Source organism: Trachypithecus francoisi, unplaced genomic scaffold, assembly GCF_009764315.1.
Source record: "Trachypithecus francoisi isolate TF-2019V2 unplaced genomic scaffold, Tfra_2.0 Lachesis_group21, whole genome shotgun sequence".
In the NCBI taxonomy this organism is placed as follows: Eukaryota; Metazoa; Chordata; class Mammalia; order Primates; family Cercopithecidae; genus Trachypithecus; species Trachypithecus francoisi.
Genome location: NW_022681467.1, coordinates 54,614,018 through 54,898,342, shown reverse-complemented (window position 1 = coordinate 54,898,342; position 284,325 = coordinate 54,614,018). Strand labels below are relative to the sequence as shown.

Below are 284,325 nucleotides of genomic sequence, written 5' to 3'. Positions count from 1 at the left end.
ATGAAAATTCAAGTTAGAGGTAGCCCAGGGCTAGAAGGAAACACTCATCCCTTGACAGAATAAATCAAGATTCAGAAGGATGTTTACCATTGAAAGATGAACTGAGGCCGGGCTCAGTGGTTCTTACCTGTAATCCCAGCACTTTGGGAGGCAGAGGTCGGTGGATCAGCTGAGGTCAGGAGTTTGAGGCCAGCCTGGCCAACATGGTGAAACCCCATCTCTACTAAAAATGCAAAAATTAGCCAGGTGTGGTCGTGTGCCCCTGTAATCCCAACTACTCGAGAGGCTGAGGTGGGAGAATCGCTTGAACCTGGGAGGCGGAGGCTGTAGTGAGCCGAGATCGTGCCACTGCATTCCAGCCTGGGTGACTGAGCGAGACCCCAACTCAAAAAAAAAAAAAAATGAAAATGAAAGATGAAAGATGAACTGAAATAAGGAAGAAATTTAACAGGCATGAACATAAAACCCTGGATCTCTGTTATTTGTTTTAATACAATTAAAGGATAACAGAAGCTTGATAATGGGTATGAAGCACCCACTATGTGTCAGACATTCCACAGGCATTATCTGAACTCGTGTATAAACTCAGCTTGCAAAAGTGGCAGTTAGGGAAGTTGGAGCCTGAGGAGGTCAAGTTTTGGCTCAAGGTCACATACTCTGAGGATGAGGAAAAGAGACACTAGACTCCCAGAACTCTAATATACATCCTCTGGTTTTTCATGAATAATTCTTCGGGGAATAAATCTTAACCTAAGCACAAATTCATATGAAAAAGATCCAGGGCTGCACTTGACTGTAGGTTTTACAAAACTTTGTAGCTTGAAAGCTGTATTAATTAAAATACGGGTTCCTAAATCTAAGGGACATAACCATCCCACTGGGATGGATCTATTGGATCATTGGCAAGGAACTGAAAGCCTCAGAGTTAATTAATCAGTTTCAGGATCTCTCCAAAAACGCCAAAGAATCTTTACCAATCCAGGAATCTTAACAAAGAACAACCCCTAAGGAAAGCTTAGAAACAAGACGCCCCCTGGTGGTCCTTCTGACCGAGGCGAAGCATGGGTTCAGAGCATTCTCCCCACCTATGGAGATGCCCCAAGCAATTCATTTTACCTCTGTTTTTAAATTCTGTTTTGATCACTGCAGTTATTTTCCTCTTAACTCTTATGACCTATATCTTGTATTTTAGAGAACATTTATTATGTATTTATTTACGGTTGCATCCCAAGTTTATAAACTGGTAGAATTCACCTGTAAAATCGAAAGTTCAGCTCTCCACCATGAGATGTTGTCTTTTAAAAAAAAAAAAAAAAAAGTCAAGCAGTACAGGCACATCTCCCACTCAGTCTAGAACTTTCTGAACTTAATTACCGCCGTCAGGATGCCTTTGACAAGAAATGTTTACTTCACAGAAAAGAGGGCAAATGCATTCCGAGCAAGGTTAATCGGTTTTTGTGAGAACCTAAGTTATCTTAGGAGTCTGAGGGTAGTCTTCAGCTTTGAAGAAGTGTCTCATTATTTATGTTACCCATTTTTTGTCCTGTTTATTCTCCGCCTCGTTTATTTTTGTGAAAATTACTTGCAGAGTATTTAGTTTTGATGAGTGATTTTCCTTATTTGTTTTTGAGCATTAATCAGCCACAAGTTCTAAAATAAACACCTAATTTATTTTGATTGTAACAAAGCAAAGAGAAACAAAATTAATTAATCTGCCAATTCGCTATCACGGTGGATATTAAAGTAAATATAAATCATCACAATTCTGAATTATTCTACAAGCCAGAGGTTGGCAAGCTTTTCTGTAAAGGGCCAGAGAGAAAATATTTGAGATTCTGTGGCCAGAAGATCCTGCCACAGTCACTAGACTCTGCTGGTACAACACAAAAGCAGCCAGAGCCAATATGTAAATAAGTGGGCAAGGCTGTGTTTCAATAAAACTTTATTTACAAAACAAACCAGCGAGCCAGATTTGGCTTGTGGGCCATAGTTTGCTAACCCCTACAATACTGAACAGTAAGTCTTCATCAGTGCCTTCCATTTTGGAAAACACTTCTGGAATACACACGCTAAGAATGACTAGTAGTAATATGGAGTTCACAATTCCGTTCTTACTATACTAGTATTTATGTGATATTTTCTGAATTTTTAAAGAATATTTATAAAGAAATGTATGAAATCTTTACATTGTGATTGCATCTGAATAAGTCATATCAGTTACATACCTTGTCACATGGTACACAAGTCAACTTTACAAATCAATAGCAAAACTCTACCAGCCCATTTTTAAAAATTACTCTCTGCCTAACCTCCTAACAGACACTAAAATGAATACAAACAGGATTCTCTACTCACAGTAATTCACGCTGTCCCAGGCATACAGTCTGGTTGTTATTTCAAAGTTTTAGACCAGTACATATTTTTTGTGTTTTCTTTGTAAAGTCTGTCTTTTTCTACATAAAACCTCCTTTAAAAACATGCGGATTTTATTAGAAGGATTATAAACTTTCTGGCTGATATACGCTCACATTATTTGCATTTAATTTTTTTTTTTTTTTTTTTTTTTGAGACGGAGTCTCGCTCTGCCACCCAGGCTGGAGTGCAGTGGCCAGATCTCAGCTCACTGCAAGCCCCGCCTCCTGGGTTCCCGCCATTCTCCTGCCTCAGCCTCCCTAGCAGCTGGGACTACAGGCGCCTGCCACGTCGCCCGGCTAGTTTTTTGTATTTTTTTTTAGTAGAGACAGGGTTTCACCGTGTTAGCCAGGATGGTCTCGATCTCCTGACCTCATGATCCGCCCGTCTCGGCCTCCCAAAGTGCTGGGATTACAGGCTTGAGCCACCACGCCCGGCCTGCATTTAATTTAATTGGAGTTTTGAAGGAAGTGCTGTAAAATCAAATTCGGTGTTTTTATATCATTTGATATTTGTTTCCTACTTTTGCAGCACCAGTAATCAAGGGTTTATCTTTGAAAGCAGTTTACATAACCATGTTTTGATGTTTTCAAAACTTGTCTAGAAAATAAGATGCCCTAAAATCATGATTTGTATCTTCAAAGTTTTCCTTTGTTAATTTTTAGGTTAATGGATGTTTAGCTGAATCTTCATGTGGAAGATTTTGTCTGAAACCGTACTTTGTCCTCATGATAAATTGGAATGTCTTAATTTTGAACTTATGTCCTACTGAGTGACCTAATTTCTTTAGGAATCTCACGGATGGAGCAGTCAAGTAATCTTAAGTATCAAGCAGATTCATTTTTAAATGCAATTATGCATTCATTCTGCCCCAGAGAAGTTTCATCCTAACTAATCTTTGACCTGACAGCTGAGGGTGGCACAGCAACACCACTGCAAGTCTAGAAGACACAGGTGCACAGCACTTTGTTCCTAGGGTTATCTTTTTTCAGCAACTAATTGTATTTCACTGGAGGAAATTTTTAAATGAAATAAATAGGGGAAAATAGTGATTTTCTCCATACATGAATAAAAGTTAATGTTATGAGGCATTTCCACACTTTTCTTTTATGTTAAAATTTTATTCTCTACATATATTTGTAACTTATAAAACTGCTTGTGTGCTCCATGTATGTCCTAGAAGAAGGAAAGGGTTCTGGAACCTACTGTCTTTTCATCTCTACCTGACAAGTGTTATTTGAGTTTCTAGAATGAAAATAGGAAAATTGATTAGTCCATTCAGTATTCCAAAGAAAATCTGAAGGAAAGGTTAAAATCTATTAGGAAGTTGGCATTTGTCTTTATGTCTTGTTTATGTCTCAGTGCCCAGAATCAAAAAAGGCTGTGGGTTCTCAGCAGAGACGCAATGATGTTGGCCACAGAGGACACAGATCAAACCCTGTCAGTCCATATCCTTTGCTTCTTAGCCCATTAGAGCAAAGATTTTTCATTTTCTTTTGAAATGCCTTGAAGTTATAGAGTAAGACAAAACAAAATATTGCCTGAACAGGAGCATTAATTTTTTTTTTTTTTTTTTTTTTTTTGAGACAGAGTCTCACTCTTGTCACCAGGCTGGATCGCAATGGCATGATCTCGGTTCACTGCAACTTCCATCTCCTGGGTTCAAGTGATTCTCCTGCCTCAGCCTTCCAAGTAGCTTGGGAGTACAGGCGCATGCCACCATGCCCAGCTAATTTTTGTATTTTTAGTAAAGACAGGTTTTCACCATGTTGACCAGGATGGTCTTGATCTCTTGACCTCATGATCTGCCCACCTTGGCCTCCCAAAGTGCTGGGATTACAGACATGAGCCAAAAAAAAAATATTTTTTTGAGACAGGGTCTCACTCTGTTGCCCAGGCTAGAGAGGGTGAGTGGCCCAACTGGTTTCATAATTCTAATTACAGAGAAAATCCAAGTATTTCTCATCCTCATAATAAAAAGCATTTTATAAACCTGATTTATTTATTTATTTATTTATTTTTTGAGACAGGGTCTCACTCTGTTGCCCAAGCTGGAGTGCAGCAATGTGACCAAGGGTCACTGCAGCCTCGACCTCCTGGGCTCAAGCGATCCTCCTGTCTCACCCTCCCAAATGCTAGGATTAAAGGCATGAGCCACCATACCCAGCCCAAAAACATTTTAATGGGGCACTGAAATAAGGGTAACTAGTTCATTTAAAAAAAAAAAAAAGGATGAAACCCAGTTTGAGTGTACAGCTGCAAATCCACATGTTTGAGCCAGCTGGACAGTTTCTCTAGGCCACGTTCTCTGCCAAGAACAGCCCGGACCCCCTGCCAAGGACTCAGCCCTCTTCTCCCTGGGCGGGTGTTGGTTTTGGCTCAGATTCGGTCCCACCTAGACAGTTTCCAGCATTGCAGGTGAAGCAATTAACTGTACATTATTTTAAATTAAATTTTAAATGATTTTTAACTAGGAAATGTACTCCTGTATGCAATGTTGTCAAATCTTCACTCACCCACACCCCTTCACAATTTTTGCCACATCCCTGCACCATCTGTACCATTATTTGCTTTCTTCTTCCCTTAATGGACTTATTTATTTTATCTGAATAGGTTTATTTTAAAAGGGAACTTTATGAAACTACCATGAATGGAAAAAAATGGTATCACTAGCCTGGAACAGAAAGTCACCCTCGGAAATAACAAAAGAGCCAGCAAGTGCCTGGGCCATCAAGCTGCCCACTCAGCCATGCTGAATCTTGCCTGCTCGCCTCATCTGCCGCCTCGCGCCAGATCACACTGCCTAATATTTTACTTAGATGTCTTCTTCAGTTCCCCGTTGGAGCCAAAAGTCTCCTTCCTCTGCCCTCTGCTGAGCTGGGGGTCCCTGGGCCCTGTCCCTCAGCTCCTCTTGGAGCCTTCTCCAGCCTTCAGCTCTCAAATGTCTTCAGCTTCTCTGCTAACTCATCCTGGCCTGAAGCAATTCTTGCCTGGATTCTCTCCCCACTCAAGACATCCCTCTAAGCACATTCATGCCTGCCACCCCAAGCCTTTTGGGAAAAACACCTTGCCTCCATAGCTCAGCCGCCTTCTTAGGGCCAGGAACTCAGCCATATCCTACCCATGTAGCTGAAGGTGTTCCTTGGAAGGCCCCCAGTTCCTAGATACCAAGTGCTTCCGGACCCTCCTTCCCATCCAGCCCAAACTTCCTGTGAGCCAGCTTTTCTTGAAGCATCCTGGCAGTTCACGGAACATTTAGGAATTTAGGAAGTCCCTCCGTGCTCTTTCTCCTGCCGCTCTGCTGTCCCCTCTTCCCCTGGATGGAGGGCGTTCCCAAGAACACACCTCTGGTCTTTATCACTTTCCTCTTTCTCCATGCCCTTGGCAAGAAGATGCAGTCGCCAGGTTTCACTACGTATGACCCCAGGCAAGTAATATTTAACTGCCTCGGGCCTCGCTTTTCACATCTATAGAGTGTGGTGATGGTAGCCCCTAGATCAATGGGATGTGAATCATCTAGTGCAGGGAAAGTGCTCAGCGTTCTGCCCAGAATTCAGCGGATGCTCAATAGATATTAGCCCTTATCCACGTGCCATGATGTAATAATACCCAAATTCACATGGACAACCCACAACCCTGGGAGAGGCTGTAATATGCACACACAAGTTCACCCTGATCCCTCCTCCTAAGGCCAGTATTCAATACACATGTACCAAATGCCTGTGTGGCACTGCTATTCTCGGCGCTGGACAGCCCACTTATGGCCTGAGGGTAGGGCCAGTGATGCTCAGTCCACCAGGCTCCGAGCATGTGGTCTGGAATGTGGTAGACACTCCTCAAATACTTTTCGGATGAATGAATGTCAGCCTCTGCTAATAAGAAAGAAAATTAGGTGAGATCAGAAGGGAACCTTCATAACAATTAGTAACATCTAGACAAGCAATTGTATCTAAGAGAGAACCTGAAAGAATTCAAGTAACTATAGAAGCAGGAAAACTGACATTTTTTGAAATGCAGTGAAAGCTCATTCTTTCATAGAATAATTCAATCTTTTTTTAAGTCATGCAATTCATAGTCACATGATTCCCTGTTTTGAAATTTTTCATTTTTACCAAGTTTTCTTAAAGCTTGAAAATACAGATATTTTCATTTGGGTAGCTTTCTTTTAACAGCACCTTGAAATAGTAGTAAAAAATAGTAAACAAATATCAGATTTTATTTCATTATAGTAAAATTGATCACATTTTGATATACTTTATGAATAAAAGAATGAGCTCTTATTAAGGATTTTAAGCAAATTACATTTTGTTAAAGGATTACTTAAATGCAGTAGGTTGGCTTATTTTGTTGACATGCTATTTCTTTTAAGTATATTTTTTTTAGTGCATTCCAAAGTCACGTAACTTAGTTATGTTACTATCATTACCTCAATATTATCTCAACTAAGAGGTTGAAGCCTTTGGATAGCACAGTGGAGCCACTTTAGGGTGCCTGACTTGCTTGTTCAGTATGGTATATCCTGCTTGTGTTTCACAGGACATCATTTGCCTGATAATGCGGATGAGCTCATGGAAAAGCTATCCATGTTATTACTGGGTTCTATGGAGGCATGTTATGAGTCAACAGACATAATCCTGATTTTACGTTCCTATTTTTATTATACCATTTACAATTTTTTTTAATACAAAGTATTACATGCTCATTATGAGATATTTGGAAGTACAGGTAAGAAAAGGATTAAGTCAACCATAATCCTACCACATAATCCCCCTACCCAAGAATCACCACTAGGGACTTTCTTGTGTAAAGACTTTCTGTCCGTTTATATATTCTTTATATGTTATAAAATACATATTCAAATGTCTTTATATTTTTATATATAGTGTTTATTTTTTTTATTTTTTTTTTTGAGACGGAGTCTTGCTCTGTCGCCCGGTCTGGAGTGCAGTGGCCGGATCTCAGCTCACTGCAAGCTCCGCCTCCCGGGTTCCCGCCATTCTCCTGCCTCAGCCTCCCGAGTAGCTGGGACTACAGGCGCCCGCCACCTCGCCCGGCTAGTTTTTTGTATTTTTAGTAGAGACGGGGTTTCACCGTGTTAGCCAGGATGGTCTCGATCTCCTGACCTCGTGATCCGCCCGTCTCGGCCTCCCAAAGTGCTGGGATTACAGGCTTGAGCCACCGCGCCCGGCCAATATAGTGTTTATTTATAAAATTATTTTAGCAAGTTCAATAATTAATTCCTATATCCGCTTTTATTTCCCTGCTTTTACACTTCTCCCCCCAAATATGTGGTGAACATCTTCCCTTACCACGAAATATTCTTCTGCATCATTTTATTATCTTGAGGGAAAAAGCAACGTAACATTAACCATTAACCATTTCTTAATTAACAATTCAGTGTCACTTAGTACATTCACAATGTTGTACAACCACCCCCTCTACCTAGGTCCAAAACATTTTCATCACCCCAGAAGGAAAACCTATATCCATTAAACAGTCACTCCCCACCTCACTCCTCCTTCCAGCGCCCCCCGCCCCGCCCCCACAACCATTAGTCTTTCTGTCTCTACGGATTTGCCTTATTCTGGATGTTTCATGTAAATTGAATCACACAATATGTTACCTTTGTGTCTAGCGTCTTTCACTTAGCATTTCAAGGCTTATATGCACATTGTAGCAAATATCAGAACTTCCTTCCTTTTTAGCGGAATAACATTCCATTGCATGTCTACAGCACCGTTTGTTTATCCATTCCTCTGCTGATTGACACTTGGGTCGTTTCCACCTTTTGGCTATTGTGAATAGAGCTACTATAAACATGCATGTACCTGTATTTATTTCAGTTGCTGTTTTCAATTCTTTGGGTATTCAGGTAGGAGTGGAATTGTTAGGTTGTAGGATAATTCTATGTTTAATTTTTGAAGAACTGTCAAACTGTTTTCCACAATTGCTGAACCATTTTATATTCTTACTGGCAACGCATGAAGATTCTACTTTCTCCAATCCTCACCAACACTTCTTTTCCAGTTTTTGATGATGGCCAACGCAGTGTGTATGAAATGGTATCTCATTGTGGTTTGGATTTACATTTTCCTTCCTGCCTCATTTTTAATGCCATGGTGTGGACATACAATTTTTTTTACCTAGTGCCCTGAGGGTAGACATTGAAATTAGTAATTTTCTGTTTTGCTAAGCAGTGCTGTGGTGGATATGCTCACAGCGCAATCTTTACACAAATTTATTGTATCTTTAATATATGTCCAGAAAATTAGATTTCTTGGAGAAAAAAATAAAGCTAAGGCTTCGGGCATGTATTGACAAATTGCCTTTAAGAAATATTGATCCAGGCCGGGCGCAGTGACTCACACCTGTAATCCCAGCACTTTGGGAGGCCGAGGCAGGTGGATCACCTGAGGTCAGGAGTTCGAGACCAGCCTGGCCAACATGGCAAAACTTATCTCTACTAGAAATACAAAAATTAGCCAGGCGTGGTGGCGGGCACCTGGAGTCCCAGTTACTCGGGAGGCTGAGGCAGGAGAATCGCTTGAACCTGGGAGGCAGAGGTTGCAGTGAGCCTAGATCGCGCCACTGCACTCCAGCCTAGGTGACAGAGTGAGACTCCATCTCAAAAAAAAAAAAAAAAAAAAAAAAAGATGATAGTGTATGTACTTGTCATTACCAAGGCAAGAGAGACCCCCCTCTTTGGTGGCGGTCCACTTCGTGGAACCTAAGTAAAATTGTGGAGTTGATGACATGTGTCACTGCTTACCAAAGAAGTGCCCATATTCTGTACCTTCAAAGTCCTATGTGTAATTAGCAATTGAAGAATAAATATTCTATGGGCAAGATGAATAACATTTTTTAAGTATTTTTTGTTATTCCTAGTACATCGAAATTGCACAGCAGGTATTTGTATGTACCCACTTCCAAAAAAACTTAATATATAACTTACAGTCATAGGCTTTTATTTTTTCAGAGGATGATGTTTAAAAATTGGTACAGCATTAGTAATGTAAGGCCCTAGTTTTAAAATCAAGAGTTATTGTAGTTTAAGGAGTATGAAAAGGTTTATAGTCAACTAGATTATTTGAGGAGCATTGAAATAACTAATTCATGAAAATTAGGAGTAAGTGGAAGGTTTGTGGGGGGTGAATTTTTAGCCTAGACGCGTGGTAGAGATGATCATTATGGTCATCATGAACAAATCATTTCTGACCTAGGAAGAGCACTTTTATTCCATGTGGGAAAACAGCATGATTTGTCATTCATATTCTTAGGCTAGTAACATGCTTTGGGCGCATACCTACTTGTTAGTGTCACATCCGGTCTTTATCTCCGAATGGGAGGCAGGTGGAGACACCCTGTAGCGCTAAATGAGAGAATATGTATTACGTTGTTCTTCCCTTTCCACCTCTGGGACCCGATTACTCACTCTCTCATTTTCTGGTTTCTATTCTGAGAATTTCCGCTTTCTTAGTATTGACATGAAAATTGTTTATACTTTACATTTGATCTTATTAAATGTTTGTGTTATTAACACAGACTTTGTCACTTAGATTATATAGTTAGTTACTGAACCTGTTTCTACTCATGAAAATCGTTGCAATGTTTAGGGAAATTTGTTCAGAAAGGTTGATTTGTTTTTGTGAAAAGCAACTTTTGGTGCAAACTGCTTTAAAAACTCATAGTTAATGAAAATCAAAGTTTTTCCGTAACCTAGTAGACACTGCTATTCTTTCTCCTCTTCCTCCCACCCCCTTTTCTCCTTCTTTCTCTTCCCCTTCCGCTTCTTCTCCTTCCCTCCCTCTTCCTCCTCTGCCTCCTACTCCCCATCTTCCTCCCCCTTCTTCACTTTCTCTTTCTTCTTCTCCTTGCCCTCCTTTTTCTCCTTCTCCTTCTTCCCCCTTCTCTTTTTCCTTTTCTCCTCCTCCTTCTCCTCCTTTTTCTTCTTCTCCTTCTTTTTCATCTTCCTTCTCCTTTTCTCCATCTCTTCCTCCTCCTCCTCCTCTTTGTCCTCCTTCTCTTTTCTCCTTCCTCCTCTCCCTCTCCGACCTGATAATACCATCATAGCTTGGGGAAACTGTCTAGTATGCAGTTCCACCCTGAGACAGGGTGCAGATAAATCACCTCCCCATTTCCTGGCAGCCAGGATATGTGTGCATATATACGCTCAGCTGATTGCATGCTCCCCTGTTCATGGTTCTGAAATGTTGGGATGTGGCCCCAAGAAATGGAGGCACCTGAGGGCTATTCAACATGGTGGCATAAAGGTTAGGAGCCCAGGGGCAGCAATGGCAGGTGCATACACAGGTGGCTGCCAGTCGGGGAGACCCCTGGACCCTTGATGCTCTTGGCTTCTGTTTTGCAGTGCTTGCTTACTTTCCGAGGCAATTTCCCAGGCCCTTCCACTGGTTCTGTCAACTGTTGGTAGCCTTCCAATAAATTCGTATCCTCTTAAGTTAATCAGAATCCATTTCTGTTGCTGGTAATCAGAACCCCTGATTGATACAGTGTATAGCCTCGCTTACACTCGAAACACAAATCTTGGGTTTGGCACTGATTATATCTGTTAATAGAGAATACATTTGAAATTCAAATTCCATAACTATGTATTGAGGAATTGTTGTTTAAGGCATTTTTCTGAGGAATAGAGCAAGGATAAAGATGTAAATTTTTTCTTCTATGTATTCAAAATCTAGTGACAGCACATATACATTTAATCACACTACAAGGCAGATTACACAAAGTCCTACAAATGAGGCCAAGAACTATCAAACCTGTAACAAAGGAAAAAAGCTGTTCACACTTGGCTGACCCAGAAAGGCTCTGTGCGCAAGACGAGGCTTGAGTCAGCCAATCACTCTAGGCTTATCAGAAAAGATCACCTCATTTTCTTGTCTAGGACAGTGATGTGCTGAGAGCTCACGGAGAGTGCAAAAAAGAAATGCTTTCTGGTAATGATAAATCAGGCCTGGCATGGTGGCTCATGCCTGTAATCCCAGCACTTTGGGAGGCTGAGGTGGGAGGATTGAGGCCAAGAGTTCAAGACCAGCCTGGGCAACACAGAAAGTCTCCCCTGCCCCCATCTCTACAAAAAAATTAAAAATTAGCTGGGCATAGTGGTGCATGCCTTTAGGCTTAGCTACTCGGGAGGCTGAGGCAGGAGGATCACTTGAGCCCAAGGAGTTGGAGGCTACAGTGAGCCATGATCACACCACCACACTCCAGTGTGGGTGAAAGAGCCAGACCCTGTCTCAAAAAAAGCAAAACAAAACAACAACAAAACAAACAAAACCCTAATAAATCAGGGCACTCGAGCTAATACTACCAATCTCACTTGGAAGTTCCTAGAAACAGGATGATAACTGCCATGTGGTGGGTGCCACTGTCTGGCATCACTGCTTTTTTCCAGAAGCACCCCAGCTCCCAGTTCTGTGCCCTTCCTGAGCTGAGAGCAGAGGTGCCAAGGCTTGCGCCAGGCTCCCAGTGTCACTGTGTGAAGAATGAAACCTTCTTTTCACTAGAAGATAAAGTGAAGTTGCGAAAATGTCAGTGGTTTCACTTAAAAGTATTTAGTTGCAGCCGGGCGCGGTGGCTCAAGCCTGTAATCCCAGCACTTTGGGAGGCCGAGACGGGCGGATCACGAGGTCAGGAGATCGAGACCATCCTGGCTAATACGGTGAAACCCCATCTCTACTAAAAAATACAAAAAAAAAAAAACTAGCCGGGCGATGAGGCGGGCGCCTGTAGTCCCAGCTACTCGGGAGGCTGAGGCAGGAGAATGGCGTAAACCCGGGAGGCGGAGCTTGCAGTGAGCTGAGATCCCGCCACTGCACTCCAGCCTGGGTGGCAGAGCAAGACTCCATCTCAAAAAAAACAAAAAAAACATTTAGTTGCTGGGCACAGTGGGGCTTGTGCCTGTAGTCCCAGCTACTTGGGAGACTGAGGCAGGAGGATCGTTTGAGCCCCCGAGGTCAAGGCTGCAGTGAGCTGTGATCGCATCACGGCACTCCAGCCTAGGTAACAGAGTGAGACCCCATCTCTGAAAATAAAAATAAAAATGTTTAATTGATTTGAATGTAGAAGATCTTTGGCAAGATGGGCTTAAGTTTGAGTGGACCATTCTTGTGCCATTAACTCCTTCTTTATAATAGCATTGACATTATTTCCAAAGTTCTCAGAATCCTCAAAAATCTAAGTACTCTCTTCTCATGATGTGCTGGCTCCAAAAAAATTACAGACATAAATGAAAGACTCAGAAAAATAGAGCATGAGATCTCAAGTTTATGACTGCCCTGTACTCCCAGACGTGTACCTCTCACTTCAACAGACCATGATATATTTGAGCATGGTAAAAATGAAGCCGTTTCACAACTCAAGTTTCCTATGGCAAAGGATAGAAATGTTTTTGAAATAATTTTCAAATTGTTATCATATGTTACATAGACCAAGAGAGGGTATTTGAGATACTATATTTTAAAACTTGATATTCTATATTTAAAATTTATTTGCTTGGAAAACCTTTTATTTCTTTTGTATGAGTTACAAAAATGCAAAATTTAAATGTTTGATTTAAAGAAATGCCCTCCCAAAGGAGAGCATGAGTGTGCAGATCCACACACAGAGGAGACAAAGAAGAGGAAAAAAAAAGGCAGAACCATAGACAGCAGGCACCTGGGAGTCACAGAGACCCAGGTCCCCACCCAGGTGTCTCCTCTCAGTGTGAGCTTCCCACTTTCAGGATGTCACCGCTGGGACTCACCAGGTTACAGGACCTATGAACTGGCAGATGGAGGGGCCCAGGGGAAACCAACTCAGACTAACCCCAGACCCTGTGGGCTTCACTCCTCACATACAGTGGTTCCGGAGTTTGCATCTATCATGTGACCTCATTTTGGGTTTCATGGGTAAAGGGACAAATCAAGACTGCATGTTGCCCCTGTGACATTTTACATGGTGAAACTGAAAAAAAAAATCGGCCACATAATTAGGGAAAAAGGGGCAGAATACTCATCCTCTTTCCCCTCCATCTTGGTCCTCTGCCATTCCCTTGCTCAGTATTGGCACTGCCAATGGCACAAGCCAGGACTCTGCATCACCCTGGATGTTTCCTTCATCCCCAGGGCAGCTTTGTACAGGTGTTCAGGGTGTGCACTGCACCACATCTAAAGGGGTGCCATTCACATTGTAGACTGATTTACATGAGAACACACAGGCGGCACAGAGACTCTGACCTCCCAGACAAGTCCTGCTACACTTGGGAGTGGCCCCTCCTGGGTAAGCTCACACCTGCACACACACAGCTGTGCACATGCTGAAGAACATGCACATGCACATACTGAACCCCACAGGGGGCTGCTCTCACCCCTGCTGGGCTCAAGTCCCCACATCCTCCCCAGACTCTGAACCTGACTTGCCTCTCTTCTTTGGGGAAAGGGGAGACGGGGGTTGGGGTATGAGGCTAAGAAGTGTGAATGCTGCTCTTCTTTCCTCTACCAACATCTGCCACCCCCACCCCCACCCATTCAAATCTCAGGGAGTCCAGCATCCCCATTTCCTTTCCTGAAAACTGTTCTTCTTGCTCACCAGCAGACTGGATTCTTTCCATCCTTCAGACCCCAGGTTAGGTGTCCCCTCCTTGGGTAGCTGAATAACCTGTCCTAAGTAGGGAAGCACCCTCCCTCCATCCCTATTCCCACCTGGCCTCCTGTCTCTCTGCCATGCTTGGATCTCTCATGACCTATCATGCTTTATGATTAATAAAGAGTTTGCTTCTTAAGAATCTTTCTCTCCTACCAGAGAGTAAACTTCATGAGGTCAAGTGCCATTTCACTTTGCACATAGCAAAATTCAGGAAATACTAATTGAAAGAATAGATCATTTTTTGTATGAGAACCCTAGAAAACCAAAGAATCAGCTCATAGGAGATTCTTACTACTTCCTTAGAACTTTGAAATCCCTGCAGAGAAGTTTTCTTTGGGGGGGAAAAAAATAAATGGGCACCCTCTTCCCATGGAAAAGGTGTTTGTAATGACAGCAACACCGAATAATACAGATACAGGGTTTGAATAAAAGCTAGCCCACTCACCTTCCTTGCTTAAATCCATTAGTGTCTCTCTTATAAATGAAGACAGAATGCAAAGTGCACTCAGTCTGTGTCTGAAGTTTTCCCCTTTGAAGTCTTGCTGCTAAAATGTCCATCTTCCGTATTGGAATAGGAAACTGAAATGGAGGGGATGACTTTTCATAAAGGTGTTCTAAGTTAGTGGGTAGAACATTGCTGTGAGCGGACAAGTATGAATCAGTCTTAATTATTTAGGTTTCTATTTTTCTCTTCAATCTTGGTTGAAAAGACACCAAGGTGAAGGACGCATTGTATGATCTCTTCAGACTCTGTAGGTGCAAAAGGAGATGAAACAAATAAAGCCATCTGGCTTTTTTCATTTCCAGACATCCACATTTCTCACGCAGCATTTTTAAGAAAGCCGGTATTCTTAAACTATCCGAAATGTCTTGCATGTACTTGGAGAAGAAATGAAGCCATTTTCAAAATTACAGGCGAATAAAGAGCCCTACTTTTTCATCAGAGCTTGACAATGGAGCCTGAATTATAAAAGATTTTAAAATATATCCAGAGCATTCTGTTAAAGTTATGAAAGTGGTTCCTATAGAACTCGCAGACGGGGTTAGGTAATTGAGTGTATTATCTTGTGATAGCATGGCTTGTTTAAATGATTGATAGCCTGGTCACTAGTAATTTGTTATGGTCAGAATAACTCTGTGCAATGCATAGATGGGATCCATTTGTGTGATAATGGAAACTCTATTTGAAACTCCAGCGTCAGTGTTATGAGTCAGCCAGGTTGGATACTTCATTTCAACAAGTGCTGTGAGTCATTTGAAATTATGTATCATTCATAAGCAGAAAACTTTTTAAATTCTGTGGTATCCCACCTACCTGTGACATTTTGATTCTCTATAAAGTGGGAAAAAACAGTATACATTGTAATTTGGTGTCTATTTTTCAGGTAATTGACTTAATAAGTTGAAATGAAATCGTGCGCCACCCGGTTTGCATAAGAGATGTAGAATTAGGCAGTAACTTTCTCAGAGTAGCATCAAAGTTCAGCATGGTAATTCTGAAAGCTGTTTTCCCCCTACTTGGTGCCGAAAAGCTGGAAGGATACCTGGCAAGTTTTTCTATCTCAGAAGCACTACTCAGTTGATCAGAATAAAGCATATACAATAAATGTATACTGAATTTTAAGCATAAGAGTTCATATATAGAGGACTCACGTTAGATAAGATGCATATGGTGTGTCTGTGTCAGTGATGTGATGAGCATTTTGTGTATCTTTCATCTGAATACATTTCAAGCTTCCTAACACAATATGCTAGTGCACTGCTCCACTGAAACTGGCTTGATTTTGATTCTCATAAGAATTCGTAGGATCAAATAATGAAGCCAAAGTAAATAACAATAGATACAAATAACTCCTTGGCAAAGTGCATGAGGAAAAGAATTCCACTTTTTCAGTAGTGTTTCTGAACTGGTCTTAGCTCTCTTTATTTGTTTCTGGGAGACAGAAAGAACCATGCATTGCTTTCATTTAATCTGTATTACTGGCGACTTGTTTTTATCTGGTGTTTGTTCCTTTCATCACTGTCATTTCTAGCTGGTGAGATCCTTCCCATTCCTCTTAGTGACCATAGCTTTAGAGATTACTTATGGGGTCCTCCTCTGTGCCGGTTTGCAACCCATGCTTCCTCCCCAACCTAAGAATCAGTCATGTTTCCTAAGCTCATCTTTCCCTGCCGTTACCTCTCCCACCCACCCATCTTCCCAAAAAAGAGATTTATGAACCCCTAATGGCAATTCCATGTACTCGACAGCTTGCTGTGAAATTCCACGTATGCCCTGTTTTTTCTTAAAGGTAGCAACACGAAACAATATAGAAGATCAGGCCCTGTGTGACCAAATAATAAGGAAGTCCTAAAAGTCTAAAAAACATCCTGTTTGGAAGATGCTACTAAGTGAAATGAGAGGGAAATGCATGATTCTTCATTCAGTCAGGAAGCGTTTATGAAGCATCGCTCTGTGCCAGGACTGAGGCGAGGCTTGACTGTCCAAGGACAAAACTTGAGATCTTGTGTCATTAGGGGAGAAGGATGGGGCTTGGGGCCAACGGATCTTCAAGTTATTCTCATGTGACCTTGGCAACATTTTTGTTTAAGGTCTCTGAACTTGAACAGTGGCCACAGTAGTGACAATAACTGAGAGTTAAAGCTTGACAACTGATTAGAAAAAGGTGGGTGAAAATGGGGAGGAACTGTCGTGGGGGCTGAGGTTTCCAGTCTGGGCAACTAGTGACAAAATATATTTTGAAGGAAGAACAGTAAGATTTATACCTGGGCAACTAGCTAGGGTAGAGTAAAAGGTAACTTTGAAGTTGCACGTCTCAATAATGAGTGCTCTGCATTCCCCAACCCAGGCTGACCCGCTGCCATCTCCTCAGCGCTGTCCTGTAGGTTCCTGCAATCATGCACGCCACAGCTTGCTAGCTGCCTTCAGTTGACTCTGAAACTCCCCGCCCAGCAATTCTTGGCTGATTAGTGGCCCCTCTTGCTGCCAGTTCATGGGAGCAAGTTTTTTTGCTTCTTAGATAGTAGAGGGGGAGATTGTCTAGAAGAGTCCCACTGAAGACTTTACAGGGGAATCCAAGGGCATATCAACATTTAAGCAGTGGACAAAGGGAGAGAAAATTGTGAAGAAGATATGGAGAAGCTCAAATATGGTTCTCGAGTCTCTGGATCCCAAGGATAAAGCCAAAGAGAAGGCCCTAGATTGGGACTGTATTTGTTCCCTAGGACTGCAGTGATAAAGCACTAAAAGAAAGGGGGCAGGGGTCCCCAAATAACTGAGATGGATTCTCCCCTAGTTGTGGAGGCTAGAAGTCGAGGTGTTGGCAAGGCCATGCTCCCTCTGAAACCTTCAGGGGAGAATCTTCCCTTTCCTCTTCTGGCTCCCAGAGCTGCCAGGAATCCTCAGCCTTCTTTAGCTGGCAGACGCTTCCCTCTAGCCTCTGCCTCCCTTGTCAGGGCCATCTTCTCCCGGTGTCTCCATCTTCACAGGGTGTTTCCTCTCCTGGTAAGGATTCCAGTCATATTGCACGAGGACCCATCCTATTGACTTTATCTTATCTTGATTATACTTGCAAAGACCCTATTTCCAAATAAGGTCATGTTCCTAGGTACAGGCTGTTAGAACTTCAACATGTCTTTTGGGATGCACAATTCAGCCATAGCAGATACCTTGGGGCAAAATGTACTGTTTAGGATCTGGAGGCTGGGGAGGGTCAGAGTAACATTGCAGGTGTAGTCAGGACAGGCTGGAAGAGAGGAAGGCATTGGCCTGTGCACAAAATTTAAAGGGGTGCCAAAAACCTCAGTAATCAAGGTAAATAATATTTTAATGAAATGTATGGTTTTGCTTGTTTGTTTTTTGAGACAGAGTCTTGCTCTGTCACCCAGGCTGGAGTGCAGTGGCACGATCTGGGCTCACTGCAACCTCTGCCTCCTGGGTTCAAGCAGTTCTCCTGCCTCAGCCTCCCAAATAGCTGAGATTACAGGCGGATGCCACCATGGCCAGCTAATTTTTGTATTTTTAGTAGAGACGAGGTTTCACCATGTTGGCCAGGCTGGTCTTGAACTCCTGACCTCGTGATCCACCCACCTCGGCCTCCCGAAGTGCTGGGATTACAGGCGTGAGCCACCGTGCCCAGTCGACATATGCTCTGTGCTGTTACCATGCAGCTGAGGCTGGTAAGATGAAGGCCAGAATTGCCAGTGACCACTTTTGTCATGATGTGAAGAGCTCAGATTGAGAATAAAACCGCAGAGATTCCATTAAATAAACTCTATGGAATAACAGAAATAATGCAAAAGAGTTATGTATTGATGATTACAAAGGAAACAGTAGAAACAATGCCATTGCAATTCAACTACATTTAATGACGCCATGAATCTCAAAGAATTGTTGGCCATTCTAGGAATCTCCTAGGCTCTGCATGGAGGAACACGTTCCATTCTTTTAGGAAGAGAGAATGAAGAAGAAAACTGATAAAGCTGAGAAGAGCCTGGGGAAAGCAAGGCAGTTAAAAGGAATAGCCTGCTTGTTGGCACAGCAAGGGCAAGTCAGAGGGGGACTGGTTTGCTACTCAGCTCTCCTTAGCCATTGGATTGGAAAGGACCAAAATCCAATTCAAACTGGGTTTTGAATTTAAACAAAAAAGGGGAGTGAAGCTCCCAACACAAAAACCCAGCAGAACTTCCTTTCAGGCATGAGTAGATCCAGGGACTCAAACATGACTTCAGAACTTAGTTTCTTTTTGCCTCTTGCTTCTGCTTTCATCTCTGTGGTTTCATTGTCAATCTGAGCTTTCCACATCTTGGCAAACAGGGCCTCTGGCAATTCTGGCCTTTATCCTACCAGCCTCAGCTGCGTGGGATCAGCAGAGAGCGTATTTCACCCACTAGCAACAAGAAAAGTCAATAATACCGATCCTGTCTTTATTTAAAATGGTGGTATTTTGTTTATCATGAGATTTTTGGCATTTATTTTTACTTTAAAACGTATGTCGCATTAAAATACTATTTACCTTGATTATTGAAGGTTTTGGTACCCCTTTAAATTTTGTGCACAGGCCAAAATTTATTGCAGGAAGGTGATCAGTGTTTACAGGATTTTTTTGGTAATAAATGAATTCTGAGTCCAAAACCCTGGTAAGTCACCTTTGGAGATAAAGCCTCTTTATGTTTGGGGACTCCAAACATTCCAGCTCCTTCATTTATTTCTATTTTGCTGGGATTCTCACTATCATTAATTCAATTCGTTAGCCATTGGGCCCGATTTCTGTGTGCAGTCCAGTGCCAGGAACTAGTGACCAAAAAAGTAACAAAACACAGCTCCTGCCCTCAGGAAGCTCACTGCTTAGTGAGGAACATTACAGTCACCATTCCCAGTCCAGTGGGTTCTGGGTCTGGTGTGCATCACACAAAATCCTTCCTCTCCCCTCTTTGTGTCTCTCCAGGTCATACCCCTCCTTCAGGCTGCAGCTGAATCTTATCCATCTCCTCCCTGTGGTTTCATGACAGTTGCAAGCATTTTTGTCTGTCTGGAATATCAACTGTACATACAAGTCTTTCCATGCATTTAGTCTTTGACTATATAATTTTCTAATCTTTGCAAGCAGACTAAAAATGAATCCCATAAATTCCCTGAGGTCAAAGTTTATGTCTCAGTATAAGTTTGTTCCCATTGCACCAGAACTAGAACTGGGCATCTCAGAGTTTCTCAGTAAATCTTTTGTTTGATTGGGAATTGGAGTTTTTTTGTTTTTGTTTTTGTTTTTGTTTTGCAACAGATGTGTTCTAGAACAATATAGAACCACCAAACATTTATAAAATGAACCATTTACAAAAGAATCCCAAAGCCCTGTTATTAAGGTGAATAAGCACCCCCTTGTTAGTCTTTGTATGCATATTTAGGTATTCATATTGCATTACACTAACAACTTACACCTGTATTGGAATGACTTTTAGAAATGATTTTGGCATTTTTTAAACTGTAAATAACTCATTGTAAAAGGCAGATCAGGCCGGGCGCGGTGGCTCAAGCCTGTAATCCCAGCACTTTGGGAGGCCGAGATGGGCAGATCACGAGGTCAGGAGATCGAGACCATCCTGGCTAACACTGTGAAACCCCGTCTCTACTAAAAACTACAAAAAACGAGCCGGGCGAGGTGGCGGGCGCCTGTAGTCCCAGCTACTCGGGAGGCTGAGGCAGGAGAATGGCGGGAACCCGGGAGACGGAGCTTGCAGTGAGCTGAGATCCGGCCACTGCACTCCAGCCTGGGCGACAGAGCGAGACTCCGTCTCAAAAAAAAAAAAAAAAAAAAGGCAGATCAGGAGAATTTATTGTTGATTCTAAATGATCTTTTGCTTCCATCTGATATTTTAACTGAGTCCTCATTAAAAAGCATGTTTGGTTCCTTAGCAGGTTCTAAAAGGAACCAAAACATTTCATTTCCTCATTTTATTGTTTGGAATATTAAAATGAAACACTGAAACGTTCCCTAAATTCTGGGATCCTCCTGGGCACTTCCACTGATGTATGTTCTCGAAAATATTGGTCGAGAGAAAATCACATGCAGCCATCCTTGTTTTATCTTTTAAAAGAAAGACTTTTTTAAACAATGTAATTTTTTGAATAGGAGGCTATGAGAAGTTGGTTCAGGTGGGAGTTTAACTGACAGTTCTTGATTTGTTATTGAGAAAAATAAAATGCTTGTCACTTGTGGGGAGTTTCGGAGAGCATAGAGGGAGTCAGCATCCCTGAGAGAGCCTCATCACTGAGAGAGTGTCCAAGCCACTCCCAATGGCCTTTCCACAGGTGGCAACAGGAAGAAACGGAGGTGACTTCTGTGGCATTTGTTCACAGCAGACACTTTTAAGAACCCAAGGAAGTGAAAAGGGCATTGGCACCTTTCAGTGGATAATGTGTGTGTTTACATCAGGAGCTGGTACATGCTGCTCCAGCTTCCATAACAAAGCACCACAGACTGAGGAGCTTAAACAACAGAAGTTTCTTGTCTCACAGTTATGCAGGCAAGAAGTCCAAGACCAAGGTGTCGGCAGGGTTGGCTCCTTCTGACAGCAGCAAGAGAGAATCTGTTCCAGGCGTCTTTGGAAGCTTCTGGTGTTTTGCTGGCAACATTTAGCATTCTTTGGCTTGTACAATAGAAGCATCAGCTCTATCTCTGCCTCCATCTTCACATAGCATTCTCTGCATGTGTGAGTATGTGTTTCCAGATTTTCTGATTTTATAAGGATATATATTGGTTTAGGGTTCACCCTAAGGACCTCAACTGAACTTGATCATCTGCAAAGACCCTATTTCCAAATAAGGCCACATTCACAAGTACTGGTGGTTAGGACATCAACATCTTTTTTGGGGACATAGTTTAATCCATAACAATGGGCAAACTTCTTCTGTAAATGGCCACATAGTAAATATTTTAGACTTTGCAGACCAAAGGCCTCTGACAAAGTTAGTCAACTTTGCCATTGTGGTGCAAAAGCCACCATGAACAATATGAATGAGTGTTCGTGGCTCCGTTCCAGTTATTTATAGACAATGAAATTTGAATTTTTATATCATTTTCATGTGTCACAAAGCATTATTCTCCTTTTGATTTTTTTCCTACCATTCAAAAATATGATGATTCTTAGCTTGGGAGCCGTACAAAAACAGAGAGCTGGCCAGGTTTGGCCCTTGGGCCCCAATGTGTCCACCCTGCTCAAGAGCCTCAGTATGCATCCTTCCCCTCAGTATGCATCCTTCCCCTCAGTAAGCATTCTTCCCCAGGGCCTCTGTACATGGAGGTATATAGCTCCGAAATGTCCTGCAGGAAATCAGGAAGCAAGAATTGAATCCATGTCTATCATGCAAATGCAAAACCATTTACAGACAGAATGCGGCCTGGGCCTGCAGCAGCCCTGACCACCTTTACCCAAAAGGGACAGTCAGGAGAAGCTTCTGGCTGCTAAGAAAATTGTAACACTGGAGATGATGTGAAAAACAAAAATGCAAAGAAAGAAACAAGTTAAAAGAATGTCCCATCATATTTCATGTCAGGTAGCTGAATGTCTTGGGATAAATGCAAGATATCTTCCATTTGAATCCCGCTCCCAGATAGCAGTAGCTGGAACGGACAGGAAATTGAAACAAGTGACGTGGCCATCAGAAATCTTTTATGTGAAAGAAAACGTTTTTGCACATTTGATAGCCTGTGTCTGAGTCTCTAACAAAAGCAATAAACAAAGATTTTCATCGCTTCTTTGGTTCCAGGGGTAAGAGAAGACACCTTCCTATGCAAGCTTGAAAGCACTTCGCTTCTTTTATGTTTCGGTTTAGGCTGAGAGGCAGTGGAGACCGAGCCACATGATGGGAAGTGACACTCTCAGCCCAGCCTCTTCCCCAAATTGTCACTTATAACTATTACTACGCTGGCTACTGACAAATGTCACTGCCTAAACACGTAGTAGGGACTTTAACAAATCTGTTATTTGGTTCATGTAGATAGCTCATTGAATCTATTTAATCAATTTTTGGCATCATGATGAGACCAGAAATCAACTGCCAAATTTTAAAACAGTATTTTCATAAAAATGTCTTGACCAGAATAGTTTTATATCAATTTTGAGGTCTTTAAACAATTGTTTTCTTGTTTTATTTGTAGCTGATATCAGTAATAATTCCTGAAACTGCAGTTCTCAGAAACTGAAAAGAGGTTAGATTGAGCATATTTGCATTTTTTAAGTAAAAGAGACAGAGGTTATCCCCCTTTGGAACAGTTTAACTTATAAATGAAAAGTATCTCCTAAGATTTGTTTTGATTGTTATGGAAGTATAACTTACAGATAGCATGATGCCCAGACCTGAAAGGTACAGCTACAGAAACCGTCTAGCTAACATCATTGCTGAGCTCAGGAGCAAGATAGGAAGAACCACCGTTGCCCCTTCTAGTCAACATTGTATTGGAGATCATAACCAGTACTACAAGCTCTTTGATATATCCAATTCATTTTAAAACACCTCATCTTTTATCTGTTTTGCCCACAGTTGTCTCTATTTTCTTTAGTATCTTAATCATAGGTATTTTGAAGTACTTGTTTGCTAACTGCAATACCTGGATGGCCTCTTAGTCTGCTTCTGTTGACTCTTTGATCTTAATTGCCAGTCACTTTTCTTTTTTCTTCTTATGTCAGATAAATTTTTATTTTATGTCAGACATGGATAATAAATTGCAGAGTCTCTGGATTATATTATCTTCAAAATATGTCTTTTAAAATATTTCTGTTTAATCTTTCATAATCATCAAGGTAAAAGTATTACTCTGTCTTACAGGCAGGATGCTGGTTATTTATTCTGAGGCAAACGAACATCTTTAGCAACATAAAAGGTTGAAAAATTGCATCTAATACATAGAATCAATTGTTCAGAATAGCTTGGAAAGGATGCAAGGTTGTTCTTAAGACTGTTTGATTTTTAGACCATTCTAAATCATCACATACCCCAAACTGCTTCAATCCTAAATAAATAGGCCGCTATTTATTTAGGATTGAAGCAGTTTGAGGTACACGATTATTAGAGAACAAATGCATTCTATGTGTCTTAATCCTTTTAGAAGAAAAGGGCAATGACCGTCTCTTTTCCAGTGTGACACAGAATATAGCTCACCCCTGAGAAATCATACTTCATTTGAAGACACAATTATCTTTCTCATCCTGCTATTCCATTATAAATTAGCTTGGCAATAATTAGAGAATTAGAGGCATAACTTCCAGTTATGCAGTCAAATTCTTTACCTTTCTTGGTATCCATATGATTTTTTTAAAAAATTTAATGCAACCCATAGAATTTTATGTTGCATACTCTTCTCATTATGTAATCCCAACTCAGATTTCCTTTATCTATTTGTGCTGCTGTCTGTGTAGATGGAGTCAGATCTTCCATGCAACAGTTACTATATTTCATTGATATAAATTATCAGAACTGTACCAAACAGCACAATTTCATACTTGTAGCTATACCTCATTTGCAACTCATTTATATACTGAGTGCAATGGGAAAGAATAAAAGTGAAAATAAAATGTGCTTGTTTTCTATATCCTCTTTCTGTATAATATTTAATTCCACAATGATATTTTGTCATATGGATAAAATGTATATGAAACAAACTAAGAAAAATCAAGCATACCTCATTAAAACCATTTCTACCTCCATCTCATGTTTTATGGCAACAGTTTGATAATGTATAAAGTGAACAACGGGAACTAGAGTTAACTTGTTTATTTTTATTATTAAGTTGCTCCAGGTTATTTAAGAAAAAAAAATAAGATATCAGGCGGGCGTGGTGGCTGACGCCTGTAATCCCAGCATTTTGGGAGGCCAAAGTGGGCGGATCACTTGAGGTCAGGAGTTGGAAGCCAACCTGGCCAACATGGTGAAACCCCATCTCTACTAAAAATACAAAAATATTAGCCGGGCGTGGTGGCAGGTGCTTGTAATCCCAGCTACTAGGGAGGCTGAGGCAGGAGAATGGCTTGAACCTGGGAGGCAGAGGTTACAATGAACCAAGATCACACCACTGCCCTCCAGCCTGGGCCACAGAGCGAGACTCTGTCTCCAAAAAAATAAATAAATAAATAAGATCTCTAGCCTACTGTACTATTTATTCATTTAAAAATATATATCACGGCTAATTTTATAAAAAGACTAAACTTTTAAAACTATACTTTCAAAAACTACAGTATTTAATTATTGACTTTGCTGAGTTTTTATAAATAGAAAAATTTTTACTCAGTTGGTAAATCCTGTTTTTACACTTATTACCACAAGCTTATGAATTACTAACAGAAAGCCAAAATCCCAGTTCCCACAGGTGAATGTTTTTATGTTGCAGAATTGATTTTGCATTTAGAAGTACAGAGGTGCATTGCTTCTTAGCCTTTGGCTAAGATCAAGTGTAAAAGTACAGATGTGGTCTCACTAGTTATTTGGTACTTATTCCACGTCAGCTATAGTATTGTTTAAATATTATTTTTGTGAGTATATGCTTGTATAGAGTCATTCACTGAATAATTTAACCACCTCATCAAATAGAATTTACAAAGGCTTTCATGGGGTAGGGAAGAGATTTTGGAGTAGTTAACTAATATCTTTCTATTTTCCATCAAGAAAAGACAACCAATTAAATTAATTAAAGCAGGTACACTTAAGTCAGGTCGAATCTGGCATGCTAGACATATATAAACAAACATCTTGGGCTGGTCAAGTCTAGGCACGTTATGTAATCATAAAGCATATTCAGCTCCATTTTTCTTTGGGTTTGATTCTGACGGCTTCAGCAGTAAATGCTCTGTCGGCTCTACCCTCTGCTGCATGATCCTGAATTATTTCTAGTGAGGACCCATCAGAAACAGCAAAAGCTGTTGCAGAGCCGAAGCTGGTAATCCTACTTGCAGAGGTGACTGCGATGGGGAAGGGAGCCAGGCATCTTTGCTGTTCACTATCCCCTAGCAATGTTCTTTAGTTAGTGCACAGAACATGGTAAGTTCACTCCAACTGTTTCGATGAGTTCCTGCCTACTTCAAGCACTTCTGAGTTTATTTTGATTTGTAACTTTTGCTTTTCTTGAGGTTGAGCATAAATTACTTTCTCTTTTACAAAACAATATAACCTTCCATCACCGATCCAGATTTTTCCCCATAGAATCATTTTGATTCATAGAAGAGTTTCACTATTTTTAAACACTGGCTCCGGGCTGACGTCATGATTCCTGACCTGCGTATGTCTCCTGCAGCACCAGAGCCCTTTTCATTAGCACCTTCCTCCAAACTCTCCGCCTAAACTCAGTGACTCATTCTGTCATCATGTAGCATCCATTTAACACCCACACGGACGTGGGGCCTGGCAATGTCCGGCATAAAGCTTTGTGCCTGTCTCCGGTCTCTGGAGAGGTTAGATCTGCTGAAGCAATTTAAGAGGCTGTGTAGAGAAAGATAAAGCAGTCAAGCAACACTCAAGATAAATCACCAACCGAAAAGAAAGCACAGTGAAATTATATAAGGCTTCAGTGTTTGTGATTTGGGAATTAGGAGAAATATATCAATATGTATTCACATACTGGAGCAAGGAGCAGCAAAGGATGAGGCAGAGAGACAAGGACAGGCACAGCCCTCCTGCTGCCAAATGACTTCTTGGACATTCCCCTTGTTTCTAATCCCAAGTCAGGAAGATAGCATTTGACAGCCCCATTTCCAGTCAGATTTATCGGTGTTGCTTTGTTTATCTTGCTGGAAGGAAAACTGAGGTTGTGGATATGATTTTGGCAGTGTCAGATTTGTCGTTATGCATATTGTAAGTAATCATTCGAAAGTGATTTTCCTCCATTTGGGCCATTTAGTATAAAAAAGGGAAAAAAGTCTGTTCACTTTGTTTGCCTTGGAAAATCTATCAACTTCTGAACTCCCTCTAAAAATGGGCCCTATATTCTCTGCTGTTTTAATGCATTCTAACATTTTATCTTCACATTAGGAAGACAGTGATTTTTTTTGCAAAATAATACTGCCTATTGATTTTATGTCCACCCTCACAACATACACCAAAGCTACTTTCTCCCACTTAAAATCACCCATTTTTAATATTCTATAACTTGAATTGGGTGGAGGTTAAGCAGGTGTATATAAATGTAAAAATTCATTGAGTGTACATTTAGGCAGGTATGTACATATGGAAAAGTTCATTGAATGTACATTTAGGCAGGTATATACATATGGAAAAATAAGCTGAGTGTACATTTAGGCAGGTGTGTATATAGGAAAATGCATTGAGTGTACATTTAAGTGCACTTTGCAATTGGTCAGTTATACTTCAACCAAAAATATTTTAATAAAATCATCTATTTTTCTCTCTGCACAGCAGCCATTTTCTTTCTGGTAGTTGCTATTTTATTGCTAACACAATATTTTCACAACATAAAAGGAATTTTTAAAATTCACCCAGAATCTCACTGCTGTAATAAAAATGTTTGCTTTCAATATTCCCTCTGATTCTGGACATATATTTATAATTGTGAAGTTTGTGTCATTTTGTATTCTACTTTTGTTCCCTGTGTAATATTATATCAGATATTTTACTGTGTCTTTCGTGATGCTCACAGTTTTCCATTTTAATGACTGCAAAGTTTTCTGCTGCGTGATTACAATCCCTCTGGCCTAGCCACTCCTCTTATATTGGACATTTAGGTGACTTCGGATTGTTCATTAAAACAAATGACCCTGCTGCAGACATTTATGCATGCACGCACCCAGTGAATGGAATATTCATTTGAACCTCTGTTCTATACAGACGACACATAAAAGAAATACAACTGTGGACTCTCTTTGGAGGAGCACTGAATGTGCCCTGGACGGCAGAGTCATCCTAACTAATTACAGCGCGATTGTGTTTGTTGAGGCCTGCGGCATGATGGCCACATGACAAGCCCATCCCTGGACTCAGCTCCAGCTGAAAAGGCAATGGCTGACTGGGTTTGCTTCATCTGCCTCCCTATGGCCAGCACCTAGGTCAGCACCACGGCACTCCTAAACCCTCAAGGTCAAAAGAATGAATGCGTGCAGGAATGAATACATTATCTCTTTAGATTATCCCTACAAGATTGTGAGATAGGTATTATTATCCCATGTTACAGATAAGGAAACTGAGATTCATGAACAAAGGAACGAAGTGCCACAGAAACATAAAGCTTTTCCATTTACCCCCAGGCTATTGCATTTAACCTTCAGCCAAACCCTCTGAGGGACACATGATAATCCCGACTTCAAAAGAGAAAACTAAGGACCAGAGAGAAAAATGAAGCAACTTTCGTGGGACTGCCAAGCTTGCAAGTATTAAAACCTGGCTTCAAACCTAGAATTTCCAACTCGGAATCCCATGCTCTCTTCCCCATGCCATGCTTTTTCTCAAATACAAGATTATGGGGCAAGAAGGCAAAAACATTTTTATTATTCTACTTTTATATTGCCAGTATATATTTCTCTTATTTCTGTTCAAGAGAAAATTATTTGAACAGAGTAATAAGCAAGTAAAATAATTTGAACTATACCATGCAAGTTACTAGTGCAACTGCAGCTTTACCAGCAATATGCGTCTTTTTAAACACAACGTCACTCATGTGAACAGTTTAAATGGCACCCCACTGTTACCTTACGTAGCATGTCTTTACTAATCGAGAAGCCCCACACCTCTCCTTATGTTCATTTACTCCTCGCTCTTGTGTAAATCGTCCACTTGTGACTTTTGTTTCTTTGTTCATCAGACCCTCCATGTGGTTTCTTTAAATATTAACCCCTTGCCATGTTTGATGCTCACATTTTTTCCCAAATAGTTTCCTTTTTGATTTTTGTTAATTTTCATTTTATAAAAATGCTCCATATTCTAGTTATTGAAATGTTTGGCTTCTTTTATTGCTTCTATTCTTAGAAAGTCTAGTTTAGAATCGAGTATTTTAATTTTTTTTATTTTCTTGAGATGGAATCCCACTCTGTTACCCAGTCTGGAGTGCAGAGGCACGATCGCAGCTCACTGCAACCTCTGCCTCCTAGGTTCAAGAGATTCTCTTGCCTCAGCCTCCCAAGTAGCTGGATTACAGGTGCCCACCACCATACCCAGCTAATTTTTGTATTTTTAGCAGAGATGGGGTTTCACTATGTTGGCCAGGCTGGTCTCAAACTCCTGACCTGCCTGCCTCAGCCTCCCAAAGTGTTGGGACTACAGGCATGAGGAGTATCTTAAATTTAACGTGCCAATCCACCTGGAGCTCAACACAGTGTGGGATATAGATCTAAAGTGCAATTCCCTGGCCTGGCATGGCGGCTCATGCCTATAATCCCAGTACTTTGGGAGGCTGAAGTGGGTGGATCACTTGAGGTCAGGAGTTCGAGACCAGCCTGGCCAACATGGTGAAACCCCATTTCTACTAAAAATACAAACATTAGCCGGGCTTAGTGGCATGTGCCTGTAATCCCAGCTACCCGGGAAGCTGAGGCACAAGAATTGCTTGAACCTGGGAGGCGGAGGTTGCAGTGAGCCAAAATCACACCATGGCACCCCAGCCTGGGCAACAGAGTGAGATTTGGTCTCAAAACAAATAAACACATAAATACATAAATACATACAGTGCATTTCCCAATTTCCTAAGTTACAGCAGGGATGACATGAAGTCCATATACACTGGTTCGGCAGCATATATTGGGAATGGCCAGTAACTGTCGTTACCTCTCAGTGCATGGTGCCCTTGCTATACCAGTTGTTACTATTTTGAACATCACCTAGTTGTACCCAATACCGTATACTAAGTAATGTGTTCTTGTGTTCTTTCATATTTTTTGTGACACTTTCTCCCGTATTTATTTTTTCCCTCCTTTCTTTTCTTTATTTTATTGTACTTTAAGTTCAGTAAAATACAAGTGCAGAATGTGCACATTTGTTACTTAGGTAACACATTTTCTAAGGGAAACACCATGCACCATGGTGGTTTGCTGCACCTATCAACCCGTCACCTATGTTTTAAGCCCTGCAGGCGTTAGGTATTTGTCCTAATGATCTCCCTCCCCTTGCCCCCTGCCCAACAGGTCCCAGTGTGTGATGTTCCCCTCCCTGTGTCCATGTGTTCTCATTGTTCAACTCCCACTTATGAGTGAGAACGTGCAGTGTTTGGTTTTCTGTTCCTCTGTTAGTTTGCTGAGAATGATGGCTTACAGCTTCATCCATGTCCCTCCAAAGGATATGAACTCATTCTTTTTTATGGGTGCATAGTATTCCATGGTGTATATATGACAGATTTAAATTTTACACATCATTTTATTTACTTCCGGCTTTTCTGTTCTATTGACCTATTTTTCTTTCCTTTTTTTTTTTTTTGAGACAAAGTTTCGCTCTTGTTGCCCATGCTGGAGTACAGTGGTGCAGTCTCAGCTCGCTGCAACCTCCGACTCCCAGGTTCAAGCAATTCTCCTACCTCAGCCTCCCAAGTAGCTGGGACTACAGGTGCACATCAACACACCCAACTAATTTTTGTATTTTTGTAGAGATGGGGTTTCACCATGTTGGCCAGGCTAGTCTCAAACTCCCGCCTTGGCCTCCCAAAGTGCTGGAATTACAGGTGTGAGCAACCACACCCAGCCGGATGTCTTTTAATTATTATAGATTTAGAATATAATTTTATATCTGGCATGGTGGCTTCAAGTATTGTGGCACCCGAAACTTATACAATTGGGTGAGGGCTGGTATCTCGTGAAGAAAATATTTACTTACATAAATTTACAAAAGTGTGTCACTGTGAGAAAAATAGAGCTCCTCCCAGGCATTACCGGGAGAATCTGTGCCCTGAGTCCGTAGGAGTGAAAGCTTCAGTAGCTTCGTAGTATATCCACCTCGGTCAGCCGGGCTGGTCGCCACTTGCTTAAATTGTTTATAGCTGCACATGACCATTCTTTTCTAATGAATTTTACAATTATTTACGTTAGCTATTTTTGTTTGTTCTGTATAACATCTTCTGGGAATTGTAATTGAACTTGGGGAAAATTACCATCCTTAGCAAATGTGTTCCCTTGAAAGACACAGTATATTCTACCTTCCATCATGTCTTCCTCTGTACTTTTCAGTACATTGTTCATTGCATTTCATGCATCTAGTCCTTACTAAGCTTATTTCTTTTTTTTTTTTTTTTTTGAGACGGAGTCTCGCTCTGTCCCCCAGGCTGGAGTGCAGTGGCCAGATCTCAGCTCACTGCAAGCTCCGCCTCCCGGGTTCACGCCATTCTCCTGCCTCAGCCTCCCGGAGTAGCTGGGACTACAGGCGCCCGCTACCTCGCCCGGCTAGTTTTTGTATTTTTTTAGTAGAGACGGGGTTTCACCGTGTTAGCCAGGATGGTCTCGATCTCCTGACCTCGTGATCCGCCCGTCTCGGCCTCCCAAAGTGCTGGGATTACAGGCTTGAGCCACCGCGCCCGGCCACTAAGCTTATTTCTAAGGATTTTCTACTCTTATTATAATTAATGAAATGTTAATGCAGATACACAGGGATACTATTGATTTTAAAGATTTGTTCTGTATCCAGCAACTTTTAGCAGGTTTAGTTACGTGTTTTATCACCTGAAAACGAATGTTTTGTCTTTATGGGTCCATTACATATTCTTATTTCTTAATTTTTGATTTTATTTTATTGAATATACATCTCAAAGCAATTTTAAATTAAGGCAGCACCTTAATTTCATTTTGCTTTTAGAGCAATGTCTCTAAGGTTGTCCTTTGGCTATGTTACTTGCTTTTTATTTATTTATTTTATTTATTTATTTATTTTGAGACAGGGTCTCTTTCTGTCACCCAGGCTGGAGTGCAGTGGTGTAATCACAGCTCACTGCAGCCTTGACCTCCTGGGCTCAAGCGATCCTCCTGCCTCAGCCTCCTGAGTCCCAGACTGGGACTACAGGCACGCATCACCACACTTGGCTAATTTTTGTGTGTTTTGTAGGGACAGGTTTTTGTCATATTGCCCAGGCTGGTCTCAAACTCTTGGGCTCAAGCAGTCCTCCCGCCTTGGCCTCCCAAAGTGCTGAGATTACAGGCATGAGCCATCATGCCTGGCCTTGATTTAAAAAAAAAAAAAAAAAAGTTGGCCAGGCGCAGAGGCTTGTGCCTGTAATCCCAGCACTTTGGGAGGCCGAGGTGGGTGAATCACTGGAGGTCAGGAGTTCAAGACCAGCCGGGCCAAGATGGTGAAACCTAATCTCTACTAAAAATACAAAAATTAGCAGGGCATGGTGGCAGGCGCCTGTAATCCCAGTTACTCAGGGGGCTGAGTCGGGAGAATCACTTGAACCTGGGAGGTGGAGGTTGCAGTGAGCTGAGATCATGCCACTGCACTCCAGCTTGGGTAACAGAGGGAGACCCTGTCTCAAAAAACAAACAAACCAAAACTATTAATATATTAAGAAAATATACCTCTAGTCTTTTTTAAAAAAAAATATGTGGTAAGAATGTGTGCTGAATTTTGTCAAATTACTTGTCAACGTCTATGGAAATGGCTATGTATGGATTTTCATTTAATTCAGTGATATAGTATTACATTTTGTCATTGAACCATCCCTGCATTTCAGGGATACATTTTACTTCATAATCCAATGTCTTTTTAATGGTTTTCATTTAAGATTTCCCCACCTGTACTTATGACCTTGGCTAGTTGTTTGGGGTGCTTATCCTTATTAGTAGTATAAGTGTTTCTCTGTCAGGAATACTCATTGTAACATAGTATTATTTATTTCTTTAAAATATTTTTTAAATTATCTGTCAGATTCAGGCCCTCTTTCTTGAAATCTTAATAGTTCTTCAATGATTTTCTGAATGTGTTCCTCTCTTATTAATGTGTAAAGATTTTCTTCATCTTGCATCAACTTTAGAAGCTTTTTTTTTTTTTTTTTGAGACAGAGTCTTGCTCTGCTGCCCAGGCTGGAGTGCAGTGGCCGGATGCAAGCTCCGCCTCCCGGGTTTACGCCATTCTCCTGCCTCAGCCTCCTGAGTAGCTGGGACTACAGGTGCCTGCCTCGTCGCCCGGCTAGTTTTTTTGTATTTTTTAGCAGAGACAGGGTTTCACCATATTAGCCAGGATGGTCTCGATCTCCTGAACTCGTGATCCGCCCGTCTTGGCCTCCCAAAGTGCTGGGATTACAGGCTTGAGCCACTGTGCCCGGCAGAAACTTTTATTTTGTGTGAAATTACCCATTTCCTTGAGAGGCACAAATACAGTTACATAATTATAAACATTGATTTCTTATAACTTTTATGTCTATAGAGTTTCTGTTTCATTTCTAATTTCTGCTTTTTATGTTTGGCTTTTGTTTTGTTTTGTTTTTCTAGATTAGACTTATCACAGGTTTGTCTATTATCAAAGTTTCAAGGAATCAGCTCTTGCCTTAGTTTACTGTTTATTTTCTTGCTTTCCAATTTATGACTTTATCTTTTATTCTTTTACTGTGTTCTTTTTTCCCTAAGATGTAACATTGAATAATAAATTTACTTTTTCTTTTTCATTTTAACAATAAAAATATTTAAAGCTGTCATTAACTTGTTCTCTAAGCATTGACTTTTATAGATTTTGATATGTAGTATAATGTTATTATTTCCTAAATTATCTTTATTGAATTCTTTATTTTCCCATTATCCCGGTTGTTCTTTGAGGGAATACTTTAAAATATTGCAGTAATTTTCAATTTTGTTTGTTTATTCTTAAGGCATTTTCTTTCAAATTTTGGTTGTATTTTGGTCACAGTGCAGCCTGTAAAACCCCTGGTAATAGTTATTCATTTGATTTTACGTAAACTAGCAAGTGATAAGAGTAATGAGCGTTCTTTGAATACTCATAAGGAAAGTGTATCTCACTTACAGACTACGGGATTTTATTTACTTTACCTGTTGTGGTCTTGATTATAAGAAATTTAATGCTGCTCCATAACATAACATAATTTTTGTTAGATTCTACTTGAAGTTCTTCTATCCCTCACTTTTTGTGTTTTGTTGCCATGTTATTTGGTGCATATAAATTCACAATTGCTATGTGTTAAGTATGTACTGTATTTATCTTTGTATAACCACCCATTTATTTCACATAATGTTTTATCTTGAATTATTTGATAAAATAGGATATTATTTGATAAAATAGGATATTATTTGATAATATAGAAAAGCTTTTGCTTTCCCATATTTATTATCATTGCTTTATCTTTGTATAAACTTTTAATTTTAGATTATCTGTGTGACTTTTTGTAAGTATGTTATTCAGAGAAAGTGTAATGTTGAAATATCTTTTAGGAGTTCTTTTGAGCATCTGTGCCTTTTAATGGGTGTTCCACTTGGTGCTTTTTTTTTTTTAAATTATTTTAGTTTCATTCTTTTTTCTTCCACAAAAGTTTTTAAACTTTTGATTGCATATGATTCACTTTAGTAATCATTTCCATTCCTAATATTTTCCTTTGTTTTAAGCCACTTTATAAACATTTTTAAGGAATGGAAAGGGAGAAGATCATTGGTATGCCCTATATCATCATTTCAAAAGAGCACAGCATCATCTAGTGAAATGTAGGCACCTCCCAGTTTCCAAACTCTACCCTTCCACAAGTGGCTCTCTTTCCCTGTTCAGATGGTGTTTTCCTTAATTCTATAGTTTTAATTTTCTCTCAGGAAATGCTAATTCTCATTCCATATGTTTTGATCCCAGGGCTTATTATTCTGGCACAATATTTTTAGCTATATTCTTCAAATGTTAAGTATGCCAATCAGGTTCCTCCTTGTTTCAAAAATACCATATACAAACCTAATTTTATTTCCCCCTCAATTTCTCTACACAACACCACAGCTCTCTGTACTCTTTAAAATTTCAGTAAACCGTGGCATTTTATTAATTCTATTTCATAAAGAGAACTTTGAGAAAATAAAGTTCCAAAAGTGAACTCCTTTTTAATGAATACTTTATGAAATATGCTCTCTCTAAAGGTCACTATTACTCTTCTTTTAATTATAGAATTTGTGTCCCCATGGACTATTAAATATCACCTCCATTTTTTTCTAGTATTAATACTTTCTCACCTTTTGTGATTAAAAATGTGTCATGAATAAATAAGCACAATTTAAACTCTTCATACAGCATCAATTTCTCAAAAACGTCACACTTACTTGTAACAATTTAATAAACAGCAACATTAAATTAACTCTTATTAAAATCCAGTTTTATGACTGGTGGTATGTGTAGCAATGAGAAATTTTTTAATGTGGGGGATAGAGAGTCCTGAGGGGGCAAAGAAGGGACAAGTAGTAAGCAGGACGAAGGACTGTAAGATTAACAAATAAGTGCTATTATTTATTAGTATCAGAATTTCCAGCATTGGTGCACCCCCTACTGACTGAAGTCCAAATAAGGCTGTTTTAAAATATCATTTAATGCATGTCGTAAAAGTAAATCAACCATGTTACTTAGGGAGAGTCTTTATTAATTTTCTTCCTAAGAAACTTTGCTGGATCTTTACTAGCTATAGAGGAAAACCATAACTTAGTAACACAGAACTCAAAGCCGCTCAACACTGAAAGAAATCTCTTGATTATCAAGCAGACATTTGTTAATTAGGAACTTGGAACGATATAAAGATAACCAACCCAGAGTCCTTACATCTTAAATTCTCATGCACAAGATAGACCACTACACAAGCCTCTGAGCCTCACCTCTTCTTACCCCTCCTATCTGCCCCGCACTTGGCCTTCCAGAGCACACTACAGTTTCCAAATCAAACTTGCAATGCACTTTCATGTACCTTTTCTATCATCCTTGCTGCTCTTTCTCCCTAGAATACTCCCACTTCTTCTCCCTCCCCTTGAAACACAAATTCTATTTCTTCATGATCCAACTAGTGAATCTTTTTTTGAGCACTTCAGCTTTTTCCAGCTTTATATTATTACAGACAATTCTGTGACTTAGATCTTGGTCCAAATTTCTGAATTTCCTTAGAGTAAATTCCTTCATTGAGAATCACAGGGGCAAACAGGAATGTTTAAGACTCTTCATAGACATTGCTAAATTGTTCTCCAGAAAGATTGTGCCAACTGATACTTTGAATCAAAGTGTTTGAAAGTACCTACCTCACTTCATATTCACCAACTTTGAATAAGAGCTATATTTTCATTTGCTAAGTTGATCAGCCAAAAATGGTATATGGTTTTAATGGGCATTTATTTGATCACCAAAGCAGTGGAACATTTTTTCACATTAATCACTTGCATTTTTTCTACCAATTGTCTGTTCATGGTATTTTCATTTTCTAAAGGGTTTTAGTGGGTTTCTAATGGTTATATGAGGAGATATATATATATATATATATATTTTTTTTTTTTTTTTTTTTAGATGGAGTCTCATTCTGTCACCCAGGCTGGAGTGCAATGGCATGATCTCGGTTCACTGCAACCTCTGCCTCCCAGGTTTGAGCAATTCCCTTGCCTCAGTCTCCCAAGTAGCTGGGATTATAAGCTCATGCCACCACGCCTGGCTGATTTTTTTATTTTAGTAGAGACGGAGTTTCACCATGTTGGCCAGGCTCGTCTTGAACTCCTGACCTCAAGTGATCCCCTTGGCCTCCCAAAGTGCTAGGATTACAGGCGTGAGCCTCTGCACCCAGCCTGTATTTTAAGAAAATTAACTCTTAATCCATTATATTTGTGGTAAATATTTTCATACTATATTTTCCTTTTAATGTTTTTGATGTTTTCTATATTTGTGGCTCTGTCCCACCTAGGCAATTGAAGCTGTATGAATAACTAGATTTTTAGTATTTCTCTCTTTAGGTAATCTCTGATTGATTTAGATGTATAGCCTGAGATAATCCTACTTTCTGTCTTTTCCAAATATCTAACTGGCTGTTCCAGCACCGTTTATTTACTAATCTATCCTTTCCCCTTGGATTAGAAATGCCCATTTAAAGTACATGCTAAAGTGTCATACATATTAAGGTTGATTTTTAAGGGTATCCATTTCTTTCTACCCATTTTTGCTCAGCTCCACACTATTTTAGCTACTATAGCTACCTAATATGTTGTACTGTCTGGTAGACTGAATTCCCCTCTTTACCTTTTCAAAACTTTCCTGGCCATCCTCACCTCTTTGTCCTTCCAAATAAACATTAGAATCACTCTGTCAGGTTTCAAAAGTGTCCTATTGAGATTTCAACTGGAATTTCATTCAACTAATTTAGGAAGAATTTTTTTTTTTTTTTTTTTTTTTTTTTTTTTTGAGACGGAGTCTTGCTCTGTCACCCAGGCTGGAGTGCAGTGGCCAGATCTCAGCTCACTGCATGCTCTGCCTCCCGGGTCTACGCCATTCTCCTGCCTCAGCCTCCCAAGTAGCTGGGACTACAGGCGCCCGCCACCTCGCCCGGCTAGTTTTTTGTATTTTTTAGTAGAGACGGGGTTTCACCGTGTTAGCCAGGATAGTCTCGATCTCCTGACCTCTTGATCCGCCCGTCTCGGCCTCCCAAAGTGCTGGGATTACAGGCTTGAGCCACCGCGCCCGGCCTAATTTAGGAAGAATTGACAGTATCAAAACTGAATCTTCCTGCCCAGAAGCATGGTATATCATCTTTTATTCAAGTTTCCTGTTATGTTCTTCTGAAAAAATTTAAGATTCTCTTCATTTAGATCCTATACATCTCTTGTGAAGGTTTCTTGCTAGATATTTCATATTTTTAGGTCCTTTTTTTTTTTTTTTGGAGAGAGAGTCTCGCTCTGTTGCCCGGGCTGGAGTGCAATGACACAATCTCGCCTCACTGCAACCTCTGCCTCCTAGGTTTAGGCGATTCTGCTGCCTCAGCCCCCTAAGTAGCTGGGATTACAGGCATGCGCCACCACGCCTGGCTAATTTTTGTACTTTTAGTAGAGATGGGGTTTCAGCATGTTAGACGGGCAGGTCTCGAATGCCTGACCTCAAGTGATCCACCCACCTCAGCCTCCCAAAGTGCTGGTATTACAGGTGTGAGCCACTGCACTTGGCCTTGAGTTATTTTTGATAGAGTTTTTCTATTATTGTTTATACATTATCACTGCTGGTTTGAAAGAAAGGTGCTGATGTTTGCATTTTTCAGTTGTTTGATTAACATTTTAGATTTTGATATTAATTTTTCCAATAAATCATAATTACCCAAAGTAGAATTTTAATAAATATATAACCAATGATAATCTTATTAAAAAATAATAATCTTTTAATTATTAATCTTGTTAAAAATGTAAATACCTGAATGTATTTTTGTTGAAGTACCAGTTGACTGATGTAAATGACTAAAGCTATTTGAGGACTAAAGCTTATTTGGAATTATATTCAATACCATGTGAAGAAATGAGAAACCGTTGAAACTGCTTCTTAAGGTAGGCTTTTTCTACATTATTACTCTGAACAGAGAAGTGAGCAAAGGAAAAAGACTAGAGATGTAGATTATGGTCTTAACTCACTGGATTCCAAAGATTGTCAACATATGCGTTCTAGTGCCTCTGTTTCCCCATCTGGTAGGTGTCTGAAGTGTTTGGAAAAAAGGTCTATGTGAATTTAAGATTCCTTTATGATCTATCAGCCTGCAAGTACTCAGAAACATTTTCGTCATTGTTTAACATCACACACAGTCCATAAAAGGGGGTGTTTCCTGTTCGAACTTCTGCCTCACTTTGCAGTCCCTCTTCTTAAGAAAATGTCCTACTTTCCTCTCTTCCCCAGTGGTTTCAGTGCATGCATTTGGCAAATATTTCTGTGATGAAAAATGGAAGTGGAAGGAGCAGGGTGGATTTTGGTACATTTTGACATTAAACAAACTTGCAGCACACAAGTAAAGCAATATGCAAGGGCTGCCTGGTTGCTTTCTAATCAATCATTCGGGCACTTTTTCTAATAGGACCATGCACTGACTAACGACATATGGCTTAGCATTTTTTTCCTCAGCCTAAGGCTCAAGCAAACAGCTGTTGTCTCAAATGAAGGCAGTTGGGGCTGCGGGCACCTGCCTCCCTCCAGACCTGCTCTGCACAGCCAGCTGGGGAACAACTGCTGCTTCTAGGTACCCTGGTCTCCCCAGACATGGCTTTAGGACCCATAGAGCTGGCAGGGGCACTGCCCAGATTTTGGCATCTGCTGATTCTCTCCCCATAACCTTGTGTTCTTACTGGATTGGGACCTACATGTTATGCCTCACAAGTTGCAAATTCTGGTAAATGTCAGGGCTCATAAACTGTGCACACTATATATTGCTGACCTCCATTGATGATAAATAAGGCATGGTGCTACCTAACACTAGGACTTGGCTTGCTTTCTGTTGATGCCTTTATTCACCCAACAGATGCTTATTGAGCTGTTACTATGTGCCTGGCATTGTGGATATACCTGTGAATGAGACAGACCATCTGTCTGCCTCTTTCTGTCCATGTGCTGTTTCTTACCAGAACTGAGAACATCACAACCCGAGATTCTTGCAGGCCCTTTGATCCTGCTTGGTTTGCCTCATAGTCTAGAATGCTTCAGTTTACTTTACACTTAGTGGGGAAACAAAACCTTTCGGAAAATTTTTGACGTCATTTTGGAGCATCTAAATATGAAGAGGACTGCCTTTTCTCGGAGGACATGCATACATAAAGCTGGAAAGGACACATTTCTTTGTTTTATTTTGTTTGGGAGGAGGATACAAGAATGAGAATACAATGAGAATAGAAGCTGAAATCTCTATCATCTCTTCCTAAAAGTTATTCGACGTGGGCCAGACGCGGTGGCTCACGTCTGTAATCCCAGCACTTTGGGAGGCTGAGGTAGGCGGATCACCTGAGGTCAGAAGTTCGAAACTAGCCTGGTCAACATGATGAAACCCTGTCTCTACTAAAAAACTACAAAAAGTAACCCGTCGTGGTGGTGGGTGCCTGTAATTCCCAGCTACTCGGGAGGCTGAGGCAGGAGAATTGCTTGAACCTGGGAGACGGAGGTTGCGGTGAACCCAGATCGCACCACTGCACTCCAGCCTGGGTGACAAGAGCGAGACTCTGTCTCAAAAAAAAAGAGTTATCCGACGTGACTCAGTTGTGCAAATGCTGTGCCTGCACATGGCTAGAGAGGCTAGCCATCCCATATCCGGGTTTCCATCTTGGATGCCAATAATCTGGCTTAGTCTTTCGTTCATTGCAATGATGGAGTCAACTAGTTTGAGTGCATGACAGCAGGACAAGCAATGACCCCCCAGGTGAGTAGGAGGGAGATTACTTCCTGGCCCACAGGCACCTGTTGTCTGGTGCTTGTTGACCCTTGGGGCTTCAGAAGAGACCCACTGAATATATTACTCTTGGAGCCATACTCAATACCTTCCACCTACAATGTTAGGCTCCTCACTCTACTCCAGGGTATCGTGCTATCCTTCTGCACTGGGGGTTCAGAGTCCTGATGTTGAAACAATAAATGTTTTTTAAAAGGACCAGCTCCATCCCTACAAGATGATTCATGACAAACAACTGACTTTCCTTCTACTCTTCCACCCTTTTCTGCTTGATTTAATGCAATTTTTTAAATGTACATAAAATGTCACACTTCTGCAGAATGGACTTCTCAGAAAGACCATGAAAAAGCAAAACGCTGACTCCATCCCAAATTCCAGGAATAGAATCCAGCAAGTATCTATTACACATCCACTTATGTTCGGAACATTGTGATACACTCGCCTTCTTACAGAATGAACAGGGGTAACCTGGCAGGTCCCACTTGGATGAACAGCTGTGCTTTGTTTGTTGCAGTCTGAACCTGGGAGCCCAGGGAAACCCATTGCCTAAGCTGTATATGGATGTGGTATCACCTTTAACACCCCATACCATGATCTAGTGATGAGAGAATAAGGCTAGGAATTGGATGGGAGAGGCACCAGCGTCTCTTCGCCTCCATTTTGCATCTGTAAAACTGGAATAATCGTCCTGCTCTCCCTTCCTTTTCTTTTTTTTGAAACCGGGTCTCACTCTGTCTCCAAGGCTACAATGGTGTAATCATGGCTCACTGCAGCCTTAACCTCCTGGGCTTAAACAATACTCAGTAAGGTGATGAAAACCGCCAAGCTCCCTGACAAGAGCCAGGCTCTGTCCCCTTCTGTAAACCTAATTATGCGGTTCACAAAGAGGATGAATCTTGGCACATGAGAGAGGATTGTTCCCCTTCCCCCTTCATGATGTGAAAGGCGTGCAGTGGACACGTGGGGTTGGCCACGGTCAGCAAGCAGCAGGTCTCTGTCTGGTGACTACAAATAAAAAATGCCCTGCATAATAGCCGGGCATGGTGGCTCATGCCTGTCATCCCAGCATTTTGGGAGGCTGAGGCAGGTGGATCACCCGAGGTCAGGAGTTCAAAAGCAGCCTGGCCAACACAGTGAAACCCCATCTCTACTAAAAATACAAAAATTAGCCAGGTGTGGTGGTGGGTGCCTGTAATCCCAGCTACTTGAGAGGCTGAGACAGGAGAATTGCTTGAACCCAGGAGGCGGAGGTTGCAGTGAACCCACATTGCACCACTGCCCTCCAGCCTGGGCAACAGAGTGAGACTCCGTCTCAAAAATAAATAAATTAAATTAAATTAAATTATGATAGTAAGTTTATATATATATACACACACACACATATCCATATGCATATATTTAGTGATATATATTATGATAGATATTTATATGAGATAGATACATACACATATGTTAGATTAAAATTATAACTCTATCAAATTGTTATCACATAGAATGAACCAAGTGCTGGTTTCTGCAATGATTTTCCTCACCAAACTGGGAAATAGCACTACAAAATATGTTTGAATTTCACAACTCAATTGCAGAGATGGACATCTTTGCAGAAATATTCAAGGACTCCAATATTTTTCCCAAGAGCCTTTTCCAGCTTTTAGCCATTCATATCATTTTCTTTGTGAACCATCCCTTGCCAATTTCCTCTGCTCAACTGTTAACTGCTTTAATTCTACAAAAAGTCATCTATTGTGGGTTAGTGGATAACGAAGGAGTTCTTGAATATCATTCTCATCAACTTGATGGAATTCTGCATCTTCTCCAAGAGTTTTGGTTTCACTTTCCAACCACTTGTGGTACATTTTTAGCCTTGGACAATCAGTGAGAGACTAACCAGCAAACACACAGGCTCAAGAGATGAGGATCTATGCTGGTGCTTTCATAAGGCAGCAAGTTCATATGTACAGATTTGGTTCAGTGGCAAATATTTGTTATGATGATTCTTGCCTCACTGTGTGGCCACATTTATAGTAAGGACTGAAACCACGAAGAGGTTGATAAGGAGCCACGCTCCCACCCCCATCCTTCCAACACAGAAGTCATCACTTTGTACTTTAAATTGCAGTATGGACACACACACAACACTTCCACAGTGATGTGTCATAACGAGGGCTATATCAAATGCGAACAGGAGCACAGAAGCCGAAACAAGGCACTGTGCTCAGCTAGTGGGGCGAGGCGTATCCGCGAGGCACTTAGAGAGTAGAGTATTTGCACAGAATATCAAGATATGAGTAAGACTCTCCAGGGCAAGTCAGAGGAAAGTGCATTCTGGGTGGAGAGAACACCATAGGCAAAGTTCAAGGGTGTGGAAGTGCATGACCTGTAAGGATAGCAAGAGATTTATGTGGCTGTGGGTTCAGCTGAGTTGGAGAATGGAAGGACAAAACATCAAAGCCAGACAGGTAGACTGGGACAGAGATAAGAGCCTGTTAGATGAACCTCAGGGTTTCAACACTGACATTGTCAACATTTGGGGCCAGATCCCTCTTTGTTGGGGTGGGGAATCAGTTGCCATCTTGTGCATTGTAGGATGTTTAGCAGCATCCCTGGCCTCTACTCACAGATGCCAGTGGCACCCTCACCACCAGTTGGGACAACCAAGCATGTCTCCAGACAGTGCCCATGTCCCCTGTGGAATATTGTCCCTGGGGAAATTGTCACCTGCTGCTGTAGTGTGATGGGGATGACCTAGAATAGATGATCAGTGGTTATTTGTACAATGACTAAATGAAGGGAGCACAGACAAAAAGACTAGAGAGGAGAAGGGACACATTATCTTGGCCAGGCATGGTGGCATGCATCTGTAGTCCCAGCTACTCAGGAGCCTGAGGCAGGAGGATCAATTTAGCCCAGGAGGTCAAAGCTGCAGTAAGCCGTAATCATGCTACTGCACTCCAGCCTGGGCAACAGAGCGAAGCTCTGTCTCTAAAATAAAAATGTAAAACCAAGGCCAGGCATGGTGGCTCATGCCTGTAATCCTAGCACTTTGGGAGGCCAAGGCAGGTGGATCACTTGAGGTCAGGAGTTCGAGACCAGCCTGGCCAACATGGTGAAACCCCATCTCCACTAGAAATACAAAAATTAGCCGGTGTGGTGGTGCACACCTGTAATCCCAGCTACTCAAGAGGCGGAGGCAGGGGAATTGTTTGCACCTAGGAGGAGGAGGTTGCAGTGAGCCAAGATCAGGCCACTGCACTCCAGCCTGGGAGACAGAGCAAAATTCTGTTGAAAGAAAGGAAGAAAGAAAGAAAGAGAACAAGAGAGGAAGGAAGGAAAGAAGGAAGAAGGAAGAGAAGGAGGGAGGGATGAAGAGAGGGAGGGAAGGAAAGAGAGAAAAATTCTCAGAGTTAAGTTAAATTCACAGAAAGGATTCATGAGAATACAAAGAGAAGAAGACAGTTGAAGGAGTTCACAGTGAATTTAGGGATAAAGGTCACTGCTGAGAGATTCGGAGGGAAAGGTGGCTTGGAGTTTGAGTAGAATGGATGAGAGTCCGAAAAGCACCTGGGAAGTTTGGAAGTCAGCACCAAAGTGAGACATGCCCACTTTGGGAGGAGATGAGAAGGTGTTAGGAAGCCCATGGGGCTCACTGCCTTATGTTAAGAGTCATGTATTTAGCATTTATCAGGGTAAAAATACTGGTTTTCTATTGAAAGAAGTTATATAAAGTTTCCTTTCAAGTGTATTTGTAAGGAAGCTGATTCTGACAAAAACACGCTGTTTTTCCTACTACTGGACTGTCAACACAGATACACTCCGACATCAGATGTGTAGGGGTTCTCTCCACCAACCACACAATTCTCTAGCAGCCATTACAACTCCGACACCATCTACCTGGAGATGGTATCAAAAGGAGCTTGTTATGAATAATCAAAGGCATCCCTATCATTCAGGAAATCCCAAGGGTTTTAGGAGCTCTGTGACAAGAACTGGGGACAAAGACCAAGTACATTTCTTCTTAGACCGCAGTGATATAAAAGATCAAGTAGTAATGGTGTGGCAGGCCAGGTGTCACTAATGCAGGCCTCCATAACAACTGTTTCCATGCTGACTGAGTGGCTCAATGTGAGAAGCCAAAAGAGCCAGTGTCCTTATACAAGGGCTGGAATGTCACAAAAGCCCCCCAAGTTTTGTCTAGGCCTTTCCTGGGCCTTGAAGTATGACAAGATGGCGAAGGAATTCTTAACAGAAAATGCTTAGGTTTAAACAAGCTTTACTAGGGGTCTGAAGAAACTCCCCAGGCCTCCACAGACAAGTTTACTGGGGGTCTGAAGGAACTCCCTAAACCTCCATGATTTAGCAGGAGACATGATAAGGGTAATCATCCCAGCACCTGGACCCATTTAAATTAAGTAAATTTACTGGCCGGGCGCGGTGGCTCAAGCCTGTCATCCCAGCACTTTGGGAGGCCGAGACGGGCGGATCACAAGGTCAGGAGATCGAGACCATCCTGGCTAACATGGTGAAACCCCGTCTCTACTAAAAAATACAAAAAACTAGCCGGGCGAGGTGGCAGGCGCCTGTAGTCCCAGCTACTCAGGAGGCTGAGGCAGGAGAATGGCGTGAACCCGGGAGGCGGAGCTTGCAGTGAGCTGAGATCTGGCCAGTGCACTCCAGCTTGGGTGACAGAGCGAGACTCTGTCTCAAAAAAAAAAAAAAAAAAAATTTACTGAGGCTCCAGAGGAAAGTCTTCAGGACTCAGATCTTAGTTATAGATTAGAAGAAGTTAATCACTTATGTCTTTAGATGAATGCACACTTACACATAGACATATAGCTTAGAAGATATATAAGCTCTGGAAAACTTTGTAATTTTGAGTTGGTCTGGTGATAATTTCCAGGCCTTCTCCCTGTAACCGGTTCTCTCTCAGTTCATCTGAATTTTGTTATTGGGCCTTGAGAATAAGCAGCCCGACCCTCGATTTGGTCTGAGAACAATGGGACAGGTGGAATGAAGATAGGGCAACAACTGTAAAGATGGTGTGCGAGTGAGGGGAATTTGGAAATAACAGTAGCTGAGGCCCAGCCGACGATGGAGTGCTTCTCCTGCCAGGCCGGTCTCTGGAACTGGCTAACGTGGGGCTGCTCATGTCAGTACAGCCATCTGCCTCTTGCTATACCAGTCCCTGATCCCAGCCTCTTAGCCAATCCTCTTCTGCCCACCACCTTCCATAAGGACCCAGAGGATGCACTTCAAAGTTCTGGGTCTCTTGGCTCTGAACACTCAACCCTCCCTTTAAATATCCTCCAGTTGATTCTTGCCGGGCATGGTGGCTCATGCCTATAATCCCAGCACTTTGGGAGGCTGAGTCAGGCAGATCACTTGAGGTCAGGAGTTCAAGACCAGCCTGGTCAACACGGTGAAACCCCATCTCTCCTAAAAATACAAAAATCAGCTGGGTGTGGTGGCATGCGTCTGTAATCCCAGCTACTTCAGAGGCTGAGGCAGGAGAATCACTTGAACCTAGGAGGCAGAGGTTGCAGTGAGCCGAGATCATGCCTTTGTACTCCAGTCTGGGCCTGGGTGACAGAGTGAGACTCTATCTAAAAAATAAATGAATAAATAAATAAATATCCTCTAGTTGATTCCCGACGTGTGTTTTGGTTTTGGTTCCTGGCCAGTTGTAAAGTTCCTTGTAGGTAAGAGTCACATCTTCATTCTCGTCCCAGACACAGAGCTCGGAGCTCCGCAAGATCCCAACAGGAGATCCCAACAGGAAGGGTGTGGAGATATGTGTCATCCCTGGGGCAAGGGCCGTAACTACCAGTCACCTAGTTAATTTTTTTTTTTTTTTTTTGAGACGGAGTTTCGCTGTGTCGCCCAGGCTGCAGTGCAGTGGCGCCATCTCGGCTCACTGCAAGCTCCGCCTCCTGGGTTCCCGCCATTCTCCCGCCTCAGCCTCCGAGTAGCTGGGACTACAGGCGCCCGCCACCTCGCCCGGCTAGTTTTTTGTATTTTTAGTAGAGACGGGGTTTCACCGTGTTAGCCAGGAGGGTCTCGATCTCCTGACCTCGTGATCCACCCGCCTCGGCCTCCCGTTAATTTCAAATCAAATTAAGGACCTGTTGTTAATGACTTCTCTGTTTCTGCAAGAGGCACTGTCAAGTAATACAAGGCTTAGGTATCTAAAAACCATTAATTTGCTTCCTCTGTGTCTCCTAAGAGAGTCTCCGAGAGATAATCATTATGAAAGTCTTGCCCTCCAAATCCAAGTAAGAGGTGGTATTATTTCCACCATGAGGAGACACACAGAGAAGACACTTGGGTCCTGGATCTCCATCTTTCCATGCCCCATCCCATCACTCTAGATCTAGTAAGTAAAATTAGACTGATGTCGTGTGTGTGTTGTGGGCAGAGGAGATAGGTGTCATTTAATTTTCATGACTAAAACAGAAATGTTGAACTTGAGGGCAGAATAATGTTCTCTAAATTAAACAGAACAGGAATGCTGAACGGTGAATAGCCTCATGGAACTCCAGGAATAGCAGGGACAGGCTGTTCTGTGCTGATGGTTCCTGAACCTGTGTTTTTAACACCCAGCGACGTTAACTTTGCATCTTAGTCAAGGCTGAGGTACTCTCAGCAGCCGTTAAAGCATTACCTCCCCAAGAAATCACTCTTAAGTACTGTAGGTTTAAAAAAAGAAAATCGCAGGTACCACAAATTGCACTTAGCAACTACCCAACCATATTATTTCCTTCCTGTCTAATGTAATTTTTGTTTTCCTGTATAAAGGACTTATGCTATTTTGAAAAATTATCCTCCCTCCTAAATTAACCTGACTTTTTATTTGTTTTTAGCAATCAAACCGGCTAAGAACAAGAATGAGATGGTCCTTCTAACTAGCTTCTAAGTAACTAGATGTAAAGATTTTCCTCCATAACCTTTATTTAAAATGGCAAACTGTTCTGTTAGGAGGTAGACGGCTGTGGAGAGTCGGGGAGAGCAGGGTGGGAAGTCGTATTCTGAAAGGTAAACCAGGCAGTTTGTCCCCTGGACAAGGCTCATCTCTGAATGAAACCACGTGCCACCTCCTCCTGCCCCAGCACTTCTTAGTCATTCTTTCATCCATTGATGCAACAAATAATTGTCATGTAGGAAGGGGGAAATCATTGAACAAGTCTGGCAAGAGCCTCGCCCTCAGGGGCTTACACTCTAGCGGAAGTTACAACGAATAAACTAGATGACTCCATTAATTCATTCATCCCACAAATAGCTATTGATTTTTTTCATTTTTCAATAAATAATCATTGAGCCGTGACTATACGAGACGCTGCGAATTATTTTTGAGCAAGACCGGCAAGATTCTTGCCTTCAAGGACTCAGTTCGATTGGGAATTATAACAAATAAATTAACAAGATGATGTCAGAGGGGTTAGTGCTATAGAAAATGCAACATGATATTGTGATGGAGCAGAGCAACGAGGTGAGAAACGGTGACGAGGGAAGTCTCTCCGGGAGGCCCATCTCAACTCAGATCCATTCTATGCACCTAGGGCAAGGTGTGCCCGACAAGGAAGCTTTTCCACCCGACCCCTGGCACCGTGCTTCCGGACTGCACCCCTCGTTGGGGTATTATTCATGGGCATGTCTGATGTTAGCTTCTCCGCGTCGTGCCTTATTTATCCCCTCCGAGGGCTCCAAGCTCCTGGAGGGCAGGTGGGACGGGCACAGCTGGTCGGCTGGTTGGCTGGTGGATTTGGGACAACAGCGGGGGCTGACCCAGGAGGTGGCAGGAACTCTCCTATGGGGCACCAGGAAATTTTGCACAAGTGACCACCACAAGGTACATCCATGTCAGCAGGCTGACCGCATGCGTCCACACGCCTCGAAATGCCAGGCGAGGATATGCTGGGCCAGAAGGACAAGTTAGGCCAGGCGGGCGCCCAGGCACCTCCTGGACCGGACCCAACTCTGCCCAGAGGTCAAGGCTCCCGCCCCGCCCGCCGCGCCTGCGCAGCACAGCGCCCGCGCCGGCCCCCGAAGCTGCCGTCTGCGGCGTGGCGCCGGCGCTAAGGGGTGGGGTTTCCTTGCGCTGCGCGCAAGGCTGGGGCAAAACCCGGGCCGGGATAGGGCGTAGGGCCGCGCGTCGGGACGTCCCTCGCGTCGGGCCCGACAGCGCCTGCGCACTGCGCCGCCGGCTGGGGTGCTGGGGGCGGGGCAGGGGCCGGTGTAGCCTCTGTGCCTCGTTGTCCCCTGGCGCTACCCGGACATCACTCAGGGTGCCGGCACCATGAAGATCTGGACTTCGGAGCATGTCTTTGAGTAAGTTTGGGGAGCGGGGGCGGCTCCGTGGAGGGTGGGCACGCTGGTCCTGGAGTCGAGGCCAGGCAGAGGCGGCCCGCAGAAGGCTTCTAGGCGTCGGGCCTAGCAAGGGAAGCGAGCCCAGAAGTCTGCGGGCCTCGGCGACAGGGAGGGCAGGCCAAGGTCACGACCCCGAGACGCCCTAGCCGAGGGGACGGCTCTGACCTCCAGACCCAGGCGGCCCTGCGACCGGAGGGTGACGGGGGCCACTTCCGGGCTGTCCCCTACCATGAGGTAGCCTCGGGCCGGCGGCCTCCTGAGGTCCTGGGGGCGTCGCGGAGCACGAGGCCCTTGACAGCACTCAGGGTTGCCACATCCCGCCCTGCGAAACCCCTTTGGGACGTGGACCCGAGGATCCCAAAAGCGAGGTGTTGGTTTTCTCCAGAGTGGACTTTCACTGGCCGCCTTTTGGGTGGAGTTTCTACCTCCGAATGTGAATTTCGGGTGAACTCTGGCCACCAGGATGTGAAACCTTTTCACAACTCGTTCATCTACGCAGCAGAGCCGTGGATTTGGAATTCAAGGTCTAGCTCTGGCTGCAATAAGCGTGTGACCCTGGGTTACCCATTTTCATCTGAGAGATGGAAAAGGACGGTCGTCAGGGACCACCCATGTTAGATCCCTTTGAGGCCACCTTCAGGAACATCTTTTTGGATAATGTGAAATGTTTACTAACGAAAATAGGCCTTGAACCAGTTGGATGTGGAGAATTAAATTCTCTTCCAGGTCCCTGATTCCGTTTACAAAACAGCCACAAATTTAAGCAGCGAAATCCTTTTTTTCCCCGAGTTACCTGCTCTGTTCCGCTGATCTTAATGTCGTTGCCACACTGTTTTAATTAGTATAGCCTTGTAAATAAATATACTACAAAGCCATTTATGTTTTTAAAAGTGTCTCTGAAGGCAACTGTTACTTTTTATTTCTTTTTTGAGGCAGAGTCTCGCTCTGTTGCCCAGGCTGGAGTGCAGTGGCCTGATCTTGGCTCACTGCAACCTCCGTCTCCAGTGTTCAAACGATTCTCCTGCCTTGGCCTCCCAAGTAGCTGGGGTTACAGGCGCCCACCACCACGCCCGGCTAATTTTTGTATTTTTAGTAGAGGTGGAGTTTCACCATGTTCGTCAGGTTGGTCTCGAACTCCTGACCTCAAGTGATCCACCCGCCTCGGCCTCCCAAAGTGCTGGTGTTACAGGTGTGGGCCACTGTGCCCAGCCTCTGAAGGCAACTTTTAAAACGTTGTCAGCATTTGTACTTAGTGGGACACATCCTAGGGCCTGCTGTATCCTGCAAAGTATCGAATATTGGAATCAGAAGGAAGCTTTCTTTTCTCCCTACTGTTTACAGTCTTTCTGGGAGGAAAAAGACCCGAAATTTGTAGTCATTGAGATGTTCATTAACCTGGTCACATTCATCACTAGTCCATTTCAGCTCTGAGGATGTTTAATTTCAGTTCTCGTCTAGGTTTGCTTGCTTCAGAAGTTCTTGGCACTGAGCATCCCTAGAACTTTCTTCTCCCATATCTTCCCTAACTTTTCTTCCTGGCTCATCCTTCCCTGTACACTCTTTCTGCCTTTGTCTTCAGTACTTCCTTGTCTTTTCCCATGCAGTGTAAATGTTCAGTAAGATTCTGTTGGCCTTCCTATGTTGGATTTCACCTGTGATATTAATTTCTTTTTTTTTTTTTTCTTTTTGTCAAAGCCTTTTTTTTTGTCCTGGGAGAAGCAGCCCTGATTGGTGCTTTCTCCCCACATAATCTGAGCTGTTTGGTCAAAGTCCCAAATGATAGGTATACATTTATGGCACCCAGGTCTGTACTTTGAGCTCCAGCCTCTCTTGAGCTTTGCTTTTCATTTTCAGGTGCCTGTTAGGCATCGCTACCCTCCTGTCCCACAGGCCCTTCAAACTCAACCTATCTGAAATTGAAGTCATCATCTCCCCTCACAAATCTGAGTGTTGTTTCTGATCTTTAGGATGTTACTTTCTAACAATATCTAAGTCATCATTCTACATCTTTTTTTTTTTTTTTTTTTTGAGACGGAGTCTCGCTCCGTCGCCCAGGCTGGAGTGCAGTAGTGCGATCTCGGCTCACTGCAGGCTCCGCCTCCGGGGTTCATGCCATTCTCCTGCCTCAGCCTCCCAAGTAGCTGGGACTACAAGCTCCTGCCACCACGCCCGGCTAATTTTTTGCATTTTTAGTAGAGACGGGGTTTCACTGTGTTAGTCAGGATGGTCTCGATCTCCTGACCTCGTGATCTGCCCACCTTGGCTCCCAGAGTGCTGGGATTACAGGCGTGAGCCACCACGCCCAGCCATCATTCTACATCTTGTCTTTGATTTTCCAACACTTTTCTTCTGAGGCCTGTAGTTGGTATCCAGGTGAAGTCATTCATTGATTCCTTCAACATAGAGAGATGCCCAGTATGTGTCAGGCACTGTTCTTTGGATTGATTACATTTGAATAAGTAAATCAAGACATCGATGCTGCCCCAGTGGAGTTAATAATGTCCTCACCTCGTTTCAAAGGTGAAGAAGTTGGACAGGTCAGTGAGCCATAGCCAGGTCCTGATTGTACTTTGGTGTGGTCTTTGAATGTCTTCCATTGTGAGATCTTTCCCACGTAATTATGTTAATACAGCTCAGATTAATTGCTGGAACATTCCTAATCATAGTAAGTATTGTTTGTAATGTTTGAACTGGTTATGGTTCATAAAGCAATCTTAAGCCAAGCTAAGTCAACATCAGTGGTTTCAAGTTGGTTCAGAAAGGAGAGATGGACTAAATTACAAATAATGTATAACCACCCTGAAGTCATGCGATTATTAATTTTTTAGAGAGGGTTGGAGGAAGAGATAAGGGCATAGAAGCCAGTTAACCATGGTATATGACTGAATGGAGACCTGGGGAGGGTTCATCTGATTTTCATTTTAGAGAGTTGCCTTGGTAAGAATCAGAGTGCTTGGCCTATATGCTTCTATTTGTGGGGACTCTTCAGATTGATGAAGCAACTCTGCTTATATACCTGCATTGATTGCTGGATAAGGCTGGAGACTAAAGACAGAATGAGGTTCATTGGTACAATATTGTAGAGAAAAGAATATTATAATGAAAACATTAAAAATGATGTCACTGGTTATCCAGGGTTCTGGGAAATCAATGGAGTTGAGATTTTCCTTTTGTTGACAAGATATAGTTGTCAATCTGAGTTCTCTAAAAAGTTGGAATAATGTCTACTTGTTTCACTTTTAGAAAAATAGAAAGTAATGCTGTGTGGCTTATCAGTCATTGCAGCTTGAAACATCATCCCCAAATCTTGTCTTTTTCCTTTAAATGAAGATGAGCGCACAGATAAGTAGTGCAGAAGGCATTAGAATCAGACTGCAGGTGGACTAAATCACCTTTAATACTGATTGTACTTAATAAGGGGTCCTTTTGAAAATGATATTTTTTTAGCCAGGCGTGGCGGTGGGCGCCTGTGGTCCCAGCTACTCTGGAGGCTGAGGCAGGAGAAAATGACATTTTTTGTACAAGTGTCTTATTCACAGAAGTTATGACGTGAACAAAGGTGCATCACATTTTGAATCACCCAAGCACATGTGCCTTTTCAAGAAAATAAAGATCCTGCAAGTTATCAAGTGATGTGATACTATTACCACTTCAATACTAGGTGAGAAGCAAACGCTTATTATATTAAAAGAGAATATTAGAAAATAGTATATTAGGAGTGTGCCTTAAGGACATTTTGTTACATTGAGTGACCTTTTCAAAACAGAAATCAGAATCACTCCTTTGAGAAAAACAATAGATAAAGATTGACTGGAGAAGCCACTGTTATTTATTACATTAAAATGAAGGGAAAGTTCAATAAGGAAATCAATGCTTTGGATCTTTTTGTGATCCCTGTAAGAATTTATAGTGCTCATACATTCTTTTACTTTTTTTACTTCCTTATAAACTGACAGAATTGGGGTCAGAAAAAATAATAAATGGCATAATCATACTTTTGGCTATTTGTTTCAGAACATAATTTTTAAATACATTTTCCTAAATCACTGGTTCTTCCTAGAAACAATTTACATGTGAAAGTGGATAATGATAGGTAGGAAAGATGGTTTGAGAAACTATACCATAATGCTTTGTAGGCTGCTTTGATCTTTATAGATAGGAGTTTTATTACATAGCTTGTATTGTGGAAAAATACTGAAGCCTGTTAAAAATGTAGATCAGTTTCCCATAATCATCAGTGTTTCAGAAGGTCATTTTTCCTAGATAAACTCATTAAACTTACATTGGAATGAATGATTTGATAGATTATAAAATTTGTTTAACTCATATGCATATTTTTAAATGTTTGATTGTTTTGTTTTGTTTTGTTTTGTTTTGTTTTGTTTTTTGGTTCACATCGGCAGCCACCCATGGGAAACTGTTACAACAGCTGCAATGCAGAAATACCCAAACCCTATGAACCCAAGTGTGGTTGGAGTTGATGTGTTGGACAGACATATAGATCCCTCTGGAAAGTTGCACAGCCACAGACTTCTCAGCACAGAGTGGGGACTGCCTTCCATTGTGAAGTCTGTAAGTGTGTCTTTATTCCTGGAGAAATGTGACTGCTGTTGAGAAGTTTTCTAAACCGCATTATACTTTCAAATAGGTTGTGGGAGCCGACTCTGAGTGTCATTTTTTTGCATCCGTTCAAGTTGTATTATAATAAACTTGAATTATGAGTGTATAATGAATTGGAAATATTATTACAGTCTTCATGAAGGCACCCAATAAAATTTTCTTAAGGAAGCCAGCTAATGCTGTGTAATCTGAAAGGAGTTATATTCTGCTTTTTCTGCTTTTGCCAGCAACTTGAGACCAATACTAAGGTTTGGCAGTAATGATCTGGTCATAATTGTTAGGTGACAGTTCTGTGGTCAGTGGTGGGTTTTCTACATTAAGGAGTATGTTCTCGGACTTGTTATTGCCACATTTGTTCCAAGGTCTGGAATTCCTTCCTGTACGTTTAGAAAATTCTATTCCCTTAAGAATGAACAGGCTTTAGTGAGCAGATTTTACCAGGAAGAAACTAGAATGCCAGTTTACCATAATGTGAGAAAACTGGTATAATAAGTGGATCCAGGTTTCTTTAGAGGGTCTCTTTATGGAGAGGAGGTTCACCAAGAAAACTAAAGTACACGTTTTCAATAGGAATATACTTACTGCCTCCTTTATGCAAACCATAGTGCAGACACAGAAATGAGCAGAGTTGGGGGTGGGCTTAGGGTCATAGCACAGGGAGTGACAGTGGACACTGATGTGTGATCCTCCATCGTGAGAAAGCTGTTTTTCTGTCTGAAGAATGAAGCTGAGGTGCCCCCTCCCTTGGGCTGTTCTAGGACGATACTGACAGATGCCTTTGAGTTCTCCTTTTTCTAGCTGCCACGTTGCCCCAAACCTGATTTCCATATTTCAGCCTCAGCGCTCCACTGTCACACTGCGGCAGATTCAGCGTGGTGCCTCACATTGCAGACATTCTCAGTGGGCTGGTTTCTAATTGCCCCTGGGAAAAGTTTTTGTGTCTGGCAGTCTCCTCTCATCCATGATATGTGAGTAGGCCTCCTTTCTGACCTTTGTTTTCTCTCGTTTTTAGGAAGCAGATTTTTGGTTCAAAATATTTTAGCACATTTTTTCCTTCACATAAAATATTGGCACACTTGGTAAAAAATTCTTCCTCCTCTGATTCCTAATTCTGAATGTTTTACTTAGCTTATTGGTGCAGCAAGAACGAAAACATATGTGCAAGAACATTCTGTAGTTGATCCTGTAGAGAAAACAATGGAACTTAAGTCTACTAATGTAAGTCTTGGCTTCCTTTTGTTTCATTTCTAACTGTCTGGCTGAGTTCTTTGTCTCTCTCCTAGTTGCCATAGAAGTGAGTGCATGTTCATGGTGTGGTTCAGAGAATCCCTGCTTATGTGCTGGCCTGACTTGGCCCTGGGTGTTGCTTCCTTACCCTTCCTGCTCTCATGATCCTGCCTATCTCTAAGGGGATGGCACTCAATAAAATGAGTTTGGGATTATGTGTATTATCATTATTATACTTTATTTCCTCAACTTTTTAAATAAAAAGCAGACAGTGAATAGTTTATGCAATAATAGCAGCGGTTTGTTTGTTGTTTTATATGTTTAGTAAGATTTTGGCTTGTGTGTTGATTTTGGCAGCATTTTGAATCTTCAGTTCCAAAATGATTTGACCTTTTTTTTTTTTTTTTCATTCTGTAGATTTCATTTACAAACATGGTTTCAGTAGATGAGAGACTTATATACAAACCACATCCTCAGGATCCAGACAAGTGAGTAAAAAATATTTTAACAAATGTATTGTAAAGGGTGTTTAAGTTTTTTTTATCAAGTTGTTTGAAAATGAAAGCTGGATCATCTGAATCTGTGAATATGTTTTGTTACAGAACTGTTTTGACTCAAGAAGCCATAATCACCGTGAAAGGCGTTAGCCTCAGCAGTTACCTTGAAGGATTGATGGCAAGTACGATATCCTCAAACGCTAGTAAAGTAAGTGAGGCTGCTTCTTGGTTATTATCCCTGGTTCGTTTCGTGGGAATGGAATGGGGTGCTGACTGCACATGTGTCCTTGTAAGCCAACCCTTGCCAGTTCTACCATAGGAAACTGCAGCACGTTGGACAGTTACTTACCAAGGCTCTGGGTTCACATCCAAGCTCTAACTTTTAGGCTCTTAACCTCAGGCAATTAAGTTAAACTTTCTGTGCCTCAGTTTCCTGTTTTTGAAGTGGAGATTACCCATTTTACAGGGTTTGCATGGAGGAAATGAGATAACATATGGAAAGTGTGGAGCCTGGGGTCCCGCACTCAGGAAGTACTCAGTGATGTGTAGCTGTGTGTCATTTAAAGCACTGTTTCTCAACCTTTTTCACTATTGTCTCCCCCCAACTCGTTTGAGACATATTTTCTCTAATTGCCACCTCCATTAAGTTATGTAACATATACATATGTGCGGACTTTATGCATAAAAGAGGGAAATTTTTTCCATCCCCCCCAAGAACCAATTTTTGCTTATTGAGAATGCATGATCTAAAACAGTAAGTTTAGAGAAAGATGCCTAATGCACTGTTGCATAACACATGGTTAATGTAGTTATCAGGAGATACTCATGGATGCCTTCTCTGTGCCATACAGAGTGCTAGGCTAGATGGGGGATACAGCAGGGAGCAAAACAAATGTGGTCCCTGCCCTCGTGGAACTAAAAGGCAGGTGAAATTAATCACACAGCATTTCATTAGGAAACAAAAGGTACAGAAAGGTACGAGAGTGCTTAATGAGTGTTCAGTAACTGATGTTTCTGATGAGCGCCAAATGGGGGCAGGTGGATTGCGAGCGGTATGCCAAGAAAAGTGTTCTCGGTGGAGGAGCTGCGTGTGCAAAGGCCCTGGGACAGGAAGTGGGGAATGCTCTTTCTGTTTTTCAAGGAACTGCATAGAACACTAGGAGAGAAGGGTTGAGGAGGGAGTTGAGGACCACATCCCTTGTACAGGATTTTGGTTTACAATATAAAGAAAGGGGATTTGACCTTCTTGTCCCCCTAAAAAGGGGACCACTATAATCATGAAACAAATAAGACATTCTATCATTGTAGATTCATTTGAGAACATCTTTTGCATACAAAATAAAAGTCAGTTTATGGATCAAGCCAGTTGCTCAAGGCATTTGATGTTTGCTAAATAACATTAGAAAAGAAAAAGCCAGGACAAAAACGATCTGTCATCCTGAGATTGAGTTAAACTTGTCATACTCCTTGTTACTTCCTGGTGTGTCATTAGTTCGATATATGCCTTTGCTCTCACTCAGTAACAATAAATATATTGGATTTTTGTTTAAGGGCCGAGAAGCAATGGAATGGGTAATACATAAATTAAATGCTGAGATTGAAGAACTGACAGCCTCAGCAAGAGGAACCATAAGGACTCCAATGGCAGCAGCAGCGTTTGCAGAGAAGTGATCCTGACAGTTGGTAGACAACATCGGGTACTCCAGGTCTCTCCAAGCTGACTATATATTTATTTGTTATTTAAAAAATACAACTATATTTTGGGGTTTTTTTTTGTTTTTTGTTTTTTTATAAGTAGGTGTAAGGCTATGTGACTTGATCTAAACAGATGCAGGGCCTCTAAATAAAAGGGATCATCTGAAATTAATGTTGTTTGAAATTACTATCTGATTTTGAGGGTTCCAGTATTTCTGTGAAAACTGAACAAGAACTCCTTGGAAACTGGTATTGATATTCAATCTCTTTAAGGTAGAATTTTCAAGCTTTTCATACATTGGAACTCCACCTGACTTTGGACCAACCCCAGAACAGAGCAGAGCCACCTCCTATAGACGCCCATTGCCCTGCTGCTGTACACTTCAACAGCTTGCACAAGGGAGCTCACTTAAAAGGAAAAATTGTGTAGTTTTAAAATATATTTTGTGTAAAATACCTTACTCTGCTATAAACCACCATTAAAAACAGTGTTTTGATTTGGTACTTAAATATTTTTGGAGTGAAAAATTATCACTGAAGTAACATGACTCCAACAAAAGTATGGTTTCATTATAAAAGAGTACTGTATTGATTTGCCAAAGTTTTGTGACTTAGTAAAGATATTAACTTCCTTGGATTTGTACTTTGTGATTTAGTATGCTGTGTCGTGGGCTGGTTATGTTAACCGAAAAAAATAATTACCTGAGTTTTGCAGCGCTCTAACTTAAACAGAAGAACAGCTGTTCACATCTTTTAGCATTTCACATTTGCCTAACTTAAAAATTGCCATGTGTCAAAATCATGGTTTTGTAATTGCTAAGGCATGATATGTCAGGTTATTTGAATATAATTACTTTTTGAAGTAATTGTGACCACAAAACATCTTTTTTACATGAAGGAGCCGTACATCATTTGAACTCACTCAAATGATGTCTTGCTCTGAGGCATAAACCCCAGGTACTTAGTGTTTTTAATAATATGGTGCCACTGCAGGATTTGGGGGTGGTGGGGAAGAACAAGGATAATGGTAGGGGGAGGCTTGGCCTGAAACTAACCACTACGTGAATTGCACTGCAGGTTTTACTTATGGGAATTCCTTATTTGGGATGTCAGGAGGGCAGCTGCAAACTGAAAAACAATCTAGTAAATGTACTTTGTTTTATATATTGTAGCAGGCAATTAACCACTAAATAATAGCTTTGACATTTGCAATTGTTGCATAGAGTATTTTTGTTAGAAGATGATTAGCTCTTGCCTTTATTTTACAGTGCTTAGTGTGATAAACTTCTAGTCATGTTTCCTATCAAAGAGACCAGTTAATATATGTACATAAACCACAGAAATAGTATAACAAACTATTTTTAAATTATCGTTTTCCTACTTAAACATTGTTTAGCTTAAGACTTCTTAGGACATTTGTAAAAGCAGGTTAAATTTAATAAGGTTTCTGATTATTTTTTTGTAACCAGAGATAGTTTTTACAAGTGAAATAACATTTCAGCTAAATAAAGTATCGCTAAATAATTAATACTTGATGAAAATCTGCTTTGTATAATTTCTGCAAATTATCCTTGTTCTGAAAAAGGTGTAATGCCCTAATGATAGAGATTTTTAAATCCTTATCCTTTGATTTTTTTTAAACTCTGACCTAATGATAAAACTCTATAAATTTTCATTTTCCAGTGCAGTTACCTTTTTAAACATAAATGCACAACAAGCAAATGAATTTAAGAGAACTAAACTGGAATAAGTGTTCATAAATGAAACCCTTGGACTATTTAATACTAACGTTGATATGTGGATTAAGAAAAACTTTTGTTAATAAAAACTTTCTTTTAAGTGATGTTTTTCCTGATTATAATTTCTTTTTAGTAATTAATGGTGAAGGGCAAAGGCTTCTTTTCTTTATGACAGAAACACTTTAATTCCTAGACTGTGAGCCTTCACTGCGTTGGGTTAGAGTTTCCATCACAGACACTGAGATGAGCATTTTCCCGGCCGCGTGGCAGCTCCCCTGTGCCTGCAGTGGGTTTTCCTCACATTTTTCTTCCCATCCATTACGGGCAACAGTGGCAACTGTTGCCTTACCCTCCCTCTTGTCGCACATCGGAAGCAGGTCCTAGAACTACAGAAAACGCCAGTCCTCCACTGGGTTTCCAGGGTTTAGTGTCACTCCGAGAAAGGGGGTGCCCTAAGAGCCTTTCTAAATCTCAGCTCTCAGGACACGCTTGTCTGCCCACAGATATAAAAGAGCCGGCGCCGTTTCCCTGAAGCGGGTGCAAAGCCAGGCCCTCGGGGCTGCCGTGCCCGCGCCGCCTCGCGTCCTCGCTTCCCGAAAGTACGCGACTCCGTGGCCCTCAGCAAGCGGAGCTGCCCCGGCCTTCTTGCCTTCTTGCCCCAGTCGCCCCCGCCGGGGTAATACGGAAGCTCGGGGGACACACTCCCCGGGCGCTCTTGGAACCAATAGTGGGGCGCGGCCGGCCGACCCGCCCGGGGATTGGCACCCGCAGTCCAGACCGCGCGCTCCCATTGGCTCCCGGCGCCGGGGGGCTTCCGCGGCAGGGCAGCAGGGGCCGGGCGCAGGGGCGGGGCCGGGCAGGAGGCGGCGATTGGCAGGTCCGCACGCCCCGCCCCTTCCGCTTCTGTGGTCTGCTCTTCCTGCGGCTGAACCGCCCGGCTGAGCCGACATTGTCGGCGTCTTAGCGATTCGGCCCGACGCGCTCCATCTTGGCTACAGCATGGTGGCCTACTGGCGACAGGCTGGACTCAGGTAGGCCCAGGCCTCCAGAGGGAAGGGCTCCGCGAGCCCGGCCCGCGCGCATCCCGGTGCCCAGAGGTCATGCAGGACACGGAGCAGTGGCCGCACGCGTGACCGGGGTTGGGCCGAACCTCGGGCGTCGCCGCCAAGATGGCGTCGCTGTGGGCAAAGCGCTCAGGCAGGCGCGGCCTCGGCCTCCCGTGGGAGTGCGTCTGTGTACTGCCTCGCTTCCCGCAGGTGCGGCCCAGCACCCGCAGAGTGCCCGTGGACACCTTTGTGAATGGGAGGTTTCGAGAGAGAGAGGCCAGCTCTTAACTCAAAAAACCTTTTTCTTCTAGAATGGTGCTGGAGCCAGGTGATGAAAGTAGTACAGTCACATTCACCTCAGTAAACAGGAGATTTCTCTCCATGTGACAGCTGTTAGCCGCTTTGACCTTTAATCCAGCATCGAGATGGAGCCTTTTACAACTTTACACATATTTTTTTAAAACTATTAAGTCCTGTTGATCTCAGGTTTCCGTGTAAAAGGGGTAAAAGCCACTGGTAAACTATTCAGAGCTCCGCACAAAGGTGAGAGGTGGTTGCTGGAAAGCTCAAATATGGAACCCACTTGAGGACATGGTGTCTCAATAGTGGAACCGCAAACCATTGGTCTAGGTGTCACATCTAATTTTTTTTACCCGTGCACCTGAGTGAGCAGAAGTACCTTGCTCCAGGTGACACACCTTGTTAGTTGACTAGATAGTGTAGCACTTTCCATTTTGTGGGTACATGTGACTACAACGGAGCTTCCCAACTTGCTGAGGTCAAGCAAGCGAAGTCTTGTAGAATTGGAAGGATGGAAGGTAGTAGATACCCTTTATTAGGCAACCTACCCTGTGATCCATACCTTTTCGCACTTGTTTTTCCTCCTCCCAGCTATCAGCAGGACAGGTATTACCCTTTTATTCTATTGTTTTTTCAGGTGAATAAACATGCTGAAAAGGTTGAACAGCCTGAAGGTCACCAGTTAGTAAGAATGGAAGCAGGCATTGGAACTCATACCTCAGAGTCCCCAAAATAAATTCTAAAACATGAGAAAATAGCACCCCTCCCCACTTCCTGTTTTTCAGAAGTGGGAAAGGTGAGCTGACATCTTTTGGAAACTACAACGTTGATGGGAGTCTATCTACCAAACAGGAAGCAGGTTTTACAATTTTGCTAGAATTGATAATGTTCTCTAAGCACTTTTCAGTGTAATTTAGAAATCTTGATTAGGAGGTATTTTCAGTGGCAGACTTGTGAGACAGAATTTAGTATTCTCAGAAAAGAGTTTAAATAATTTAGAAAGAATTGTTATAATTCAAAATAGTTTTCTCTTAATTATGTATACCTCATTTTCCAAGAGTAATATAATTAAAGTTTTAAGGAGAGAAATTGAGGAGAGAATTGATGATGCATTCTTGTTATAGTCTCTAAACATTTCAGGTTATTTTTTTTTTTCTGTGCTGTGGGATTTTTAAAAACATTTATGCGTCTTATATTTTGAGTTACTATACACTAAAGAGAAAACACAGTACAAAGAAGAAAAATCAAAGATCATCTGTCCAAACACCAATTAATACTTTGGTACATATTTTTCTAGTGTTCTTTTTCTTTGTATAGATTATTTTTGGCATTAGTCATATTTTTAAATCCAGTTCTGTAATAAGGTACTACCAAACCAAAATAAAAAGTACAGGAAGAAAAGCAAAAGCACAGTAACAGCTGGTCTGGCTGGAATATTGATAATTAACTATATGCTTTTTCTCATTTTCTCCCAGCTACATCCGATACTCCCAGATCTGTGCAAAAGCAGTCAGAGATGCACTGAAGACAGAATTCAAAGCAAATGCCGAGAAGACTGCTGGCAGCAGCGTAAAAATTGTGAAAGTAAAGAAGGAATAATCTGTAAGTTAGTGATTTATTTAGAAGAGCAGTTGCATCTTAAGTTTTTGGAGCACCGTAAAAATCAAAATAATTTTAATTTTGGGTTCTATTCATTTTTTAGTCAGTGTATTTGGAAGTTATTGGGATAATATAATTTAAAGCATGCAGGTTGTAGAAGTCCCGTGGCCTAATAAATAAAAAGAAAGTCTTTTTGGGCCCGACAAGCAGAAGTAATTGGCACATTGATTTTCAATTCATTTAGCAATGCTTAGGTAGAGAGCCATCTTCTTTTAGTTAAACCTGTTTCATTTGTCTGCACAAATCAAATAACTTGGAGGATGAACTCCCCACTTTTATAATTGCTATTGGAGTTACATAACAGTTCAAGAGCATAAAAAACTACAGTTCTTTACATTTTTATTTCCCCCACATCTACTAATAGTCTCACAAACCACTACTTCCCGAACATAATAACTGCAAGTACAGGCAAGGGTCCTGCTGTTGCATCAAGCAATAAAATATGCAAGAACCTGCAGTGAATACTGTTTTGCTAATTTATTATGTTTTCAGAGGGTTTGGTTCATTTTACTTTTTCAAAGATGTTGGTGATGTAAAGTTATATTCACATGAAATAAAAAGTTCTGTACAGTTGATAAGTGTAGACTCCTGTGTTCCAAATTATAAAAGTGGTTTGATCTCAAAAGTACTTTCTTGACATTGTTATTTCAAAAGTAGGCAAGGCAAATTAGCAGAGATGTTTTTCAGGTTTAATTTTTCTAGTTTTGCTTTTAAAAAGCTTCAGACCCATAATAGCACAGAAATGTGATAAATATTAATCCTTTGGCAGCTTGTGGTTATGAGCAATTTTACTTATTGAAACTGTCTCCCCTAACTTTTCATTTTCATTTTGAATTAGTAAATATTTTATTACAAGTCTGGAGATGCAGTGTTTTGAATTTAGCCCTTTTTCTAGGGGCTCTCTGTCTAATCTCATAATTCTGAGTAATGAGACCTGGTTTTATGTTTGGGTTGTTTTATTTTAACAGTAAGCTAACAGAAAATCATTTAGCCTCACTCGGCTCAGAGCCACCAGACTGCATCTAAGGCTGAGATTTTGCAAAGTCCTGGGGGTCAGGAAGTAGTGTCGATCCCCTTAAAGCTTTATCTCCTCTCTGTTAATGCCCTTCGGGGTTACTGACCCTACCTCATTAGCACAAGGAGATATTAGTGTCTTTTAAAGGCAAAGTAGTTTCTTTATTGCTGGGAGAGTGTTTACTTTTACTCAGCAGAGAAATGCCTGCTTGACTAAGCCTGTGTACTTCAACCAGCGCTTTTTTTACATCTGAGCCAAGGCAGTGTGAATGATAGCCATGGTTATACAGTTCACTATAAGGAAGTTATTTCTTATATTCATGTTGAGTTTTTAAGAAAACCGAGAACTAGCCAGCAACTGTTGCATTTTCTTTTTCCTCCTAGACCCTGACTAAAGCTTGAAATGCTACATTTCCAAGGTGAAGATGTGTGGGCACATGTTATGGCAGATTGAAAAGGATCTCATTTCATGGGGGAAAAAAAAATCCTGTCTTGTTCATAAATTGACAATGTCAATAAATTGAAGTATGGTTCACTGTTACTCTTGATTTTTGGTTTGTCAGACTTTTTCATCATCTTTAAAGGAACTCTGCACAGCTGCATGATTATGGCCACGTGAACCAGGGTTTCTTAAAAGCAGGGGAAGCCAGATTTAATATTTAGTGACCAAAGGGATTCAGAAAGGATTTTGAAAATGTCTCAAAATAGTTGTTTCATGACATTAATTGGTGATCAAAATTATCTGCTGTCATTGAGGCTTTGTAGTCCCTTATGTCTGAATTGCTGCCATGTCAGAATAATGACATGGTCATCAGTAACCTAAATGGAAATAATTATTAAATACTAAAAGCACTGATTAGAAGAAGAAATACTAAATTGTACTCGTTTTGTATTGTGCACTTAAAACCTATAGATAAGAACAATTACAGAATTTAAGCACAAAATGTTTTTCACATTGTTTTATAAATGAATATATTCTGGTAGCATTTTTCTTAGGAAATGAGACAAAGCTATTTAATAACTTGCTCATTGAGTTGATAGCCAAACTGAAATTAAAACCTAGGAGTTTCGACTACATGTCTGAGACACGGTGACCACAACATCAGTTTCTTGATATTTCCATAGTGATTCATTCATTCATTATTTAGGGATGAAAAATTGTTGCAAGTTATGTCATTATCTTTCTTTGAAACTTGGAAGCGCTTGGACAAGTAAAACACCACTGAAAAGTTAATTGCCTGATTTTAACTGTTTTTGGAGAATGGAGAAATAAATTTGAACTGGAAATTTTGAAACGCCGTTCTAGGACCAGTTTTCACATGGTACTTAAGCTCACAATAATTTATCAGGGCCACTGTCAGCAATGCCGAGGCTAAGCCGAATAGAATGTCTTTGTTCTCGGCTTCTGGGAATGACTTATTGTCCCAACACTTGACCTGTACGTTTTACTGAATTCTCAGCACAGCGCGAGCAGGGAGGCAGAGCCGATTGAGTGAGAGGGTGCCTCTGGACAACAGCGGGTTAGGAGCCCTTGGAGTCCTTCGCCTCAGAGCTGTCATCCTCCTGCTTGCAAGTTAGGGCACCTCAGTTCAGTGCTGTGGTCCCCAAGATTAAGGTACTAGGAAGCATCCCCCATTATAGAGAACAGGAATAAATGAATCAAAAGGCTGTCAGGCCTTTTTGACACGGGACAAATAAAGTAACTAATAGGCAAAGGGGCTAAATTATTTCCAGTCCGGTAATTAGAGATAAATCATTTATTAAGGAGGCAGATGGGGTATTATTGGTATATAGATGGTATAGTAGATTGGTAGTATATTGGTAGATTATTGGTATATAGATGGTATATTATTAAGGAGGCGGATGGGTAGAGAGGTGAGACTTAGGGACAGGGTTTGTGATATGGAAAGGAGTGAAGTAACTGAGTAAAAGACAAGTTTACTGTCCAGCAGAGATTCTTAGAGGCTCTTTTCTCTGTGATTAGTAAATATCCTGAACCAATAGTATAATGGAATAAACTTCCTTTCTCCAGCGGTGCTGGGTCACTGGCAGGATGACTGTGCCCAATGATGAGGTGATCCCAGTCAGACCAACTTCATGAGTATCCCACTAACTAGTTGGATGATGTTTGAGGTTGTCAGTTAATCTCTTAGTTCACGTAGTCCTTGTGAGCAAAGTGAAGGAATTGGATAAGCTCTAAAATTCGGTGATTGTGCTCAGAGACCTCGGTCTCTGAGAGACCAAGGTCGCCGTAGCAACCATACTGCTAAAGGAATAAGCTCTTCCGAATCAAAAGGGACAGATTTCTTAGGTTTCTAGTTTGTGTTTTGTGTTTTTAAATCTATTTCTACCATACGAAAGAGTAGGATGGTGAGATGCATTTCTAAATATTTTTAACTACTCAGTCTGGGTGGTTAGGCTTCAAGAAAAGGAATTTATTTAGTCTGAAATAAAGCAATTTTGCCATTTAAAATTGAATTATTTTGTACTTTAATGATTACTATTGAGCAAACAAATCTTTACAGTAATATAAGTCAGCAAAAGTTTTTAAAAAGGTTTAAATCCCTCTCTCCTTACACCTATTTCATTGCCTTTTTAGATTTTAGAAGTAAAGCACCAGAGGAAGCATGTGTAAATCCTTTATAATCGCAGGCTGTAAGTCTTTAGCATCTCAGGAAGTTACTAACTTCAAACTAAGTATATAGGTGGAGTTTCTTACTAAATCTAGTACTTCTTGAACCACAAGTAGAAAGCATTTAAAACATGATTGTTGCATTGTGTTTTTTGAAGTTTGTAAATAGAAGACTTGTTGATGATCCGATGGCAAGGTATTTTTCTCTTGGTATGTATTTAGTATTTCCTCATGATGCATACGTGAAAAGAGTGAAGTTTCTCAGAATGAGCAACTGTCATCCATCCACCTGCTATTTTACTATTGCCGATTACAAAAGCAAATCAAGAGATGAGAACCCAGTTGCCTGCAAGTAAATATTTACTGCATTGAGGGTCGGAGCATTTTCCCATTACCAGTTATCCATGGATCAAATAGTGTATCTCAGTGGTAATTCTAGAGGGCCATTAAAACCCTGATGGTGCTGGAAGAGATGGCAGTGCTGCATGTCAGAAATAGGTAAACTGTAATTAAGAAGTTATGGATGATTTGATTACGCTCTTGTGTATTTGGTCCTGTTGTAATGTGAGCAGATTAAAATCATGTAGTGGTTAAAGCTGTGTCATTATGCAAACATTTATGGCAACTTCTGCAAATTAATTTGAACTGTAAAAGTTCCCTAATGAGACGATGTCCTCTGTAACTGAGAAGGACACTGCAGCCATTGCTGCTTAATTCCTGCATTTGAATGGTTGCCGAGCGGATGGTGTCCCGTTTCTCAGAGCAGAGAGGCTGCAGAGCATTTTGGAGGGTGATGGCTGAATGAAAGTGAAAAGAGCATTTCAAAAGCGCCTTTAAAAGGAAAACCAAGGATGATTATTAATGAATTACTGGGATCTAACAGTAGTAAGAAATTTAAACTATATAAACGTATATGTTAAAGGCTAGCTCTTCAGAAATAAAGATCAGAGGACTGCAGTTCTGTAGTTTTGCTTGTCTTTTTGTTTTTCATGTTTGGACCAGGTGTTTTTGTGGAGAGGACTGTGCCTTTTCTTTTTTCCTCTTTTCCAGTTAGCATGTGTGCGCACAGGTCTACACAACATGGATATTTCTAGTGGATGTTGACTCACGTTGACCTTGGCTCTGTAGCTCCCCATGTACTAGTCAGGCACCTGGCTCTTCTGGAGGCTGGCAGGCACAGGAAGGCAGGATGGCAGGCAGTGTTTGCTCAAAGGAAAGAACCTAAGCGAAGAGTCTTAGTAACCCTCGGATACCAAGTGAGGATTCCAGGGTGCTTATCAGTGCTGCTAAAGTTTAAAAATGTTAACACCAACTCCAGTGGCTTCCTGCAAATCCACACGTGTAGTCTGCATGCCTGGCACAGGGCATGTAATAAAATACTCAGTGAACACTTTGAAACAAAGGGAGCACTTTACAATAAATTTGCTATTTTTTTAAGTTAATAAGTATGCATTGAATGTCAAACTCTTCAAGGTTAGTAAATGTCAGCAAAGACCCTAATGCCTGTCAGCTGTTCCCCACCTGTCTCCCGCAGTCCCTGTGTCGAAGCTAACGATGAGTGCGTATCATTCACTGTGCTGCAGTGCAGAATAGGTTTTGGAGTGCTGCAGGAGAAACACTCATCTAACGAGAAACTGTTCTGTAAGCAACTCCACGGCACAGCTTCTCTCACTGTTAATGTCCCTTATCTTCTGGCTCCATTTCTGCCTCCTCCATGACCTCTTCATCTTCCTCTAGAACAGCTTTGGCATCTTGAAATTGTTGGTACTCGGATACCAAATCATGTATGTTACTTTCAGCTTCCCCAAATTCACTTATGTCCATCCCTTCGCTGGTGTACCAGTGCACAAAAGCTTTCCTCTTGAACATGGCTGAGAAATGCTCAGAGACCCTGTTAAAGATCTCTTGGATGGCCGTGTTGTTGCCAATGAAGGTGGCAGCCATACTCAGCCCCCGGGGCGGGATGTCGCAGACGGCCACCTTGACATTGTTGGGAATCCACTCCACAAAACAGCTGCTGTTTCTGGTCTGCACGGAGAGCAGTTGCTGGTCCACTTCCTTGGTGGACATCTTGCCCCGGAATATGCAGGCCACTGTGAGGTAGCGGCCACGGCGGGGGTCACAGGCAGCCATGGTATTGCGGGCGTCAAACATCTGCTGGGTAAGCTCAGCCACGGAGAGGGCTCGATACTGCTGGCTGCCCTGGGCTGTGAGTGGGGCAAAGCCAGGTATAAAGAAGTGCAGGCGGGGGAAGGGGACCATGTTCACTGCCAGCTTGCGCAGGTCTGCGTTGAGCTGACCCGGGAACCGGAGGGAGGTGGTTATGCCGCTCATAGTCAAGGACACCAGGTGGTTGAGATCCCCGTAGGTGGGTGTCGTCAGCTTCAGGGTACGGAAGCAGATGTCATAGAGGGCCTCATTGTCAATGCAGAAACAGGCATCTGCATTCTCAATCAGCTGGTGGATGGACAGAACTGCATTGTAGGGCTCCACCACCGTGTCCGACACCTTGGGAGAAGGCATGACACTGAAGGAATTCATGATCCGGTCCGGGTACTCCTCTCTCATCTTGTTCATGAGCAGAGTGCCCATCCCAGAGCCTGTGCCCCCGCCCAGGGAGTGGACGATCTGGAAGCCCTGCAGGCAGTCACAGCTCTCACTCTCGCGCCTCACTACCTCCAGCACGTTCTCAATCAGCTCGGCTCCCTCCGTGTAATGGCCTTTGGCCCAGTTGTTGCCAGCTCCAGAGTTACCTGTGACCAAAAAGAGTAACCAGCAGGGGAAGAAAAGTGAAACGAGAAGGGCACCAGTAAGGCATCCCCCCTGCTCCTGGTGGAACCTTCTGGAAAAACCTACCATGAACAAAACTGTCAGGTTGAAAGAGGGCTCCTAATTTGCTAGATCGAATGCTGTCCATCGTCCCAGGTTCTAGGTCCACCAAGACTGCTCGGGGCACGTATTTCCTACCTGTGTAGAAAAATAGGAAAAAGTCAGCCTACTTGTTTTTCTAAAAGTTAATGTTTTATCAAAATAGAACTTTGTGATACTGGTCCAAAAACTTCATGGATATTCTAGAAAGGGGCCCTTGGTAGGTTGAGATTTGAGTAACATATTTTTTACCCCAACAACAATACCACAAATCTATAGAATACCCAAGAAACAATTTCCATCGTCTGCTCTGTGGTATTGCCAGTGACAGAGATTCTCTTTCTTCGCATTGGAAATGATTCTGGTTTCATTTGTGAAGCCACAAAGGGAAGTGAGTACTTGACCTGCTTGTGTTAAGGTGTGTGCCCCATTCAGCAGCTCCTACCCCAGTCCTGCCTCTTGACCAAGGGTTGGGGACCCACCACTCGGGGATCCTGCTGCTGCCCTGCCTGTTGCCTCCCTGAACCTAGACATCACTGCTTTGACATTTCCATCTCCTGAGCCTCTGCCCTTCCTCTGCTTATGTTCCCAGTTGCGGGACCACTGCTCCCAGAGCCCTGCCAGTCCTACCGTAGGCTTCATTGTAGTACACGCTGATTCTCTCCAGCTGCAAGGCAGAGGCCCCGCGGTCGCTCCCAGCCAAGTCGATCCCGTGCTCCTCACCAATCATCTCCCAGAACTGAAAGCAGGAGGAAGGTCAGAGTAAACGGACCCAGAAAAAGGCTGTGTTAACCAGAGAGAAAGTTAGCACCCCCAGGCCTGTTTCCCTGGGGTTGCCTGACCCTCCCCAAGACATTCTTTTTGGACCTTTTCATAACCATGGCATCATTCACTTTTTGCCTCTACTAAGCAATATGAAGTAATACGAAGACTGCATTTTCTCCCCACCTGAACTCCTTAAATAAAATGTCAAACACCGAATACTAAATCGGATTTTCCTCCTATTAAATTCAGGCCATTATATATATTAAAGCTGTTGTTTAGATTTTAATGTCAATATAGCTCTAATTTCTCCTTATAATGCTCCAAGCTAGTAAAGTATAGATTCCATTACAGGAAAATAAACTGAATTCTTATCTGATTTCACAATAATATCTCATTTCACTTTGGGGATTTATTTTCATGAACTTTTCCAAGCAACCCATAACTTGGACCTGTGTGCATGATTTTAAGTAATTAGCACTTTTTTTTTTTTTTTTTTTTAGACAGAGTCTTGCTCTGTTACCAGGCTGGAATACAGTGGCATGATCCTGGCTCACTGCAACCTCCACCTCCTGGGTTCAAGCAATTCTTCTGCCTCAGCCTCCTGAGTAGCTGGGACTACAGGCATGCGCCACCATGCCCAGCTAATTTTTGTATTTTTAGTAGACACGGGGTTTCACCATGTTGGCCAGGATGGTCTCTATCTCTTGACCTCGTGGTCCGCCCACCTTGGCCTTCCAAAGTACTGGGATTACAGGCGTGAGCCACCACGCCTGGCCTTTTTTTTTTTTTTTTTTTTTTTGAGACGAGTTTCACTCTTGTCACCTAGGCTGGAGTGCAGTGGCACAATCTTGGCTCACTGCAACTTCCACCTCCTGGGTTCAAGCAACTCTCCTGCCTCAGCCTCTCAAGTAGCTGGGATTACAGGCATCTACCACCATGCCTAGCTAATTTTTGCGTTTTTAGTAGAGACGGGGTTTTGCCATGTTGGCCAGGCTGGTCTCAAACTCCTGACCTCAGGTGATCCACCTGCCTCGGCCTCCCAAAGTGCTAGGATTACAGGCATGAGCCACTGCGCCCGGCCAGTAATGTGCATTTTTGATGATCAGGTGTACACATAACTCAAAATTACGCATTGTTGTCCTCTAGTAACTATTTGAAACATACAGCACTTCCAATACATACACAGTACGTATTAATATAGATACGTGCCAAACTCTTAATATGGAAACAGTTACTGGGAAGACTCCTTCTGATCACCCTGAAAAGCACATATTCAAATGCAATGAAAATGTATTCACGGCCGGGCGTGGTGGCTCAAGCCTGTAATCCCAGCACTTTGGGAGGCCGAGACGGGCGGATCACAAGGTCAGGAGATCGAGACCATCCTGGCTAACACGGTGAAACCCCGTCTCTACTGAAAATACAAAAAACTAGCCGGGCGAGGTGGCAGGTGCCTGTAGTCCCAGCTACTCGGGAGGCTGAGGCAGGAGAATGGCGTGAACCTGGGAGGCGGAGCTTGCAGTGAGCTGAGATCCGGCCACTGCACTCCAGCCCGGGCGACAGAGCGAGACTCCATCTCAAAAAAAAAAAAAAAGAAAGAAAATGTATTCACATATATTAAAATCCCCAAGGGTATGTTTAAAACTCCAACCGTATCTTGTAAATGACAGCGCTGCTCTGGCCATGGTCTTAATAACAAGGCACTAGTTCGTGGTAAACTGCCAGCACTGTTCAGGGAGTGGAAGAATAAATAAATTCAAGTTCTAAGATACCCCAAATTAAATGTGTCTTAAAGTTCTTATGGCTCTAAATGATGAGTCAGCCAGGACTCTCAACGCTAGACAATACAATTCTAGAGTGAGAGCTAAGACCCTATCTGAACCCAACAGTCTCTCAAGTGCCCCTTTCTGTGTTATCTTCCAGCTTCAGAGCAGCAGGGCTCCTGCCTCCCACTTCTCTGTGTGTTAGTTATGAATGTCTTACCCCTGAGGCATGGAGGAATGGTGACTTCTTTGCCCCGGATTTAAAACACCTGCATTTAACAGCCTTAGTTGTTCCCTAGCAGCATTACTCACAATAGCCAAAAGGCAGAAACAACCCAAGTGTCATTGATGGATGATGCATGTAGGTGTTTTAAAACCTTACTTTTAATGCATCTCATATTAGTAAAAGTAACTTCACAATAGCAAAGAGAACACGGTAAATTTTCTCAGTGCTGTTGGCCATCTTAAAATCAAGATTGGAGATCCTGGGCTCGGGCATCTGTGTTCTTGGGGTTGGCCAAGTAAGTTACATACTTGGTAGAAAATTTTAAGCAGGGGGGCAAGGGAGAGAAAAACTCATTTATATTCCAGGCAGTGTATTTTAATTAATGATGTTACTGTACACAAAAACTTTATTTTAGGTCTATCTCTTACATTTTCAATTGCATAGTAATAAAACAGTAATTGATTTTTTTAAGGGTTATAATAAACATGAGAGGGGAGGGAAAAGACACCATAGTGACAAGGTATAGAAAGTTTCTCAAAAAACTTCAAAAAGCTGTTTTGAGACAAATTACTGTTTCCAGATATGAGAAGTTCATTGTTAAGATGATAAAAGTAGGCCAGGTACAGTGGCTCACACCTATAATCCCAGCACTTCGGGAGGCTAAGGCGGGCACATCACCTGAGGTCAGGAGTTCGAGACCAGCCTGCCCAACATGATGAAACCCCATCTCTACTAAAAATACAATATTAGCCAGACATGGTGGTGCACGCCTGTAATCCCAGCTACTGGGGAGGCTGAGGCAGGAGAATCACTTGAACCCAGGAGGTGGAGGTTGCAGTGAGCCGAGATCACGCCATTGCATTCCAGCCTGGGCAACAAGAGCAAAACTCCATCTCAAAAAAATAAAAGATGATAAAAGTGCCACACGCGGTGGCTTACACCTGTCACCCCACCACTTTGGAAGTCGGAGGCGGGAGGATCACTTGAGCCCATGAGTTCAAGACCAGCCTGGGCAGCAAAGTGAGATGCCTGTCTCTCAAAAAAAATTAAAAAATTAGCCAGGCATAGTGGTGCATGCCTATAATCTCAGCTACTCAGGAGGCTGAGGCAGGAGAATAGCTTGAGCCCAGGAGGTTGAGGCTGTGGTGAGCCATGATTCTGCCACTCTACTCCAGCCTGGGCAACAGAGTGGGCAAAGAAAAAGATGATCAGCGTATTATATCATGTAATGGTTGGCATGTGTTGTACCTAGGTGTCTCTGGATGCAATTAACATTAACTAAATGAACACTGTGAGCCCTTCATGTGTCTTGCAGCTCTTTAAAGATTGTTTCCGTCTTTTCCCGTGTGAAATTTTTTTTTAAGAATTTTTTTAAAGCCCAAAGGCATTGTCTGATACTTAGCAAGTACATGAAATCTGCTCGACTCATTGTCTTCCCTGCTAACTTAGGGTATTTTCTTGGTTGTCTGCCTCTATGGACTGTGGCAAAGCTAGGATTAGTAACCAGACGTTACTTACCTTGGCTCCGATCTGGTTGCCACACTGGCCAATCTGAATATGGACAATTTCACGCATCCTTGCTCTGAGCCCAAGTCTGAGATCTTCACGGAATCCTCAGACTCTCAGAATCCAGAGCCTCGGTTCACTGGTGTGAGCCCAACACAACTGTGGTCACTGCAGTGGTGGGACTGGCCAACTAAGCTACCCTCACAATGTGACCAAGAGTGTGTCCACCCCAGAGGCCCAGTTCCCCGCCCTTAGCCAGTCCTGGCCCTTCTCTGCTTTCTGCCTGTCATGCTTTTGGAAGGTGGTGTTTTTCCTCTCTCAACACAGAATACTGCCCCATCATTTCCTAGAGAGTGAGTGCAAGATTAAAGGCCGCCTCAGTGCCTGGAGGCTGGCACTGTTTGCAGGCTTCTAGGTGCCCATGCTGGCCCTAATGCCCGTGGTGTGATGACTCTGGCTCCTAGCTCACCCTGGTAACCAGACCACCTCCAAGGGCTTTCCCTGTCCAACTTCCCGGGCCCTTTTCAAGACTTTGGTCCCCAGAAGCCCCGTGCCCCGACGCAGCGGGAGACTTCACAGCTAGGCCTCACAGGTCCCAGAATTGCCTGCATCAGACACTGTCTGCCCGCCCCTCCCCCACATGCCCTTTCTCGCCCTGTCTGCAAGTTACTCTGCAGTGTCCTGCAGGCCTCTTGGACCCCTGCCCTGTCCATGCCAGGGCTGGGCTGCGCCTTCCCAGCTCCCGCTCTGTCGTTCCGTCTCTCCTGTCATGGTGTCTGGGGTCTTACTATTTGCCATAGGGTCCCTTTACCAGACCCTGAATTCTTCAAGAGCAAAATGGACTTCCAATTGCATTCCCTTAGAGTTGGGTGTGGTGGCTCACTCCTGTAATCCCAGCACTTTGGGAGGCCAAGATGGGCAGATCACCAGAAGTCAGGAGTTCAAGACCAGTCTGGCCAACATGGCGAAACCCCATCTCTACTAGAAATAGAAATATTAGCCAGGTGTGGTGGCACACACATGTAGTCCCAACTACTCAGGAGACTGCAGCAGGAGAATTGCTTGAACCTGAGAGGCAGAGGTTGTAGTGAGCCACGATCTCCGCGATCACGCCACTGCACTCCAGGCTGCGCAACAGAGCAACACTCTGTCAAAAAAAAAAAAAAAAAATTGCATTCCCTCACACGCAGTACTTAAGTAGCAGCAGGCTGGGTACTCAGCAGCTTGAAAGCAGCTGTTCTGTCTCCTGGTCTTCAGTACATCCCCTGCCACCAAGCTTCTATCAATGTCGAAAGCCAGCCCTAGGCTTTATTACCTCCAACCAGGCAAGAGCATCCAGGCCAAACACCAGCTCCATATCCTTGCCCAGGAGGATGGCAGTTCCCCACCACCTGGGGGAGAGAAGGTGGACACTTCCAAAGAAGATGGGGAATGGACTCCCCGAGAAGGTGTGAGAGACTGACTCAGAAGGGGAGAGCTGGTAGGCACTGCCTTGTGCCTGTTGAACTCTCAAGGTGCAGGTGGGCAGGTACAGGGCAAGGTATCCTGAAGCCCTGAGGATGTGGACAACCACCACCGAGTGAGCACCTGCCTCTTGAGGCCTCTTTAGCGTCTGCCAGGCACCCTGAGGTTGCCCCCATTCCTTGAATGGCTATGGAAGGGGACCTGTCATACGCTGGGCTCACCTTGGGTGCTGCGGACAAGGGAATGAAGGAGGTAGATGCGGCCAGATCCTGCACTCTTGGAACTCTGGCTTACTTAGGAAGAGAGCACTGCTAGCTCTGGAGCAGCTCAAGGACACCATCTCTCAGAACAGGAACTCAAGGCAAGACTGCTGAACTCAGAGCCAGAAGCCTGGAGGTCCTTCCCTCCCCTGCCTCTCGCCAGGCCCGTGACCTTGGTTGGAGCATTGGAGCCCAGCCTGATCCATGAGGAGCCTGTGCTTCCTGTACCCCAAGCCCAGGTTTGACTCCTAAACCTTGTGTTCCCTCTACAGGCCTGGTGGGGCCCAGGATGTGAGGTCAGGAACACAATCAGGAAAGTTGCTAGCGATGGAGTGTCTGGGGAAAATCGCTTCTGCTTACTTGCAAAGGAGCTCAAACACACAGCCAAAGGGCCTGAGCTATAAACCAGAAGAGAAACCTAGAGGTGGGGAAGAAGAGAGCACTCTGTCCTAAGAGTGCCCGGACTGGGACTGCTTCTCACCTCTGTCTAGTGTGTAGATCCCAGGCTGCCCTTGAGTACTGACAGTGCACCCCGTGATCCTGGGCTGGATCCAGGACCGGGGAAGAGAGCTCCTATAGAGGATGGTGTGAGGATAATTGTCAAAATTCAATAAGAACTGTGTATACTGGAAAATAGTATTGTGCCAGTGTTCCATTTCTTGACTTTGGTCATGGCATGGTGGCTCTAAGTGGAAGTCCTTGCTTCCAGGAGATCCCATATTATGAAGCACTGTACTTCAAGGTCGTTGTGATGCTGGCAGCTTACTCTGAACCAGTTCCACAACCACAATAATGTGATAAACAGAGAGACAGCAGTTAAGTAAAGGGGCAAAGTGGTAACAATTGCTGAATCTTCAAAGTTAGCACAAGATTAGAACCCTTGCCATGTTTCTCTTAAGTTTGGAACTTTTTTGTGCTCAAACCTGAATGTCACATGACTCACAGATGCTTCCGGTCCAGTCAGCCCTCCTCCCTGCCCCAAGGTAAAGAGAAGAATGTGCAAATTCAAGAGGAGGATATTCATAGGTCCTCAGCAGTATTTTTCAGAAATTAACACAGACTATTTTAAAATTAAGAACAGACCATTCTGTTTCCATAAACGTTAGCCCATCTTGCCTCACTTCCAGCCTCTCTCCCAGCATGCCTCGACCTCTTTTCCCCCTTCTCTCTGTCCCTGTGCGCTCTCCCCAGCCTCCCTCCCCACCCAGGGGCCCCTGCCTATCAGACTCCTCCAAAGATCAAAGACAGCTCCATGATCTTCCCGCAGGCGGTTCCTTCGCCAGAGACACCTCCCCTCCTGGGGACCAGAGCACTTGAACCTGCAGTGCCACATACAGCCCCGTTTGCTAATTACTTATACACATGCCTTATCTCCTGCCAGCCTGGGAGCTGTCCGTCTCATTTCATCTTTGAGTCCCCAAAGTGCCTGATCCATGGCAGGGCCTCAGTAAATGTTTGTTAAGGGCACATCGACAGCTGGGCAAGTTTGAGCAGGGATGCTCAGAGCGCGCTGTGTTCTTAAAGCCAGCGATGTGTTTATTCACGAGCGTGTCCTTCTCTAGGTGGGGTCACCTTTTTCCTCCATTCTGTAAGAGGTGGTCTAGGCTGAAGGTATAAACTGCTCCAAGAAACCTGGATGTTTGGGGACAGACTAGATGGAATAACCGCAGTGAGCTATTATGGGAAGGTGTGACCGGTGGGCAGCCGCGGCCTTCTGTGGCCCAGCTCCTGAAAGGAGCCCCTGTTGGCCACAAACCGCCTCGCTGCAGGGACCACGGGACTGGGCCCAAGGGGCATTTCTGACCTGCCTGTGTTCATTCTTTGCCATGTGAGCAGGATCCAGGGTGCTGGGGTCCTCCGCCCACCCTCCGCACTGCAGCACATTCCTCTTGGCCATCTCAGTTTGCTTAGGGAGGGGAAAAAGCCAGGTTTCCAGGTGGGCGCTTAAAAGGTTTTTCTGTTAATGGGGCAGTTGGCAAAAAGGAGGAAAGAGAGAGAAGCCCTGTTTGCTTTGATTGCTGTATCGCCGGCCATGTTTATTCAGGCCAGGCGAGCGCTGAGCTTTGGACGCTGGGCTGTGAAAGGCTAAGGGGCGGAGTGGCAGCTCCACCACCCAGGGGCTCATCTTCGCCCTAAACCTGAATTTTTTCACGTGAAAAATGAAATTAAAGTTCCCGCGTCACAAGTCGGTGTGAGGAATGGGCCTGCCAGGGCTGACCCCTAATGTGTGGCTGCTGGTGGTGGTTTTCAAGTGGGCTTCACAGGGTGGGAGGGGGAGATGCGGCTCTCGGTGCAGACAGGCCCCTGCATTCCACACCTACAGACGGAGCACCTAGTGTGCGGCAGACCTGACATGGCCATGGGCATCGGGGCCTGTCTCAATGGAAAATGCCTGGGCAGAACAGAGTGGCAGGAAAGGCGGCAGGTCTGGAAAGCCGTGCATCCCGTCTCAACTCTCTTGTCCTTGTTTCTGAAGGTACCTGCTCCCCAGAGGAAACAGCTCTCCTCTGAGTGCCAACTTAGTGCCAGCAATGAGGTGGGGAATACAGTCTGCCTTGCCCTCGGACTGGTAGAAGTGGGCCCTGTGCAGGACATAGGCGAACAGTGCCCCTGGAGATGCCAGCACGACCCCAAGGTCTGGTTTGCCAGATGAAGTTGACCGCCCCCAGTCCTGAACTGCAGCAAGTGACTAACAGTGGCCACTGTGATGAGTGACAAAGTTGTTTTCTGCCCCCCTACAAAGGGCTGTGACCAAGGCAGGTTAGCAGTGACTGCATTTAGGTGAGATCAGCAAGCATTGCCCCAGAGCGGAGGGCAGGCGCTCCATGTGGCGAGGACGCCCATGGCCCACAACACTTGAGATTCCCAACCGGGACCAGCCCAGCCCTGAGCTTGAAACCCTCTCTTCCAGTGGCCTGTCACAGCAGTCCACAGAAGGCTCCATGGCAGCAAGCCTTTTCCTGCATGACACTTGGGTCTATTACAGGAATAGAACCAGGAAGATAAGAAAAACCAGTGTCACCCAGAAACCCTGAATCGGCTGCTTCCAGACTTCCCCCAGGAGTTATCCCCCAGGGGTCAGATGGAGCTGCCCCCACCCTCCATTTGGCAAATGAAATAGAATTCAGAGAAAAACTGAGCACTCAGAGAATTCATTGATTTTATCCGCCCCGATCTTCCACTTCTGAGTGCATTGAAGTTCCTTGAATAACTCAGAGAAGATTGTTGAATTATACTGTTTGTGTGTGATTTAGAACCAGAAATTATTCCAAATGTCTTAGCAAGAAAATGACATCTGAGGGCCATTATGAGTGACTCAGCGGGTGTGGGCAGGCCGCCAGAGGAGCTGAGCTCCACTTTCTTGTCCCCTGCCTCGGTGTGTGTTCTCTTACTGGAAAAGAAAGTTCTAGGAGGATGAATAACTAACTACAAGAGGAGAGGGACTAGGAGGACATTGCTGGTGTTCACTGAGCCAGGAGTGTTAACCTTCCCCCACAGCTGAGATGCTTATGGTTCCTGTACCAGGCAGACCCTGGCTGCTCCTCACACCTGTCCAGCCTCCAAGCCCAGAGGGTGGATACACCTTGCTGTCTCTCTGGGTGCACTGGTGAACAGCATGCAGGCTGCAGCAGCTCTGATTTACAAGAGAAAACATACACGTGTGCACACACACACCCCACCATCACTTCCCCTGAACTGCAAACACACACAGGCGCGCACACACACACACACACCACCACTTCCCCTGAACTGCTGCAGAGATCAAAGAGATGGACACACGAACCTTCTCACTTAACATCTTTCCCGTCTCCCGAAGTTGCAGCTAGTGATAGACGATGTTCTGTGGCATGAACAGAGATAAGCATAAAATGGGTCAGCACCTGGAGCTAAAATCGAACAAAAATATATACTTCTTCAAGCCCAATGTTTGTCCAAGAAATCTCTGATGTATGAGTTTTGAGGGACCTCAGAAAAGTAGAAAATATGGGCCCTGCCCTCCAGGGACTTAGAGGGTGAAAGCAGCACTAGCCTCCCACTCTGCCGGTCTTGACCAGTTTCTCTGCCGTGGCCGTCTCCCACGTGCTCCCTCGTTTAGCCTGCAGGACGCCACCACCTTCGAGCTGAGTGATGGTTCTCACCACATTGTAGAAGAAGAAACTAAGGCTCAGAGAGGAATTGACATGTTCAAGTCTCAGGATAATGTGGCAGAACCAGAAATGGATTGCAGGTCTTCAGACACCTACATCCAGGGGTCCAATTCAAGGGGTCAAGAGGCAGGCTCCAGGAGCCCGGGGTGCTCACATCCCCTGCTCCTCACTCTGTAACTGCTTCCTGCAAGCCCTGCTCCCAGGTGGATGTCCTGATGCATCTACTCTCCCCTTCTCCCCAGCAGCATTCCTCATCCATCACCTGTGGCTCTCCCCTCCAGGGCCCTTCCTGTCCCACAACTGTCTCCACTCACAGCATCCTTCCCACAGCCACCAGAGGGATCTTACAAACAGAAATCAGCTCTCAGCCACTGCCCTCCTGGAAAGCCAGTGGCAACCGGGAGAAAACCCAAACCTCTTACAAAAGGAAGGTTGATATGTGCCTTCACATCTTCCAAAATGCACACGCCCCATGAGACAGGGATGGGAAACCCGCTAGGCAGGGAAATTAGGTGGGGGATGAAGAAAGCCAGCAGAGCCTCTGTCAGATGGCAGAAGCGGGAGGCAAGGGGAGAGGTGGGCTGGCCATGTGAAGCTGGCCTGAGCGCCCGCATGGTCCCTGCAGCTTGGAGGCTGAGCCCACCTGTCCATGGCCTCCCCACGGGCTTTCCCCAGTGCATCACACACTTACCCAATGCACTCACATTCTCAGGCCTCTGCAGACAGTCTTCCTTCTGCTGAGTCTCCTTCCAGCACCTTCCATGGCTGTCTCATTATTCAATCCCAACTCGCTGGATACCTAAAAGAATGGTCCCAGACCAGACTTCTCCAGAGACCGCCCCCAGTCTCTCCCGTTCCCCATTTTAACTGTTTCCAAGCACTTCCTACCTCCTGAGCATTTTACTTTTCCACATGTTCCCTTATGCAGAACACATAAGTCCTTGCAGACAGGGACTTTGTTCACTGCCGAATCCCCGGGGAAGAAAACAGAAGCCTGCACATACTAGGTGCTCAACAAATATTTGCTGACAGCCTAACTTTAGAGGGCAAACAAATTCAATCGGGTAAAGAGTCATTGAGTGCCCCTTTGAAAGACTTCCTGGTGAGTTCATGGGTGGGCTTGTCTGTTACACGCTGTGCTGCACAGGGCGTGCCCCAAAGGTGATGCTGATGAGGCCGCCCTCATCATGTCAGCCCAAGAAGCCACATCCACACCTAAGGAAGTGTGCGCCACCAGTCACCGTGCAACTGTCAGAGGCGTTCGAACCACAGCGACTCCATCTTGAATACAGACTGGGTAAAATAAGACTGAGACCTACTGGACTGCATTCCCTGGAGGTTAGGCATTCTACGTCACAGGATAAGATAGGTCGGCACAAGGTACAGGTCACCAGGACCTTGCCGAAAGGCCGGGTGCCGTGGCTCAGGCCTGTAATCCCAGCACTTTGGGAGGGTGAGGTGGGTGGAACACCTGAGGTCAGGAGTTCGAGACCAGCCTGGCCAACATAGTGAAACCCCATCTCTACTAAAAAAAAGCCAAAAAATTAGCCACGCATGGTGGCAGGCGCCTGTAATCAATCCCAGCTACTCGGGAGGCTAAGGCAGGAGAATCACTTGACCCCAGGAGGCAGAAGTTGCAGTGAGCCAAGATTGCGCCATTGCCCTCCAGCCTGGGTAACAAGAGCGAAACTCTGTCTCAAAAAAACAAAACAACAAGACAAAAAAAAAAAAAAAAAAGACCTTGCTGATAAAAGGATGTGATAAAGAAGCCAGCCAAAACCCACCAAATCCAAGATGGCGATGAAAGTGGCCTCTGGTTAGTCCTCACTGCTCATTATATGCTAATTATAATGCATTAGCATGCTAAGAGAAACTCCTACCAGCACCATGACAGTTTACAGATGCCATGGCAGCGTCAGGAAGTTACCCTGTATGGTCTAAAAAGGGGAGGAACCCTCAGTTCCTGGAATTGCCCACCTCTTTCCGGAAAACTCATGAATAATCCACCCCTTTTTAGTGTATAATCCAGAAGTAACAGTAAGTATAAATAGCTGAGCTTCCCATGCTGCTGCTCTGCCTGCGGAGCAGCCATTCTTTTATTCCTTTGCTTTCTTAATAAACTTGCTTTCACTTTATGGACTTTCCCCGAATTCCTTCTTGCATGAGGTCCAAGAACCCTCTCTTGGGGTCTGGCTTGGCATCCCCTTTCCCATAACACAACCAGGCCAGGATGTGATGCATGGTGGTGCCTGGGGACAGTGGCATGGTGGATTGCAAACCTGACCCACACTATCCGAAGACCCTCACTGCAGAGATACCTGGCTGTGAGCAAGTGCCTCTGACCCGTTGACCAAGTGGATCAAGAGGAACTCCTGTAGCTGGTGAGGGAACCCTTGTGCCCTGCAAAACCAGCCTAGCCTAGCAAGCATTGTCGGCATCCACCCAAACAAATGCTGGTATCCAGGATGTGGCTAAACTCAGGAATGTGGAATAATAGGAAATGTCTGTAGCTTGTCGGGGTGGGAGCCAGACAATATGGCACAAAGGGAGAAGGAGAAAAAGGATTTCGAGGCCATTCCACAGTCAGTTAAAACTCATCTGTGTTCTCCTCCACCAAGTTGGGAAGGTGGGCCAGCCCTGGCCTAACTGAGTGCTCACCTTTATCATAATGAGGAGAAAAATCAGCCTTATTTTTAGAAATAAATAGGCTTTTGTGTCTGTGGCCTTGGATCATGTGTTTTCCAGGAGAATTCATGGGGTTAAAAAAAAAAAAGGGGGGGGACTGGATTCGAACCTGCCACCCAGGAGCCTCATGCTGAGCACAGGTTTCCTGACATCTCCAGAGGCTCAGTCTTTTCACCAGTAGAATGGAGTAATAGCATCTGCCTCCCCACCCCCACCCCCACCCACAGCGTTGTGCAAAGGATCAAATGGGGCTGCAGAGTCCTCTAGAATGTCATTGGCTCAGCCCTCTGCCCTCAGGCACCACTGGGAGCAGGAATGACTCCGTTACCTCCAGGGAGGAAAACCCAGGGCAGGTGCCAGCTTTCCAGGCAAAGTGGTTTCAGGGGAGACGCCTCGCTCTAAATACCTACTCAATTCTGCCCCCAAGCTGGAAGGTGCTGGCACACAACTGCTTATAAAGGGCTGCTAGAAGCAATGCTTAGGCAAGTAGGGCCTCAGAGGTAGGAAGGTCCAAGTGCCCTGCCCCAAGCCTCCTCGGATCCCGGCCCGGATGAGATGAGTCAGTATCCACAAAACCACCTTGCAGGCACCTGCAGCCAGCTCAGGAGGAAACACACCTTTCCAGTTTCCAAGAGTCCCCAAATTGCTCTGCAGGTGAGTCTGCTTTGAAGAGAGAGAGACACAGCTCTGGGGCTAAACTCAACCCCCAGCAAGCAGTCCCCAGCAAGAAACGGCTGGGGTGGCCTGTCTATCAGGTTCCCAATGTGCTCCTCCTATTTTTTCCAGTCCCAGACACCTCCCAGCTTTATCTGTGTGCCCTTCAGAGAACTCCTCCGGCTAAACATCCTTCACTAATAGCAGCACTGGAATTTGAGTTTGGGTGGGTTTGTGGCCATTGCCAGCCCCGCCCCCACAAGGAACATGTTTAAGATCTTGCATCAAGTTAAGGGAAAAACAAAAACAACAAACAAAAACCCCAAAAACAAACAAACAAAAAAAACCAAAAAACCTATTTAGGATCCTCTGCTGCACAATTTTAGTAACCCCCAAAATGACACAGCCCGCCAGCTTCTCGGAGCAGTGTGGCAGCCATACATTCATCCACTCGAGCAGGGCCAGGTTCAGAGATGAGGAGCCTTGTCTCTGCTTGGTTTGCTGTGTTGGACCCATCAGAAGGCGCTGAAGAGGTAAGTCTGATCAGGCCCCTTCCTTCCTTGGGTTGAAAATGATTTTAGGCCAGGCGCAGTGGCTCACACCTGTAATCCCAGCACTTTGGGAGGTGGAGGCGGGAGGATCTCGAGGTCAGGAGCTCAAGACCAATCTGGTCAACATAGTGAAACCCCGTCTGTACTAAAAATACAAAAAGTTAGCCAGGTGTGGTGGTGAGCGCCTGTAATCCCAGCTACTCGGGAGGCTGAGGCAGGAGAATCACGTGAACCCAGGAGGCGGAGGTGGCAGTGAGCCAAGATTGCTCCATTGCACTCACCCAGGCAACAGAGCGAGACTGTAACAAAAAGAAAAAGAAAAAGAAAAAGGGAAGGGAAGGGAAGGTGAGGTGATGATTTCAGATGGAACTCCCTCCCTCTCTTCCTGCCCTGTTCTTCCATCAGATTCTGATCTTGAATTGCTTCTATGTTAGGGAAACCCAGGGGCCACAACTTGTCAACTTTGGACGTCCTTTTTGTTACCAGCCTAAAAATATCCTTCCCTTTAACCAACTTTCAATAGGGTAAATCCGGACAGTCTCCTCTTCGGAACTCCCCAGATAAATTAAGCCTTGTGCCAGCATATTCGGGAGCAGAACTGTGACTGTTTATGCCCTCCCTGACCGTCTCATCCCTCCTCCTAACCCTTGTTTGTGAGTTTGATTTGCCAGAGGCTCTGGGCTGAAAGCGGGTGATGTACAGGACTTGTGATGGAGCAGGTGCGGCTGCTGTCATCAGACCCAGCTGCATAATTTGTGGGACCCAGGGCACAGTGAACCTGGAGAGGCCCTTGTTCAGCTCTGCATTACACTTCAGGACTTGGGGCCCCATGTGACTGCAGGGGTCCGTGTGCCTGCCTTGCTGGACCTGCCTGCCTTGATACCTTCTACATGTACTGGACCTGCTTGGAGAGTCTCGGAGCATCTTCAAAGCACCCCAGCTCTCCCCATGCTACAGGAAAGAGAAGCTTACACCTTGGGTGCCTTTTCACCCAGATTCAGGGATGAGGGTCCAGGACATCACAGCTCAGGCACCAGCGGCCAAGCACAAGGGGCCCTCCCGTCTCCAGGCTTGTTTCTCAGGCTGTAGAATGTGCTGTTGGACTTCATAGCACCTGGATCATAACAGTCTATGGGTCCTTGGAGGGTGGGGGCACAACGTCTCTTACCACAACATTTTGTGAGTTCTTAGCTTTTTCTTTAGAAGAGGCCAAAAACCGGCCGCTTCGGTAGATGCCACCTGATGACCCAGCAGGGGCAGCTGTGTCTGGATTTCTTCCTCACAAGGACCCAGCTCCTGTAGTCAGGGAGGCCAGAGAGTTGACATGAGCGGAAGAAAGCCTCCTATTGGCAATTCTCTTTCCACTCCTTTTATGCCCAGAGGCTGGGAGGCCTGGCTTCCACCCCCACCGCCAGCTCAACCTTGGGGGGCTTCTCTCAGGATAGCCACCCCACCCCGCCTTCTGATGACTGAGGGACACTAATGGTTTCCATGAGCAACTTGCCAAACAAACAAGAGACACATCAGTAGATAGAGCCCTGGGTCCACACTTTGCCTCAGTGACCACTTTTTGGGGAACAAGGACCGAAACTTCTGGGCTGACGAAGCAGCTCTCCAGCCTTGCTCTCCGCTCAGTCATACGGGGATTTCATGGCCACCTCAGGGCTTCCGGGAATGGTCATGGAAGCTGCTGGAAGTCAGGAGGCAGCTGCTGTGACTTCCCCTTGCCCACGTGGCACCCTCGGAATGTGGTGAGTGCCACTGAGTATGAAGAGGGTTGGGCAAGCTCATCTAAGGGCCCTGTGCCAAGGGCCCCCAGCAAGGGCCTGTCAGGCCCAAGCCCAGAATGCTGGGCCCTGTTCTTACCAGAGAAGGAGGCCGTGGTGTAGGCCCGAAGGCCGTGACAAGCACTCAGAGGCGCCGCAGGGAGCGAGAAGCCCTCCTCTAGTTACAAAACCACGTCCTGGGGGGCCACTTCTGCTTTTGGTTCCTCATTTGCCTAAGAAGAGTTTTGTTAGCAGAAAACCTTTTCAGACATCTTTGCAAGTCACACTGTAGAACTCCTGATGCATGCGCCAAGTGGAATTTTCCTTTGGGGCATCTTCTAGAAAGATCCCTCCTTCTTTCTCTGCAAAAGGGAACCGTCCCTCCGAAAGGGCCTGGGCCTTTGGGAAAAGGGGTTTAGAAAGCCAGGCGCTGGCACCCTTCTGTGGGGGCGGTGGCCGCATCCCTGGGTCCCCTCCTAGGGGAGGCCTGAGCCCACATGTGAGGCTGGGGCCTCTCTCCAGGGCTGAGGGCCCCAGGAACGCAGGGTCAAGGGGGCCCATGAGCCTGCGGCCCCCCACCCCGAAGCCAGGAACCCCGGCAAAGAGGTCCAGTTGGACAGTCCCGCGCTCAGGGCGGTCACTAGCCCGCGGCGGCCGGCGGCGGGGTCCAGCCTGGGGTCTGCCCGGTGACCTCGCGTCTGGCCCGTGAGTTCAGGCACCCCGGAGTCAGGGAGGGAGCGGGGCGCGGCGCCGGGCGGGGCAGGAGCCGCGATGGGACAGCCCCGCCCCGGGGGAGTGTCCCGGCCCGGCCGCCGCAGCCTTAAGGGCCGGGCGGGGCAGGGGCCCCAAGTGCGGGGTCGGCCGGGTGCGGGGCCGAGGCCGAGGTCGGGACGGGATCCAGAGCGGGAGCCGGCGAGGGATCTGGGACTCGGAGCGGGATCTGGAGCAGGACCCAGGAGCCGGCGCGGGACCATGGCGAGGCGCGGGCCGGGGTGGCGACCGCTGCTGCTGCTCGTGCTGCTGACAGGCGCGGCGCAGGGCGGCCTCTACTTCCGCCCGGGACAGACCTGCTACCGGCCTCTGCGGGGAGACCGGTTGGCTCCGCTGGGGCGCAGGTGGGCGCCGGCAGGGAGGCAGCCCTGGGGGGACGGGAGGCCCATCTCCCGGGCCAGGTGCGCGCTCTGCCTCCTGAGGGCCTCGCCACCAGGCCTAGGAAGGTCAGATCCAGCCGCTTCATTTTGGGGGTCGCTCCTTCTCTTCCACATCCAGGGTGAGCCCTGATGTTTGTGGGGTTGGACAAGCCCCACCTGGCCAGAAAGTCAGGCCAGCCCCACCTCCTCGGCCTCTGGGGGTAGCCCTCATGGCGTGGCATGGCTGGGGGAGCACCCCAGTTCCCTCCTTTCGGGGGTGCCCTGCCTCCTTCACATTCTGAGAGCGCTGGGGCCTCCTAGTGTGAGGTGGGCCCACACCTGGCTCACCTCTGGTGACTGTGGCCTCACTTCCATGCCCTCAGGTGTTGGGAAGGGCGGGAGGACCCTACCCAGGGCTTCCTGGGCTCATGACCCCCCAGGGCCCCAGCACTGATCTGGGTAGGAATGGTCTCTTCTCAGCACATACCCCCGGCCTCATGAGTACCTGTCCCCAGCGGATCTGCCCAAGAGCTGGGACTGGCGCAACGTGAATGGTGTCAACTATGCCAGCATCACCCGGAACCAGCACATCCCCCAATACTGCGGCTCCTGCTGGGCTCACGCCAGCACCAGCGCTATGGCGGGTGAGTGGCCGCCCTTTGTGGGCCAGGAAAGCCCATCCCGGCTGCCTTTTTATCAGCCCAGGCAGCTCAGCCCGCGATTCCAGGGGCCTGTGATTCAAGGCCAGGTCAGCCTGGGCTGGGGTGCTAAGGCCGAGGGGCGCAGGCCTTTGCCCTCTGCTGAGATGACCCAAGCTGGGTCATTCTGGGGCCTTTGGGCGATAGGCAGGACTAGGACTGAAGCCCAGTGACAAGTGGCTGCCAGGTGCCCTCTCTTCCCCCAAAGCTTGTGACCTCAGCCATTGGGATAGAAACAGAAATGCAAAATCAGAGTCCCCCGGCTATATTTGAGGACACAGAAGTAAACTACTTCTCAGCACAGATGAAAGCCTGTCCTGGGCTTGGAATATTGAGTGAGGCTTGTTGGCTACAGCCTATGGCCTAACCTGGTCACTACCCCCAGCCTGGTGGGTTTCTATCTTAGGCTTTTGGCTGCAGTGGGGTAGGAAGGCTCTCAGCAAAGAGGAAGGGGAAGCTGAGGCCCACCCTATCAACGAGGCTGCTGCGCCCTGCTTTGGGAGAGAAGGCAGAAGAAGAGACAGCTGCAAACCAGCCCAGGCCCACCCCACAGCATTTGGGAGGGACTCTGCTATCCCCTCTCCAGTCACAGCACAGGGTCCAGGAGCCTGGATTTCCCCTGGAGATGGGACTTGCGTGGGCTGGGAGTTTGGGCCATGAGCGCTGTAGTGCTGCTGCCTCCTCCCTGGCCTTGGTCCTCATGGGCCAGGCCTGCTGTACACCCATGTGAAAAGGATCGACTCCAGTGTGGCTGCCGCTGTGGGCCAAGGCTGGGGGACACGCGCTTGTGTGTGCTCCATCTCACTGACGCCTCCTCGATGCCATGATTACTTTCAGTTTGCAGATGAGGAAACAGACTTTTTGCAGAGAGATTGGGAGGCTTGAGCGTAGTGTGAGTGATGGCTGAGATTTGAGCCCGGAAGCCTGGGCTTTGTGCCAGGATGTCTGATGGGCTCTGTCTTGTGAATGAGGGGTTCTCGCTCTGGGGGTAGGGTCTGGACCCCGGAGCCAGCGAACTGAAGCTGTGGCATCTGTGGCACCTCCCCCGGGGACTGGAACACACTTCTGACCGCTCAAAGTCCCCTTTGATGTGGATGGAGCTGGAAGGTCTGGGAGACCTTGGGCGGGCTGCAGAGTGTGGGTGGGGCTAGAGGCAGAGGACTGGGCTGAGTCCAGGGGAAGTGCCCAGGCCTGGCACCTGCTGAGGAAGTGAAAGAGGCTTTGAGGGTGGGGTGAGGGTGAGGGGAGGATAGAAAGGTCACCAGGTGCCTGTGGGAAGCCTTGAACTCTTTGAGAGGGAGTCAGGTGACAAGATGTGCGTCTGCGAAGGACTGCGGGTAGGAAGGAGATGGCTTTCAGATGGGTGCGGGACCCTGGCCAGGGGTCAGCCCTGCCGCATTTCCCCAGGGGACTCTCTCTGGGTGGATGACTGCTTCACCCCACTTTCTCCTGAAATCTCCTTCGCAGTGCACCCAGACCCAGGCCCTTGCGTCCTCTTTCACTGAGGAATAGAAGCCACCAGAAGGGGACTTCCACGGGGCCCTGGCCATCTGCCAGCCAAGGCGGCAGGTCCTCCATTTGTCTTCCCTCCTCTCCCCCAGGATCAAATGGCTTGGCCCCTCACTAAGCCCGTCCCTTCCCACTCAGGGAAGCTCTCCCACCTGGAACAACGGAACACAAAGCCCCCGGTCCCGCCCCACCCCAATTGCTGGCTCCCTGGGGAAGTATCTGGAGTCCCTCCACTTCCTCTTCTCTACCCTTGAACCCACTCCAGCCTCAGTCCCACCTCTGCCACTCCACCAGCACTGTTCTTGCCACAGCTACCTGGGGCCCACTGTGAAGCATTCTCCTGATCACGTCTCCCCAAGATGCTTCCCTCTCCTGCACCACACTCCCTGCCTGCGCCTCCCTGGCCCATCCTTCCCCTCTCCCCAGCTGTCTCCTCAGAGTTCTGAGTGTCAGCTACCCTAGGATCAACTCTTCACCTGAACTCACTTTTTCATCTGCCTGCCCACTTGCCCGCTGGCCCAGGCACCTGACGCCTCCAGCCTCAGACCTTGAGGTCTGGATGGCTCCTTCTACCGCTGTGACCCGAGAGCCCATTTCTTCCCCAGTCCTCCCTGGCTGTCCTTCCGGCTATGCAGGCAAAAGCCTGGACTGGTACACGACCCCTCTGATTTCTGTCCCTCATATAATCCACCCACAAGTCTTGTCGGCTCTACCTTTGAAGCAGATACAGAAATCACGCACCGCCCACCGCCTCCTCCAGGTGTAAGCCACACCGCCCCACTGCCGACTGCCCTCACTGGTCTCCTGGCCTCGGCCCCTATGGCCACAGTAAGCCTGTGAAAACCCATCGGATCATGTTCTTTGGCTTGAAACCCTCTCCGGATTGCACTCAGATAAAAGACAGAACCCTCTGGTCTTCAAGAGCCTTCACCATCAGGCTCCCTCCCAGGACCCCTCTTGCTCCCCTGCTGCTACCGAGGGTGGAGTGGGGTGGTACCTTCTCCCGCCAGGCACCTCCTCTCTCCCTGAGGTCCTGTGGCTCCCTCCCTCCCTCCTATGGATGTCACCTCAGCGGGGTCTTCCTCAGCCACCCTATGCATATGACACCCCACTTCCTGAATTATCTCCTCGTTTTATTTTTCTTCATGGCACTGTATGCTTTGCACGGTTACAGATGCTCCTTGACTTAACAGTGGGGTCATGTCCCGACAACCCCATCGTAAGTTGAAAACGCCGTAAGTGGAAAAAATGCGTTTGACACACCCAACTTCCTGCACACCCTAGCTTGGCCTGGTCTGCGTTAAACGTATTCAGGACACTTGTGTTAGCCCACAGTTGGGTGTGAGTAATAAGCCCATTGCCGGATGGGGCTGGTGGGATGAAGGATTGAGTCTGGCCATGGGAAAAGCTTGTGCACACCTCAGTGAGCTGGTTAGGCCGGGTCCAGATGCTTCAGGCAGGCGTAGACAGAGAGGCCAGAACCGAAACTGCTCATCCATCTGAGCTCTGCCTCTGGGCCAGGACTGCTGTCGCCAGGTTGGGTTGGGCAGAGAAGGGAAGGGTTCCAGGCAGGCCATGGGATGCCCTGCACTGCCAAGTGGAACCCCCGAAGCCCAGGCAGGAGGTACTTCCAGAAGGATGGAGCGACCACTGTGCTGACTGTTGCCGGAGAGTGGTCGGCTCGGATGACGGAGAAGCGGCCATTAGCAAGAGAGAAAGGGCTGAAGAGGAGCGGGGCAATAGAGGTCAGGGCACTGTCTCAAACCATTGAGTAAAGCAGAAAACCATGACAGTGAGTGGGGGGTGGGGGCCGGGGGCTCACGCTGGTGTTGTGAGAAAGGCAAGTCTGAGGTGTGCAGATCCGCTTAGAGGGGGCGTGGCTGACAAGGGGGAGGGGAGGAGAAGAGCTGGAGGGAGCCAAGTCCTTGGGAGGAAACAGGATGGAACCTAGGCTGGCTCGGTCGGGTGGGAGGGGACAAACCAGCCACTGGCTGCTCCAGGAAGAGCGTTTGGGGTGCAGAGCATGGGCAGGCTGGGTGGCAACAGGATGGAGGTCTGCTTTGGGACTTCTCAGTGATGTGTGAAGCAGTCACAGAGCAGGGCCGGTTCAGAAGGCCCCTGGCTGGGCGGCCGGGAGGAGGCCGGTGGAAGAGCAGACTGTGGGGCAGTGTGGGAAAGGCTGGAAGGTGACAGGAGATGGAGGAGGTGTACAGGCCCAGAGGGGCTGCCAATGGGCAGAGGAACCCCCTGCTCACTGTGCCCTGGGGGAGGGACAGGTGAGGCTGCCAGAAGGGTTCTGACTTGGAGGTAGGGTCAGAAGATGAGGCCTGAGGCAGGTACAGGGGTGTGTGGCTGTGAAGTCATTGTCCTGGGAGGGCAGAGAGTGAGATGACCTTGAATGAGGGCCTGGGTTTCCTTGTAGGATCTGTTTTATTGCATTTGTGCATGAGAAGGGAAGCAGGTCCCTTGGTGACCAACCTCACCTGTCCTTGGCTGCACCTTGGGATTTAGAGCCCAGGTACCTGGGCAGTGAGGGCATGGTCAGCCAGCCACTGGGAGCCCTCTGCATCCCTCTGTGCCTTCGGAGCTGGGTCCCTGCTGGCCTTCCCCAGCCCTTGGTACTGCATCTGGCCCCTCACTGGGGCTCATGTAGCTCCCTGGGCTATACTCATTTACAGAGCTGACACTTTGGCCCCCTGTCCACGAGGGCAGGGATGGTTTCTCCTGGCTGGCTTTGGGGTGTGGCCCACTTGGCACGGGTGGCAGAGTCTCTGTCGATTCAGCCCTACATTCAGCAGGCACTTCTCTGGTGTCTGCAGGGCCAGAGGCTGGTGACTGCCTGGCCCTGGCCCTGCTGTCATGGCATTTGTAGTAGGAGGTGTGGCAGACAGGACAGTGCCCAAAGAAGGCCAGGGAAGGCCTCTCTGCAGAGCGAAGTCTGAGCAGAGACCTCTATGAAGAGGTCAGCAGGGAGAGGGAGACACAGGCAGCTGGGCAGAGCCCAAGGCAGGCCAGGCTGGGCAGAGCCTGCATCCCATCCCAGGCAGTCAGGCCCATTTGGGGAAGTGGGTGGAGGGCGGGTGAGTGCTGACTGGCAGGTGCTGACTGTTGCAGATCGGATCAACATCAAGAGGAAGGGAGCGTGGCCCTCCACCCTCCTGTCCGTGCAGCACGTCATCGACTGTGGTAACGCTGGCTCCTGTGAAGGGGGCAATGACCTGCCCGTGTGGGACTACGCCCACCGGCACGGCATCCCCGATGAGACCTGCAACAACTACCAGGCCAAGGACCAGGGTAGGCTGCTGCCCACGCCCCCACTCCACCCTCCCGCCCTCTACGCCATCTTCCACGGATACTCGTGGCTGAGGGCCCAGCCCAATCCCATGCTCCTCACATTGGCTGGTGGCTGGGGAGCCGCGGGAGGGCAGAGGTTGCAACCCCCAGGGGCGCTTGACCATGAGGGGCAGTGTTCACAGCACCTGCTCCAGCCTCTCCCTGCTGAAGCCCCTCTGCTACTGTGCACCTGCTTGGGCTGGGGACCAGACAACTGGACCCCGTAGTCCCTGCTGAGAAGGTCAGCGAAAAAGCCTGGTGCAGGAGTGGGCTGAAGAGCATCCTTGGCCATGCGCGGTGGCTCACGCCTGTAATCTCAGCACTTTGGGAAGCCAAGACAGGCAGATCACTTGAGGTCAGAAGTTCAAGACCAGCCTGGCCAACACGGTGAAATCCTGTCCCTACTAAAAACACAAAAATTAGCCGGGTATGGTGGTGCACGCCTGTAATCCCAGCTACTCGGGCAGCTGAGGCAGGAGCATCACTTGACCCGGGAGGCAGAGGTTGCAGTGAGCCAAGATCGTGCTACTGCACTCTAGCCTGGGTGACAGAGCACGACTACGTCTCAAAAAAAAATTCCTGTCCCCATGTCTCCAGCCTTGTGGAAGTGTCTTGCTCCTGCGCCCCTTTGGCTGGGCCTAGATGTGTTGTTTGGGTTCTGACATGCTGGCATGTTGGTGGCTTTTTGGGCCTTTGTAGGGGAGAGGTGTAGGGGGCCTTGTGGAAGGAGAGTTCATTTTCCAGGAGCTTTGGTGGAGGGCAGGTGGGGAGGTGCTGCCCCAAGCTGGAAGCAGCTATTGGCTTGGTTCCTGTTCTGGTGACCCAGGGCCCAGGTCCCCCACATTCAGGTGTGTCTGCGGCCAAGGGGGTGCTGTGTGGATGAGCAGACCCAAGCTAGCCTGGAATCCCTGTAGCTGGCATTCCTTTCAGGCTGCTCCCATTGGAAACAGAAGGAAAGGAAAGTCCAGACCCTAATCCCGTAATTGGTAGGTTTTGTTTGTTTGTTTTTGAGATGGAGTTTCGCTCTTGTTGCCCAGGCTGGAGTGTAATGGCACGATCTCTGCTCACTGCAACCTGCATCTCCCAGGTTTGAGTGATTCTCCTGCCTCAGCCTCCCGAGTACCTGGGATGACAGGCATGTGCCACCACACCTGGCTAATTTTGCATTTTTTAGTAGAGACGGGGTTTCTCCATGTTGGCCAGGCTGGTCTCAAACTCCCGACCTCAGGTGATCCGCCCGCCTCAGCCTCCCAAAGTGCTGGGATTACAGGCATGAGCCACCGTGCCCGGCCATAATTGGTAGTTTTAAGCCACCTGACTCAGATCTCCCTCACAGTCAGAGCAGAGAGCTGGGAAAGCCCAACAGCTGCTGCTTGCTTTGCTGTTTCCCCCGCCCCAGGCTGTATAGGCTGGCCCCAGCGCCCTCTGCACTCTGAAGTGGCACAAGGTCCTCTGGGCACCACCCTCTGCCAACGAGGCTCCCTTGCCTTGCCTCTCAGGCCTTATTGTTCAGCCAGAAAGAATTCTCCTGGACTGACTGAGTCCTTAGAGAAGGGGAAAAGATGAAGGCACAGAGGGAAGGGCGGTCAGACAGCTCTGGAAGCAGGAAGCGGGTATTGGGTGGTGGTCTCCAGGGCCACGCCCACCCCACTCCACCTCCCCCCCCACCCCCCAACCAACTGCTCTCGCCCAGCCGAGGCCAGGCCCCTCCACCCCACCCAGCCTGACAGGAGCAGATGGAGCTCATCAGAAACCTGATTGTGTGACTGGTGACTGCGGTGGCTCACACCTGTAATCCCAGCGCTTTGGGAGGCTGAGGTGGGCGGATCACTTGAGACCAGGAGTTCGAGACCAGCCTGGCCAACATGGTGAAACCCTGTCCCTACTAAAAATACAAAAATTAGCCGAGCGTGGTGGCGTGTGCCTGTAATCCCAGCTACTGGGATTATTCAATCACTTGAACCCAGGAGGTGGAGGTTGTAGTAAGCCAGGATCATACCACTGAACTCCAGCCTGGGTGACAGAGTGAGACTCAGTCTCAAAAAAAAAAAAAAAAAAAAAACTGATTGGAATAAATAGTCTTGTCTTTGTAGTGTTAGCAAAATGTGGCCACAAATCCACCATTTTCCTGTAGTACTGGGCACTGGGCCCTTGGTGTGCAAGGAACAAATTGAACCAGTGTCTGAGCCTCAAGGTGCTCATGTTCCTGGGGGAAGAATCGGACAGACGGGTAACTATGACAGGTCACACCAAAGCAGCGAATGGCAGGCCAACGGCCACTGTGTGGATAGAGTGAAAAGTGGGAACACAGCGACTCTGAGCTTGCAAAACCAAGAGCTGTACTTTTTATTTTCTTCTTTTTTTTTAATTAATTAAAAAATTTTTTTTTCTGTAGAGATGGGGTCTCGCTCTGTTGTCCAGGCTGGTCTCAGACTCCTGGCCTCAAGCCATCCTCCTGCCTTGGCCACCCAAAGTGCTGGGATTACAGGTGTGAGCCACCACCCCGTCCTCTTCCTTTCCTTTTTTTTTTTTTTAGAGACAGAGTCTCGCTCTTGTCACCCAGGCTGGAGTGCAATGGCGCAATCCAGGCTCACTATAACCTCCACCTCCTGGGTTCAAGCAATTCTCCTGCCTTAGCCTCCCGAGTAGCTGGGATGACAGTCATGCACCACCACCATGGCCGGCTAATTTTTGTACTTTTAGAAGAGACAGGGTTTCACCATGTTGGCCAGGCTGGCCTCGAACTCCTGACCTCAGGTGATCCACCCACCTCGGCCTCCCAAAGTGCTGGGATTGCAGGTGCCTGGCCCTCTTTATTTTATTTTATTGTTTTAAGCCCAATTCTTGATAACCTCTTAAGTCGAAATAACCAGAATTTTTTTTTTTTTTCAGTATCCTCAGCATGGGCACAGAAGAAAATGCTTTTCTATTGTTACTCAACGTATTGGCCTATTTATTCACCAGCCAGCAATAGAGACATTTTATTAAGTGCTAATCATTTGATTATGCTCCATTTTCAGCCAGAAAGTATTGTGGAAAGGTCCTTCTTCTCCAGCCATTAGACAGAAAAAAGCGAACTCCTGGGTGCCTACTATGTGCTAATTAATGTCTGTCTCTTTCGTTCTCTGCCAAGGCCTGGGGAAGGGCTTTTCATAACTCCCTGGCAGCTGAAAGAAGAGCGTCATTAAAGCAGCACCCAATGGCAAGATGATTTCTGTTCTTAGCTGCTGAGTGGTAGGCTGCATGAGGAGAGTGGAGAGTGCGCTTGGCGGGCTTCTTTGTCAGTGGGTTAATGAGGAGACGGCCTCATGCTGACTTTTCTTGCTCTCCCCCAGAGTGTGACAAGTTTAACCAATGTGGGACATGCAATGAATTCAAAGACTGCCACGCCATCCAGAACTACACCCTCTGGAGAGTGGGAGACTACGGCTCCCTTTCTGGGAGGGAGAAGATGATGGCAGAAATCTATGCAAATGGTCCCATCAGGTGAGGAGAGGTCTGCGGGTGAGGAGAGGTTTGCGGGTGAGGAAAGGTTTGCGGGTGAGGAGAGATCCATGGGTGACAGCGCCAGCGTGGGCTCATGCAGGTGCACGTGTCTCCGTCCTTCCCACTTTCCTTCTGGCCTGTTGTATTCAGTAGGCTCGAGACAGCCACATCATTTCCCCTCTAAGAGCTTCAGTTTTCTCAGAGGTAAAGCTGAGCTGATAGCAAGTCTGCCCTGTGGACGGCTTTGCGGAATGCGGGTGAGGCGCTCCCCCAAGCTGTACTGAGGGCAGTGTGTTGGGGGCAGTTTCAGCAGGGAAGACTATGTGAATAACAGAAGTTTATCCAGAACCGTTGGATATAGATTATCTGAGTTGGGTTTACGTAACTTTTTCGTCATATCAGAATGTTTTTTTATTTTTATTTTTTATTTTTATTATTATTATTTTTTAAACAAAGTCTCACTCTGTCACCCAGGCTGGAGTGCAGTGGTGTGATCTTGGCTCACTATAGCCTTGACCATCTGGGCTCAAGCGATCCTCCTGCCTCAGCCCCCTCCACCGAATAGCTGGGACTACTGGCGCACACCACCACACCTAGCTAATTTTTGTATTTTTTGTAGAGGTGGGGGTTTTGCCATCTTGCCCAGGCTGGTCTTGAACTCCTGGACTCAAGCGATCCACCTGCCTCGGCCTCCCAAATTGCTGGGATTACAGGTGTGAGCCACCGTGCCCGGCCATATCAGATTATTTCTAATGATGGTAAATTCTCTCAATTTAAAGTGGTAATTCCTTAACTGCTTGCTCTCAGCTGTGGAATAATGGCAACAGAAAGACTGACTAACTACACTGGAGGCATCTATGCCGAATACCAGGATGTCACCTACATAAACCATGTCATTTCCGTGGCTGGGTGGGGCATCAGCGATGGGACTGAGTACTGGATTGTCCGGAATTCATGGGGTGAACCATGGGTAAGAGGTTTGCATTTTCTTAAGGTCATTCCTAGAAAAAAGCGTCCTGGTACTCCTCTCGCTTGAATGGTTCTGTTGACTTCTAGCTAAAAACTGGGGCCTTGACGGAGGGTTCCTTGCTCCAGCTGTCTCAGCCATCTCGCCAGTGGCTTTTGGGGCCAGACCCTTCTCTGTCGTGCACAGCTGCCGCCATCCTGTGCACTTTGGGTGTTTAGCAGCATCCCTGGCCCCTCCACCCACTAGGTGACTCCCCGCAATCCCAGTGTGACCAAAACTGTCTCTAGATGGTGCCTGGTGCCCTGAGGAAGTCCTTGTGAGCACTGCTGGAGAGGAGCTCTGCCACCTTCTTCCTTTACAACCAGCTCATTCTTTTTCCTATCACGGTTTCTGGGCTCCCCTAAAATACTGTGTAGGTTTTTCAAAAATACTCGAGTTGGGCCAAAAGTCCAGGAGAGATAAATCAACTGCCAGGCCTAGTCTTAGCCATTAATAATTTAAGACACAGAAATTCATTATTACGAAATGGAGGAAAGGCAGTTCACGTGCAGGTGATGAAATGTATTTTTTACTAGGTGACTACTAATGCGGGTAGCAGTAGGTGGAGTCGTCGCCGGTCTAGAGTCGACATGTTTTGTTACATGAATTCACTTTTGGCATAGAGGGCCCTCATGTTAAACGTTAACCAAGTGAAATATTTCACAAAAGGTATTTCAGAACAGGGGTCATGAGAAAGCTGAGGGGCAGCTGAGTGGGTTGTCTGGATCCCCCAAGGTTGGCCTGAGGGATGGAGGCAGAAAGCAGGGGGCAGGGTGCTGAGAGCAGCAGAGGGAGCTGGGGATGGCTGCAGATGGGCTGACGCGCGATCCCACTTCTCACAGGGCGAGAGAGGCTGGCTGAGGATCGTGACCAGCACCTATAAGGATGGGAAGGGCGCCAAATACAACCTTGCCATCGAGGAGCTCTGTACGTTTGGGGACCCCATCGTTTAAGGCTATGTCACTAGAAGAGCCGTTTAAGAAAAGGCCTGGTGAGCCGTGATCAGAGGGGATCCTATGGTTGTGTGTGCCAGGCTGGCAGGTGGGAACGGGGCTGGCTATCAATACTGGATGGCAAGGACAACGTAGCACTGGCTGAGAGCGTTCCTGAGGGTTGAAAATGGGATGACTTAAAACACTTGCACAGGACACAGGAGGGCTCTGCCTCACAATGACTGCAGTCAGCCACCTGGTGAAGAAGTGATTTGTGACCCAGCAAACCATGGGACCTCAGTTTTCTTCCGTAGAGGGCTTGATCTTTTGTATTTGGCCACTGTGGGCAATCATACGGCATGTGAGAGGTGAAACAGTTCAGACGCATCACCGCTTCTTATGTCACTTTGGAATCAAGGGCTGGGGAGGGAGGGAAGGAGGGAGATGGCAGTTTCAAATCGCCCAAGTGATGAATAAAGTATCTGGCTCCACACAAGACTGAGGCTGACCATGCCTTATTCACACACAAAAACAATGTCACATCAGGACCCAATCCAACCCAGCAGAAAGGCTTTTTAAAAATGTATTACTTGTCCTTAGCAAATTAAGACAATCACAATAAAACATCAACTAACTGGGTTCTTGTGAGAAAACTGAGGTCAGCTTTGAAAGGAGTTCCCCGAGTGTCTGAGTTCCCAGCGGCCCACGGCTGACGGCCGGATCTGTCGTGAGGCGTCACGCGAGCCCAGTGCCTGCCTTGAAGGAAATGAACACCGAAAACAGGATTTGAGAGCAGTACTGGATTGACAGCAGAGAAGGGACTGTTCGTAAGAGCAGTTTCTCACTGAAGCTGCTACCATTTTCCTTTGTAAAGAAGTCATCCACCTCCTCCCAATGGTGCCCATTTTCAAGAAGCTGCCCGAGCCTCTTAAAACAGCTTCTTGAAAGGGTTTCTCCACAACTGGTTCTGGAATGTTCTGCTTCAGCTCTGGAGGATGCTCTAAATTAGTTCACCATGATGAAGTTAGATTTGCAGTGAGCTATAACGAGGAAAACAGTGACTGCGTTAGAAACAGGAAGTAGAACATGACATTTTCTTTTTTTTTTTTTTGAGATGGAGTTTTGCTCTTGTTGCCCAGGAGGATAGAGTGCAATGGCACGATCTTGGCTCATGCAACCTCCGCCTCCCAGGGTAAACAATTCTCCTGCCTCAGCCTCCCAAGTAGCTAGGATTATAGGCACATGCTACCCACGCCTGGCTAATTTTGTATTTTTAGTAGAGATGGGGTTTCTCCATGTTGGTCGGGCTGGTCTTGAACTCCCAACCTCAGGTGATCCGCCCACCTCGGCCTCCCAAAGTGCTGGGATTACAGGCGTGAGCCACCGCGCCCAGCTGACATTTTCTGTTGTAACAAAGGGCTAGGCCCTGGGCCTCACCTATAAACTCCGTCACAGGGTCATGCTCGCCTTCCGTTTTGATGGTACCTGCGATGCTGTCGTTCTCCAGGATGGGGAGGAAAAGCTGCACGAAGTCAGAGGTATAAGGAGGAGCAATGACGTCCAGCACCTGTGTGGGGGAGCACAGGGTGACTTCTTCCGCACACTAGTGCGGGGCATCCACCGACATTTGGGTGAAATGGCAATCAGTTTGGGAAAAATCCCTCCCCGCCCCCACCAGCTTCCCTGGTGACACCACCCGTCTCCGACATTAAGATGCCCAGGGTGGTAACAGAGGCAAAGTGGGTAATACAGCTGCTGCAGGCAGGAAGTGCTTTTCGGTAAATGAGTATCTGTCATTGTCATCACTACAGCAGAAAGCACAGTTCTCAGTTAGGTACAAAATGAACTACATGAAGCCAAAAAGGGCAGTGCTAGTGTAAACAGCATGAAACATGAAACCAACAGTGCATTGCTGACCTCAGTGACAAAATAGCGAATGAGTGAAATGTCAGTGTCCAGCTTCTCCAGACACTTTCGGATGTAACTGACAACAGGAAGTACATAACCTCGACTCAGCAGGTGAACCATCCTGTCCAGCAGTGTCTTCTTCAACTCAAGCTACAGAAGAAGGGGGACAGGGAGCTGGTTAGAGGGGGTCCTCCCCAGCCCCCTGGCGAGCCCCACGGGCACTGCTCACCTGCTCCATCACGTCCAGCTGGGAGTGCTCAGTCTCAAAAAGCTTAACAAGCAGCTGCAGGACCTGGGGGTGCAGGAGTTGGTGGCAGGTGCTGATCTACAAACAGGCCAGAGGGAGCTTCGCTGAGCAATGTGGTCACACTTGGCACACAGAGAACCCCCAAACCGGGCACTGTCACAGTCACCAAAGAGCTTATCACCGAGGAGGAAGGTCCTGACACCTAAGCCAGGGCCATCAGCTTCCAGTAACACTTGAGATGAAGAAATTTCTGCAGTCAATGACGCTAGGTCCTTAAGAGGAAAATCCTCACTTAGGACTGAAATAACTATTTTTGAAAAGAGTATCCTCTAAACTTAACTAAATAGATGCAATGTTAATGCCAATGTAAACAGCATGAGACAGACACTGTGTACACTGTGAACAGCCCTCCGCCCTCTTACCTCATCCAGCAATGCCAGGTGGACGGGGGTATGGTCAGTCTGCAGCTGAAAGTACCTTGGTTCTGATACAGTCCAATCCACCCACTTCAGCACACCCATTGCTACCACTGGAAACCTACAGTTAAGGCAGAATGCTTCCTTTAAAAAACAATTGAAAACACAAAATATGCTAGAAAAGCGTTAAAGGATGGTTACAAACAAACTCAAACGACTCCATCATTCACCCTTCAATACGCCCCCCCAACCTTTTTTTTTTTTTTTGAGACAGGGTCTCACTCTGTCACCCAGGCTGGAGTGCAATGGCACAATCATGGCTCACTGCGGCCTCCCGAGTACCTGGGACTACAGGTGCGTGCCACCATGTCTAGCTAATTTTTTGTAGAGAGAGGGTCCACCATGTTGCTCAGGCTGGTCTTGCACTCCTGGGTTCAAGCGATTTTCTTGCCTTGGCCTCCCAGAGTGCTGGGATTCCAGGCGGGAGCCACCGTGCCCGGCCTAAGCTCTGCTTATTAGTAAATAGCGTGAATGAATCGGCAGCCACTCAACATGTGATGCGAGAAGCAGAGTTCAATTCTCTGCTCACTTTAAACCACTTATTTAAAGGAAAAGATCATGAATGAGCGACCCTCAGTGAGTTTGGTGAACTGGGTTGAAGTTTACCTTTATTTAGCAAACTCTTCATCCCTAGTATAAATTATTAGGGGAAAGACATGCCTAAGAGAACATACTATTTCTGGCACGCATGTATTTATATAATTGGCATCATCACAAATCATTTCTATCTAAGCAACAGTTTGTGGGTATAACTTTACCTATAAATAGACCCTTCAAATCAGTTTTTGTAACTCCGGCTATCTTTTACTTGGTCTAATTTGTGAGGATGTGCTCAAGAGACTTCTGGCAAATAAACACCTGAAAATCCCTCCCGCTGCTAAAGCTGTCCAAAGTTCCTACACACTGTTTAAAATGAAAAAGCACATAAAATAAGTATCACTGAAGCTTCTGTTATTTGAGCTTTCAATAGGAAAACTCAAACCACCTCCTCCCCAGAGGACTGACTGAAGAACTAAGTTTCGTTTTACTTACCTAATACACTGATAAAGTGTGCTCAATTCTGCCACTAGTTCAGAGGCCCCTTTGTTCTCGTTGCAACACAAATTGTGAACAGTTTCAACAGCTTTCGACGTTGACTTCAGCTCATCTTTATTGATGCTCACTCGCTTGTTCTGAAAACACACACACAAGCTAGTGAGCCTGACAGGGCAGATACCCCTGCCGTCGGGGTGTTCTGGTATCGGCCACCTCTCCTTGCAAATCACTTTCCCTATTTCTCCTTAAGTTGGGAGTCAATTTAATTGTCAAACTTCACAGTCACACAGTGTACAGAAACTGAAAAGCATTGAGACTAGTGCTTGTCCATGTCTTATGGACATCAGTTTCATTTCTTTAGTCACATTTCAAATTACGGTTTGCAGAGTATTAAGAGAGGTTACACACATTTTCTTGAGACGTTTAGCACTTTCTCTATGCAGAAACAGAAGAAAAGACATGCTTGATACTAGAGAGGCTCAAGATTTCTTGTAGCCAAAATTCCAAAATAATATCAAAGCAGAGGAGGAGATTTGTCTCCTAAAAAATCCACAAATTCCCAGAACGGATGGTACCTTCTTCCAGGTCTCAACCACACTTGCCGCGTACGCCAAGATGTGGATGTATTTGTGCTTGTGGTCCTGGTTGATCCGAGCCCCTGGTTTAAAGAGTGACTGCATGAACAGGTCCAGGAAGGCTGGAACGCGGATCTGAGGAGAAGCACAGGCCCAGTTCGGGACGGCAGGCCTGAGGGCACTGCTCACCCACCTCCCCTCAGGGCTCCCTACACAGCAGGGGCCTAACAGGCTCCAGGCCGAGAGCGTGACTGAGGAAGGACCAGGACAATGATGGATTTGCATTCACAGCCTTCAGAGAATCAGACAAGCATAGACTTTCCAAAGTTGGCACTGGGGGTTCTTGAGAAGCAACTTACGAGTTCAACCGGAGGAGGGTCCATGCTTGTGAACATCTTGAACAGGACGGTGATGTCGGCAGGGTTCAGGGCTCCTTTGGACAGCATGGCCCCAAGAGCCTGGCAGGCCCTGGGGTAGGAGGCAGCTGTGCCCAACGCTAGTGTGATCTGACTGGCGTCGTGACCTCTTGATGAGAAAAACCAGAGAGCCTGTTACTAACAAGGCAGCTTCTTTTTTCTGTTCTTCTTTACACATAGAATACTTTACATTGTTGGGATCTCTGTTTTTCTGTCATTCACGAGTGTACTGACTCCTAACATTTACAACACTGGGAAAGTGATTCAAATACAGCTTGCTGGCTCTATAATAAAGGAGTCATGCACTTTAAATACTTATGAACACTCTATTGGTAGCAGAAAATAAAGTTAACACGAGCTCATTTTGTACAGTAAGATATGGACGACACTGTAACAATGAGATTCTGAGCAACTATTTCAGGACTGATGTTATTTGTTACTTATGAATCCCAGTGTAAAATCCAGGTCCATAAATCTGGCAAAGTGAAAAAGAATCAAGTGCTTTACAAAACAGTCCTCAAAGCAGCACTTTAGAATGCCAGCTCTCTAAGTATACCAAAAACAACTCTAACTTTTCCAGCTCTGCTGGATAAAAGGAAGTTTTTTTTTTTTTCTTTCTTTTTGAGACAGAGTTTCGCTCTTGTTGCCCAGGTTGGAGTGCAATAGTGCGATCTTGGCTGACCACAACCTCCACCTCCCAGGTTCAAGCGATTCTCCTGCCTCAGCCTCCCAAATAGCTGGGGTTACAGGCATGTGCCACCACACCTGGCTAATTTTGTATTTTTGTTTAGTAGGGACAGGGTTTCTCCATGTTTGTCAGGCTGGTCTTGAACTCCTGACCTTAGGTGATCCATCCACCTCAGCCTCCCAAAGTGCTGGGATTATAGGCGTGAGCCACCATGCCCAGCCACAAGGAAGTCTACCTATATGTTGAACAGAAGGAGCTAGCAGCTTTGGCTGTGGAATGAGGGCCATGGGAAGGGTTTTGTGGGGAGCACTAGGGAGGGAGGGGTTGAGCAGAAATAGGGCCTCTCACTTCTCCTGGGCAAAGCGCTGCACTTCCTGGGCGATCCTGCGCACCGCGGAGCCCCCCTGCTCCTCCTGGGCCAGCACGGACATCATGGCCTGGGCAAACAGGTACGTGTGCTCCCCATGGCACACCATCTTCTGAAAGATTGCAAGGACAGAGGGGGTGGGGTTCATTACTCTAGCACGGACAGCGGACTAGAGCCAAGCCTCCCCTGTGCTCAGGCCCGGGAGTGAGCATCTTGGAAGGTGCTCTCAGAAATGGAGATTCTCTCCAGGGAAGGAGCATCTCATGCTTGAAAACCAAGACCCAAAGTAGCCTCCTTCTAATCTGAGGTTCATAAAGAAAGAACTTACGGCAAACTCAGGGAGATTTTTTTCAAGGTTTTCTTCTCCTCCATCTAAAATTGTAGCTAGAGAGGTCCGGAGCACTCTTGAGAACACTTCTAGCTGCTGGCATGCTGTGGACACGCTGGTGATCTCCCCCTGGTACCCTGCGTCAGAAATAAGCTAGGACACAAAACAAGAAGTCAAAGGGGTGGCATGCAGTGACCGCACCTCCACGGGAAGCTGGCTTGTCAGTGTTCGTGGTGAGGTGGAGTAAGTGTGCGCTGGTCATGGGTCTCAGGCCTTCACTCCGCCCCCACACTGCTATCACCTAGGTGTGTGCCCTGGGCTGACCACCTCTCCATCGTTTCTTCATATGCAAGAGGAAGATCAAGCAGGCACACCTAAAGCTCTTCTCCAAGCACAGAGAACTCTATGTGTCCCTGCTAAATCCTAAAACACAGTCGATGCTGACCCAAAAACACAGATACAAATTTTACACTTTTCTTTCTCAGTGTAAGGCTTATGAAAATAAAACAATAAAGACCTTTATGAAAAAAAGCAAATATGAACTGTCAAAGGAAACAGACCAACAACCAAAAATAACTCTCATTCACAAACACCTTTCTCTTTAACTCCAGAACTCTTCCTACCTTAACGGTAAAGTTCAGCATCAAACAGTCTGGATGGGCTTCAGCCAGTTTGTAAAAAAGATCCCGCCACGTGGTGTGTGCAATCATCTGTTCCAGCCACGCTGGGGTCTGCCAACAAACACACAGACAGCAAAATAGGAGGAGGCCCTGCTTTTACTTGAGTGGAGATTCTGTTGTATAAACGATTGCAGGAGATTGGTGCTGATGGAGTCCCCATGGGCATCTAGTTCTGGGGGAGGCAGACCCAGAGCTGGCCACGGCCACACAGTTGGCTGAGTGACAGGAAGGTCCCTGGATGCCCCCTCAGCTTTCAGAAGATTGGACTCAACACAAGAGGGTACTGAAAGTCGCTTCCTAGGAGACACCAAGACCCACACAGAGCTGCCTTGCACACTCAGGCAGCTCATGCTGCCCCAGCTGTATGCCCTCAGCAAAACAGAAAGAGGCCATTTTTAAATGGCACAGGTGGTCTGGCCCATCACCACATGGAGTAGCCAGAAAAACGTTTCTCTCAGCTCTCCTATGTGACGGATGGCTTCAAGGGCTGTGCTCTGAACCTGCCATCCTGTTTGTGCCAAGGCCAGCTCCCCAAGGCTGCTCCCAGCCACAGATGGAATGCAGCAGGGCCTCAAAAGCAGGTCTGTCCAGGAGACGTGGGCTCCCAGAATGGGCACCTGTGGCTTAAAAATTCCCCACTGATATGGCTGCAACTTTCTGGAAACCACACTGCAGCCTAACATTCTTCCTACTAATCCTCATTCCTTCTCTCTTGCCCTCAAGGGTCAGACTGCATCACAGCTACCCCAGCCTCCTCCAGCCCTACCCCCATCTTCCCTGATAGTTGCTTCCCCCATAATCTCCTGCAGGCCTAGCCCTGTCTTGGCAACAGACAGGTTCCTGGAGGAACCAAACGAAACCCACCACAACACTCCAAGGGCTGTGCCTGGGAGTCAGCCTGAGAGGGGAAGTGGTGGGAACTTGCTGTTCTTTCTCTTGGTCTCAGCACCCGTGTGCCTCTCGTGTGCAAGCATGTCACGACCCTGGGTACGGAGTTTAAAGGGCAATTCTGACTAGATGCAACTTCTGTCTCACACTCTGATTTTAGTCCCCAACTCTGCCATTACTTACATGATATGCCACACTCCACTGTACACAGGAAATTTGCAAAAGACCCTAGGGCCTGGTACTAGACAAAGCAAAATAATTCCTCACCTCTCCTTCTTCAGTAAAAATAGAATCTGCTTTGCGGGGGTCAAAATGTTTGATCAGCAAACTCTTCAAGTGATTTTCCACAGTTTCCTGAACCTGCACTGGCTCAACACCTGAAAGAAAATGAAAGCAACTAGACAATGGCAAGCTCTCCATTCACCGTGTGGCTTTAGAAAGCAAACGGTCAAAAGTCTCTATGTGAATCAAATATCAAAGAATTGCTTCTGACCACTTATAAATGTAAGATTTTGGAACTCTTAAAAGTAGTTATCAATGATATTCAATGATAAGACCCAAAAAGCAGCACAGAACAGAACACACAAGTCTGGTCCACCCTGACTTCATGGAAAGGACAGCACCGTCTGCAGAGCCTCACTAAGGATAAAGACAAATGGCCACAGCAGACAGGCAGGGGGATGGAAAAACACCCCTGCCCAGTGAGGAGGGAGCAGATGGCAGCCAAAAGAGACACACTCGTATCTAATCACCGGGACAGCAGTGCGTCCACAAGCTTCCGGACAGCACGCACTCCAGTGATGTCATCTGCACCCAGCTCCGTGGATTGACAGTAAGGCTCTACTTTGATCATATTAGCTAAAAGCCATAATCATAGCCAGTCCTAAATTATCCGTCATTTACTGCTTGCTGTAATAGACGTCTTGAAAATGACACACTGAACATACACTGTATAATCCTATAATTCTACAACATGGTAGGGAAAATAGCTCAATGAAAATCACGTTTGCAGGCTACCAGTAAACCTCAATTACTGAATCAAAGATAAGAGGCAAGCAGATACAAATGAGTAAGATAAACATAAAAATAAGAAGTTCAGCTCTTTCTTACACAAGTCTCAGAAACCAGGAAAACAAGGCAATGTATCAGTGTTATAAGGACACAAAAGTCTATTTTTAAAAAGGTGGGGGTGACTAGCCAGGACACGGGCCACCCACAAAGCACCTGTCTGAATGAGCCACTCAGCCAGCAGGTTCACAGTTTGGGCCACAGCGGTGTAGTTTTCAGATAAGAGCTGGATAACATTCTCTGGAGACCCTCCTGCCTGAAAATACCTAGGGAAAGTAACAAAGCGACAATCACACCAGAATGAATGGAATGATGGACAACAGGAAGGTAAGGAAGGAGGAAGAGAATCAGGTTTCAAAATGTTTAAAGCGGCAGAGGGGGCTGGATGTGGTGGTGCACACCTGTAATCCCAGCACTTTGGGAGGCAGACGTGGGAGAATCACTTGAGCCTAGGAGTTCAAGACCAGCCTGGGCAACATAAAGAGCCCTGTCTCTCCACACAAAAAAAAAAAAAAAAAAAAAAAGCCAGGCATGATGGCACATGTCTGCGGTGGCCACCTTGTCACCTTGTGAGGCTGAGGTGGGAGAACCGCCTGATTCCAGGAGGCTGAAGCTGCAGTGAGCAGTGATTGTGCCACTGCAACAGGGCAAGACTCTGTCTTAAAAAAAAAAAAAAAAGTGGCCGAGGGGCCACTCCTTGAAGCCTTTAGTTCAGTTCACATTACTCTTGCTTTACATAGCGCCTTCTGGGTGTATTACAAAACTTCCTCTACATTATCCCAGCCGCCTCCCAATACAAACACCTTTCTCACATACCTCTTCAGAGTGTTAAAGATGGAGGGTTCCATGATATAATCCCGGGTGGAAAATTTATGCAGGCATTCTTGCTGAACCTCTGCATCATCCTCTCCTTCTCCAGAATCATCCTCCTGCTGTTGGTAAATGCCACGAGCCAGGATTTTTTTTCATTAATATAAATACCCTAATCTCACCTTAAATCATATAATGCTGCCCATTTTGAAAGTATTCTACACACATTATTTCACTTGACTTTCATGACAATTTCATGAAATGGGCTGGGCAGGTAGTGAGCGGCTAGGAAAACGGGATCCAGGATCACACTGAGTGGGTGTGTACAGCTCCTCCCTGGCAAACCGTGTTCCATGCTCACGCAAGTTACCCAACCTCTCTGAGCGTCCGTTTCCTCCTCTGTTAAGTGAAGATAATAATAATGCCTATTCCCATTTGGCTGTTGTGAGGATTCCATGAGCTAATTTTTGGAAGAGCCCAGCATAACCTCTGACATTTAGTAACAGTGCAATAGACAGTCAACTATTATTATTATTATTATTTTCACTATTCTTATTTCATACATGCCATTGAAGAGTAACAACCTGATTCTTGAAAGCGTGAGCCATCACTTACCATTAGAAAGTAAAGATTGCTAACTTGCCTTGCATCGGCACTTCTAGCTGGACTCCAGTCCCAATTCTATGTGGAAGCCACCTCAGGCCTGTCACTCAATCTAAGGGCAAAGCAGGCTTCTTCACCTGCTGATGACCATGTGAGGATGGACTGAGTGATCCCAAACCCTGTTCAACTTTACCACTGCCACCCTAACTAACAAGCAGATGCTTTCCGAACAGTCTGCACTGTGCTCATCCACCAAGGAACCTAAGAAAATATAAGACAAGACAAGGCTTTTTCCATCAAAGAAGTTTACAAACTAATAGAGACAGACCTCCATGCAACCTACTCTAACATAATGGGGCAAGAGCTGGGCCAGGGGTCAGCAAACTATGACCCAGAGCCAAATCCAGCCCTCTCCTATTTTTGCAAATAAAGTTTTGTGGAACACAACCACACCCATTCTTTTAAGGATTGTCTGTGATCATTTTCCCCCTGTAAGGGCCGAGTTAAGTAGTTAAGACAGAGACAGGCACAGCCTAAAATATCTGCTATCTGCCCTTTCTCAGAAAAGTTTGCTCACTCCTGATCTGGACTAAGATCCTAAAAGCAGTGCTTTGGAAGCAGACAGAACCTGATGACTTCCCACTAAAGACTGTGGAGTCTTCTCTCAGACCAGATTTGTGTGGGGGAACCCTGAGCCCCCGAGGGCGTGACAGAGGCCGGACTTCACCCCCAGCCTCATTCCCATATGTCTGCTCTCTTGGGCATCCACCCTGGGCGCTCACCTGCCTCTTCCACCACCTCTCGGGTCATGCTATCTACCTGCTCACAAATCCAGAATTAGCCTGCATCTCTCTCTCCGTCCTTCCTCTCTTAAGCTCCAGACTCAGCTATCTAACATTCCATTCTCATTTCCAGTCAGATGTCTCACAAGTATCCAAACTCCTTAGGTCCAAAACGGACATCTTTTCCCTGGAAACAGATCTTCTTTCTACAACCCATATTTCAGTAAAGGAGTCCATCATATCTCTACCTGTTACCCCCAAACCTGAAAATCATCTTCAGCTTCTCTCCCTCCCCCCACCCCCACATCCTGTCACATAGATTCATCAATTCCATCTCCCATCTGTCTATCCAAGGTGGTCCTTCTTTCCACATTTGCCTCTGCTCTTCCTTATTTTTTGTATGCTTGCAGTAGCAACATTCCCCTAAAGTCTCGGTCTTAGTCCTTCCTTTCAATCATCTTTCACACTGTGGCCAGTGATCTTTGTAAGCCACAAAACTGACATCTCTCTCCTGCTTAAAGATTCCCATCTCCTTCAGGAAAAAACACCCCAGCACTAGCAACAGCATGCCCTTCCCACTTCCCCTGTCCATTCTGACCTCTCGCCACTCCCCACTTGCAACCTGCAGCAGGACTCATCCATTTCAATGTCTGTAGCTCTTAGTTTCCATCATCCAGACTGAACATCACAGTGGCCTCCTTACACATCTTCCTGCCTCCCACTATGTAACGTGGCATCAGGCGAACAGGATTTGGGTCGCCAAGTATCTTTTAAAATCCAGTTCTTGCCACCCTCCTAACACCTTTCCTAACTTCCTGTCCCTCTTCCAAGCTGAGTCACAGAATAAACATGAAATGAACATCTGGTCCACCCCCCCATCAATGAGAGCCCACAGGTGTCAATGGGCAAAATTAGGATCATGATTAAAATTCCCCAAACATGAGACTCCCCAGTCTCCCATCAGTGGGGTTGAGGTCTGACTGCATAAACTTGGGCAAGTAACTCACGCACTCGGTCTATAAAGTGAAGGCACTGATTAGATGGCCCTCATATGCCCCAGTTCTAACATTTTATGACTCAATGGCTCAAGGTGAGCCGGGCATGGTGGCTCACACCTATAATCCCAACACTTTGGGAGGCTGAGGCAGGCAGATTACTTGAGACCAGGAGTTCGAGACCAGCCTGGCCAACATGGTGAAACCCCATCTCTACTAAAAATACAAAAATTAGCCAGGTGTGGCGGCACCAGCCTGTAATCCCAGCTACTTGGAGAATCACTTGAACCTGGGAGGTGGACGCTGCAGTGAGCCAAGATGGCGCCACTGCACTCCAGCCTGGGTGACAAGAGACTCTGTCTCAAAGAAAAAAACAAAAAGGCTGGGCGCAGTGGCTCATGCCTGTAACCCTAGCATTTTGGGAGGCCGGGGCGGGTGGATCACCTGAGGTCAGGTAGTTCAAGACCAGCCTGGCCAACATGGTAGAAACCCCGTCTCTACTAAAACACAAAAATTCGCTGGGCATGATGGCAGGTGCCTGTAATCCCAGCTACTCGGGAGGCTGAGACGGGAGAATCGCTTGAACCCAGGAGATGGTGGTTGCAGTGAGCCGAGATCAAGCCACTGCACTCCATCCTGGGTGGCTGAGCAAGACTCCATCTCAAAAAAAAAAAAAACAGAAAAAAGAATAAAAGGCTCAGGGTGATATACAAGATGCCCCAAACACCAACCCACCACTAAGCTAATTCACACCCTCCCATCTGGACCACTTTGGTGGTCAGCAATTTGATAAAGTCACAATGGAGACAAAGGACGTGGGCTTGGGTCCCCTCTCCTTCCTTATTAGTTTCATGACCTTGGGCAGGTCACTAAGTCTTTTCGTCTCACTTTCTTCACTTACCAGATAAGCAGAGTAACACCCAACTCAAAATCTTGAGTGTGGAAGGCGATAATGCATGATGCACATGGCCCAGGCTCTCAGTTAGCTAAGTCTGACTCTACCCACTCCACCCTAAGCCTCCAACACTGTGAAATGATCCAACATGCAAATCTACTCGTGTCACTCCCTGCCCCAAACTCCTGAACAAGCGATACCATTCAGCACTCTCCAAAGATCTTCAGAACCTGCTCCCTACTGACCTCCTGCCACTGCTTCCACCAGGCAGCTAACTTCACAGGGCTTCTTTCAGTTCCAGAAACACATCGCCTGCCTTGGCATTTTATACCACGGCTCCGAAGCCGCCATCACACCACCACCCATGTTCATCAACGTAAGCCCCACTTCATCCTTTATTCCCTCAAAACACCAGTTCAAAATGCACCAGACATCCCCAATCTTGACTCTTGTTAAAAATGCAAGTTCCTGGGCGAGGCGCGGTGGCTCACGCCTGTAATCCCAGCAGTTTGGGAGGCCGAGGTGGGTGGATCACCCGAAGTCAGGAGTTCGAGACCAGCCTGGCCAACATAGTGAAACCCCCTCTCTACTCAAAATTTCAAAACTTAGCTGGGGTGGTGGACGCCTGTAATCCCAGCTACTCGGGAGGCTGAGGCAGGAGAATCGCTTGAACCCGGGAGGCAGAGGTTGCAGTGAGCCGCAATGGCGCCATTACACTCCAGCCGGGGCAACAAGAGCGAAACTAACCCTCAAAAAAAAAAAAAAAAGCAAGTTCCCAGGCTCCCGTCCAGACCAACTCACTGCTGGGCTGTCTCCTGGGGAGGGACGTGAGAAGCTACATTTCAATCATGCGCCGCAGGTGGGTCTTTAGAGTTAAGGAGGGTACACACTGGCCAGACTAGAGCTGCCTGCCCTGACCCTGCAGGCCCTGTTCTCAGGGTGGGAACAGAGTGATCCCTCCTGGGCTTCCACCCCAAACCCTGGAAGGTCAAGGTCCGAAGATCCTTTCCATCAGTTTGCCCAAAGACAGATGAAATCAGCCCAAGGTGCTGAAAAGTACAGTTTATAAAACAGTAAAGCACATGTAGGAATGCCCTAAGTTCTACTTTTTTACCATGATGCTGGTGTGAAGTTTTTCCACTTTATTTTTGTTTAAAACTGTGTGAGCTCCGGACCCAACCCTCCACCTTAGCGTTGCTGTCCCGCCCGCCGTGGGGGTCGCAGGGTCGGCGCCGGGCCTGGCCGGAGCAAGGGGATACGGGGGCCCTCGGGCCGCCCTGCGCCAGAACCTCCGCCGCCTCAGCCCCGCCCCACGGTCCTGCAGGCGAGGAGGCGGGGACCCCGGCGGCCGCGCTGCAGGACCCCGGGTGGACGGGGGCGGGGCGCGCTGTGCTTGAACCACACGGTGACCGCGCGGGCCGTGCGCGCGCACACCCCCCGCACGCCCGCGGCCTCGCGCCGCGCGGCCTCGCTGGGAGCGGGGCCGGCCCTCCGGCGGCGGAGACGAACGATCCTCGTCGGGGGGCGCCAGGTGTCCCGCCTCACCTGGCCGCCGTCAGCCTCGTCGCCCCACTCGGCCGCGTTCCCGTAGTAGTCCTCGTCCATGATGGCGCCCGCCGCGGCCCCCGCCACGCTCTCCCGCGAGCGAGCGCTGCGCATGCGCGAGGCGGGGACAGACGGGAGGGCGCACGCGCGGCCGCGCGCCTCGGCTAGAGCGAGAGGCGGGGCCTGGAGGAAGGGGCGGGGCCTGGAGAAAGGGGCGGGGCCTGGGGGAAGGGCAGGGCCGCGGGCTCGGCGCTGGGAACAAAGGGGACCGGCGGAAGGAACGTCCCCAATCGATCCCGGAGCGCTGCCGGGTGGGTCGGGGGCTTAGCTCCGGAGAGAGGTTTCCCACTGGACTCGTGCAGAGCCCCGCTCCTGCTGCGCCGGCCCTGCGAGCGCCAGTTTCCTCATCTGACAGCTGGAAACAAATCCTTCGGGAAGTGTCTAAGACCCACGAAAATGTTTTAATATCTTTTATTTTTGGTAAAAAATACTAAGTGCGACCGGGCGTGGGGGCTCACGCCTGTAATCCCAGAACTTTGGGAGACCGAGGCAAACGGATCACTTGAGGTCGGGAGTTCGAGACCAGCCTGGCCAACATGGTGAAACCCCCGTCTCTACTCAAAATACAAAAATTAGCCGAGCGTGGTGGTATGCGCCTGTAATCCCAGGTACTCGGGAGACTGAGGCAGGAGAATCTCTTGAACCCAGGAGGTGGAGGTTGCAGTGAGCCAAGATTGCACCGTTGCACTCCAGCCTGAGCGAAAGAGCGAGACCCTGTCTCAGAAAAATAAATAAATTAATTAATTAAAAGGGCCGGGCGCCAGTGGCTCACGCCTGTAATCCCAACACTTTGGGAGGCCGAGGCAGGTGGATCACCTGAGGTCAGGAGTTCAAGACCAGCCTGGTCAACCTGGTCAACATGGTAAAACCCCTTCTCTACTAATAATACAAAAATTATATGGGCGTGGTGGCGGGCACCTGAAGTCCCAGCTACTCGAGAGGCTGAGTCACGAGAATCACTTGAACCCAGCAGGTGGAGGTTGCAGTGAGCCAAGATCACACCATTGCACTCCAGCCTGGGCAACAGAGTGAAACTGTGTCAAAAAAGAAGAAAGGAGAAGGAGAAGGAAGAGAGAAAAGAAAAGAAAAAGTACTAAATGCAGTGGAAAGTAGCATTTTTAATTTTTTTTTTTTTTTAGTGGAAGAAGAGCCCACAAAGCAAAAGTGCCCAGAGCCAACAGAAACCTCTGGAGAAGGGACCTCTCTGGTAGTTGCCAAAGGGAGCCGCTGGTGCTGTTGTGAAGCCTGCAGCACAATTCCTAGCATGAAGTAGGGGGTGAGAGGATGACAGGCTCCTGATGATCACGGAAAGGTTTTTGTTTGGTTGTTGTGTTTTTGTTTTGTTTTAATTTTAGATTTGGTACATGTACAGGTTTGTTACATTGATATATTGCGTGATGCTTCTAATAATCCTTTCGCCAACCTTTTTCAACTTTTACCCCTCCACACCTTCTGCCTTTTGGAATCCTCCATGTCTGTTGTTCCCATCTTTGTATCCAAATCACGGAAAGTTCTAAACAGGGAGATTAACGCCATCAAATCTGGATGTTTTCAAAGGTAATGCCCATGGCTGAGCGCCGTGGCTCACACCTGTAATCCCAGCACCTTGGGAGGCCGAGGTGGGAGGATTGCTTGAGACAAGGGTTCAAGACCATCCTGGGCAACATAGCGAGACACTGCCCCCCGCCTCCTGCCCCCAGCCAGGTATGGTGATACCCCTGTAGTCCTAGATGCTCAGGAGGCTGAGGCAGGAGGATTGCTTCAGCCCAGGAGTTTGAGGTTATAGTGAGCTATAGTTGTGCCATTGCACTTCAGCCTGTGTGACTAAGTGAGAGCCTGTCTATAAGGAAAAAAAAGAAAGGTAATGCCCATGTCAGTAAGGAAAGAGTATTAGAGAAAAGAGCTCCAGGCCGGGCGCGGTGGCTCAAGCCTGTAATCCCAGCACTTTGGGAGGCCGAGACGGGCGGATCACGAGGTCAGGAGATCGAGACCATCCTGGCTAACATGGTGAAACCCCGTCTCTACAAAAAAATACAAAAAAAACTAGCCGGGCGACATGGCGGCGCCTGTAGTCCCAGCTGCTTGGGAGGCTGAGGCAGGAGAATGGCGTAAACCCAGGAGGCGGAGCTTGCAGTGAGCTGAGACCCGGCCACTGCACTCCAGCCTGGGCGGCAGAGCAAGACTCCGTCTCAAAAAAAAAAAAAAAAAGAAAAAAAAAAAAAAAAAAAAGAAAAAAGAGCTCCAGATACTGATAATAGTGACTATTATGGAGAACTTATAAGGGAACATGTCTTCATTTATTCAACAAATATTTATTGAGTGTCCCCTAAGTGCCCAGCACTACGCTGCTCCCTGGAGCTCAGTGAACAAATTGGATGTGATCCTTGCCCTGGTAGAGCCTGCATTCTGTTGAAGGAGCTGAGTGGGTGGGGAGGGGGTGGGAGGAACAAATGAAATAAGGACAGGTGATCAGTGCTAGTATTCTGTGGTAATAGGAGAGATCTTCTTGGGGAGATCAGAGATGGCCGCTGAGAAACTTACATTTGAACTGAGAGTCATGTCATGAAGGGGCCAAGCAAGCTAAGACCCAGGCTAGAGCATTTCCAGAGAGCAGAACTGCCAGGGCAAAGGCCAGGCATGCATACTTGGAAAAGAAAGGCCACTGAGACCGGCACCTGGCAGGCCAAGGAGAAATCTAGATGAGGTGGGCAAGGCAGGGAGGGCCAGATCTTGGGAGGAAGTTAGGTCTGTATTAACTGAGGGCCATCTCTAAGGATTGAATGTAATAAGATATGCCAAGCACTGAGCAGAGAGCTTGCACATGGTAGATGTTCAACAAGTATGCATCATTATGAGGAACGTGAAACGTTTGGTTTTTTTTTTTTTTGGTTTGCTTGCTCTGAGTGGGTGAAAGGACATATCTGAGTTTTCAAAGGCATTTCTCCTAGCTGAGGGGGCCTTACAGAAGGAAGTGAGAAGGTGAGAATGTAAATTAAGAGGCTCCAGTGAGCATTAACGCAGCCTGAGAAGGAGCTGCGGCTAACTGCTGTGAAGTTGGTGTCAAGTCCAGAGGATACAACAGCCTTGGAGGTGGGAGATAGGGGCCAGGAGCAGGGGCAGGGAAAATGCTGCTGTGACCCCCAGCTTGTGTGCCTGGGGATGGCCCACGGCTGAGACAGAGAACCCAGGAGGAGGGCAGGTTTCTGCAATGGGATGATAATGAGTTCAGACTGGGTTGTGCTGAGTTAGAGGTGCCAGCAGGACACCCCTGCTGAGATGTCTTGCAGGTGGTTGGAGATGGAAGTCTGCAGCTCCAATTCAAAGGATCCAGCTCCAGCTTGTAGTCACAAGATTAAAGTGTATTAAGTTAATGAGTGCCCCTGCTGTTGGCTTGCTTCAGGGTTCGTTTTCACTTGCTCTCTCAAAATGTTGGAAAGAATATATGGCTGTTAAACTCCTACTACCTCTCCTCTTAGATTTTTTTAAAAATAGTGCCGGAATTGAAAGCAGACCAATTAATGTATGTATAACTAATTGTGCCTACAGAATTGGGGATTATTCAACTCACTTCTCCTTCAACCAAAAGGTTGGTTAATCCATTTATTGTTAAATGGATTAACAAACAACCCATAATGAAAGCATTACATTCAGTCTATAAGTCGCAATGATTTAAAAGTAATTGGGTCGGCTGGGTGCAGTGGCTCAGGCCTGTAATTCCAGCACTTTGGGAGGCTGAGGCGGGCGGATCACAAGGTCAGGAGATAGAGACCCTCCTGGCTAACATGGTGAAACCCGTCTCTACTAAACACAAACAAAAAAATTAGCCAGGTGTGGTGGTGGTGGGTGCCTGTAGTCCCAGCTACTCTGGAGGCTGAGACGGGAGAATGGCGTGAACCTGGGAGATGGAGCTTGCAGTGAGCCAAGATCGTGCCACTGCACTCCAGCCTGGGTGACAGAGCAAGACTCTGTCTCAAAAAAAAAAAAATAGTAGTTGGATCTATAGGTCTTGCCTCCTGAGATATTGTGGATCTGTTGTTTCTTCCAAAGCTTTGTCTAGATTGTCCAAATTAGCTTGCATTGCTTAAATACTCCTGAAGTCATTTAAGTTCTCAAGTCATTTTCCTGTTTAAGAAGAATTCCGGGCCAGGTGTGGTGGCTCACGCCTGGAATCCCAGCACTTTGGGAGGCCAACGCAGGCGGATCACTTGAGGTCAGGAGTTTGAGACCAGCCTGGCCAACATGGTGAAACCCCGTCTCTATTAAAAATACAAAAATTAGCCATGTGTGGTGGCGGGTGCCTGTAGTCCCAGCTACTTGGGAGGCTGAGGCAGGAGAATCGCTTGAACTTGGGAGGCAGATGTTGCAGTGAAGTGAGATTACACCACTGCACTGCAGCCTCGGCGACAGAGCAAGACTCTGTCCCCCTGCCCCCCTGCCCCCCAAAAAAAAGAAGAAAAGAAGAAGGAGAAGGAGAAAGAAGAAGAAGAGGAAGAAGAAGAAGAAGAAGAAGAAGAAGAAGAAGAGGAGGAGGAGGAGGAGGAGGAGGAGGAGGAGGGAGAAGAAGAAGAATTCTGTTGGAGAATTTTTATGAAAATTAGAAGTTGGTTTCACTTAATCCATTGAAGAAATACTGAGTGCCTACTAGGTGTCATGTGCTGGGATACAGCTGAATCAGAGACACAGTTCATCTGGTGCTAATGGCAGAAAAGGAGAAAAGAGAAGCTGTCTCTGATAATTTTTAACAAATGCAGCAACCTCAAAAAGAGGCCAAGAAGTCCTTTCCAGGGAAATTACGTTTAAACTGAGACTTGTGACTTGAATCTGGAGGACAAACAGAATAGGGTACAGTGGAGAAAATCAGAAATGACAGTAAAGAAAATGTCTGGAGTGCAGACATCAAAAGGAGAGAGAGAGACAGTAAGGGGAGAGAGCAAGGCCAGGCCAGAGAGAGGAGGGGGGGAGAGAGAGAGAGAGAGAGGCCAGGCCAGAGAGAGAGAGAGAAAGTGAGAGAGAGAGAGAGAGAGGCCAGGCCAGAGAGAGAGTAAGGGAGAGAGAGAGGGGCCAGGCGAGACAGAGAGAGAGAGTAAGGGGGAGAGAGAGAATAAGGGAGACAGAGGAGCCAGGCCAGAGAGAGAAAGAGAAGCCAAGCCAGAGAGAGAGCAAGGGGCGGGGGGGAGAGAGAGGGAGAGAGAGAGAGACCAGGCCAGAGAGAGAGAGAGAAAGTAAGGGGGAGAGAGAGGGACCAGGCTAGAGAGAAAGAGAAAGTAAAGGGGAGAGAGAGAGGCCAGGGTTGGGGGAGGAGGGCAGACCAGAGAGAGAGAGTAAGGCAGAGAGAGAGAAAGGCCGGTCCAGAGAGAGAGAGAGAGAGGGAGAGAGAAGCCAGGCCAGAGAGGTAGACAGGAGCCAGATGGCCTAGAAACTTAGTTTAGACTTCATCTCCAGGCAATGGGTAGCCTGAGAAGGCTTTTAAATACAAGAGTGACATGATCAGAAATGGGTTTGCAGCTCTTTCAGGCTACCCTATGGAGAAAAGATCTGAGGGGAACCTGGGAGACCAGTTAGGATGCTATTGATGAGACGTCCAGATGAGACTTTATGGTAACTGAGATGAAGGCAGGCATGAGGATGAAGTGAACACATTTCGTGGAAACTTAGAAGGTCAGATAGATCGCAGTTTGAAAGGTCTTACCCAATGAGTGTAATAATGAACACCCCAATCCTTAAATCTTTCCTCTTCTATTCATGTTTCAATCCACTCCTCTCTGTCTTCTGTCTCTTTCATGCCAATGCCATCATTTCTTCCATATCCAAAGAGCACTTCTCTGTTTTCATTCGATTTGATTTCTCGACAGTTATCGACACCAATGATAGCTCTGACCCTCTTGAAATACAGAGCTATTCTTCCTCTGTATCTGCAGTACAATACTCCTGGATTTACTTCCACCCCATCACTTGTTTCTTCTTGGACTTCCTTCTTGTTGTCCTTCTGCTTATTCTCTAGATATTGCAGTTCCTCAGGACTCAGACCTGGATCTCTTCTCTACTTCCACTCTCTTCCTAAGAGATCTTATTTAGCCCACGTCTTTAAAACCATCTATGTGCTGAGAATTCTCAAATTTATCTCCAGCTCTCATGTCTTCCCTGATTTCTAGACTTGTGTCTTTAACTAATCTAACTGCCTCTTAACCTCATCTTTGGGTTTTCCATGGGCATCTCAAACATCTCCACGAGCAACCCAAATGTCATCTTTCTTCTGTTTTCTCCTCTCGGGACATGGGGCCACCAGGTCCTTAGTTACCAATACCAGACACCTGAAAACCATTTGTAACTTCTGTTCCCCCATGACTTCTATTCAACCCAAGGCAAATTCTGCATCAGATCCACTTGAAAAATCTACTTCAAATCTATCCGCTTGTCTCCATCATTATGCCACTGTCTTAGTTCAGGCTCTGACCAGCTCTCACCTGGGTGGCTGCAATAGCCACAGACTGATCTGACTCATCTTTCTTTTCTCTGTTACAGTCCATTCTCCAAACAGCAGTGTGATGGTTTACAAAATATATCCACAACTTTTTTTATACTCCTGTCTTCAAGAGGCGGAGCTTAATGTCCTCCCTCTTGAGTGTGAGCTGAACTTAGTGACTCACCTCTAATGAATAGAATAAGGCAGTGACGGTGGGGGACTTCATGGACCAGGTCATAAAAAGACACTGGGACTTCCATTTTGGCCACACTGTCTCAGATCACTCACTTTGGAGGAGGCCAGATGCCACACTGAGAGCAGCCCCATGGAGAAATCCATGGTGAGGAACTGAGGGCTCCTACAGCAGCTAAGTAGGTGGGCTCGGAGGTGGATTCTCCACTTTCAGTCAAGTCCCAGCTGACATACTGCTTGCAACTTCATGAGAGACCCTGAGTCAGAACCATCCAGCTAAACTGCTTGTAAATTTCCTACAGAAACTATGACATAATAAATGTGTGTTGTTGTAAGTATATCAATTTGGGGTAAGTTTTTGTGCAGCAATAATTAACTAATGTGAATGTCTAAAGCAGTCTTTTAAAACACAGTTTATGTCCCTCCACTGCTTAATACATCTCAGTGGCCTCTCATTTCATCTGGAAAAAATAAAAATAAATACCAACAAACCATTTTCTCATGTCTGACATGACAACAGAGTGAGGTCAACAAATCTTGCCCCTTAAATGCCACAATGATACTGGACAAAACTGTCAAAAATAACCATTGCAGCCTCTGGAAATAATAGACCAAAGGCATACAGCAAACGGAGAAGCATTTATTCATTAAAATTACTAAACTTTAAGTAAAAACAGTGTGAATCTGTGACATTTTGGTCTGTGTATTTTCTTATTCTTGAAGCAACAAGGGAAATGTGATTAATGACTTGACTGCTTATCAGGAAAAACTGGAAGCCAAAGGTAGTGGAAGGACGTATTCCAAATGCTAGAATAGAGCAAACTGTCAACCAAAAATTTTATATCCAGCAATATCAAAATAAAGGTAAAATAAATACATTCCCAGATAAAGACTGAAAGCATTTGTTGCTAATGACCTGCCTTACAAGAAATACTAAAGGAAATTCTTCAAGCTGAGAGTTACTCTAGATAGTAACTTCAATTCACAAGAGATGAAGAATATCAGAAATATCAGGTAAATATTAAAGTCTATAAAGACACTCGTTCTTCTCTTGTCTTTTAAAAATATGTAATATTAAATATAGCATCATCATAACACTGTACAGTTGCATTTATAATAGCAAAAGGATGAGGGGAAGTGAGACGTTGGAGCGAGGGTTCTTTTTTTTTTTTTGAGACAGAGTTTTACTCTTTTGCCCAAGCTAGAATGAAGAGGCATGATCTTGGCTCACTGCAACCTCCGCCGTTCACTTGAACCATTGTTCAAGTGATTCTCCTGCCTCAGCCTTCCCAGTAGCTAGGATTACAGTCACCCACCACCACGCCCGGCTAATTTTAATATTTTTAGTAGAGATAGTGTTTCACCATGTTGGCCAGGCTGGTCTCGAACTCCTCACCTCAGGTGATCTGCCCACCTCGGCCTCCGAAAGTGCTGGGATTACAGGTGTGAGTCACTGCACCTGACCGAGGTTTCTATATTTTACTGAAATTAAGTAAATTTGGGCCGGGTGCGGTGGCTCATGCCTGTAATCCCAGTACTTTGGGAGGCCAAGACAGGTGGATCACGAGGTCAAGAGATCGAGACCATCCTGGCCAACATGGTGAAACCCCAGCTCTACTAAAAATACAAAATTAGCTGGATGTGGTGGCACGTGACTGTATTCCCAGCTACTTGGGAGGCTGAGGCAGGAGAATCGCTTGAACCCGGGAGGCAGAGGTTGCAGTGAGCCAAGATTGTGCCACTGCACTCCAACCTGGTGAAAGAGCAAGACTCCATCTCAAAAACAAAAAAAAGCAAATTTGACAGACTGTGCTAAATTAAGATGTGAATTGTAATCCCTAGAGCAATCACTGATGAAAAAACTAAAAAACAAAAAGTGAAAAAGAAATCAATAGATAAATCCATGTAGTTCATGAAAACACATTTTTTTTTTTTTTTGAGACGGAGTCTCGCTCTGCCGCCCAGGCTGGAGTGCTGTGGCCAGATCTCAGCTCACTGCAAGCTCCGCCTCCCGGGTTCACGCTGTTCTCCTGCCTCAGCCTCCCGAGTAGCTGGGACTACAGGCGTCCGCCACCTCGCCCGGCTAATTTTTTGTATTTTTTAGTAGAGACGGGGTTTCACCGTGTTAGCCAGGATGGTCTCGATCTCCTGACCTCGTGATCCGCCCGTCTCAGCCTCCCAAAGTGCTGGGATTACAGGCTTGAGCCACCGCGCCCGGCATGAAAACACATTTAACATAAAATAACGCAGTAAAGCAGACCTGAAGAGACAGGAGACAAATATAAAACGAATAGCAAAATGGCAGCATAAATCCACCCATATCTGGAATTTTATTAAATGTGAATAGACTAAATACCTCAAAAGACAGAGATAGTCATACTGGATGAAAAAGCAAGACCCCACCCATATGCTGTCTATAATAGAAACATCATAGATTTAAAGACACAAATAGGTGGAAAGCAAAAGGATGGAAAAAATTATACCTTGCAAACAGTAACCGTAAGAGAGTTGAAGTTTCTATATCAATATCAGACAAAATAGAATATAAGACTTTTTTTCCTACTTCTTCTTCTTCTTTTTTTTTTTTTTTTTGGAGACAGAATCTCACTCTGTTGCCCAGGCTGGAGTGTAGTGGCACAATCTTGGCTCACCACAACCTCCACCTTCCAGATTCAAGCAATTCTCCTGCCTCAGCCTCCCGAGTAGCTGAGACTACAGGTGCGTGCCGCCACGCCTGGCTAATTTTTTCGTATTTTTAGTAGAGATGAGATTTCACTGGGTTGCCCAGTCTAGTCTTGAACTCCTGAGCTCAGGCAGTCTGTCGTTCTCAGCCTCCCAAAGTGCTAGGATTACAGGCATGAGCCACTGCGCCCAGCCTTTCTTCTTCTTTATTATTATTATTATTTAGAGATGGAGTCTTGCTCTGTTGCCCAGGCTAGAATGCAGTGGCACCGTCATAGCTCACTGCAACCTTGAACTCCTGGACTCAAATGATCCTCCTGTCTCTGAGTAGGTGGGACTACAGGTGCATGTCACCACACCCGGCAAAAATCTCTACATTTTGAGAAGGTTTACCCACTTGAAGACGAATTTGCAGCATCGCTTGGGGAACATCTGAATGAAGCTGTCCCTGAACCATGAAGCTGCTACCAGAGTGGATAGCAGAGCAAATCCCTCACCAGTGGCTGGGAGCACCGTGACTGGGCAGAACAACATCAGGTAGTTCAATTTCAAAGTTACTCCAGGGGCAGGAGGGAGGAATAGGAAAGGAGGGAAGCCAGTACAAGGGTGCTGTGCTGAGGTGGTTATGACTGTGGACCATATTCTTGCAGGACCTTTGGTGGAATCATCTAAAATATGCCTCAAAATTGCTCACTTAAGGACACAGGGGGACACGTTTACCTCCCCCTGGCTTTTTTTCCTCTATTGGTCAAGGACCACCCTAGGAGGCATTATCTTCCCCACTCTTCCAGGCTGCCCAGATGCAAGTATCTTGCAGATTTCTGCAATCGTCACATATGACAGTGTCCTAGGAGTCCTGGGACAGGAAAGAAAAAGTAAGAGGTACAGCGGATGCAGGAGCAGCCAAGTCTCACCTGAGCAAAGTTGGCAGCTGTAGTAGTGCCTGGAGGGAATGGTGAGTCGAGAACAGGTGAGCTGGTGACATGAGGTGTCCAATTAATCACCTTTGGAGCATATAAGGGTGTCAGACTGTTATTTTCATTTATTTATTTATTTTTATTTTTATTTTTATTTTTTTGAGAAGGAGTCTCATTCTGTCACCCAGGCTGGAGTGCAGTGGCACAATCTCGGCTCACTGCAACCTCTACCTTCCAGGTTCAAGCAACTCTCCTGCCTCAGCCTCCCGAGTAGCTGGGACTATAGGTACCTGCCACCACACCTGGCTAATTTTTTTGTATTTTTAGTAGAGTCGGGGTTTCATCGTGTTAGCCAGGATGGTCTCGATCTCCTGACCTCGTGATCTACCCACCTTGGCCTCCCAAAGTGCTGGGATTATAGGCATGAGCCACCGCGCCCAGCCTATTTATTTATTTTTGAGACAGATTCTCACTCTTTCACCCAGGGTGAGTGCAGTGGTGTGATCATGGCTCACAGCATCCTTGATCTCCCAGGCTCAAGCAATCCTCATACCTCAGCACCCCCAAGTACCTAGAACTACAGCCATGTATACCACCATGCCTAGCTAATTTTTGTATTTTTTGTAGAGATAGGGTTTTGCCATGTTGCCCAGGCTGGTCTTGAACTCCTGGATGCAAGCAATTTTCCTGCCTCAGCCTTCCAAAGTGCTGGGAATACAGGCATGAGCCCAGCCTCAAACCATCATTCTGAAATTGAGAATTAAAAGAAAAGAATCCCACCTCTCTTGTCCAAGTTATCCTATACTTTAAGGCAACCAGATAGTGGATGAGGAAAAGTTCTCTTCTTTTTAGACAGAAGTTGGCAAACTATGGCCCATGGACCAAATCTGGTTTGCAGCCTGTTTTTGTAATGCCTACTGTCAAGGAAGATTTTCACATTTTTAAAGGACAATAAAAAAAGAAGAAGATTCGACAGACTATATGTGGTTCATCAGGCCTAAAATATTTACTGTCTAGCCCTTTAGAGAAAAGGTGAGCCAACTCACTTTAGAAAGAATTCTAGCTAATAAGTTAAGAAGGAATGATAGATGGATAATGGATACTGAAGAAGAAATGGATCCCAGCAATGGTGATCAATATCTGCCAAAGCCCTCAGGCAGAAACCTGATGGGAAGCCCTAAAATCATGGCCATATGAGACACCTGAAACCTTTCTCCAGGCTCAGGAAAAGAGACGCCAGCAGGCTCGCTGTCTCCCATCTTGATGCTGAGGGAGCACGCGCCACCTGTGAGGTAGCTCACCTGCACACCCCAGCGTGGGAAAGGAGGCCTCTAGATCTAGCTGCCAATGAGGTCAGACAGAGGATCCTGTGGAAAGACCCTGCAGAGATGCCACACAAGGCCTGGAATGCGGGGACCTCTAGATGGCACATGGCTCAGTTTCTTGGAAAAATAAATAAATAAATAAAAGCTACAAGGAGGACAAAAGAGGAGGAATTTGTAGATTGAAGGTGTCTGCAGAGACACAGCCATAAAATGCAGTGAATGAAGCTTGTTTGGATCCTGATTTGAAGGCAATTTTTCAAGTTTTTTTCTTTGTTCTTTTTATTGAGGTAAAATATACATATGTAATTTGCTGTCTTTATCTTTGTTTGTTTGTTTTTTGAGACGGAGTCTCCCTCTGTAGCCCAGGCTGGAGTGCAGTGGCTTGATCTCGGCTCACTGCAAGCTCTGCCTCCCGGGTTCATGCCATTCTCCTGCCTCAGCCTCCCGAGTACCTGGGACTACAGGCGCCCGCCACCACGCCTGGATAATTTTTTGTATTTTTAGTAGAGACAGGGTTTCACCGTGTTAGCCAGGATGGTCTCCATCTCCTGACCTCGTGATCTGCCCGCCTTGGCCTACCAAAGTGCTGGGATTACAGGCGTAAGCCACCGCGCCTGTTCCTCTTTATCATTTTTAAATTTTTTTTGCTCTTATTCCTTTTTATTAACCCAAATAAAAAATGGTCAGTACCTCTTTACCATATTTAAGTGTGCAGTTCGGTGGTTATAAATATATTTATATTCTTTTTTTCCCCTTTATTCCTCCCTCCCTGCTCCCCTTCCAGCCTCTGGTAACCAACATTCTACTCTCTTTCCATGAGAGCTGTGTTTTTAGCTCCCACGTATGAGTGAGAATATGTGACATGTGTCTTTCTGTGCTTATTTCACTTTACAGAACAGCCTCCACTTCCATCCATGTTGCTGCAAGTGACAGGATCTTTTTTTTTTTTTTTCTCTCAATCTGCTGCCCAGGCTGGAGTGCAGTGGTGCAATCATGGCTCCTTACAGCCTTGAACACCCAGGTTTAAGCAATCCTCCCTTCAGCCTCCAGAGTAGCCGAGACTGCAGGCACATACCATCATGCCTGCCTTTTTTTTTTTTTTTTTTTTTTTTTTTCAGTAGAGATGAGGTCTCCCTATGTTGTCCAGACTGGTCTTGAACTCTTGCCCCAAGAGATCCTCCTGCCTCTGCCTCCCAAAGTGCTGGAATTACAAGTGTGAGCCGCCGCTTCTGGCTTTTTCTTAATGGCTGAATAATATTCCATTGTGTATATGTACTCCTTTCTCTTTATTCATCTGTTGATGAGCCCTTCAGTTGATTCCGTATCTTGGCTATCATGAGTAGTGCTGCAATAAACATGGGAGCATAGATGTCGCTTTGATGTATTGATTTCCTTTCCTTTGAATATATACACAATAGTGGAATTGCTGGATCACTTGATAGTTTTATTTGTAGGTTTCTGAGGAAGCTTTATACTGTCCCCCGTAGGGGCTATACCAGTTGACATTCATATCAACAGTGTATGAGGAAGGGTTCCCCTTTCTCCACATCCTTACCAGCATCTGTTACTGTTTGTTTCTTTTGACACAAGCCATTTTAAGTGGGGTGAAATGATACTGCATTGTGGTTTTGATTTGCATTGGCATTTGATTAGTGATATTGAACATTTTTCATATACCTGTTAGCCACTTGTATGGCTTCTTTTGAGAAATGTCTATTCCAGTCTTTTGCCCATTTTAAAATCAGATTATTTGTGGGTTTTTTATTTTCTTTTTTTCTGTTGTTTAAGCTTCTTATATATTCTGATTATAAATCTCTTGTCAAATGGGTAGTTTGCAAATATTTCCTGCCATTCTGTGAGTTGTCTCTTCATTTGGTTGATCGTTTCCTTTGCTGTTTAGCTTGATGTAATCCCATCTGTCTATTTTGATTTGCTTTTGTTGTTGGTACTTGTGAGGTCTTACACAAAAAAATCTTTGCTTGCCCACGGCCAATGTCTTGGAGCATTTTCCAAATGTTCTGTTTTAGTAGTTTCATAATTTCAGGTGTTACATTCAAATCTTAATCCATTTTGATTTGATTTTTGTGTATGGTGAGTGATAGGGTTTCATTTCATTCTTCTGCGTATAGTTTATCCAGTTTTTCCACCAACATTTGTTGAAAAGACTATCCTTTTTCCATTGTATGTTCTTCGTACCTTTGTCAAAGATGAATTGGATGTGAATGTGTGGATTTATATCTGAGTTCTCTATTCTGTTCTATTGGTATATTTGTCTGTTTTTATGCCAGTACCATGCTGTTTTGGTTACTATAGCTTTGTAATATATTTTGAAGTTGGTAGTGTAATGCCTCCAACTTTGTTCTTTTTGCTTAGGATTGCTTTGGCTATACTGAGTCCATTGTGGTTCTATATAAATTTTAGGATTTTTTTCTATTTCTGTGAATGTCATTGCTATTTTTGATAGGGATTGCATTGAATCTGTAAATAGCTTTGGATAGTATTGTCATTTTAATACTATTAATTCTTTCAATCCATGAGCATGGAATAACTTTTCACTTTTTTGTATGTCCTTTTCTATTTTTTTCATCAGAGTTTTATAGTTTTCCTTGTATAGACCTTTCACTTCTTTGGTTAGATTGATTCCTAGATATTTAATATTCTTTGTAGTTTTTATAAATGGGATTGCTTTCCTGATTTTTTTAACAGATTATTCGCTATTGACATATATAAGTGCTGCTGACTTTTGTATGTTGATTTTGTATGCTGCAAATTTACCAAATTCGTTTATCAGTTCTAACATTTTTTTGGTGAAATCTTTGAGTTATTCTAGGTATAAGGTCATGTTTGTGAACGAGGCTAACTTGACTTCTTCCTTTCCAATCTGGATGCCCTTTACTTCTTTCTCTTGCCCAATTGCTCTGGTCCAGTTTTTCAATTTTTAAGACAATTAAAGAAATGTGAACACTGGTTGACTATGCTCATGGTATTAAGGAGTGTTTGCTAATTTTTTTAGCATGATATTGGCATTATGATTAAGTTTTGGCTTTTTTTTTTTGAGACGGAGTTTGGCTCTGTCGCCCAGGCCAGAGTGCAGTCACGCAATCTCGGCTCACTGCAAGCTCCGCCTCCCAGATTCAAGCAACTCTCCTGCCTCAGCCTCCTGAGCAGCTGGGACTACAGGCGCCTGCCACCACGCCAGGCTAATTTTTTGTATTTTTAGCAGAGACGGGGTTTCACCATGTTAGCCAAGATGATCTCGATCTCCTGACCTGATGATCCGCCCGCCTCGGCCTCCCAAAGTTCTGGGATGACAGGCGTGAGCCACCGCGCCCGGCCATGATTAAGTTTTTAAAACTCCTTATGATATGTCAGAAGTATTTCAGAGGAAGTGACAGAATATTTGAGATTTGCTTTAAAATAAATAATCCAGTGGAGGGCGGTTGTACAGATGAAACATGATTGCCCGTTGGTTGATAATTGTTGAAAACCGGTGATGAGTACATCACTGGTTTAAAAGTACAATTTTTCTACTTTTTTTTTTATTATTTTTTTTTATGAGACGGAGTCTCGCTCTGTCGCCCAGGCTGGAGTGCAGTGGCCGGATCTCAGCTCACTGCAAGCTCCGCCTCCCGGGTTTATGCCATTCTCTCGCCTCAGCCTCCCGAGTAGCTGGGACTACAGGCTCCCGCCATCTCGCCCGGCTAATTTTTTGTATATATATATTTTTTTTAGTAGAGACGGGGTTTCACCGTGTTAGCCAGGATGGTCTCGATCTTCTGACCTCGTGATTCGCCCGTCTCGGCCTCCCAAAGTGCTGGGATTACAGGCTTGAGCCACCGCGCCTGGCCCTACTTTTGTTTTAAATATTTTGTCATATATATTTTTTCCTAACAAGTCCTCATGGAGGATTTTTCAAGCTCAAATTGGAGAAAGCTGCTTTTGCCTTCATTGTAGGGCTGGTCGGACATCAATCTGAAGGGCCTCCTGCCGTGCTTCCTGGCATGATGCATATGAGGTCCCAGGCGGAGAAGATGAGGGCATTCTATAGGGAGAAGCAAAAGGGAGCAGAGAAGAAGAGGGTCAGATGGTGTCCCGAGTCCCTGGGTCCTGGGTCCAGTCCTTCCAGAGGCCACCATGACTCTGCCCTTCCTGCTGAGGGGTGCTGGTTCATTGTCTCCTACTACCCTTTTTTCTGTTTCACTGCAGGTCATTTGAATTTCAAAACTCAGGCCGGGCGCGGTGGCTCAAACTTGTAATCCCAGCTCTTTGGGAGGCTAAGACGGACGGATCACGAGGTCAGGAGATGGAGACCATCCTGGCTAACACCGTGAAACCCCGTCTGTACTAAAAAAAAAAAAAAAAAAAAAAAAACTAGCCTGGCAAGGTGGTGGGCGCCTGTAGTCCCAGCTACTCGAAGTCTGAGGCAGGAGAATGGCGTAAACCCGGGAGGCGGAGCTTGCAGTGAGCTGAGATCCGGCCACTGCACTCCAGCCTGGGCGACAGAGCGAGACTCCGTCTCAAAAAAAAAAAAAAAAAAAAAAAAATTTCAAGACTCACCATTGAAAAAGGTCCTGACCATTACAGGGACCATCCTTTGCTCCAATCGGGTATGGCCTGGGAGTCAGGGTCACCTGGCAGAAAATAAGGCAGAAAGTAAGGCAATGTCTCTGGACGGGTGCCCTCAAGGGAGGTTTGAGCAAGGCGGCCCCTTACAGTTTCTGCACCTGGGTGTGGAGTACAGAGGCCCCTGTGGGGTAGGGGTGGATCACCCAGCTCCTGCCTTCCCTGAGAACTGCCTGTCTCCCAATCCTTTCTAAAGGGACAGTGCCAGCTTCTGTGTCAGCATTCCATGCCCTGATCTCACCTGGCCATGGCAGATTGGACTGGGGTGGACCCTTGCCCCAAGGCTGGGCAATTAAGTTCTCTTTCCTAGATGTTGAAACTGGGACCAGAGACTGTATATAGTTCAGAGATGTTGGTGGCTGCAGCAGAGAGGGGGTGCAGGGCTGGAGCTGGGGAGTCAGACAGGGCTGAGCTGCAGGGCTGAGGAGTTATGTAGTTCCTGAGAGACACCACGGTACACTCTTCTGACTTACTAGGTACTGATTCTTCATGAGTGACTGCATTTTTGACCATCGTTGCCACGAAGTTCCCATTCCTTTGTCCTTCCAATTCTTTTTTCTGCTTGACCTAGCTTGAATGAGTGAGCAAATGTATCCTAAGATTCTAAGAAACTCTTAGAATAATCTCACTTGTGTCATTTTCAGTTATTTCTCTCTTTGTAATATAATTTCAATGTCTCTTACCTTTATATTCAGCTTTATTGGTGGAAATTAATTATTAATAATTCCATTCTGTGTTACATTTACCTAATCCTATTGATAAATACTACTGAGTGGCTTGGGGACTCCTTTAAATGAAATTTGCAATTTGTCACTTCCTTGCCGGGTTGGTAAGGAAATTTGCATTCAAGAACTAGGCTGGGCGTGGTGGCTCACATCTGTAATCCCAGCACTTTGGGAGGCGAGGCAGGTGGATTACCTGAGGTCAGGAGTTCAAGACCAGCTTGGCCAACATGGTGAAACCCTGTCTCTACTAAAAATACAAAAATTAGCCAGATGTGGTGGCACGCATCTGTAATCTCAGCTACTTGGGAGGTTGAGGCAGGAGATCTTCTTGAACCCGGGAGGTGGAGGTTGCAGTGAGCTGAGATTGCACCATTGCACTCCAGCCTGGGCGACAGCAAAACTATCTCAAAAAAAAAAAAAAAAAAAAAAAAGCCAGGCTCAGTGGCTCATGCCCGTAATCCCAGCACTTTGGGAGGACGAGGCAGGTAGATCACTTGAGGTCAGGAGTTCAAGACCAGCCTGGCTAACATGATGAAACCCTGTCTCTACTAAAAGTACAAAAAATTAGCTGGGTGTCATGTCATGCGCCTGTAATCCCAGCTACTCGGGAGGCTGAGGCAGGAGAATCGCTTGAACCTGGGAGGTGGAGGATGCAGTGAGCTGAGATCGCACCACTGCACTCCAGCCTGGGTGACAGAGTGAGACCCTGTCAAAAAAAAAAAAAACAGTAACCTAAGAAAATAGAGAATTTTGGCTCACGCCTGTAATCCCAGCACTTTGGGAGGCCAAGGTGGGCGGATCATGAGGTCAAGAGATCAAGACCATCCTGTCTAACACAGTGAAACCCCGTCTCTACTAAAAAAAATACAAAAAAATTAGCTGGGCGTGGTGGCGGGCGCCTGTAGTCCCAGCTACTTGGGAGGCTGAGGCCGGAGAATGGCGTGAACCTGGGAGGTGGAGCTTGCAGTGAGCCAAGATTGCGCCACTACACTCCAGCCTGGGTGACAGAGTGAGACTCTGTCTCAAAAAAAAAAAAAAAAGAGGAAATAGAGGATTTATCATAAACTTCCTTTATGTGGAAACAAAGACAGGTGGGCAGGGAAAACAGCCACAGGCTGTGGAACGCTGTCAGGACTCTCCTCATTCCACACGTGCTGCTGTCTCCCTCTCTCAGCAGACTAATGTCCCGTACATTTCAGTTTACATAGCAGAAAGTATCAACAGTGCCTGTATTCAGCCCCACCATTCAATAAGTTATTCAGGTGAAGACTGAAAGCCAGTAGCACAGTGGCTCGCACCTATCGTCTTAGGTACTTGAGAGGCGGAGGCAGAGGTGAGTCAAGAGACTCACTTGAGTCTAGGAGCTCGAGGTTGCAGGGAGCTATGATTGGGCCACTGCGCTCTGGCCTGGGCGGTGGAGCAAGACCCTGTCTCTAAAAAACAAACAAACACCCATGCAATATTCTAGCTTCGCGTGCAATATCATGAGTTAGAGACTCTGATAACCTAACCTAGATGAGGGGTCTATTCCTGGATCAAGAAAATGTGGCCTTGGGGCAAGAGAGGGCTACCGAAGACACGAAATGGCTACTAGGGGCCCACCATTGTTACAGCGCTCTGATTGACGAGCTTGAATGCCGTGGATTGTGTCTCTTGGCAGAGCACATTGTAGCCACAGCCCTGCAGCTCAGCCGTGTCTGACTCCCCAGCTGCATCCCTGCACCACCTCTCTGCTGCAGCCACCGAAATTTCTGAACTACAGTCTCTGGTCCCAGTTTCAATACCTGGGAAAGAGAACGTAACTGCCCAGGCTTAGGGCAGGGATCCACCCCAGTCCAATCTGCCATGGCCAGGTGAGACCGAGGCATGGAACGCAGACACCGTCCCTTCACCTGGGGGACCAGGCAGTTCTCAGGGAAGGCAGAAGCTGGGGTGGTCCCTCCCCAGGGGCTCCCTGTGCTCAGCACCCAGGTGCAGAAACCGTCAGGGGCCACCTTGCCCAAACCTCCCTTCAGTATCTTGCAGTGACCCATCCAGAGATACTGCCTTGCTTTCTGTGACCCAGCTTCCAGGCCACACCTGATTGGAGCAAAGGAGGGTCCCTGTAATGGTCAGGACCTGATGACTTTGAGTGAAAAAGAACAAAAGGGCAGGTGGGAGGAAATGAACCAGTTCCTCTAAGCAGGACAGACAGAGTCACGGTGGCCTCTGGAAGGACTGCACCTAGGGACTCGGGACGCTGTGCATACACACACATACATATGTAAGCATATATAGAAGCATACATATAACCAAGTAAGTTGTTGGTATTATTATTTTGAAGAAAGTGCTATCTTTTAAATCAACTAAGAATAAGAAAAATAGAAATTGTGATTTTACATTGACTGATTTCTTCTCTGACGCTCTTCTTCTCCCTATGCAGATCCAAGACTCTGACTGTATCAATTTATTTTTCTCTAAAGAACTTCTTTTAACATTTTCTGCATGACAGGTCTACTGGCAAAAAATTTCCTCAATTTGTGTTTGTCTGAGAAACTCTTCATTTCTCCTTGACTTTTGAAGGACAGTTTCACAGGGTACAGAATTCTACATTGGAGAGTTTTTTCTCTCAACATTTTATATATTTCATTCCACTCTCTTCTTGCTTGCATGGTTTCTGAGAAGCTGGATGTAATTATTTGTAAGATTTATGAAGCAAAATTTTTTTCCTTTGACTTCTTTCAGATTTTTTCTTTATCTTTGATTTTCTGTAGTTTGAAAATGGTATGTCTAGGTGTGGGGCTTTTGTTGTTTTGTTTTTGTTTTGTTTTGTTTTGTTTTTTTTGCATGTATCCTATTTGGTGTTCTCTGAGTTTCTTGGGTCTGTGTTTTGGATCATGAGTTTGTAGAAATTCTCAGTCATTATTGTTCCAGTATTTCTTCTGTTCCTTTCTTTCCTTCTTCTTCTGGAATTACACTATGCATCTGTTACCCCTTTGCAGTTGCCCATTGTCCTTGGATATTTTGCTCTATTTTTTTTTAAGTCTTTTTTTCTATTTGCTTTTCATTTTTGGAGGTTTGTTTGTTTGTTTTTGAGATGGAGTTTCGCTCTTGTTGCCCAGGCTGGAGTGCAATAGCACAATCTTGGCTCACTGCAACCTCCACTTTCCAGGTTCAAACGATTCTCCTGCCTCAGCCTCTCGAGTGACTGGGATTACAGGCACCCGCCACCATGCCCAACTAATTTTGTATTTTTAGTAGAGATAGGGTTTCACCACGTTGGTCAGGCTGGTCTTGAACTCCTGACCTCAAACAATCCACCCACCTCAGCCTCCCAAAATGCTGGGATTACAGGAGTGAGCCACCACACCCGGTCTCATTTTTGGAGGCTTTTATTGAGATATCCTCAGGCTCAAAGATTCTTTCCTCAGTTGTGTCCAGTCTACTAATAAGACCATCAAAGGGATTCCTTTTTTCTATTACAGTGTTTTTGATCTCTAGCATTTCTTTTTGATTCTTTCATAGAATTTCTAACTCTCTGCTTACATTGTTTATCTGTCCTTGCATGAAGTATACTGTGTCCATTGGTGCCCTTAGCACATTAATCATGGTTCTTTTGGATTTCTGTTCTGATCATCCAATATCCTACCACATATGAGTCTGGTTTCAATGCTCACTCTGTGTCTTCAAACCATGTGTTTTTTTATTTGTTTTGTTTTGTTTTGTTTGCCTTTTAGTATATCTTGTAATTTTTTCTTGATTGCTGGACATGATGTACTAGATAAATGGAACTGTTGTAAATAGGCCTTTAGTAATGTGTTGGTAAGGTGTAGGGAGAGGAAAAGAATTCTGTAGTCCTATGACTAGGTCTCAGTCTCTCAATGAGCCTGTGTTCTGAGACTGTGAGTTTCACAAGTGCTTCTAAGTGCCCCTCTCCTCTTAGGTGGGAAAGAACAGCCAGACTGGGCTTGAGTTGGGGATTTCCCTTCTCCCGTGTGGAAGGCTGGGGCCACCTAGGTTTTGAGGTTTTTTTTTTTTGCCTGGGTCAGTTAGGTTCTGATAAAAGCCCAGCTGGTTAGGCTCTGGTTAGTTTCTCCTGTTGACAGACCTTGTTAAAGAGAGTAGAATGCCCTGGTATATTTCAAAATGGTTCCTTTTCCTGTCCCTCTGTCGGGAGCATGAGGGGATTTTTCTCTGACATTCCCTGTGAGGACCCAATAGCGCTCCTGGAGGTCAAACACAGAAGTGGCAGTGGAGGGGGGCGCCCTGATGACTGGGTCACCCTGGCGTTTTTCTCTCTTAGACTTGTTCGCATGGAGCCCCCAGCAATTCCTGACTGTCTGTTTGGCCTCTTTCCTTGCTTTTCTTTCTGTAGCGGACACCGTGGTGCTCCAGCCAGATTCTCTGAGAACCCCTGACCAACTTGGCACATGCATGTCTCAGCTTCTGAGGTCTCTGCTTCTAATGGCTTTCACTTGTGACTATCTTCAGTCCATCTTGGGTTACTGATGCCACCTCCCAAGAACTCCCCAAGGGCAGAGACGCTGGAAAGTTTCTGTGTCCTTGGGGCAGAGTTCTTAGCCAATGACTGACACGTGCAGGAGTATGAAAACCAACCTCAACGTAGGACCAACTCTGAAGTGTAATTTATGCTCTAGAGATACATAGAGGATCATGATGAAATGGGATTTTGCAAGATATGACACCTCGCTTCACTAATCAACTTCTCCTGGGAGTAAATAATTATTTGCACGTGAATTGTTGTCTCAGGGTTTGCTTTAGGAAGAACCTGACCTAAAACAGGCACACTTGTACTGCACAGTGCATACGTATTCATTCAGGCTCTTTGAGCTATAAGAAGTAGAAAACTGGCCAGGCGCGGTGGCCCACACCTATAATGCCAGCACTTTGGGAGGCCAAGGTGGGTGGATTATGAGGTCAGGTGTTCAAGACCGGTCTGGTCAACATAGTGAAACCTCGTCTCTACTACAAATACAAAAAATTAGCCGGGTGTGGTGGTGTGCGCCTGTAATCCCAGCTACTGGGGAGGCTGAGGCAGGCGAATCACATGAACCCAGGAGGGCAGAGGTGGCAGTGAGCCAAGATGGCGCCACTACACTCCAGCCCAGGTGACAGAGTGAGACTCCATCTCAAAAACAAACAAACAAAAAAAGTAGAAAACCAAATATTGGCTAATGTATCTGGGAAGTATGTTGGCTGACCCAGATTCATGCATGCATAGGTCCAGAAACTCAAACAAGAAATTAGGAACCTGCCTCGTCCTGTCTGTATTACTTCAGTTTCTTGCTCTTAGCTGGCATCCTCTTCTCTAATGGCAGGCGGACTTTGTCTACACACCAGGGAAGATGGCTTCAGGCAGTCCACATACTCCCATGTCTGTGACACAAAGGTAGGGCTGATTATTCTCTAACTCCAGCATGGTGAGGAAGGAATTTGATTGTGGCAGCAAGGGTCAGATGTTCTCTCTGAACCAATGTATCTGGCCATGGGGGAAGTTTTTAGGGTTACTTGTGGGTTGCTGTCCAGGATCCATTTCCCCTCCTTCTATAGCCTCCCATTTCCTTTAGAAACTCACTCCCCCTCCTCAGTGTATCCCATCAACAGGAATGGAGTGACTGGTTCAGGATGGGTGTGCAGCCCAATCGGGGCCTGACAGGAGAATTACGCTGGGGCCTCCTGAAAAGGGGAAGTTTCCTTTTTCTTCTGTGAAAGCCAACAGGGCACTCTCTTTCCTGGGGAAGAGTGGCATAGGGTTGTTACCTTGGTAAACTGGCACAGTCTTTTTTTTTTTTTCTTTTCAGACAGGGTCTTGCTCTGTCACCCAGGCTGGAGGGCAGTGGCATAAATTCAGCTCACTGCACCCTCAGTCTCCCCAGTAGCTGGGACCACAATTGTGCACCACCACACCAGGTAATTTTTTTTTTTTTTTTTTGGTAGAGATAGGGCCTTGCCTTGTTGCTCAGGCTGTTCTTGACCTCCTGAGCTCAAGCAATTCACCCGCCTCAGCCTCCCAGAGTGCTGGGATTACAGGTGTGAACCACTGCACCTGGTGAACTGTACGTTTTGCCAAACTGAAAGGGGATTTTAGAACTGCTGGGGGTACATTACATGGAGCCAGAAGGTGATATCAATACTGCAGAAAAAGAGGAGAGAGCGACAGGGAGGGGAAGAGCAGAGCAGGAGAGGAGGGGAGGCAAGTGAGGTGGGCAGGTTCTTGATGATGTTATTAAATTGCCGTATCAAACTTGCCTGAAGTCTACTTCTGGACATTTTTGATTTTGAGCTAATTTTGTTTAATTTTTTATTGTGGGAAATTTCAAACATGTAGAAAGTTAGTAACAATAATAAAGCTTCAATAATTATCAATTCAGCTAATCTATGCCATCTCCATTTGATTTAGTACTTACTAACCCTCCCTACATAATTATTTTGAAGCAAATTTCTATCAAAGGTCTTCATCTTAAAATGTGTCAAATATTTAAAACACACACCATGAGATATTACATATAATATATATTAACCATGGTACATATTATATCAACTATGATATTATGATACCTAAAAGAATAATTTCTTTTTGTTTTCTGAGATGGAGTCTCACTCTGTCACCCAGGTTGAAGTGCAGTGGCACGATCTCAGTTTGCTGCAACCTCCACCTTCTGGGTTCAAGCAATTTTCGTGCCTTAGCCTCCTGCGTAGCTGGGATTACAGGTGCCCACCACCACACCCAGCTAATTTTTGGATTTTTTTTTTTTTTTTGAGATGGAGTCTCGCTCTGTCACCCAGGCTGGAGTGCAGTGGCGCTATCTCGGCTCACTGCAAGCTCCGCCTCCCGGGTTCACGCCATTCTCCTGCCTCAGCCTCCCGAGTAGCTGGGACTACAGGTGCCCGCTACCATGCCCGGCTGATTTTTTGTGTTTTTAGTAGAGACGGGGTTTCACCAAGTTAGCCAGGATGGTCTCGGTCTCCTGACCTTGTGATCCACCCACCTTGGCCTCCCAAAGTGCTGGGATTACAGGCGTGAGCCACCGCGCCCGGCCAATTTTTGTATTTTTAGTAGAGATGGGGTTCTATCAAGTTGGCCAGGCTGGTCTTGAACTCCTGACCTCAAGTGATTCTCCCACCTCAGTCTCCCAAAGTACAGAGATTACAAGCGTGAGTCACTGCACCTGGCCAAGAATAATTTCTTAATATCATCAAATATCAACTCAGTGCTACATTTCCCATGTTTCTTCAATGTTTACGTCCTTTGGATTGGTAATTTCCATTGATCTTTCTTCTGCCATCTCAAATATGTTTTTGAGCCCATCTAGTAAAATTTTAATTTCATTTATTATACTTCAGAGCTCTAGAATGTCCCCCCAAATAGCTTCCATTTCTCTATTGTGATGTTTATATCAGCTTATTCATTTATACCATATTTTCCTTTAACTATTTGAACATCTTTCTGTCTTCTTGGAAGCCTTTGTCTGCTAAATCCAACACCTGAGTTCAATCAGATTCAGTTTTTATTGACTGTCTTGTTTTCTGGGTATTTTTTGGTTGTTCTGTTTTGTTTTGGGGGTTTTGAGGGGGCATGTTTGATAATTTTGGGTTGAAAATTGGACATTGCAAATAATACAATATGAACTCTGGATTTTGTTGTGTTTTTCTGAGGGTCATTGTCTTGTTCTAATAGGCATTAACTTGCCTGGATCCAAACTACCAAGTTTTTTTTTCCCCTGTAGTGTTCAGCACCTGATACCTCTGTCCTGTTCAAGTTTCTCACTGCTGCTTTTTCAGCCTGGGCCGTGGGGGTCTCCCTTGTCCCTGCTTAACTTGGTAATCAGCCAAGATGAAACTCAGCATCTCTGTGGCTTCTTGTTTGTGCAGGTTCCTGCCCAATTTCCAGCTGCTCTGAGGGCTTTCGGGTCTGTCTTAAGATAATTGCGTGCCTGTAAGATTTTAGTGCTTGTTCATTTCGTCTGTGTATGGTTGGGGAATGGACTCAGAAGGAACAAGAAACAGAAAGCAGACTCACAGATCTCACCTCCTGCATAGCTTATCCTTCAGGAGATTTCTCCTTGGTCTCTGCCTCCTTTTTCACCAGGACCCTGAGGTTTCCCCTGTGTGGCTTATTTTCCAGTCAGGGAATCGGGCAAAGTTTACATTCAGAATTTGTCTCGCTCCTTCTGTGAGTCTTTCAATAGCAGTATTTCCTGTTAAAATTCCCAGCTGCGGGCTGGGCGCGGTGGCTCATGCCTGTAATCCCAGCACTTCAGGAGGCCAAGGTGGGTGGATCTCCTGAGGTCAGGAGTTCGAGACCAGCCTGACCAATATGGTAAAAAACTTGTCTCTACTAAAAATACAAAAATTAGCCAGGCATGGTGACATGCACCTGTAATCCCAGCTACTCGCGAGACTGAGACAGGAGAATTGCTTGAACCCCGGAGACGGAGGTTGCAGTGAGCCAGGATCATGCCGTACTCCGGCCTGGGAGACAGCAAGATTCAGTCTCAAAAAAAATAGTAATAATTAATTAATTTTAAAAAATCCCAGCTGCTTTTCTCTGCTTGAACTCTGATTGATAATTCCTTGAAACACGAAGGCTGTGGCTTCACCACAGATTTCCATAGCTAGTAGCTGTGGGGATTGGGGAATAAGCTCAGGTCAGAAAGCTACAAAATACATAGTTTTTGCCACTTCCAGTTGTGTTTTATATGAAACTCTCCTCCAGTTTCTGCCTGGTTTTGGACATTTTCAGTGTCTTTAAATAGTGGGGGTTTTTTGATGTTGTTTTGTCCAGTTTTTACTTTTGTTACATATGTGAGGGTTTGCTCCTCTGTCCTGGCCTCATTCACTGGTTTTAGCATGCATCAATACGTCTTCCCTCAATTAATTATTACAAGGGCCATAAGATAATTTTCTAATTTCATCATATCTTCTATATGTCGTCATTGGCTTTCTATTGTCAGGAAGATCTCCCTTCTCCCTTGTCTGTTTATACCAGTGAGGAGTTATTATTATTATTATTATTGTTATTATTGAAACGGAGTCTTGCTCTGTTGCCCAGGCTGGAGTACAGCAGTGCAATCTCAGCTCACTGCAACCTAGGCCTCCCAGGTTCAAGCAATTCTCCTGCTTCAGCCTCCCAATTAGCTGGGACTACAGGCACACACCACCACACCTGGCTAAATTTTTTATTTTTAGTAGAGATGGAGTTTCACCATGTTTGCCAGGGTGATCTTGAACTCCTGACCTCAGGTGATCCACCCGCCTTGGCCTCCCAAAGTGCTGGGATTACAAGCGTGAGCCACTGTGCCCAGCCTCATATTATTATTTTTATAATTATCCATTTTTTTTATGTTGAAATTATCCCAAGTGGGAAGACTTTGAAGCCAGTTTCTGTGTCATCTAAATGTCTCCATCTTCTTTGGAACTTCCTTACTTTCTGGTACAAGAAAGTGCTGCAGGCTCCCTGAACCAGCACTCTGGTATAATCATAAAAGCAGGAACATTGTTGTTTATTATCATTATCGTATCTTGCATATGCTGTAGGAGCCCTGATTCGTTTGGGAGCGAACAGCATTTAGAAACTAAGATATGACCACTGGGCCTGCTCATTGATATGGAGCTCTTTCAGTATCTGAACTCACACACATATAATTAGAAAAGAAATATATATACACACTACAGTCATGTGCCACATGACATTTTGGTCATGGGTGGGCTGCATAGATGACAATCCATAAGATTATAATGAAGCTAAAAAATTCCTTTTGCCTAGTGACCTCGTGGCTGTCAAAGAGTTGTAGCATAAGGCTTTCCTCATGTATTTGTGGTGATGCTGGCATAAACAAACCTACTGTACCACCATTCATATCAAACTATAGCATATACAATATATAATACTCAATCATAATGAAAAGCAATGTTGCTGGTTTATGCATTTACTATACAATGCTTTTTAAAAGTTTTATTTATTTATTTATTTGAGATGGAGTTTCGCTCTTGTTGTTGAGGCTGGAGTGCAGTGGCATCATCTCACCTCACTGCAACCTCTGCCTTCCGGGTTCGAGCAATTCTCCTGCCTCAGCCTCCTGAGTAGCTGGGATTACAGGTGCCTGCCACCATGCTCAGCTACTTTTGTGTGTGTGTGTGTGTGTGTATGTGTGTGTATTTTTAGTAGAGATGAGGTTTCATCAAGTTAGCCAGGCTGGTCTCAAACTCCTGACTTCAGGTAATCTACCCACCTCAGCCTCCCAAAGTGCTGGGATTACTGGCATGAGCCACCATACTGGCCTATACTATATTTTTTATCATTATTTTAGAGCATACTCCTTCTATTGATTAAAAAAAGCAACGTTAACTGCAAAACAGCCCCAGGCAGTTTCTTCTCAAGATATTCCGGAAGAAGGTATTGTTATCATAGGAGATGCCAGGTCCCTACCTGTTATTGACCCTAAAGACCGTCCAGTGAGACAAGACATGGAGGTGGAAAATAGTGACTTTCCTGATTCTGACCCTGTGTAGGCCTAGACTAATGTGTATGTTTGTGTCTTAGTTTTTACTTTATTTTTAAGTGTGTCTTGATTTTTTAAAAAAAGTTTAAGAAGTTAAAAAAAAATTTAAAAGAGAAGAACGTTTATAGAATAAAGATGTAAAGAAAGAAATATTTTGTATGGCTGTACAATGTGTTTGTGTTTTAAGCTAAGTGTTATTACAAAAGAGTCACAAAGTTAAGCAAAAGTCCCGGCGTGGTGACTCACGCCTGTAATCTCAACACTTTGTGAAGCTGAGGAGGGCGGACCACCTGAGGTCAGGAGTTCAAGACCAGCCTGGTCAACCTGGTGAAGGTCCGTCTTTACTAAAAATACAAAAAATTATCCAGGCGTGGTGGCGGGCACCTGTAATCCCAGCTACTCAGGAGGCTGAGGCAGGAGAATTGCTCGAACCTGAGAGGCAGAGGTTGCAGTGAGCCAAGATCACACCACTGCACCTTAGCCTAGATGACAAAGCAAGACTCTAGCTTTAAAAAAAAAAAAAAAAAAAAAAAGTTAAAAAAATTTTAAAGTTTATAAAGCAAAAATGTTACAGTATGCTAAGGTTAATTTATTGCTGAAGAAAGAAATGTTATAAAATGAATGTAGTGTAATCCCAGCACTTTGGGAGGCCGAGACGGGCGGATCACGAGGTCAGGAGATCGAGACCATCCTGGCGAACACAGTGAAACCCCGTCTCTACTAAAAATACAAAAAACTAGCCGGGCGAGGTGGCGGGCGCCTGTAGTCCCAGCTACTCGGGAGGCTGAGGCAGGAGAATGGCGTAAACCCGGGAGGCGGAGCTTGCAGTGAGCTGAGATCCGGCCACTGCACTCCAGCCTGGGCGACAGAGCAAGACTCCGTCTCAACAAAAAAAAAAAAAAAAAAATGAATGTAGTGTAGCCTATGTGTACAGTGTTGATAAGTCTACAGTAGTGAACAGTGATGTCCTAGACCTTCACATTCACTCACCACCCTCTCACTGACTCAGCCAGAGCAACCTCCATTCATGCTAAGTACCCTACACAGGGGTACTATTTTTTATAATCATTTATACTATATTTTTACTGTATCTTTTCTATGTTTAGATACACAGATACTTACCATTGTGCCCACAGTGTTCATTACAGTAACACACCCTACAGGTTTGCAGCCTAGGTATGTAGTAGGCTATAGCATCTAAGGTTGCGTAAGTACACTCTAGGATGTTTGCACAATGATGAAATTGCCTAATGATACATTTCTCAGTATACATCCCCATCGTTAAGCACCACATGACTGTCTATAAAATAATGTGTAGACGTATACACGTACATGCATACAAACATGCATACGTATGTGTGTTTGTGTTAACTCCCATGGTGTGTTTTAACATGTTCCTTTGTCCCTTGTATTTCCGTGAAATCAGTATGTTGATCTAGAAACTCGGTCAGATTCAAGTTTTTTGTTTCTTTTTAAGACAGGATCTCTCTTTGTCGCCCAGGCTGGAGTGCAGTGGCACTACCATAGCTCACTGTAACCTCCATCTTTTGGGCTCACGTGATCTTCCCACCTCAACCTCCCACTGAGTAGCTGGAACTAAAGGCACATACCACCATGCCTGGCTAATAGATTTAATTTTTTAAGGCTAAACTATTTCCTATGTAGTGTTGTGTGGTTCCAGTAGGAGTTGTGTAACATCTTTTTTTTTTTTTTTTAAGACAGATTTTGCTCTGTTGCTCAGGCTGAAGTATAGTGGCATGACCTCGGTTTGCTGCAACCTCTGCCTCCCGTGTTCAAGCAGTTCTCCTGCCTCAACGTCCTGAGTAGCTGAGATGACACGCATGCACCATCACACCTGGCTAATTTTTGTATTTTCAGTAGGGATGGGGTTTTGCCATGTTGCCCAGGCTGGTCTCGAACTCCTGAGCTCAAGTGATCTGCACACCTAAGCCTCCCAAAGTGCTGGGATTATAGGCGTGAGCCACCGTGCCTGACCCCTTAACATCTAATTTTCTGTCTTTTCTCCTTTTTTTGATGTTAGCAGCCATTGATAATGATTGTCTAGATCTAGTAATTCATTAGGGGTTTCTGGCAGATTCAAGATGGCCACTCTGAATCTGACACTCTTCTCATCTGGAGGTGAGGACTGTGTCCTCCTGCCTGAGTTTGAGTCTGCTGTGACCAGTAGAATGTGGTAGAAGAGATGCTGGGTCAGGATCTGGGCTCAGGCTTTGAGATACCTGTGGCTTCTTCTTCCTGTTACTGGAATAGTCATCCCTGAGGCCTCAGGCCATCATGTAAGACTCTAACTACTATGCTGGTGAGACAGCAGGGGTAGAAAGACCTAATATTATGTGAAGAGGCAGAGGGCCATTTGAGCCTAGCCATCCACCTGTCCCAGCTAAGATGCCAGGTATATGAGCAAAGCCTCTTGTACTCCCCAGACGAGACCAACTGTTAGTCAGATACCACTGAGTGACCCCAGTCAGCGTCCAGTGGGGCAAAAGAATTGTCCATCTGAGCTTTGCCCTAATTCAGGAGCCACGAACTTGTGAAATAGAATAAAACAGTTATCGCTTTGAGCCATTCCGTTTTGGGAGGGGGTAGTTTGCTACATAGCAGTAGATAACCAGAATATAGTTTCCCTTATGTTCTTATTGTATACTTTCTTCTTCATTTATTAACTGGAATAATTCTATAAAGGCATGTTATCCTCATCAACGATTTGGTTGCTCTGAGCTTCCTTTATTTTATTTTTTAAAATTGAGGTATAATTCGTATACAGAAAAATTCAACTTTTTAGGGTTATAGTTCCATGAGTTTTGACAAATGAATACAGTCATGTAAGCTCCACCAAGATTACAATATAGAATATTTCCATCACCTGAAAAAATTTCTTCATGCTGCTCTGTAGTTAACTGATTTCCCTGTGCCCCAGGTTTTGGCAAACATTGATCCTGTCTCTGTCCCTGTAATTTTGCCTTTTCTAGTCCTATGAATGAAATTTTATGGTATGTAGAATTTTTAATCTGCCTTCATTCACTCAACATCATACATGTTGAGTATATCAGAAGTTTATTTCTAGTTATCGTTGAGTATAATTCCACCATATGGATGTATCATAGTTTGTTTATTCATTCACCAGTTGAAGGACATTTAGGTTGTTTCTAGTTTTTTGTAATTATGAATAAACCTACCATAAACACTGATGTGTGAACATAAGCTTTCATTTCTCTTGAATTGAATTTCGTTCCTCTTGAATATCTAGAATTGGGTTTTTTGGGTCATATGGAAAATACAGGTTTAACTTTATAGGAACTGTCAAAATGTTTGTTGGTTAAAACAATTTTTTAAAAATAGAGACAGGGTCTCACTATGTTGTACTATGTTGTCCAGGCTGGTCTTGAACTCCTGGACTCAAGTGATCCTCCTGCCTCAGCGCCCCAGAGTGCTAGGACTATACTGGTGTGAGCCACTGCACTGGCCCCAAAATGTTTTTTCAAGTGGATGTATCATTGTGCATCCCCACCAGCAGCAAATGAGAGTTCCAGATGCCCTGCATCCTTGTCACACCTTTGGTATCGCCAGGTTTTTCTCGATGTTTTTGTTTTTTAATTTTGTCTTTGCAATAGCTGTATCACACTGTGGCTATAATTTGCGATTCCCTAATGACTAATGCCATTGAGCATCTGTCTTTATTTTTTTTTTCTTTTTTTGTACAGAGTAACAAGACTGAGCCATGGAGCATCATTTTGTGTGCATATTTGCTGTTTTTTTTTTTTTTTTAATTCAAATGTTTGTTCAAACATTTTGCCCATTTTTCTATTGAGGTCTTTGCTTGTTTGTTTTCATTTTTTTATTTTATTTCAATAGTTTTTGGGGAACAGGTGGTTTTTGGTTATATGGATAAGTTCTTTAGTGGTGATTTCTAAGATTTTGGTGTACCCATCACCTGGGCAGTATACACTGTACGCAATGTGTAGTCTCTTATCCCTCACGCCCTCCCACCCTCCCCCGCAGTCCCTGACATCCATTGTATCATTCTTATGCCTTTGTGTTCTCATAGCTTAGCTCCCACTTATAAGTGAGAACATACGATATTTGGTTTTCCATTCCTGAATTACCTCACTTAGAATAATGGTCTCCAATTCCATCCAGGTTGCTGTGAATGCCATTATTTCGTTCCTTTTTATGACTAAGTAGTATTCCATGGTGTGAGTGTGTGTGTGTGTGTATCACATCCTCCTTATCCACTTGTTAGTTGATGGGCATTTTGACTGGTTCTATATTTTTGCAACTATGAATTGTGCTGTTATAAACATGCCTGTGCAAGTGTCTTTTTCTTTTTTTTTCTTTTTGAGACAGAGTCCTGTTCTGTCACCTAGGCTGGAGTGTAGTGGTGTGATCCTGGCTCACTGCAACCTCCGCCTCCTGGGTTCCAGCGATTCTCCTGCCTCAGCCTTCTGAGTAGCAGGGATTACAGGTGCCCACCACCACGCCCAGCTAATTTTTGTATTTTTAGTAGAGACTGGGTTTTGCAATGTTGGCTAGGCTGGTCTTGAACTCCTGACCTCAAATGATCCACCTGCCTCGGCCTCCCAAAGTGCTGGGATTACAGGCATGAGTCACCATGCCCAGCCCTGTCTTTTTCATATAATGACTTCTTTTCCTCTGGGTAGATACCCAGTAGTGAGATTGCTGGGTCAAATGGTAGTTCTACTTTTAGTTCTTTAAGGAATGTCCATACTGTTTTCCATAGTGGTTGTACTGGATGGCATTTCCACCAGCAGTGTAAAAGTGTTCCCTTTTCACCACTTCCACATCTTTTTTTTTTTTTTTTTTAATTATGGCTGTTCTTGCAGAAGTAAAGTGGTATCTCAATGTGGTTTTAATTTTCGTTTCCCTGATAATTTGTGATATTGAATTTGAGAGATCTTTATATATTCTGGATATAAGTCTTTTACCATATACACACTTTGCAAATATTTTCTCCAAGTCTATGGTTTCTTTTTTCATTTTCGTTCGCAGTAACTTTCAAAGAGCAGAGGTTCAAAATTTTAATGAAGTCCAATTTATCATATTTTTCTTTTATGGATTGTATTTTGATGTTGTCTTAGAAATCTTTGCCTAACCCATAGTGACATACGTTTTCTCCTAGAAGTTTTGTAGTTTGGGGTTTCATGTTTACACCAATGATTCATTTTGAGTTGATTTTTGAGTATGGTATGACACCTGGGTCAACTTTCCTATTTTTTTTCATATCAATATCCAATTATTCCAGCATCATTTGTCGAAAAGATGATCATTTCTCCATTGAATTGCCTTCATCTCTTTGTCAAAAATCAATTGGCCATATAGGTGTGGATCTTTCTTTGGATTCTATTCTATTCCATTAATCTATGTATACATTGATCTATGTATCCATCCTTTCAGCAATAACAAACTGTATTGATTATTGTGACTTTGAAGTAACTCTTGAAATCATCAGGTATTTTGAGTCCTTCAACTTTGTTCTATTGTTTTGGCCCTTCTAATTCCTTTGCCTTTACATACAAATTTTAAAATCAGGTTGTTTACTTCTACAAAATTCTAGGATTTTGTTTTGGATTGCACTGAACTTATAGGTTATTTTGATAGAATTTATATCTTAATAATATTGAATCTGACAATTCAAAAATACAGATTATCTCACCGTTTATTTAGATCCTATTTTATTTCTTTCATCAGTGTTTGGTACTTCTCAGTATGCTGATCTTGCGTATATTTTGTTAGATTTTAGCCTACATATTGCATTATTTTCAGTGTTCTTGTAAATGCTACTTAAAATGTTTTCATTTTGTAATTATTTATTGCTAGTCTATAGACATGCAATTAATTGAACTGACCTTACATACTGTGACCTTGCTAAATGCCTTTACTGGTTCTGGGAGATTTTAAAATAGAATCTTTTGTATTTTCTACATAGACAATCATGTCACCTTTGAATCAAGAGTTTTATTTCTTTATCACCAATCTATTTTCTTGTTCTTTTTTTTTTTTTTTTTTTTTTTGAGACGGAGTCTCGCTCTGTCGCCCAGGCTGGAGTGCTGTGGCCGGATCTCGGCTCACTGCAAGCTCCGCCTCCCGGGTTCACGCCATTCTCCTGACTCAGCCTCCCGAGCAGCTGGGACTACAGGCGCCCACCACCTCGCCCGGCTAGTTTTTTGTATTTTTAGTAGAGACGGGGTTTCACCGTGTTAGCCAGGATGGTCTCGATCTCCTGACCTCGTGATCCACCCGACTCGCCTCCCAAAGTGCTGGGATTACAGGCTTGAGCCACCGCGCCCGGCCTATTTTCTTGTTCTTGCTTTATTCCACTGGCTAGGGCCTTCAGTATGATGTTAAATACAAATGGTGAGAGTGAACATCATTACATTGTTCTTGATTTTAGGAGAAAGTTCATTCTTTAATCATGAAGCACGACATTAGTTGTAGGTTTTGTGTAATTGCCCTTTGTTTGATTGTGAAAGTTCTCTTCTGTGTCTAATTTTGGAGAGTTTTTATAATGAATTGATGCTGAATTTTGTTCAATTATCTTTTTTCTCCTATTGAGAAGTTCATATCATTTTTCTTCTTGAGTCAATTAAATTACATTCATTTATTCTTAAATGTTGAACCAATTTTGCATTTCCAGGATAACTCCCCCACTTTGTCATGATGCATTATTCTTTTTATATATTGCTGAACACAGTTTGCCAACATTTTGTTGAAGATTTTTGTTATCTATGTTTATGAGGGATAATGGTCTAAAGGATTTTTTTTCTTGTAGTGTTGATTTCTGGTTTGGGTATTTGTGTAACGGCCTCATAAGATGAGTTGGGAAGCATTTCTTCTTTTCAATTTTCTGGAAGAATCTGTGGGAAATTGTATTATTTCTTCCCTAAATGTTTAGTGGAATTCACCACTGAAGCCATCTAGGCTTGGAGTATTATTGTTGAAAAATTTTTTTTTTTTGAGACGGAATCTTGCCCTGTCGCCGAGGCTGGAGTGCAGTAGTGTGATCTCCGCTCACTACAGCATCTGCATCTCAGGTTCAAACGATTCTCCTGCCTCAGCCTGCCAAGTAGCTGAGATTACAGGCCCCCGCCACCATGCCCAGCTAATTTTTGTATTTTTAGTAGAGATGGGGTTTCACCATGTTAGCCAGGCTAGTGAAATATTTTAAATGACAAATTCAATTTCTTTGATATATACAGGAATATGTAAGTTATTTATTTTCTCTTTAGTGAGTTTAGGGAGTTTGTGTTTTCTAAGGAATTTGCCCATTTCATCTAATTTATCAAATTTATAGGCATAATATTGTATTAAATATTCCTTTATCCTTTTAATGTCTAAGATCTATAATGTAATATTTTTCATTCTTGACATTAGTAATCTGTTTTCTTCTTTTTATTGATCAGTCGGGCTAGGGGCTTATAAATTTTGTTCCTCTTTCTGAGGAACCAGTTTTATGTTTGATTTTCTTTATTATTTTTGTTTACATGTTCATGAGTTTCTGCTTTTGTCTTTATTATTTGCTTATTTCTACTTGCTTTGGGTTTAGTTTACTCTTCTTTTTATAGTTTCTTAAGGTGGTAGCTTAGGTCATTGATTTGATAGCATATATACATACATATATATTTAATGCTATCAGTTTTCCTCTAAGCACTGCTTTAATTGTATCCTATAATTTTGGATAAGTTGTTTGTTCATTTTAATTCAATGCAAAATATTTTTAATTGACCTTTTGACTTTGACTCATGGGTTATTTGAAGTTTGTTAATTTCCAAATATTTCAGGATAATCCAGACATCTTTTTGTTATTGGTTGTTAGTTTTTAGTTCCTTTGCGTTCAGATAACATACTCTATTTAATTGCAATTCTTTAAGAATTGTTGAGGTTTGCTGTATTTCCTAGAATGTAAACTAACCTGGCATATGTACTACAAGCATTACAAAAAAAAAGTGTGTGTTCTGTTTTTGTTGTGAGGAGTGTTTTATAAATGCCACTTATGTTTCTTTCATTCATAAGACATTTTTGTTAGGTATTCTATGTCTTGTCATTTAAAATGTTTCTACCTATAAAAACCTATTATCAGGCTGGGCGCGGTGGTTCACGCCTATAATCCCAATGCTTATGGGAGGCTGAGGCAGGTGGATCACCTGAGGTCAGGAGTTCTAAACCAACCAGGCCAACATGGTGAAACCCCATCTCTACTGAAAATACAAAAATTAGCTGGGCATAGTGGCACATGCCTGTAATCCCAGCTACTTGAGAGGCTGAGGCAGGAGAATTGCTTAAACCCAGGAGGCAGAGGAGGCAGAGGGTGCAGTGAGCCAAGATTGCACCACTGCACTCCAGCCTGGGTGACAGAGCAAGACTATGTCTCAAAAACAAACAAAACAACAACAAAAAACAAACAAACAAACAAACAAAACCTGTTATCAGCCTGGATTGTTTGCCCAGTCCTGTGGCCACACGTGCAAGGTGATCTGATTGGCGCCTTCTTTGGTATTGCACAACTGGAGTTGAGGGTAACTTTTCTCCAAAGGCATTTGGGCTGCTGGCCAGACAAAAACAATAAAATGCTCACTGCAGTCCACCCTTTGACTTTCTTTTTTTTTTAATTTTTAATTTTAACTTTAAAAAGTTATTTATTTATTTTATGGAGACGGAGTTTCCCCATGTCGCCCAGGCTGGTCTCAAAATCCCTGACTTAGGCAAACTCCTGGACTCAAGCTATCCACCAGGCTTGGCCTTCCGAAGTGCTGGGATTGCAGGTGTGAGCCACTGTTCCTGGCCTGTGCTTTGACTTTCAAGGGCTCATGCACACCTATACCTGTGCACAGACACATGTTCATAATCCCAACGTGTACAAAGTTGAACATTTTTCCCATATGCATCTTTTAAATAACTCAAAACCTGCTTTCTTTTACAAATTAAGACCATGTTCAGTCACATTCAGTTAAAACAGCTCCAAGCCCAGCTTCTCTGTGTGAGATGCATACTCCTTTTGATCATGTTTGAACATTATTCCTCCTGTTTCAGGAGCCTATGTGCTAGATGACAAATGAACGCACTCCTACCCATCCAAGGAGGCTGTGGTGCAGAACAGCCAGAAAAAGTATCCTCTGTCGGGTGTGATGGCTCAAGCCTATAATCTCAGCGCTTTGGGAGGCTGAGACAAGAGGACTGCTTAAGTCCAGGAGTTTTACTCCTGGGCAACATAGTGAGATCCTGTCTGGACAAAAAATTTTTTAATTAGCCAAGTGTGATGGTGCGTACCTGTAGTCCCAGCTACTCAGGAGGCTGAGGTGAGAGGATTGCTTGTGCCTGGGAGGTAGAGGCTGCAATGATTGTGCCACTGCATTCCACCCTGGGCAACAGAGCGAGACCCTGCCTAAATATACTATATATGAAATATACATGATGAATGAAATATATATAGAGTATTATATATAATATGTGGAATATATATGATCTATATTATATATGGAGTATATATATATGAAATACATAGCTAATATATAAAAAATATATACAATATTTTTATATAGTATATTTTGACTGTATTATATATTATGTTATATATTCCATATATTCTGGTTGGTGCAATAGTAATTACGTTTTGGACTGTGATCTTAAAATTATAACTAGACTCAAGCACATCTTTATTAATCAAAATAGGAACCATTACAATCAACACATTTTTACCAATGAGAAATAAGTTTGTTTATTCCTGTAATGTAAAAATCTGTGCTTCGGGATTTGACAAACTCTTGGAAAGTATTTTCTGCATCCTGCTGGTTGTGGAAGCGTTTTCTCTGGAAAAAGTTGTCAAGATGGTTGAAGAAGCAGTAGTTGGTTGGCGAGAGGTCAGGTGAATATGGCAGATGAGACAAAACTTCGTAGCCCAATTTATTCAACTTTTGAAGTGTTGGTTGAGGGACCTACGGTCGGCATTGTCCTGGAGAAGAATTGGGTCCTTTCTGTTGACCAGTGCCAGCTGCAGGCATTGCAGTTTTTGGTGCATCTCATCGATTTGCTTACCATAAGTCTCAGATGTGATGGTTTTGCTGGGATTCAGAAAGCTGTAGTGGATCAGACCGTCAGCACGCCACCAAATAGTGACCATAACCTTTTTTTGGTGCAAGTTTGGCTTTGGGAAGCGCTTTGGAGCTTCTTCTCAGTCCAACCACCAAGCTGGTCATCACTGGTTGTCGTATAAAATCCACTTTTTGTGACACATCACAATCCGATGGAGAAATGGTTCATTGTTGTTGTGTAGAATAAGAGAAGATGACACTTCAAAATGATGTTTGTGATTTTTGCTCAGCTCGTGAGGCACCCACTTATCAAGCTTTTTCATCTTTCCAGTTTGTATCAAATGCCGAACGACCATAGAATGGTGGACGTTGAGTTCTTCAGCACCTTCTGGTATAGTTGTAAGAGGACCAGCTTCCATGATTGCTCTCAGTTGGTCGTTGTCAACTTCCGACGACTGGCCACTACACCCCTCATCTTCAAGGCTCTCCTCTCTTTTGCAAAAGTTCTTGAACTCCCACTGCACAGTATGTTCATTAGCAGTTCCTGGGCCAACTGCATTATTGATGTTGTGAGTTGTCTCCACTGCTTTACAATCCATTTTGAACTCGAATAAGAATATTGCTTGAATTTGCTTTTTGTCTAACATCATTTCCATAGTCTAAAATAAATAAAAAATAAACAGCAAGTAATAAGTCATTAGCAAAAATAAATAAAGAGAGAAATGCTCATTAAGATGATGTATGACATAATCAAATTTAAGAATGTATTCCAGTCCTGTAGTGGCTGCTTCCTGGAAGGTAGTGTCACGTGGAACTTCTTCATGTCAGCATCCGGAGCTCCAGGAAGGGAAAATTTCAAGTCAGATAGAATTCTATATATACCATTTCTTTAGAACCTTCAGCCCTCAAGATTCCAACATCATGACCTCAGTTTCAACACAGTCGTCCTTAGTCCTCATGTCACTGCTTTTGGTGCTGCCTGTTGTCGAAGCAGCAGAAGCTGATGATGCAATCGCCCTCTTGTTAGGTGTGGTTCTCAGCATTACAGGCATTTGTGCTGCTTGGGGGTATATGCACGAAAAAGAAATGGACAGATGTGACTTTGAAAAGCCTACTGAATCAAACCTCACCCTGAAAACCTTTGTGCTATGGAGGCTAAACCTTAGCTTTGGTGTCTGAAAGTTTCCAAGAATCAGTAAATAAGGGAGTTTTACATTTTCAGTAAATAAGGGAGTATGTCTGAAATGGGAACAGACATACATATATAAATTGAAAAAACAAATGTTTTCTTTACAACAAATAATGCACAGAAAAATGGAGCCTATAATTTGTATTTGCTAGTTAGAAAGGAGGTCAAAGAAGTCGGATGGCTGAAATTTACATAAGTAATATTTCATAGTTTTAAAATTGTCAAAGAATGTGAAATAGGAAGAAGGAAGTTCTTGCCCAGAATCTTAGGAAATCACCACTGTTCGGTTATAATCACTGACTCCTGAATCGTTGGGGAGTTTTCTCCGTCTTTTTATTAGATTTTTGTTTTGTTGTCTCCCAAGTTAATATTGTATTTAGATATCAGAGAGTCAGTCAAAAAGGGAAATTTTTTCTCTGGAGAAAAAACATTTAGAAAAATGTATTCAGTGTATCTAACACTGAAATGCAGAAAAAAAATTAATGTTAAAAAAACTATAGACATTGACATGGAAAAGAGATTTAACATTAAGAAAAAAACTTTACGTTAAGTAACATCCTGATAAGTACTATATTAAGTATAAACCCATTATGTTGTTTAAAAAAAAAAGAATGTATTCCAATATCAAACAACAAATTTCAACAATGCAAAAACTGCAATTACTTTTGCACCAACCATATATTATATATCCATATAATATATATCCATATACATGAGATATATGATTATATATTCCATATACATAATATATATATATATATCTTCAAGGTAGCTGTTCCTCTATTTTTCCTGGTCTGTCAACATGTTGCTTTCAATGTAATAGACCAATTAGCTGTTATGTGCAATGTTCCATTTCACTGGGAACAATTTGTGTTCTAAAAGGAGAGAGGACTCTGAGGAAGACTCTGTAAAGGAGTAAAAGGGAACATCGCCTGGTATTTTCTCTTTCATGATGGAGAAAAATGCTTTTGCTCAATCAAAAGTGTATACCAGGGTCAGGCACAGTGGCTTATGCCTGTAATCCCAGCGTTTTGGGAGGCTGAGGTGGAAAGGTCACTTAAGTCCAGGAGTTCAAGACCAGACTGGCCAACATGGCAAAACCCCATCTTTACTAAAAATACAAAAATTAGCTGGGTGTAGTGGCACATGCCTGTAGTCCCAGCTACTCAGGAGGCTGAGGATCACTTGAACTTGGGAGGCAGAGGTTGCAGTGAGCCAGGATCGCGCAACTGCATTCCAGGCAGGGCAACAGGACGAGACTCTGTCTCAAAAAAAAAAAAAAAAGTGCATACCAGGCTAAGCGCGGTGGCTCTTGCTTGTAATCCCAGCACTTTGGGAGGCCAAGGTAGGCAGACCACTTGAGGTCAGGAGTTCGAGACCAGCCCGGCCAACATGGTGAAACCCTGTCTGTACTAAAAATACAAAAATTAGCCAGGCGTGGTGGTGCATGCCTGTAATTCCAGCTACTCATGAGGCTGGGGCAGGAGAATCATTTGAACCTGGGACGCGGAGGTTGCAGTGAGCTGGGGTCACGCAATATTACTCCAGCCTGGGTGACAGAGACTCCGCCTCAAAAAAAAAAAAAATTGCACACCAGTTTCCAGGCACTGTATTGATTTTGCCCAGTGAGAAGAAAATGGGAGTTGGGTTGGGATCGACAGTTGGAGAACCACCTGATTAAGCTAAGGCTAATTCAACTGACACCCTGTGCAGCGGCTGAATTGCAGATTCAGTGGGGATGCCATGGGGGTCACCAAGCACACCCTTTCCAACTTTCCAAGTGTTTGATGTTTGGGACTGTCTACAATATACTACAACCCCTGAAATGTGTACTTAAAACATTTTTTAGAGGTAACAATGCTTTTGATTGCTATTTTGGAGGAAAGAGGAAGTTCCAGTGTCTCGTTTTTGGCCCTGCCCACCATGGTGGCATTTACTCCAGGGCTTAACAAGCCAGTCGGTGATGATGCCTGATTCTGAGGAGATCCATCTAACTATCGACATCTGGACAGAAAAGATCCTTGGGATGGGCTTGCTATTGGTGGACTCAATCCCAACTCCATCTCTGGATCCACATAGACCTCCCTCCAAAGGGCAGACCATGGTGATGTCAAGGTTCCTAGGATCTCAATAATTAGCATTAATTAGATTGGATCCAGTATCCAGTAGACCAAAGGTTTTGGTATGTTTTTTCTCCCAGGGCACATTTCTCTTTGGAAGAAGCCCTCCAGGTTGCCTTGGTGATCATGTGGGTCTCAAGCCTACCTAGACCATATTACTTACAGTCTCCAGTCTCTAGACGAGAGACTCTAGATCGATGAAGTGACCCAGCATACAGAATTAGATACCAGTTTATACCAGTTCTTGACTTCCTTGTGTCTTGATTTTCATTAGACCTGGACTTATTTTATTCTTTTTTTTTTTTTTTTTTGAGACGGAGTCTCACTTTGTCGCCCAAGCTGGAGTGCAGTGGCATGATCTCAGCTCACTGCAACCTCTGCCTCCCAAGTTCAAGCAATTCTTCTGCCTCAGCCTCCTGAGTAACTGGGACTACAGGCGCCCACCACCACGCCCGGCTAATTTTTGTATTTTTAGTAAAGACGGGGGTTTCACCATGTTGATCACGTTGGTCTCGAACTCCTGACCTCAGGTGATCCGCCCGCCTCAGCTTCCCAAAGTGTTGGGATTACAGGCGTGAGCCACCTAGCCTGGTCTATTTTATTCTGTTTTTATTTTATGGTTGCGTACAAAAGGATGGAGCAACTGTCACTTTAATTCCTGGGAACCCACTAATTAACCACAACTAAAGATCTCTGGGCCTTACACCAACCATGTTGTGAAACCTAATAAGCACGCTTGCCTTATTGCCTATTATGATCACCTGATCTACTTGGCGTCTGGCAGGTAACTGTGGCCACGTGGACCAAGCCAACGCCTGCTCCTCTCATCCCTGCTGAGATCAGTAAGGCAATTCCAGCCCATACCACCAACATCCCCAGGCCAGGAGAACAGCTAATGAAGCCCATTTGAAAGACTGCCATCTTCCTCGCCAATCCGTTTCTCAAGGCCACGGTGAGTGGAGAGCCTTCCAGCCCTGATGGAAGCCACATGGAGGCGGGAGGAGCCGGTAAGGGGGAAACCCACTGCAGTTCCAGGGCAGCATTCCTATCTCCTGAAGTCTTTGAATTCTTTCTCTGTCTTATGCCAAAGTGTCTCTGGCTTTGCCATGTCATTTTGCACAGAGCAGCATTCAGAACATTAGCCAAAGCTGCAAACTGCTAAAGCAGCTGCCCACGCCCCCTGAAAGAATGCACCTAAATCAATAACTTCATTCCAGCTGAGAAACAAACTCCAGCCTCTGTGCCCAGGGACCCTAAGTCCCTTCTCATGATGACTACACGTATCTTTGTTTTTGTTTTTATTTACAGTATGACTATACACGTTGGTGCAGCCATGCTCTTCCTTCAAGAAGTAATTCTTCATTCTCCTTCCATAATAATGCATTTCACTCCCAGGCCTTGTTGAATTTCAGTTCTGGTTACCAGCCAAGTAAAAATGTGTAGTAGCAGGGCATGAGAGTGTGGTTATTTTCCCTCAAAGGGCGAGGACTCTTCCTAAGGGAGGAGAGGCACAGTGGGAGTATTGCACAGTGGTAGGGCCGGGGGAGTCTCAGAATATTTCTGGATATTTTTATTCCAGTTCCATCTTGTCAGGCTTTCTTTCTTTCTCAACCATTGCCCTCACTTTTCATTAAAAGTACTGTAGGCCGGGTGTGGTAGCCTATGCCTGCCTGTAATCCCAGCACTTTGGGAGGCTGAGGCGGTTGGATCATGAGACCAGCCTGACCAAGATGGTGAAACCCCATCTCTACTAAAAATACAAAAATTAGCCAGGCGTGGTGGCGGACGTCTGTAATCCCAACTACTCAGGAGGCTGAGACAGGAGAATCACGTGAACCCAAGCAGCAGAGGTTGCAGTGAGCCAAGATTGCGCCACTGCACTCCAGCCTGGGTGACAGAGCGAGACTCTGTCTCAAAAAAAAAGTACTATAGGCTGTGAATTCAACTGTGTTAATACACAAGCTGCAGGTTCAGCCTCGGATGGGTTCGGTTTTCAGCCTACTGATAACCAGTTACAGAGTTTTTTAAAACTTAGTTGTAGAAAGACTTGAATATTCCCTTTTTCTTTTTCTTTTTCTTTTTTATTTTTGGATACACAGTTGCACTCTGTTGCCCAGGCTGAAGTGCAGTGCCGCAATCTCGGGCAACCTCTGCCTCCCAGGTTCAAGTGATTCTGCAGCATCAGCCTCCCAAGTAGCTGGGATTACAGGCACCTGCCACCACACTCAGCTAAATTTTGTATTTTTAGTAGAGACGGGGTTTCACCATGTTGGCCAGGCTGGTCTCAAACTCCTGACCTCAAGTGATCCGCCAGCATTGGCCTCCCAAAGTGCTGGGATTACAGGGGTGAGCCACCTTGCCCAGTCAATATTCTCTTTTTTGAGGCAAGTATTTTTAGATTTGGGTTACTATCATTTTGAATTTGGCCAGTGCTCACAGAAGCCACCACTGTATTTCATATTGCTTTTGCATGTCTCATCCCCTTTTAATTGGTCTCTAGATGATGATAAGGGAAAAAGGCAAGGCATATGTATAATATGCTACTAATTTTATTGAGAAGTAATTCCCATATTATATAATACATTTTTTAAGTACACAATTCAGTGGTGTAGTAAATTCACAAGGTTGTACAACCATCACCATTATCCAGTTCCAGAACATTCTTATCACTCCAAAAAAAAAAAAAAAAAATGCTGTTCTCATTAGCTGTCACTTCCCATTCTTTCCTCCTCCAGCAATCTGTTTTCTGTCTCTATGAATTTGCCTCTTCTAGGCATTTCATATACATGAAATCATACAACGCATTGACTTTGGTGTCCAGCTTCTTTCGTTTAGCATGGTGCTTTCAAGGCTTAGTGTGTTGTGGCATGTATCAGTATGTCATCTTTATGGCTGAATAGTATTCTATTGTATATATTTTTAACAGAGTTTATCTGTTAACCAGTGGATAGACATTTGGCTTGTTTCCATTTTGGGCTGTTATGAATAACATGAACACCGGAGTACAAGTTTTTGGGTGAATTTGTGTTTTCCTTTCTCCTGGGTATACGCCTGGGGGAGAAGTGCTGGCTGATATGGTAAGCGGCTGCAGTATTTTACATTCCTTCCAGCAATCTGCAGAGCTTTCAGTTTCTCCATATCCTTGCCAACATTGCTATCTTTGATTATAGCCATGTAGTGAGTCTGAAGCAGAGTGTGTTGCCTTTTATGTAAACACAAAGAGGAAAAAAATATATATCTGTATGTAATTGCTTAGATGTTCACAGAGTGTCTCTGGAAGATTACGTGAGAAACTGGCAACACGGGATGCCTCCAGGGAGAGGAACGGGGTAGCTGGTGGCTGATGCAGAAGGGAAATTTTATGCCAACCACCCTTCTCTAAGAAATTAAGTTTAGAGCATGTGCAAGTATTACCTATACAAATAATTAAATTAATATGAACTTAAAATTAAGTTAAATGTGGCCGGGCACAGCAGCTCACACCTGTAATCCCAGCATTTTGGGAGGCTGAGGTAAGCGGATCACCTGGGGTCAGGAGTTCAAGACCAGCCTGGCCAACATGGCAAAACACTGTCTCTACTGAAAATACAAAAATTAACTGGGTGTGGTGGCATGCACCTGTAATCCCAGCTACTCGGGAGGCTGAGGCAAGAGAATTGCTTGAACCTAGGAGGTGGAGGTTGCAGTGAGCGGAGATCGTACCACTGCACTCTGGCCTGGGCAACAGAATGAGACTCTGTCTCAAAAAAAAAAAAAAAAAAATTAAAGGTATTATAGCAGGGATTGGCTAACAATAGCCTGTGTACCAAATCTGGCCTGCCACCTGTTTCTGTATGGCCCATGAGTTAAGAATAGTTTTTACATTTTTATTTTTATTTTTATTTATTTATTTATTTTTTTTTTTTTGAGGCGGAGTCTCGCTCTGTCGCCCGGACTGGAGTGCAGTGGCCAGATCTCAGCTCACTGCAAGCTCTGCCTCCCGGGTTTTTTACGCCATTCTCCTGCCTCAGCCTCCCGAGTAGCTGGGACTACAGGCGCCCGCCACCTCGCCCGGCTAGTTTTTTTTGTATTTTTAGTAGAGACGGGGTTTCACCGTGTTAGCCAGGATGGTCTTGATCTCCTGACCTCGTGATCCGCCCATCTCGGCCTCCCAAAGTGCTGGGATTACAGGCTTGAGCCACCGCGCCCGGCCGTTTTTACATTTTTAAATAGTTGAACAATCAAAAGAATATTTTGTAGCACATGAAGTGATATGAAAGTCAAATTGTATTATCCGTAAATAAGCTTTTATGGGGACACAGCCCTGCTAATTTGTTTACTTTTTTCCATGGGTGATTTTGTGCTGCACTGGCAAAAGTGAGGAATTGTGCCAGGGGCTGGATGTAGCATTCTCATTGCCTTAAACTGCTACTTGGCACAATGAGAATTGCAGTTACACAGTTAAAAAACAACAGGATTTTGAGTGCTACATATATTGCCACACTCTAACTTTAAAAAAATTATGAGTACATCTCTTTCATGTTAAAAAAACAAGGTAAAATTAGACTTTGAATGTCTATTTTGAAGGCATAATGGGGTGAATTATTTTGCTATCACGTCACATGACAAAACGTGTTTATTGTGCAATGACATTATAGCTCTTCTAAAAGAGAATGATATGCATCAATATTGCAGGGATCATGGCAGAATTTCTTCACAAAAATTAAAAATGACAAAGAATCCATAACTAAAGTAAATTATCAAGTAGTTCATTTGTTAACCAAGAAAGAAATCTGTTTATAAATGGTAAGTTAATTACATGATGTTTGATTACAATGGCTGAATAAATGTACCCAGAAAAAATAAACTTGTTTAAGAATATTAGCCTTGCATTGAGGATAGCTGGTTGAAGAGTTATGGGACAAATCTTTGCCTCGTAGGTTCAAGTGATTCTCCTGTCTTAGCCTCCTGAGTAGCTGCGACTACAGGTGCATACCACCACACCTGGCTAATTTTCTTGAGGTTTCTTGTTTTTTGTTTTTTGTTTTTGAGACGGAATCTTTCTCTGTTGTCCAGGCTAGAGTGCAGTGGCACAATCTCGGCTCACTGCAACCTCCACCTCCTGGCTTCAAGCGATTCTTCTGCCTCAGCCTCCGAGTATCTGGGACTACAGGCACGCACCACCACACCCAGCTAATTTTTGAATTTTTAGTAGAGATGGGGTTTCACTATATTGGTCAGGCTGGTCTCAAACTCCTGACCTCAGATGATCCACCCGCCTCAGCCTCCCAAAGTGCTGGGATTACAGGTGTGAGCCACCGTGCCTGGCCAACAGGGAGTTTTAAAAAAACTTGAGAAGTCAATGCCGAATTTGAAGTGGCTGGAGGAGTAGCTTTTATGCATGTAATAACTATAGGGGAGAATATTTTTAAAGAAGTCGAAAAAACATTAATTCATTACAATCAGAAATGGAATCTATTAAGATGTGTTACAACGGATGACAGTAAAAATATGTGTGGAGCAGCAAGAGGCTTAGCTGGACAACTCTATAAAGCGTGCAGAAATGTAAGAGATTTAAAGCCTGTGAAATTTGTTGTATTATATATCGATATTTTCAGGAAAATATTTGAATTATGTGTTATTGAATGAGTACTGTTAACACTGAACTTGACTCTTGTGGACTTAATCATCAGTTCCATGAATTTTTATCGGAAATAGATGATAAATACCTTGACTTGTTCTACCACACAGAAATTTGAAGGCTCATTGGTAGTGAAGTTTAATTGAGATATTTTGAGCTCAGGGCCAAGATTTAAGTTTTTCTGAATAAGAATAGCCTCTGTCAACCACTATTATACTATAGTATAATAGTGCTTAGAATTTGCTGTGAATTTGAAAGTATTTCTTAATAAATTCAAGCTAATATTAAAAGGCAAAACAGTGCTTATATGCAAAACTTATATTGTGGTAAAGTCATTTTGCCTTTACTAATATCGTTTGGGTCACAGCTGATGTTGTGCCGCTTTAAATACTTCCCATGCTGTCGAAACAAAAAGGAAGGTCTCCATTTCCATACAAATTTCCTGTGGAATCGTTTTTGGAATTCAAGCTACAGTGTAAGCAATGTTTCTTAGAATGTGATGTATGCTGAAAGGAAACTTACATGCTTCAAAGTCTATTTAACTGTGCAATAGAAGAGTTTCCAAATAACCTTCAATTCGAAATGATTAATACATAATGAAATGACATGCTAAAAGGCAACTATCAAGGAAACAATCTAATAGAATTCTGTAAATGCCTTACATGTGATGAATATAAAGTAAATTTAAATCACACCTGAATTCAATTCAATCACAATTAAATTCACTAAAAATCACATGCTTGTGGACTGCTATCAGTATTGGCAGTACCTATCTTTGCGAAAGGTCATTTTCAAAGATGAAATATGTAGAATCTCTTTACAGATCAGCATTGACAGATGAAAATTTGCAATTGGTTATGATAATAACCAACTTTGACTGCCAATTAAGTAAAATGTTACCTCCCCCCAAAGAGCTTCAATCTTCTCATTAGTAGAGCTATAAAACAAAAAAGTACTTATTATCATAGTTTGAATTTCATCAATTAAAATTTTGTGAAAAATCTTTTTTCCTCTCTTGTTCCATAATTGCCTATATAACATCCTTGAGTTTGCCCACAAAGCCTAAAATATTTACTGCCAGGCATTTAAAAGTTTACTGGAGTAATGTTGGTGAAAATTTCTGAGTAAGAACCTCTAAAAATTCTCTTCTCCAGAAAAGCAATGAGAAAACTGACAAAATAGTCAAAGTCAACAGTTTTAGAACTTTGAAAATTAACCAAAGTTTTGCAGCCATTAGGAAAGCATGTATTTAAGAAAAATGGCTGCATCTTGATAAGAATAGTGAGCTTTGTGGTATCTTAACTTCCCGTATTTCTATTTCCCTTTCTCCAGTTTTCTGGCAGCCTTGAAAACCAATAGCCTGTATTCAAAGTGAAAACCAGAGCTGGTAGTTACCAGAGAGAATGAAATGAGGTTGAACCTCCTTCAAAGCCTCCTTCACAGGGATTATCATTATTTTACCCATCTGGTTTGTTTGCCGTGACTGGAAGCTTGCCTAGTGTTAAAAGCCTTTTCCTTGGGGGCATTTGTCAAAACAATTAGGAGCAATTGTTTAATTGTATGCCTGCTTGAGGCAGTAGGTGACAGTTGGGACAAACAATAGGCTAAACCAAAAGCTGAAAAGGAAAAGTTGAGGAATGAAATGTCACGAAAAGCCCCGGGATCTTTGGAAAGCATACGCCCAAGGTGATGCATGGGCTCTTGATGAACCAGTGAGGTTCTTTCATCTCTGGGTCACCTTGAGGCTCTATGCAAGAAAGAAGTAAAGACGACGGCAGATTTGTCAGCTGCCTGGTTGAGTATTGAAGGCATGCCCCAACATATGCACAAAGCTCCCTGGCAAAGACTGGGAGAGTTGTTGATGACAAGAATTTAAGAATATGTCTTTCTAATAATTAGCTGACCACTAAGCTAACAGAGCAGAGACTTCAGTGGCCACACGTGACAAGAAATGCAGATTTCACAGAATTTATTCAGAAAAGTCACAAAGAGATGATGACAACAAGTAGCAATAACAATAAATAGCAACATCAACAAATCCTGGGGAAGGGAGAGAATTTGATTTTCAGAGTTGACATAATATGTTAAGAGGCTGGTTTTTAACAAAAAATTATGAGACGTGCAAGGAAATGAAGTATTGCCCATACATTGAAAAAAGGAGCAATCAGCTGGGTATGGTAGCTCACGTCTGTAATCCCAGCACTTTGGGAGGCTGAGGTTGGTGAATTACCTGAGGTCAGGAGTTCAAGACCAGCCTGGCCAGTATGGTGAAACCTCATCCCTACTAAAATATAAAAACTAGCTGGGCATGATGGCAGGTGCCTGTAATCCCAGCTACTCGAGAGGCTGAGATGGGAGAATCGCTTGAACCTGGAAGGCAGAGGTTGCAGTCTGCCGAGGTCGTACCATTGCACTCTAGCCTGGGTGACAGAGTGAGGCTCTGTCTCAAAAAAACTTCTGAGGAAGCCCATGTAATCCCTGTCAATATCAACACTATGAATATCCAGCGAACATTTTTGTGGAAATTGACAAGCTGATACCAAAATTCATAAGGAAATGCAACAAGCCCAAAATAATGAAAACAATCTTGAAAAAGAACAACAAAATCGGAGGACTCGCTTTCTGGTTTCAAAACTTACTACAAAGCTACACTAATGAAGACTATGTGGATACATCACATCATGTGTAATAGAATTGAGAGCTCAAAAGTAAACTCATGCATTCACGGTCAGTTGATTCCGAAACCCCTCCCCACCCAAGCTTTCCTTCACTATAAGAGTCAATTGATTTTTGACAAGAGTGCTAAGACAATTCAATGGTGGAAAGAATAGTCTTTAAAAACAAATGGTGGTAGAACAACTGGATATCCATACCAAAAAGAAGGAAGTTGGATCCTCTTTTGAGGAAATATCCAAAATATCATTGTCCAGATCAATGTCATGGAGCTTTTACCTATGTTTTCTTCTAGTAGTTTTACAGTTTCACATCCTTTTTTTTTTTTTTTTTTAGACAGAGTCTCACTCTGTCTCCCAGGTTGGAGTGCAGTGGCACTGTCTGCCCTCTGCCCGCTGGGTTCAAGCAATTCTCCTGCCCCAGCCTCCCAAGTAGCTGGGACTACAGGTGCATGCCATTACGCCTGGCTAATTTTTTTGTATTTTTAGTAGAGATGGGGTTTCACTATGTTGGCTAGGCTGGTCTCAAACTTCTGACCTCAGGTGATCCACCCACCTTGGTTGGCCTCCCAAAGTGCTGGGATTACAGGTGTGAGCCACCACACCTGGCCCAGTTTGTTTCACATTTTTAATCCATTTTTTTTGTTTGTTTTTTATACATGAAGTAAGGTCTAATTTCATTATTCTTCATATGGCTATCCAGTTTCCCCAACACCATTTATTGAAGAGATTATTTTCCCCATTGTATGTTCTTGGCATCTTTGCCAGAAGTCAATTGACCATTAATGCACAGCTTTATTTCTGGGCTTTTAATTTTGCTCCATTGGCCTATGTGTCTGTTTTTATCCCAGTACCATGATGTTTTGGTTACCATAGTTTTGTAGTGTATTTTGAAGTCAGGTGGTATGATGCCTCCAGCTTTGTTCTTTTGGCTCAAGATTGCTCTGGCTATTTGGGGTCTTTTATGGTTCCATACAAATTTTAGGATTGTTTTTTCTGTTTCTGTGAAAATTTCTTTGGGATTTTTATAGTGATTGCATTGGAGCTATAGAAATCTTTGGGTAGTATGAATATTTAGAAAATCAACTAAAACAACTGTTTATTTTAGAAGATCAATAACATTGATAATTCTCTAACCAGGATAACAAACACTAAAAAAAAGAAGATACATGTTAGTAAAATTAGAAGTGATAGTGGATACATCATCACTGAGACACTAAGAGGATATGCATTGATAATAAAGCCTTGCCAGTTGAAAACGAACTGCTGCCGGTTGCCTTTATTAACAGATATTGAGGTGGAAACAAAACATTGATCAGGTCAATAGTTGCATATGAGGTACCAGGAGATGTGGTACCAGGAGATGGATATTTAAACAATATTAGTTGTTCTAAACTAGGAACACCAGATATTTTTCCATCTATTTGTATATTCTTCAATTTCTTTCATCAGCAACTTGTAGTTTTCAGTATACAGATCTTTCACTTCCTTGACCACATTTATTCCTAAGTATTTTTGTTTTGTAACTATTGTAAATTGGTTATTTTCTTAATTCCTTTTTGAGATAGTTATTGTTAGTTTGTAGAAATGCTACTACTAATTTTTGTATGTTGACTTTCTTTTCTTTCTCTCTCTTTTTTTTTTGAGATCGAGTTTCGCTCTTGTTGCCCAAGCTGGAGTGCAATGGCACGATTTCAGCTCACTGCAACCTCTGCCTCCCAGGTTCAAGCGATTCCTGCCTCAGCCTCCTGAGTAGCTGGGATTACAGGCATGCGCCATCATGCCCAGCTAATTTTTTGTGTTTTTAGTAGAGACAGAGTTTCACCATGTTGGCCAGGCTGGTCTTGAACTCCTGATCTCAGGTGATCCGCCCACCTCGACCTCCCAAAATGCTGGGATTACAGGTGTGAGCCATCGCGCCCGGCCTGCATGTTGACTTTCTAACCTGCAACTTTACTAAATTCACGTATTAGTTATAACAGTTTTTTCAGTGGAGTCTTTAGGATCTTCCATATATAAGATCATGTCACCTGCTAACAAAGACAATTTAACTTCTTCCTTTCCAATTTGGATGGCTTTTTTTTTTTTTCCCTTGCCTACTTGCTCTGGCTAGAACTCAGTATTGTGTTGAATAGAAGTGACAAGATCAGGCATCCTTGTCTTATTCCTGATCTTAGAGAAAAAGCTTTCAACTTTTTACCATTAAGTAGAACATTCGCTGTGGACTTGTGATATATGGCCTTGATTATATTCAGATACATTCCTTCTATACCTAGTTTGTTGAGATTTTTATTCTGAAGCAATGTTTAATTGTCTAATACTTTTTCTGTACCTATTGAGATAATGATATGGTTTTTGTCTTTTATTCTGTTAATGTGTTATATCACATTTATTGATTTGCATATGTGGAATTACCCTTGCATCCCAAGGGAAAATCTCATTTCATCATGGTGAAGGATCTTTTTAATGCACTGTTGAGTTCAGTTTGCTTAGATTTTGTTGAGAATTTTAATGCGCTGTTGAGTTCAGTTTGCTTAGATTTTGTTGAGAATTTTTGCATCTGTGTTCATCAAGGATACTGGCCCACGATTTTGTGTTCTTGTCTGGCTTCAGTATCAGTAAAACCATCTTTGTAAAATGAGTTTGGAAGTATTCCCTCTCTTCAATTTTTTGGAAGAGTTTGAGATGGACTGGTATTAGTTCCTCAAATGTTTGGTAGAATTCACCTGTGAAGCCATCAGGTCCTGGGCTTTTCTTTGGTGGGAGATTCAATCTCCTCATTTGTTATTGGTCTGTTCAGATTTTCTCTTCATGATTCAGTCCTGGTAGGTTGTATGTTTCTAGGAATTTATCCATTTCTTCTAGGTTCCCCATTTTGCTAGTATATAATTATTTATAATAATATCTTATAATCCTTTGTATTTCTGTGCTATTGATTGTAATTCTTCCTCTTTCGTTTCTGGTTTTACTTACTTTAATCTTCTCTCTTTTCTTTCTTAGCCTAGCTAAAGGTTTGTCGATTATGTTTGTCTTTTCAAGAACCCAACTCTTAGTTTCACTGATCTTTTTTATTATTTTTCTAGTCCCTATTTCATTTATTTCTGCTCTGATCTTCATTATTTTCTTCCTTCTACTAACTTTGGGCTTAGTGTGTGCTTCTTTTTCTAGTACCTTGGGGTGTGATGTTACGTTGTTTATTTGAAATCTTTCTTCTTTTTTGATGTAGGTATTTATTGCTATAAACTTCCCTCTTAGAACTGCATCCCATAAGTTTTGGTATGTTATGTTTCTATTTTCGTTAGTCTCAAAATATTTTATTTATTTTTAGAGACAGTGTGTCACTCTGTTGCCCAGGCTGGAGTGCAGTGGCATGCTCATAGCTCACTCACTGTAATTTTGCACACCTGGACTCAAATGATCTTCCCATCTCAGCCTCCCAAGCAGCTGGGACTACTGGCATGCATCACCACACCTGGCTAATTTTTCTTTTCTCTTTTTTTTTTTTTTTTCTGAGACGGAGTCTCGCTCTGTCACCCAGGCTGGAGTGCAATGGCCGGATCTCAGCTCACTGCAAGCTCTGCCTCCCGGGTTTACGCCATTCTCCTGCCTCAGCCTCCCAAGTAGCTGGGACTACAGGCGCCTGCCACCTCGCCCGGCTAGTTTTTTGTATTTTTTAGTAGAGACGGGGTTTCACCATGTTAGCCAGGATGGTCTCGATCTCCTGACCTCGTGATCCGCCCTTCTCAGCCTCCCAAAGTGCTGGGATTACAGGCTTGAGCCACCGCGCCCGGCTAATTTTTCTATTTTTTATAGAGACAGGATCTCACCATGTTGCCTGGGCTCAGGCAGTCCTCCCACCTTGGCCTCCCAAAGCACTAGGATTATAGGTGTCGGCTACTGTACCCAGCCCTCAAGGTAATTTTAAATTTCTTTTTAGCCTCATTTGTTGTTAAGGAGCATGTTGCTTAATTTCCACATACCTGTGAATTTTCTGAAATTCTTTCTGTTAGTGATTTCTAGTTTCATAGCATTGTGGAAAAGATAAGACACTTGATACGATTTCAATCTTCTTAATTATATTAAGATTTGGTTTTTGGCCTAGCATATGATCTATCCTAGGGGACATTGTATGTGTGCTTGAGAAGAATGTGTTTTCTGTTGCTATTGGATGAAATGGTCTGTATATGTCAGTTAGGTGGAACTTCGCTTGTTTGTTTTTGAGACGAAGTTTTGCTCTCGTTGCCCAGGCTAGAGTACAGTGGCACGGTCTCGGCTTACTGCAACCTCCTCCTCCTGGGTTCAAGCAATTCCCCTGCCTCAGCCTCCCAAGTAGCTGGGTTTACAGGTGTGTGCCAACATGCCCTGCTAATTTTTGTATTTTTAGTACAGACCGGGTTTCACCATGTTGGGCAAGCTGGTCTCGAACTCCTGACCTCAAGTGATCCGCCTGCCTCAGCCTCCCAAAGTGCTGGGATCTACAGGCATGAGCCACCATGCCAGGCTTGGAACTTTTTTTTTGAGACAGGGTCTCACTTTGTCACCCAGGATGGAGTACAGTGGTGCCATCTCAGCTCACTGCAGCCTTGACCTTTCTGGTTCAAGTAATCCTCCTGCCTCAGCCCTGCAAGTAGCTGGAACTACAGACGTGCAGGCCCACACCTGGCTAAATTTTGGAATTTGAGTAGAGATCATGTTTCACCATGTTGCTGAGACTGGTCTTGATCTCCTGAGCTCAAGTAATCTGCCCACCTTGGCCTCTCAGAGTGTTGGAATTATAGGGGTGAGGCACCAGCCAACCGAAGTCTTTTTTTCCTTCTGCATTATTTATTTTTTATTTTAATTTTAAGTTCTGGGATACATGTGTGGGATGTGCAGGTTTGTTACATAGTCAACGTGAGCCGTGGTGGTTTGCTGCACCTATCAACCCATCACCTAGGTATTAAGCCCAGCATGCATTAGCTGTTTTCCCTAATGCTCTCCCTCCCTACTCCCTGACAGGCCCCAGGGTGTGGTGTTCCCCTCCCTGTGTCCATGTGTTCTCATTGCCAGCTGAACTCTTTAAATATTAATAAGAATAAACCTGCAATAGACTGAAGCACATATCAAAAATGTTAGTATAAATAAATTATAATTAATAATGACAGTAATAATTGATCACAGTTGGAAGATGCTAGGGGATCTATACATTGTTTTGAAAATGAGTAAAGAGAGGGGGTCAAGCACTTATCTTGCCTTTCCTATACCAACTGTATATTCATGTAACCAAATAGTGGATGCGAAGAAGTTTCTTATTCAAGAAGCATAATACATGGAAAGAGAATGCTAAAATTGGAATTTGACCATTTTTCAGCCTCTGGTGAATTAGTGAATGCAGATATTGAATATCAATGGTTGTTCACAATAAAAGGAGAGAAAGCAAGATGTTCTGTTTTTCCCAAAGGAAGTACACAGCACCACCTGTCAAGTCATCTTATAACAAAATCAGACTTGAATCTGATGAAGCCTGTAGGCCCAACAGCCAATCTTTGCTATTGAATTCAGGAATCCAGTAAACGAATTCCAGACCGTGGGAAGTAAACCATTTTACGGAAGAAAAAAAGGGAGATAGAGGAGGACCTACAAATTCAGAGACTTGGAAGTCATATCAAGGAACCTTATATTTTGAATTCTTTTTAATGCTAAAATAATTCATGAGACAATTTAAAATTGAAAATGGATAAGTGAGTGGTTATTTGATGATATTAAGGGAATGTTGTTGATACTTGTAGGTGTGATAATGATATTGTGATATTTTAAAAGTACTTATCTTCTAGGATAAATAATATTTTCCAACAGAGACAGAGACTGATTTGCCGACCTTTTAGTGGTAGAGAGGTGCTGTGATTAATGGATCCATTAGTTTTGCTACAAACAGAGAAGGAGAAATTCTTCAGATGAAAGGTGGGAAGCCCTGTGAAGCTGTCAACCCTCCAATAGTCTGATATTTTTCTGCCAATTTACCTGAAGGTCCAACTTCAGTGGTACCTAATTCTCACAAGCAAGCAGACGGAGTTTAACACCAGCTCATCTACTGCATCATAATATTTCCAACCCACCTCATCTCACTTCAGCCTGTGCCACATTTTAAGATTCTGCTGCTTTTAACATCCTACTTGGGTTAGCAACTTTCATTTGAGTTGAGACCTGGGGGTGGGGAGTAGTTTCTTAGTCTCTTAGTCTCTTAGTCTGTTCCGGCTGCTATAACAACATACTATAGACAGGGTGGTTTGTGAACAACAGATATTTATTGCTCACAGTTCTGGAGGTTGAGAAGTTCAAGATTAAGGCACACGTGCAGTGTCTGGTGAGGGTTCTTCCTTATAGATGGTGCCTTCTTACTGTATCTGTACACGGTGGAAGGGGCAAGGCAGCTCCTTGGGGCCTCCTATTTTATGAAGGTGCTAATCCCATTCATGGGGGAAGCTCTCATGATCTAATGACCCCTCAAAGTCCCTACCTCCTAATACCATTGCCTTGGGGGTTAGGGTTTGCACCTATGTATTTCAGGAGAACACATTCAAATCATAGCAGGGTGCTTTGAATTGCAAACCTCAGAAACCTTATTCAAATTAGATCAAAAGAGAGGATTCCCTGTCTCATGTAACTGGGGAATCCAGAAGCTCATTTTACACATAACTGAAATGAGACATCCGAGTTATCAGGATCAGACTAGGTCTCCTGCCTCCTCGCTCTCTCTGTGCCACCTCCTCCTGTCCCTTTGTCAATGTGCTTTCCTTGTGACAAATAGGGTGGCTTCCGGGACCCTACAATTCCCATTTTTCCTATGCCTGCATCCCAAAAGGCATTTAGGTGGCTAGATAGTGTTCTGTTTTATTTAAGCAATACTCAATTAATGAATATTTGCCTAGTTTCAAATCTTTCACTATTTTATGTGATTCTGTGATGCAGGTTGTTGCACGTAGGGCCAGTGGCATAATATGCTCTTTTTCAGATATAGTCCTAGAAGTAGAAACGCTGAATCCAAGTTTATACATTAGTCCCCCACCAACCCCCACCACACACACACACACACACACACACACACACACTGATTGTTCTCTATCCCCAGTTTCAGTTTCATGGTCCATCCTGTCAACCACCCTGTTGCTAACACCCTAAACCCATTGCTCTTTACCCTCTGATCACATGTGTTGGCAGAACCCCAGTCTGGGATGAATCAAGTATGTATCATGCATATACCTGAGTAGCTAAGTTCTGTGGACAAAGGCCCACAACAGGATAACCTGATCTCCCAGCAATTCCTGATCACCAACATCAACTAAACCATCTGTTCTCAAATCCTTCTTTCCTCAAGTCAACACCTTCTCCCTTTCTCTACAAAGATGTGTCAAACTTTCTGTTCTCTCCTCAAACCTCTGACTTCACCATTTCCTACCCTCACCCTTCCCACCTTCTGTTGCAGAGAGAAAACAGTCCATGTGCAAGCACCCTGTCACCCACCTAGCACTGAAGGTTCACCCCGTCAGCATCGGGCTGTCCCTCCCAGGGCCCCACCTGTGCTGAGGATCCTCTGCACTCCACCCTCTCTGGAGTCTTCTTCTTTGGATAATTCTCCTTTCTGCATATTCAGCCTTTCCCTCCTTTACCCTCAACATTGAAACATTCAGATTGCTTCAGTCTTAAAAAGCAAGGCCAGGCATGGTGGCTCACGCCTGTAATCCCAGCACTTTGGGAAGCTGAGGTAGGCGGATCACCTGAGGTCAGGAGTTTGAGACCAGCCTGACCAATATGATGAAACCCATCTCTACTAAAAATTCAAAAATTAGCCAGGCGTGGTGGCACATGCCTGTAATCCCAGCTACTCCGGAGGCTGAGACAGGAGAATCACTTGAACCCTGGAGGCAGATGTTGCAGTGAGCCGAAATCACACCACTGCATTCCAGCCTGGGCAATAAGAGTGAAACTCTGTCTCAAAAAAAAAAAAAAAAAAAAGAAGAAAGCAAAATCAAACAAAAACCACTTTTCTTGGCTTAACCTCCTCTGGTCCCCACTCCATGTTTCTCCTCCTCTGCAGACGAACTCCATGTGAGAATTCTCTCCTGCTCCAGTTCCTATGGCTTCAAAACAGATTTCCCCCACACTTAGTGACATTGATTATTGTAATAGTTTCTATGGGTCAAAACTTCAGACAGAGCACAGTAGGGACAGCTCATTTCGGCTCCACCAGGTCTGAGCTTCAGCTGTTTGCTTCAAAAGCTGGGCTGGGATCATCCGAAGGTGTGTTTGCCCACAGGTATGGTGGCTGAAGGTCACTGTCAGCTGGGGCCTCAGTTGCTCCCCGTGTGCACCCCTCCAGGTTGTCCTGGATGACTCTGGACTTCTTCACAGCAGGACACCTGCATTGCGAGCAAAAATATGCTAAAAAAGAGAACCAAAGGTGGTCAAATTCATCGAGACAGAAAATAGAAGGATGGTCGCCAGGGACTGGCTGGAGGTGGAATGGGGAGTTGCTGAACAGGGACAGAGTCAGGTTTGCAAGGTGAAGAGGGTTCTGGAGATAGATGGACAACAGTGGGAATGTGCTTAACTCTACTACACTGTACACTTAGAAATGGCTAAGTTGGGTCGGGCCCAGTGGCTCATGCCTGTAATCCCAGCACTTTGGGAGGCTGAGGCGGGCAGATCACAAGGTCAGGAGATCGAGACCATCCTGACTAACGCGGTGAAACCCTGTCTCTACTAAAAATACAAAAAGTCGGGCATGGTGGCGGGCACCTGTAATCCCAGCTACTCGGGAGGCTGAGGCAGGAGAATGGCATGAACCCGGGAGGCGGAGCTTGCAGTGAGCTGAGATCGCACCACTGCACTCCAGCCTGCGTGACAGAGCGAAACTCTGTCTCAAAAAAAAAAAAAAAGAAAGAAAGAAAGAAATGCCTTAGATGGTAAATTTTATGTTCTGTGTATTTTATTGCAACATAGAGCGAGAGAGAGGGAGAATAAAAATGAATGTGAATCAGGAAAGCTTATGCTTTTTATGACCCAGCCCCGGGGTCACAGCAGCAAATCACTATTCACTGTCAGTCAGAGAAGCCACAGGTGTGCCCAGATTCAAGGGTATGGAGGTAGACTCTGCCTCTTGATGGAGAGAGGGAAGGTTCTGGAAGTGCACGTGGAACTGAACATGTTGCTAGGGGCATTCATGAGAAACACAGCCTTCCATTTTGACCTTCCTAATCTCCATTTCCTCAGTTCGCACAAATCTAATTTCTTCCCAGTCTAACTTTTGCTCTTTACCTGTCTAAATTCATAAATGATGCAGGCCAGGCACGGTGGCTCACACCTGTAATCCCAGCACTTTGGGAGGCCAAGGTGGGGGCGGATCACCTGAGGTCAGGAGTTTGAGACCAGCTTGGCCAACATGGTAAAACCCTGTCTCTACTAAAAATACAAAAGTTAGCTGGGCGTGGTGGCATGTGCCTGTAATCCCAGCTACTCAGGAGGCCTAGGCAGGAGAATCACTTGAACCTGCAGTGAGCTGAGATTGTGCCACTGTACTCCAGCCTGGGTGACAGAGCAAGACTCCATCTCAAAAGAAAACAAAAGCTGAATGTAATGGCTCACACCTGTAATCCCAGCACTTTGGGAGGCCAAGGTGGGTAGATCACCTGAGGTCAGGAGTTCGAGATCAGCCTGATCAACATGGAGAAAATCCATCTCTACTAAAAATACAAGATTAGCTGGGCATAGTGGCCCATGCCTGTAATGCCAGCTACTAGGGAAGGTGAGGCAGGAGAATCGCTTGAACCTGGGAGGCGGAGGTTGCAGTAAGCCAAGACTGTACAATTGCATTCCAGCCTGGGCAACAAGAGCGAAACTCCGTTTCAAAAAAAAAAAAAAAAAAAAAAAAAACCATAAATGATGTATATGTGGATAAATCACATATATTTGTGTTTGTTTGGTGCATGTTTTAATAAAGAAATGTTCAAGCCGGGTGCAGTGGCTCACGCCTGTAATCTCAGCACTCTGGGAGGCTGAGGTGAGCGAATCACTGGGTCAGGAGTTTCAGACCAACCTGGCCAACATGGTGAAACCCCATCTCTACTAAAAATACAAAAAGCCAGATGTGGTAGCAGGTGTCTGTAGTCCCAGCTACTTGAGAGGCTGAGACAGGAGAACCGTTGAACCCAGGAGAGGGAGATTACAGTGAGCCAAGATTGTGCCACTGCAGTCCAGCCTGGGTGATAAGAGCGAAACTCCATCTCAAAAAAAAAAAAAAAAAAAAATGTTCAAATGTATTCAAAAGAAGACAGACTAATATAATGACCTTCAGTTGCCCAACTTCAACAATTATCAATATTTGCAAATCTTGTTTTATCTGTCCCCCTACTCCCACTGGATAATTTTGCAGGGATTTCATCTTTTCCGGCCCCTAGAAGCGCTAGACAGAGGTGACCACTCCATTCTTCTGGAAACACTGGCTTCCCTTGGCCATCTCCTAATCACCCTTCCCCTCTCAGACCTTTTCTTTCTTGGCTGGTTTCTGTTATTATCCTCTCGGAATCTCTAGGTGTAAGAAGACTGCACCACTTGGTGCTGCTGTTTTTCTCAGTCACCTGTCTTATGCTCTGGAGAACACTCTGGCACTCTTTAGTGAAATTAAGTGTCTACTCTTCTACCCAGAAACCCCACTCCTGGGTATGTGTCCCAAAGCTGTGTCCTCTGGGTCTGTAGGCGCCTTGTTCAGGCATGAGTCCACATAGCGTTGTTTGGGGTAGCAGGGAGTGGAAGGCAGCCTGGGGGTCCACAGTAGTCATCAGGACTGCTCTAGATGTGCCAGGTTTCCTCTCCTATCGCCACATGCTAGAACAGAACTTCCCTGCCATATGGGGTTAGGTGGAGCCAGGTGACTTACCTGGGCATGGAAATGTGTGCAGAAGTGATGTGTATCACTACCACATGAGTAAGGGAGTGCTTTGTTGTGCCTTTCTGTCTGGCATAGCAAGCGACAGTAATAGAGAGGGCACCTAGGTCCCTGGGTGATAACAAGAACAGAACCCTCCTGTCGGTCTACAGTGGTCATACAGTCTGAATGAGAAGTGAGCATTTGTGCCTAAACCATTACCGTCTTAGGAACATATGTTACAGCAGCATAACCTACTCTATCCTGACTGACACAGTGACACATGTAGACCTGGAAGCAATGACAGCACCTGTAACAGCAATGTGTATAGATCTGAGAAACAGGGCCGGGTGAGGAAAACACAGAATGAGATCTATAAGCATATTATTTATGCCAATTAAAAACAATGTGCCCCTTGGCTGGGAATGGTGGCTTATGCCTATAATCCCAGCACTTTGGGAGGTCAGGGCAGGTAGATCACTTGAGTCAAGGAGTTCAAGACCAGTCTTGGTGACATGGCAAAACCTCGCCTCTACAAAAAATACAAAAATTAGCTCGGCATGGTGGTGGGTGCCTGTAGTCCTAATGGGGAGGATTGCTTGAGCCTAGGAGGTCCAGGCTGCAGTGAGCTGAGATCACGCCATTGCACTCCAGCCTAGGTGACAGAGTGAGACACCGTCTCAAAAATAAATAAAAACACTGTGCCCCAAACAATGTACATGTTTTTCAATAACACAAAGAGAAGGAATACATCAGACATACTGGAATTGCTGCCTACAGAGAAAGAGAAGTGCAGCTAAGGGTAATAAGTAAATAAATAAAACAAGCACCTTGCACACACCAGTGAATGTCTGGCCACAAAATGAGGAATATAACGATTCCCATCTCCGGAGGTCCAATAAGGGGGAAAAGATCGCTGCTGTGTATCTCCTCCCTGGAGGCATCCAGTAATACCAGTTAGGCCTTTTAAGCATATTCACACAAAGATACATTCTCCCCCCAACACCACACGCACACTAACAGCCTTTTTATAGAAATGGAAGCATGCCAGTGAATACACTACTCAGCCCGTTGCCTGCTTCTCAGCCTATGATGGTGAGGTTGAAAGCTCCGAAGCTTGGAACGGGCTTTGTCACAGACTGAAAAAGAGATCTGGTCTGGGAGAATGAGGCCAAATGCAGATGTACACCCTTGCTCTTTACAGAGTATTAGGAACCTTTGAATTAATTTTGCCTTTTGTTTAAAGTATTTTATATTACGTTTCTGTTACATATAACAAATAAATCCCGACTAATACATCCGAATGCCCCTTTAATCATATATTCAATTTCCATAAACTTGGGTCTGTTTCTGGTCTTCTGTTTTGTTCCCAGGCTCTGCCTATTCCTGTACTAGAACCGCACTAGAATGTATTATATGTGTGATGTCTGGTAGGGCAACTCCATGGGCAACAACCTTCACTGTTGGAATTCCATTTGCTATTCTCGCAGATAATTTATTCTTCCAGATGAACTATAAAATGAGTTTGCCACATTAAAAAGACCAGGGTACTCTGGGGTTGCCTTAAATTTAGAGTTAACTTGGCCAGGCGCGGTGGCCCACGCCTGTAATCCCAGCACTTTGGGAGGCCAAGGTGGGTGGAACACGAGGTCAGGAGATCGAGACCATCCTGGCTAACACAGTGAAATCCCGTCTCTACTAAAAATACAAAAAATTAGCCGGGCGTGGTGGCGGGTGCCTGTAGTCCCAACTACTCGGGAGGCTGAGGAGGAGAATGGCGTGAACCGGGGAGGCGGAGCTTGCAGTGAGCTGAGATTGCACCACTGCATTCCAGCCTAGGCGACAGAGCGAAAAAAAAAAAAATAAGAGTTAACTTAGAGCAGAGGTGTCCAATCTGTTGGCTTCCCTGGGCCACACTGGAAGAAGAATTATCTTGGGCCACACGTAAAATATACTAGCAATAGCTGGTGCATTAAAAAAAAGTCTAATGTTGTAAGACAGTTTATGAATTTGTGTTGGGTCACATTCAAAGCTGTCCTGGGCTGCATGTACATGGCTAATTTTTGCATTTTTTGTACAGACAGGGTTTTACCATGTTGGCCAGGCTGGTCTCGAACTCCTGGCCTCAAGCGATCCTTCTGCCTTGGCCTCCAAAAGTGCTGGGATTACAGGCGTGAGTCACCATGCCTCATTTAGGATTTAAAAATGACTGCCTTACACACACGCATGCACACACACACACTTGCACACACCCCACGCACACTGTTATACACACCCACACTCACACACATTAATACAACGGTGGCCCTTGGCAGAGCCTGTCAAAGTAGAGAATGAGCAGGCAAGTGAAGCTCCCCTTCAGGGAAGGTCTTGGATGGTTCCCGAGGGTTAAAAGCTGGGCTTCTGGAACCAAAGCAGGGCTGGAACCCCAGCTCTGCCCCTGAGCTGCTCCCTGACTTCTGGCAAGGGGCACCTCTCGGTGCCTCAGTTTCTGCCTTTATAAACAATGAAATTTAAAAATATAATGTATTTAAAATATAATGTAATATAGTCTAATATAATATAGTCTAATATATAAATTGTATATAGTTTAATATGTAATTCACCTTATACAGGTGTAATTATATGATATGAAATATACTGTGTAAATATAAACATGTAGTAATGTAAAAGTGTAGTGTTATATAATAAAATAAAATGTAATATAGCACAGTATAATTATATAATTTAATGTATATTATATGAAGGTATGCATATATAATTATAAAATGATATAAAAGTTATACATTTAAATTGAAGTTATGTAGCCTTAGTCTGTATAATAAAATATAATATATTGTCATATATTATGATATAAATTTTATATAACTTAATATACAATATCATATCACTTTGTACATGTATAATTGTAATACATGAATATATAAATATAAATATGTAGTAATATAAAAATATAACAATATTAATAATCTATAAAATATAAACTATATAATTTAATGTAAATTATATGCAATTTAATATGTAATATGTTACATAAGTATAATTACACTATAAAGTATAGAAATACATGTGTAGTAATATAGTATGTAATTTATATTATGTAACAGAAATAGGATTTAAAGCCTCTTAATTGTTATGAGTATTAAAGTATTTCAACAGGATCTGGCACATAATAAACACTCAGTGCATATGAAAATCTTACTGTTATGGTTGTATGGCATAAGAATAGCAAGCCCTTAAGTAGTACACGTGTGCATGGTAAGTACTCCATCAATGCTAGCTTTTATTATTATAGTTAGACAGTATATGAGTATTAAGAGACTTAGAATGGGGCCTTGGCACTCAGTTAGTGTTAAGCTTTTATTATGGCACACCACGTGAATTTTCTGTGGGGGTTTTCTAAGCTGTACAATCATATAATCCACACGTAATCACAATATTACCTTCTCCTTTCTCATATTTGTGACTTCAATATTTTTGGTATAATTGTACTAACCATCACTTCCAGAACAAAATTAGTAGTGGTGAGAATAGGTACTGTTTTGTTGTTCCTGACTTCAAGAATATTAAGAATATTGCTGGCTGTTGGATTCATACATGCACAGGCACACACATGAAATGACGTCAAAGAAGCATTCTTTTATTACTCTTTTGCCAAGGGCTTTTGTTTAAAAAGCAAAACAAAACAAAACAGAAAGGGACTCAATGCTCTTAGATGTCTTTCAACCCTATCAAGCTGCCAAAGGCATCTTCTCTTTTGACCCATTAACGTGGATGGTATGTTGGCAAATTTCGTGATACTCATCCATTGCATTCTTTGGTAAGCCCTTTCACTCTAGTCTGAATTTTGTTTGCTATGATTTAGAGTTTACTTTGTAAAAAGTGTGTCAAGCATAGGAGAAGGAGACCCAAAGCATCAATATCATTATAGGAAAATTCAAATGAACAAGAAGCAAAGCTCAATATGGCCGCATTCTTCTGAATGTTACCGTTGTTGAACTAGTGCTAACAAATGCAATGCTGCAGTGACATGCAAAAGAAAATTCATTGGCATTATTTCAAGAGCAGCAACAGAAATGAATCCTCAAGACTCCAGTGAATTTAAACACTCACAGTGAAGATTTGGGTTTCAGAAGACGTACTGAGTTATTCATGACAAAGCCCTCACTGTGGTCAGATGTGTAGATGAGTTAATTGTATGCCTTTTTATAATTGAAAAAAAAGCGACTTTTTTTTTTTTTTTTTGAGATGGAGTCTCGCTCTGTCACCCAGACTGGAGTGCAATGGTGCCATCTTGGTTCACTGCAACCTCTGCCTCCTGTGTTCAAGTGATTCTCCTGCCTCAGCCTCCTGAGTAGCTGGGACTATGGAACTACAGGCATGCGCCACCAAGTCTGGCTAATTTTTGTATTTTTAGTGAAGATGGGGTTTCACTGTGTTGACCAGGCTGGTGTCAAACTCCTGACCTCAAGTGATCCACCCGCTTCGGCCTCCCAAATGAAAAAAAGTGAAAACTTAAATGTTTATTTGAGGTATGCAGGTGAAAAACAATTCTTTTTTTTTTTTTCCTGTTTTCATTTTCATTTATTTATTTATTTACTTACTTACTTATTTATTTATTTTTGAGACAGAGTTTTGTGGTGTGGCCCAGGCTGGAAGGCAGTGGCACAATCTGAGCTCGCTGTAACCTCTGCCTCCCAGATTCAAGCGATTCTCCTGCCTCAGCCTTCCGAGTAACTGGGACTATGGAACTACAGGCACGTGCCACCATGCCTGGCTAATTTTTGTATTTTTAGTAGAGGCAGGGTTTCACCATGTTGGCCAGGCTGGTGTCGAACTCCTGGCCTCAAGTGATCTGCCCACCTCAGCCTTCCAAATGAAAATTTAAATGTTTATTTGAGGTATGCAGGTGAAAAACCTTTTTTCTTTCTTCTTTTAGACAGACAGAAAAAACTCAGCTTTTATTTTCAACCTACGTACTGCCTTTGTGGAATCAAGTTTCACTGAGACTTGAACATGACTTGAGTTAACTTATATTGTCACAGCTCTCAAAAGAATTCTTGGCCCACACCAAGGATTTCAATGGTTTCTCCACTACTGTTATTCTTCGTAAAAGTAAAAACCTTAAGGCAAATGATAAGCTACTATTACAATTTCAATTTATTGCTGAAACCGCTATAAGAATATTTTAACTTCTATGGGAAAGTAATAGAAATACTTGTAGTTGTGGATGAAGGCAATTATATCATTCCATATGAGGTAATTTCTCAGTTGTACAATGAGCTATAATTTTATGGGTAAAGGTTTAACACTTTGTTGTCAGGTACTGTTGCTGTAAATTGAGCCAGGTAAAGCATGTTTAATTCACAGCAACAGTACATGCAGGTAATCGATGTTTGCATTTCCAATTACTAATTAAGAAAAGTCGTCTTCTCTTTGGTGACATTTAGCCATTTCTGCATTCAATTCTTGTTCCTAGAAACAAATAAGAATTATTCTAGCTATTCCGGTGATAATTCTCTTTTTTGAGAAGATGAGTCAACTTTAATATTTCCTTAAAATTTTGCATATCAGCAGTCTGGTTTCTCCCTAACCTTTTACCATTTCTCATTAACAACCTCTGTTTTCTTGATTGATAGCTTTTTAAGGCCAATCTAAGTGTGATCTGGTACAAAAAGTTTTTTGGTTTGGAATTAAGGATAACATTTTAGCACCAAATTAGCTGAATGAAACTAGATTAAAGAGCTCCCCCATACTTTAGGAGGCCAAGACATTTCAATCTCAAGAGCCATCAGAAAAAAAAAAATTGTCATTCTGAACCCTGCTACTGAAGGCTATAATTGAGACAGAAAGATGAAACTGAGAGGGGGAAATATTGAATAACTACAGATTTACCCAATGCAATGTGATTTTTAGTGATCCTTCAGTTTCAAATTATAAAACCCTAAAGAACACAGTTCAGAATGCCCTCCCTGACCAGTTCCTACAATTTCCAAGAATCCTGTTTGCTAATGAGCTATAAAATACTAAAGCAAGTACCAATCAGGGGATAAATGATGAGAAAACCCAAAAGCATTCTTAACCTTTGCTCCAGGAGCTGTTTGGTAATCCCAACCCTGCACTTTTCCATTTCTCAACGTCTTTCTCCCCTCAAACTCAATTTGATGGGGACATTCTGTTTCCTTTGAGCCAACCTGACCTTGGGGAACAGGGTCACAATATTTTTTCTTTATTTCTCTCCTTTTGGAAAAAGAGAATAACCAATTCTTATCTCTGGTTCCTGAATCCTTATTTCTATTGGCTGATGGCAATTTTTCTCAAACTTGACCTTCGTCTCTGAAGCAGTGAAGTGTGTATGCGAGGAGGACTGCAGGTAGACGGGGTTCCTAGACTTCCCTTCCTATTATTGCAAAAGCCACCTTGACAAGGCCGTCAATTCCCAGAGAAAAGTGATGGAAATGCCCTCCTATTTCCCCAGTTGGTTCATTTCACATCTCTTCAAGGACTGTTGGCTTTGTGCCAGGCACTGCTTTGGGCTCCACAGATACGGCAGCGCCTTTTATCCCAGATTCTGACATCTGAGCCCTACCCTCCTTCACTCTCCTCTACATGGAACCCCAAATCCCACCTCCTTCCAGGAAACTGTGTGTCACCAATTTTGGAAACCGAAGATCCTTAGAGATGTACGCCTCTCTACGCAGGAAGACATGAAAGTCACTAATTACAAAAACACAGTTGTGTCTCTAAATGTGTGCTGGAAATATGTGGTGTGCCCCAGGGCTTTCCTTGCGGGGGCATCCACCACCTCAAGCTCCTTTCTATAGCCTTTGCCCTCTTCCCACCCTTTGAGTCTCAGTTCAAAGATTACGCCCCCTCAGAGACTTCTTCCCTAGCCACACCTTTTAAAATGATACCCCCAAAACCACCACATCACATGAGCTTGCTGTAGATAAACTTTGTGACTGTCTGAATTATCTTAATTATTTATTTGGTTATCTTTGTATTGTCTCACTTCTCCCTCTAGCATGAGAATGGTTTTCTACCCCATTGGCTGCTGTCACCTGACCACCTAGTACAGGGCTTGGTGGATTGTTGAGTCTCTAATAAATACTGGTTGAAAAGTCTGTGCTATGACAAAGGATGAAAACATTTGTTCTTAAAATATGAAAAAATTACTCCTAGTAAATTTATGCCGAGAAATTAACAGACCATCATGGTGATGAAAGACTAACCCAGAAATTTATATCAATAATCCCCCTCTCCTGTGCCTTACCAAGCCCCATATAGGTGAAACCCCACTTTGGAAATGTGATTTGCCTTACAGTACAGGGAGTGCCCCATTTGAACAGAACCAGCCTGTCCTGGGCACCATCACCTTGTTCAGCTTTAGCCCTAAGGAGACACTCAACAAAGTTGTGGTTGGGAAAAAGATCTCCTAAACAGCGTATTATCTATCATTCAGCAACACCACTGCATTTCTTTCCAATCTTACAATCTTGGGTGTTTTTTTTTGAATCAAGCGTCTTGGGTTGGGGGTTTTCTCTTTGTCCTAATCCCTCCTCCTTCTGTCTCTATACAGGGGAGCTGTTTTCTTGTTCCTTCTTTCTTGTCTATTAAACTTTATGCTCCTTAAAACAAAACAAAACAACAAAAAAAAGGGTTCTTGGGTTGGAATTTAAAGTTGCTGGCTACCTGGGTTTTAATCTGGACTCTACTACTTATTAGCTATGTGATCTAGAACCAAGGAGGTTGTTCAACTTTCTTTTTTTCTTTTTCTTTTTTTCGAGACAGAGTCTCACTCTGTCACCCAGGCTGGAGTGCAGTGGCATGATCTTGGCTCACTGCAACCTCTGCCTCCCGGTTGGAGCAATTCTTCTGCCTCAGCCTCCCTAGTAGCTGGGATTACATGCCACCATGCCCGGCTAATTTTTGTATTTTTAGTAGAGACAGGGTTTTGCCATGTTGGCCAGGCTGGTCTTGTGCTGGGATTACAGGCATGAGTCACCACGCCTGGCTGGTTGTTCAACTTTCTACTCCTTGGTTTCCTTATCTGTAAAGCAAGGATAAAAACATCTTGAGTTATTCCCTGTAAAGTGCTTAAATTAGGGACAGGTAGGTAGTAGGCTCTCAACAACATAGTTACTCTTACTATTATCATCATTTTTTTTTTTTTTTTTAGACAGGGTCTCACTCCGTTGCCCAAGCTGGAGTACACTGGCTCCATCTTGGCTCACTGCAACCTCCACTTCCTGAATTCAGGTGATCCTCCTGCCTCAGCCTCCTAAGTATCTGGGACTACAGATGCATGCCACCATGCCCAGCTAATTTTTTATTTTTATTTTTTGTAGAAAGATGGGGTTTTGCCACGTTACCCAGGCTGATGTCGAACTCCTGGCCTCAAGTGATCCACCTGTCTTGGCCTCCCAAAATGCTGGGATTACAGGCATGAGCCACTGTGCCTGGCCTACTATCATCATTAACATTGGAAGTTTAAAAAACTTTCATCTGGAAATGTAAGATTTTTCCTTCTCTTTTTCTTTATTTTGCTTTGTTTTATTTTATTTTAGAGATAGGGTCTTGCTCTGTTGCCCAGGCTGGAGTATAGTGGTGCAATGGTAGCTCACTGCAGCCTTGAACTCCTGGCTTCAAGGTATTCAACCACCTTTGCCTTCTAAGTACTGGGATTACAGGTATAAGCCACTGCGCCTGGCCCCTTGTTTGTAAGCTTTTGCTTAAAATAACCAACACATAGAAAATTAGAATAGTGCAATGGACCCCCACGTACTGATCACCCTGTTTTAACAAGCATCACCTGGTGGCCAATCTTGTTTTACCTCCACCCTCCTATCAGTGATGTGCTGGAGTCGACTGGCACTGTCTGCTCAGAGCTGACTGTGCACATCTCTTCCCAACTCCATATCCAATGGCATACTGCTGGGAGTTTGAAATCAATCATAGTGGGGGATTTACACCATGGGAATTGGCAAACACTAACATCAAGCCTCCCCATGGTCCCCCATTTGCCACAGGAGAGCCTCTGGCAAAACAATTTCCAGCACGGCTCCAACTCCTGCCTTCACTCCACTGCATGATTTTGGAACATCATATTATTTTGTTTCAGTGGGTATGTCTGAAAGATAAGAACTCTTGAAAATCATGATACTCCTATCACACGTGAAGAAGTTAACACTGGTTTTCTTAGTATTGTCAAATATCCAGCCATTGTTTAAATTTATCTGATGATTTCATACTTTCTAAAAAATAGTCGGTTTGTTCAAATCAGAAGGTTTATAATATAGGGATACAATCAGCAAAATCTGGAATATGGAAAACTCTAGAGGACAAACAATTCAGTTTCTACAACAATGGAATCGTATAAGGGGCAAGAAAAAGAGAAGAGGTAACCCACAGATTACACGGGATTTAGGAGATGAATCAACCAAATGTAACACGGGGACCCTACGCAAGTAGTAGTCTCTTGCATTTTCTTCTTCTTCTTCTTTTCTTTTCTTTTTTTTTTGTGAGATGGAGTGTCGCTCTGTCGCCCAGGCTGGATGGAGTGCAGTGGCACGATCTTGGCTCACTGCAACCTCTGCCTCTTGGGTTCAAGGGATTCTCCTACCTCAGGCTCCTGAGTAGCTGGGATTACAGGCACATGCCACCACACCCGGTTAATTTTTGTATTTTTAGTAGAGACAGGCTTTTACCATGTTGGCCAGACTGGTCTCGAACTCCTGACTCATGATCCACCCTCCTCGGCCTCCAAAAGTGCTGGGATTACAGGCGTAAGTCACTGCACCCAGCCTGTATTTTCTCCTTAAAGCTTTATTGTTTTACCTTTCACATGCTATTGATTAAAAAAAAATTTTTTTTCTTTTTAAGAGACAGGGTCTTGCCATGTTGCCCAGGCTGGTCTCTAACTCCTTGACTCAGGCAATCATCCCACCTTAGCCTCCCAAAGTGCTGGGATTATAGTCATAAGCCCCTGTGGCCAGCCTGCTATTGATTTTTTTAAATATTATTATTATTTTAGGGATGGTGTCTTGCTGTTGTTGCATAGGCTGGAGTACAGTGGCACAATCATACCTCACTGCAGACTCAAACTTCTAGGCTCAAGTGATCCTCCTGCCTCAGCCTCCCAAGTAGCTAGGACTATAGGCATGTACACCATGCCTAGGCTGGTATTGATTTTTACAAGTTAATCTCATAAATCTGTACTTTGTACTTTACTAAATCCTCTCACTTTTTAGTAATTATTTCTCTGTGGATTTTTGGAGGGGAGTGTTATAATGCTTAATGATCACCTGTAATTTTTTTTTTCAGCAGGGTCTTACTCTGTCACTGAGGCTGGAGTGCAGTGGCATGAACATGGCTCACTGCAGCCTCGACTTCCCAGACTCAAGTCATCTGCCCACCTCAGCCTTCCAAGTAGCTGGAACTATAGGCATGTGCCACCACACCTGGCTAATTTTTAAAATTTTTATTAGAGACAAGGTCTTGCTTCTTTCCCCAGGCTGGTCTTGAACTCCTGGCCTCAAGCAATCCTCCTGCCTCTGCCTCCCAACGTGTTGGGATTACAGGTATGAGCCACTGCACCTGGCAAAAAGATAGTTTTGCCTCTCCCCTTCCAATTCTAGGTCTCTCATTGCTTTCTTTTGTCTAATTGGCTTATTCACCTAATATGATGATAAAGAGCGTGATGATGTGAGGCATCCTTGTCTTTCTTGTTTCTTATTCCTCACATTAGTGGAAAAGCTTTTAGAAGTTCCTCATTAATTTTTTTTTTTTTTTTTTTTTTGAGACGGAGTCTTGCTCTACCACCCAGGCTGGAGTGCAGTGGCCGGCTCTCAGCTCACTGCAAGCTCCGCCTCCCGGGTTCACGCCATTCTCCTGTCTCAGCCTCCCGAGTAGCTGGGACTACAGGCGCCTGCTTCGTCGCCCGGCTAGTTTTTTTTGTATTTTTTAGTAGAGACGGGGTTTCACCGTATTAGCCAGGATGGTCTCGATCTCCTGACCTCGTGATCCGCCCGTCTCGGCCTCCCAAAGTGCTGGGATTACAGGCTTGAGCCACTGCGCCCGGCCTGAAGTTCCTCATTAATTAAAATGTTGACTTTTGGAGATTTTATTTATATACATGATATATACTGTACTAAGTATATTACATATAGATATGTGGGATATATAGAGAGAATCTTTATATCAGAAAAGCATCCATTACTATTTTATTGGATTTCTAAAATATGAATCAGTATTAAATTTTGGCAAATATTACTGTATTTATTCATATTGAACAAACCTTGAATTCCTAGAATAAATCTTACCAGGCATAATGTATTTTTAAAAATATAATATGGAATTATGTTTGCTTACATTTTAAAATATTTACATTGATATTCATAAGTGAAATTAATCTGTAATTTTATTTTTGGGTGCAGTCTTTGGCATGTTTTGGAATCAATGGTACACTTTATAAAAATAATTTTGAGGTTTTCCTTTTATTATGTTATGGTCTGGAATCACATAAGTAGCATTGGGATTATTTGACTTTTAGAGGTTTAATGGAATTCCCCTGTGCAACCATCTGGGCCTGGTGCCTTTTTCCTTTTCCTCATTAAAAAAAAAAAAAAGAAAATGTAATACATGCACTAAAAAGTTCCACATACTAAGTGCACAGCCCAGTGAATTTTCTCAAATGGAATACATTTGTTTAACCAGCATTTAGATCAAGAATAGAAACTTGCTAGCACCCCAGAAGTTTCCCTCATGTTTCCTTCTTGTCATTAGCTTCTCATCCCAGCGAGAGTCTGGAGCCTTTCCATCGTGGAGGCCTCTCACTGTGCTTTGTGTTTTTCTATGGTAACTGGTTGGCTTAGATTTATGATGTCTCTGCTGGGGTCAATTTTGGTGAAAAGTACTTTTTTCGATGATTATCTAGTTCATCTAGGCTTTCTAATTTATTTACATAGAATTACGCAAATTGTTCTCTTATGATTTGAAAAGGTTTATTCCCCCCTAATACCTTCCCTAAGCCTTAAAACTACAGGCATTGGATATGTTTTTCTCAGATGTTCCATCAAGTTGCATACTACAGGAAATTATAAATCCCTCTCGGTCGGGCACAGTGGCTCACACCTGTAATCCCAGCACTTTGGGAGGCCAAGGTGGGTGGATCACCTGAGGTCAGGAGTTTGAGACCAGACTGACCAATATAGTGAAACCTCATCTCTACTAAAAATACAAAATTAGCTGGGCATGGTGGCGCATGCCTGTAATTCCAGCTCCGTGGGAGGCTGAGGCAGAAGAATCGCTTAAATTCGGGAGGCGGAGGTTGCAGTGAGTGAAGATGGTGCCACTGCACTCCAGCCTGGGCAACAAGAGCGAAACTCCATCTCAAAAATAAAAATGAAAAATAAAATAAATCCCTCCTATGTGTGTGTGCGTAATAGTGTTATTGAAAAGATACAGCCAGGTGCAGTGACTCACGCCTGGAATCCCAGTCCTTTGGGAGGCTGAGGTGGGTGGATCACTTGAGGTCAGGAATTTGAGACCATCCTGGCCAACATGGTAAAACCCCATCTCTACTAAAAATACAAAAAAGTAGCTGGGCATAGTGGTGGGCTTCTGTCATGCCAGCTACCCTGGAAGCTGAGGCAGAAGAATTGCTTGAACCAGGGAGGCGGAGGTTGCAATGTGCTAAGATCACGCCACTGCACTCCAGCCTGGCTGACAGAGTAAGACTCTGTCTAAAAAAAGAGAAAAGGAAGGAAGGGAGGGAGGGAGGGAGGCAGAGAGGGAAAGGAGGGAAGGAGGGAGGGATACTTTTCTGCTACTTTTACTTTTCTAAGTGCACATACATAGCTGGGTATCTATGTGTATTTCACATGGTGAAGAGTGAATAAAGAGGCCTCTATGAAAGACTGACAAAAAGAGGACAAAAGCGATTTGGTTGGGTTGTCTCTTCCCTCTCTCTTCTGCCTTCAGCTGTGCTGTGATACCATCTTGCAACCATGAGAGAGAAGCCAAGAGAATTGAGGACGCATTAGTCCTGCCATTGATGAACTGCTGAAATAACAGGAATCACCTACCTCTAGAATTCTTGGTAAGTGGATGTAAACTGTTTGTCTGTGCCACTGTGGGTCAGGATTCTGTTACTTGCAGCTGAATGCATTCTTAACTGATACAGTAAATAAAATAGGCAAAATGAGAAGACTTGTTGTTCATAGCATATGTGTTTTTTAATGTGGGAAAATTATCCTAGAGATGCAAAGTCCTCCAACTCTGAAATAAGAACCTGTGTAGCAATTACTTAAATTAAGTGCTTATTGCAATGGCCTTGTTAGTGTAACCTTTATTAAAAGCATAAGTTGCTTATATTCTTCACAATGCTTTAGATATCATTTACCTTTTTCACGTGTGAGCTAACTACAGCACAATGGGATAGGACCTGTCGTACAAATGATGGGATGCATTTTAATAGAGCTTTGAAAAGATTAAATGAGATCATCCATATGCAGAGTCTAGAACAGTACCTGGCACATAAAGTCCTCCATAAATGTTTGTTACTATTATTATTATTACTTTTGAGACAGAATCTCGCTCTGTAACCAGGCTAGAGTGCAGTGGCACGATCTCAGCTCACTGCAACCTCCGCCTCCTGGAGGCAGATTCTCCTTGCCTCCCGATTCTCCTGCCTCAGCCTCCCAAGTAGCTTGGACTACAGGTGCCCGCCACCACGCTCGGCCAATTTTTTGTATTTTTAGTAGAGACGGGGTTTCACCATTTTAGCCAGGATGGTCTCGATCTCCTGACCTCGTGATCCGCCCGCCTTGGCCTCCCAAAGTGCTGGAATTACAGGCATTTCGATTAATTTTTTTTTTTAAATGGCTTCTTGTAATCAAAGATTTAGATGAAATTATTATGTTTTGTTTTTTGAAGATCCTAAAATTTAGATTTTAAAATAGCTGTAGAAGTTCTGCTTGGTCCCAGGGTCAAAGGGAAAAGAAAAACAAAAATGTTTTAAATAGCAGTGATGAGCCCTAACACAGGGAAGCAAGTCTCAAACACATCAGGGTGACTGGTAGGGACAGAGCCCTGACCTGGTAGGGAGGCAGGAGTATGGCCAGTGCCACGGTCTGTGGGAAGAGGCCCCACCCACCCACCTGGGTGTGGACTCCCATGGTGACCTGCAGGATTTTCGATGGGGGTCACAGGTCATGGACTCCTGATAATTGACATCATGGGAAGAACACCAGGAGACCTTTTTCTCTTTTCTCCTGCATCTTCCAGGACAACAGTATCTTGTAGGGACCAAGCAGTGGGCTTTGGCTATTTGAGTTTGAAGCTCATCTTCCCTTCTCACTAGAGACCTCTCTCGGGGCCTCTCGGGGCCTCTTTTACTCGAGGTCAAAATAGCAGCTGAACCTATCCCATTGGGTAATGGCTAGCACTGGAAGATACCTGATAACCGTGACTTTTGTGGCCCTTCTTCTAGAAGATCCCATGAAGTCTCTGTCAGTTATGACCAACAAGGTGGGGTTCTGTGGTATCATTTTCCTGGGCATCTCTGTGGCCTGGGAATTTTGTGTTTTCTAATTTTGATGGATATGTGGCTAGAGCTGTGACAATCTCATGTGGATTATGCTTAGACGGTTCCAGAATTTCTGTGCAAAAGGGGCATACAGGTGGCCATCTTGGAAGAGGAGCTAGGGGCTGGTCTTGTGGTTACACTTGATAGCCACTGTCCAGGTTTTAGGTGTTTATTTGGGGTGCTTTGGAGGATTATGGGAACTTGTGGGCTAGTCTTTTGGTTATATTTGCATAGCAAGCCCCGATTTTTACTTGGATTGTGTATTTATTTGGGGGGTTTTGAGGGCTTTGTACTAAAAACTGCATAGCAAGCACATGTGGTCTGAATGTTGTGTGAAAAATTGGATGGAAATGCAGGTATTTGCTACTTTTCTGTCCCCCTTGGGGCTCATTGCTCACCTCTGGTGAGCTATACTGTATGATTAATTTGGGTGAGAGTAATTTGATCTGGAAACTAGAATAGGAAGTGGATTTGGGGCCTGGACTACAGAATGAACTTGAAGTCCCATTTGACCAGCTTCAGAGGGCACCATCGTTGATGCTGGTCACTTCCTCCCACCCTTCCTGGGAGCCACCCAGGAGGTTACCACATAAGTGATCACACCTTGGGGGATAAGCCTAGGGGTGAAAGTCTAGGGAACCCACAGGACCTCAGAAATAAGCCATACTCCAACCCACTGAGTATGGACCCCCATCCCCACTCTCAATTATAGTGAATATTGTGAGTGATGTTCCACATATCCTGAGGTTTATTATTTGTATTTAAGTTGCATGCTTATATACTGTGCCTATTTTTCTGATGATATTGCTTATTAATTCATAAAAACTCTGCTTATTAAGGAAGTAAACCCTTTGTTAAATTTTTACCCGACCCAGGCCCTTCCCCCATTCAAATCTGAAGTGTGATTTTCATTTTTGTAGTCATCCCCAACCCCCTTAAGGCCTTTAGGTCTCAGGTTATGCTGCAGAGAGGCCCTTTATAAACCGAAGAGTTTAACTGTAAAATAGCCACTTTAAAAAGTACCTTTTATTTAGATGTATGTGATCAACTTATGTCAAATTCATTTTGGTGTGTGCAGTGAGGTAGGGATCCAGTCTAAATTTTCCCCAAATGGCTACACCATTTCTTGAATAACCCCATTGATTTGAAACACTGCGCTCCTATATTTCTCCACATCCTTTAGTCCCTATCTTACAGCAAAAAATACACTACTTTTCTTAGGAAGCCTGGGTCAGCAGGCAAACTGTGTGATGATGTAATGGTGTAAGTTGGTAGAATCTTTGGATAAGAGGGCAGTGATCAAAATGTAGAGTGGTTCACTATGGGGTAAAAGTTTGGGAGATCAACAGGAGTGGACTTTCCCTATTGTCTGAAAATTATTTCAAGACACCTACAGATTACGGTCACCAGAAAACATACAGTGGTGAGATTTTATACCCACTCCACCTTGGGGCCTCCCAACTTTTGATGTAAGGGCCAAGTCAAAACCATGAACGACGGGAATCTGCTCAGAACCACAAGTAACTCACGGAGTCCCATCATTCTTTGCTCACATTTAATTTTTATTTTGATTTTTTTAATGCTGCACAACACAATATTTATTTCATTTGTTTCTTTTATTTCATTTTATTTCTGTTTGCTGCTGTTGTTTTATTTATTTTTATTGAAAGTCAGAGGGAACTTCTGTGGCCTTTTCTCCTTTTTCTGTAGGCCGCCTTAAGCTTTCTAAATTTGGAACATCTAAGCAAGCCGAAGGGAAAGGGGGTTTCGCAAAATCACTCGGGGGAAGGGAAAGGTTGCTTTGTTAATCATGCCCTATGGTGGGTGATTAACTGCTTGTACAATGACGTTTCACTTTTAATTAATTGTGCTTAAGGCTTTAATTAAATTTGGGGGTTCCCTTCTTAGAGCAGCTCGTACTGACGAAGGTGCATGCGCTGAATGATGTCACGGCAGTCGTTGAACACACGGCGGATGTTCTCAGTGTCCACAGCGCAGGTGAAGTGAGGGTAGCAGTAGTGACGCCCATCTCCACTGGCAGTGCTGATCCTCTGCGGGTACAAACGCAGGGACTCGTCAGTGACACCCTCGCCAGGAGCCACCCTATCACCGATGGCGACACCTACCAGGGACGGCTGTTGGCCAGTCTCTGATGTCATATGAAAACCAGAGCAAAAGGAGGGGTGCAAAGAACTCAAATCCACACTGGATGTGCGTGAACTAAAACCATGGACCTGGGTAGCTGAACCCCTGAGGTAAATTTACATCCATGAGAAAAAGAGGAGGAGCAAGAGAGGAAACCAAAGACAGGCCCAACTCACCAGAAACTCATCTCGAATGAAGTACTTGGCCCGGGTCACGCGTGGGTCCTCTCCGGGCTCAGGAGTGGCTATAAAAAAAGGGAATATATTAATGTAATCAAAAATTCAAGCAGAGCTGGGGTGCTAGCATCATTGTAGCTCCTGAAGTCTTCAAAACCCTGATTTTTCCATATGAGAATTAATGGAAGTGTGTTTTTCTTGCTTCTCTTATAGATCCTTCATGGTTTGCTGGTGGGAGGAGGATGGTGGTTTTCAGCCCGACTGTTGGAAAAAGAACCACTGCAATGAACAGCCAGCAAAAGAGTGGAAGCCATACGCACCATCCTCAGGAGTAGTGTAGCGAGCAAATTCTGGAAAGTAGTCCTCAATCTTCGATTTCCCAGCAAGGACTTTCTCAGCGAGCAGATCTTGCTTGTTGAGGAACAGAATCACAGAGATGGTGCGCAGCCATCTACAAGAAGGGAGGCCGTGTGAATGCCCGGGAGAAGCGCGCTTTCGGCCAGGGGTCTGGAATGCTTGCACAGGGTTCTTTTCTACAAACAGTGCAGACCAGGGCCTCCTGGGCAAGCGCAGGGGGTGGGCGGTCACTCCACAAACCTGTTGTTCCAGATGCTCTTGAAGAGGTTCAGAGCCTCCTGCAGGCGGTTGGTCTGGTTGTCCTCCCGGATGACCATGTTGTAGCTGCTGCTGGCCACCACGAAGATGATGGCAGTCACATCTTAACCAAAGAAAGCAAAGCCAAGAGCGTGAGCAGCGACACTGATCCCTAACAACACAGAAGCAAAGCGTTCTTCACGAACAGCCAAGCCCACAGCGTCCTACCGTTGAAGCACTGGATCCACTTGCGGCGTTCATCACGCTGGCCACCCACGTCAAACATGCTGGCGGAGAGGAGGACAGCTGGTTAGTCCAGAGGGGCTGGGGTAAATGTCAAGAAACCATGATCTCTGTTATATAAAAAGGTAACAGTGGGCTTACTGGAAGTTGACTTTGTCCACCTGGAACTTGGTCTCGAAGATTCCAGAAGTCAGGACGCGGCAGCGAAGCAGGTCCTAGAACAAAATTGAGGTCAAGGGGTCTCAGCAAAGCCAATCGAAATAGTAATAATTTCCAATCTAAAGCAAAAGTCTGGAGTAGTTTGGAAAGAGGGCTCAGAGTCCTCTGGTGGTGAGGGGTTTTGCACACCTGGTCGCTCGGCACATAGTCAGCCTGCTTGATCACATCGATCTTGTCCAGGAAGCTGGGAGAAAAAGAAAGGCACATTGGGTGTTCACAGCATTCACATTAATTTGCCAACTATTTGTGTCTCTCTACAAGGTCAGGCTCAACGGAAGTGACCGTCCCACAGTTATGCAGCACTAAGTCAATGGCACATTTGCTTTGTGTGTTGGTTACATTTATAACTCAAAGCTGATGCCTTAAGAAAGTTAGGCCAAATGGGATTTAAGATAAATAATTTTAGGAATCAGGGAACTCTAGATGCGTCTAGCAGCTAGCCTGTGGCCTCAGGGCAGTGGGGCCACACAAACAGCACAGGACAGTGGTGGGGCTTTGTTCTTCATGTTTATTTTTTTGTTTTTCTTTTTTATTATTTACTTAGCTTGTTTATTCCTGTTGCTCTCTGGTAATATTCTTGATTTTTAAAAGGTTTTATGCATATCAACCAGTAGAGAAAGGACCCCAAAACCAGTCTGACCTATCACATTCTGTGCCATTTGGTAATGCTAGACAAAAACATTTTAATTTTCAAATTGCCTGACTAAAATGGCAAACAGTTTGAAAACTGTAGACCTCTATTATCATTCAGTTAAAAAAAATAAACAAACAAAGTGACATTCTTAAAAACATCAAGGACTTTCTCCTCAAGGGCACATGAGATTGTTTTAGTTACTGAGAATCTGTATCCCTTCCTTTTCACTTTTTAAGAATCTCATTGATTAAAGGGAACAAAAGAGGTTGGCACAAAGGGGCCCTTCTCGCCCTAGCCATCCTGAACAGGAAACAAACACAAAGTTCTCTTCCGTTCTGTTTGGTCCATGAAATGGAACACTCCAGATATTAAGCTTTTCATTTAAAAAGCATCTTGTTTGTGTTGCTTGACTAGACACACAGGAAAATTTACTTTTGAAAGACTGGGGTAATTTAATTAATACAGAAAATTAATGTTAAAACCAGTTTATTTTTTGGGGGGAGGGGCATGTAGAGATTGGAATTGTTTTAAAGTGGGCTAATGAGAAAAGAAAATCATAAAGAGAGAAAAGTCTATTTCAAGAAACTGCCTAAGTTTTGTGTTCCCCTCTTCCTTTTTACTAGTTCAGAGTTAGTCTGGCTTAGAGGATATACTAACTTGCCCAATCAATCTTACATTACAGCACCAGTCCAGAAATAGCTCCCCAGCCGCCCTGGCCTCCAGCATGTTACCATGGCAACAGAACCACAGTTCTATAAATAGATCATCAGCACCAAATCTTGTGAGAGAGACATCTGGAGTGGAGCCAGCCAAACCCCAGCTCAACAAATAAAAATAGGCAGCTTAAGAAATGGGCACGGTACCAGTATCCCAACTTTAACATAAAGGCAGTTCAACAGAAACGTGCTGGCCACGGCAGATGCAGGACTGTTGCAGCCAGCGGTGAGGGAGGACATTTTAAAGGTTTTAAGCTGCGTTGTTCTCTTTTTCTCTGAGTTTCCTTACAACTTTTCATGATCTATACACATGGTGCAGTTTTCAAAGTTTCAGGAGTAATTGAGTGTTGCATTAAAAAACCCCAAAAACTTCTAAATGATTTGAGAAAACGAAACCCAACAAACTTCAACAACCTGGCTAAGCTGCTGTTCATTAATGCAGCTGGGACTCCCTGCCCCCCAGCATTCAAAACTGGGATGGTTCAACTCTCCTCATCTTGTACCTGTACTTCACTTCTGACTTGGATCCAAAATACAAAATGCAAACAATTCCAGGATTTCCATTTGTTTTGCGTTACTATAATTAGCGCTTCCAGCTTTTAGTTCGAACTTTTGAGAAAATCAGGGACTTTGTTGAAGAAGGAGTGGGGGCTGGGGGCTATAGGGACCAGCCAAGATGGACTGTTTTTCTCTTCCTTGAAAAAATACACAAATTTGCTTGTATATTAAACCGTGGAATATCTATGTATGTGGCAACTGAAAATAATCAAAGGAATTTCCTATGGGAAGGCAGGGCTGGGGTTGGTAGATTGCACAGAGCCTAACATAGGCTTATATGATTTATAGATAAACAGTATTACCTCTTCCTCCCGCTTGTTTATTCAGGTGGTTTTCACAATCAGTTCCTTGGGCTTGAGGCTACTAAGTAAAGCAATCTTAGCCCTTGGTGAGTCAGCCTGGCACCTTGGTTCTGATTAGTTAATACTTCCTATAGCAAAATCAGTTCCGAGTTTCAGCTACTTGTAATAAGGACAGCTAAAACATCAAACCTCTACTAGACTCCCCTGTCCCGAGTCACAAGACACTCCTACTTCATAATATTAACTGAGACTGCTTTGTGCATTTGTGCAGCATCAACAAACGAAAGATATCTTTACATTTTTGGCCGGGCATGGTGGCTCACGCCTCTAATTCCAGCACTTTGGGAGGCCAAGGCAGGCAGATCACAAGGTCAGGAGTTCGAGACCAGCCTGGCCAATATGGTGAAACCCCATCTCTACTAAAAAGACAAAAATTAGCTAGGTGTGGTGGCGGGCACCTGTAGTCCCAGCTACTCGGGAAGCTGAGGCAGGAGAATCACTTGAACCCAGGAGGCAGAGGTTGCAGTGAGCCAAGATCACACCACTGCACTCCAGCCTGGGCAACAGAGTGAGACTCCATCTAAATAATAATAATAATCTTTATATATTTTAAAAATAACCCTGACCACCATATGCTTGCTATATTATGTGCAAGATGAGAGAGGCCATGAACTATTTAAAAGGCAACTTTCTAGCTATGGGGTATGATGTCCTCTGGAAGAGACCATGGTGGGTGACAGGGACAGGGCAATCCCTGAGGGAACAGTAAGTCAGGTGTTAGGCAACAAGGGTAGCAGCTTGGGCATCAGGTGGAGTTGTGCAATAAAATCTGTTTCATAAGTTTCCCCCTTCTTCATTTACCAACGCACTAATCAGGCGAGCCCACCTTTATGAGTGACTTTGGAGAAAGATGCCTTTCCCATTGCTACTGCAGGCCTTAACTCATCCTCCTTGCAGGTAGTAATTTGTTTTATTTGAAAATGACCCCACCACGGTACTGTACTGCTTAGGTGTACAGTTTAGGATTTAAAATACACTGACCACTTACCATCCTTGAAATCAAGACCCGGGGGGAAGGAATAAATAAGGACATGAAATAGAGTTCAAAAGTCAAGACAACACAAAAGCAAACTCTACCTAGAGTCACTAAGATCTAGTAACACTAGGCAGCTACTAGAGTCACTTACCTGAGAGCAGAAATAGAGCAATCAACAACTACCAATGAGAGAGAAGGCGTAGCTAGCTGTCTTCACTGTTCCTCTTTGTTACGTTTTAAAATTACAGCAATAAAATGTAGTATTTTTACATTATTCAAAATGTGAGAACTGCCCTATTTCCGTAAATGCTTCGGGTCAATTCAATTAATTACTTCCCAGTAATTAGGAATACTATGAAATTCATCATCATCTTGCTCTAACAGGTGTTCAATGTTTATATAAAATAATGTCACTGCACTTAAAAAAAAAAAAATGCAATTAAGGACTTTATAAAACAATTCAATCAGATTCGAACTTTCTGCCAGTGGGGTAACTGGTTGGCTTCTACGAAAGGAATCATCGACAGGGAGCTTTGCAACCAGGATCACAGGTTTGCATGTTTTCTTGTTTCTGCCTGTTTTCTGTGCCGGTGGGTTGGGTGGGGTTACTTACTACTGGGCGCAGTCAATCAGCTGGTACTCGTTGGAGCGCTCATAGCAGGCACGCACTCCTTCATCCTCCCACAGAGCCTTGGCATGCTCGTAGAATTCCTGCAAGTGAACACAAGAAAGTTTAGAGACAGACAAGAGCTTGAACTAATCAAGGACACTGTCATTCGAACCCCGAGACCAGAGTTCCCTATGTGACTGACACTTGGTGTGATTCTGAATTTTGAGCCCAATTAATGAATTAATGCTCACAAAGAACTTTAATTCAACACGCTAAACATATTCAAAAGTTCATGCAATTAGCTGCTGGTCTTATTGTGAATTACTGGTTTTGGGTCGTTTCTTTGTGTGTGTGGGGGGGGGGAATGGGGTGAGCTACTGAGTAGTTTAGTTTCTTTACAGAATTGTTTAGGAAGAATATCCACTAATCTGTGTTAGGCGAATATGCCAATAAATGGTTCAGTGTTGTGAAAATAAGAAACTTCATTTGTAGGATGTGCCGGGACTAAATCTTCCTTCTGGGAAAATGTGAATCTTAACAAAAAAAAAAAAAGTATGACAGGGGACTTGTAGGTAGGAACATAAAAGTTCAGATGTTAGTAGGACTAATAAAAGGTTATTGTTCGGATACATTTTTAATAGGCTGCTGTTTTTCCTATTAAATATGGAATCATATTTCAAGAAAGTCAATGGGTTATAGTATACATACTGTGTTTACTGCTTTAATTTTTTCAAAATGAGGCTATTTAAAATAATTTAGCTATCCATACTAACTAAATACTACTAATTTCTTTGCTAATGTAAGTTTGCAGCCAAATGCATCTAAAATATACAAACACAAATTCCCACGAAAGCCTGACAAAAGGCAACAGTAACTCATTGTTTTAGCTGTAGACAAGTCTCTTCCTTGTGGGCCTTACAAACGCATACATCTTTCCATCTCATTTCCCATTCCCCGCTTATAAGCCATTCTCCCCACAAAGGGGCCTAAACATATATGCTTGGGCTTGAATGGTTTTTTGTTCCCTAAAAGTAGTTCTTTAGGGAGCCAACAGTGTCGTGCATCCAGAGGGAAATCTTTTCCATATGTTCTATTTCATGATTATTTTTGAGGTATAATTTAGATATATTTCATTTTTTTAAATAATGAGAAAAGATTTCATTTGCCCCGAGACAAGGACTGACTTGAGAAAAACTCTTAATCAATGTTAAAAGGTCGCCTGTTTAAAATGAGAATGTCTTCCATTTGGCACTTTACTGAGGCATCCCAAGGTACACCTCAGGGCACTTCCAGTGGAGTACATGGACAATTAGTATTTGTGTGCCATATTTAAAATAGTTTTGTTTGTCCTAAGAAGTGAATGAGGGAATAATTAAGCCTGCCGTAGCTCAGAACTTTTTTCCTCATAAAAATTTACAATCTAATAAAGTGAGATTGTAGTATTAAAGAGTGATGTTTATTTGTGAGGACAGGTGAGCTAAGATGTACAAGGGGTGACAGAATTTTGCTCATCCATCTTGAACAAAGCCCTAATGATTATTAAGGTTACATATGAAACTAACTTTTTCCTGAGGATGGACATCACTGAGATGTGTTTTTGCCTGAAGTGTGGTTTGGATGCTCTTGCCCACGTGCAGGGCTGTCACTGACGTTCCTATAGGAACACTGTGCTCAGGTGGGCGGGGCTGAGGCCACACAAGTTGGGGTGTAGCTTACGGGAGGGAAGTCAAAGTCAGGCACGTTCATCACACTCAGAATGTAGTCCACTCTGAACTGGTTCTCAGGGTTGGCCAGCTCCACGGGGGGCACCAGGTTGCTCATGGCGGCCACAATGGTCTGAAAATGATTTAGCAGAGCGGTCAGGGAACAGCACTGGGTGGGAGGGGCTACAAGACAGATAGCACAAGGAGTCAGAACGTACTTCGATTGCCTCTTTCAGGTTGTTTTTGATGTCCTGCACTTTGGTTGCCTTCTCACTGCAGTGGGATTGAAAAGAAAAGAAAATCATATTGCACCACATCAGTTAAGAGTACTGCTTTCATAAAGACATCCCGACTAAAAAGCATAGTATTCTGTTCTTCAAGGAGTTGTGGGCTCAGATCTGTACAAAGATCGGAGGTAGCTGAATAAACGTGGTTGCAAATTATAACCTCCCAAATGTGTCCTGAGGACATGCCAATCGGGCAGATTAGCAAATTGCCTTAACAATCTTGACTGTACCAGAAGTTGCATGCAGCTCATTTCATCTTTCATGGGTTGGAAACCCCCACACTACATACTAACACTTCCTAAAGGCTTCTCCTGGTCTTATCAGCATCTGGGTAGGGGTGAGGCTGGAGTGATAGGTCACTCTGAGGTTGGGGTGGAGCAAAACAGTCCTGTGGTTTGACTTGGAATTCACTCAGTTGCTAGATGGGGATAGTGAGAGAACCAGTGAGCACAGGTGGTGGTGGTTCTAACAGTTCATTACAGGAGTCTGGGAGCGATGGCTCACGCCTGTAATCCCAGCACTTTGGGAGCCTGAGGTGGGCAGACTGCCTGAGGTCAGGAGTTCGAGACCAGTCTGGCCAACATGGTGAAACCTCATCTCTACTAAAAACATAAAAAAATTAGCTGGGTGTGGTGGCATATGTCTGTAATCCCAGCTACTCGGGAGGCAGAGGTTGCAGTGAGCCGGGATGGCACCACTGAACTCCAGCCAGGGTGAGAGGGAGACTCCATCAAAAAAAAAAAAAAAAAAAAAAAGTCATATGTGCGATGCTCCAGGCACCGCGGCCAGCAGCAATGAAATTTCTAGTTCATGATGTTAGTACATGTTGGTCCATGTGCAATAGGAATCAAATAAGATTCCACCCCCTAGAAGGCCTAATAATCTAAGGGGAAGGGGGTCAGATCCTGCTGGTAAGTAGAGGTCGAAGGTTTTGTAGCTTTTCCTTGACTTTAACTCAGCCACATGGGACGGCCTGTGTGGTCTTTACGGAATTATCTATATTCAGGGTTACTGGTCCCACAGGTAAAGGCCGCACCCTTTGACTTCTGGGGACCACAAGAGAATGTTAATTTTTGTACCAGATTACACTGATCCAAATGCTGTATGTTTTTCAGAAACTAGCCTTCATTAGAAGCACAGCCAGGGAAGGTTCTCGAGTTGATGTTTTCAGGGGGCAAGAAAAGGCCCTTTTTTTTTTTTTCCTGAGACGGAGTCTCCCTCTGTCGCCCAGGATGGAGTGCTGTGGCCGGATCTCAGCTCACTGCAAGCTCCGCCTCCCGCGTTCGTGCCGTTCTCCTGCCTCGGCCTTCCCAGTAGCTGGGACTACAGGCGCCCGCCACCTTGCCCGGCTAATTTTTTGTATTTTTAGTAGAGACGGGGTTTCACCGTGTTAGCCAGGAGGGTCTCGATCTCCTGACCTCGTGATCCGCCCGTCTCGGCCTCCCAAAGTGCTGGGATTACAGGCTTGAGCCACTGAGCCCGGCCAGAAAAGGCCTCTTGTGTGGAGTATGTATCTCATCAGGTCTATAGCCCAAAAATGGAACAAGCACACACAGCACACCTGCTGTACCTGTTAGGCCCTGGGAGGTGAGGGCATCGTCATGCGGAAAAAAGGTGCTACGGTCCTGCTCCTCTGACGGGGAAACTGAGGCTGAGAGGGGGAAGTCTTGAGTCACGGAGGCAGAAACCAATGGGGGTGGGATATGGAGGGGACAGAGTTTATCTTTTTCATGGTTTGTGTATGTGTGTGTGTATATATACATATACACACACACACATACATATACATATACGTATTTATCTTTTGAGATTCCCAGTTTTTAAAGCATTCACTTGGCTGATTCACCAATTCATAGAATGGAGGTACAAATTAAACATATAATCCCTCCAGACTAGAACATGACAAAGTTAAGGCAGAGGAAAGGCGAAGGGAGGTTAATTAGCAAGAGCAGACAGGGTGGTCAGTGGAGCAGCAGGGGCGGGCCGGGGGTGGGGGGGACGGGGACGGACGGTGGGGCCAAGTGCACGCCTGTCGACAGGCCTTCCACAAATCATTTGGTCTTTCCTTTCTCAAAGAATTGTACTTGCGAATTTATTCTTTCTGAATAAACGTCTATGTGCTTCTGGGCCTTCACCTGCTGAAGGATCCCATCTCGCCCCTTTCCTACGTGAAGCCCCTTTCACAGGTCTCTGCACCACTGCTCTTCTCCATTGAAGAGCTGATGAAGTTCAGAGGGGTCATACTCATTAGTGGTGGGGGGTGTCTGGGGTTGGGATGGGGGACAGATGTTGCCAGGAATCCCCTCAGGGCCATTTGAGTAGAAGTGCTGCAGGTCCGGAGAACCTCAGAAACACAGATGACAGGGAGGTGAGCTTCAGGTCTTGTGCACAAACCTGACATCTGATTCTGGCCCCCAGACTCCTAAAGCAACCACCTTCGAGTGGAAGGGAGTGAGTCCTGACCGTTCTGTGGGACTGTCTGCTTTGTATGTGCAGAATCAAAGCTCATGTCTGAAATTAAGAATTTCCAGCCTTGGTATTAGTCTAACATCAATTATTCAGATGTTAGAAATTAAAAGGACATGTGTTTGAGGGTCCCCAATGTTCACTTTTGAATTCAGAATTTACCGAAAACCCCCTAGGACAAATCTATTCCCATTCATTAAAAGCAGGCTCCATTTCATAGGTAATGAAATCTATGAACCTTTGGTTTTGAGGTTCCACAATAGTAAAATTAGATACATTCGGGTACTAAATATCCAAATCTGCATACAGCAAGAGAAAAGTATTTCCAGAAACAAGTTTCTTTCATTCAGTTTGATATTTTGGTCTAAGCAGTAGTATGATAATTGGAAAACTTCCCGTCTTAAAATACGGATATTTTGAGAACGTGTTCAGTATTCATCTACGTATGTGAATAGGTGTGGGAGTATATCAAGTATAAAACAGCTAAAATAGAAATCTAAAATCTAATTCGGGTGTGTAATACTAAAACCTAAAATTCTTCCATTGAAGCAATTACTATGTAGATGGAGATATTATACTGGGGGTTGGCGGGTTTATCATCACTTTTACTATTGCTTAATGAATTTAACGTTGATTGTGAAATTCAGAGAAAACTCCTTAGATGTCTTTAAACTACTCAACAAAGGCAAAACATATGCCATTAGCTAGAATTCTGATTCGCTACAAAATTGGGACTAAGGCTGGAAGTACTTTTAGGGTCTTGGTGCCTCCTCCTCCCCCTTCTATGTATAAAGCAGATGGGCTGCGCTCAGTTTTTAAGAGCTCCTCCCCTCCCCCGCTTCAGCTAACTAAGTGGTGGGGGAGGCTATTCAGGTCTCCACCTTATCCTTGTGCTTTGGTAGGAAAAAGACAGACAAAGGAAGGAAGACAGAAGACAGACGCGAGATACAGGGATTGCTGAAACATGCAGAGAATTTTTATTTCTCACGAATGTTAATACTTATATTGACTTGCAGAACAGAGTCAGAGAGATGTGCAGGCCAAGGTATTAGTAGGGTTCAAGGGTTTAGCACGACATCTAGTACACAGTAGGTTGCTCACTAAGGACTTGTCATATTTTGCTCAAATGCCAACTTTTGGTACAGTAGATTGTCAATTAGTCATTTCTTATAGAGATGCCTTTTTGGATACTTGTCACACTACATTTCTGCCAATTAAGGATTTCAGTCCATTTTTTGTTTTTTCAATCATCGTTTAAGGTAAGGTAGTAGGGGCCCCCTCCCCCCTCCCCCCTCAGACAACAGAATAGTATTCTTATTAGAAGTTCCTAAGACCGAGCAATTCCAGCATGCAAATTGTGATAGGACATAGCCGGGAAGATGAGAAACTGTAGCCATCATCTAGGGATAATATATTCTAAAAGAAACAGATGAACAAACATGTGTCAGTTACTTTGTCCCCAGACCCCAAGATTTTTGCCCCTCCCCTCCCCGGCCACAGAAGCTGTTTCTTTGAGATGCCCTAAACTAAGTCAATGGTTGTGGATGTTCTCATGAAAAAGAGCCACTCCACCGCTGCATGCTAACCACAGAGCAGAGCTGGAGTGGTTACCTGGCATGCGTGTGTGTGCGCGCGGTGCGTGTGGCTGTGTGTGCGTGTGCATGTGTGTGCGTGTCTGTGTATGCATGTGCATGTGTGTGCGTGTGTGTATGTGTGATGGGTGTGGGGATGCAGGAAGCAAAGAAAAAATAATTTGATAATGAATGGAAAAATAAAAGATGCCATCATGAATTTCCTTATGCACTAGCTAACGTAAAGTGCCTTGGATTCAAATAAATTTGATCATTTTTAAAAGGCCAGAGGCTTTTCAAGATGATTCTTAACGACCTGCTGCAAGGTACCAAGGCATTTTTCAAAATTAAAGACGGTGCAGCATTGCGTATTTTAATAAAGGAAAAAAATTTTGTTTCAAAGAGGTCTGAAATTTTAAAATCAGACCAACCAGTGGGTAGATGGAATTTAGTAGATAGTTTTAAAAACAAGTAGCTGGTTCGAATGGAGAGCTGGGGGAAAACAGAAACCATATGGAAAAACATCAATTCTCAAAATCCTAAATTGATCGTCTAAAGCTGAAATCTATAACTTTCCCCCAGCTGGATCTCATTCTACTTTAAGCATGGCCAAAAAAATTATGTTACGCACTTTACTTGCTCCAAAATGTCAGGAAATTGTGTGTTATTTGCAAATGTATGCCAATATGGCTGATGGTCCTTTAAATGATTTTTATTTTCTTCCCGGGTCTCTGGCCTCAGTTTCCCAGTATGATCTTCATGTTTGTTTTGTTTGTTAAAAAATTTTTCTGTTTTTGAATGTGCCTACCCATCGCTGTTGCTCCTTGCAGCCTGCGGGTCCTCTTCGCCGCCCCTTTTAAAGAGAGATTGAAAGCTCACCTAATCTGCAAGGCACCGCAATTTCACACAAACCCCACACAGTCTCTCTACATTCCTAAACAATCAGCCAAGAGCAAAAGCAACAATTCGCGCGCCATCCATCCTCCCGTTAATTCTTAGGTCGCCTTTCTGGCTAAATTGGACCGTCCACTGAGACTGCAGGCCATGGGGGAAGAATCCTACGTTTGCTGCAGTATTAACAGAGCTCTCTGGAGACTCTGGTCGGACACAGGAGGGATGGATAATTATTTTCTTGTGCTTTCACTAAACGTACATGCATTAGGGAGCTAAAGCAGTGATTTATCTCACAATTCTTCTGAGAATGTGGCAGCGCATAAGGCTCCTAATTCTCCCAGGTCAGAATCTTCCCAGTGTTGTAACTTAAGGCACAAAAGCATAGACGGGGGAGATTTCTGCCCAGGATTTCCTGCAAAACTAATGACCTCACTTCTTGCAGTGGAAGGAAACTACCTATAAAATGGTTTTATTTATAAATAATTGTTCCCCATAAATTGTCATTAAACTATGTCTGGACTGTGATACAGCAAAATAAATAAATAAAAATAAAAAATAAAAAAAAATTAAAACAACAAAAGCCCACCCACTACCACCATCGAAAAAAAAAAAAAACCCCAAACCCAATCTTCATAAACAGCAGGAATTCCTCCTTGAAGGCCGAAGGGCAGCCTTCTACAGTTTGGTAATTGATCAGCTTAGTTCAACCCATGTTAATGGTGTTCATATTTTGGTTTTGTTTTGTTCCTGGCACTAAATGTAAGAAAATGAGTTAGCTTTGGGTTAGAAAATCCACATCCCAACTCTGTATTTCTGAAGGTCAAATCAATATTATCTTACTCTTAAAAATTTAATCGGTATGGCAGCCCGCAGAGTGAAGGCAAATTTAATAGCTCAGCAGAGCCCTAACAAAACGCAAGATCAGGGAGGAAAAACCGTGTACCACACAGACCACCCTTTAGGGACAGATCTCAGTGTCACAGGGAATTCCGAGTTAAGAAGGAAATAGCTTTTGTTGCAATACTGCAGTGAGGAAAAAGAAAAAAGGAGGCAGTTGGATGAGATAAAAATAAGGTATCTAGGCTCCCATGAGGAATACCCCTGCAAACGCTTTCACAGGCTAAATTTAACATATCTATGCCCTTGTCTGTAGAGAAGGCAAACTGGGAATGTTGCTTCCTCTTTCCAAAAAGAAAACAGAAAAGAGAAGTTCTGGTTTAAAACCCTTGCCTGGTGTTACAGGCTGGCTCACTTAGGCAGGAGAATCCTTTCCATAAAAATTTTTAAATTTTAGGGCAATCTGTAGAGTAATGAAGCTGTCAGTAATTTATTTCAAAGGTGACTTAGCTTCCACTCCACTCAAAATAAGGTAAATAGCGGCTGCTGCATCTTTGAGAAATGCTAGCCATGTCCAGTTTTAATGAAAATATTTATCTAGAGGATACATGGTCAAATTATTTTTGCTTAACTACTCTCATGAAGAAGTACTCCTGCAAGCTGCAGGGGGAAATTTATGCAAGATTTTTCTTCAAATGACAAATTCATGGTTGGAAGTCTGTCTCCGGGTTTTTATTTATTGTCAGGATGGCAGTCTCCGTTGGCAGGGCTTTATCGAGGGGTGTGTCAAGAATTAAGAATTTCAGAATTGGTTGGTGACAAGTGTTGCTGACTTAATAGCACATATGTGCATGTTGATAAGCCACTGAGAGTCCTAATCAGATGAGTAAAGAAGTCCATCCCTCTGCATCCCAGCCAATCCTTCTGAATTCAGGGTGAAAGTAGAAAAAGCATCCTAAACTAACATGACTATTTGTATGGGTGATGTCATCCTTCTCTAAACAATTATTTGATCTAACAAATTCTAGAATTCACCATAAGGAGCTGCCTGCCTTGGTCTGAAAGGTGAAAAAGTTCACGTTCGTTTCCTGGATGCTTAGTGACTAGTAAAGGTGTGTTTTTTTTTTGGGGGGGGGGAGGGGGGTGGGCAGGCATTGGTATAATTAAATGCTACCGCCTTGTCTCCATCTCCCCTTTTGAAATGGAAGCCAAAGCAACTCAAGGTTAAATTTTCAATTGAATCCAAGTTTAAGAAAGGGAACAGGACTGGGCTAACCAGCTAGTAATTACAAACTAGTGCCTTCAGGTGCTCGAAATCTAGTGAGGTTAACGCTCTCACACCAGTGAAAATAGACTGGTCAACTTAGTTTTTTCTGTTTTTTACACACTTTGTCACATGAGAACGATGGGTAGGCCCCAATCTGGGGTCTTGGGGAGAAAAGCAAGTTCCCCGATTTATTGAATGTTCCCTGTTTGCATTCCTCATGCCAGGCAGGGCTTCCTAACTTGTCTCACAGGTCTAATATAAAGTCTCTCCTGTTTAATCTTCATTCCCACTACCGGACTGCCACACTGCACTATACCAGGGTACCTGGGAGGACTTTTCAAAGGCAAAAATGCCCCTCAGTGAGGCTGGGAGTGCCTAACTCCCCGACTTTCCATCCTTTACATAAATGTTCCCTTTTCTTTTCCTTAGGCAGGGGTACTGATTTGCTTTTTGTTTTAAAGAGAAACAATGATTTGCTCATCATAATTTAAAGGGGGACAAAAAAATTACAAACTATAAACACGGGCTGCCACTTCCAAATCTGTTTCTGGTGAGAATATTATGGAAACGATGTTTCCCTAATAGTTTAAAACATCCTGTGTTGGTTCATTACATTGAAATCTGTGTGGGGTGGGGTGGGGTGAATCTGCAGTGACCAGCATGGGCAGGACAAGGGGACGGCCAAAGCCACATTGAAGACACTGCAGTGATGTCTGGAGGCTGTGGCAGGGACCCGGCCCAGAGAGGGGCTGTCACGGGGCCAAGTGCTGTCAAGCATCCCCCGCAACCAGGCATGATTTTCTTGGGATAGGGAGATGTTTGTCACAAACACTGGTGCTTTCATCAGTAGTATTTGCTGCACCAAAGATCCAAGGGGGTGGGGGGGACCCTAAAGAGCCCTTCCCAGAATTTTCTAATATGTAAATCCAGAAAAATTAAGTGAAAACTGGCTGCCCAGCCCCCAAAGCCTACCTATACTTCCTAAAGGTTAGTAAAAAGTCTGTTCCTCTTACTTGGTGCCCCTGCACAGATTTGACACTTACTCTCCATTAAACCCATTAACATGCAGGATCCTCATCTGCTTCACAATGGTGCTTTTACCAGATTCTCCAGCACCTAGAAAACGAAAGTAAGTCTCAGGTTATGAAGGAGGCATTTTAATACTTTGGGCAGGGAGGACTGCTGTTGTTTTGTTTTTCCATAGAAGCAACACACAAAACACCAAACACAAAATCATAGACTTGCAACTTTCCTTGACATTTCGACGCAGAGAAAAGGAAATCAATGTCCAACTCAGTGTCTACCTGCAGTATTTCACCACCAAAATAACAAACAAGAATTCAGGGTTTGCTGGTTTTAGGTTTTTTCTTTTGATTGTTTAAAAAATTGTGGGGTGGTGATGGAAAGGGGCAAAGAGAAGGAATGACGCAATTTTGTCATTTGCGGGGTAAACAAGAAAATTGAAGTTAAAACTGTGAAACTGAATCCCTGATACATGAACATTCACACATAAACGTATCTAGACACACAATTCGTTGTCAGATGTTTCATGGTTAAAATACCCGGGATTCCCAACAATGCCCAGACGCTGCAGTCTCTTCCACATCACGTAGCGATGCAGCACTTTCCTTCTAAACATTTTCACAACGCAGCTTCTTTCTGTGCAGGTTTCCTACCCCTTGGGCTACTTAAAAATCCACCCCTAAAACTGCATTACATTTTATCCACTTAGCCATACTCTTTCCTCACAAACTATATCTTTCTAAAGATAAATTCCCTCTGGGTACAACTATGTTGCTGAGGAAAAGGGGAGACCATCAATTATCTGTCATCTTCTGGAAAAACCACACTTTAATATCAAATACAGTTCTTGAGACCCTATTAGCATTAGGTAAACTGTAACAGTAAAAAGTAATACAAGAACAAAACTTTTATCAAAAGGAAAACTATCCCTGGGAACTACTGAATATGAAAGATTCCAAGCCCTTCCCAACTCCAAGAGTAGAAACACATGCCTCCATTTTAAATCATCTTTCATTTGTAAACATACATATATGTTTCATGGAAAAAAACACATTTCCATCAAACTAGAGGGAGGATGGCTATTTTGCATCTTCTTTTTTGCGATGCACATTCTCCAACAGATCATCTACGTGTGAATATTTTGCCCTACTTCAACACAAATCTGTTTGTTTTCACCCCTTTTTCAACTTTTAATTGTATTGTTTTGTTTTAATGCCCAGATAGCAAAGCATTTCTCCTTCACTTGCCTTCTCACAAACCCATAATCAGTATCTGTAAGTTAAAATTAGTTTCTACAGAAACATTGATTTCAAAGCAAACACTATCTTAATGCGCCTAACTTTGGTAAATTAAAAATATAAATGGCACTATTAAGAGAGGCCATGAAGAGAATACGTAATATTTAGCAGGATCTCTAATATTCTAATTTCAGAAGTGCTAAACTGTGTAACAGTTACAGGACGTATCTTTTATAGGCAAAAACAGATCCGTGCCTCAGTTTCCACATTTATGAAATGTGGCTGAAAAATTATTTTAAGATCATTGGAAGTTCTCTAATTCACTTAATTTTTATGTCATTAAGATAGAATAAAAAGAGGATTTGGGGCATTATTAGGTTTCCTCTTTTGGGGGGGAGGCATTATTTGGTGAGAATCACCACTGAAAAATGCAAAATGTTGTGTCACTGGCTTAAGCTGCAGATTCCTAGGCCAGAGGCAATCAATATATCATGATGTAATGTAGTCATATAGACTAGGACATTTAGATTAGCCCCTGTGACGCAAGCTGTGCTCTGAGTAACAGTCTCAAATTAAGTGGAGACTTTGTGATCACAGCACAAAAGGTGTTGCAAATTTAAGATACCATTAGCATCACACTTGACTTAAATTAGTATTCAGATAGCATTCACAGAAAAGATTCTCGACTTTTCCAGATTTATACTTTGAAATCAAGTTATACACATATTAATATCCCAACAGCATAATTCTGCCTTTAAAAGTTTTAGACAAGACAGCAACACATTACCATTTAATTACTGAAATTGCAAATGCATAAACATCAAAGACACTTATTTTCACTTAATTAATAATTTTCTTCTTTTATAAATCTGGACCCAGGAGAACAAAGTCATGACCTATCCAAAAAGAGCAAAGCAAAAGCCACCAAAGGAAAAAAACAACAACAAAAAACGGCCTTTTATATTTTCTTCTTTCTACTCAAGCGGTTTTGTTGAAATGTGACCACGAACTAGGTCTTAACCTAGCAAATTCACAAATTTATTCAGATAGCCAAATTATCAAGGAAGTGGAAAACTTCCATTTATTAATTAATGCTGTGTAATTCTTTTGGTCATTTAAAATTTTTTCCCCCCAAAACAGCACCTTAAGGGAAAAAAAAAGGAGGAAAGGCCATCTCCTTATAACCTTTTTTAATTTTATTATTATTATTTTTTTGCCAGAGGAAAAATCGCAATAGAAAAAAAAAACCCAAAACCAAACAACTGTCACTTGATAAACAACTAATTAATGTCTTTTTATCTCTTCCCACCTGGAGGAAAAGTCGTCTCCTTACAGCACTCTCAATCCCCCCTCCCACCTTGAAAAGGACAAAAAAAAAAAAAAAAACCACGCCATTTCCAGACCAAGAAGCCATTTACAGACAAATGTCATTCTCGTTTTATCTGATTTGTGAATGTCTTTGTTTTTTCTTTTCACAAAGCACTCTCAATGTGGCCAGCCAGCAGAAAAATGTGTTTTTTAATGGTTTATTAAAATAGTGTTTGGGGGGCGCTGGTGCGGGGGGGCAGCTGCTACAATTAATTCTCCGCTCTGCTTTTGAAAAAGCCTGCAAGTCTGGAAGGGGAAAAAAAGGTCATACTGTAAAATGACGTGTCATTTGGCTTCACTGGACACTTCTCGTACTAACTCTATCCATTTTTTGGTGGTGGGGGGTGGTCTTATTTTATTTGACTCTCCTTCTCCTCCTTCCACCGCCCGGCCTGGCCCGGGACACGTCTGCTCCGCGCACACACAGTCGGTCCTGCCCGAAACGCACCAAGTCGCGCCCAGCTGCAACCGCCCTCCCTCCTCCCCTCGCCGCCCCCCCCCCGACTCCGGCGCCACGACTCCCTTGCGCCCCCTCCCCCCCCACTGCACCACCTTTACCGCTCCGATCCTTTCCGAGGGGCTGATGTCACCAGCCCCCCCACTCTCCTCGGCCACTTCTCCCCGCCAAAGCCTCCCTTTGGCGAGGCCCCCTCCGCCACCACGGCGCCCCCCAGCGTCACCCCCTCCTCTCCTCGCCCCTTTCTTCCCCCTTTCCCTCTCCCAACAAATCTCACACCCCACGGAGGCGGGTCCCCCTCCCGCTACCCGCCACCCGATTTCCTGTCCCCGAAACCCTCTTTTTGTCGCAGTCTCCGGAGCCCCATGGGCCTCCCCCTCCCCCTCCCCAACACGCACCCAAACCCCTGGCGTCGTGTAGGCCTCGCGGAAAAAGAGAGAGAGAGAGAGAGGGAGAGAGCGAGAGCGAGAGCAAGAGACACACAGAACGGGCGGGCCGGGGGAGGGGGACCCGCGCCCGCGTCGCCACGGCCCCCCGCCCCGTTTTTGAGCCCCCGCCCGGCCGAATCCGCGCCCCGGGGACCCCTTCCGGCCTCGCCCCCCACAGACAGAGCCCGCGAACGGGCGGGGGGCCCGGGAGCGCGCGCCCGGGGCGGGGGGCGGGCTCGGCGCGCGCGGCCTGCGGGGCGCCCCTCTGGGGCCCCAGGGCCGGGGCCGGCGCCCCCCGCCCGCCCTTACCCAGCAGCAGCAGGCGGTGCGTGGCCCGGTAGACCTGCTTGTCCTTCTGCAGCTGCTTCTCGATCTTTTTGTTGGCCTCACGCTGCGCCTTCTCCTCGTTGCGCTGGTCCTCGGTCTTACTGTTCCCGAGGCAGCCCATGGCGGCGGCGGCGGCGGCGGCGGCGGGGCGCGGCCGGGCTGCGGCGGCGGCGGGCGCGGGCGGCCTCACGCGGGCCGGGAGGGCCGGGGCAGCGCCGGGCGGGCGGGCCGGGCGCGGGCTCGGCTCCTCGGCAAGGAGCGCGCGGGGCGGACTGCGGGCCGCGGGGCGCGCGGACGGGCGCGAAGGGGAGGGTGGTGTCGGTCGGACCGAGGGGCGCGCGCAGCTCCCCGCCCCTCGAGCCGAGGCCGAGGGGGCTGATGGCCGCCGCCGGGCCGAGGCGGACCAGAGCAGGAGCTGCGGGAGCTGCTGCCGCCGCTGCCGCCGCCGCCGCTCTTATTGCCTCGGCCGGGCCCCCGCCGCCGCCCCGAGCCAAAAGCGCCGCGGCGGGCGGGGGGAGGCGGGGGGAGGAGGAGGCGGCGGCGGCGAGGGGGGTGGAAGGAGGAGGAGGAGGAGGAGGGCCGAGGAGCGGCCGCGGCGGCGGCTGGGAGGGCGGGAGCCGGCGGAGGGAGGCGGCCCCCCGGGAGCCCGGGGAGGGGGTCCCTCCGCCCGCGCCCGGCCGGGGACGGGACGGGGAGACGCCCCCCACCCCCCGGGCTCGGGCCGCAGCCGGGCCAGGCCGAGGGGGGAGAGGGGGCGTCTCCGCGCCAGTGACGACCCCTCGCACGACGCCAACGCTCCACCCCCCGGACCGCGTCGCCCGGCGCCCCCGAGGCCTCCTCCCCCTCCTGCGGGCGCCGCCGAGGGGCCGGGGTGGGCGGAAGGGGAGGGAGCGCGCGCCCGGACTTAGGAAAATTTTCGAAAGAGAGAGAGACACAGAGAGCCAGAGAGCAGGAGTGTGGAAAAAGCGAGGCGAGCACGAACCAAAGGACAGAGCAACCGAAAAGGAAAATGTGTCCACACACACACACGAACACGAATAAAAACCCACACTACACAGCGATGGTGGTGTCTGGTGGCGGTGGCGGGGTGGGGGGTCTGACTAGATGAGCCGCTCCTCGCGCCCCCGGCGCCGGGCGCCATTGCCCGAGCCGAAGGCGCCGCTGGCCCCGGAGCGCCCGCGGCCTCTGCGCTTGGCGCGGCCGCCCAAGTAGGAGAAGAAGGCGCAGCCCAGGAACACTCGGAAGCAGCAGGTCGCCCCGAACACGAAGCCGCAGCCGCGGCCCTGCTCCGTGCGCTTCTGCAGCAGGAAGTTGAGCACCCACGAGGGGCTGCGCACCGAGAAGACCAGGAACACCACGAGGGGCAGGTGGGCGCTCAGCGCGCCTGCCTTGAGCGGCCCAGGCCGCCACACGACGCCCCCCACGCGCGGCGCCGCGTAGTAGGCGTCGTCCTCGTCGCCCGAGTCCGTGTCCCACTCGGCCCAGGCCCTACTCGTGCCCCCGGCGGCGGCGCCCTCCTCGGCGCCCCCGACGGCGCCCTCCTCGGCGCCCTCGTCGGCGGCGGCGGCGGCCGCGGCGGCGGCGGCCTCGGGGCATCGGGCCTCCTCCTGGGCTTCTGGCACCTTCTTCTTCTTCTCAGCATCTTCTCCACCTTCTTCCTCTCCTTCTCCTTCTTCTTCTCCTCCTTTCGCCTCTGCTCCAGCAGCTTCTTCTCGAGCTTCTTGCGCTCCTTGTCTGTTAGGAACTTCTCGGGGGGCGCCTCCCGCGCCGGGTTCTTGGGGTTCTTCGCGGACTTCTCGGGGTCCCCGCTCTTCCGCGGGGCGAGCGGCTCTCTCGGATCGGCCAACGCCGCAGCCGCCGCCGCAGCTTCGGCAGCCACCTCGGCAGCCGCCGCGGCCGTCTTCTTGTGGCTCTCCGCCGCCCGGGCTTTGAGCTTCATGGCCATCTTCAGCATGGTGGCCCGGCCACCTCGGGGAGCTCGGCTCGCGCCTGGCCCTGGCGCCCTGCTTGCCCCCGGCCTCGGGCTGCCCGGCCCCCGTGCGCCCCGTGTCGGGGGGCTCGGCTGCGGTCCCCGCCGCGCTGCCCCGGGGCCGCGGAGCGCGGCTGCCCGGGCTTCGGGCTGCTGGGCTGGCTGCCTAAGAGTTAGCGCCAAAAAGGATGAGCAAACGAAAAAGGGACAAGAACAAACCAAAAAGCACCCAACAACAGCGAGAAACCAAAAAGCACCAAGAAATGTCAACTCAAAAAGAAAAGTGCAAAGGCGCGGATGGCACGAGTCTGCTGTTACCCTCAGGCGCTCCTTGGTTTGGCTCTTGGGCACGCCAATGGAGAAAAGAAAAGAGAGAGAATTGGGGGGTGCCCGGAGGCGCGGGGCAGGGCAGCGGCGCCCGGGCGCCCCTGCCTTGTCCCGGACCCGGCGGCTCTTGCCCGCGCCGGGCGACTCGCACTTCCGCGGGAGGCCCCGGCGCTCCCCGACTTACATGTGAGTGAGGTGCACTCACACGCAAGGCAGCGCCTGCCGGCCGCCCGCCGCCGCCCCGCGCCGGGACAGGGGCTCGCTCCAGCCGCGGCGCCGCAGCCCGGAGCCAGAGAGCAGGGGAGCGCCGCGCCGGCCAGCCACCTGACGCAGCCCGCTCCGCGGTGCCGACGCGACTGAGTGTCCCCGCCGGGGAGCAGCGGTTCTAACCGGCCCCGATGACGCCCCAGCCTCTTCAGAGGACCGACCCATAGCAGCGGCCCCTATAAACCGAAGGGGAAGCGCGAAAAATCGGCCCACCGGGGACGCACCCAAATGGGCCGCCGCGCACCCTGGGGGTGCGGGCCGGTGCGGGGACCGCGCGGGTGTGGGCCAGGGGCGCGCGGGCCGCGATGGCGGGGGGCGCGGGCGCGCCCAAGACGGTGGGCGCTCAACCCCGCCTCCCAGACCTGCCTCCCAATTTTCGGTGAGTGGTGTAGCCCTGGGCGGCGTGCAAAGTGTGCGACGGCGGCGCTTACCCCTGCTGTGCGCCTCCTTACCTCCAGCCACCCACCCCGCCCTCCCAGCGGCGCGCGCCCGCCGAGGTAGGTGTCAGAGAGCCGAATTCGAATTATTTGCGACGCCCGACGGAGTTTCGTATCTTCGGACGAGAAAAGTGCGATGGGAGTGCAAAGGTAGCTCTGCTCGAAGCAGCAGGCGCGCCGGTGTCACGGGAGCCGAGGAGCGGTGGCGGTGGCTGTGGAGTCGGTGCTCGAGGCGTCCTCCCAGGTGGGAGAGGTGGCGGCCTGGCCTGGGCGCCCTGGGGGCTCTGGAACAGAGGGAAAAGTAGTTTACGGAACGTGAAATTGTTTAAGGGTTCTTTCAAAACTTTCAAGTGTCCGGCCCCACACTAGGATCTAGCAGTGCACGGGATTAGGAGCAGGGATACCAAAGTTTCAACCAGTTGACCCCAGCCCGCCTTTCCTGGGACCTTGGTTGGATCATCTGCTGCCACCGTGGTGTCTGCTGGGATACAGTTTATTCATTCAATAAATGTTTGGTGCCTGCGGGTTCCGCGGCCCACCATGTGCCCAGGTGAGCCGAGGCGGCCAGGTAATCAAGCTAAGACATGAGCAGTGTCTTTGATGGGACACAGGCCTACATCCCGGAAAACCCAGATATGCAAAGTCCACAAACTGTCTTCCAACTTTTTCTTTGACTTCTTAACAGAGTCCATGAAACTTAGGATGTTTGGATGGAGAAGGAGAAAAAAAGAAAAGTCTACTTATAAATGGAAACACATTTAACAGTCCCCAGGGGTATGGGGCGGCTGATACCGCCAGAGGCCTTGAGCAAACTGTTGTATCATTTTAAGTTAGCTTTGAAAATAAAAAGACGCTGTTAGCCATTCAACAGGATGACTGAAATTCCCCCCTTTCCCCCAGTTTGCTCCACTTCGAGTAAGAAAAGGTGTGACAGATGAAGATGCCACATATTATTTTTCTTGGCCCCTTCAGGTACACCGCTGCCCCCATTGTACAAGGCCTCTTTTTTATGAACCTGAAAGGACAACAGAGGGCGATTCAAAGTCACCAAACAACACTTGGAATTAAGAACAGGAAGCGCAGCCTAGATGCCGTCCTGCCCTAGGTTGCTGCAGACCCCTGACTTTCTCGAACTCGGCTGAAAAGTTGCTGCCAGGTTTTTGTCACACTCCTGATCATGGCCTCTCTTCCACACAAAAATACACCTTCTTGTAAAAATGCTCAATGGAACTATCCTAGGTTGATGCTTTTCACCTAACCAAAGATGCATAAAAATATTGTGCAGATACACCTGAATGTGCTCCTGGGAAAACTCAGCAGTAAGGCCTCGGGACTGATGATTCCTAGGCTGCCTGTAACAGTGATAGTAAGGCTCACTGTCATCCACCACCTAAATTGGAAAGAATCGCTTGATGACATGGCACAGGTTCTATAACTTTAGATAGTAAATTAAAAATTCCTGGCTGAATTTGATCGATTGTCACTTTTAAAAATTGTTAAAGACTTGTAAGAGGGAAGAATAGGCCAGAAATTTTTGTTATGCTCCATTTGTTCAAAAGCATCTTCCTTCCTGCTTCTAATGTGGCAAAGCACAGATACATTGTCTTTAAGAGGTAAGGTAAATAGTAACAAATACAACCTAGATACTTATGCCAGGAGCTACAAAGTTATACAATGAATATAATGAAGAGCCTCCTTATTTGGAAATCTCTGAGCTCCATTACCACCTTCCCCTTTTAGATAAGTATCACACCTGAACTTTAAAAGGGGTGAAACTGCCCCATGTCATATACTAACATGCGTTCTAGGCAAGGCACAATTGGGACTATTGTCCTAGAAATGTGTAATGCAAGATCAGGCTTTACTCCTTTCAGCTCTCAATCTATGAGGCCATTCTTGAAAACAAAAATGTTTTAAGTATAGGTTTCACCTATATTTTATTATGACTACTGATAAATAAATAAAGCATTTACTTTGTAAATAAATGACAGCAGGTGGAATCATGGGTTTACAGGTAAGCAAATTACACCCAGAGTGCTGAAACACAAGCTGGTTTGCGGTCAGCTAGGCTCTCTGTTTTCACTCCACACAAAGTGAAAGAAGAGATTTTATTGAGCTTTTGGCCTCAAATATGACCTCTCAAGGCCCTAAAAGTTGTGATTTTTTTTTTTTAAGTCTTTCAGATTTGGAGGCTACCATGTGTGACCTTTTCATATGGGTTAGTCATTTATTTTAATTGATCATTACTGTTTTAAGTACCTAGTTTATGCTTTGAAAGTGGGGCAATCTATTAGCATAATTCTTGGAACAGAATGAAAGAGCTTTCCAATGGAAGGGGCCCCTCATCTGGCTCAGGAAGAGAAGGGAGTTATGGAGATTTCAGGGAGAGACAAAGGGCAGAATATCTTGGGTATAAAATGCCCGAAGAGAGCACAGATCTGTGGCTCAGGAGACTTGGTTCAAGCCCAAGCCAGCCAGTTGAGATCATAACACATCCCTAACCTAAAACACTAGGTCACCTAACGAAAAAACTTGGTTAAACAGATGGTGTCACACACTACACAGAGAGATGGCCTCAAAACATTTCTTTCCAACATTCCATATTGACAACAAGGAACAACGTCCCACATCAGGGTTTGAATTCTGTGGTCTTGTCAGCTTCGTGGTGATAAAGGCAGTTTGTGTTCCTTGGCCCCTGGGTATCCTCCTTTCTGAGTAAGAATGCCTTGTCTGTCTTTCGAAGCAGCGGACTTGCTACAGCTTAGAATCTTGAAAATAGTGTTTTGCTTAATGTTGTCACTCAGTTTTTGGACAAGAATGTTATCCTTGGCCCTTTATTAGTTGGGGTCATTTTAAGTTGTTTTCCAAGAGCCCAGAGCAAATATAATTGTAATATTATTTTAATAGCCTAGGAAACAATAAATAGGTTTCCACTGAAACAGAAACTTTAGCTGTAAGGTTTTAATAATAGTATTTAGCACTTCCACAGTGTTTCCTGTCTTCAAAGCACATTCTGCACTTTAATTAGCTAGAATGACTGAAACTGCTATTGCAAATGAATGTCAAAGTCTATGTCATGTAGATGATGAAAGCAGGAATTGTAAAAAGCATTTCCTAGTCCCAGTTAATCCTTGTAAGAAGGCTCTATTACTTTAGACCATAAAAGTTCTTAGAAATCGAATGTAGTCATTATCTAGGACATTTTTTTTCTTGTCATATTCACTAGTTAGTAACTCCAACCACAAAGTAACCCTAAACTTATATTCAAAACTAAACATGATGTAAAACTTCATTTCAGAAGACTTGAAGTCAATTACTGAAGAATTAACTACATGGCCATATGACATTTTCCTATTTATTATCCATCCACTAATTTTAAAATGATCTGTTTGTAATTCAGAACATACTCTAATTCAAACAGAATGTGGATGTACATTCGCCAGTGTGTTTGGACCCAATTTCTTGAGTCAGTGGATTTGAGATGTTGTTCAAACATCTACTTAAAAGCATGGCACACAATATGAGGGCAACGAGGACGTTTTGCAGCCCTTCTTGATCTTTCCTGACTCTCTGATGGGGAGGCACCATCTGTGAGAGAGGCTTCCTGGTCTCTGTGGACAGATGCCCAATTCCCCAGGCCATCGATGCCTTTCTCACCACATCCCCATGAGCTCCAGAGTGGGCAGGAATGGACTTCTAACAAAGCCACCATCTACCTTAAGAAGCAGGAAGCTAACGAAAAGAGATGACATGTATTACTTTGTTCCTTTTAGAAGCCTAAATGATATGATGCACATGTTACCCTTCATTGAAGATTCTAGGTGGACAAACAACTTGGATATCAACAGGGAGCAGAAAACCCACTAGCAGGACCAAAAGGCAGACCCATCAGCAGAACACAGGCGGCAGCTTCAACAATTAATTCCAAAACTGAAAGTCAAATCCAGGAGAAGACAGGAAGCTCCATTTTCTTTGAGGTACATCAACATCAATAACAGATCAATGGACCCACTTAATGGAGTTCTTAATTGGGTACAAAAAAATATTTAAGAGTTTTACCACTCTACAGCAGGAAAGTTAATTTTCCTAAACTGAAATATCCTTCACTTCCCTTGGGGAAAAGTTTTCATGAGGACTAAGGTAATGGGAAAACCTGTTGCTTAGAACTTTTAACTTGGCCTTGAAGATGGAAATTCATCCAGGATGGAGAATAATGTAGGGAGACTAGTTAAAAATAGACAGGGACCAGTTCACTTTCACACTTATTTACAAGGTGCCTTATTTAAATGACACTTTGATCCAACATCTTATAAAACTAATGACAACAGGAAAAAATAAGAGGCAGTTGGTGCACCTGGAGATGGGATGTTGCGACCAGTCAGGAGTTCTGAGGTACTAATAAAATTTCCTTAGATAAAAGAAACCCTTTAATTCTTATTTTAAAGATTTTAGGAGTTTTTTCATAGTATTCACTTCTTCAAATTTAGCTCCATAGAATTGGAGTTTAGACAGTTAAAAACATTGGATTAATCAGGCAATTCATTTCATTTAGTTAAATGCTGCTTTGTGGACATACACAAATGAAACAACTGCTAAACAGAAGTTTTACATCTTCGGATTTTATCTACCTGCCAACCAAATGTAGGTGATCATTTTCAAACAGCCTTGCCATTAGGACCTAGCCTCAGTTTGGGAAAACTGAGATTCAGACTGGGCCTCAGGTGTCATTCGCCTTCAGCGCTAAAACCCCCTCTCCAGTCCCACTTCCATCTGCTGTTGGTAAATCAGGAATTAAGCAATTAACGTGACATAATTAGTCACACATTTAATTCATCTAGAAATGTAGATACCTTTTCATCGTTTTGTGTTCGTCCACACATATTTTAGTTGAAATTGAAAAATGTGTAATTATCGCTAGCCCCACCTATTTCCCTGGCTTTTATTTTGAGGAGGGAACTAACCGTTGGGGCACAGGCTGCACAGCTCCCAAAGTGGAAGGCTGCCCCCTCTTTTCACACGGGCTCCAACTGTCTTCCCCATGGCCACCGCAGCCTTCCTCTGCTTGATTTCCATTTAGCCTCCAGTTGGTCGAAATTAGGCGTTTGCTGGGGAGCTCAGGGCTGCGCCCTCTGCTCTCCCACTCAGCAGTTTATTGAGGGCTTGGCAGTGTGCACAGAACTCTCACTGGCCTGTCAGGAGCCCACTCAACAGCAGAGCCCAGATGGCACTGTGTCTTTCTAAGGTCCTTGCCGACCACTGGAAGTTATGAGAAGGGGAAAATTATTCAGCCCAAGTGGCAAGCATTTGCAACCAGTCTGGGGATCAGATGAAAAGGAGATTTTTTATGAGCTACAGACCTCAGCTCTACCCGCAGCCACGTCCCAGGGTCTCTGCACGCCGCCCAATACTGGGAAGGCTGCCTCTGCCCGCTTTCTTGAACATTCCTGTTTTTTGGTTGCCTTAGTCTCTACTACCTTCTCAGATTACGGCTCCTTTTGTGCTAATTACACCGAAAAAATTGAAAGAATGTCGCTGACTTTACAAAGAACACAAAGCAGACTTGCTTTAAAAACTAAATATAGCCAGTTTCTTTCAGAAGGCAGACTCGGCCTTCCAATGATTTGTACTATGCAGATTAATTGCAGATGGCCAATTCATTTATTAGGACCCAAATGACAGAAGGGCTCAGCTATCGGCAGGACAGATTAAAAATGTGTGTTGCTTTTGGGGGCCATTTACATAAAATGAGAAGGTCTGATTAATGACGAACTTTTTTTTCCCAGCACTTAATTGTAAATTAAGATTTGCTGATGATGACGGGCTAATTTAAGCTACCATGGAAAGAGGAAAGAAATGGAAGCTGCCGACTGTAGGGAGCAGTACCTGTACTGCGCAGGTAAAAATATAAATGAGACCAAAGAAGAAAATCTAACTTCTCATTCTGGAAGGCAGTGGCTGACACAGATCAAGAGGATATTGTTTTTGCAGCCCCTGTTCTCCATTATGTAAGAAATGGCCTTTTAAAGACAGACTTGGGAAGGGGGTATTATCTCTGCTAGCCAAGCAAATTATAGATGACTCCCCACTTCCACCCCCACCACCATGAAATCCCGAAAGAGTTAACAGGTGAACAGTAGCAGCTTGGAATGATTTATTTTTTTCTAAGGAACATTAAATACTGAATTGCTCATGCTGAAATAACGCTACAGCTGTGATCCGTGGGGCTGAGTTTTGGACACTGGCTCGAGTGACAGGTGTACTCGTTGTTTGCCCAGCTCGGCTGAAATTGTGATGCCTAACTCAAATGTTTTCCCAATTAACTGGTGAGGATTCTGGAGCCAGCTAGGAAAGGGCCTTTTGCCACAAGGATGGAAGACATGTGTGCTCAGCCTTCAACAAAAATGTCAGCCTTAGGGGAGAAGGGAGCCGTTGCTCCCTGATCATAAAAACAAGAAAATGGAGATGGACCTGCAATGTCCAGAAAGGTAGGGAAAAGAGACAATCTAATTGGGACCAAACCCTTCTAGGTTCTAAAGCAAACAGGTCTGTCCTACAGTTCAGCTCTTGGAGGATTTTAGGGATTGAAGCAAGTCCAGGATTCTAGGAAATGTGTCACCAAAATTGGTATTATTAGAGAAAGTGGCACAAAGCTACAAGTGCAGAGTCTGATCTGTAACATGCTAATTGCATCTATTTTTATCCCAGGGTTGCAGTGACCTAACATCAAGAAATAAAAACTCTGGAAAACTAGCCCTTCACCTATAGAAGGTATGATTACCCTTGGGTATGGGAGCCCCTGGGAAAACTTTCACTGGGTCCATGGATTTAACCTGAGGTAAGAAAGCAGCAGTCACCCAGGAAGGTGGTTGACTTTCAAGAGCACTTGGCAGCAGTGAGGGGAGGCACATGGGGAGTTGTGGAATAATGTCAGCATGTAGTAAGAGGGGAACTCTGAAATGTCCAAGGCCAGCCCAAGCAAACGGCGCTATCTCCACGTGGTGCCTTGGTCTGGAAAGGGAAGGAAGAAGGCTAGGCTATGTTTGCCAAGCCAAGACTTATAAATGAGGAAGCTTTCCTCAATCCATTCCACTGATAGCAAAGGCCCTGGATCCCTATCTTCTACCAAGATGGTGCCAAAGAGCCGAACCATACAAAGGAAATTGGTATAAAACTTAATTGGGACCCAGAGACATCTAATCTCCAAGTTAAAGGACTACTCCTTTTACTCATAACCGTTGGAGGCATGCCAAAGCCTAGAAAAGCCTAAATGACCCTAAATTCATATTCTGGTGTTATTTAACCCATGCCTCTGGGAGGCGCTCAAGAACAGGATAATTTAATGTCATTCTCAGCCTGAAAAGTTCCTTAGTTTTCTTTTAATCAGTAATTATTTTAAATGCATCATTTCAACAAGATACCATGAGTTAGTTGAATGAATGCATATAAAACCAAAATGTTGACTAGTATAATCCCCAAATCGAATTAATATTTTAATCTTAGGTATAACATACTTTTATATTTCATTTACCTTGCACATTCTTAAATGTGTTAAATGTGTTTTCCACAACTTGGCATAATTACACATCCACTAGGTTTATTGGGTGGGGAGGCAGAGAAGAGAACTTTGTTTTAAAAGAAAAAAAAGAAAAAAAAAGCTATGACTAAAGGATAGAACTCTACAGCAAACATTTAGTTTCTACAATTGATGCCAAAGGTAGAAGAGATTTTGAGAGAAAAAAATAGATGGATAATTTCTAAAATATGTAAAGTAAACAACAAATATGCAAATGCAAGAAGAAAAAAAAAAACACTACTAGCAGCATGAAAACCCCAGGGAAACAAACAAGAACATCATTGTAATTGAAAGTAATTACTTTCAACTTAATCTTCCTCCCAATACCTGATAATTCTGTGAAATCACCCAGCTGTCACTCTTGTCCTTTTAGAAACATGACATTGATTTGTCTAGCAAAGACCCATCATTAGAATTCAATAAATCTAAGTCATCAATTCTTGATCTTTTGTTTCCTGAAATTCTCGGTATGTGGTAAACTGCTGAAAACACATTTTCAAGGTCTGTGACTGTAACATGAAAAATAAAGGATCAAGGCTGCGCTTTGAAGGTCTGATCATATCTAGGTTCTGCCCTGCCTGTGCCCCAGAGGGAAAATAAGCGAGATGGATTAGGAACAGCATCTGGGGGTCATATCAATACCCTCTTTTGGGCTGAGCTATTTGCAAATAGAAATGGACTGTGTAAGACTGAACTAAAAAGGGAGATGTGCCAAGGAGCCATTGCCCCTTCCCCTGCCTCTCCTTGTCCTCTTCCTCCCTCGTCTGCCTGACTTTTTACTGCACTGAGAGATCAGGAAAAAGTCCAGCCAAGAGAGTCTAAATTGACTATGCACACAAGAAAGAGAGAGAGAGATTTTCTAGTCTCAGTTTTGGTGACTTTGAAATAAAAGGTTTGGGTTGGGGAGGGTCAGCTTTTTTTTCAAGGAACAGAATCGTGGAAATTTCTTCTTTTTCTGTAAAAGCAAAACACTTCTCACCCTTATTTTTTGCTGGCTGGATTGAGCTGGTTGTAACCTAAGACAAAATGCGGGCAGGTGCCTTCAGCTTCCTCTAAATTCTAAGATGGCTGCAGGCACCAGACTCTGACAGTGATGTTGCTGAGAGTCTAGCCATAAAGATTTCTTTCCACACGGTTCTCCCTCCACATCTGCCTAGAAGGACTAGTCTGCTGCTTCATTTTCCCCCTCCTCTGCAGCCAATTTCAGATGGCTGCAGCAGAGAAAGTGAGACCCTCTACACCTTGTTTGTGTGTACCCTTCCTTCCACGCCCCTCTGAGTGCATTTGGGCTGTGTTGGGGTGACATCGGGACAGGTGGTTGGCTGAGCTGATCCTCTCAAATATTCAGGCAAACTGGTTGTTTGTAGACAAAACACCCAGATGCTTTTTCACGATTGAACTTTTGATCAAATTGATTGGATGCTTTGGTGTCAAGAAGACAAAAATCCAAGTCAGAAAGGTCACCAGAATAGGAAATTTGCAGGCAATGAATAGTAGGAAGAATTACATATTTCTAGCAATGAAAAATGTGAGTTTTTAGATTGTGCTGAATGACTCGATACTGGCCAGAGCAAAGATACAAGTGAAAGAATGGATCTTTTTAAGGTTATATTGTTCCCATTTATTTGGCTTTGTGCTGCCAGAAAGTGGCTTGGAGGCTTGCTTTTTAGTGCTCTGTAAAATGTAAATGGTCTAAGTTAAGAAGCTATTTAATCTCAAACAATATTAATTATGACATGAAAAATGAGACCAATTCTTCCGACATTACAATCACCACCACCTCACATTAACTGATCACCTCGCTATGTTTCTCAAACGAGCCTGAATATTTTCCTTTTCCAAACTGCCTATTTTTAAGAGGAGACAAAAATCCTCAAATACTTTACTTATTCTGATGCTGAAAATGTGGTCTCCTAAAGTGGGCTTCCTTTGGCCTCCAGGCTCTGCAAACCTCTACATCTGATTTGTCTTGTTCTCCCCTCCCCTGGCGCCCCCCGCCCCCCACCGCCTCTGAATTAAAACTTTTTCTAAAATAAAACCACTAAGCAGCCAAATGGTCGTAAGCCAAGATGCTGCTCCTGCATCTCCCTGCTTCCAGACGGAACTGCTGGACCCTAATGCTTTCCAGGAGAAATAGGGGGAAAATGCATTCTCACATATTTTTTAAGTGTTTTTCCCTAAATGGGTCCATTAAAATCAGCAAGATCACTGTTCCTCCATCTCTGTAGCAGGCAGAATCACCACGCATGGAGATAGGAGCAAATTTGTATTTCCAGTTGGCTCTGATGGGGAGATTGCAGTTGTTCTAGGGAAAGGCGATATCTCTATCCCTGCAGTACTGCCTCACAATTTCAAGACCACTGCCTCCTCCCATGAGATTCTGCAGATGTTACACTTTGCTTGTTAAACCTCTTGCTAAATGTAAGAAATAAAGTAGTTTTACTTGTAAATGTCCGTAATTCACCTACTGCAAAGCCCTAAGTCCTTGCTGTTTCATTACCAGCTGCCTGTTAATAACCATCAAATTAGAAGTGTCTCTAGCAGCATGACAATTTAGTGAGGGGAATAAGAACAGAAAATCACAAATTGTTCAGAGAAGTTGCCGCATAGCAGGCCTCCTGGGGCCGGGGCCTGATGCCCCTTGGTGTTTAGTTCAAGGCCACGGGGCTCTCTTGGGTGACATCACTTCTAACATAGATACTGTGTAATTCAGTTACACAAACGCAGCCCAGACAAGCAGGCTCACATCATGTCTTGTGCTCTGCGTAAGTCTGCACCAGAGGCTCTCAGCACAGCCTGCACTTCCTGTTGCATGCCACGAAAGAGTCCTAAAACCAAGGAGGGAGGTGAAAGGAAGTACAAAATAATGCACCTTCTATGTTTTTGGTTTTTTTGTTTTTTGTTTTGTGTTTTTTTTTCGTCCCTTTCTGCTCCCTTCATCTCTAAAGAATCCACAGCTAACCTGGACGCATTTTGTTACTTCTCATTCTCAGGGGAAAAGGCTTTTTCTGGCTGTGAGAGTCTAGGATTCACTTTTATCTCTTTCTAAACACTACCGGCCCAGAATCCTCAGACCACTTTTGGGCATTAGAAGCAACACAATAGGTACCTCCTGTGGACCCCATGCCTTGGATCAGAGCAGGGATTACGGGCAAGGCCGAGAGGTGGGAAGTCAGTGACAGCGCCATTCTCTCGTTCTTGCTTGAGCTGACTGTAGCTTCTTAACATCTGGTGCACCAACTCTTTCCCCATTCCTAAACCATATAGCCGGCCTCTGCCCATCAGAACATCAGTCCTGGGCTTCCTGGGCTCTGTCCCTTTATCCAGCTCTGAAGCCGTTGAGTGTCCATTTCAGCCTCACACCTGACTTAGCACCTGACTTTAAAGAAAAACATCCTTTTCACCAATAAGGTATGTGACCACTTGAAACCCCTCCAAGGCTTTCAAAGCCGGTGGAGCAGAGCATAACAGCAGAGGAGAACCACCCCCGGGGTTAAAATCTCACAGAAGGAAAGGGGAAAGCTGGCAGTAGCAGGTGGCTCCTTTGGGCTATCCCATTCACCATTTGCCCCTGGCTGACTAGTCCTGGGCCCCCACAGAATGGGCCACTGGTGCACAGGCTCAGGGAAGGGCTTCTCTCACCCTCTCCAAGTGCATCTGTCATTTGGCAGTGACAGCCGCTTTGCACTCTGTACCTTGGCAGCTCACATCTCTTTCAGAGGCTCCCTCCTTTCCCCCCACCACGAGCCTCCTCTGTAAAACCCCCCCCAAAAAACAAAAACAAAACAAACAAACAAAAATCTTGTTCTTTCATCATAATTAAAGTGCTGTCAGGGAAAATGGCTGAGTTTTGCTGCTGTTGAAATGACCCTCTTTCTCCTTCACTCCTCTTGGCTTCTCTCATTTGCTAAAGTGGTTCTTTCTCTGCCTGAAATCAGGCTCTTTGGTGATGGAAATTTTAGCTTAAAGCAGAGAGTTCTAAGCAGAATCCTAACCTTGCGAGGGTGGGGAGAAAATCAATGTTTTGAGCTGGCCTCTGTTTGCAGCAAGGTGCTGGTGAGGCCATTTTCATTAGGAGGAACGGTGGCAGTGGCTATCTCTGGGCTTTGGATGCACGCAAGGTCTCCTAAATACAAGTCACTGTCATGGTACACAATTTAGCAAAACTTGACGGCTGATTTCTCCCCGTTGACTTAGCTGAGGGTCAGGAGGAAGCTATTTAGAAGTAAGTACAGAGGTTCTGCATCTGTGAAGATAAAATCCAAACGCCTCTCATGCTCAGAGGGAAAGTGTGCCTGCATGTTTACTATCACTGCTGGCCTACGTGCTTGTGTGTTTGAAATAAAACTGTAACTTATATAATTCGATGTTCTCCTCCTCACTGAGTGTTACTGAGTCATACTTGGTGTGTGTGGGGGGGTACTTCTTGTGTGCTGTGGACACGCATCATGTAGGGGTCTTTTTAACACCTCATATCATTTTGTGACAATGTCATTCTAATCCTGTTAGCCATCACAGAACTTTCTGAAAATATTTCAGGTGGCTGACATTAAAAAACAAAAACCCTCCCTCTGAGTGACTTTGAACTCTGCCATTAGAATCCATGACATCTATGCACATACACATTATGGGAGGGACTATGATATTCATCCCAGCTGTCACCTACTTACATTATAAGGAAACTCGAGTGTCAGGAGCTTTCAAAATTAGCTTCATTTCCTTTTCCTAAAGATCACACATCTCAGAAAGGCCCCTTTTAACTTACACTGGGGAACTTAATTGGCAGGCTTTTGGGTTTCTGTAAGGGTACTGCTAATATCTGGCAAGTCAAGATGGCAATCTGGGCCGCCCTCAATGGAATCATTAGCTGTTAATACACCTCTGAGTAACTCTAAGCTAAGGTGTGAAATCAACCCAGGCTCCACTAAGCCCCAGTTTTTCCTAAGGATATAACGGCAGTACAGTTGGGGGGTGGGGTGGGGGGGGGGAGCTGTTTATGTAACAAACAACAAGGTTGTTTTGCTGCTGGCTTATTTGCTGGCCTGGCCTCCTGCCTCCTTGCTCCTTCCCCCTATGCCCTTCACATTATATTTATTTTTTAAAGAAAGCAAAGCAACCGTATAGTACTCAAGCCTCTTTTATTTCCTGACTGTTTTATGTGTCATAGCCATGGACGCTGGAGAAAAACATGGGGCTTATCATTATCGACCGGAGCTGGAATGAGTCAGGCACCCTGAAGGCTGCGGTCTGAACCTTACTGCCACTGAATGGGGTGGGGGGGTACCCCGCTGCCAGGCAGAATAGCACTAAGCAGTATGCTGCTACTTGGAGATCTGGGGTGAGGGGTCTGCGTGTCCTGGGGTCACAGGGGAAGAAAGTCAACTCATTGCTTTGAGGGCTGCTAGGCAGCCATAGACTTGGGTTGGGAATAACAGGGTATGGGGCTGGAACTAGAAGTGGGGAGGGGGTGACTGCCCAAATGCCTCTTGTTAGAATGCTACTCTTAAGAACCCCACTATTAAAAATGTGACTCTCTGGGCTTTTGGGCCTCTAACGCTCTTTATGAAAATGCAAATGTCCCTTAAAAGTAGCCCCATAAGCCTTTGCCCGCTAGTGGGATTCACTGAAGAGAACACAGCCACCTGCAGGCAGGTAAGGAGGCCTGGGGCCAAATCAACTTTTCAGATTTGCCATGTGCTCATCCATGATCACCTAGAACACAAAATTCAGGCATTCCTGTTTCAGTGGCAATTTTTAAGAAGCCACAACTTAATAATTCTATAAATCTCAATCATATTCACTATGGAGTAAAGTTTACCTGAGAGTTCTTTCAGTTCAGTCATCCACACAAAAAACCTTCCCTTGTCTTATTTTTAACGTAAAAAATAGCTGGCAATCTGTATTACACACTCATATTTTCAAAAACACCATGCAGGTCACTATCATGTGCTGTGATAGTTAGAGACCTATCAATAAGACATTATTTCAAGGGTAATAAATAGATAATTTAAGAGTATTTGTGAAAGGAAAGTTGGAAATAAAATTCTGGAAATTAAAATGTGTTTTTCTTTCCACGATGACTGGGCATTAATTATAGTATTTGAATATAGACTATCTCTATCTGCATTAGGGAACAAAAGAGACCCAAAGCTCAGGATCTAAGATGGAGGACTGGAACTAAGATAGAGGGCAGACCAGGAACTAAGAAGGAAGGCAGGCCAGGAGCAAAGATGGAGGGCAGGCCAGGAGCTAAGATGGAGGGCAGACCAGGAACTAAGATGGAGGGTAGGCCAGGAACTAAGATAGAAGGCAGGGGAGGAGCTAAGATGTAAGACTAGAGCTAAGAAGGGGGCCAGCCCAAGAGCTAAGATGGAGGGTTGGAGCTAACATGGAGGATGAAAGCACTAAGGTGAAAGCACTTTGTAGTACATCAGGACCTGACTGCAAACTACACTTTCCCATCTAACTCTCAAAACACTAATTCTAGACATAGAAGATTTCTAAGGTTAGGTGGGAAATATTGGGCCCATCCTCCTAAAAGAATTTTAGTCTTGAAAGATCCTGGAAGGCATAGTTTGGCTCCAGAGAGCGCACAATGAAAGAAAGAAGTTGGCAAAAGGCAGTTCTCAGCACCACTCTTGGGCCAGGCCTCTGCAGCCCCTCCTGGAAGCAAGACTGCCTCCTCAGCATGACCAGTAACCCTCTGGGCTATGCCTCCTGGAGAAAGGCCTCATTCAGTCCCATGACTGACAAGTTATCAACAGGGAGGTCTACCCTATCAACAGGGAGGTCTACCCTGTGACTAGAAAAGGTTCAGTTGCTGCTGTTTGTGCAGAAATTTTCAGCCTCAGAGTGGCATGAAAATCTGAATGGCTGTGCCTGTCAAATGTTGTTTGTTTTGATCCCAGCAGATCCTTCTAGGTTTTCTGCAGTTTAATTATCAGCACTCATGACACCCTTAGGTAATCTCTGATTTGGTGTGCTCAACTGGGCTGGAAGACTCTTAGCAGGCTGTTGAAGTCTTTTGGTTGACAATCTTTTCACCTTTCCTTATGTATTCCCTATATAATCACTTAGCAGAGACTGCCCACTCTTCTTAACTTCCTGGGTTTGTTTTGATTCCATCAAGGGAGTCGCAATGTCTCATACCTTTGTCTTCCCCACAGGGAAGGGCACATATTTGGCACTCAATACATGTATATCGAATGAATGAATTAACAAATGAAAATGCCCGAATTGAGGCAAACTCACCAACCCGGCAAGGATTCATCCTTCTAAGGGACGTGGCAGACACGTGAGCAGCTACTGCAAACTTAGAGACGCTACTAGACAGACAAAAAGGAAGAAGGCTATTTCGACCTACAAGTTAACCAAAAAATTAGGAAATAACTTATCAGTGAGAAAAAATGGGTACATGTGCCAGTCCCTGTGTACCAAGGACTGGGCAGGATTCCATGCTTTTGCCAAGTTGGACATAATCTACATATGAGTAAACCTCAGACCTGCCAATAGTCAAACATTTGAAAAATTAATTTGTGACAACTGTTTTCACTTGGAACCATGATGGATTTAATTATTTTCTTAAATGAGGCATGTCATTTTATGCTAAATTTCCATTAAACATTTCCCAACACTTCTTTCTTCCTGAAGAACCACCATGACCCCTAACTCCCTGACAACTCCAAAATGTCACAGAAGGCCCATTTTATAAACATATTTGTGAATGAGTTCCTTTTCTTAGCTATTAGATCAGCAATTATTTTCCCCAACACTGGCCCCTAATCAGCCATTTTGCTAAGTCTCAAAGCAACACAAATTTAGCTCAAATCAATTAGCAACACATTTCTAACTCTTGGCACTTGGGGAGAGTCGGAACTACTCCTGATGGGATGAAGCTAACGCCTTGAGAATGAACTGAGAGGCAGGTCAGCCCAGGAAGCCTTTGTGGTTGTGCTTTACAAGAAGGCCAAAACGTGGGAGAATGGGGCCCAACCACAACAAATTAGGATGAAATTTTGATTTTATTTTTTTCTCTTGAGCTGATGAATGAAGCCCAGGACATAGAAAAGCAGCTGACGGAATATTTTCCCCACCAATGCCAGGAAGCTGAAGGTCTGCTCTTGTGATTTGCATCTGGCTGTGATGTTCTCTCTCTGCCCCCCACCCTCACCCCAGCACAGAGCAATCAACCTTGTCCCTGTTCTCCTCCTGCTGAATTCCCCGCTTTTCTCTTCCCCTCACCTTTCCTTGCTGAACAGATTGTCTTCCCTCTCTACCGAACATACCCCCAAGAGAATAAAACTTGTTTTTCAAAGTGGGGAGGGGGGATGGGAGGAAGAAAGGAAGGAAGGGAGGAAGGAAGGAAAAAGAAAAAAGAAAACAACGCCTATAATGGGTCTGGCTGGAACCCAATTCTCAAGGACATCGATTTGTAAATTCAAAGGTTTCCCCAACATCAAAGATGTATACTTAACATATAGGATGCTCACTTTTAACCTGAGGGGTTGCTTTGTTTTGTTCTGGATAATTATCAAAATTAAAAATTTATGTTTTTTTTTTTTTTTTTAAGAACTGGAAGGTTCTCTGTGTGCCAGACTTCCTAAAACAAAACAAAACCACTTAGTGGGATAAGGCATGTGAAAATACTTGGAAAATGAAGTTGTGCTACATGCAGTGTGTTCCTAAATTTAAAATAAAACAAAAATTGGACCATCATTTTAGAATCAGGAGATAAACATTTGGGAAAGCAGTAAGAGGTGAGAGGGCAGTGGTCAGAGCTCGGAGGGCAGGGGTGGCCCCCGTCTTGGCACACAGGAGAGGCCTCTGTGCCAGCTCTTCTGGTTGGCACTTGAACCAACAAAGGACCTCATGGGGCAGTGAGATGGGGAGGAGAGGATGCCCCGGCCTGGATTGTGAGCCTGCCTTTCCTCCCTGTACTCCTGTCCCGTCCAGCCAGCCTTACCCCTCAGCTGTGCCAGCCACACCCTCCTTGGCAGCGCTCTACCCCCTGCCTGGTAGAAGGATAATCACTTGCAACCTGATCCTCTCCTCTGTTCTGGACTAGGAGTTCCTAGAGGGCAAGGACCCCATTTGGTGCTTAGAGCTAAACCTGGCAAAGGCACTCTTTTTTTTTCTTTTCCTCTCTTTTCTTTTCTCCCCCTCCCTCCTCCCTCCCTTCTTCCTTCCTTTTTTCCTTTCCCTCTTTTTTCCTCCTCTCTCTCCCTTTCAATTTTTCTTTTTTCTTTTTTTTTTTTTTTTAGACAGAGTGTCATTCTTTCTGCCCAGGCCGGAGTGCAATGGCACAATCTCAGCTCACCGCAACCCCTGCCTCCCAGGTTCAAGCAATTCTCCTGTCTCAGCCTCCTAAGTAGCTGGGATTACAGGCATGTGCCACCCTGCCCGGCTAATTTTGTATTTTTAATAGAGACGAGGGTTCTCCATGTTGGTCAGGCTGGTCTCGAACTCCTGACCTCAGGTGATCTGCCCACCTTGGCCTCCCAAAGTGCTGGGACTACAGGCGTGAACCACTGTTCCCTTTCAAATTTTTAAATTTAATCTCTATTTACCTCCTTCCTTCTGTTTGTACCTTCTCTTTGTCTCTCTCTTTCAACAATAAACAACTGGCCAAAGGGAATTGGTTTTAATTTCTGAGTCGTTCACAAGGACCCCAGGATTTCAAAAGATCAGAGAAGGAAAAACAAAGGGAGGGAACCTCAGTTCTTTCTCTGCTCTTCCCCACTAGCGAAAGGACTAAACAAGTGAAAGAACTGTGGAAGGACGATGGCGAACACGGAAGCGCTCTAAGGAAACTGCCCTGTAGTGTGTGTTTGTGGAGCAGGGGGATTAATATGAAACTGCACAGCACGATTTATGCCGTCTCAAAACTATCCATACGCCTGAGTAAAGAACAGGGGGAGATAATGATCAAGAAAATCACAGCAGAGTGAGGGCAGGCTGGGGGGATTTCCTGTAATATTATGATGTCATTTTAACAATAAATACAACTAGAAGAAAAGGCGCCAGACCAAGTGTGGGATGTGGGTTCCATGTCCTGTGGGAAGCGAAAGTGGGCAGCTGGGCCCCAGTAGGGAGAGTTCTAAGAGGGTGTGGTTCCCTCTAAGGGAAGGATTTGTGCATCTGGCGCGGGAAGAAGACTGACCAAGAAAGCCACCAAATAAACAGACCAAACCCCCAACCACCCCTCCCCTGAGAAAAGCACAGAATGCCTGTATTGGTGTTAAAAGTAAGGTCTCCGGGACCCAAGACAGGATGAGAGCCCCAACCAAAACACCCTGGAAACACGGGGCTTTTTTTCCATTTGGGCATCCTACATTTCATCTAGAGAATTCCAAGATCCCACTTTCTGAGAGCAGACCCAGCCATTCTGAGCTCTCTGCTGACCTCTGGTGGGGAGGAGCTCCAGTGGTCCAGGAAAGGTTGGAAAGAGGCAGTCACCTGCCCTGGCCTCCCCTGCTCCCATGGTCTACAGGGTCACCTGCCCTCAGCCACCACTCGGGGCTAGAAGTCAGGAACTGTGAGGAGAAGAAAGTGCAAGAAAAGCTTTAAAGAATTCTCAGAAGAATATGGGCATAAGAGAATAATGTTGTAGGAAAGTTATCAACTAAAAGAAAAGTGTTTAAATAGGTGGGTGGGAGGGACGTTTACCTTCAATCAACTGTTTGTATTCCGTTTCCTTAACTTTACAGTTTTAAGAGTAAGGGGAGAGAGAATGTGTATATGAATGGGATATGGAGGGTAAATGTGATCGGAAAGAAAGAAATTCCCATTGGAGGACTCTGTAGGCCCTTGTGTGGGAGGCCTGTGTGGCCCTTCTCAAATAGATGACCTCATCATTTTCCAGCTGCTGGGTGGGGTGGTGGGGGGTGGAAACGGTAGGGAATGGACACCGCACCTGTTCTTGGAACCAAGGAATTTGGCCCAGACACCATCAGACCCAGCTTGCCCTTCCGTGGAAACGAGGCCTGAAGAAGCCAGAAGTAGGCTGCCCCAAGGCAGTGCGGAGCCTGAGATGGACAGTAGGGGTCCCATCCTTAGAGAGGATGCCTTCGCTAGTGAGAATGCCCTGCTGTACCGTGAAGCACTGAGACGTGGAGAGGGGTTGAGGAGGGGAAGAACTTAAAACTAGCCCTGAGGTCTCAGAGATCCGAAAAAACTCAATGATGCTTTCATGAATAGAAAAGCAACGATTTATCCCTAGCAAGTCCCTTCTCTGTGAACAATCATTGACCATGCACCTCAAATTCTACTCCATCTCCCCATATTGTCTTAAATGCTCACTTCTCCAGGTAGGCCCCTTGGATTTCCCTGGTGGAAACGAGCTCTGCTCATCTGTGAACCTCTTTCCTAGCTCTTGATTGAGGTGTGAAGGAGTTTACCAGCAAATTCTGCTCCTGCAAAGATTCTCCCGGCGATGGGGACCCAGAAACTATTAATTATTTACCAAAGGACAACAGAGGGCCCTACCATTTGATTTCCTATACAATCTCCCATCTTGGAACAGACATTTTAAAAAGTGTGTGTTGGATAGGGTGTTGGCATACCTCGTCTATTTAAACTATATCAGATAATTAAATAAGTTTTACAGTGAGAAAGACATCCCTCCTGTTTTTTCAGTTGAGAAAAACTAGAACCAGGGATTTGTCCAGGATCTCAGGACCAGTTCCCAGGAGAACCAGGGCACCAGGGCTATGAATCTGGAGGTTACCTGATCCTGTTCTTTCCTGCCCTGGCTAAGATCTTCAGATCCACTGGTTAAAAGTGGCCGGAATTTGTCCTTAGATGTCAATTGCTCAACTGTAAACTTTTAAAAACATTCCTCAGCCTTAGGGGCAGGGACTGTGTCCCTGAGAAGGAGGATTTAGGGAGGGGGATGCGGGTTCTGCCTTAGGCACCGGCACAAGAGTGAATTTTTGAAAGCCAGGCTGTCAATAGTAAAAGCCGAGCGCCCTCTGCCAGCCGGTTCTGAGCGGCCTTGCTTTCTTCCATTGTTTCCACTTCCCAGCCCTGCATAATTCGTGTTCTCATTTATTTCCCTCCAAAAAAAGGTGGTTCCTGCTCAGAAAGCCCCCCCAAAATAAGAACCCTATTTAAAAATAAATGTCAGAAGAGAGCGAGAGAGTGAGGGAAAAAAAAAGGAAAAGTGAGAAAGAAATTCGAGAATTCCTTAGGAGGCTGCTTTCCGCTCTCCCCTTTCTGGGTTGTGAAACTTGTGAGAAAATGAGAGATGAGCCCCCTTTCTCCAACTAAGGCAGCCCTAATGATCTTCCTTCTTCTTTCTGACCTCCCACCTTCTTCTGGCAGAGCAGATGCCCCACTTTGAGCCTGCCTTAACATCTGATCAGACCCTAACTCTGGGGAATCAAGATTGCAGGGCCAGAAGAAAAACAACAACAACAAAAAAGGCCAGCCACAGTGGTTCATGCCTGTAATCCCAGAACTTTGGGAGGCCAAGGCAGGCAGATCACCTGAAGTTAGGAGTTCTAGACCAGCCTGGCCAACATGGCGAAACCCCGTCTCTACTAAAAAGAAAAATATTAGACCAGGCACAGTGGCTCACGCCTGTAATCCCAGCACTTTGGGAGGAGGCCAAGGCAGGCGGATCACCTGAGATGAGGAATTCGAGACCAGCCTGACCAACATGGAGAACCCCATCTCTACTAAAAATACAAAATTAGCTATGTGTGGTAGCACGTGCCTGTGATCCCAGCTACTCAGGAAGTTGAGGCAGGAGAATTGCTTGAACCTGGGAGGTGGAGTTTGCAGTGAGCCAAGATCATGCCACTTCACTCCAGCGTGGGTGACAGAGCAAGATTCCATCTCAAAAAAAGAAAAGAAAAGAAACAGAGAGGCATCCACTGTGTGCTATCTGTTAGCTTAAGTCTGAGGCTGAGATGCCTGCAAGCATTTTGGATTCATCCCTGGCACCTGAGTCCAAGTCTCAATCTCAAGCCTCCTTTCTCAAGCTGTCCCTGTCCTGCTCCCATCTTGGGTCTTGACTTCCTCATACATAAAGCTCAACACAGAGATATCCTCTGCTTCTTCCCTGACAACCCATCAAATTTAAGGTGCTCTCCTGACCATGGCAGGACCCCAGGAATACTTGGCAGAATCATTCCCACATGGGGCCTTGTCAATACTTTCAAGAATCAAACTTTAGCCTTTTCCCGATGTCAACTTAGCAAATTCATGGAGTCCTAGAATAAAGTTCTAGAATCAACCGAGGTCCCAGGAATGAGAACTCCCAGCTTCTAACCCAGTGCTGTTTGTACTATTCTAGGATCCTCCCAAAGAGCTGGAGCTCCTCTGCCCACAGCCTCCCCCATCAGATCAGACCTACAGTAGAAGACAGCACGGAGTAAACACTGTAAGCTCACAAACACCAAACTGCCCTAGGAGGAACGATTTCGTAAGAGCGCTCCAGAATGACTGGATCCCATCGGGAACATTTCCAAGGACTCCCACTCAGAAAGGAGAACCCTCCTAAACCCCACCCTGGCCATTTGTTTTGCAAAACAAAATGATCTAATGTGCTTCCCCTTTAGCAGCTAAAACTGCTTAATTATAAATAGCTAGAAGTTTTCTGGCAATCCAACTTTACAAAATTTTCCCCTAACGTCTGGCATTTGTTTTTGGGTTCTGCCCTGAGTCTTCTAAGCATTTGCTTGGAAAGCTGTTGCACTTTCCCAGGCAAAATGTCAAAATCAACATTCAAAAAGCTTGCCTTGAGTAATTTCTAGGATTCTGCACTAAGGAGGTTTTATAGTTAGGGGGCACTTTGCTTCGCTGAACTTGTGACAAAAAGCTAGTCTTCAGACAAGTTTTGATTTCAAATGATATTTTAAATTTTACATGTTTGATATATAATTTATCAAACTACCAATATATTTCTACACCTTCCCCTAAAGAAACCCTAATGGTAAAAGCTAAAGTGTTGAAATACACGTACATGTCTGGAGGGCAGAGTGGTCATTGTCTATCTATTTATTTACTTTTCTGGCCTTTGCAATGAACTCAGAGGTCACAAATTCGAAACTCCCTAAGGGGGGGAAAAAAAAGAAAAAAGAATCTCCTTTGAAAAAATTAGATCCCTAATGATTCTGTTTCAGTTATTACAATCAGATATTTCAATTCAAAAGCTTGATGAGATGAATTCAGATGTTACAATCTGAAAACTCTATAGAAAGACCAAATGGGGGCAAAAATATAAATGTGTTATGTCAAAATATAACAAAGAAGTTAAAGTCCCCTTTCATAATGGTTACTTGAGAGAGGCTGGTCAGATGCAAGTTAGGGACTTAGACCACTGTTTAAAATTAAGATCACAATTTAGTCCTGTTATGATTATTTCAAGAAATAATGGTTACAGAGTCTGCCCTAGGATGGAGAAGGGGGTGTCCACTTTATCAAAGACCAAGCACAAGACTCTTGACCGGGAAATGTCTTTGGATTGTTACTGTTATTGGCATAGCTATGTTTCATTCCTGAGAGATCTTATGCTCTTTCTCAGTCCAGTCATTCAGAGCCGTTCCTTCCACTGCCCCTCTCTCCTGCAATGGAACTTTGTGCCTTGAAAGACCAGTTGCTAAAGGTTATAAGTTACCTCCATCCAGTAGGCTGGTTCCCTATGGGCCTGGGACTAGGCAGACTCAGCAACTGGGGCCCACACACTGCTTGCTGGTGGGTACACATTATCAGTTCAAGACTCTGCTGCTGTTTTGGGGAACACATATAAAGTGAGGCTCCTGCCACCCTAGAGCTGATACATTGTCAGCAGCCATCTGACAGATGGGTCCTTCATGTCTTGGCATCCTTCTCTATCATGCAGAGTGAATTAATTGAGTGTGCACCAGTCAGAGAGAGAGTTCCTAGCCTGCTACAGGAAAAGGCATCCTGAAGAACCCCTGAGTGGAAGATGTGATCATTTCAGGGTAAAGGCTATTTAAGCACTGATTTAGCCTAGCTATGGGACTGACTTGGTTAATCAAAGTCCACTCATTGTTTACTTCCCTGAAATAATTTCCTTTTCTATTCTAGCTAGGGTCATCTGGGTCACTTTCTTCTCTGAGATTTCTAGAAATTACTTCTGCAGGGTTGGATGCAGTGGCTCATGCCTGTAATCCCAGTTACTAGGGAGGCTGAGGCAGGAGAGTTGCTTGAACTCAGGAGGCAGAGACTGCAGTCATCCGAGATCATGCCATTGCACTTCTGCCTGGGCAACAAGAGTGAAACTCCATCTCAAAAAAAAAAAAAAGTAACTGCAGTGGACAAACTTTTCTCTGGAAAAAAAAAGTATTTTATATTATATGTAATATATATGACATATATGACATATCACATGTATGATATATAATCATATATACTCATGTATATATAATGATATATATATTATATATGATATAATATGTAATCATATAATATATAATCAACCTCCTTAGTGAAGAATCCTAGAAATTACCCAAGGCAATTATATATATTATATATCTATATATAATCATATATGTGATATATTATATATATTATATATATACATTTTTTGAGATGGAGTTTTGTTCTTGTTGCCCAGACTGGAGTGCAATGGTGCCATCTCAGCTCACTGCAACCTCTGCCTCCCGAGTTCAAGCAGTTCTCCTGCCTCAGCCTCCCGAGTAGCTGGGATTATAGGCGCCCGCCACCACGCCCAGCTAATTTTTTGTATTCTTAGTAGAGATGAGGTTTCACCATGTTGGCCAGGCTGGTCTTGAACTCTTGATCTCAGGTGATCTGCCCACATTGGCCTCCCAAAGTGCTAGGATTACAGGCATGAGCCACTGCACCTGGCCCCGATATATATATTTTTAAGATACGCAAATTACAGATGTATGATCTTGAACTTTCTCCAGAATTTGAAACTGATGATGTTAGGGCAGTAGTTATCAATGAGGGGTGACATTTTGCAATGACTAGAAACAGTTTTGGTTGTGAGAGAGAGAGAGAGAGAGTGTGGGTGTGTGTGTGTGTGTGTGTGTGTGTGTCTGGTATGTAGTGGTCAGGGATGCTGCTGCACATCCCACAGTGCAGAGGACAGCCCCCCCATGACAAAATGTCAATGAAGCCACTTGGAGGACCCCTCTGTTAGACTGAGCCCCCCAAAATGCTTCTAAAATCCTGGCATATAGCTAACTAGGAGAATTCACAGCATAAAAGTAAAAAGCTGGTCTGGCTAAAGCTTTGGGGCCTATTTGAGTCTAAGCTCTGTCCTGAGGTAGGGGGTGGCAGTAAAAGTCAAAGGGACCCTTCTTCGCCTTTGCTGGCCCTGGCTATCGCTCTCACTTTCACATAGACGTGCCACCTGTTTTCTGCCTTATACTGTCTCACCATCTAGTGGTCACCTGAAATATCAATTCACCTTCACCATCTTTGGGCCCTTCTAGAGCCAGTGATGTAAAAATTCCCATGTTGGGGGCCAGTGGGCAAAAGGAACCCCCTGAATGACGTCAACGATTTCATTAATAAGTTAGTTCAGCATCTTGAAGGCCTAGCAGAGCCACAGAAAGAGCAGCTATAAGGAATTAGGATGGACATTTCCTAAGATTTCAAAAGCCCATGAAGGCCAAAAAAAATCAAGGGACTGATTATAAATAAGGCCTGTCTTTTGAAAAGAGAAACCCACAGGGCTTTCTACTTAAGTCCCCCAGACACAGATGTTACATAACCATAGATTTTAAAAACGGTATCTATTTAAAAGGATGTGTTCAAGTGGTCTCAGTAATGTAAGTGCCTATATACTTCCTAAATAACACTATCTATTCTTGACAGGTTTCCTGTTTTCATTTTTTTTTTCAGTTGGACCACCAGCTACTACAACTCTAGAAAAGTGGAGGCACAGATATATGGGTCCCAGAGCCCTGCGGGAGCTGGAATGGATACTTGCTAAAACACGGGACATGAGATTCTCTTTCGTTGGGAAGGGTGCTGTCGTGGCCCTTCTTGGGTTCTGGACTGTCTTACAGTGTCTGACTTTGGTTTCTGTGGATCATGATAAGCATTACTCTTTTCTTCCCCCTCAAATATCCCACAGCTTCAAACTTACCTGAATGCAGGTTCCCTGTAAAAATACCATCATGTAATTTGCATGTTAGCAATCAGTTTGATGAACAGCAAAATTGTTCAAATGGGAAAGAGGAGAGAGATAGTGTGGTCTTTTGATGGAAGGGGAGAGGCAAGAGCCAGATAAATCAGAAGAGAGAGGCTCTTGCAGCCCAAGCCTTAATTTCCTTGTAAGAATTGATGCTCACTCAGTGGTGACACTGAGCATGTGAAAGCTCAACTGTGACACTCCTTAGAAAGTAGTACAGGGATTTTTTTCCTTCCCATTATCAACTCATTAAAGGAAGTTAAAAGTACTTACTCTGTCCCACACACAGTGTGTGTGTGACAATGTCGGAAACATTGACTGACTCATAATAAATTTGAGATTGGATAACAATTTATACTACCTTTATACCTCTCTCCTCGCCCCAAATTGAATCATTAAAAAACATTTAGTAAGATCGAATGTGCAGTTCTGTGGGCAGAACTCCACAAGTCAAAATATTCCTGAATTTAAATACTCCTGAGGTTTAACAAATTACTCTGCAATGCAATTTGGGATTTTACTCTAAGGAAGTACAACAGAGGCACACTCCCTTAATTTCCATTGCTCCGTCACAGATCAGTTGCCTAACATTCTTCCCTTAGCGTAGCTCCCAGTTGTTGTATGTAGAAAAGCACTCCACTGACTCTAACTTGAAAGGTGTGTGCCTCATGTGTGCTCAGAGAGCATGTGACGATCGACATAATGAAAAATCAAACATTGTTTTGTTGTGTTGCTCCCTACCTCTTTCTTGGAGGTCTCTTCATCTTCAATTCCCATGGGCTGGCCTGGTTCACCATCTGGCTGTTGGAAAGGAAACTAAACACATTTTCTTTTCTTCTTTTCTTTTCTTTTTTTGATGTGTAATAACCGTAGAACAATCCAAGCTCAGGTCCTTGAGCTCAGCCTCGGTATTGAGTTGATTTGTAGTTAGGAGCTAATCAAAACAGAAGGGGGAGCTGGATAGGCAGGGGAGACAGGTGACACTTTTACAGGATAAGTCAAAAAGTACGTTATCTCATCTCTCTCTGGCACATCATTCACCTGAGAGTGACTTCACACAATTATAAATGTGGCAAGGTGGCATTCGTCTACTGCTTGGATTGATCTTTATTTACAGAATGTAAACAAAGAATGTACTCTGACAGGTAGAGACAGAAAGACAGAATGAGATGGCCGGCACTTTTAGAACTTACACGTTAATAGTCTAATGGGAAATGCAAAAAACAGAAAAACAAACAAAAACCCAGCAACAACACAGGGCTTTCTGCTTAAATCCCCCGGACAGGGATGTTACATAGCCATAGATTTTTAAAAAGGTATCTATTTAAAAGAAAGCTAGCCAAACCCCAAACCTCACTTGGAGCAGGGGGAAAAAAATCTAGGAGGAAAAGTAAATTTCTAAAATTAAAAGTTGAGGCTTGGTATGGTGGCTCACACCTGTAATCTCAGCACTTTGGGAGGCCAAGGCGGGTAGATCACCTGAGGTCAGGAGTTCAAGACCAGCCTGGCCAACGTGGTGAAATCCCATCTCTACTAAAAAATACAAAAGTTAGCTGGGCATGGTGGCAGGCACCTGTAATCCCAGCTACTGGGGAGGCTGAGACAGGAGAATCACTTGAACCCAGGAGGCGGAGGTTGCAGTGCACCAAGATCATGCCACTGTATTCCAACTTGGGCGACAGAGTGGGACCATGTCTCAAAAAACAAAAAACAACAAAAAAACTCCAAGAAACCTAAAACATTTTGGGGGTACTGATATGTGCCAAGCACTGGGTTGAGCATGTTACCCTTTAAAAAAGACTCTAGATTTCTCAAATGTAACTTTGCTTCTAGTAGCTGGCCCTCTTTTGGGGGGAATTAAGAAAAAAAGTCCAGGTGTGGTGGCTCACACCTGTAATCCCAGCACTTTGGAAAGCCGAGGCTGGCAGATCACCTAAGGTCAGGAGTTCCAGACCAGCCTGACAAACACAGTGAAACCCTGTCTAAACCCTGTCTCTACTAAAAATTCAAAATTAGTGGGGTGTGGTGGTACATGCCTGTAATCCCAGCTACTCGGGAGGCTGAGGCAGGAGAATTGCTTGAAGCCGGGAGGCAGAGGTTGCAGTGAGCCAACATGGCGCCATTGCACTCCAGCCTGGGCAACAAGAGCAAAACTCCATCTCAAAAAAAAAAACAACAAAAAAAAAGAGGATATAGCCTCTTTTTGAAATACCTCTCCTCTCCTTTGTTCAGGGGCTTCTTTCCCCCTGAGACCCCCATGGCCAATTTGTATTCGTGCCTTCCTTCCGGTCTCTAAATTGCGTAAAGGCCACTTAGGACTTGCAGACTCTTCAGCAGAACTCCCAAAGAGAGGCTCAGGTCCATTCTCTTCTTCCTTCCTAAAGAGAACATGATCTTATGCTTAGGGTGACCACAGGCCAGAACACGAATCTGATGGGGAAAAAAGCTCCATTCAGTCTAATTTAATGAAATCTGTGAAGGTGTGTGTTAGGGCCAGAGTCTCCTAGTCCCTATTCTAAGGGGTCAGAGATGGTCAATCAGGCTGACCAATACTCTTAGTTCCCTCCAATGATTTGTTTTAATTGATGGTGGGGACCTTGTGACATCAATTGGCCCTGTTCCTTCTCTCTTGAAAATTGCTACTCATCCTGAGAAATTTGATTTTTAAATGGGCAAATGGCATGAGTGGGTTTGAGAGGAACCTCACATTTGCACTGTAGGCAAAAGAAACCAAGAAGTGTAGAAACAATTGTTGTTCACTACTGATGTATGTCCTGAGAGTTACTTTATTTAGAGGCATTTGAAGAGCCACACTTCTGCTGGGGGTTGGGAGTAAGTTTTATTTGGAGGAAAAATTAACTCTAAAAAGAAGAAGGAGCATGGCTGGCATTGGGAATTTCAAATCTAGGTTACCTTCTCTAAAAATAAATTTATTTTTTGCTTAATACTAACCTTCCTGGCCAGGCGCAGTGGCTCATGCCTGTAATCCCAGCACTTTGGGAGGCAAAGGTGGGCCAATCACCTGAGGTCAGGATTTCCAGACCAGCCTGGCCAACACGGTGAAACCCCATCTATACTAAAAATACAAAAAATTATCCACGTGTGGTGGCGCATGTCTGTAATCCCAGCTATTCGAGAGGCTGAGGCAGGAGAATAGCTTGAACCTGGGAGGCAGAAGTTGCAGTGAGCCAAGATAGTGCCACTGCACTCCAGCCTGGGTGACAGAGTGAGACTCCATCTTAACAACAACAACAACAACTAACTTTCCTGCATAAAAGTCCAAGGTGATTTCTAAGACCATACATTGACTCTTGCTAAATGGAAATTAGCCTGGACTAGAGGTAAGACATAAAAAAAAAAAAAAAAAAAAATCAGTAGGAAGAATATGGAGCAGAGTTATTTTAATAAGATCATGAGATCCAGACCAGGATTCTAAACATTCTAACACTATACTTACAATAGAGCTATGCAGAAAAGTAACTGCATTTTATTATTATAATGATTAATTATTACTTAGTGGAAACCTAAATAAGAAGAAAAGCTTTAGACCCTGCTAAAAAACAAACAAAAAACAAAACAAAACAAAATTTCAAGAAAACCTGCATAAAAAACAAACAAAAAAACTGCATTAAAAAAAAAAAAAAAGGAAACAGTGGCCCAACAAACTAAGGCTGCAATGTTGCAGTGCTGGCAGATGAGTTAAAGCAAATGTGGAAATGAAATATTACCATAGCAATGACAACCATCTCAGAAATGGGAGAGCTCTGTAATCCCAGCACTTTGGGAGGCCGAGACGGGCGGATCACGAGGTCAGGAGATCGAGACCATCCTGGCTAACATGGTGAAACCCCGTCTCTACTAAAAATACAAAAAACTAGCCGGGCGAGGTGGCGGGCGCCTGTAGTCCCAGCTACTCGGGAGGCTGAGGCAGGAGAATGGCGTGAACCCGGGAGGCGGAGCTTGTAGTGAGCCGAGATTGCGCCACTGCATTCCAGCCCGGGCGACAGAGCGAGACTCTGCCTCAAAAAAAAAAAAAAAAAAAGAAATGGGGGAGCTCACGTTTCATGTACACTTAATGGACATTTATAAGCAGGGATCTGTGAGTTTGGCTATAATTCAGAAAGTAGAAGACTACTCGACACGTGTCCTTTGGCAAGGGATTTTAAGAGCACATAGTATACTTAGAATAATCATGCTTTACATTTAAATCATGTTTTATAGCTTACCATCACATTTCTGGTAAGCATTATCTTATCTGAATTTGAAATTTGAGATCCTTTACCTACTTAGCAGTCTTTGAGTAAAAGTGCCTGAAGGCTGGGCACGATGCCTTGCGCCTGTAATCCCAGAACTTTGGGAGGCTGAGGCAGGTGGATCACAAGGTCAGGAGTTTGAGACCAGCCTGACCAACATGGTGAAACCCCGTCTCTACAAAAAAATACAAAAATAAGCCAGGTGTGGTGGCGGGCGCCTGTAATCCCAGCTACTCAGAGGCTGAGGCAGGAGAATCGTTTGAACCTAGGAGGCAGAGGTTGCAGTGAGCCAAAATCATGACATTGCACTCCAGCCTGGACAACAGAGCGAGACTCCTTCTCAAAAAAAAAAAAGTGCCTGATATTTAATTTCTGAGCTTTTGGTTTATTTGCCTATGAAATGGGGCCCTATCAAGTTTTTATTGCCCAGGACTGTTTCAAGAGACAAATATAACTAGATGAAAGGCTTTAAAAAATGTAAAAGGTGGCCAGGCATGGTGGCTCACCCCTGTAATCCCAGCACTTTGGGAGGCTGAGTGGATCACTTGAGGTCAGGAGTTCGAGACTAGCTTGATCAACATGGTAAAACCCCATCTCTACTAAAAATATAAACAATTAGCCAGGCATGGTGGCACACGCTTGTAATCCCAGCTACTCTGGAGACTGAGGCAGGTGAATCACTTGAACCTGGGAGGCAGAGGTTGCAGTGAGCAGAAATCCTGCCACTGCACTCCAGCCTGGGCGACAGAGCGAGACTTTGTTTCAAACCAAACAAAAATGTTATCAGAATGTGTTATTATATTATTATTATTATTATTACTGGTTACTAATAATACTGAGAACAGTGAGATTTTCCTTTTCAAGTTAGGAGGATACATACAGAAAGGGGATGAACCCCAATTCTTTTTGCTTACAACCAGTTTTCCATTATTTGGTAAATAATGTGGGTAAATTTTAAACATTAATCTACCTATATGGGAAATTTTTTTTTGAGAAAAATCTATAAGAATTAAAACCAAGGTAGAATTTCAGACTTTGAGAAGCATGAATCTTACTAGGAGACTGAGAAGAGAAAATAATAAATCTATCTGGACTCCAAAATTTTGTGGCCTGATAGGCTATATCCTCCCACCACACCAAAAGCTCAGTGGAGGCATTTAGAATACAGAAAAATGGCTGTATGTTAAAAAAAAAAAGAGAGAGAGAGAAAATAAAAATAAAAAGGCACTACTGCAAGATGGGATACAATGCATCACTGTTGCACTTGGTGGCATAAATAAATAATCATACAATTAATTGTGATTCACTGTATAAATAAAGCATCATAGCAGAATAACCTTTCTTATATATAGCATTTGCCTACACAATTTTAATAAATGTGGCAGATACTAAGAAACTCTGATCTATTAGCGCCCTTCAGTTCTTAAACAAGGAGGAAATCACACCTAAATGAAGTCTTAAAAAATGTTTAAGCCACCAAAATTATTTTAAAATGTAACAGAAACATGGAAACAGTCTATTGGTGGATAGTGTTGAGCAAGAAGAAAAGAGCTTCTTTAAAAAGAACTCTTTAAATATTTTAGAATTTTAATCGTATTATTGATTTCTATCTATCTTTCTCTCTCTCTCTCTCTCTTTTATTTCTTAAGATTCCCTGTAATGAGATTAAATAGTCCAGGCAATACAAACAGAAAGGATAAGCACATAAACATTTTTCAAGCAACAGATGAATCTGCATGTCACAAATTAGCAACCATATCAAAAGACAGCCATTTGATCCACATTTTCAGTGGTAGGGATGTATGGATGGATGTCTTGTTTTATATGTTGGGACTAGAAAGTTAGTAAAAAGTCTTGTCCTACATGTGAGTAAGTCCTCATCCTTCCTCCTCTCCCTGTCCCCAGTCAATAATTCAGGTCCAGAAGAGGTACATCACCTCTGCAAAAGGAAGCCTGGTCAAAAACTGTAGCCTGCTTTGACAAACTGCTGTGGTACAGTTTCAGCTAGCAGCTAACACTGGCTATCATATTTCAAGCTTATGCTAGACATGGCCCATGGTTTACCAGCCCATCTTCTGGACTATGCTGCATCCAAAGGTGTTTGGCCACCAGCACCCAAGAACAAAGCCAGGACGAGGTGCAAGGTAACCCTAGCAAATATTCCTTTTGTTAAAGTTAATTTTTACTCCTGGTGACAAAATAAGGGGAGACAAAGGAAACTTCTAATATTCTTAAGACTGGTCCCAAACATGGACAGTTTGCTGCAGGATTGATGGCTGCACAATCTATGGTATAAGTCTCCAGTCCTGATGTAAGTGGACTGTGTCTCCTCCACCCCCACCCACAGGAAGAATAGAAGACTCAAATCATGGCAAAGCATTCCTTAGTGGAGATCTGCTAGGAAAGCCTCATTTCACAAAGGAGGCAACTGAGGCCCTGCATGTAAGGCACATTACCAATTTGACAATGAGGGGTCAGGTGCACACTGTCACTTGGGTCTCCTGTCTGTACCCATTTGTGTCCTCCTACCCCAAATTTACAGGTTTGCTTCCCAGGATATATACAGAAAGGGGATGACCCCCAATTCTTTTTGCTTACAACCAGTCTTCCATGGTAAATAATGTGGGTAAATTTTAAACACTAATCTGAGCTGTGCTTGGAATATTGAAATGGGTCTGTTATGGCGAAATCAGATGTCTGCAGGGAAACCAGTGCATTGTCATTTAACGTTTGGTAGCTTTAGTGTAGCTGAGACATTTGAAATTTAAAACAACTACCATATTATATGTTTTTGGGTAAATGATAATGTTATGATCTACCTGGATGGGCATACACAAAATGATCCTCACATCTAAAATGGTGATTTGTGAGAGCCACATCACAGTAGCATAGCTATATGCCAATAATACCATTAATAAAAAACCGTCACAAGTTCTAACACATTTAACAAATGTAGCGCAGTCTTAAAACCTGTGATCTTGAAATCCCTTGAAAGGTCTTAGAGAATAAAATGTAAAAATTAAGCTTGTGAAGTTCGTTTGAAAGTTTTCATTTAAACCACATATTAAGACCATTGCTAATTGCTGATTTGATTAAATGTGGCAAAACTAGTTAATGCCCCAGATTTAAGTTAAGAAGTCTTGGGGGGCTGGGGGGTGGGGAACTGGGAATGGCCACGGAAAGACTGGGAAATACAGGAGAGCGTCTTGCTGTGGGTTGCGGAGGGGGATCCTGGAGAGAGGAGGGCACCAAGAGGTGGGGAAATGTGAGCAGAGGAGGGGAGGAAGGTAGAAGGGCCACCAGAATACCCTCCTGATGAGAATATCATGATTTTTAACTTCTGTAATCAAAAGACCTTTATATATTTTTTGTATACAGAGCCAATTTGCAGAAGACCTTACCTTTGACAAGCCTCTTTGCCCCCAGCTAAAGCTGCTTGAAAAAATTCACATGCAAACATTTACGTGTTTCACAAGTCATATTCACAGTTTTGCCATACTTTGTCCACACACTTCAAATACACTCAGCGCATTTTTTGAAAATTTTTATTTTAGTTGCATTTCAAACACAAAGGTGACATTCCACTCCCAACACATACCCCCATCTTTTTAAACCAAGGCCCTCCTACTGTACTCTTTGTAAAAATGATTGGCTTACCTCAGGCTCTTTGCTAGGAAAAAAAATTATTTCATATTTTTTCAACATAGCCACGCCCACCCCCTTGGAACCAGCCCCCACGTGGTTTGGGATTCAGACTTGCCTACAGCAGGTTGTTTCCCCTTTCCCCCATCCCCCGACCAGGAGAGCTGAGTGTGTGCAGAATACCGAACTGATGTGTGCAGCCCCGGGCGCCCCAGATACCTGTGTGTCTGGTTTTTCAACTGTAAAGGCGGGAGGGTTTGGCGAACGAATGAGAAGTGAGGAAACGCTTAGCGCAAAAGGAAAAAGAGAGAAAGACATACAGGAACAAGGTTACGGAGGCCGGCAAAAAGCGATCCCCCGCTCCCCCAGGCCAGGGGCCCAGCTTATTTCCCGGGAGGCCCCGCCACCTTCCCCGCGCTTACTCCGCACGGCTCACCGCAGAGCGCCCGGGCGCAGGTACCACCAGAGTGCGAACACTGAAAGTTTTTTGCCCGCGCCATGGCGCAAACCACAAGACAGCCCGTTCCCAAGTACAAGTACACAGTCGCCGGGTAATTTGGGGGTGCCGGGATAGGAACGGGAGACACTTGAGCGTATCATGCACAGGCGAACACAGAATATGGACACCAACACACACCAACGACAAGCTGTCTGAGTCCAAGCAGCCGTGCCAGGCGAGGCGGGGGCGCGCCTTTCCCAAAGACCCCAGCCCACCATGGACCCCACCAGCCTAGCCAGGGGAGCCCCGGGGCCCCTCCCCGGCAGTTCCTGGCTCACCTGAAGCCCCTGCCTGTCCAGCTTACGGTTGCTGGCGCTGGCCTGTCCAGCCGGAAACGACCCTCAGTGTCGCTCGGCACCACTTTTCTCCCTGGAGGGCATATACTTCGGCCACCCGAATCCACCCAAGATCCCCTCCCGCTCCCAGGGCATAGTTAGGGTCCCTCCCTGGAACTTTCTAGCAAGCTCTTCCCGCCTTTGGCTGGATCCCCTCCTCCCACTGCCGAGCCCCGAGCCCCACCAGGCAGCCCTGCCACCCCCTACCCAGTTCCCCGGCGGCCCTGCTGCCCGCAGGCAGAGTCCGCCGCATTACCTAGAAGCAGCAGGCGGTGCGTACACATGTAGCCCATCTTTTCGTCCTGGAGTTGTTTGTCGATGAGCTTGCTGCGTTTCTTCTCTGCGCGCTTCTGGGCCCGCTTCTCCAGGGCTTCTTTGCGCATCTGTCTGCGCTTCTCTGCCAGGGGTACCTTCTTGACCTTGGGGGAGCGCGAGACTTTGGGCTGGGGACTCTCAGATCGACCGAAGCAGCCCCCGAAGGCTTGCATGAGGAAGTTGCGGAGTAAGTTGCGCCGGGGCTTTCGGCGGCGGCGATTTCGCCGATGCTGAAACCAGCCGATGCATCCGAAGGTCCCATCGTCGGACTCGTCTCCGCTGGAGTCATCGTCGCTGCTGGCCGCCCCTTCATCGTAGTACCCGCGGCGGCCGCGGCTGCGCTCGGACTTGCCCCGCCAGGCAGACGCGCGAGTAGGCCGCGGAGTAGGCGGATCGGCAGCCTGGATCTCGGGGCTGGGGGGTCTAAGGAGATGGAGCTTGCGTCTGGCCCCGGAAGCAGGGGCTGCAGAGGCCGCCCGGGCGGCTTGGGCAGCCCGGGTGGCAGAAGCGGCTGGGGCAGTGGGAGCCCCGGTGTCAGGCGCAGCTGGGGCGACGTGGGCTGCCCGGGTCTCAGCAGCCGCAGGGGCGGCGGGAACCTCAGGGGCTGCCCCGGCATCTGGATCGGCTGGGGCGTCAGGGGCTGCCCCGGCATCTGGAACCGCTGGGGCGTCAGGGGCCGCCCCGGCGTCTGGATCGGCAGGGGCGTCAGGGGCCGCCCCGGAGTCGGGATCGGCCGGGGCGTCAGGGGCCGCCCCGGAGTCGGGATCGGCCGGGGCGTCAGGGGCCGCCCCGGAGTCGGGATCGGCCGGGGCGGCAGGGGCTGCCCCGGAGTCGGGATCTTCTGGGGCTGCCCCCGAGTCGGGATCTTCTGGGGCTGCCCCGGAGTCGGGATCTGCTGGGGCTGCCCCGGAGTCGGGATCTGCTGGGGCTGCCCTGGAGTCGGGATCTGCTGGGGCTGCACGGGCTGCCCCGGTGGCGGTATCCGCTGAGGCTGCTCCGGCGGCAGGGGATCCGTACCCCGGAGAGGGGACTTTTCCTCCCTCCGCGGCATCAGCGGCTGTGCTTCCTTCCATCTCTGCTGCTTCCTCCTCAACTGGGGGTCTCTCTGCTCGCTCTCTCTTATCTGGGGCTCCGGAGACCTTGATGGGCGGGCCGTCAAGCGCGATTGGGGGGCTGTCCATGTTGACGGGAGCGTCGTCGACCCCAGCGGGGGTGCTGCCCATCTCGAGTGGGGGTCCGGAGATCTCCATCGGGGGGCTACTGCCCGTGAAGTTAGGAGGAGGTCTGACAGCCTCTCGGGATGGGCTGCCGATGGCGCCTGGGACCCAGAGGGGAGGCGCGTTCGCGGCGGGAGTGAGGCGGACCGCACTCGAGGCCGCGACTGCCGCGAACTGGCCGCCGCCGTCAACTTGTGCGATAACTCGGGAAAGCCCCGGGGGTGGGCTGTCGTCCCCAAATCCTTCTCCGTCAAGCTCAAATGGCATAGTCTCCTCAGGGGGAGGGCTGTAGCCTCCTCTGGAGCCAGTCTTTGCAGGCCTGAGGGCTTGGGGCTCCTCGGGAGGAGCTCCGGGGACCCCTGCAGCACCTGGGCCTCCTGGAGCAAGGTCTGGGACCTGTAAGAGAGGTTGACTGCAGCCTCTCTTGGCAGGCTGGTCGAACTCAAAGGGCATAGCTTCTTCTGGTGGAGGGCTGTATCCTCCCAGGCCTGGTCTGGCACCACTGAAGGCTCCAGGTTCCATGAATGCTGGGCCGAAGGCCTCAAGGCCTGCATGGGCCCCACTGGGGGATCCAGGCTGCTCCAGTGTAGGCCAGAAGCCTCCCAAGCTGGACTGTTCCACCTCGAAGGGCATTGCTTCCTCAGGAGGTGGGCTGTAGCTTCCATGGGCTCCAGCTTCCCTGAATGCCAGGTTGAGGACCTGAAAGTTGGGCCTGGAGACCTCTGGGGGTCCACAGGCCTCGCTGTCATTCTTGATGGGGATGGGCTCGTTGTGAGGCGGTTCGGTCTCCATCTCTTCGGCTGGGCTAGGCCCAGCACCGGGGGCAGCTGCCCCTGGGGCCTCCAAAGATGGTTGATCGGGTTGTTCCCCGATTTCAGGGGGGATATCGCGTTGTCCTGACATATTATTGCCGTCGAGGCAGTTGCGCACGCCCATAACAGGGTGGCGGCCTCTCAAAATAAGTTTGGGGCTCCGTAAGACGGAGCACCCAACCGAACTAGGGTGAAAAAATTATTATTATTATTAAATCAAAGTACCAGCTGGAAAGTTCACCAGCCTCACTTTCCAACCCTTATGAGGTTGGGGGGTTCAAGGCCTGGAACTCTAGACTGAGGCTGAAGCAACTCAATTGTTGCTGGTGGAGTCTTGGCTCCTTTCTGGCCACTTTTTATCCCCTCAGTATGCCCCCCAGCCCCTCTTCCTTCGTCTGTCCTGATGCCCTCCTCTCTCTTTCTTTTTCCTCCAGGCCAGTCCCGCCTGCTTGGATCTGACGAGCGTGCCGATTCGGTCCGAAAATCGCCAGTAGCGCTCTCTCTCTGCCACCAGAGGACGCCGGTTCCAGTGCCGAGCTGGCTCCAGCTCCAGGATCCTGCTCCTGGCGCCAGCGGCCCGGGACTTTGGGTAAGGGGGCTGACGAGCGCAGGCCTCGCAGGGACGTTTTGGCTCCTTCCACTCCTCTCCCTGACTGATTTGGAATCTTTCTCCTCGCTTCTCCCCTGGCCAGAGAAAGCTCTCCTGCGTTGCGGGACACGTGACGCAAGACGTGGGCCTCGGGACGCTGGAGTACAGGAGCTGAAACCCTCCCTCCCCAACCCAACCGACTCCTCGGGGGAGGGGGGACTGAAGAAGGGTTTCATCACCCCAGGATACCCCTGAAACCCTGAGTCATAGCCCCCAGCCTCCAGGCAGCCCCGGATCTCAAGCCCCCAGTCCAGAGCGCAAGGCTTTTGGTGCCTGGGAAGGGGCGCAGGCACACGTGGGGATGCGACAGGTGGTCGTGAGACCACCAGAGAAGCAGAGAGAGACGAGGGAGAGGGGATGCCGAGTATGCGAGCACACAATTTGTTTTTTAAATGCCTTGGATGTACTTTTTGCTGCTTTTGTTTGTCGCTTGCTGAGGTTGGCTCCGGTAAAGCACTTTAACAGCCCCCACACTCATCATACTCTAGGGGTCTCCGCAGTGGTCCACAGCGGCGCAAGCAGGGCGCTCCCTTGTTTATGTGGATGGTGACGCAGGGGAATAAGAAGGTCTCGGGTGCGTACCACCAAGAGCAAAGCCCCCTAGGCAGTAGCTGCCGTGGCACCGATGGAGGGGTAGGGAGCGTGCTGCGCAGAGGGGGACCCCACAAAGCGGACTCAGAGTTTCGCAGGTCCTGCTGTTCTAGGGAAGGGTTAAAGGGGATTTTGGTTGGCGTTTATGGCCGGTTTAGGGTGATTTCGAGAGTAGACAACGCTGTGGGCACTGAACCCACAGATAAACACCATGCCGCGCGGCAACCGCAGCTGAGGTGCGCTGCTCGCTGCTTCGGGCGCCGGCCGCAGCGCCGGTCAGTCCGCTCCTTTAGCCCCACTACAGCCTGTCTCCAGCACCCTTCCAGGCCCTCTCCTCTGGCTATGGGTATCTTAGGGTAGTCGCTTTAGTTTTCCACTGCTAGAGCCTACTGAGGCGGCACTGAGCCCGCCAACCGGCCACAAACCCAGCGGTTGCCCGCGCAGCTGCGCTCCCGCTACCATGCTGCGGTGGGCTCAGAGCTAGCCAAAGGTAAATACCCAAACCACCTGGTGACCTTGGTGTGTGCACATGCTATGCTCTGGTCTGGGGTCTGCTGAGGGATTTGAGCCCGGGAGAAAAGCTGCTGTTAGGGGGTCACGTAAAACCCGGCAGGTGCGCATCAGGTCGGTCTCATCAATAAGATAGATTGGCGAGCCACGTCTAGGCACAGAGCAGCTGGGCAGGAGGCAGGGGGTCACCTGACCTACAGAGTCCTGCGGGAGGAGAGGCTGGATGAGTGTTACACAGGGCGGGCTGCAGCAAGCAGGGCGCACAGCGCGGGCCGCTGTATGCGAGCTGCAGGCGAGCGAACCACTGCATGGTGCGATACCGTCTAGTCTAATGCATCCCTCTTAGAGCCAGGGTACCACAGGCACCGCGCATCTTTGCCCCCCTGCATCCACCATCCACGTGGCCAGGCAGCAGGGAAAGAGGCGAATACAGCAGGACCCCGGTAAACGTGTGGGATCCCCCAAAGATATGTCGCTTTAGCTCTATGGGTCTACACACTTCCAGCTGTCAACACTGAACTTTGGTTCAAACTTTGGCCAACTAACTCCACACAAAATGGCTTAGCCACTTGGGCATCCACTGAACGGCCGCTCAACTGGGTCCCAGCACCAACTCACTCCCCTAAGACCCCAGTGCTGGGTCAGCCATTGGGCTGGGGTCATGCCAATCATAGCTGCCTGGCGAATGAGCAGGGGGCGTCAGACCGGAAACCGGATATGGGTGGGAGGTCCAATAGGGGGCGCCGCGTTGGAACGCCCGAAGAGGTTGTGCTGCTGGGGTGGTTGGAAGTCGTTGGGGGACGGGTGTATGGCGGCTAGGCCTGGAAGACCTCGAGGACCGCTAGCGCCGTGGGGTCACCCTTCCTCATGCCACAGGTTGCCAAGCCTCGGGGGAGAGGTGGGGTCCCAGGGGCCAACCCTTGGGTGTGTTGATGGCGGCAGGCTAACCTAGCCAACGGGGTGCCGCTGCCGGGAGAGATGAGGAGCAAGAAGATTTCCAGGGCTGGGAGGTAGAGGGCCAGGACTACGAGGAGAGGGCTTACTGCGAGGAGCAGCCCAGGATGGCTAAGGAGTTGAGGCCCCAGGGATGCTGAGCCTGCACAAGTGGAAGGTCAGTAGACACTGGGGTTGGAGCCCCAGGGAGAATGCGATGGGTGCTCCGAAGGGGTGGTTTGCTCTCGTCAGGCCTCGCGCTCACCCCCAAAGCACCATTTGTTGAGGAACGGGTTCAGGGTCTCTGTTCGACACCCTCATGGGTCTGTGGGACCCCTTTGTTCATTCTTTCTGGTATCATGATTCTTTGCCAGGGGAGCACATGCATCGAGGTGCTTTTAAAAAGTTAGGCAAATACCAATTCCTCATCTTAGGGAGTAGAGCAGCATAAAAATGAAAGAAAAGACCTCCACTTGGGGGGACCTTGAAAGTCTTGGTGGAGAAAATGGCTTTTTATATGGGCCTCCAAGGAAGGATAGACGCCTTGGCTATGAATAGAAGGTGGTAGTGGGGGATGGGAGACGGTTTGCCCACCACGAACAAAGGAAATAATGGTAAGAAACATGGGGCGTGGCTGGGTAAACACAACTGGCCACCTTGGGTGGCTCTTCGGGAGGAGGGGGAGAAAAGTCAGGAGAAATTAGATAGAATCTCTCTGAGGATGGCATGGAGTATGAGGGCAAGCACTTTGAGGCTATTTTGGCAGGAAACAGAAAGGATGTTGAAAGTTTTTTGTTCTGCAAGTGAGGATTTGAGCCTACTTTTAGGAAAGGCAGAAGCAGCACGGAGGATGATCCTGATGGAGAGAGAACAAAGGAAAGGGGTTATGCACAAAGGAGATGTTTAAAGGAGAGACCTAGCACGGTGAAGGAAGCAGGAATGCTGAAGGATGACACTCAAGAGGGGTCCCAAAGGATCCTCCTGGAGCACCTCTTATTGCTAGAAAGACACAAAAAATGGAGGAGCCAAAGTGTGGCACCCAGATGGATGAAACACTGGGAGTTGGACAGGGAAGTCAGTGGGAGGGACTGGCAAGGTGGCAGTGCTGATTTGGTTTTAGACATGGCAGAATTAAAGGAACTTTGAGCAGCTGGGATAGAGATTTTTGCAGGGAAATCTGAAATTTAGGGAGGGAAGGTCTGAAATTTAGAAAAAGATGAAGATCACACATTCAAATTGGCAATCGTCCTTACAAAGATGAATTTATGGAGTCAGAGAAAACTCTTTAGGGGAGAAATACATTTGGTAACAGAATCTTGAACAATTGGCGCACTGGATAGGAAAAAGGGATACAGTCCAGGAGTGAGCAGGGAGGACTCAGAAGGGAGAGATGGGAGCACACCAGAGGAAGGGGTTTCTGAACCACTCAGCACATTTTATCTAGACTTGGTGTTTTAGCTTCTGCACTAGTGGTATTTGGGGCCAGGCAATTCTTTGTTGTGGTGACTGCCCTGTGCATTGTAGGATGTTGAGCAGCATCCCTAGCCTCTACCCACTAGATGCCAGTAGCATCCCCTTAGTTTTAACAACCAAAAATGTCTCCAGACTTTGCCAAATGTCCTCTGGGGGGCAAAATCTCCCCCAGTTGAAAATCACCACTATAAGCTGAGAAAGGACCCTTAGATTTGAATAGGAATTGCCTTAATCTAAAGGTAAATTAAGACCAGGAAGGATAAATCCCAGTATTTAACTCTGATATTCCCCCATTTTCCCACTCTTGTTATTTCTCTGTAGTGACTGGCTACCAGTCTCTGAAAAACCTAAGTCCTATAGGTGAGTGGAGCTAAGAGCTGAAACATCAGTACTGGGGTCAGGGACCCTAGAAGTGTGGCCAAATGTTCAAGGAGTTGACCCACCTGTGGCACCTGAAAGGCCACAGGGACCTGAGGAATCCGGTATAGTAAGAGCTGGGGGTGATCAGCTAGTGGGTTTACTGGGGTCCACCTTGATTGGCCTGATTGGTTGGCTTGTCTGGCGATCCTCCTGAGGGCTGATAATTTTGCTAACTCAAGATAGAAACGTGGCCTTGATCTGGATGGAGATGGCCAGTGCTGGATGTTAGTGGGCAGCGTCATCTGGGGCCTAACCTTGCCAGGGACATTTTTAGGATAATAGCAAAGTACCTTAGACATAGCTTTCCAATGCTGGATGGATTGCCATCATGGGAGAAGATGAATATGTGATAGGACTGAGCAAGGAAAGTCAATTAATGTGTTTATGCAGCTAAGGAAGAGGAAGTCAGGAGAGGCTGGTGCCTGAAAAAAAGGCTGAGTTGGGATGGATAGAAGCTGTATGCCAGGGTCCTGACCCCTGTCCTGAGGGGCTGTGTGCTGGAGTGCAGGGCTGCAGTGAGATGATGTGTCAAGTTTGGGAGGACAGGATTGGCTGTCAAAACCCAGGGATGGGTTACTTGAAAATTGTATATACTTGGCTACTTAAAAATAATAGCCTCTGCACTTGATGTACTAAGAAAGGGATGGGAAAAATTTCTCATGCTTCCATTAAATTCTGCATTTCTGAGGAAAGCCAAATGGCCCAGGTGCCACAGGTGGCAAACAGTGGCTTTTTGAAAATATGGAACCCCAAATGGAAAGAATGTATGTATTTCTTTGCCGTTGACTCTCTGAACAGCACCATTACAGCCCCATTCCTTGGTAGCCCCAGGTGATGCCCTGGGCTTCCCAAACTTAGTCTCTCACCTCTCTATTGACGCTTTCATGGCACATGTATTCAACAAGTGATTGTGTTTCTACTTACATTCTGGGATTCTTACTTATTACCAAAAGCACAAGGCATATCTCAAGTTTTGGTAGCTACCTGTCAGCTTTCTGGGTTTATCCCTGTAGGCAACAAAGATAAAGCAAAGTAGAGAGAGGGAGGGGAGGTGAGCGAAAGGGAAGGGAACAGGAACCATGAACAACAGTATTTTTTTTTTTGGTAGTCATTTTCCTTTTGGTCTGTAGCTTTGCAGGGAGGTGGGTGGTGAAGTTTGCAGAAGTGCCTTCTCTACAGCCCATTCATGTCATTAGTTGTGAGTGGGTTTCTTTCAATTGAGAAAAAAGTAAAAGCAGAAAGAGAAGGTAGAAAAGAATTTAGGCAACTATGATGTTTCTCAGCCTCCCAGTGACAAATGTTTTCTGAGTGCTGACTGAGTAGTAATAGACTTTGAAGCTGTACAATTCATTACTTTTCAATCAAGACTTGCTGCTGCCATCCTTTTCCCTTCAGCCTCTTCTCTGCCCGCCTTGGCCGGTGGAGGCAGCAGCATACAGCTGTCTGCAGAGGGGTCTGTGTGGCCAGGCTGTTTGAAGCAAATGCCAGCTAAAGGAAAAGGGCCTCAAATGGATGAGGCAAGATACCAGGTTAGAGGCAGATGCAAGGCTGATATTAGAGGTAGTGGAAATAGTCTTTATGAAAATACTTGATATGCTCAGATTAAAAAGCCTGCATCATGAATTTAGACCCCTTCACTCAGCTAATTAGCTGTAGCTCAGCAACCTTCTCAAAAGGTGCACCAAATTCTGTTTGAGCCAAGGCATGCCACTGTCCTCTCACCACCTGTGCTTCAACAGTGGGTCCAGACGTTTTCTCTGTAGTTGCCTGAGCTGGGCTGTGGATTCCTTTTCCAGACTAGCTGATGATGCAGCAAAGAATTTCAGGGGAGAAGAGGCCATTCCAGAAAAGATGAACAGCACCATGGGAAAGAAACTAAGAGAGAGGCAAAAGTAGGGGTTGGACAAGGGGGAAGAGGGAGTCCCGGAAGGTAAATTTGGCTTTAGTGGAAGCTCTGCTTAAAATTTCTGCAATTCATGGTGGAAATTCCAGCCACCCTGGGGGCTTCTGGGCATCATTGTTTAAGGGGAATGGTATATTTCACCTTCTCGAACAACCTCAATTACCCAGAGCAAATTTTCCTAATGAAATCTAGTTGAGACAGCGACATAAGCCAGGACACTCAGAAACCAGCTCTCACATGGGGTTGGGGGGAGAAGAAACGTGGTCTTCTGCTGGCTGCCAGTCTTTGGCCTGTGCCCCTTGGACCCCTCAAGTTTGAGAGTGGGGACCTTGAAGACCAACCTTGCTGTGAACCAAAACTCAAGGCTCTAGATGGCTAGATTTCTAGGTGTTAAATCTTTCTCTTTGAGCATAGCAATTGAAGTACTTGTGTGAAAACTCCACACCTGTGAAATTGGAATTTTTGGACCAGGTCTGTAAGAAACTCTCAGGGGAAAGCCGGGCCCGGTGGCTCACGCCTGTAATCCCAGCACTTTGGGAGATGGAGACGGGCGGATCACGAGATTGGGAGATCGAGACCATCCTGGCTAACACGGTGAAATCCCGTCTCTACTAAAAATACAGAAAACTAGCCGGGCGTGGTGGCGGGCGCCTGTAGCTCCAGCTACTCAGGAGGCTGAGGCAGGAGAATGGCGTGAACCCGGGAGGCAGAGCTTGCCGTGAGCCGAGATCGTGCCACTGCCCTCCAGCCTGGGCGACAGAGCGAGACTCTGTCTCAAAAAGAAAGAAAGAAAGAAAAAGAAACTCTCAGGGGGACAGTTATGTTAACGGTGTCGCATCTGTGAGCCTCATTAGTAGCCCTCCAATGCCATATTAGGGCTTTTAAAAATGCCCTTCCTAATGCTGAGCTAAAGTCTGTCCCTTGGTACACTTTGTTCTAACCCCCTCAGCCACCAGATACTTGAAGCTGCCCTCAACCTTTCTCTCTTCAAGACTCTCTTTATTCCTTCAAACAACTTCATAACCCCCAAATTTCCTGGCTTTGTGACCCACTTCCCCATTTCTAAATCTTCTTTTCTGCTCCTTCCCAGGGGTTGTCTTGTCTGCCCACATCTTCCTTTTTTCTGTGATCCCTCAAATTCTTCTTTTCCTTTTGTCTTCCTTAAATCTCTCCCCACTTTACCGCCACCACCTACCCTCTGTCCATGCAGCCTGGGTTTATGTTGGCCTTTCTCACAGTCATGTGCCCTGCTAATTTGTAACATACTTACCCTAAAATCAACCCACAAAATAAACACACAGGCTATGCCCAGTGGGAGCTGGGAAGGCAGCCTCCCCATTTCTACCCGGGAATAGTTGCAGAGTCCTGCCTCTGCTGGCTGAGCATTGTCAACAGGTGATGGTGGCCCCGCATTGCAGGCTCTTGGCCTTGGAAGAACTAAGTCACTAGGCTGCTTATTCTGGCTTCTCTGCCCTGTGAATTAATGGCCACTAGTGCTTGGACCAGAGTAGCTATTGGAGGCGTTTGGAAAAACTCATGAGATTTTTAAACAAGGGAAAAAAACAAATACCAGTAAAAAATTTACCTCCCCACCACGTACGGCCTTTTGATGTGTAAGAAAGAAATTATAAAACAAAAATGGGTGCTAAATCACTTAATTTGACAGAATCAGATTTTTGTTGTTGTTGTTTGTTTTTGAAATATTTGCTTTGTTTATCTCGTGCATCTGTGATGGAGGCAAAATTGGTTTTGGGGGATGCGGTGTGCAAAAAAGTCTTAGTTGTGACAAGGCCCTGCAGTACATAAACAGATAATGGGGTATAGCTATATGTCCGTGGTATTAAAATGTCATGGGGAGGGGCAAATAAGGAATATATGTCTGAAGAAGCTAAGAGGGGAGTGATCATGAAAAAAACAAAGGTTGAGAAAACTGTAGTTTCTATCCCATGTTTTTTTTTTCAGGTCTAGCTTAACCAGAACACTTAAAACTGTTACCAAAAATCTTTCAACAACACTTGTGGTCACTTAACCAATGTTCCCATCAGTCTGCCGTCTCCCACAGTGGTTAGCCTCTCCAAGCCGCAGTACTAGGTCAGTACTTGCAGCCATGCTGCCTGCTCCTGCTCTGAAAAGCTTGTTCTTAGACACCAAGGTCAGGGAGAGAAGGTGGGGAACACACACACACATAAAACACACACTAAATGTGACTCTCAGGATGGCTAAATTTTTCCAGTTTAGGGAAAGGACACAGTGGAATTCTGCATTCTCTAAACTGCTTTTTTAGACCATTTTGCAACCAACTGTAAAGCAGATTTGACAGAATTTACATGAAACCAACACAAAACAGATTTCTTCATAGCTGGTGCTTTTTTTGCTTTTTGAGTTTTTGGTTTTTTTTTTTTTTTTTTTGAGACAGAATCTCACACTGAAGACCGGGCTGGAGTGCAATGGCGTAATCTCTAGCTGGTGCTTTCTATTTGATCAACTTTTGAAGTTTTTTTGGAGTTCCATTAGGGTTAAAATCACTAGTATAGAGTCAAATTGGACAACCCCAGCCTTCTTAAACTAATCAATCTAGACATTTGGAGCAGAAAGGGATAAATAGGATCATCTCATTCAGCGACCTCATTTTAGAAGAAACTGAGGCAGAGAGGTGTAGGGTCTGACCTAAGGCCACTTGACAAGACCATGGCTAGAAGCAACCTGGGCTGCTAGCTCCAGGCATTTTGTCTTAGATCCCACTGCTCCCGTTTGGGACATCGTTACAGGAAATAGAGTCATTAGTGTCAAAACCCCCCAACAGAACAAGAAATTCCATCTCTCATTGTTGAACATGGGGATTAAAGATGTCATTTGAGCATCTCATCCCTCTGCTGGGCGATTTTTTAGAGAAGAGCAGTGCTTGAGCCAGCACATGACGTCACTGGCCTGGAGGCTTAATTTTATTTTAGTGATTTGGTTTTTGTGAATAGATCACCTTCCAGTTAAGAGACATGCTTTACTAACACCATGGATTCTGCTCAGTTTCCTCTCAACAGCTTCCCTCTTCTTGAAGAGCAGTATAATAATAACTGATAATTGAGGTAAATCCATGTCGATTATTTAAAAAGCAAAAAACCTCATTCTTACCAACACTGAAGTTTCAGCTTTCTTCCTCCTCAACCTACACAGCTGCAGAAAATGAAGGCTGAAGAGTCAAAGGCTGTAAGCAGCTCCAGAGTGAGAAAGGCTTGCAGTGCGTTAAAGAAACATCTCAAAACAATCCCAAACTGTAACATTTCTAATGCTTGAATTCTGATGAACATAGAGTTCTGTTTGCAAAACTTTAAACCTACATCAGGTTGACCCCACACAGTGTTGGAACATTGCAGCATAATTTCCCAGCTCAAATAAGTTCAATTACAAGAGCACCTTTGGGTCGTCCTCCCCTCCCCCCAAAAAGCAAATTTCCATTAAGCAAATGATTAATGTAGTAAAGGAAATAACTTCAATATTGAGGGCATATCATCATGTTTAACTAGCTTTATTCTCCTGCTCCTCCTCCTCCCTCACCCTCCATTTGAAATATTAAAACTAGCTGGTAATTCACCTATGTGGTTAATGGTAAGATCTGCTTTTTCTTGAGAGCATATCCTTACCCCACAGACCTCACCTATGTAAAAGGGGCAAGTGGGCCTATTCAAATGCTAACCCCAGTTGAGCTGGGTAGACAAAGGGCCAGCTGGGAGACTAGTGAGTTGGGAATGCTTGGGGAACTTGCTAGAAATGGCTCTGGAAAAGGAAGGCAGCTGAATACCAGTTTCTCGGGCAGAAAGAAGGTTTGCTAAGTCTATGTAGCAAAATCCTGTCTTCTCAGGGAGGGTCATGCGTGCTCTCCTGGGGGGGTTGGTATATCTCTGTCACTTTGTATGGTCTGCAGTGGCTTTTCCACCCTTGAATCAGGGCGTAGAGAGGGAAGCTGGGGGAGGGGAATTGAGCGGGGGAGAGTGTGTGCCGGTAGGTAACAGGTTTTCACAATTGGGCTGTAATGCAGATGGCGAGGCAGTTTGTGGAAGGCTGTCTGAAAGACAGTGTGTGTTCCTAGATTGGCCCTCCTCGCTACATGTGAACATGGTAGGTTGCTTACAGTTCAGGAAACCTCCCTGTGTTGGGCTTCTGTTTAAAAAACAGCAAGATGGGTGTGAGGTGTGGGCTGGACACAGAGGGCTTTTAAAAAACTTGTTTATTCATCCTGCAACAAGGCTACACGCTCATTTCTCTAATGAATAAACCTAGCTCTGTGGGAAAACAGGTCTCCCAGACTACCCAGTCTGAAGATAGCGCCCACACTTGAAAGGCACACCAAAAAATTCAACACAACCCCTGGTTTCTCTTGCTTCTCCCTAGAGACCTTTTGCTTGCTGAACTCAGGCTGAGACATTACCAGAGGAAAAACTGAACACTTAATGTCACAGAAAGCAACACACCATCATTGTTTACATTAAGTAGGAATTTCGATTTATGGGCAAGCCAAAAGCAGGGCACGCCTAGTCCTTCTGCAGCCTCCAAACTTCCGAGACTAACAATGCTGCCGCAGAAAACCACTTGCAAATAAACTGGCTTCTCCGTATTTATTACGGAAGACCACAAAGGCATCTAACCACAGTTTGCGCTGCAGCCCAGCAGAACTAAGTCTTGGGCGCCGCGACGCCTTTCCTACGGAATAGGTCCTGGAAGGAAGACCATTTAAGGTATTTTCCTTCTGTCATCATCCTTTTCTTAGGAGTTCAAAACCTGACCGTCATTCATTTCAAGCCCTCAAAACGCTTTACTTTTCCTCTAAATCATTGTCATCCGAATAATTCAAGCCGGCGCAAAATGAGACACGCACACCAGAAAAAAAAAAATTTCCAAGTCGGATGAGATTTTTTAAAGACATTTCACTTATCAGTCTTCCCCCCAGGACTGGCGAGGAGAGCACGCCTTCCCTTCCGAAGGTGCGTTACCAGATTGCGGCCGTTTTTGTGCTGGGTCACCAGAGCAGATTCCCCTCCAGGTTACAGATTCTAAACTTAACTCTACCCGAGCTGAAAATGGCCGGAGCACGCCGCCTCCCCTCCCCAAGGCTCCCGAAGCCGCCGGCCCCTGCCTCCTCTTCGACTGATCGTCCAAGGACTGGCGCCGGATCGAACACCTTTCCCCAGCTCTGCGGGTGCCGCGCTCTTTGGGAACGAATTGTAAGTTATCCTGATGTTAGACGCGACCCCCCTCTCCAGCCTGTCCCTTGTTCCGCTTTACCTTTCCGCTTGCGACCATCTCGAGGGCCTCCAGAGGTCCTGCGCAAACAGCCCAGGACGTCTCCTGCTAAGCTGCATGCAGCCTGGCCACCTGACCAGCTGCGCCAAAAGCCTGGCAATACCCCGACGTGACCATGCCTGTGCGTCCAACCCTGGTAGCCCGTAGGGGCACCCCCAGGGGTCCCCTTACCTCCCCTACCTTTCCCCCAAGTACTTCCCCCCAGCTGCCCGCCGCCGGGAGAGGTCAGCTCCGGCGCGCGCGGGCAGGTGCGCACGCTCTTTGAGGCGGTCTCTGTCCCGGCAAGCGCCGGGAGGCGGGCTGTGGCGGCCAAGACTGGCGCGCGGCAGCGGGGGGCACTGGCGCGGAGGTCCCGCGGCTTCACTGGCAGCTCTGGGACCTGGGCTCCCGGCTCTGAGCTGCTTAGGCGCCGCGCGCGCGTGACTTCCCTCCCGGTGGTCAGTCTCCAGAGTTCTCCCCCAATCCCATTCTGATTACTTTCCACACATCGCAGCAGCGTCTCTACAGCGCGGCAGCTCTCACATCGTGAAAGTTGGCGCGCACCTCCGAACCACATTTTGGGCACCTGAGAAGGCCAACTTGTTTGAGACTAGTCTTTCTAGGAGGAAGAGAGGCGCGCAAAACAAGTGACTTACCAATGCCGTTTGGGTGTGCAGCTCCAAATCTGGGGTGCGTTCGGGATTCAGTCGCGCAGCCGGGGCACCAGCTCCGAGAGACCTCAGGTTGTCTCCAGCGGGACGCACGGTGTGCGCCCCGCCGTCCAACAAACCTTTGGCCACCAGGGCGCCCCTGGCATCCTGGAAAGTTTGGGGGAGCCCTCGCTGCCTCACCCTGATCCCCGGCCCTGGGCTGGCCAACTGAGCCTCCTCTCTTCCGACTCACCCCTGACCTGCCTTTCCTTCTCACCTTCTTTCCGCCCGCCGCTCCCACACCGCCCTCAGGCTTCCCAGTTTAGCGGTGGGCAACTAACCTGAATCCATGAAAACAAGGAGAATCTGGACGGCGTCCTCCATTAGTGACGCCGGATGGGGATGGGTCCCTTTTTGGAAGGGGACTCCGGGGACGCGTCACGGCGGGTGGGCTTCTTAGGCTTGCAGCGACGCCGCTGCTTCTTCTCCTTGGGCTCCTCAGACTCTTCGGGGTCCCTTGGATCTTTGTCCTCGGGCTTGAGCTCCTCCCCCTCCCTGGGGCTCTGGGGCTCCTGAGTGCTGGGTGGCGCGCGACTTGGGGAGGCGTCGGGGCTTCGCAACTTGAGAGCGTGCAGACGCTGGGTGAGAGACTGGCTGTCGGTGAGGGACTGGCCGAAGGTGGAGTGCTTGGGCACCACAGGGCCGCGCTCGTCTTCCGGCTCGGTCTCGGGCTCAGTGGTGGGGGCGGTCTCAGGCTCGGTCTCGAAGTCGGTCTCGGACTCGATTTCGGACTCGGTCTCGCTCTCGGTCTCGTAGTCGAACTCTTCCTCGTACTCTAGGCACTCGGGAAGGGACAGCTCAGGGTCTGCCTCCTCGTGCTCGTGGTCAGATTCCGATTCGGGGGGCTCAGGGAATACCTGAGGGCTGGAGCGGTGGTGGGCGTTCAGGAAGCTCCGGCGCTGCTGGGCACGGGCGTTGGAGGTGGCACGGGCGTTGGAGGTGGCAAGGGCGCGGAGGAGCGCGATGGAGCAGGAGAGCCAGAGGAGCGCGGTGGCTGCGCGGCGGCCTATGGGCGGGCACAGGTCGTTGTAATTATGGCGAGCTCGGCGCCACTGCTGAGCCCGGGACCTCCGATCCATCCTCTTAGGCGCACACCAAGAAGCCGACCTGCCCTCTGGCTCTGCAGAGAGCGGCTCCAAAGCGCATTGGCTGCTGGAACCGGGAAAGGTACACCCAATGAGGTGAGAAGCTGGCCCAGAGGTCCCAGCCTCACCTCCTTGTGAGGAGAAAAAGGGAAGCACCTACCTTCCTGACCACTTCAGAACTTTCTACAGCTCCGCGCCTTGCTTGCCTCTTTGAGCAAGAAGAAGGGATGGGAAAAGAGGGGAAAGGTCTGTCTCCTCCTGGGCTCCTCTCGCTGAGTCTTAGATTCCGCAGCCTAAGACTCGAGAGAGGTGCTTCCGCCGGTCCTCTTGCCTGGCAGAGGACAGAGGAGACTGAGGCGAGGAGGGACGGGCAGTGAGGTTCTGCGAAGTTGCGCGCCCGGACTTCTGCCGGGCATGTGCAGTAAGGAGGTGGGGGCCACCTCCCCGCGAGCTGCGCGGTGGCGCCGAGCCTGTGGCGCAGACCCTAGTGGGCCGGCAGGTGGCAGGAGGGAACCTTGTTTGAAAGGATTTGGGCGAAGCAATGGGCGGGGGGCCTGGCGGGTGGCAAGGAGCAAGCGGCAAGTTAGCCCAGGTCCAGTACTTGGGCAGGTGGGCGCAGGCTTCTGTGGGGTCGTGCCCCTCCCCAGTTTCCCCAGTTATTGGTGAAATAAACACAGCCTGGGTGCAGCTAAAAACCCAGAACCCCAAATAGCAAATATTCAGGAGAAAGAGGGTCTGTACACGAGTATTAAGCCCCCAGTATTTTCCAATGACTTAATAGTTTGAGGATGGTAACTTCAGGTGGTCCTTAATCATGAAACTACCTTTAGCAGATCTGTTACAGTGACTGTAATTAGAGAAGTTTCCAAAAAATACGTGCTCAAACAGTCTGAATTGGCTAATTACCTCATCTTCTTCAACAAGGGCCCCCATGGTTGAGGCAGTAGTTTGCAAGTCTGCAAGCCCATCTGAGGACTGCCCTGAGCTCGACTGAGCTGAGAAGGTGGTGCTGGAACTCAGACTGGAGCTGAGAGCATGGGTAAAGGGAAGCGTTTCCTGCGTTCTCAGTACACACGACCATTTCTGTCCAGCGGGGCAGTTCAGGGTGACACGGAATCCTCCCTGGAGGCCCCTTACAGCTGTTTCCTAGATAGGCTTTTAACAAAGGTATCTCTTTGAGCAATACTCATTGGGTGCCTTGCATGTGCCAAGCTGTGTTTTAGATGCTGAAGGTAGAGTAGTGAACAACAACAACAAAAGTATTGTATTAAGGAAAGGATATTTGGGATTAATTTGCTGTTAATCAGGAGATTGAATCAGTCCAAATCCCTCTGTACCCACCAACATTGTTTAATCCAGTTTGAATTCCACGTGAGAAAATGATTGGCTCAGGGCTAGGGGGCGGCCAGACACCACTAGATCGTGTTGTTGAACTCTGCAAGGCTGTAGACTTGGAGTCAATAGTGCTGCTGTTTCTTGGCCCTAGAAAATCAAATGACAGCCTACAGGAGGAAATCCCTGCAGTGGGAGCTAACCTGGCTGCTGCTTTTGGGGTGTGCGTGTCCTCAGTCTGGCCCTCCGTGATGATTATGGAGTGCCCTTTTGGCCATAGTGACAAGTCCAAAGGCGAAACAACTCAGAGCAAAGCCATCGTCCTGGAATCCATGGGAGTATCAGGAAGGTTGTTTCACTTAGGACACATGTCACAGGTTGTAGTCCTTTCCTCCTCCTTGAGTCAGTATGGGGAATCTTCAAAAAAGAGGCTCCACCACTGGGTGGCCCACCAGGCCCTCCTGGTACTGGTACTTCTGCCTGGTGTGTGAAGAGTCAGTCAGGTACCCACAGCCATTCTCACCATGATGGAACTTAACCTCACACCTTCAACACCACACCCGCATTAAAGCCACCAAGTGCAGAGTTCATACCCCAGTGAGAGACCAGCAACTGCTTTGGATGTGTCGAGGTTTTCCTGTCTGCATCTTGGCTGTGTCTGTAGCTTGCATCTTGCACTCTGTGTTAGTTTGTAGCCTTAAAATAGTGATTGGGCTGGGCCTGGTGGCTCTCACCTATAATCCCAGCACTTTGGGAGCCTGAGGCAGTTGGATCACTTGAGGCCAGGAATTCGAGAGCAGCCTGACCAACATGGTGAAACCCTGTCTCTACTAAAAATGCAAAAATTAGCCAGGCGTGTTGGCGCACGCCTATAGTTCCAGCTACTCGGGTGTCTGAGTCACAAGAATTGCTTGAACCTGGGAGATTGGTCTAATAACGTGGGACTGATTTGTCAAACCCCACAAAAGGACAAATGTCTATGTTCCAGTTGTGCCCTGCTCTACCACGTTTCCTGAGGAACTGCAAGGGTTTTATTATCACAGGTGCCTGCATGGCTGTGTGGATATTATCATGGGACACTCTACAGGGGCATTGAGAGCTGTGTATGTCAAATCCTGATCTCTGCCTCTCAGTCCTGACTAATGGGGCATGTTTCTAGAGGGTCTGCCTACGCTGACCCACCTACTTTATTTCTTCTAATTAGCACAGCTCCACGGACAGCATATGAAACAGAAAGATATTATTCAAGCTGATTTCAGGGCACGTTGGAGGAAAAATCAGGAATATATGGGTACTAGTAAATGTCCTTTGAATGGAAACTAATGTCAGCTGTCAGCAACAAGGTGGATTATGATTCTTCAGTGTACATAAGAAAGTACTTCATTCTTCAGATGGAGTGCTTTATGCCTATAAAGGAGATAGCAGCCCAGAGCTGATTCACTAATATAGATACACCGAGATTGCCTGCATTATTAAAAAATGTACATTACATAATACATACTTTTGGACTAGATTCTGCATTAGCAATGCACTTTCTTTGCAAGATACATTTTAATCAGCAAACAAACATTTAACAAAACACTGCATTTTTGAGCCCCAGTCCTGTTTAGTTACAAATACATCTCAGTGTACATTCACTACAGGCTCTGGGAGGAAGGAGCGGGGGACTGCACTGAAATGCCATTCCATCTCACACTTAGTGCCGAGGTTGAGCAAATGGAGCTGTACAGAAGATGCTCTTTAAAATGCATTACGTGCATGACTTTAAAAAGTGCTTGCTGCAGAGTGAATTTCAAAAAGGAGCAAGTGGGTGATGAACGACCTCTGTTGTTACCGGGCTAAGGAACAGGGGGCTCTCTCTGTCTGCCAGTAAAGTGTCGGCATATATCACTTCCGGGACTCTGCTGGAGGGAGGCTCCTAAACCAGTTGGACAGGAAAGCCCTGTTCCCAGCTCACGACAGTATCATACAGTAAACTTCTAATTTGGATAAATTGTGAAGAATATTGTCTTTAGCTCCTTAAAGGATTTTCATGTGGAAGAGACCTTAAGATTTATTGTATGTGGCTGTGGAGGGCAAAATTAGAACCTATTGGTGGTAGTTGTAGCAGAAAGCCTTCAGCGTAACCCAAAGAACCTGACGTGGAGTGGGCTGTCAGAAAGCTGGCGCCTTGTCAGAAGCAATGTGAAGTCAAAGGACAGGTGACCACACACTGGAGATGTTTTTCCATGGTGTGCGTGAGGGAGTGGGGTTGGAACTTGGTGCCCACCACAGTCTTATCAGGTTAGCCTCTGATTCCATTGAAGGCCTCTGTAGGTTATGGGGGAAGAGTTTGGGGGCTCTACCGATGGACACAATCCTTCCCCCCTACTTTTTACTATTTTGGAAGCATTGAAAGTGCAAGTGGCTCAGTGACAGGAAGGAATGTTGGGGTGGCAGTTTTAGGACAGGGCAAACAGATGTGTGTGATGGACCCAGCGGCCTGTGGAGCAGCTTTCCTCACCAAGGCAGGGCGTGGAGGCTCTTTGCTCCACAACTCACCACTTGTTGAAGCAAAGAAATTAGTCAAGTCCATCTGTTGATTACATTGGTCCTCTTTGCCTCCTCTCCTGGAGCTGTCTCGGAAATTACAAATGAAATTCGCTATTTAGCAATCATGAATTGAGCCACTTCTATGATCCAGACACTATTCCGGGCATTGTGGGGAGATCGAAGTAATTGAGGATGAGCAATTCCTGCCATCCAACAACACACACATTGGTGTGAAGTGCCTCCAAATATTAAAACCAGATTGCTGACAGGTATAGAGTAATACATTCCAGCTCAGATAGACAGGGAGGGAAGTTGAGTAACTGGTTAGAATCAGAGGTACAGTTCATCTGGTGGTTTTCAGAAAGAGATGAGTCTTTACCTAGTCTGACTTTGAGATTTTCTTTTGATGTTTAAAAGCCCATGAGAATTGTTTTCAATCCACCTGTTTCTAACCATGTGTCTGTCATGTGCAAAGCCATGTGCTAGTGGCCCTGGGGGAGACAGATGAATCATGGGTTCTCAGAAGGCTTGCAGGCTATTGTCAGGGGTTCCATAGACATCAACGCATTTTCCAAGATAAAACTCAAGATAATGGATCAGTTCTGCTCTGCCTGGTGAGCGGGTATAATCACTCTTGAAGATATTTTTTGGACAATCATTGCAAAGGACTATTTTTGGAGATGAAGAGCTTTTCACACTTTCCTTTGGATAGAAATGAATTCAGGGAGTTTGAAGTGCTCCCCACCCCTCACTGTGGCAATCAGCCAGTAAGGCTCAAACCCACTGAGAATTTGGTATTGGCCCCTCCCGCCTGTTCCCCATAGGGGTCTAAGGTACAATGCCAAAGCATTTGTCTCAGTTCTCTAGGGTGCTATTTTGCTGTTATTCAGACTGCACTGATATCAATTGGCTCTCACCAGTAGAAATGGTGAAAACCTCAAGCTCCTGATTTTGAGATTTGGGGTTAATGCCATCTAGAGCTAAAAGCAAACAATAGAGGGAAATAATCACCTTTTTGACATGGCTGGTTTCTGTCCAGGCCATTGTTGGGATTACAATACTGTATTTGTGCTATTCATTTTTAAAGGGAATAGGATCAGAAAGGAGCCTTCGTTGTCTGCATAGAGATTGCTTGGAGCTGTCTTCCCAGGAGCTCCCTTACTTTCTCTTCACTTCGTGCTCTGTTGAGCTTCTCCTACTGATACAATGCCTATCTCCCTCTCTCTCCCTCTGCCACAGGAGGAGCAATTTCTAGACTCCTGATGCAACGGGAAACATCTAGAAGCCCCCTTGCTCAGGCAAAGCATCAGTACCCAAGAGGGGTCCAGGCCCTCTTGGATATGGTGTCTCATTTCTCTGCCGTGGCCCTGGAGCTTGGCATTCTCGTGTTCCCGGGGTCAGCCTCTGGACTCTGACACCCTGCCTTGCTTCATCCTGAGCTCCTACTGTCTGCCCAGCCGGACTTACACTGAGCTTGTCTGGTTCTTTCCTGCAGCCAGCTGAAACATCATTGTCCCAGGATACCCCCAGTCCACATGGTTCTGGCCCCAGATGTCCACCTCTGCCCTGCCCACCAGCAGCCATGCAGCCAGTGAGCTGTGGATGAAAACACTGCTGATTGCAAAGGCCCACTCAACTGTCAGGAAAGCTCTTGGCTCATGGCTTTGTCTTTTGTCCAGCTCTCCTGGACATCCTGTCTTTCCCCCAGCCCCTAGCCCTGACAGAGAGCCTCAAAGCTGTTTTCATCTCATCTGCTGAGGATCTGACTCACCCCATCAGACTTTTGGGAGGGAGGGAGCCAGCACGCCTTGAGCCCAGAGGGGAGAAACCCTTAGTGGTGTCACGGTTTAGGTAGACGCTCATAGAAATCCTTGCAGCCCGAGCTCTTCAAAATATGATTAGACCAATTTTACATGTCTAGTCACTGAGGCTTCAGTAGATTGGGACTATTTCTATATGTGCAAAGTGAAGTGGAGAATTGAGGCAATTATCTTCAGGCAAATGAATCTGAGCATTGTAATCAGTCCATCCTGATAACTGGGGAGAAAGTGGCGTCATTCACTGTAGCACTGCTTTGCGTTAAAGAGAATTCTAAGATATTTGTTTGTTATATTCGCTTGGCTTCATTTTTCCAAAAGACAGTCCAGTGAAGGTCAGGTCCTGCCTCTTGCTGGTGTTAGGATGTGTGGTCCCCTTAGGTCTCAGTCAGGTGTGTGTGGTTGATCTGGATGGGTTGATCATCAGATCAGTGCCCTAGCAGGGTGCATCCTTGGCTTCCTTGCGGTGGGTACTTGGTTTCCACGTCAGGGTTTTCTTTCTACTCCTTCCTTCCTTGTGTATGAGAACCCGGAGGTGTTGGATAGGTTGGTCTACAAGGTCACCTCCACTGCTAGGATGATAGGATTCCTAATAGGGCCCTTGACTGACATACATTGTGCATGATAAAATGTGGGGAGCCAGGAGACTGAAGGAAGGGCCTCTCAACGTCAGAAATGAGAACGCACTGGAGGCTGGTGATTACTTCTGGACCCCCTCTTCCCCATCCGTTGTTTTGGCTAAAAGTTATCATAAATTGGGAGTCCTTCTCTTTATTGGTCTAGAAGTTCCCTCAGGAAGCAGCCATCACTTCTCTCCCAGCTCTTCACAGATGGGGGAGGGAAGAGGAGCAAGAGAAGACTTTTCGGTTTTCCAAATGGCAGATTTAGTTTCTGGCATGTAAGGAGCCACATATAAAAAGAAAAGGCATTGAGGCATGTGAGATTTGACTTAAGTGGAGGAGATTCTTGCCCTTAAGCAATAATCTGTGTATTTAGGAAGACAATGACCCAGCAAGAAGTCCAGCAGTGCCTCCTGAGTGCCTGGGCACCTGGTGGAGATGGTGCAGGGACCCTGGCAAAAGAGCCTCTGGGACAGGAGTTGTAGCCACCAGCCTGTCTCACACACTCACACTCACAATTAGAGCACAACGGGAATTTAATTAACTGCCAGAGTGTGCTTTTGACCATAAGCATTCTAGGAATGAGGTGCTGTGTGGGGTTTGAGATGAACCTTGGAAAATACTTAGGGAGAGGCTTGTTTTAGGCTGTCAGGAAATCTTCATCTTGTCACTTTGTAAATTTCTGACCTTGCTCAGTTAGTTACAAAAACAAAAACAAAAGCTTCCTGTCCACAAGTGAGATAAGAGAGTTTTGTAAGACATCTCTCTATCCTTGGAGTGTTGTGGCCTTCTGTGGGTTCTGCAGTTTTAATTGCTAGCGGTTTCATTCCTGCTCAGTTAGTGAAATTGTGGCATCTTCCCAGTGTCTTAGCGTGACTGCTCTATAGCCTTAACAATCGTTGTTTTAAGGGGCAAGTGCCTTCTTACTGCATAGTATCTCAGCATTCTCTGATGTTTTGTCCGTTTATTTTTCTATATGAATTTGAGAACCATTTTTATCAAGTTTTATAAATGACCTTGGTGATATTTTGACTGGAATTGCATTCAATTTATAAATTAAGTTGGGAAATATTGTCATCTTTTCTGCATTTAGTCTTAAGCTGGAAGTATGGCCTCTCAATCTGTTCAGGTCACTATTTCTCTTGTTAAGGATTTGTATTTTCTTCATGTGATTTTAATATGTCCTATGTGAGTTTAATATGTTCATATATATCATATATTTCCCAAGTATTTGATGTGTTTGTTTCATTGTGAGTGGGCTCTCTTTTTTTTTCATTATATTTTCAGGCTGCTTATTGTGTATTTATAGAAATGGTATTGATTTTTGTATGTTTTTCTCATCTTCTGCCAGTTTCAGAATTGGTTGGTTTATGAGGCAACCAGCAGCCTACTCAAGCAAACACTCAGAGAAGGTTCCCGAAGGATTTGGTAGAAGAGACTCCCTCATCAGGGAAAGAGTTGAACTAAGTCAGCGGTTCCCAAATGCCAGTCTGCAGTGAGATGAGAAAATGAAAGATGTTGTAGTGGAGCTTCCATCAAGCCAAATTTATCCTGAGCAGGGACTTTTGATTTTGATTCTTGATTTTGAGGCTACATAAGCTCCTGCCTTTTAGAATTTTGATGTCATTTCTTTCTAGAAGGATTGTAGATGGTAATTAGGGTTTTTGATTTGCTTTAAGATTTTAGAATCTTTGAAAATAAATAAATCAGAAATGCTTATAGTAAATGAATGAATGAATACATAAAGCTGCTTGAATTGTACCCTCCCCAAAAGATTTTAGATTTTTTTTTTTTTTTTTTTTTTGAGACAGAGTCTCACTCTATGGCCCAGGCTGGAGTGCAGTGGCGCAGTCTCGGCTCACTGCAAGCTCCGCCTCCCAGGTTCTAGCCGTTCTCCTGCCTCAGCCTCCCGAGTAACTGGGACTATGGGTGCCCACCACCGCACCCGGCTGATTTTGTTTTTGTATTTTTAGTAGAGATGGGGTTTCACCGTGTTAGCCAGGATGGTTTCCATTTCCTGGTCTCATGTTCTGCCCTCCTCGGCCTCCCAAAGTGCTGGGATAACAGGTGTGAGCCACCGTGCCCGCTGATGTTGTTTTTTAGATTTTGCTTTTATTTAGTTTTCAGTGACTTTATCTAGCAGATTAAAAAAAAAAAAAAAAAGCAAAACAGCTGGCAACTTGATGTGAGTGTCACACATTTCTGTTGAAATATTAGCGTGGTCTGGCCGGGCACAGTGGCGGAGATTTTGGTCTAAAATCTCAAAATCTAGGAACCTCCAATGCGGTGTCGTTTGGGTTTTACAGTTGTGATATTTGGTAAATCTGGACTTCTTTTTATATTTTAAAATCATTTTTAGTTTATTCTTTTGGGTTCTTCTAGTTAGTAGTGCCAGTTAGATGGATGTTTTTATTACTTATTTCGGCTTTCTCTGACTTCTTCATCCTTCGTCTATGCCTTGCAGTGTCCTCTGAAAGTGTGTAGGAGAGAGAAGGGTGAAATGGGGGCACCCTCATTTTATATCTGTTTTTAAAGGGATTTTTCTCTGTCTCTTCTCTGACAGTATTTAGGTGGGCTTCAAAGGGAAAATAGATGGTATCTTATGAGAGGGCTCAACAGAAAGTTTGGAGATGAGAAACCAAAGCCAAATTTGGGACCACACAGGCCTGGATATAAATCTTGCCTCCTTCTGCTTGCTAGTTGACCAGTGACTATGGCTGATGGTGGTGATGGTGCTGGTTATGGTGGTGGTGATGGTAGTGGTGATGGTGGTGGTGGTTTTGATGGTGGTGTAGTGGTGGTGATGGTGATGATGATGTGGCTGTGGTGATGATGGTGATGGTGGTGGTGATGGTGATGATGATGTGGCTGTGGTGATGATGGTGGTGGTGATGGTGGTGGTGATGGTGGTGTAGCAGTGATGGTGATGGTAGTAGTGATGGTGGTGGTGGTTATGATGGTGGTGTAGTGGTGATTATGGTGGTGGTGATGATGGTGGTGGTGGTGATGGTGGTATAGTGGTGGTGGTGATGGTAGTGGTGATGGTGGTGTAGCAGTGCTGGTGATGGTAGTGGTGATGATGGTGGTGTAGTGGTGATTATGGTGGTGGTGGTGATGATGATGGTGGTGGTGATGATGATGGTGGTGGTGGTGATGATGGTGGTGGCGATGGTGGTATAGTGGTGGTGGTGATGGTAGTGGTGATGGTAGTGGTGATGGTGGTGGTGGTGGTGGTTTTGATGGTGGTGTAGTGGTTTTGATGGTGGTGTAGTGGTGGTGATGGTGATGATGATGTGGCTGTGGTGATGATGGTGGTGGTGGTGGTGGTGATGGTGGTGGTGATGGTGGTGTAGTGGTGGTGGTGATGGTAGTGGTGATGGTGGTGGTGGTGATGATAGTGGTGGTGATGGTGGTGGTGGTTGTGGTGATGGTGGTATAGTGGTGGTGGTGATGGTAGTGGTGATGGTGGTGGTGGTTTTGATGGTGGTGTAGTGGTGGTGATGATGGTGGTGGTGATGATGGTGGTGGTGATGATGGTGATGGTGGTGGTGATGGTGGTATAGTGGTGGTGGTGATGGTAGTGGTGATGGTGGTGGTGGTGGTGGTTATGATGGTGGTGTGGTGGTGGTGGTGATGATGATGTGGCTGTGGTGGTGATGGTGGTGGTGGTGGTGGTGGTGATGCTAGTGGTGATGGTGGTTGTGATGGTAGTGTAGCGGTGCTGGTGGTGGTATAGTGGTGGTAATGGCCAAGAGGTGAGAGAATGAGGGGGCAGGATTTTGAGGAGCCCAGACATGCAGAAAGAGCCTAAAATAAAGTTGGAGTTGGCAGTCAAGTTGGATTTTTTTAAATTTCACTTTCCAGTTCTCTTTTAGTGGCTTCTTAATGGAAAGCCTTAGAAGCTGTAGAGTTTGGTCTGCACAACTGCACTGAGTGCCCACTCTAGGTCCTGTACTCTGCGAGGCACCGGGAATACGATGGTGAATGCATGCAGTGAGGGGGATCTGGAAATAATGAGTCATCGTGCTAAGGAGGGTCTCATTACAATCTGAGCTAAGGACACTGGAAAAGAAACATGTTCTTTTGGTTTTTTTTTCCCCCAAGTATACAGCAGAAGAGGCCGCCCTGGATTTGGGCAAAGCAGGGAATACTTTACTGAAAAAGTGATACGTGCACATTTGAGCTGAGAACTGAAGGGTGAGCATCTGGCAGCAGGGGAGTGGTGCAGTTCCAAGTTGAGGAGTAGCCAGAGGGTGGTGCAGTTCCAAGCTGAGGAATAGTGTATTCGCCAGCCCTCTGGCGGAAAGAAGCTAAGCCTGTTAGGGAAACTCACAGGTCAGCAGAGCTGGAGGACAGAGATGAATCTGGAGGGGTGGGCAGGGGTTTCTGGGCCCAGCAGGTCAAACTGCAGTCTTTCTGTTGTCTTGAACAGCCATAAACAATGGGAAGCCTTTGTCCTGATGGCCATGAGGGACTGAAATCAAGTCTATTTTAAAGACCTCTCTGGCTACAGAGTAGTGGGATGGAATTTGAGAGGAAGCTAGAGTTGATAGTAGCTGGGTCTAGGGAGGTGGCTGCTTTTAGAAATACATAAAGCTGAGGATAGTGAGAGTGGCTTTTAGAGTTATTTAGGAGAATGACTTACAAGGCTTGATGATAACATGGATGTGGGGAATTGGCTGTGTCAGGATGACACCCAGGTGGAACTAGATGGAAGCTAGTACTTTTCACCAAGCTAGAGAAGCAGGAAAAGAGGCCCAGGTGTGAGGTGGCAGGAGGTCATGAGTTCTGCCATGTTGAGTGGGGTGGTGGGGCCAAGAGTTCTGCCAAGTTGAGTGGAGTGGTGGGGCCAGGAGTTCCGCCACGTTGAGTGGGGTGTTGGGGCCAGGAGTTCTGCCAAGTTGAGTGGGGTGGTGGGGCCAGGAGTTACTCTATGTTGAGTGGGGTGGTAGGGCCAGGAGTTCCGCCACGTTGAGTAGGGTGGTGGGGCCAGGAGTTCCGCCATGTTGAGTGGGGTGGTGGGGCCAGGAGTTCCGCCATGTTGAGTAGGGTGGTGGGGCCAGGAGTTCCGCCATGTTGAGTGGGGTGGTGGGGCCAGGAGTTCCGCCATGTTGAGTAGGGTGGTGGGGCCAGGAGTTCTGCCATGTTGAGTGGGGTGGTGGGGCCAGGAGTTCTGCCATGTTGAGTGCGGTGGTGGGGCCAGGAGTTCTGCCTTTGGTCTGTTGAGAGCAAGTTTGCCTTTGGGCTGCACGTGACAAGGTATCAGACAGGTAGAAAGATGTTCTAGGTCTTGGGCACAGTGGAGAGGCTGTCATAGCAGAAAAAGTCTAGTGCTAAGTGGGAGACAAGAGAGGAACACTCCAAATTGAGTTTCCAACCAAAGTCATTATCAACAGGAGTCATCCTGGAGCTGGAAGGCACTGGAGAGATCGAGTCTCAGCCCTTTTATTTCACAAGTAAGGAAACTGAGGCTTAGAGAGGGAGGTGGGACCTGCTGGTTAGTGGTAAAACCACTCTTAGACTGAATTTTTCTAGTCCTAGTTCTGTCTCTCAATTGTGTACTACAGCAGGCAGAGAATCTTCTTGTGGAGGTGGAACATGAGCCAAGGGCTCAGATGTCAGCCCCCTTGATATCAGATCTATTTTTTGTCAACAACCAAATGAACAGCTTCACATTCTTTTCTTGATCACTTTAGAACTGACATTCCTCCAGCTCCTTATTAAAGAAAGAGCAAAGCAAGAGTTGGCTAGAAGTAGTTTGGAAGGTAGAAATAGACTATACCATGTCTTTAATGATCAGCCTGGCACAGTCACATGGCAGCCAGGAAGAGTTTGGCCAAGGCTAAAGCCAGTATGACTTGGTGGCACTCTCTTTTTCTGTTGGTTGTTCCAAAAGCACCAGTTATTACTTAAAACTGGCCCCTAAAATCGGAGCATTAAGGTACAAGAAAGGCAAGTTCGTTTTTCTCAAGATCCTTTTTCAAGATGTCTACACTGTGAAACTGATAACATATCAGCAGCTTCTCCCAGCCATGACTTCTTAACTTTAATGTTTAACTGCACATGCAATTATATGAATTACATGTATTATCTAATCGTTTTAAAATATTAGATAAAGCTAAGGCTAATGTCTGCTTTGATGACCCTGTACCAGTCACAGTTTTCATACACCACCTCTCAAATCCCCCAGAGGTTACTAACCTCACAAATGATGGGTTTCCATACAGGATGTCATATTTAAAAACACAAACATAACTGTGTTTTCAAACACAGTTTTTCATGTGTTTCATTGGGCTTCACATTGCAGCCTTTTCATGTATCTGTATATCTTGGAGACCCTTTCCTGTTGGTTCCTGTAGGATCTGCCTTGTTCTGTTTCACCATCACCTCATTGTCTGGGCTGAATAAAGACAGTCAGCAGTCACATCCCTGTCGACGTGCATTCAACTATTGCCACTTTGTCCCTATTAGAAATTGTACTGCCGACCATGTCGTGGTACACACCTCCATGTAAATGTCACAAGTGTTTCTCTGGAGGTGATATCAAGCAGTGGAGTTGCTGCTCACAGGCCAACACAGAGCCTTGGCTACATGGCACTTCTCTACGAGGCCACCAGTGTGTCCCCACCAGCAGTGCCTGAGTATTTGTCTCCCATGCCCTCTTCTTTCTGGTAGAGGAAACAGTAAGACCTGTAGCATCCCCAGGCCCTCTGTGAGTTAGGAGAGAGGTCTTGGAGCTGTTTTCCTGCTCTGCTTGTGGGACTGGGTTTCTGAGGCCCAAGACCTTGGCTTCATCAATATTTTCTCTAGACTGTCAAGAAAAGAAGTTGAACTTCAGAGAAATATATCTCAGAAAATTGCCACAAGGAAAGGACTAGGGAAAACCTAACTAAAAGATGTTAGAAAAGAGAGGCCAAGTGTATCCCAGGGTATGTGTCCAGTTTTGTTTAGTCTTTCAGGAAGGTGACTGAGCTGTTTTAGAAATAACATAGTTCAGCCAGGTGCGGTGGCTCATGCCTGTAATCCCAGCACTTTGGGAGGCCGAGGTGGGCAGATCACTTGAGGTCAGGAGTTCAAGACCAGCCTGGCAACATAATGAAACCCCATCTGTACTACAAATACAAAAAAAAAAAAAAAAAAAAGCCAGGCATGGTGGCACGCGCCTATAATCCCAGCTACTCAGGAGGCTGAGGCAGGAGAATTGCTTGAATCCAGGAGCCAGGATCATGCCACTACACTCCAGCCTGGGCGGCAGAGTGAGACTCTGTCTCAAAAAAGAAAGAAAAGAAAGAAGTAACAGCTCAAACTGCCTTTGGAGAACTCTTAATGGTGCCCCGATTATAAACTATGCATCTCTCCCTGATTATAAACCATGCATCTCTCCCTGATTGAATATAAACCATGCATCTCTCCCTCACCATCTGATCATTTTAAACCCAGATCCCTTCTGCTAATCCAGGATCTAAACAGTTTAAGCCGGGAATGGCCACAATTTAAAGAATGCTCTCCAGCCTTTGAAATTCAGGTCCCTGTTCCCCTTGGCCCCCGAACCCTCCCCCTGCCCACTCATTGTAGGCATAGATGAGTTAGTCATGGTGTATAACTAGGGTTACCATAAAATTTGTCATACAACTGGGACATTTTTAAGCATGAAAGGCAGTGCTAACCAAGGGGATGCTGGGATGACAGGGGCAGAGCAGGCTGACTGGGCCCCCCAGCACTCCCGTCATGCCAGCATCCATGTTGTTAATAGTAGTATGACAACACTGCAAAAAAAATGTATATGCTCATTCACATAACTATAAAAATAATTACTATTAATGTTATTATTATTAGCACTTTTAAAAGAGAAGTAACTTCCCTTCTCCCACTATTTTTCAGTAGACTTCAGTGTGCTGAAAGTTCTCCCATTGAGAGCACTTATGCAGTTGGGTGAACTATCTACATGAAAGTGACATTTGCTCATCTCTTTCTTGCTGAAGTTATCGTCTAAAGGTAAGCAAAAGGACAAGCTCAGGAGAAAGAAAATGGAGCACTCTCAGAGAACTTTCCAGGGGCTGCGGATTGGGAGGAACGAGGCCTGTGGCCACCAGTTGTCGTGGCTTTATGCAGCAGCAGCAGTGGCAGGGACTCTGGGCTTCCACACTACCCTCTCGCCCATGCCAGGAGCAATGCAGCCTCTTCTAGCAGGGCTAGGATGCCCCACAGCTCTGGGCCTTGAACAGGGTAGGGGTCCATTCAGACTGGGGGTTGCTGGCCTAGGGTTATGAGTGGCTTTTGTTGGCAGAGACTACAGTTAAACCCATCTAAGTGCCAAAGTACCTTAGAAATTAGAACAAAAAGTACAGTCCCTTAGGAATATCGAGGTCATTTTTGCTCAGACTTCAATTATTTTCACACCACCTTCAGTTTTTGCCATATTCCTATACTGAAACTGCACTTCACCGTTCTCTCTAAGTCAGCTATTTCTTTATGTAAATACATTTTTTTAAAGGAAAATTATGCAACTGCTATTGAAAGATTACCAGTATCACTGGCTTCTGGTTAAGTATTTTAAAAACACTCATGAAGACAAGTGCATGCTCTGAAAATGGCAGCATGGCCGATGCCCCTCCAGGCACAGCCCTGAGCACCTCCTTGATCCTGTCCCCCATCCACCCAGTCTCTTCATTGACCTGAGAAATGCCCGTCTGGACTGTAGGAGAGATGGTGAGGGATGGTCTTGTATGACACAAAGATTTCCCACTAAAGGGGACAAATGATTTTTTGCTCCCAGTATCTGGTCAGGTGCCTCTTAGCTGAGAAGTGGTAGGAAGAATTCTTATTCCTTCCAGCGGGAGCCTGTTGAGTTTCAACAGGGCTAAATTACTTGGGGCACATTTTCTTCCCATGACATTTGTCGTCTAATAATAAGTCAACAGATGGAGTTGTCTTGATCTGCCTTTACCATGACATTTGCTCCCACTTCACATGTTTATGTTTGCAGATGCAGCCAAGAAACAGTCGGTAGAACTGTGTCCCAAACCCCAGTGAGATGAGCCCGGGTGCTTCTCACTTCCTGCTGGCATGCGCTGAAGCAGCGTTCCAGCCAGAAGGCCTCTCACAGAACCCATCCACTCACCTCTGTTCTCACTCCCGGCTTTTCTAGGGATTGGGTGTGGGGAGCTGGGTCTGTTCTCCCATTGTGCTCTCTGTTCTTGATAGGATGCCAGAAAGTACAATGCTCTCTTCGTCAAGTTCAAAAGCAGGCAAAACCAAGTAATGCATATGTGATAGAATGTTTACAGCGAGCATTTGATAAACTCAGCTTCTGCATTTGGTTTCTTCTGGCAGGGGCTACCACAAGGAGTGGGAGAAGGACATTCTGCTAGATGAAGTTCCTGGCTGTGTTCTTTCTTGGGTTGGGCTGCATAGGGTTACAGGGGTTGAATGACAATATTTTTAAATACTAACTTTTAAAAGTGCATATTCTGACTACCTCCATGGGTCAGTGGCATGGACAGCTGAAACCAGCCCAGAGCATTTGGGGAATGGTGGGCCTGCTGTGCTATGGTAAAAGGAGATTGTTTTGAGGCTGAGCTGTTGCTGACCAGCGTGGTGGGACTTTGCTCACCTTTCTTCTTTCTATACAAATTCAGAAGAGTTCTTAGCACATATTAGACCCTCAGTAAATATTTGTTGAACAATTTTTCACTTGTGTATTTTTAACCTTGTTGTTACGGAAATTTTCAAGCACACCAAAGCAGAGAGGAGGCCAGCGCAGCTGCGCTGCCCGTCAGCTTCTGCTGCTCTGGTTTCCTCTGTCACTACACCTTTTCTTCTGGAGCCCTTCACAGCAAATCCCAGAAATCATAGTGTTTCACCCCTGGCAGTTTTGGACAGTAGAGTGGGTTCTTCTGTTCTGGATTTGTGGCTCTGATCCTAACAGTTCGTTCTTCCTGGGTTCTTTTAGGATATGTTGAAGCCGACCTCTTCCTCCCCAAAGACAGCGTGTCAGGAAAATGAAGCCTTTCTTTGTATCTCCCTGGGGGGGATTTCCTCACTGCATAGGTGTGTACTTGGCTGCACATTTGTCCTGGGCATTTTGCTGGAGCCACATATCGATGATGAGAGAAGCAGCCGTGGCCTAGGGCCTCCATGCAAATGCAGGCTGATGGCATGGTTAGGGGAGCAGAGCCTGGTTCCTGTGAGCGCTGGGAGGGTTCTGAAGCGACCACCCATCTTTTGAGCCCCCTTTCAAGACTCCCAAGTTGATTGTTGGTGATTTCCCCCATTGCCAAGTCAGAGTGGACATTTTCCTCAGACGGTGCCCCAGTGAACTGCAGCTCTGCCCTCCTGACAGAAGGCACATTGGGAACATGCAGAACCCACATCCAGGGTGATGGCAGTTGTCACCATCCATGTGGAAAGACCTGGCCCCGGCCAGCTGCTGGGCCTCTTTGCACTGTATTAATAGCAAGGCCGTGGGGCCCACTGGGGTCGGGAGACAGAGAGGGAAGGAGGACAGCTGTGGCGGACATCACCCCATGCTCCAGACATGTGCACCCGTCACAGGCATACAGAGGGCCACACCTTGACCTGCTGCTCCAGAGCCCCCCAAGCCCCTGCCAGCCTTCTCCTTGTAGGGGCAGGAATTGGCTCGCACTGACGACCCATTTGACAGAGGAGCCAAATTAAGAATGGCATGATTGGAATAGAGGGTTCCAGTGGCCCCATGTTCAGGGTCAGTTTACGCTTTTATTGGACGCACATGGGCATGGGGGCCGAAAATGAGGCAGTGGTATTTAAACAGCTGGGGGTATTGGGTTCTATATGCCAAGGCTGGACAGATATTTTTAAATGTCACAGGCCAAATGGAAGCTCAGTTGGCAACAGGATGGAGGGCAGGGGGATTTGGAGGCCACTGCATTGCCGTGGCTAGATATGGCCAGGAGAGCTGAGTAGGATGAGGGCCTGGGAAGAAGCCAGCCTGGGAAGTGCCCGTGAAGAGGGAGCAGGAAGGATCATATGAGAAAGCGGTAGGCGCCGGGGTGGCAGGCAGGCAAGAGTGCAGGTGCTGGAGCCAGGGGCGGACAGAACTGTGTGAAAGCACCAAGGACAGGGCCAGAGGAGCCAGGTCAGAGCCCAGCCCTAGCTCAGGGGAATGCACAGGGAGCAGAGCTGGTGGGTCAGGGCCCTGTTCTGGCATCAGAGAGATGTGAGCGCTAACCTTAGCACCCCACTTTCCACCCTGGGGCCTTGGGGCTACTTATTTATCTGCCAAGGCAGTTTCCTGACTTCAGGGAAGGGGCCAGGAGAGGATTAAGTAAGAACAAGCAGCACCTGACACTCAGAAAAGTGTCCCTAAATGATCGCCACCATTACTAATAGTACAAATTAATGGGTGGCCAGCCTCCACTGTGTGATGAAGCCGGAAGCTGCTCTCCAGGCCTGTTCTCTCCCAGAGACACGATGCGTTTCAGCCACATAGGAGTTCTTCTAAAGATAAATGACGATGACCACCAAGAGTTAGGTGTCAGCAGATTTTACAGAAGCCTTTGGCCATTTGACTTCTTCTCCTGGCCTCTAGTTTTCTGGGGCCTGCCTCTTCCTGTCCATGGACAACCGTAGCTGGGGGGCGACCGCCCCCTGTCGGCCAGCAGCACACACACCCCCGTGCCTGCCACCACCTGTGCCTGTCACTCATCTATGAGTGGGGCCTGGCCTCCGTAGGCATTTGCACTTGCTCTCCCTGCAGTAAAGTGGAGCTATTATTATCTTATAAGAAACAAGGGTCATCATCAGAATTGGGCAGGGACCCAGCAACTGAGTTCTGGCCGGGGCCTCCTTGCCTTTGCTGTGACATTGGTCTGGGCGACCTGGGCTGATGGATGAGCACTGAGTGGCCAGGCCTGGGGAGCCATCATGGCTGCCTGCTTTCCTCTTGGTGGGCCCCGCAGTGAGCTGAGCAGAAACACAACATGGCTAGGGCAGCTACCGTGGCCACCCAACATCTGTGCGTCCCTTGGCCTCCCTCATTCTTGTCAGGATAGGGATGACTTAGGAAAGCTGGAGGAGGCCCAGGCTGCTCTGAAACCTGGGCCTTGCTTTTCAGCACAAGGGATTCAAGAGAGGAGGAGGTGAGGGAGGAGGGGAGTTTCTACTGGGGCTCTTGTGGGCCTCATGTGGCCCCTGAGTTAATCCCTATTCGTATTCAGAATTCCCTCCTTTTCCTTGGTGGGTCAGAGTTCTCTCTTGCTCATCCAGGCCTCAGAGAAGAATCCATGGCAGTTGTGACCACAGCTAGGCCTTAACTCCTTCAGGGCCATGTACCTGAAGGCTCAGAAGATCCCCTCATCTTCTGAAGAAGTGAGAGTCTCCTCCTGTGGGCTTCCAAGGGACACTGTGGTTAGCCGTGCTCGCACAGCCTGCCCCATGCTCAGGCTTCTTGGCACAGAGAAGCCCTTCCTGATTTATGGTGCCTACCATGTTCTAGGCATTAGAGAAATGCATTCATTTACTCTTCCTAGCAAGCTTGTGGGGAAACTGAGGCACACACTGGTCAAATGGTTTGCCCAAGGCCACACAGCAGGAAAGTCGTGGAGTCTGGATTTGAACTCCAGTGGTTAGTCAGGCCACACAGCAGGAAAGTCGTGGAGTCTGGATTTGAACTCCAGTGGTTAGTCAGGCTCCAGAGGTTGCCTTTCAAACTGTCCTCAAATGCTGCCTGGAAAATGATGGAGCTGATGGCGGGGTCCGAGGTGATGCTCTGGTGAGTCGGGAGCCTGCCAAGTCACAGGAGCTGGGGAAAGAGCCCACTGGACAGAGGGGACAGCCAGTGGAAAGGCCCTGAGGTGGGAAAGAGCTGGCCATGAGCTGTAGGGAAGCAGGAAACCAGTCTGGCTGCAGGAAGTGAGCAGGGGCAGGGGAAGGAGCTGGGGTAGCTGAGGAGGCAACACCGTAAGGGCAGCCTGTGGCCGTGGCACTGGGGTCTGATTCCAAGTGCAGTGGGAGGCCCTGAGGCTTCTGACCAGGGCCTTGCTGGCCTGCAGGTCTCCCCGACTAGGAGATGGGATTCTCGTGGCAAGAGGAGAGCCGGGAGAGCAGGAGCTGAGCTGTCCCACACTGGGTAGCTGGGGTCTGTTCACTGAAGGGTATCTGATAGGGTTTGGCTCTGTGTCCCCACCCAAATTTCATCTTGAATTGTAACTCCCACAATTCCCACGTGTCGTAGGAGGAACCTGGTGGGAGGTGATTGAAGTATGGGGGTGGGTCTTTCCTATGCTGTTCTCGTGATAGCGAGTCTCATGAGATCTGATGGTTTGAAAAAACGGGAGTTTCCCTGCACAAGCTCGCTCTCTCTTTGCCTGCTGCCATCCACGTAAGATGGGACTTGCTCCTCCTTGCTTTCCACCATGATTGTGGGGCTTCCCCAGCCATGCGGAACTGTAAGTCCATTAAACCTCTTTCTTTTGTAAATTGCCCAGTCTCAGGTATGTTTTTATCAGCAGCGTGAAAACGGATTAATACAGGGTCTGTCTGGGAGAGGCTGCCTTTCTCTGAGGCCTCTTGCTTGGCAGTGTAGAGGAGGTTCACTAGTGCTTCTGGAATCTTCCTTGGCCCTTTGGGACTCAGCCTATAGTCAGAGCTGGTTCCTTAGGCTTTAGGTGGGGCACCCTTGGAGAGCTCCCTGGGGTAGGTGTCCAGGTGTCATGTACGGCTCTGGTGCTTCTGGTGCCTCCCTCCTTTCGTCCACCTAGTGCTTCTGGAGGGCTTGGCGCAGCGTCATCTTGGCAGCTGGGCCAGGAGGCTGGGCTTTGTGGGTTTTCCCATTTATATTTCTTTATAGGTGAAAAATGAGCCTCACCTGTCTGGCTCAGTGGTGAGCACCCAAGGTCACATCTCTAGTTCCATGACAAAAACACCAGGTCAGGTGCATGGGTGGCTGGCGCTCACCGTGGCAACACCATGAAGACATCTCTTTGCCATTCCTGGTGCCCCCATTGGAGCAGGCATCTGAACTCTGGTGATTGAGGACCTGGGGGCTCTGGTGGGGCACAGATGCCAAAGCCCTCCCCACTAGATGACACAGCTGCAGTGACAGGTACGGACAAGCCTTCAGCACCCCTTTTCTGGGCGGGTCACCTGGGCTGGGGGTGCGAGGACCCCTTTGCCCTGGGCACCTGTTGGACCTGAGTCTGGGTCCCAGCTGTTCTGCCTCACACTGAGGTTGTGGTCACCTGTGTGGGTCCCGGTGTTTTGTTTTTGACAACGGTTGGGACCAGAGGTAGGTGGGTTCACCTGTTCTGTTGTTTCATGATGGAAACAATCCTGGTCGGTTGCCGGGTTTCTGCTTGGGTTCCCATTCCTTGCCCTGGCCCTACAGGATTAGTGGAGCACCATAGCCCTGCCTCCTTTCTCTGGCCAGCCAGAGGGCTTCAGAAAAGGCTTATCTAAGCACTCTGTTCTTGAGGGCCCTGAAGAAGTCGACTCTGGCAGATGTCTTGTCTCAGATCAGAAAGGCCTTGGAGATTGGGACTCCACACCCATTTCATTGAAACCTGCTCTCCCCCATCAGAAAAAGGGCCATGTTTTCAAAACCATAACTGCTTCTCTCTTAAATCAACAATAAACAACAGCCTAAAGATTGCCCATAAAAGTAAGTTCCACTGATGGCTGTTCTGGCTGTTGGAAGCAAGATAGCAAGTTGGAGTGTGGCCATGGGATATCACGCCGCAGGTGAGTGTGTGTGCACCTGGTTTCGTTTCTATTATTAATCCTTTGCCCTGTTTTTCTCTTTCTTTTTATCCCAAACCTGTCTGCTCCCAAGGGTCCCTGTCTGCTTCCAAGGGTCCCTGGAACCTTCTGCATTTGTGCCTCTCCAGAACTCCGCCTCATTGGTGCCACGTTCCTGGGTTGAAAACCATGGTACTTCAGCCTCTTCTAGATGGGAATTAACCTTTACCCTCTGCAGGAAAAAGGTTTGATAAGCAGAGAGTTTGGTGAACAAGATCCTTGTGGAAGTAAGAGCTGATCTCTGACGTCCACTGGGACTTGGCTGCTCTGCAGGTTTCTGTATCACATTTTCCGCACATGTCCATTAGAATTGGAGTTGGGGCGTATCTAGTTTTGAACAAAGGCCCTGCAGGCCCTCTCAGATGCACCCTGTCAGACAGAGCATACTGTGGATTCACCACTGGGCTTCTTTAAAAGTGGCTTAATTCATTCTTGGTGGCCCCCGCACCACCCAACAGGCACCTCAAATGAAAGGATTTTTGGTAGCTGGTTACAACCAAACCACCTCAGGCAATACATGGGAGACTCCAAACCAGCTGCTGTTAAAAAAAAAAGGCAGCAGAGCCGTCATAGAACAGACCCTTCTTACTGCTGCATACAAGATGATCCCGTGGAATGCAGGCAGCCACAGCTTTATCCACATGTGCTCTGTGTATCTGGGGCTGCTAGGCTGGTTAGATTTGTGGTCTTCTTCCTCCTGAGGAGGCCCCTAGGGAGAGCCAGCCTGAGCCCTCACCATTGTTCCTTCTCCCGCCGCACTCACAGAATGATCCTCAAAGACTATCCTTCCAGCCCTAGCTGGGTTCCTAATTTTCCAGCTATTTCATATCTTCTTTATGTCTCAGTGAATGTTCCCAGGAGAGTGGCCAGACAGACTCACACTGACAGTTCTCATCAGCCAGTTCCATCCTCCTAAAGATCTCCAGAATCAGCCACATGGACCTGATGCTAGAGGCCTGTGAGCACTGGGGGACCCCGGAGAAGCAGCTCAGGTCTTCAGCAGAAGCAGGGTGGTTCTCCCAGTGGTTTTCCTTGACTGTGAGGAACTAGCCTGCTGCTTTGCTCAGGAGTGAGCTGCGGCTCCCCTTTGATGTGCTGCGTCTGTTCAGAACCAGGCAGGGGTGCTTCACCGCAGCACCACTTGAGTTAGGCAGTGGTTCATGGACTCTTCTCCCGGGGCCCCACACAAAACACTGTTAGCACAGACCTGCCACTCAGATCAAGGTGGCCAACAGAGCCATCAGAGAATAGCCTTCAGAAGATGAATGGCAAGGCTAGCCGGCAGCACGTGGGGCCAGGGCAGAAACGTGGTGAACTGTTCCATGGCGCCCCAAGCCTGCTGCCAAGGCCGCCTTGAAGCTGAGATGGAGGCGGGGTGGCTGAGAGGCGAGTTTGATGTGCATGTTTGGGAAGAGGGCTCCATGGAAAGTGCTGTAGGGACCTTGGCTGGGGACCACGTGAGCCCTTATGCAGAGAGAACCTGTGTCTGTGGGTCTGGGGTCCACCACAGGCCACTGAGATGGGCCAGGGCTGGGAGGGTTGAGGAGGGGAGATCCTGAGTAAAATGGTGAAATTGGGCCCAGCCTCATGTGGGAGGTGAGGAGAAAGGACCCTTCCGGAGGGCCCCCCCTCAATCCTGTTGTGCCTAATTCAGAGGGTTGGGTGGAGGCTCTCCTGAAGGGCTCTGAAGAGTGCTGCAGCCACAGCGGTGTGCCAGGAGTGGAGACAGGACAGCCGATACAAGAGGGGCCCCTGTCATGTCACCTGCTGGGTCCCCTGGAGCAGCCAGGCACTGGGGAATGGTAACCTCGCCGTGCCGCGCCTCTGCCACGGTTTCCCATGGGTCCCCACTGTCGGGATTTTCACCTACCTCCCAGCCTCAGCCACAAGCACCTGCAGGATGCGGTGCTACCCACCCCGGTGCCCGCTCCCCTTCCGGACGCTCTCTCCACCCTCACTGCTGCCTCCTCGGGAAGGCCTCCCCCTTCCCCGACCTCACAGCATGCTGGGTCTGGGACTTCTGCTGGGGGACTTATCTGTTTTCCACCCCTGCTAGACTGGGAGCTCCAGGGCAAGGCCGTAGCTGCCTTGCGGATTGTTACGTTGTCCAGCTTGTCTCCACACGTGATACCCAGCAGGTGCCTAATAAACTTGTGTAGAAAGAGTGGTGGATGTTTCTCTTTCATTTATTCTCCACAGAGCCCAGCTCTGCTTGCTGGAGTCCTCGAAGCAAGTGCGCAGTGTCTGACGGGCCTGGGTTGCTTCTGACTCATGGTGGCTGCTTGGGGGTCATGCTGGAAACGTGGCACCCCAACTCCTGCGTGGAACCAGTTGTCCCCACTGTGACTCCTCTGGCTGCAGCTGGCCCTGCCTTCATGGCTTTACTGCAGCGGGGAGTTGTGGGCTCACTGTCTTAGGGCCTGTCTCCCTCACCAGACTAAACCCCGAAGGGCAGAACTCTCTCATATACTTAGGACAGAGCAGGTCTCAGGTTCTTGCTGGATGGACCAGTGGATGAGTGGATGGACCAAGCAAAAAGATGAAAAGACGGGAAGGCAACTGGGGTGTGACAGGCGGGGTGGCCTGACCTTCCCTGTGTGGACAAGGCTTGATGGGAGGTGCTGGGCATGGCTGGGAAGACTTGGGGTGCAAGGAGTCCCCACGGCTGTCCTGAAGGCAGAAGCAAGGGTGAGCCTCCTTCCTGCTAGAGCCAGCGGAGTCTCCAAAATAGAGCCTGGACCCGCAGGAGCAGTGGCCCTTCCCAGTGCAAGAATGCCACTCAGAGTTGAAAGTTCTGGGGGCTCAGGGTCCCCTGAAGTCCATTCTTGAGCCCTTCCAGTGGCTGTGGCCTCCCCTCAGGCAGGGGAAAGGGGGCCAGAAGGGAGCTTCCCCAGGGGCCTCTGCAGGAGGCCGCCGGGCACACGGTGGCTCCGCGCTGGACGCTGTCAGCAGAGGTGCCCGAATCCAGGCCCTGGTGGAGACAGCAGGCCAGGAAACCAGTGGCCCCTCCGCCCCCCACTGGGGCCCCATGAGTTACACCAGCCAGGCCCCACAGCTGAGGTACCAGGCGGAAAAGGCCTTGGCTGAATGGGGCAAGAGGCCAGGGGCGCTGGGGAAGGCCAGGAAGAGAGCAGAGAGGCCTTTGCTCACACGCAAGTGCACGCCCCAGGGGCACAGGCCTTGAGACACGGGTGGGGGCTCCCTGCTTGTTCCCACCAAGGCTGGCACCCCAGCCTTCTCTTCTGGGTATCCGCCATGCCTGGGCTGTGCAGTAGCACAGTTCATGGGTGCCCAGGAGGGGAAGGTGAAGCCCCGCCCTCAGGCCTTGCAGCCCTCACTGCCCCCAGCCCGGCTGCAGGGTTGGCCTCCCTTCTGTCACCGCACCTACCACTCGCCCCTCTGTCTCAGGAAAAGCCACTGTGATTCCCTTCGAAGGCTGACCTTCCTTCTGGTGGCTTCTGTCCCATTCCAGCTCCCCTTTCCCCATGGGATCATGAGATACCGAGCCCAGCCGAGGGCCCAGCCGCGTGGGGGTGGAACCGCAGTCACAGAAGAGGGGAGAGCACGTTCTGCATGGAGCGTCTGCAGGGGAGAGAAGTATCACCAACAGGAAGTGGGTGGGCTGTGTCATGTGTGGAAAAGTGGCACGCCGGGAAATGAAGTGGGACAGGGGAGCGGCAGGGGCTCTTCCCAGGCTCCCCTCCTGCGGCATCTGTGTACCCCTGGCCTTCACCCCAGCACTGCTGACCTTCGGGGCTGGTTCCAGCCCTGGTGGGGGCCGTCCTGGGGATTGTAGGGTGTTCAGCAGCTTCCCTGAGCTAGATGCTAGGAGCCACCACCACCAATGCCAAAAAAAGATAGATGCATTTGCCACCTGGCTGGTTGCTCTCTGTAAACGCGATCTAAACTGCTGGCCCAGGATGGTTGACATAGAGAAAGTCTGACTTTCTGAGGGTCCTGGTGATGTGAGGATGTGTAGCTTAATACAGAGTCTGGTGGAGAGAGGGAGGAAGCCTGCTCCCCATGGGTGTGCAGAGGGGGTTGGTATATGCATGTTTATTTCCTGGCTCTTTCCCGGGGCTCCAAGAGGACCTTGAAGCAGTGACGCCACTCAGGCCTTCGTTGGTGGCACCATTCTCCCATAAAGGGAACCAGGCTTTTGGTGAAAATAGCTTATTCTGGCTGAGCGTGGTGGCTCACGCCTGTAATCCCAGCACGTAGGGAGGCTGAGACGGGCAGATCACTTGAAGCCAGGAGTTCAAGACCAGCCTGGCCAACATGGTGAAACCCCCATCTCTACTAAAAATTCAAAAGTTAGCTGGGTGTGGTAGTGCACGCCTGTGGTCCCAGCTACTCGGGAGACTGAGGCGTAAGAATTGCTTGAACCCAGGAGGTGGAGGTTGCAGTGAGCTGGGATCGCACCACTGCACTCCAACCTGGGGTGACAGAGACCCTGTGTCAAAAAAAAAAAAAAAAAAAAAAAAAAGGCTTATTCTTTGGCTGGTGCAAGGACTGCGAGGTGAGCCCGAAGCATCACGTGGTGTCAGGAAGGAAGTGTCCCAGCAATGGCTGCAGGTTCCAGGGACACAGGAGCTGACAGAAGGAGCTCCCAAGGGTCACAGCTGGGACAGGGGACTAGCAAAGCAGTGCTGGACTGTGACCCAATTCTTAGAATATCCACGGGTCCAGACTGATAGAAATCATTCAGTAAGTAGATGGAAGAGACAAATCTCTTGCACAGAATAATTCCAAATAATTCCGGTAGATACTCCCCCTCAAGGAGATAGAACATAGCTCCCACCCCTGAAGTATGCACAGTGCTTAGTGACTTGCTTCCAAGAGTACATATCGAAGGTGGGAAACGGGCTTCACTGTGGAGAAACCTGGGCAGCTGTGCCTTAGCCAGCAGGAGGCCTGTGTCATCAGGGATCATCCTGTACCTCATACATACCCTGGACACCACGGGATGAGGGGATACTTCACGTGGTCTTCCTTCCCCAACCCCATCACTCCAGTGTACCCATGAACCAAACATCAGATCACCCAAATTGTGGGACAATCTACAAAATACCCGACTAGCACTCCTCAAAATGGTCAAGGTTATCAAAATCAAGGAAAAGCTTGAGACATTCAGCTGAGGAGTCTGGAGGAGCCTCAGGAGATGTGATGATGAAATGTCACGTGGGCTTCTGGATGGCGTCCTGGAGCACAGAGAGGGCATCCGGGAGAAGCCAGTGACGTCTGCACACCGCACAGGGTTCAGGCAATACTATTCATTCGTGGTGACAAATCACATGGCAATATAAGCGGTAGAACCTGGGTGTTGGGGACACAAAAGCTCCACACTAGCTTTTCAACTTGCCTGTAAATCTCAAAGTTTAAAATAAAAAGTTTATTTAAAGTGTGTGTGTGTGTGCATGTGTGTGTGTGTGTGTGTGTGTGAGATAAACAGTTGTGACCCAGCAC

General features: G+C 45.5%; 9 protein-coding genes, 5 long non-coding RNA genes and 1 pseudogene across 39 annotated transcripts; 8 read left to right on the top strand and 7 right to left on the bottom strand.

The window, feature by feature from the left end:
- The first annotated feature begins 47,985 nt into the window (after positions 1-47,985).
- Positions 47,986-58,112, top strand: PRELID3B (PRELI domain containing 3B). Of its 2 annotated transcripts, none has more exons than XM_033186925.1 (6): positions 47,986-48,191; positions 52,634-52,802; positions 53,979-54,068; positions 54,495-54,565; positions 54,680-54,782; positions 56,126-58,112. In XM_033186925.1, the coding sequence occupies exons 1-6, from the start codon at positions 48,160-48,162 to the stop codon at positions 56,243-56,245; spliced, it is 585 nt and encodes a 194-aa protein (XP_033042816.1). In that variant the 5' UTR covers positions 47,986-48,159; the 3' UTR covers positions 56,246-58,112. The 2 variants fall into 2 exon arrangements, with proteins under 2 accessions (XP_033042816.1, XP_033042817.1); XM_033186926.1 differs by having other exon boundaries at positions 48,074-48,191; positions 52,620-52,802.
- A 767-nt stretch (positions 58,113-58,879) lies between these two features.
- On the top strand, positions 58,880-62,568 carry ATP5F1E (ATP synthase F1 subunit epsilon). Its single transcript, XM_033186928.1, has 3 exons — positions 58,880-59,039; positions 60,830-60,956; positions 62,412-62,568. Exons 1-2 carry the CDS (start codon positions 59,008-59,010, stop codon positions 60,951-60,953), a joined length of 156 nt encoding a protein of 51 aa, XP_033042819.1. The 5' UTR covers positions 58,880-59,007; the 3' UTR covers positions 60,954-60,956; positions 62,412-62,568.
- Positions 62,569-64,493: 1,925 nt separating this feature from the next.
- Positions 64,494-72,074, bottom strand: TUBB1 (tubulin beta 1 class VI). The gene is made up of 4 exons (XM_033186924.1): positions 71,800-72,074; positions 68,158-68,266; positions 67,516-67,626; positions 64,494-67,412 (listed from the first exon to the last, which is right to left on the bottom strand). Exons 1-4 carry the CDS (start codon positions 71,854-71,856, stop codon positions 66,334-66,336), a joined length of 1,356 nt encoding a protein of 451 aa, XP_033042815.1. The 5' UTR covers positions 71,857-72,074; the 3' UTR covers positions 64,494-66,333.
- A 4,900-nt stretch (positions 72,075-76,974) lies between these two features.
- Positions 76,975-79,576, bottom strand: LOC117069007. Its single transcript, XR_004431340.1, has 3 exons — positions 79,444-79,576; positions 78,351-78,458; positions 76,975-77,352 (listed from the first exon to the last, which is right to left on the bottom strand). It is a non-coding gene; the product is annotated as an uncharacterized LOC117069007 (long non-coding RNA).
- A 2,334-nt stretch (positions 79,577-81,910) lies between these two features.
- On the bottom strand, positions 81,911-84,321 carry LOC117069006 (translation initiation factor IF-2-like). The gene is made up of 2 exons (XM_033186923.1): positions 83,416-84,321; positions 81,911-82,845 (listed from the first exon to the last, which is right to left on the bottom strand). Exon 1 carries the CDS (start codon positions 84,287-84,289, stop codon positions 83,792-83,794), a length of 498 nt encoding a protein of 165 aa, XP_033042814.1. The 5' UTR covers positions 84,290-84,321; the 3' UTR covers positions 81,911-82,845; positions 83,416-83,791.
- On the top strand, positions 84,160-95,907 carry CTSZ (cathepsin Z). Of its 2 annotated transcripts, XM_033186922.1 has the most exons (7): positions 84,160-84,430; positions 84,926-85,089; positions 89,767-89,946; positions 93,321-93,471; positions 94,279-94,441; positions 95,014-95,146; positions 95,320-95,460. In XM_033186922.1, the coding sequence occupies exons 1-6, from the start codon at positions 84,288-84,290 to the stop codon at positions 95,098-95,100; spliced, it is 888 nt and encodes a 295-aa protein (XP_033042813.1). In that variant the 5' UTR covers positions 84,160-84,287; the 3' UTR covers positions 95,101-95,146; positions 95,320-95,460. The 2 variants fall into 2 exon arrangements, with proteins under 2 accessions (XP_033042813.1, XP_033042812.1); XM_033186921.1 differs by lacking the exon at positions 95,014-95,146 and having other exon boundaries at positions 95,320-95,907.
- A 53-nt stretch (positions 95,908-95,960) lies between these two features.
- Positions 95,961-109,872, bottom strand: NELFCD (negative elongation factor complex member C/D). 2 transcript variants are annotated; one of them, XM_033186920.1, is made up of 15 exons: positions 109,716-109,872; positions 104,902-105,017; positions 104,242-104,351; positions 103,285-103,394; positions 102,073-102,180; positions 101,450-101,602; positions 101,103-101,233; positions 100,010-100,175; positions 99,651-99,785; positions 99,073-99,212; positions 97,987-98,101; positions 97,547-97,642; positions 97,327-97,467; positions 96,847-96,976; positions 95,961-96,449 (listed from the first exon to the last, which is right to left on the bottom strand). In XM_033186920.1, the coding sequence occupies exons 1-15, from the start codon at positions 109,827-109,829 to the stop codon at positions 96,415-96,417; spliced, it is 1,800 nt and encodes a 599-aa protein (XP_033042811.1). In that variant the 5' UTR covers positions 109,830-109,872; the 3' UTR covers positions 95,961-96,414. The 2 variants fall into 2 exon arrangements, 1 of the variants encoding a protein (XP_033042811.1); XR_004431339.1 differs by having other exon boundaries at positions 95,975-96,449; positions 97,416-97,467.
- Positions 109,873-119,452: 9,580 nt separating this feature from the next.
- Positions 119,453-151,523, top strand: LOC117069003. The gene is made up of 3 exons (XR_004431338.1): positions 119,453-119,649; positions 132,021-132,091; positions 151,362-151,523. It is a non-coding gene; the product is annotated as an uncharacterized LOC117069003 (long non-coding RNA).
- On the top strand, positions 148,044-148,636 carry LOC117069002 (annotated as a pseudogene).
- Positions 151,524-185,897: 34,374 nt separating the features above from the next.
- LOC117069000 (guanine nucleotide-binding protein G(s) subunit alpha) lies at positions 185,898-208,183 on the bottom strand. Of its 23 annotated transcripts, none has more exons than XM_033186908.1 (14): positions 205,438-205,595; positions 201,658-201,730; positions 198,425-198,469; positions 197,380-197,461; positions 193,511-193,565; positions 193,306-193,425; positions 191,593-191,690; positions 187,863-187,917; positions 187,656-187,729; positions 187,500-187,558; positions 187,275-187,395; positions 186,998-187,128; positions 186,678-186,745; positions 185,898-186,407 (listed from the first exon to the last, which is right to left on the bottom strand). In XM_033186908.1, the coding sequence occupies exons 4-14, from the start codon at positions 197,412-197,414 to the stop codon at positions 186,261-186,263; spliced, it is 963 nt and encodes a 320-aa protein (XP_033042799.1). In that variant the 5' UTR covers positions 197,415-197,461; positions 198,425-198,469; positions 201,658-201,730; positions 205,438-205,595; the 3' UTR covers positions 185,898-186,260. The 23 variants fall into 23 exon arrangements, with proteins under 23 accessions (XP_033042799.1, XP_033042805.1, XP_033042793.1 ...); XM_033186914.1 differs by lacking the exon at positions 205,438-205,595 and adding an exon at positions 205,099-205,140; XM_033186902.1 differs by lacking the exons at positions 197,380-197,461; positions 205,438-205,595 and adding an exon at positions 207,936-208,183.
- Positions 208,184-208,458: 275 nt separating this feature from the next.
- On the top strand, positions 208,459-234,544 carry LOC117069001. The gene is made up of 5 exons (XR_004431337.1): positions 208,459-212,432; positions 214,239-214,351; positions 215,161-215,223; positions 229,326-229,412; positions 232,871-234,544. It is a non-coding gene; the product is annotated as an uncharacterized LOC117069001 (long non-coding RNA).
- Positions 234,545-242,147: 7,603 nt separating this feature from the next.
- Positions 242,148-244,296, bottom strand: LOC117068999 (protein ALEX-like). The gene has a single exon (XM_033186892.1). The coding sequence runs from the start codon at positions 244,170-244,172 to the stop codon at positions 242,148-242,150; it is 2,025 nt and encodes a 674-aa protein (XP_033042783.1). The 5' UTR covers positions 244,173-244,296.
- Positions 244,297-246,733: 2,437 nt separating this feature from the next.
- Positions 246,734-276,691, top strand: LOC117068998. Its single transcript, XR_004431336.1, has 3 exons — positions 246,734-247,096; positions 271,969-272,079; positions 274,037-276,691. It is a non-coding gene; the product is annotated as an uncharacterized LOC117068998 (long non-coding RNA).
- On the bottom strand, positions 256,962-258,034 carry LOC117068997 (neuroendocrine secretory protein 55). The gene is made up of 2 exons (XM_033186890.1): positions 257,944-258,034; positions 256,962-257,850 (listed from the first exon to the last, which is right to left on the bottom strand). The coding sequence occupies exon 2, from the start codon at positions 257,775-257,777 to the stop codon at positions 257,022-257,024; it is 756 nt and encodes a 251-aa protein (XP_033042781.1). The 5' UTR covers positions 257,778-257,850; positions 257,944-258,034; the 3' UTR covers positions 256,962-257,021.
- An 850-nt stretch (positions 276,692-277,541) lies between the features above and the next one.
- Positions 277,542-281,026, top strand: LOC117068996. Its single transcript, XR_004431335.1, has 2 exons — positions 277,542-278,167; positions 278,894-281,026. It is a non-coding gene; the product is annotated as an uncharacterized LOC117068996 (long non-coding RNA).
- The last annotated feature ends 3,299 nt before the right edge of the window (positions 281,027-284,325 follow it).

Excerpts from the sequence above, each read along its gene's own strand:
- LOC117069000 (XM_033186893.1), bottom strand. The coding sequence starts at position 205,576 with ATGGGCTGCCTCGGGAACAGTAAGACCGAGGACCAGCGCAACGAGGAG. Across the intron at positions 193,569-198,424 it reads GCAAGGAGCAACAGCGATGG|CAGTGAGAAGGCAACCAAAG; the intron begins GTAGGCACATTC and ends TCAATCCCACTG. Across the intron at positions 186,746-186,997 it reads CTACACTACTCCTGAGGATG|CCACTCCTGAGCCCGGAGAG; the intron begins GTGCGTATGGCT and ends CTTTTTTTATAG.
- NELFCD (XM_033186920.1), bottom strand. The coding sequence starts at position 109,829 with ATGCGCAGCGCTCGCTCGCGGGAGAGCGTGGCGGGGGCCGCGGCGGGC. Across the intron at positions 103,395-104,241 it reads TGAGTGGCTCATTCAGACAG|GTGTTGAGCCAGTGCAGGTT; the intron begins GTGCTTTGTGGG and ends ATTTTCTTTCAG. Across the intron at positions 101,603-102,072 it reads TGCTGAACTTTACCGTTAAG|CTTATTTCTGACGCAGGGTA; the intron begins GTAGGAAGAGTT and ends TTTGTGTCCTAG.
- LOC117068999 (XM_033186892.1), bottom strand. The coding sequence starts at position 244,172 with ATGACAGCGAGGCCTGTGGACCCCCAGAGGTCTCCAGGCCCAACTTTC.
- CTSZ (XM_033186921.1), top strand. The coding sequence starts at position 84,288 with ATGGCGAGGCGCGGGCCGGGGTGGCGACCGCTGCTGCTGCTCGTGCTG. Across the intron at positions 93,472-94,278 it reads TATGCAAATGGTCCCATCAG|CTGTGGAATAATGGCAACAG; the intron begins GTGAGGAGAGGT and ends GCTTGCTCTCAG. Across the intron at positions 94,442-95,319 it reads ATTCATGGGGTGAACCATGG|GGCGAGAGAGGCTGGCTGAG; the intron begins GTAAGAGGTTTG and ends CACTTCTCACAG.
- TUBB1 (XM_033186924.1), bottom strand. The coding sequence starts at position 71,856 with ATGCGTGAAATTGTCCATATTCAGATTGGCCAGTGTGGCAACCAGATC. Across the intron at positions 68,267-71,799 it reads GCAACCAGATCGGAGCCAAG|TTCTGGGAGATGATTGGTGA; the intron begins GTAAGTAACGTC and ends TCCTGCTTTCAG. Across the intron at positions 67,627-68,157 it reads GTACTACAATGAAGCCTACG|GTAGGAAATACGTGCCCCGA; the intron begins GTAGGACTGGCA and ends TTTTCTACACAG.
- LOC117068997 (XM_033186890.1), bottom strand. The coding sequence starts at position 257,777 with ATGGATCGGAGGTCCCGGGCTCAGCAGTGGCGCCGAGCTCGCCATAAT.
- LOC117069006 (XM_033186923.1), bottom strand. The coding sequence starts at position 84,289 with ATGGTCCCGCGCCGGCTCCTGGGTCCTGCTCCAGATCCCGCTCCGAGT.
- PRELID3B (XM_033186925.1), top strand. The coding sequence starts at position 48,160 with ATGAAGATCTGGACTTCGGAGCATGTCTTTGA. Across the intron at positions 48,192-52,633 it reads ACTTCGGAGCATGTCTTTGA|CCACCCATGGGAAACTGTTA; the intron begins GTAAGTTTGGGG and ends TCACATCGGCAG. Across the intron at positions 52,803-53,978 it reads TGCCTTCCATTGTGAAGTCT|CTTATTGGTGCAGCAAGAAC; the intron begins GTAAGTGTGTCT and ends TGTTTTACTTAG.
- ATP5F1E (XM_033186928.1), top strand. The coding sequence starts at position 59,008 with ATGGTGGCCTACTGGCGACAGGCTGGACTCAG. Across the intron at positions 59,040-60,829 it reads TGGCGACAGGCTGGACTCAG|CTACATCCGATACTCCCAGA; the intron begins GTAGGCCCAGGC and ends ATTTTCTCCCAG.